The 288,358-nt window shown below is 39.6% G+C and overlaps 4 protein-coding genes across 8 annotated transcripts; 2 read left to right on the forward strand and 2 right to left on the reverse strand.

Moving 5' to 3' along the window:
• Positions 1–6,053: 6,053 nt before the first annotated feature.
• Positions 6,054–80,194, reverse strand: PFKFB1 (6-phosphofructo-2-kinase/fructose-2,6-biphosphatase 1). 4 transcript variants are annotated; one of them, XM_053579894.1, is made up of 15 exons: positions 79,741–80,194; positions 78,417–78,552; positions 38,455–38,580; positions 36,130–36,223; positions 35,246–35,312; positions 33,974–34,048; positions 33,421–33,477; positions 30,921–31,042; positions 27,897–28,104; positions 25,612–25,758; positions 20,851–20,955; positions 10,738–10,867; positions 8,023–8,085; positions 6,936–7,000; positions 6,054–6,591 (listed from the first exon to the last, which is right to left on the reverse strand). In XM_053579894.1, exons 2-15 carry the CDS (start codon positions 78,445–78,447, stop codon positions 6,532–6,534), a joined length of 1,350 nt encoding a protein of 449 aa, XP_053435869.1. In that variant the 5' UTR covers positions 78,448–78,552; positions 79,741–80,194; the 3' UTR covers positions 6,054–6,531. The 4 variants fall into 4 exon arrangements, 3 of the variants coding, with proteins under 3 accessions (XP_053435869.1, XP_053435868.1, XP_053435870.1); XM_053579893.1 differs by lacking the exons at positions 78,417–78,552; positions 79,741–80,194 and adding an exon at positions 73,726–74,093; XM_053579895.1 differs by lacking the exons at positions 78,417–78,552; positions 79,741–80,194 and adding an exon at positions 55,281–55,383.
• A 202-nt stretch (positions 80,195–80,396) lies between these two features.
• On the forward strand, positions 80,397–87,315 carry APEX2 (apurinic/apyrimidinic endodeoxyribonuclease 2). Its single transcript, XM_053579019.1, is given in 15 exon segments — positions 80,397–80,433; positions 80,436–80,486; positions 80,489–80,551; positions 81,357–81,393; positions 81,395–81,446; positions 82,091–82,175; positions 82,178–82,274; positions 82,883–83,029; positions 83,710–83,770; positions 83,884–83,888; positions 86,449–86,524; positions 86,526–86,882; positions 86,884–86,965; positions 86,968–87,163; positions 87,165–87,315. Coding segments are annotated over 15 exon segments (1,497 nt in total).
• A 1,239-nt stretch (positions 87,316–88,554) lies between these two features.
• Positions 88,555–132,134, reverse strand: ALAS2 (5'-aminolevulinate synthase 2). 2 transcript variants are annotated; one of them, XM_053579904.1, is made up of 11 exons: positions 132,013–132,134; positions 126,713–126,908; positions 125,929–126,051; positions 125,000–125,110; positions 100,334–100,556; positions 99,605–99,789; positions 96,523–96,702; positions 94,173–94,337; positions 93,336–93,604; positions 92,229–92,391; positions 88,555–88,842 (listed from the first exon to the last, which is right to left on the reverse strand). In XM_053579904.1, the coding sequence occupies exons 2-11, from the start codon at positions 126,891–126,893 to the stop codon at positions 88,679–88,681; spliced, it is 1,764 nt and encodes a 587-aa protein (XP_053435879.1). In that variant the 5' UTR covers positions 126,894–126,908; positions 132,013–132,134; the 3' UTR covers positions 88,555–88,678. The 2 variants fall into 2 exon arrangements, with proteins under 2 accessions (XP_053435879.1, XP_053435880.1); XM_053579905.1 differs by lacking the exon at positions 132,013–132,134 and adding an exon at positions 129,116–129,136.
• Positions 100,434–207,510, forward strand: LOC128577641 (endogenous retrovirus group K member 13-1 Env polyprotein-like). The gene is made up of 5 exons (XM_053579906.1): positions 100,434–100,485; positions 164,232–164,413; positions 165,766–165,797; positions 203,453–203,545; positions 206,953–207,510. Exons 2-5 carry the CDS (start codon positions 164,276–164,278, stop codon positions 207,176–207,178), a joined length of 489 nt encoding a protein of 162 aa, XP_053435881.1. The 5' UTR covers positions 100,434–100,485; positions 164,232–164,275; the 3' UTR covers positions 207,179–207,510.
• Positions 207,511–288,358: the final 80,848 nt, after the last annotated feature.

Raw genomic sequence — 288,358 nt, forward strand, 5'->3', positions numbered from 1 at the left:
ATACAGTAGAATCCCTCAGTAATAGAGTGGAGCAGGCAGAAGAAAGGATCTTTGAAGTTGAAGACAAAGCTTTTGAATGCTCCCAAATGCTCAAAGAGGCAGGGAAGTGGAGAGCAAAAACAGATCATTCCTGGAGAGAGTTGTGGGACTACTCCAAAAGACCAAACATTCATCATATAGGAATTCCTGAGGGAGAGGAGGATGGTCCTAAAGGCACAGATGCTCTACTTCAAGATATAATGGAGGAGAATTTCCCAAGCATGGCAAGAGATACAGAAATTCAGATAGTAGACAGTTTCAGAACCCCAGCAAGTCTCAATCTAAATAAAGCATCTCCTAAACACATTATAATTAACTTTGCCAAAGTTAATATGAAGGAGAAAATTGTGCAAGCATCCAGATGTAAGAAAATCATTACCCACAAAGGGATTACTATTGGAATGACTGCAGATCTCTCAGCCAAAACCTTTCAAGCCCAAAGAGGATGGTCATCAACCTTCAATACCCTAAAACAAAATAAATTTCAGCCCAGGAGTCTGTATTTGGCTAAAGTGAGTGTCATTTGTGAGGGAGAAATCAAATACTTCACTGACATGCACATGTTGAGGAAATTTGCCATAACTAAACCATCTTTCCAGGATATTCTCAGACACATTTTCCATAATGACCAGCACAATGGTCTACCACCAAAGTAAACTCACCCAGAAATTGAAGAAAACCGAATTCCCACAATGGTGAAAGGATTAAAAATGTCCACTGCACTTTGAGAAACATGACACCTAAAATGTTACCATGCCTATCAATCCTCTCAATTAATGTGAATGGCTTAAACTGTCCTCTAAAGAGGCACAGATAGGCAGACTGGTTACAAAATCTCAGGCCAGATATCTGTTGCATACAAGAGTTTCATCTTACCTTAAAAGATAAAAAAGGACTGAGGGTGAAGGGATGGTCATCTTAATACAGGCAAACAGAAATCAGAAAAAAAGCAGGTGTTGCAATTTTATTTGCAGATACAACAGGTTTTAAACCAACAAAGGTGAGGAAATATAAAGATGGACACTACTTATTTGTCAAGGGAAACACTCAACATGAAGAGATTTCGATATTTAACACTTATGTGTCCTACACGATGCTCCTCAATTTATAAGACAAACCCTAACAGATAAGAACAATTTGATATCTCCCAGCACTCTAATAGTTGGAGATTTTAACACTCTTTTGGCAGTTTTGGATAGAACTTCTTGGAGGCAAGAAGAAACTAAACAAAGATATAATGGACTTAAACTTGACCCTAGAACAGTGGCTCTCAACCTTCCTAATGCCACGACACTTTAATACAGTTCCTCATGTTGTGTAACCCTCAACCATAAAATTATTTTCAAACCTTTAGAACAACTGCCTTAGAATAAATGTCCTTAACATACATCTACAGAACATTTCATCCTAAGAAAACTGAATACACATTCTTCTCAACTGCCCATGGATCATCCTCTAAAATTGATCATATCTTAGGACACAAATCTAATCTCAGTAAATTTAAAAGAATAGAGATTACTCCTTATATCTTCTCAGACCGTCATGGAATAAAAGTTGAACTCAACTTTTAAGTAGTGGGAATCTTCATACTCAAACTAAGGCATGAAAACTAAATAACCTTACACTGAATGATAGCTGGGTCAAAGATGAGATTAAGAAGGAAATCAGAACATTCTTAGAACAAAATGACAGGGAAGATACAACTTATCAAAACCTGTGGGATGCTGAAAAGGCAGTCCTCAGAGGGAAGTTTGTAGCATTCATCAAGAAAACAGAAAGAGAGGAAGTTAACAACTTTGTGGGTCATCTCAAGCAATTAGAAAAGGAAGAACATTCCAACCCCAAACCCAACAGAATAAATGACATAACCAAAATTAGAGCAGAATTAGATGAAATTGAAAAGAAGGAATCTTTCAGAAGATCAACAAAACAAAAAGTTGGGTTTTTTTTGAAAAGATTAACAAACTTGATAAACCTTTGGCTAACCTAACCAGACACAGAAAAGTAAAATCTCTAATATCGTTAATCAGACACAATAAAGGAGAAATAACAACAGACACCTCAGAAATTCAAAAAATCCTCTATGACTGCTACAAAAAACTCTATTCTCAGAAATATGTAAAATTGGAAATGGACCAATACCTGGAAGCAAACCACCTTCCTAGACTCAGCCAGAAAGTGTTAGAGATTTTGAATACACCTATATCAAGCACTGAAATAGCATCAACTATACAATATCTCCTAAAAAAGACAATTCCAGGACCACATGGCTTCACATCAGAATTCTACAAAACCTGTAAACAGGAACCAGTACCTATATTACATAACCTTTTCCAAAACAGAAAAAGAAGGAATACTTCGCAACACATTCTATGAAGCAAATATCAGCCTGATCCCCATATCAAGAAAGGATCCAACAGAGAAAGAAAATTATATTGGGAGGCGCCTGTGGCTCAAAGGAGTAGGGCGCTGGCCCCATGTGCTGGAGGTGGTGGGTTCAAACTAAGCCCCTGGCAAAAATTGCAAAAAAAAAAAAAAAAGAAGAAAGAAAATTATAGACTAATATCACTAATGAATATTGACGCAAAAATACTCAATAAGATCCTAGCAAACAGAATATAACAACACATAAAAATATATATATACACCATGATCAAGTTGGTTTTATCCCAGGGTAACCAGGTTGGTTCAACATACATAAATCTATAAATATAATTTATCATATGAACAAAATAAAAAACAAAGACCACATCATGGTACCCATTGATGCAGAAAAAGCTTTTGATAATATCCAACATTGTTTCTTGATCAGAACACTTAAGAAAACAGGCTTAGTTGGGACATTTCTTTTTTTTTTTTATTGTTGGGGATTCATTGAGGGTAATAAGCCAGGTTACACTGATTGTATTTGGTAGGTAAACTCCCTCTGCAATTATCTTAAACTGATAGAGGCCATCTACACCAAACCCACAGCCAATATCGTATTGAATGGAGTAAAATTGAAAACATTTCCACTCAGATCTGGAGCTAACCAAGGATGCCCATTGTCTCCACTGCTATTCCACACAGTAATGGGAGTCTTAGCAATGGCAATCAGGCAAAAGAAGGCAATCATGGGTACCCAGATGGGGTCAGAAGAGATCAAACTGTCACTCTTCGTGGATGACCTGATCTTATACCTGGAAAACCCCAGGGACTCAACCACAAAACACTTAGGAGTGATCAAGGAATAAAGCAACATCTCAGAATACAAAATTAATACAAATCAGTAGCTTTTATGTACACCAACAATAGTTAAGCTGAAAATATAGTCAAGGACTGTATTCCTTTTAAAATAGTGCCAAAGAAGATGAAATATCTGGGAATTTACCTAACAAAGGACGTGAAAAATCTTTATAAAGAGATTTATGAAACTCTGAGAAAATAATTAGCAGAAGATGTTAACAAATGTAAAAATATAGCATGCTTATGGTTTTTGATTCTAACAAGAATAAACATTGTTAAAATGTTCATACTACTCAAAGAAATCTACAGATTTAAGGCAATCCCCATTAAAGTACCATTGTCATACTTTAAAGATCTGAAAAAAATAGTATTTCATTTTATATGGAATCGGAGAAAAACCACAAACAGCCAAGACACTACTCAGAAATAAAAACAAATCAGGAGGAATTATGCTACCAGACTTAAACTATACTATAAATCTATAGTGATTTAAAGAACATGGTATTGGCACAAAAATAGAGAGGTAGATGTATGGAACAGAACAGAGAAACAAGAGATGAACCCAGACACTTATCATCATTTGATATTTCATAAGCTTATAAAAGCATTAATTGGTTTAAAGATTCCCTATTTAACAAATGGTGCTGTGTGAACTGGTTGGTGAACTGAAGGAAACTGAAATTGAACCCTAACCTTTCACCATTAATGCCCCATGATTATATTCATGTACACAGCTATGATTTAATAAAAAAAAAAGACAGAAAAAAAAACAAAAATTGATTCTCACTGTATAAAAGATTTAAACTTAAGACAGGAAACTACAAAAATACTAGGAGAGAGCGCAAGGAAAACTCTTGAAGAAATTGTTCTTGGAGAATTGCTTATGAGAAGGACTCTCCTGGCAATTCAAGCAACACCAAAAATATATTACTTGGATCTGATAAAACTAAAAAGCTTCTGCATGGCCAAGAGCAAAATAGGTAGTAAAGCAAGCAGCTGGCCGTCAGAATGGGAGAAGATATTTGAAGGTTGTGTTTCTGAGAAGGGTGTGATGACTAGAATCCACAGAGAACTCAAACTAAGCAATAAGAAACGAACAAATAACCCCGTTTCCTTGTGGGCAAGAGACTTTAACAGAAGCTTCTCTAAAGAAGACAGGCAAATGTCCTACAAACACATGAAAAAATGCTCATCATCTATACTCATCAGGGAAATGCAGATCAAAAGTACTTTGAGATATCATCTAACTCCAGTAAGATTAGCCCTCATCATAAAAATCCCAAAACTTCAGATGTTGGCATGGATGTGGAAAGAAGGGAACACTTCTACACTGCTGGTGGGAATGCAAGCTAATGAGACCTTTTTGGAAAGAATTTTGGAGAGAATATTCAAGTATTTAAAAGTAGACCTGTCATTTGATTCTACAATTCCTCTACTAGGTATATCCCCAGATGTTCAAAAATAATTTTATAACATAGAAATTTGCACCAGAATTTTCATTGCAGCCCAATTCATAATTGCCAAGTCATGGAAGCAGCCTAAGTGCTCATCGACCCATGAATGAATTAACAAATTGTGGTATATGTACACTATGTAATATTATGCAGCCATAAAAAAGTGGAGACCTCACATCTTTTATGTTTACCTGGATGGAGCTGGAACGTATTCTTCTTAGTGAAGTATCTCAAGAATGAAAGATAAGGTATCCAATATACTCAATACTATTATGAAACCAATATATAATCACCTACACTTTCATATGAAAAAACTATAGTCCATAAAGAAAGAGGGAAGATGAGGGAGAAGGGACATGAGGGGGGAGGCCAAGAGGAGGGAGGATATTTGGTTGGACCTCATCTATTGTGCATAATGCAATGATACATTTTAGAACTATTAAGAGTACAGTATAATAGCCAGGCATTGTGGCAGGCACCTGTAGCCCCAGCTACTTGGGAGGCTGAGGCAAGAGAATCACTTAAGCCCAAGAGTTTGAGGTTGCTGTGGGCTGTGACACCATGGCACTGTACCATGGGCCACATAGTGAGACTATGTCTCAAAAAAAAAAAAAAAGAAAAAGAAAAAAAGAAAAAGAAGAAGAGTAGAGTATAAATATTTAACACAGAAAATAAGTAAGTGAGGTGTTGGTTATTTTGACAAGTTTGATGTAAGCTTTCCACATTGTGTATCAAATTAGCACACTGTACCCCATAAATGCATTAATGTACACAGTTATGATTTCATAAAAATTAAAGAAATACTACATTCCTATCTATGATGTTCAGGCATGCTGCTAGGGAATCTGTAGATGACACTTTGGTGGGGATGGGTAGTGATCAGGCAGTGGGATATTTGCATTTAGGAAGTCAGACCAGGGAGATGATGCTAATGTTCATGGAGTGGGTGGCTTAAAGGGAGATTATCACTGGAGTTGAGTGGGTCAGGAGTCAGGGACAGCAGGGTGTTTGTCGGGTCATTCACATAGACTGTGAATCACTCAGGATGGCAGCAAGAGTTATGGAAGAGAGGAGCACTTGGCCCAATTGCCAGATTGCTCTCTGGTTGTGAAGATGAGATGTCATGCCCCTGGCCATCCTGCCCACCACCAAGGAACAAGGCCCAAAGACACTCACAATCTCCTCCATCTTTGGAGGTGCTACCCCAGAACTTTTCCCTCCATGAAGTCTTCACCCATCCCAAACACCAACAGCAGCACAGCTTGGTCAGAATCAGAATCAGGATCTTGAAAGCACTGTGAAAAACCTCACCACGACCTCTTACACTTTCTGTAGGTAGTCTTTATTGACCAGAAAATGTGAACAAACTCTGTAATCTAAAACTATTGACGTGCATGTTTTTTCCTTACAGCAACTCATTCCTTACATGTAGACTCAAAATTTTTAGTATTTGGGTTACTGGTTGAGCAGAAGCCATAAAAAAAGTCATAATAATTAGAATGTCATCTAATTGTATATTGTTTACTTTTATTGTAAATAATAGTGAACAGTGGTCAATAGTTTTATATTCCTTAAAAAAAAAAAAAAAAAGAAAATGTGAAATTAAGGAAGACTTCATCCAGAGCTAGACAGTTCATTGGTTTGTGGCCAGAAATTGAGACTTGTTTTAGAGCTGCTGAGGACTTCTTCACTAGAAACAGGGCTATACCAGTGAGGCCAGGCCAGAGTCTTCTCAGGATAGAAGAGCAAGGATAGTAGTTCCTAAGCATGTAAGGCAATGAGGCCACAAGCAGTTTAACTTCTTACAAAAATCTCAATAATGGGCAGGGACAGTGTCCAGGGCTTCCTCAGGTTCGCGGGTGATGTCCACATTCTGAAAAAAGAGTACAGGATCAATAGGAATACAGCAGTGTAGAGCCCCAGCCTCTCCCTACCTCCTGTCCTCACTGCCAGGTTCCCTTCTCAGTCAGCACTGTATCTTGACACTCTACTAAGGCAGCATGAGGGAATCTCAGCCTGAAGCCCTTCTGACAGGAGTCGCTCTGGTGCTGCCTCAGATCTGGGCTGTGGGTTCTCTATTTCTGGAGTCTTGTTAGTTCACATGTTGGTGCAAAATACCCAGGCTCTGTAAGGTTGGGGCAGCCTTTCTGTGTGGGAGATATGGTTTTGCTATGTGCTGTGTCCACAGCTATCTTAGCCCACAGAGCCCCCACTTACCTCAGGCTTCTCCCGATGCGTGTTCACAGCCTCCACATTCAGGTAGATGGGCTCCACTTTGCAGCCTCAGAAAAGATCAATTGATCATTTGTCTACCAGCCCTCATGGTAAGCACAGGTCTTACATGAAGTTTTGTTTCCCCCACCATGAGCAACTAGTCCCAGCCTTCTAATGTTCACAGATTGAGACTTCCCTGTAGAGAGGGGATTTAGACAGCTATGAGATATGTGAGGAAGATATCAGGCCTGAGAGGTAGCCTCTGGGAATCCTCCCTGCTATGCTCCAAATAGTCTTAGTTATCTGAGCTTTGGTTGCCCATTCGTATTTCATAAGTAGGGATGGAGATGAGAGGAGGTATCTGTGGCCTCCCCCCAGATCTTGTGGTTTGAGAGATCTACATAACAGATCTGCTGATCCTCCAAGTTCTGTTAGGTGCTGAAGAGGTGGAAGAGTCCTGGGGCTATGCCCAACAAAGTTTATTTAGAGGACAATGTGATTACAGGTAACACCAGGGGCGTGGAAAGTCACAAGATAGTTTTAGGGGACCTGAAAAAAGGAGGAAGGTGCATTATTGGGGTCTGGTGCTGGAAAGGAGGCCCAATGCCTATGGAAGCTCCCTTAGCTCCATCCCTGTGGACTACACCTTACTCCAGGCTTTAGTAGGGCATTCTCCCCTGTTTATAACCCCATATAGGTGCAATTAGGTCTCTTCCTTGCTCATGAACCTTTCATAGATGACTAGTGTTGCGAGAGAGTCTAAACTTATCAGGGTAGGCTTTGAGCTCTTTCTTCAATATGGGCCCAGCCTACAGTTTTCCTCTGGTCCCCTTTTAGGAGTCCCCCTGTGTAGCTTAGTGCTGTATGTTTACTACTCTGGCAGAAAAGAGAAAGTTGGAGCCAGGCCCTGGATTTAGAAGTCACCCTACTCTTTCCCTGTTATTCTACTACCACTAGTCCTACCTCCACCAGGACATCCATCCATCCACTCAGGGAATCTCCCCTAGGACTATGCTGGAAAAATGGTAGGCACTGGGGGCATGCTCACATCCCCATGTGCCTTTCCTTGGATCACCTTGGGGACACTCACCATGAGCGACAGGAGTGAGTTTGAGCACTGTGTGCAGAGGGCACTTGAGATAGGGAAGGTCATCTGGAAAAGAGTGGGAAGCAACCCTCAGAGATATGCAGTTGGCCAGGCTACCACCTTTCAGAACTTTGAGCTTGCTAGACTGCCCCTGGTACCTCCCCGTGCCAGACTGGGCCTCACCAGGGGCCCATTACCCAACCATGCAGATACAATGCTGAGAGTAGGCAGGGCAGGGAAAAGGATAGCAGGTAGGCTGGCCTGGAAGGGAGGAAGGAGCACTTGTGGGAAGGGGAAAAGGCTGTGGGCCCTGCAGGAGGGCCTCCCAGAGTTAGCCATCTCCTCACTCTGAGGAAGAAGAGGACACAAAGTCTAGCTTTTGCCTGCCCCAGCCTGGAGACTTTTGTGCAGACTCCTACAACAAAGTCCCACTCTTCATGTCATCAAGTGTTCTGTGAGTCCCTGCTATGCACCATAGTCTGTGGTGCAGGTGAGTAGGGCTCCAAGACTCCTCCTCAGTGCAGCCTGCTCTCCCCCTCTCTTCCTACACTTGCAATGGACAAGCATCCATGCAGTCACTTCTTTGCAGTTACTGATAAGGTGCGTTAATTTGTTCTGAACGTTCATGTACAGTTCCTTGTTTTGGCCTCTGTTTCCATTTATCAGGCAAGCCTGAGAGGAGGGGATGATAGGCCTTTGTGAAGAAAGTGAGGCTCTGAGAGGGCAGTCACTGGCCAAAGTCATGCTTCCAGGAAGGGACAGAGCAGGGACTCAAACCCAGGACTCTCTTGACTCTCTGAGGCCAAGATGTATACTCTGCAACCCTACTATTGCCCACCCCTGCCATAGGAGACTTGCTATGTCCTGAGGTGCCACAGCCACCTGCAGGCACTCTCACACTTCTACCCACCTACACATACCTCTCCTCATATCCCCTCACTTAGCAAAATCCCTTCATGGAGCAGGATCACCAACCCCTCTTCCCGCCGGCAGCTTTCCTGACCTTGAAGCTCATCCTAGGCCTTTGACACATGCCACCCCCCCTAGAAGCAGCTCCTGAGACATCAGGCTGGGCGTGGCAGTGGACATCCATCCTGCTCTCCCTCATCTTTGTCTTCATTGTTGTCAGGCCCTAGGCCAAGGGCATTCTTGGTCCTATCTCACTGCATCCTCTATGATCCTCTGATGTTATGCATCCCTTCTTTCTACCCATGAGGAAACAGATACAGAGAAGTAAAGCCACTTACTTCAGGTCTCTGACCCAACTCTGCCACTGCCTCAACTAGTGACCATGGCTCAGACACTTTTTTCCTTCAGCCTTCAGTGTCCTCATCTCATAGGACAGGACTGGACTAGATATACTCTGAGAGTGCTCTATCCTTAAGGCTAATGGGTCTGAATTTCCAGTCACATCATCTCTCTGGGCCTTGTTCTATCATTTACCTAGGGGTAAGAACATTTGTCCACCTTTCCCTCTCCTACTCAGCTACTGGGATAATTGTGGGCAGCTGGTGTAACCTGTGCATGAAAGCAAGTAAGAAGAAGATAAAGCAGGAGGTGTCCAAGTCCCCCATGTATTCCGTTAATATTTAAGAGGGGTAGGCCTCTGGCATGCACCTGTGATCAATTCCTATCCCTGACACTCTGAGCCTTACCACCTTGAGCAAGTCACCTCACTTCACTCCATTACTTCATCTGGGTAATGGGAGTTATAAAGTATGCTTCACAGTCTCAAAAGTTTGCCCCCAAAAGCAGAGATGTGAGCATACAGAAATCTAGCAGTGCAAGGACCTCTACATCACACATCCCATCACCTATTTTCAGTGAGGAGATTGAGGACTAGCAAAGGAAATGACTCCTCTCATATCAAATTCTCAAGTACTCTTTCTGATTCTGGACAACTCCGTATTACAAGTGTTCTTTATTTTGAAACTGGAATTGTAGAAAAAAAAATCCAAGACTGAAGGACATTGTAGGGATCAAGTATTATTTTGTATTGTACTTAGATACCCTCAAAATATCCTCGAAATGCTAACACTTTAGCATCAACATTAGAAATGGACTCTCACACCTGAAGGTGATATAACAGTCTCTTGCGAGGACTCTGCCCTTATTTGGAATTCAGTTTCTGTAGTCAGTATATAGGTAATCTGCAAATGCAATATCTAAGACATTTTAAAAACTAAATTACCATTTGAGAACAATTGAAAGTGCAAGTACCATTATCTTGGGGAAATCATCCTGATAACAAAAATAGAAACCCATAATCAGGATCAGAGGACGACGTGAAAAGCCCCACTGTCACCTGAGGGCAGCATGCATCAGAAAAATACTGGCTCAGCTTTTTCAGGTTGAGGAAGAATGTTAATGTTGGCTTTGAAAATGATAGCTCAGAATAATACTAATACTAACAATAGCATCTAAGACTTAGATAGCCCATGTAATGTATCATGAACTGTTCTAAGCCCTTTACATATGTTACCTATTTAAACTTCATAATTTGTATCCCCATTTTACAGATTAGGAAAGTGAAGCCATAGAGATAACTGAATTTGTCAAAGATAGTACAACTAGTATGTGACAGAGAAAGAATCTGAACCCAGGCATCCTTATTTTAGATAGTTTGCTATTAAGCACTAAAATATAAATCCTCAATTGCTGGTATCAGAATATTAATAATTTTAGTTCCCCACACCAGAAACAGAGAGAGGGTAGTACCTGAACTTTTATCCAGAAAGTAGGCCAGGAGGCACCGCATGACAGCCTGGTGGCAGATCACCAGTACATTCTCCTGCCGTTCTAGCTCCATTATAACTGGTTCCAGACGCTGAACTAGATCCTCATAGGACTAAAAGTGAGAGAGATACTTGGGTAAGACAGGGAGATGAGGCAAACTTTCTAGAGCAGAAAAATCTAAACTAGGAATCAGAAAAACTTGGTTCTGATACCAGTTTAGATGTTGACCCAGCAGTGTGACCTTAGGCAACTCATTTCCCCTTCTTAGGATCTCTGTTTCTCATCTGCTAAATGAGGATAATCAATATAGTGGACTAAATAATAATAATAACATCCCCCCACTACAAAATGTCTTCCTAATTGAACACTGCTGACCTTTCAAAAAAAAAGTAAGAGAAATTCTATGAATGTAGGGTTTCAAAATGGATAAAACTTTAAAAGAAAGAGTGATAAGTGAGCATAGAAGCCACAGCTGTACTGGAGACATTTGCCAATCACAGTAACCAAGAGGCTTGAGTTTAAAAATAAACCTTACAGAAACAGGAAACTAGGGGTTAGGTATGCGGAAGGTGAGGCATTGGTACTGAAATTCTCACATAAACCTGAGATTCTCAAAAGGCAAATCTCTACATCCTAGCTAAAAGCATAAACTGATAAAAGACCACTCACAGGCAAAGGAAACCAGAAAATATATCTGTCTTCCCTTGGCTCTTAGTGGGAAAAAGGAGAAAAAGCCTCCTGTGAGAATTTATTTATTTATTTATTTTTTATTAAGTCATTTGTACATAGATCATAAATACATTTATGCCATTATGGGATTCAATGTGTTGATTATTTGTACAAATTGGAGTACTTACATCCTAGTAATCAAAATAGCTTTCACCTCATTTACCCAATTACAGCATTAAGACATTTGTGTTCTATACCTGATAGATCCAACTTGTACTTGCAATGTGCTCCATAGGTGTGGTCTCCCTATTAACCCTCCTTCTATCAACCCACACCCCTCTCCTCTCTCCCTCCCCTTAAGAATTTATACTAGCCTTCCCTCAGTCGGGTTAAGGAAGGTTGGTGATTCAGAATTACATTACCTATGTAGTATAGAAAATGTTATGCTGAAAATTAATCCACACCTAAAATCATACCCAATGAGTACATGCACACTATCTTGGTGGTGGACACACTTATAAATCTGGCTCAAATTGTGCAAAAGAAATTCAAATAGACAAAATATCTGTACCCATATAATATTCTGAAATAAAAAAAGGAAATATCTAGACATGTTAGAGTGAAATGCAAAAGCAACAATATAGTATGAAGACTGGAAAAGTAAAGGCTAGAGATAAAAGAAATAGCAACTAGACTAACAGATTTATTAGCCACAGTAGAAGCCAGAAGACAGTACGGGGTAATATCTTCAAAATGCTGGCGAAAACAACTGACAACTTGAGTTTTCTCCAGCCAAATTATCACTAGGATTGAGAAATTGCCCCTCTGCCTAACAAGACATTGTTAGTTTAGGAAGGGAGACAAGATGGCGGACTGAAGCCAGCTTTCCACAGAGGCACCCGTCCAGAAGGAGAGTTAAGGGACAAAAATTTAGTAAGTAACCTGGTGGATTTGAGCTGCACCAAGAGAGAAGGTTGAAGAATGCACATCAACACCCCTGAGGCGAGCTGCGACCACAAGGATGCAAACAAAAGCAAAACAGCTCGTTCTGGATGTCCTGAAGCCACACCCCCTGTCTCCCTGGGCAACCAGAGGAGGCCACCCGTGAATAAAGAATTTGCCTGACACTGCTCACAAACACCGGAAGCTTCCAGGACAGGGCCAACTCAGAGAGGTAATCAGACACAAACCTCCAGCAGCAAAGACGTTTGAACTCAGAACAGCCTGTCTTCTGCAGGCAATTTTAGCAAAAACAGAGACATCATCCTGCAAAGTTGTCTGTTCCGTTCTGTTAGCAACATCAATCAGGGGCGGGGCTAAGCCTGACTGAACACCCCCCAAACCTGCATCAAGCACCAAAGATGTCAGGCCTCACCTCCTCCTGCTAGACAGCGGCAGACTGCAGAGGTCTGGCAGATTTCCTTGCAATTCAGGCAGGTGCAAACCCCTGGAGTATCTGTTCAATACAGGCAACTGGGTCAGCCATCTGCAGAGATACCAGTGACTGGGTTCGAAAGAGGAGCAAAGTGGGGAAGGAGACATCAACCTTCCCAGATTGATCTATTTGCTAGGTGGCTCTTCCTGACTCCATGCAGCACTGGAGTAAGCCATATCAGAGTAGTCACCAGACCCCTGTGATCCAGTTCCCAGAGACCTCTTGAACTCTCCCACCCGAGACAGGTGCCGATTGAGACAATTGATTTGGACCTTTTGAACTGAACCAATAGACTGAGGACTTCTCAGGCAATGCCCTGGGTGTGCGGTTGTAGGAAGGTTTGATTTTCCTTTCCCAATTGATGCCAGAGGTGGGCGGGCCGGGTGACTTAATTGCTGATTTTTCCACACAGCTGAGACTTCAACCCAGAGTAAATGTTACACTAGTGTTGAACAGAAACCAGCTAAAAACAAGACAGAACCACTTAGCCCCACCACACAAGACAGGGCCCCAGTTCCTCAGGCCACAATACTGTATGGGCCCTCGATATAGCCCCAGGGGAAAAATCAAAGGGAGTAAAATAACCATGGGGAGGAATCAGCGGAAAAGCTCTGGTAACATGAATAACCAGAATAGATCAACCCCACCAAGAAAAGATACGGCAGATGTAATTGAAGATCTCATTCATAAACAACTGGCTGAGATGTCAGAAATCTAATTCAGAATTTGGATTGCAGACAAGATTAATAAAATGGAATTAGGAATTCGAGGAGAAATTCAAAAGTTGTCTCAAGAATTTAATGAATTTAAAGACAAAACCACCAAAGACTTAGACATACTGAAGCAAGAATTTGCAGCCCTCAAAGATATGAACAGTAGAATCCCTCAGTAACAGAATGGAGCAATCAGAAGAAAGGATTTCTGACATTGAAGATAAAGCCTTTGAACGCTCCCAAACTCTCAAAGAGGAAGAGAAATGGAGAGCAAAACGGATCATTCTCTCAGAGAATTCTGGGATAATTAGAAGAAGATCAATATACAAATAATTGGAATTTCTGAAAATGATGAAGTGGCCTCAATGGGCACAGAGGCCCTTCTACATGAAATTATGAAAGAGAAATTTCCAGACATGCCTAGAGATTCTGAAATTCAGATAGCAGACAGCTTCAGAACCCGAGCACGATTCAACCCCAATAAGTCATCCCCCAAGCATATCATAATTAGCTTCACTAAAGTTAATATGAAGGAGAAGATTCTCAAAGCGGCCGGGCAAAAGAAAACCATTACGTACGAAGGGAAGAATATTAGAATGACTACAGATCTCTCTGCTGAAACTTTTAAAGCCAGAAGAGGGTGGTCATCGACTTTTAATCTCCTAGAGCAAAATAACTTTCAACCCAGGATCTTGTATCCAGCTAAACTGAGTTTCATTTATGATGGAGAAATTAAAAACTTCAATGACATTCATATGTTGAAAAAATTTGCCATAAGTAAACCAGCTCATCAGGATATTCTCAGACCTATCTTCCACAATGACCAACCCAATCCTATACCACAAAAGTAAACTCACTCAGAAACTTCAGATCAAACTCCAACTTCCACACTGGTGAAAGGATTAAAAATATCCACTGGACCTTTGAAAAACTCGATACCGCAAATTCCACCAGACTTATCAATATTCTCCATTAATGTGAATGGCTGAAACTGTCCTCTAAAGAGGCATAGGTTAGCTGACTGGATACAAAAACTCAGGCCAGATATTTGGTGCACACAAGAGTCACATCTTAACTTAAAAGACAAATGCAGACTCAGGGTGAAAGGATGGTCATCCATATTTCAGGCAAATGGTAATCAGAAAAAAGCAGGTGTGGCAATTTTATTTGCAGATACAATAGGCTTTAAACCAACAAAAGTAAGGAAGGACAAGAATGGTCACTTCATATTTGTTAAGGGTAATACTCAATATGATGAGATCTCAATTATTAATATCTATGCACCCAACCAGAATGCACTTCAATTTATAAGAGAAACTCTAACTGACATGAGCAACTTGATTTCCAACAGCTCCATAATAGTCAGAGATTTCAACACTCCTTTGGCAGTGTTGGATCGATCCTCCAACAAGAAGCTGAGCAAAGAAATTTTAGATTTAAACCTAACCATCCAATATTTAGATTTAGCAGACATCTACAGAACATTTCATCCCAAAAAACTGAGTACACATACTTCTCATCAGCCTATGGAACTTACTCCAAAATCGACCTGATCTTAGGTCACAAGTCTAACCTCAGTAAATTTAAAGGAATAGAAATTATTCTTTGCATCTTCTCAGACCACCATGGAATAAAACTTGAGCTGAGTAACAACAGGAATCTGCATACTCATACAAAAACATGGAAGTTAAATAACCTTATGCTGAATGATAGCTGGATCAGAGATGAGATTAAGAAAGAAATAGCCAATTTTTTGGAACAAAATGACAGTGAAGACACGAACTATCAGAACCTCAGGGACACCGCAAAGGCAGTTCTAAGAGGGAAATTTATAGCACTGCAAGCCTTCCTCGAGAGAATGGAAAAGAGAAGAAGTTAACTACTTCATCGGACATCTCAAGCAACTGGAAAAGGAAGAACATTCCAACCCTAAACCCAGTAGAAGAAAAGAAATGATCAAAATTAGAGCAGAATTAAATGAAATTGAAAACAAAAGAATAATACAACAGATCAATAAATCAAAAAGCTGTTTTTTTTTAAAGGTCAATAAAATAGATAAACCTCTGGCCAACCTAATCAGAAAAAAGAAGAGTAAAATCTCTAATCTCCTCAATCAGAAAAGACAAAGACGAAATAACAACAGACTCCTCAGAAATCCAAAAAATCTTTAATGAATATTATAAGAAACTTTATTCTCAGAAATATGAAAATCTGAAGGAAATTTACCAATACTTGGAAGCACGTCAACTTCCAAGACTTCGTCAGAATCAAGTGGAAATACTGAAGAGGCCCATATCAAGTTTGGAAATAGCATCAACCATACAAAACCTCCCTACAAAGAAAAGCCTGGGACCAGATGGTTTCACATCAGAATTCTACCAAACCTCTAAAGAGGAATTAGTACCTATATTACTCAACCTGTTCCAAAAGGTAGAAAAAGAAGGAAGACTACCCAACACGTTCTATGAAGCAAACATCACCCTGATCCCCCAACCAGGAAAAGACCCAACAAGAAAAGAAAATTATAGACCGATATCACTAATGAATATAGATGCAAAAATATTCAACAAGATCCTAACAAACAGAATCCAGCAACACATCAAACAAATTATACATCATGACCAAGTCGGTTTTATCCCAGGATCTCAAGGCTGGTTCGATATACATAAATCGATAAATGTAATTCAGCACATACACAAATTAAAAAACAAAGACCATATGATTCTCTCAATCAATGCAGAAAAAGCTTTTGATAATATCCAGCATCCCTTTATGATCAGAACACTTAAGAAAATTGGTATAGAAGGGACATTTCTTAAACTGATAGAGGCCATCTACAGCAAACTCACAGCCAATATCATATTGAATGGAGTTAAATTGGAATCATTTCCACTCAGATCAGGAACCAGACAAGGCTGCCCATTGTCTGCATTGCTTTTTAACATTGTAATGGAAGTTTTAGCCACGGCAATTAGGGAAGAAAAGGCGAACAAGGGTACCCAGATAGGGTCAGAAGAGATCAAACTTTTGCTCTTCACAGATGATATGATTGTGTATATGGAAAACACTAGGGATTCTACTACAAAACTCCTAGAAGTGATCAAGGAATACAGCAGTGTCTCAGGTTACAAAATCAACATTCATAAATTGGTAGCCTTTATATACACCAACAATAGTCAAGTTGAAAAAGCAGTTAAGGACTCTATCCCATTCACAGTAGTGCCGAAGAAGATGAAATATTTGGGAATTTATTTAACAAAGTACGTGAAAGATCTCCATAAAGAGAACTATGAAACTCTAAGAAAAGAAATAGCTGAAAATGTCAACAAATGGAAAAACATACCATGCTCATGGCTGGGAACAATCAACATTGTTAAAATGTCCATACTACCCAAAGCAATATATTATTTCAATGCAATCCCTATTAAAGCTCCACTGTCATACTTTAAAGATCTTGAAAAAACAATACTTCGTTTTATATGGAATCAGAAAAAACCTCGAATAGCCTAGACATTACTGAGAAATAAAAACAAAACAGGAGGAATCACGCTACCAGACCTCAGACTTTACTACAAATCGATAGTGATCAAAACAGCATGGTATTGGCACAAAAACAGAGAAGTAGATGTCTGGAACAGAATAGAGAACCAGAGATGAATCCAGCTACTTACTGTTATGTAATCTTTGACAAGCCAATTAAAAACATTCAGTGGGGAAAAGATTCCCTATTTAACAAATGGTGCTGGGTGAACTGGCTGGCAACCTGCAGTAGACTGAAATTGGACCCACACCTTTCATCATTAACTAAGATAGACTCTCATTGGATTAAAGATTTAAACTTAAGATATGAAACTATAAAAATACTAGAGGAGATGTAGGGAAAACCCTTGAAGGAATCGGTCTGGGCGAGTATTTTATGAGTAGGACCTCTGGGGCAATTGAAGCAGCTTCAAAAATACACTACTGGGACTTGATCAAACTAAAAGCTTCTGCACAGCCAAGAACACAGTAAGTAAGGTAAGCAAATAGCCCTCAGAATGGGAGAAGATATTTGCAGGTTTTATCTCCAACAAAGGTTTAATAACCAGATCCACAGAGAACTCAAACGCATTAGCAAGAAAGAAACAAGGGATCCCATCGCAGGCTGGGCTAGGGATTTGAAGAGAAAGTTCTCTGAAGAAGACAGGCGCATGGCCTTCAGACATATGAAAAAATGCTCATCATCTTTAATCATCAGAGAAATGCAAATCAAAACTATTTTGAGATATCATCTAACTCCACTGAGACTAGCTTATATCACAAAATCTCAAGACCAGAGATGTTGCTGTGGATGTGTAGAAAAGGGAACACTTCTGCACTGCTGGTGGGAATGCAAATTAATACATTCCTTTTGGAAAGATATATGGAGAACATTTAGAGATCTAAAAATAGATCTGCCATTCAATCCTGTAATTTCTCTGCTGGGCATATACCCAGAAGACCAAAAATCACCTCATAACAAAGATATTTGTACCAGAATGTTTATTGCAGCCCTATTCATAATTGCTAAGTCATGGAAAAAGCCCAAGTGCTCATCGATTCACAAATAGATTAATAAATTGTGGTATATGTACACCATGGAATATTATGCAGCCTTAAGGAAAGATGGAGACTTTACCTCTTTCATGTTTACATGGATGGAGCTGGAACATATTCTTCTTAGTAAAGTATCTCAAGAACGGAAGAAGAAGTACCCAATGTACTCAGCCCTACTATGAAACTAATTTGGGGCTTTCACATGAAAGCTATACCCCAGTTACAACCTAAGTATAGGGGGAAGGGGGAAAGGGAGGGGTGGAAGGGGGATTTTGGGTAGAGGGAGGGGGATTGGTGGGATTGCACCTTTGGTGCATCTCACAGGGATATATGTGAAAATTGGTAAATGTGGAATGTAAATATCTTGGCACAGTAACTGAGAAAATGCCAGAAGGCTATGTTAACCATTGTGATGAAAATGTGCCAAACGGTCTATGAAGCTAGTGTATGATACCCAATGATCATATCAATGTACACAGGTATGATTTAATAAAAAAAAAAGACATTGTTAGTTTAAAAAGGGGTAAGGGATACCCTTTCTTAATAGTTTTGAAATGTACCATTACATTATGCATATTAGATATTGTCTTATCACAACAAATAAATACGCAAGGTGGGGCAGTGTCTGTGGCTCAAAGGAGTAGGGTACCGGCCCCGTATGCCAGAGGTGGCCGTTTCAAACCCAGCCCCGGCCAAAAACTAAAAAAAAAAAAAAAAAAGAAGTAAGCAAGGTGATGGATGTGTTAATCAGTTTGATTTTGATGTAAGTATTTCACATTGTATATCAAATCAGTACACTGTACCCCACAAATGCATCAATGTACACAGTTATGATTTAATAAAGAAAAAAGGGGGTAAGTTTACTATCAATAGATCCTCCCTAGCAAAATTTCCAAAGGTGGATGAAAAATGAACTCAGAAGGAAGATGTGTGATGCAAGGAGCAAAAGTGATCAAAAGGATTGGTAAACATGCAGTTAAATATAAATAAGCATTGTATTATAATAATAATAACAACAGTAACAATTCATTTGGGAATTAAGACCAAGATTGACCTAAAACGCAAAACAATCAACATGTAAATTAGGAGAAGATGTGACAAGAGTATTAAAGTTCTCTTGTTTAGGGGGAAGGTGGAGATACTAATTTTAGATTTTGTTAATTATACATATTAAAATGTTAAGAGACAACCAAGTTGGTTGCATTACATATAATACATAAAAAATAATCACTGTGAATGATTTTGAAATGCAGTATTTTGACCTTATATCTTGAGTGGGGTATCTGCAAGAATAAAAGGAATCATAAAAAGTTTTTGAAATGTTAAGGCTAAATTCCAAATGAATGAAAACAGGTTACATAACTTAAATGTGTATGTAAAAATTCTATCAATCATTAAGAAGGCAAGAACAAAATAAAAACTAAGCATAGAGAGCTCAAGACAAAAGAAATAAACTACAAAACAGAAATAATAATAAAGGTACCAAACTTACTATTCAAAAAACATTTTTAGTTTGGAGTAAAAACAACAGAATCCAACAATATAAGTTGTTTATAAGACACACAAAACAAAAATATACAAGGAAGTTCAAATAACTGAATAAATAGAAGTGAATAAGGCAAACAGTCACCGGAAGCAATCTTCTTAATATTAATATTAAATAAAATATACTATTTGGCATAATGGATATTGGAAACTAAGAAAAGTGGAGTCTGGGAGTAAGGGATCAAAGATCATTTTTTTTTGATCCCTTAGTATACAATGTACGCTATTCTTGTGATAGGTACACTAAATACCATGTCTTCACCATTATAGAATTCATCTATGCGGCAAAGCACTTGTAACTCCTAAATCTATTGAAATAAAAAGTAAAGTACACTTTTGGACAAAAGAAGATTATCAGGAGAATAGAAGTCTGGTCACTATGTAATAATAAAGTGTACAATTGACTGAAAAGATATAAATGTTTTAAATTTGTATGCCTCTTAAAATAGCCTCAAAATACATAAAGCAAATGAGGACAAATAAAGATGAATTTTATAATGTCATTTCTGAGGAATGTGAAAAGTGAAAGTTACATGTGAAAGTGCTATGTAACTGAACAGAGTATCCATTGTTTTATCTTCCCAGATGTCCTACTTTTCTGAAAAATGTTCCCAGGAATTTATATCAGAAGTAGAGTATGACTAATAAATGCTCTAAAATGTGAAACTGGCTAAGTGGTGGCTGTACTAAAAGCAATCACCATTCATCTCACATGGGGATAGGGAAATGACAGTCTGGTTTATGTGGTGGCAAAGAATTTGGTTAATTAGCCATTGTCCCTTTAGACGATGCCAATTCTCCAGAGAGGTTGGAACTTTAGGCAAGATAGCAACACAATGTCAGGAAAATAGATTGTGTTTAACAATGTCAAATGTCTTTAGAGAGAGGATACCAGAGACGAGTCTAGGGTAAAGTGGATTCTATTGAAATCAGAGAGTATAAAGAAGCAAACAAATGTACATAACTTTTCAAAAAGAGGGGTCTTTTGTTTATAGCCAAGAATCTGAACAAAGGGTCAGAAAATTGTGATTTTTGTAGGATGGCAGCTACTTCAAATTATGTTTTCTAAAGCTTCCTAGGCAATTGTAGTATCCTTGCAATTGGAATGGAAATACTTGGGAGGAGTCCTAGACATCAGGCCACCCCTCCAAACCTTACCTCTCCTTTAGGGTATCGGTAGCGATATTTATCTTGGTCTCGCAGTGCAAATTCTTCAGGGTAGTGTTCTTGTATTTCTTCATAGGTCATCTCTTCACAGACGCCCTGAAAAAAAGTATTTGGGTGTGGTGCATTTAACAAGAGTACATATCAAATCTACTAAGTGTAGAGTATAAATGTCTTAACACAATAATTAAGAAAGTGTTGTGATTGCAATTGCCATGGCAATCTTCTTCATAAAGTCTTTCCCCAGCCCAATATCTTCCAGTGTTTTTCCTATGCTTTCTTTGAGGATTTTTAGTGTTTCATGCCTTAAATTTAAGTCCTTTATCCATCTTGAATCAATGGGACTTCATTAAACTGAAAAGCTTCTGTACAGCTAAGGAAACAACAATCAAAGCAAAGAGACAACCTACACAATGGGAAAGGGTATTTGCATATTTTGAATCAGACAAAAGCTTGATAACTAGGATCAATAGAGAACTCAAATTAATCCACATGAAAAAAGCCAAAATGAAACTAAATAATGGCTTTCATAGGAAAGCTATAACCCAGTTATAACCTAAGAATATGGGGAAGGGGGAGAGGGAGGGGAGGGAAGGGGGAGGTTGGGCAGAGGGAGGGTGATTGGTGGGATTACACCTGAGGTGCATCTTACAAGGGTACATGTGAAACTTACTGAATGCAGAATATGACTGTCTTAACACAATAACTAAGAAAATGCCAGGAATGCTATGTTAATCAGTGTGATGAAAATGTGTCGAACTGCTTATAAAACCAGTGCATGATGCCCCATGATCGCATTAATGTACACAGCTATGATCTAATACTAATAAAAATAAATAAATAAAAAAGCCAACAATCCCATATATCAATGGGCAAGAGACATGAATAGAACCTTCTCTAAAGAAGACAGACGAATGGCTAACAAACATGAAAAAATGTTCATCATCCCTATATATTAGAGAAATGAAAATCAAAACCACCCTGAGATACCATCTAACCCCAGTGAGAATGGCCCACATCACAATATCTCAAAACTGCAGATGCTGGCATGGATGTGGAGAGAAGGGAACACTTTTACACTGCTGGTGGGACTGCAAACTAGTACAACCCTTTTGGAAGGAAGTGTGGAGAAACCTCAAAGCACTCAAGCTAGACCTCCCATTTGATCCTGCAATCCCATTACTGGGCATCTACCCAGAAGGAAAAAAATCCTTTTATCATAAGGACACTTGCACTAGACTGTTTATTGCAGCTCAATTTACAATTGCCAAAATGTGGAAACAGCCTAAATGCCCACCAACCCAGGAATGGATTAACAAGCTGTGGTATGTATATACCATGGAATACTATTCAGCCATTAAAAAAAAATGGAGACTTTACATCCTTCATATTAACCTGGATGGAAGTGGAACACATTATTCTTAGTAAAACATCACAAGAATGGAGAAGCATGAATCCTATGTACTCAATTTTGATATGGGGACAATTAATGACAATTAAGGTCATGGTGGGGGTGGGGGAAGGGGAGAGCAGAGACAGAAAGAAGGAGGGAGGGGTTGGGAAGGGAAAAGCAGAGCGAGGGAAGGAGGGAGGGGGCACCTTTTGGGGGCAAGACACGATTGCAAGAGGGACTTTACCTAACAAATGCAATCAGCGTAACCTGGCTTATTGTAACTTCAATGAATCCCCAAAAATTAAAAAAAAAAAAAGTAAGTGTGGTGACGGCTATGTTAACCAGTTTGATGTAAGTATTGCAAATTGTATATAAAACCAGCACATTGTACCCCATAAATGCAGTAATATACACAGCTATGATTTAATTTTAAAAAAGTATTTGGGAGCAAAAGTATTCACACAGTGAAATCCACACAGCCTTTGTCATAATTCTGAGACCAATGATTCTGGAAAAGTAGCTCTGGGGTGGGCATGTTGTCTGTGAGTGTGTGTGTATTACACGATATATGTGGCTATGTGGATATGAGAGTGAATGGATATGAATAGGTGGGTGTGTTCAGGCTGAGTGTATAGTGTTTTTCTATGATTGTCCCAGTAGGTTTGTAGGTGTATACCTTACATCTAAGTATTATGTTTACGCCTGCAGGTATGATTGCTAAGAGAGGGTCCATGTGCATGTATGAGCAGTGTATGGTGGGTGTCTGTGACTGCATAGGCTAGTGCATGTGAGTGGGTACATATATAGTAGGTTATTTCATTTTATAGCATTTCCCATCCATCCGACCCAGACCTCTACTTTGGGACCTGTGGCATATAAAGGAAGAGGTATCCACAGACATCTCACTGAAGAAAAATTAATACATTCCTAACCATTCCAGAGTGAGTTCTCTTCATCCAAAGAAGGAACCGAGGACTCAGAGAATGAGTTCCTCAGGAGGTTATGAGAGATTCAAAATCTACTTAGCAATCCCCACAGGTAGGTGGCTGGTGGTGGCAGTGGGAAGTGATGCTGGGTTTCTAAGGTTTCCTTTTTGAGTGTGTAGATTTTAATTAAACCAACTTGTGGTGGCGGTGGGGGGAAGGTGCAGCAGGCTGTAGTTGATGTCTTTTGGACCCAACTACTAGGCTTCTCTCAGGGATGAGGAACAGAACTCCCACCCCAAACCACAGCTTTGCAGTGTCAAACTTCTCCAATGACACTGATCATGAAAGAACGTGCAACCTATTGGTTACACAAGGTCCTTCCACATTGGTTTCAACTTTCTATTCTGAGAAATGCTAGAAGTGGAAATGGCCACTGACTCCTTATTGACTTTAGGCAAATGGCCTAATCACTCTGAGTTTTATTTTCCTTACCTGCAAAATGAGGAAAATTACAACTACCTCATATAAGTGTTTTGAATATTATAAATGAATTATGTCAAACATACTAGTACGGGATGTACATGGAACATTTTAAAGGCTCAGTCAGTGGAATTAAGTATTATTATTAATCATATACAATAAACCAGAAACTTAGGCATCATTCTAAATTCTTGCTTCTTCCATATCCCCCTTGAGACAATTCCTGAGATTCTACTTCCTAAATCTCTCTCAAATCTCTTTCTTTTTCCTCTCTCTCAAATATCTTCCTCTTTTTTCTCTCTTTGTCTCCAGTGCTACAACTTTACCAATTTCATATGCACACAATATCCTGATTATGCTGCTCTCTCTGCTTGGAATACCATTTCTGATCTTTTCTACCTGGTTCACTGCTACTTGACCTTCAGTCTTCAGCTAGTCTTTACTTCCTCCAGACAGATTCTGTCTGACTTTTATGCACCCATAATCTTACTTATCAGAGCCTGTATCATACACACAGTTTTATATTTCTGTTTATTCCTCTGTCTACCTTATTTAGCCTAAAAACTCAGTGGAGATAGGAACCAATCAGATCAATCTCTGTCTCTTGCACCACTACAAAACCTAAAATAAGCAGATGTTCAATAAATGTTTACACCAGATGTGGGCCAGAAATAAATAGCACTAAACTTTTAAGATGAAGAATTTACATATTTATTTGCAAATATTTTATAGCGAATGTGTGTGATATGTAGAACAATGCTGCATAGCTTTTTTCTAAATGTGTATCTCAGTCATCTGTATTTATGTACATATGTGTAAATGTACACACACATCTGTCTATAGAATATATCTAACAAGAAAGCAAGTTAACCTACCCACATGCAAGTTATCTACACCTTTGATGAGGCTTTTATGTTGACATCCAACCACTGAAACCTGTAGACTGCTGCCCAGTGCCAATGTACCTACAGTACAGGTAGACAATGAAGAGGAAACAGCTTCTTTCACAAAGAGCTTACAGAAAAACCTGATGCTAAATGGAAATTGCGATCACTGGGGTTGAACCCTTTACTCCTCCCTCTCCTCACCCTTTACAGCAAGTTCAGTATCAAGTCCTATTGATTACCAACTTTGAAAAATTCCCCAAGTCTTTCTTCTTCATCTTTAACGCCACTACTCTGGTCCAACATGCCCTCACCTCTTGCCAGACTAATGCAGCCATCTCCTTACTAATCTCCATGCTCATTCTTGCTCTCTTCCCATTGAGTCTCTACACATGCCCAGGGTGGACTTTTGTTAAATAATGTGAATCATGTTCAGACCAATCCTCCTTGCTTAGACCCCATGAATGGATTCCCTCTGTTTTTAAGACAGCATATAAATCTCTCAACATGGACTATCCAGGCCCCATGGCCAGGATTCCTTTCCAGCTTCATTTCCCCTTTTTCCAGACCTCATTATCACCACCCCAGCTTCTCTGCTATTCTTTCTTTTAGTTCCCTGAATATGTCATGCTCTCTTCTAATCTCTGGGCCTTTGCACAGCTGTTCTCTGTCCTTGAACTAAATTTTACAATCTGCTTCTCTCACGTCTTGCTTCCTCCAGGAAGCTTTTCTTACAAATCCCTCCCCCACCAAGTCTGATTAGGAGCACCTCACATTCTCACCCCCCAGAATCCCTTAACTTTCCCTCTCATAACGCTTTGTCCCACTGAGATGTCCTGTTTACTGATTGCTTCATAAAGACAGAGACTGTGTCTCTTTTGGCCTTCACTGATCTCCAAGACACATGGGTCTGACACATACATGGTTGTAATGTATGTTTATTAAATGTTTATTTAATAATGTTTGTTAAATTAATTAGCTTCCTCATTGGAATTGGAATAGGGGCAACTCAGGGGATAAGGCCATATTGAAGCCCCTCCCACTGCCATGATATTCACCCCCTACATCTCACCGCATCAATTTCGTTCAGGGCCTTCCACTGTTCATAGGGGACACCCAGAGCCTCAGCTGTCTGGATGGTTCTCTTCATGTGGCTGGTCCAGACCTTCAGGGAGCTGATGCCTTGAGACTGAATGAAGTTGGCCAGGGCATAGGCATACTAGGGTGTTGGGTGCAGAGGAGGAGAAGAAGGAAAAAGGAAAGGTGAGAATGGACAGGGTAGCCATAGTAACAAGCTCAGATCTGCCACAAATGGAATGGTTATGAATAAGCAAGAGTAGACAGTTTAAATGTTCCTAATTTACAAAAAGCCATACTCTTTTCCTTGTGATCAAGAGTGAGGTGAATAGAAAAGCATGTGTGTGCATGTGTGTGTGTTCATGAATGCTTGCTCGCTGAATCCCCTACTCAGTTATTTATTTATTCTAACAGACCCGCCTCTAACATTTGTGGAACCTAGGACAACGTTTAAATGGATGAACTATATCCACAGTCTGCCTCCCTTCTCATTCCATTTCTGCCTCCCTTCTCATTCCATTTCTGGCTCCATACTGTACTTTTAGGTGCCTTGAGTACATATTTGCAGATAATCCAATCACATGACTGAGTCCTGTCCACACCCCACCTCTACTAAGCCCTATGCTTCACAAGTAGCAAGTCCTTGGCTACCCTTTGGCCTAAGTGTGAACACTCTTGTTGCCAGCCCTCAGGGGAGCAGATGCTCGTCTAGGCTCATGTAGGCACTGAAAACAGACTCTTGGGAACAATGGCAAAGAGTGTGGTACCCAAAGTGTGATTGGGCGGTGGAAGTATGGGATTTGGGAGACATTTCCATTTCTCTTTGACACTGTAAATGCCTATTGCTTGAGAAGGGTTCCTAGTACGCAGGTTCTAAAGGCATTCACACATGCATTGAGTGTGTGTAGCCCTGTGCTGGGTGCTGGGGTGTTCTTGTTCTCAGGAGATGGCCAGTGCAGCGAGAGAATGATGGCAGCACTGAAGGGAACCACAAAGGGATGCAGGAGCCCAGAAGAGCTTCTTCTGTGTACAGGTAGGTGTGTTATATTAATCATGGATGCTGTGTATTAGGAATATCCATCTATATCTAGATGTATACATAGAGCTATAGCCATGTTATACATAACACTTACTCACAGATACGAGTCAGCAGGCAGTGTGCTCAGGTGTTAGGTTCCCTTGAATGGGATGTAGGAGATGTGGGTCTAACTCCCCAAATCCCTCACACAGTCCCCGTGTGCCCTGGGAAACATCCCTGCCCCGTCTGGCCTCATTGCCTGTAAGAGCCAGAGAAGAGCACTGGCTCACCTCACCGGCTGTCTGTGAGTGCCACTTTATATAGTAGGGGGGGCACCAGTGCTACACAAGTAAGAGTGATGGTAATGGGGGTGACAGTTGATGGGAAGTGACTTGTAAACTAAGCTGGTGCACTGTACCCACAAGTGCAAAGGTTGGGGCAGTTGTGTGCTTGTGCACCACAAAGGTGCTCCCTGTGGAAATGGCCATGTGTCTGACGAGGTGGGCAGGATGGAGTGTTCCAACTGAGACACCCCTGCTGCAGGTGCCTGTAATGCTGTGCAGAGGGGTGGGAGAAGGGGAGTCAGATGCCAGAGTCTATCTCAAGGGGAGGCTGTCCATCTGGAGGTAAGAAAGGGAGCCTTGAGAACCACATCTTCTGGGGCCATACCTAGCCTAGGATACTTCATGCCTCTCCAGTGGAGAGTTGAGGCACAGGTAGTGGCTGTCAGTACCAGCTATGAGCTTTGGGGTCATTCTCTGTTACTCTTTGGGCCTCAGCTACCTCATTCATAAATGGGTGATGCAATGCTGACCCCAAGGAGCTCATGTGAAGATTAAATGAGCCTGCATGTGTGAAAGCAGATCACAGCATGACTTCACATAGGTGTCCAATAAATGGCAATAATGTCAATACATGTCCCTTCACTACTTTTCTCACTTGTCCTTTGACTACTTTTCTCACTTGTGCCACTCCAGGTGGTCCTCCCAGCAGGAACAACAACCATGTTAAAAAGTCCTGGTGTAGGGCCAAATGCTGGGCAATGCATCCCTTTGCTTAGCTAGCACTCAGCTCATGCAGGATGGTGTACTCAGCTCATGCAGGATGGTGTGCTCAACTGGGGAGAAGAGACTCATGCCAGGAGAGTCAGAGGGCCTGACCTGGGTCCTCTATCTCAGGACCCAGTCAGTGACCAATCCCCTGACCCCCACTCACCTGGCCATTTTGGCCAACCCCTCTGGGTGCATGGGGGCCCTTCCCACCTGCTTGCCCCGAGCTGAGAGGCCAGAATCGCCTCCGATGCGGCCTCTGAGGTTGAGCTCACTCTCGCCGTGCCGGCATAGGTAGATGGAGCGGGGTGTGACGTGGATGTTCATGAGGTAGTAGACTGTACGGCTTTGGATATGGTCCTGTACTCGGTTCACCAAGTAGCGTGTTCCCACGTCGAAGATCTTAATGTAGGACAGGTGGCTGGGCCAGAGCCAAGTAGGAACAAGGGTTCAGGAGCTGATGATGGTGGAGTTGACCCAAGAGAAAGCTCCAACCACACACTCTGCTTTGAAGCCTACTCCACAACCCAGCTCTCACCTAATGTGATGCCATGCCTTGCCTTGTTCTCAGTATCTGCCCTATAGACTTGTTTCCTGACCATACCAAGGTTCTCAATGCTTGCTACCATCTCCCCTGTCTTCTTTCTTCAGCCTCAGCTTGAGCCAGGCTGTCTTTTCACCTTCACTCATCACACTATACTATAGGCAGCTGGGGTTCTCTCCTCTTTAGTTCACACCACTCTTAACTCAGAGATAAGGAGTAATCCTCTGTATCCCTGGCTGTCTCCAACATCTCACTGGTAGCTTTTGACTTATCTATTTCCCCTAACTTTCTGATCCTGAGCCAAGCTCTCCCCTTTTGTTCTTGGAGCTATGTATTATACTTTACACTCTACAATAAACTACCAGATAGTGTCTGTGCACAAATGTGTTTTAGTATGTGTGTCTCTCTCCCCACTCAGAAAACAGATTGGGCTGTGTTCTTTCCCTGTTTTCCATGCTGTCAACAAACATCCCTTCCTCTGTTTTAGGCATTGCGCTTGGTGTGGGGACCCAGTGTTTGCCATTTGGGAACTCTTTGGGTGGTCAGGAATATACATATGTGGAAACACATAATAGATGTTCAACATTCATTCCATAGTTAGTCCCTCTGTACTGTGCCAAGTACTTGGACATGAGAATATGAAGTTCACAATACCATGGGGGAACTTGTGGTCCCTGGTACAAATTCCTTTTTGTTTCCTCAATTCTATTCTCTGTCATGAACTAATAATTATAACCTCTTCAACTATCTGTCTTTGGTGAAGCCAAGAGATGGAGAAGAAACATTGATTAATCAGATCAGAACTGTGAAGCATGACTCCTGAGACTTCTGATGTACCAGGAATTAGTTCTTTAATTGTTGGTTTGAAGAGTATTCAGAGAGATTCTTGGGAAGAGGTGTGAGAGGCTGGGCCAATGAGGTGACACCAGCAACCCTGGTTGGTAACAAAAACAAGTAAGTGAAAAAAAGCTGCACTAACCTAAGGCAGATAAGTCTTCTGATTGGCTTTGTTTCAGAAAGCCTTTCGCTTTATCTTCTTAGAGAAGTCTTCTATATGTTCACAATACTGCTCATGCCCAGTCCTATGAGCTATACCCAATAGCTCTCATAGGGCATTTGCATTTTTGAACATTGTGCATCTGTCAGGGAGTGGGGATTTTAAAATCCATGAGTCCTCATGACCCTCGTACAGAGCAGAGATTATCATTTGTTTTATAGGTGAGGAAACTGAACCACAGGTAAAGAAAGTGATTTGTCCAAGTTAACTTTCTCAGGAAAAAGTAGACTTGGGATTTAGAACCCAGAACCTTATCTCAAATTATCTCTCCTAGAACCCTCACAGCCTAGGGGTAGGACATATCTGATCCAATGTTCTTGCCTAGTTACTTTCTGTTCCTAACTCTAGGTCCTATGTGGCTCTTGGAGAACTTCTCAATTCCTCAGCTTAGTCTGCTAGTCTAGGGGCCCTCACACACTGGCCCCAGCTGGCCTCAATTCAGGGTCCCATGCCCATAGCTATAACTTTTCTGTTTCATTCTTTCCCTAATGCTTTTCTTGTAACACTTGGAATATTCTCTGTACTCCTTTGTTATTCATATTTAACTAGGCCATTAAAAAGGGTTGTTCTCTTTGCTTGAAAGGACCTGTCTTGCCTGATTTCCAATTTGAGCTCCTATGTATTCATCCCTCAAGAGTCAGCAAATTCACTATCCACAGGAAGGTTTCTTTGGGCCTAGAATTCATTTAAAGTTGCCGTACAAGGAAAAATTATAGTGGCTAATGCTTTTCCCCACTATGTGTAATGTATAAAAATTATAAACAATATATTAATATGAGGAGGTCCTCCTAGGTTCTGGCTTTATTTGTTTCCACTTTACCTTGATGCTGTTTTTGAAATATTAAATATTAAAAAGGTTTTAAGATGGTTTTCTTCTTCTTTTTGGTAGCTCCTACCTTGCTAGTGCCCTAAATGCATGTTTAGTCTGTCTATTGGGTAATCTAGCTTTTCTAGACCTTCCTCCAAGCTGAGTTGGATCCTGTGCCCCCTTGGTTTATTATCTTCATAACTGTGATCAATTGTATACTCATTGTTTTTTTCAACTCACTGACATTCTGTCAAAGCAAGGACAACTATTCCCTCTTGGGTTCTATGCTCAGGGATGAACCTGATGCATGGAATATAAATGTCTTCTGATGGAAAAAGTGATGACATAAAACTGATCTTCTAGATCTGTTGTCGTCAGGCCAAACTGATTCATCAAACAACAACCAAGGACCTGCAATAGTCTAGGCATAGGGCTGTGGTTTTGTCAATGTTGTTCTCTTGCTTCTGCTCCCTTCCTGAAGGCTCTATCACCTCACTATATGCTCTTAGCCTATATGGTGCTATTGTGGAACAATCTCCTCCCATGATCCTTATCTCAGGGAATGTCACTATCAACAAACCAGTCACCCACAGAAGGAAGGCATTTGTTCCCAGGGTCCTGATCTGTCCATATTGCTCAAGAAATAACTATTAAAGTTATCTTATGAATACCTTACACATTGAGGACTTAAGAGTCAGGAAGGACCTTAAAAACAGAGCATCATCTTGAAGATAAAGATGAGGCCCAGAAAGGAAGAACATTTCCATAGGTCCTATGGGACATCAAAACTGGGTTAGGGACTTCAATTTTGGGGTGATGGGCTCTTACCTGTCTAGTTCATCATCCAAAGGTTGGTAGTTGACCTCATAGCATTCAATTCTCTTTAGAAAGTCTTCCAGAACCTTTTCCTGGTCACAGCCTATGTAATCAGGGCTGCCAAGTTTCACTTGCTGGGATTAGGGAGAAGGACAGAAGCATCAAGGAATACATTGAGAGACAGAGACTCTGACAATGCCCTTATAGAGATCATTTAGTACAACATCCTTCATTATAAAGGTGAAGAAATTGAGTCTTGGAGAAACAATCTTGCCCAGGTTTATACCATTAGTCAATTAAAGAGTAGCCAGACACTGTGTTTCATCATTCTTTAGATCTGTGTGGTCAAACAAGACCTGTTACATTATACTTAGTCCCACAGCACATACTACTTAAGAAGAACATTTGTTACATTTATATTAGGACCAGAAATTGCAGTGTGAAAAAGGTTGAAGAAGAGGAACTAGAGATCTTGGCCAGGGGACATAATGTCTTATGTGTATCAAAAGTTTACTGGGAATATATGGCATGTTGTCTTTGAATTTCTGATGGCTGGCATATCGTAATCCCCCACTGCCTATTATCTCCTCCCACAATTCTTATCTCAGGGAATGTCACTATCGCCCAACCAGTCACCTGAACCTAAAAGGATTCTGAGAGTCATACTACATGTTTATCATCCTTTACATCCTAGCAGTCACCAAATCCTCAATCCTCTCCACTCTGTTGTCTTGTCTAAATACCTATTCTGTCTTACCTGTACTTACTATAGCTTCATGACTTATTACTCTATCTACAGCCTTGTTATTTCTGATCTATTCACTATTCAGGCAGCCAGAGGGATAGTTCTAACATGCACATCTGGCCACAGCCATCTTCCTACTTAAAACCCTTCCTCATTTCCTCATATCTTTCAGAAAAAAGTATGATCTATTTCATAGGTGGCTCACGACTTGTCATGGATTGAGCCCCAAACTATCTCTTAGTCCTCATCTCCAAGTGCTCCCTATTTCTTCTACACAGTTTGCTTTAGCTAAACTAAGTTACTTACATTTCCCTGGAGATGCCATACTTAGTACACGCCATTCCCTTATTTCTCATTCTTTACCTGCCTGCCACATTCCCATACATTCTTCATATTCAGCTCAATTATTACTTCCACTGGGAAGCTTTCCTTTATGTTAATCCCCATGCAAGGGGTTCTGTGCTTCCACAGCTTCCTCTGTTCCCCAAATCTCAACACTGATCTCAGAGTTCTATCCATATGCTAGTTAGTCTCCCTCACTGTGGGCTCAAGGAAAGGCCTATTTTTTATCCACTTATCTGTCTCTAATGCACAGAATGGCCCATCCCAAGTGTAAATATAACAGTAAATTTATTTTGAATCAATAAATGGATAGATAGATGCATAGGTGAAGAGGGAAGAGAGGAACTGGATATGCTTTATGTCCTAGGAGGTTAAAAACAAGGACCAATAAGTGAAAATAATAGGGAGGCACATTTCAGCTTCACTGGACTGCATTTGTTAAAAGTAATGAGCCTCTTTCCATTGCAGGTATATATAAAAAAAAAAAAACTGGAGAAAAATTTAGCTGAGGTTTCATGTATCTGATGGAGGGTTGAAGGAGATAACCTTTAAGGTCTGTTCTGTATCTGAGCTTTAATAATTTGGTAAAGTAGGGAACAACAAAATGTTGTGAATGATCTAGTTCTAGACCACATGCCTAGATAGTTCTGATATTATTGTAGGACCAAATAAAGACCATAGGTTTTTGAGGCAGATGGCCAAACCTGAGGTCCAGTCCCACTTTTATCTCTTTCTGGCTGTATTAATCCTTGACAATGTATATATTTCTCCTCTTAGAACCTCAGTTTCCTCTCTTGATATAAAAATTATCCTTAATGTACAAGTTTTTTTATTTTTTTATTAAGTCATTTGTACATAGATCATAAATACATTTATGCCATTATGGGATTCAATGTGTTGATTATTTGTACAAATTGGAGTGCTTACATCCTACTAATCAACATAGCCTTTACCTCATTTACTCAATTACAACATTAAGACATTTGTGTTCTACACCTGATAGATCCAACTTGTACTTGCAATATACTCCATAGGTGTGGTTCCCCTACTACCTCTCCCTCTATCGAACCACCCCCCTCCCCTCCCTTCTCCCTCTCCTTCCCTCCTCCATCCTAGGCTATAGTTGTGTTTCACTTTTCATATTCAAGTTTGAGTGATTATAAATTGGTTTCACAGTAGTACTGAATACATTAGATTTGTTGAGAAAAATTAATGAAAGTTAAGCTTGGTGCCTGGTGCATACTTATATGGTGGCTTCAGTTAATTTTGTAGGTTCATTGTGAGTCATGATGGTCAGGCAATGATTTCTGTATAAAATGGGAGGAGACACTCAGGGAGGAATACTTGTTTAATCTCACAGAGATCTTTTAGGCATCATCCAAGCTTAAGTCAGATCAAGGAGGAAAGGGAACTGATGCTCCTTACCTTAATGTTTTCTGCAATGACACCAGGGTCATTACAAATGGACTCGATGAAAAAGACCTATGAGAGAAACAGAAAAGAAATTTCTAACAGGGAATTACATTTAGTAGAAAGCAAACATAGCTTGAATTCTTCTCAATGGCTCTGAGTCATCCCAGAGGCACCTCCAACAACATAATATTCACAGCTTGTCCTTTCAGTCTTCTGAGTTTTGTAAAACAGTTTGGCTCTAGGTTGACTGGCCTCAGACTGTTTTTATCTTTACTGGATTTTAGTTCTTATATCATCTTTTTATAGTGATTCTCTCCACTCCTTTCTCCTCATCATTCCCCATAGTGTCAGCCTATCAATAGTCATCTTCCATTGCTTAACATGGCATCCCTCCTTTCCTGTTCTGTTTTGCTGCTTCTGACTGCATCCTAAAATGCCAGAAAACCAAATTAGAATGTTGAGCCTACAGTAGCTGATTTGGCTGCTCTGAGTCTCCTGGTTTGCCCTTCTTTGGAGTTTGTACTAGATAATCAGGCTCTATGTAAGATTGGGAGTATTACTGTACCTTGTAAGCATGTTCTTTGGCAAACTGCAAAATCACTGACCGTCGTTCTCTGGTAGTGTTGGTGGCATCAAAAACCTAGAGGCAGGTAATGAGATTAGCTTTCTTCATATTTAGTAATTTTTTACCCCCAAATTTAGTATTGATAGAACACCTATTCTTTGTCCATTGCTGTGTTAAAGGGAAGGATCCCAGAATAAGGTAGAACTTGAGCATGGTTTTAAAAGATAGGAAGGACTTGGAATTAGCTTATTTAATTTCACAAGCACTCAAGGCCTTATTTTCTGTGCAGAAATATACCAGCCCCTGGGAATGCAATAAGTTGGCAAGAAGAAAATTGTGGGTATTTATTAAGTTCACTCGATACAGATAAAGTAATTGAGGCCTAGAAGGACTTGCCTTGACCAAAATCACTGAGAATTGCTGATAAAGGAGAGTTAGACCTGGTTCTCACAACTCCCAGGTGAGGTTTCTTCCTTCCTTATCATCTAAGAAGTTCCCATGAACAGGAAACAACTCCCTGTCCTTGGCACCTGATCTGGGACCATTTCCATATTTGAAGATCTCTTTTCCTTTTAGAATTTGCAAATACTATCCAAACAGTCTATGAAATTATATTGACTAAATGTTTAGGTAAATCTCTAGAACACAAAAATATCTGTACTGCAGTTTTAAATGCTAGTACTGCCCTCCTGACTTCTTGAAAGCTGACTAGCAGATAATAGTGTTTAAGAGTGGGGATTCTGGAGCTACACAACCTGGATTCCACTTCTGGTCCTATTGTGTATGTTATGTACTGCCTTGGGGAATTATTTTATCTCTCTGTGAGTGATTCTTCTGGGCTCTAAAATGGCATATAATAACAATACCTAGCTCATCTGGGAGCATAAAATTAAATTATTAATATATGAAAGTACTTAGAAAAATGTATGGTACATATCAGCTGTTTTCCATCTTACCATATACTCAAGGTAAAAATGGAAATTTCATAGTCTCAACCTGTTGCCCAGGGTAGAGTGCTGTAGTGTCACAGCTCACAGCAACCTCAAACTCTTGGGCATAAGCGATTCTCTTGTCTCAGCCTCCCAAGTAGCTGGGACTACAGGCACCCACCACACTGCTGGCAATTTCTTCTTCTTTTTTTTTTTTCTTTGGTTGCAGTTGTCATTATTGTTTAGCTGGCCTGGGCTGGGTCCGAACCTGCCAGCCTCGGTGTATGTGGCTGGCACCCTACTGAATGAGCTATGGGCACTGCCAAAATGGAAATTTCTTTACCGCAACATGACCTTCCTCATGGCTGAGATAGTTGTGAACATCCTTCAAGGCTGCCAGGGAACACTGCCTGAAATAGACCGAGAAAGAAACAGACAACCTCTGGCCACCAGAATAGTGGATAATGGTGATTAAGCTTTCTTTTTCTGTATTATCTTCCATATCATCTCTCACATGTCTTACACTGAATTCTTCATCTATTGAATATCTACCTAGGGCACCATGTCAAGCACAGAGGCTCAAATAGTTGAAAGCAACTCTGAGTGCACAGCTCAGGGACAGGTATACAGTGACATATCCAGAAAAAGCTAAGCAATTACAAAAGTCATGACACTAATGGCTCCAACCCTTGAGCTAATGAAGCTCACACTGAACTGGTTTAGGATCCCAGGTACAGCCTAGGTACCTGTGGTCTGTGAAGTAAAAGATATTCCTGGCATGGGTAACAGTGTAAGAAGAGGTGTGACAATGGCAGTTTATTTACACTTTCAGTAAAAATCTCTCCAGTGATTTTTATTATTGGGTTCTATGATGAAGGCATGAATCAATAAATGATCCCTGGGCTCTGTTCTGAGAGTGCTTAGTCTTGTAGAGGAGGTTAAATTGAGCCTCCAGAGACTAGACTGGGCTAAGCTGAAGGCTCTTGTCTGAAATGCTAAGCTGAGGATTACTATTCTTCCTTGTCAGAAGTAAGAGACTGTTAAAGGTTCTTGAGAAATGGGGTGGTTAAAATAAGCTTTGGGCAGGATGGTGGAAGGACTACTGTTTGAGATTCTAGAGGGCCTCATTCCTGGCCCAGATTACTCTGTCCCATTCCCCCAATATCTGAACAAAGACCTGCCTCTTAGCCAGGGAGCACCACAGTTCTTAAAACGTTGGGTACTTACTTTCTGATAAGTAGGGCTTCCATATTGTCTGGGAGAAAGAATTCATAGTTCTTGTAGCTCACTGCTTCTCGTCGATATTGGCCTAAATTAAACACTGAAAGCAGGGAGTACCAGTGAAGAGTTTGGGAAGACCCCAGTTGCCAAAAAATGTCCTTGCTAGGAGGGACCTTAGAGGTAGAGGAAGGTATAATTTGTAGCTATAAAATGTACTTGTAAAGCTTCAAATGATGGCTACCAGCTCACTTATTCATTATTAAAACCGTGCAAGGTATCATCATTCCCATTTTACAAAGGAGGAAAATTAAAGTCCAGAGATAGGAAATAAATTCACAGTTAATAAATGGGGATCTGGGATTCAAACCCAGGTCTCTGTGGCTCCAAAGCAGGTAGTCTTTCCACTATTTATAAATAATAATCCTTTAATGCCCTACTCCAGTGAAAAGATGAAAAAACTTAGATTTAGGTAGTAAAATCAATCACTAATGGTCAGTGAGTGAGCTAGTGACAGATATAGACTGGGTTTCTAGACTCATAGATCAACGTTGTTTTATTTTTCTATATCATGAAGGACAAGCTAAATTTAAATCTCTAGGCCACGTTTCCCTACTTTGTGAAAAAACAGAGAGGAGGGTAGGAAAGGAGGAGAAAGGGGATGAGCAGCCAAAGAAATGATATTTCATTCATCCATCCAGCAAATACTTTTTGATACCTACTCTCTGAAGCAGGATTTGAGTCCTTGGTCTCAGAGATTAACTGGATGGTCATCATGGGGCCCTCAAGGGGTTCAAAATCCAGCAGCAAGGCAGTGAATAAAGCAGTTAACAGAGTTTTCTTAAGTCTTCTTAAGAAATATGAATAATATGGAGCCAGAGTCAGGGGGAAGGGAAGACTAATTACACTTGGGGTGATCAGAGAAAACTTCACTTAGACTGGGCCTTTTAGGGTAGGAATATTTTATAGGCAGGTATATGGGTGGGAGTAGGGAACAAAGGTATTCCTGCAGAGGAACAGGCAGAGCATGTTTGCAAGATGCTGTATCATCTACTGTGGCTGAAGCCTGAAAGGCAAGAAGGGGCCACTTGTGGAGGGCCTTTACCAAGAGGCTAAGGATCTTGGATTTAAACCAGCAGGCTATGGGGGCCCTTGGAGACTCCAGGCATGGTCAGCTTCATGCTTTGACATATGACTCTGGAAGCCTCTGAAATTGAGTGGAGTGGAGCAGACAGGAAGTGGAGAGATCAGGGGAGAGACCCATCTTCCTGAGTTCTGTATGTCCCTATACTCAGCAGAGGCTCCTTGGAGCTTGCAGTCCTCCATGAGAGATGCTTCTCTCCTTCCCTCTGCCAAAGTCCTACTCCTCCTGTAGGACCCAGCTCAAATATACCCTATCTAGGAAGTTGTCGCTGCCTTCAAGTTCCAAATCCCTCTGTAAGCTCCCTCAGCACCCTGTTCCTGCTCTAGGATTCCTAGAAAATGTGAAGTATTCTTATGCATCCCAGTCAGAATAAGAACACTTCAAGGACAAAGCATAAGTCTCATCTCATCCATTTTTATATTTCCAGTGCCTGGTATGGCTTTTAATACATGAGAAACCATTGGAAAACTCTTTGCCAGTGAACTGGATAAAGAGAATGTAGGTGAAAGGAAAGAAGAAATGGGAAAAAGAGAAGAGAATACTTGGAGAGAGGGAGGGAAGGGGGAAAACAGATAGGATGTGGGGGATGGGCAAGAAAAAGAAGGAGAGAAAGAGAGTGACAAAAAGGAGAGTACAGGGCCAATCTGGGATTCTCTCTTCTTTTCATCAGTAGAACCATGCTTCAATCCTGGCACAGTGAATGTCAGACTTGGAATTCACATCCTGGATCTGTCACTTACTGGCCATGTGCCTTTAGATGAGGTATTTAAACTGTTGGCTTTTAATTTTTTTCAATTGTGAAATGGTGAAGAAATGGTAACTCTAATAAAAGTAGTAATACTGGTGTGCAATGATAGTAATAGTAATAAAAATAGCATATTAATCATAGGTTGTTTTGAGGTCATAGAACTGCTTGAGAGTAGATATTTAATCTTAGTACTAGTTTTTCTATGCCAAATATATGTACGCCCAACATAGTATTGGGCACAGAGTATATACTTAATACATTATAAAATTTATAATAATGTACTGATAGTGGTAGCAGCAATAGTAATAGTGGTAGCAGTAGGTCCAAAAATGCCAATTATGATGTGGCATTTCTGGTGCAGAGGACTTTAGCTTGCTACCTTACTCAGTTTTCAGCCAGTGACTTGTAGGGGGGTGTAGAACACAGAGTTTAAGAGACATACCTTTAGTTGGTGTTCCTATCCAGTTTAGATATCTTGTGAGCTTCGTGGAGATATAAGTCTTGCCTCGAGCTGGTAAACCCACCATGATCACCATCGTGGGGGAATTGGTGAACTGGGGTATGGATGCTGGAAGACAAACAGAGCTTCAAAAGTTTATCCCCAGATTCACTTGATCTGGTATTCACTTGATCAGAGCTAGAAAGAACATCTCTCACAACATTATAATAAAAATAGCTATGAAACTGAAAATTAATGATGTCCCTTGAACTCATCAGGAAACTAAGGTTGCAGTAGAAATAGTTAACTCCTAACATCCAGAACAGGTATCTGAAAGGAGCTACATAACCAGGGCAGTTGCTTACTTGGTGCATATACCACTGAAACAACATGAAAACTAGTAAGGTTCAACTAAAAGTGATTTACTCAATTGCTAAAAACTGGTTGTGGGCTAGTGTGATAATGTCTGTAGACATTTGCACATTTTCGCAGTTTTCCTCCCAGAATTCCACCAGGTGTTGACAGAAAAGACTGAGAATAATTCTGAGGAAGATATCCTGTGGTTCTAGCTTGGGGAAAACAACAGAACAGTAACCACTGCTGACATTCTAGTTAGATCAGTCCCCCTATATTCCCTATGGAACAAAAGTCTTAATATTCAGAAAGATAGGCATCAAAATTTATAGCTTGAGAGCACTGGTGGAAACTCACTGCTCATGGCAGAGCAGAATAGCCAATACCAACAAAAATTTTCTCAACATGGGTGTCCAACTTGCAGCCTGTGAGGCGCAGGCAGATTACTTGAGTACTGTTTTGCTTATTTGTGGTGTCAGATATAATGAAAATTATACATGGACTTTTTATTTTATTATTATTTTTTTTTGCTTATCAGCTTTTGTTAATGTTTATATATTTGATGTATGGCCCAAGGCAAAAAAAAATTCTTCCAATCTGAGGCACAAAATAAATTAGGTTGGACACCTTTGGCCCCAAACCAATTGCCCCTATCTCCCCTAAGAGGAAAATAATCTTAATCTTCAGAAGGAAAAGTACCAGAAACTCAGGCTACTGATGGAAATACACTTTAGTTTGGGGAGAAGAATTGAAAACAAATGTTCTCACCTGGGAGGGGCAGGAAAATGTGCTAGGCCTACCATTACTCTTGGAGAAGAAATAGGAACACTTGTGAAGGTCAGATTTCCAGCACTTAGGGTAAGCCTGTCTAAGACTCAGATTTAATCAGAATATTGTAGAATGTCCCTGGTCTCCTATTCCTCATTACCAGGCTAAAAAGCATCAGTAAAAATAATAGTGGGATACATCTGTAGGAGTTGAAAGAAATATAGATTGTTTCCAGGAAGCAGAAGAATGGGAAAGTCAGGGCAAGAAAATAACAATTTGAAGAGACAAAGCAACCATGAGGACCAGACTCAGCTATGGCATATATGTTGGAAATATCAGACAGGGAAAATAAAACAGTTACGAGTAATATAGTAAAGACTCTATCAGAAAAGGTAATCAGAGCTCGGATGTGAAGATGGAGGACTGAAGCCAGCTTTCCACAGAGGCTCCCGTCCTGAAGGAGAGTTAGGGGACGAAAATTTAGCAAGTAACCTGATGGATTTGAGCAACACCAAGCGAGAAAGTTGAAGAGCGCACATCAACCCCGCTGCGGAGAGCTGCGACTACAAGGAAGCAAACGAAAGGTACAAAACCCATCACCAAGCGGACGGGAGTCCCCCCTCCCCCACATGATCGGCTTAAGGGCCCCACAAACAAAAGGGCAGAAATCAAAGGCCATCCCACTACACTTCACGGGAGAGACCTACTACAAACTGGACCTACCTCCCTTACTAGGATGCCTAGGTGTTCTCCTGCCAGGCATAAAACTGTATAAATCTGTAAATATCCTTTGCCGGCAACTCTGAGCACCCAGCACTTCCCTCCACTCTCTCTGAGGTCTGAAAGTCTGTCCTCCAGGAGTTTGGATTCTTGGGTGACTCCTAAAGGGGAGAGGACAGTTCCCGAGCTGCGGCTGGTCAGCGCTGATTCTGGGGCACGGGAGGGAGGTGAGGACAGTCAGCAGAGGGAGACCCTCACCAGGGCAGCGCTTCCCTGAGGCGAGGCGCAGCAGCCCTCCTTGGGCAACAATACAACCAGGCATATAACTGAGTTGAACTCGCTACCAGCTGCTCTGAGCTCCCTGCTGCTCTGACCTCCTGGCGCTCCTCCTGCCCTCGCTCTGTGGTCCGGAGACCTGAGCACCTGCCGTGTGACTGGGCAGGGAGCTGGGTGGAGCTGAGTCTGTTTCTTGCTGCCCGGCAGTTCTCAGCTCCAGCCGCTCTCTCCACCCCGCCCCCACTCTGAAGCCTGAAGGTTTGTGCTGCGACGGTAAAACCAGGCGAGAGACTGGGAGGAACTGAATTTCCTCGCTGTCAACCGGGCTCCCTGCAGCTCTGAGCCCCTGCTGGCTCTGAGCTCCCAGTGCTCCACCCTGCCCTCGCTCTGTGGTCTGGAGACCTGAACGCATGCCATGAGGCTGGGCAAGGAACTGGGTGGAGCTGAGTCTGTTCGCTGCCTAGCAGTTCTGGGCTCCAGCCGCACCCCCACCCCACCCTCACTCTGAAGCCTGGAGGCTTGGGCTACGGTGGTGCGGTGGAGCCAAAGATTGGGAGGAATTGAGTGAGCTTGCTGCCAGCGGTTCTGAGCTCCCGCACCCCACCCCAACCTCACTCTGGGATCTGGAGGCCTGTCCCCCGGGAGTCCAGATTCTTGAGGGATTTGTCTGGGCGTGGACAGTGCCCAAACTACGGCTGGTCGGTCCTGACTCTGGGACACAGGAGTGAGGCTGGGGGAGACCCACATCAACGCGGCAGTTCTCTGAGGCGGCTGAAGCCATACCCCCTGCCTCCCTGGGCAACCAGGGGAGGCCACCCCTGAGTATAGGATTTGCCTGAGGTGACTCACAGACCCCGGAAACATCCTGGGTAGGGCCGACTCAGAGAACTGAGACTTCAACCCAGAGTTAAGTGCTTCACTGAGGTCAAACAGAAGCCAGCAGACAAAAAGTCAGAAGAACTCAGCCTCACCATACCAGACAGGGTCCCAGTCTCTCAGACTACAACACTGAACGGGCCCTCAACAAAACCCTAGGGGAAAAATCAAAGGGAGTAAAACAACCATGGGGCAGAATCAGCGGAAAATCTCCGGTAACATGAATAACAAGAATAGATCAACCCCCCCAAGGAAAGAAATGGCGGATGTAATTGAAGATCCCATTCATACACAACTGGCAGACATGTCAGAAATCCAATTAGAATTTGGATTGCAGACAACATTGATAAAATGGAATTAGGATTCCAAGGAGAAATTCAAAAGTTGTCTCAAGAATTTAATGAATTTAAAGACAAAACCACCAAAGATGTAGACACGCAGAAGCAAGAATTTGTGCCCTTAAAGATATGAAAAATACAGTAGAATCCCTCAGCAACAGAATGGACCAAGCAGAAGAAAGGATTTCTGACATCGAAGATAAAGCCTTCAAACGCTCCCAAACTCTCAAAGAGGAAGAGAAATGGAGAGCAAAAATGGATCTTTCTCTTAGAGAGCTTTGGGATAATTCAAATAAGGCAAATATACGAAAAAAAGGAGTTCCGGAAAATGATGAAGTGGCATCGATGGGCACAGAGGCCCTTCTGCATGAAATTATGAAAGAGAATTTTCCACACATGCCTAGAGATTCTGAAATTCAGATAGCAGTTTCAGAACTCCAGCACGATTCAACCCCAATAAGTCATCCCCCAGACATATCATAATTAGCTTCACTAAAGTCAACATGAAGGAGAAAATTGTCAAGGTTATCATGCGAAAGCAACCCATTACCTACAAAGGTAAGAACATTAGAATGACTGCAAATCTCTCTGCTGAAACTTTTCAAGCCAGAAGAAGGTGGTCATAGACTTTTAATCTCCTAAAGCAAAATAACTTTCAACCCCGGATATTGTACTCAGCTAAACTGAGTTTCATCTATGATGGAGAAATTAAATACTTTAATGACATTCATATGTTGAAGAAATTTGCCACAACCAAACCAGCTCTTCAGGATATTCTCAGACCTATCCTCCATAATGACCAACCCAATCCTCTACTACAAACGTAAACTCACTCAGAAACTCCTGATCAAACTCCAACCTCTACAATGGCGAAAAGATTAAAATTGTCCAATGGAGTTTTGAAAAACTCGATACCCAAAATTCCACCAAACTTATCAATAATCTCCATTAATGTGAATGGCTTAAACAGTCCTCTAAAGAGACATAGTTAGCTGACTGGATACAAAAACTCAGACCACATATCTGTCGCTTACAAGAGTCACATCTTAATTTAAAAGACAAATACAGACTCAGGGTGAAAGGATGGTCATCCATACTTCAGGCAAATGGTAACCAGAAAAAAGCAGGTGTTGCAAATTTATTTGCAGATACACTAGGCTTTAAACCAACAAAAGTAAGGAAGGACAAGAATGGTCACTTCATATTTGTTAAGGGTAATACTCAATATGATGAGATTCAATTATTAATATCTATGCATCCAATCAGAATGCACCTCAATTCATAAGAGAAACTCTAACAGACATGAGCAACTTGATTTCCTCCAGCTCCATAATAGTTGGAAATTTTAACACTCCTTTGGCAGTGATGGATCGATCCTCCAACAAAAAGCTGAGTAAAGAAATTTTAGATTTAAATCTAACCATCCAGCATTTAGATCTAGCAGACATCTACAGAACATTTCATCCCAACAAAACTGAATACACACACTTCTCATCGGCCGACGGAACTTACTCCAAAATCAATCACATCTTAGGTCACAAGTCTAACCTCAGTAAATTTAAAGGATTAGAAGTTATTCCATGCATCTTCTCGGACCATCATGGAATAAAACTTGAGCTAAGTAACAACAGGAATCTACATAATCATACGAAAACATGGAAGTTAAATAACCTCATGCTGAACGATAGCTGGGTCAGAGATGAGATCAAGAAGGAAACAGCCAAATTTTTGGAACAAAACGACAATGAAGACACGAACTATCAGAACCTCTGGGACACTGCAAAGGCAGTTCTAAGAGGGAAATTTATAGCTGTGCAAGCCGTCCTCAGGAGAACGGAAAGAGAGGAAGTTAGCAACTTAATGGGACATCTCAAGCAACTGGAAAAGGAAGAACACTCCAACCCCAAACCCAGTAGAAGAAAAGAAATAACCTAAATCAGAGCAGAACTAAATGAAATTGAAAACAAAAGAACAATACAACAGATCAATAAATCAAAAACCTGGTTTTTAGAAAAGGTCAACAAAATAGATAAACCGTTGGCCAACCAAATCAGGAAAAAAAAGAGTAAAATCTCTAATCTCCTCAATCAGAAATGACAAAGACGAAAAAACAACAGACTCCTCAGAAATCCAAAAAATCCTTAATGAACATTACAAGAAACTTTACTCTCAGAAATATGAAAATATGAAGAAAATGGACCGATACTTGGAAGCTCGTCACCTTCCAAGACTTAACCAGAATCAAGTGGAAATGTTGAAAAGGCCCATTTCAAGTTCGGAAATAACATCAACCATACAAAACCTCCCCAAAAAGAAAAGTCCGGGACCAGATGGTTTCACATCAGAAATCTAACAAACCTTTAAAGAGGAATTAGTACCTATATTACTCAAACTGTTCCAAAATGTAGAAAAAGAAGGAGGACTCCCCAACACGTTCTATGAAGCAAATATCACCCTGATCCCCAAACCAGGAAAACACCCAACAAAAAAAGAAAATTATAGACCAATATCACTAATGAATATCGGCGCAAAAATATTCAACAAGATCCTAACAAACAGAATCCAGCAACACATCAAACAAATCATACATCATGATCAAGTTGGCTTTATCCCAGGGTCTCAAGGCTGGTTCAATATAAGTAAATCTATAAATGTAATTTAGCAAAGAAACAAAGTAAAAAACAAAGATCATATGATTCTCTCAATCGATGCAGAAAAAGCTTTTGATAACATCCAACATCCCTTCATGATCAGAACACTTAAGAAAACTGGTATAGAAGGGACATTTCTTAAACTGATAGAGGCCATCTACAGCAAACCGACAGCCACTATCATACTGAACGGAGTTAAATTCGAATCATATCCACTTAGATCAGGAACCAGACAAGGCTGCCCATTGTCTCCATTGCTTTTTAACATTGTAAGGGAAGTTTTAGCCACTGCAATTAGGGAAGAAAAGGCGATCAAGGGCATCCACACAGGGTCAGAAGAGACCAAACTTTCGCTCTTCACAGATGATATGATTGTATATCTGGAAAACACTAGGGACTCTACTACAAAACTCTTAGAAGTGATCAAGGAATACAGCAACGTCTCAGGTTACAAAATCAACATTCATAAATCAGTAGCCTTTATATATACCAACAATAGTCAAGCTGAAAAAACAATTAAGGACTCTATCCCATTCACAGTAATGCCAAAGAAGATGAAATACATGGGAGTTTCTCTAACAAAGGATATGAAAGATCTATATAAAGAGAACTATGAAACTCTAAGAAAAGAGATAGCCGAGAATGTTAATAAATGGAAAAACATACCATGCTCATGGCTGGGAAGAATCAACATTGTTAAAATGTCCATACTACCCAAAGCAATATACACCTTAAACGCAATCCCCATTAAAGCTCCACTGTCATACTTTAAAGATCTTGAAAAATCAATACTTCGTTTTATATGGAATCAGAAAAAACCTCGAATAGCCAAGACATTACTCAAAAATGAAAACAAAGCAGGAGGAATTACACTACCAGACCTCAGACTTTACTACAAATGGATAGTGATCAAAACAGCATGGTATTGGCACAAAAACAGAGAAGTAGATGTCTGGAACAGAATAGAGAACCAAGAGATGAACCCAGCTACTTACCGTTATTTAATCTTTGACAAGCCAATGAAAAACATCCAGTGGGGAAAAGATTCCCTATTTAACAAATGGTGCTGGGTGAACTGGCTGGCAACCTGTAGAAGACTGAAACTGGATCCACACCTTTCACCACTAACCAAGATAGACTCTTACTGGATTAAAGACCTAAACTTAAGACATGAAACTATAAAAATACTAAAAGAGAGTGCAGGGAAAACCCTTGAAGAAATTGGGTTGGGTGAGTTTTTTATGAGAAGGACCCCTCGGGTGATTGAAGCACCTTCAAAAATACACTTTTGGGACTTGATAAAACTAAAAAGCTTCTGCACAGCCAAGAACACAGTAAATAAAGCAAGCAAACAGCCCACAGAATGGGAGAAGATATTTGCTGGTTATGTCTCTGACAAAGAGACAGAGAACTCGAACGCATTAGCAAGAAAATAACAACGGATACCATCACAGGCTGGGCAAGAAAATTGAAAAGAAACTTCTCCGAGGAAGACAGGCAAGCGGCCTTCAGACATATGAAAAAATGCTCATCATCTTTAATCATCAGAGAAATGCAAATCAAAACTACTTTGAGATATCATCTAACTCCAGTGAGACTAGCCTATATCACAAAATCTCAAGACCAGAGATGTTGGCGTGGATGTGGAGAAAAGGGAACACTTTTGCACTGCTGGTGGGAATGCAAACTAATACATTCCTTTTGGAAAGATACATGGAGAACACTTAGAGATCTAAAAATAGATCTGCCATTCAATCCTGTAATTCCTCTGCTGGGCATATACCCAGAAGACCAAAAACCACATCATAACAAAGATATTTGTACCAGAATCTTTATTGCAGCCCTATTCATAATTGCTAAGTCATGGAAAAAACCCAAGTGCCATCGATCCACGAATGGATTAACAAATTGTGGTATATGTACACCATGGAATAATATGCAGCCTTGAAGAAAGATGGAGAATTAACCTCTTTCATGTTTACATGGATGGAGCTGGAACATATTCTTCTCAGTAAAGTGTGTCAAGAATGGAAGAAAAAATATCCAATGTATTCACCCCTACTATGAAACTAACTTGGGACCTTCACATGAAAGCTATAAGCAAGGTACAACCTAAGAACAGGGGGATGGGGGAAAGCGTGGGGAGGGAGGGGGCAGGTGGGTAGAGGGAGGGGGATTGAAAGGATCACACCTGTGGTGCATCTTACAAGGGTACATGTGAGCCTTGGCAAATGTGGAATGTAAATGTCTTGGCAAAGTAACTAAGAAAATGCCAGGAGGGCTATGTCAACTAATGAGATGAAAATGTGTCAAATATTCTATGAAACAAGTGTATGGTGCCCCATGATCATATTGATGTACACAGCTATGATTTAGTAAAAAAAAAAAAGTTCTGAAATAGCATCAACCATACAAAACCTCCCTAAAAAGAAGAACACGGGACCAGATGATTTCACGTCAGAATTCTACCAAACCTTTAAAGAGGAATTAGTACCTACATTGCTCAACTTGTTCCAAAAGGTAGAAAAAGAAGGAAGACTACCCAACACGTTCTATGAAGCAAACATCACCCTGATCCCCAAACCAGGAAAAGACCCAACAAGAAAAGAAAATTATAGACCAATATCACTAATGAATATAGATGCAAAAATATTGAACAAGGTCCTAACAAGCAGAATCCAGCAACACATCAAACAAATTATACATCATGACCAAGTAGGTTTTATCCCAGGGTCTCAAGGCTGGTTCAACATCCGTAAATCTATGAGTATAATTCAGCACATAAACAAATTAAAAAACAAAGACCATATGATTCTCTCAATTGATGCAGAAAAAGCTTTTGATAATATCAAGCATCCCTTCATGATCAGAACACTTAAGAAAATTGGTATAGAAGGGACGTTTCTTAAACTGATAGTGGGCATCTACAGCAAACCCACAGCCAATATCATATTGAATGGAGTTAAATTGAAATCATTTCCACTCAGATGAGGAACCAGACAAGGCTGCCCATTGTCTCCATTGCTCTTTAACATTGTAATGGACGTTTTAGCCATTGCAATTAGGGAAGAAAAGGCAATCAAGGGTATCCATATAGGGTCAGAAGAGATCAAACTTTCACTCTTCGCAGATGATGTGATTGTCTATCCGGAAAACACTAGGGATTCTCCTACAAAACTCTTAGAAGTGATCAAGGAATACAGCAGCATTTCAGGTTACAAAATCAACATTCATAAATCAGTAGCCTTTGTATATACCAACAATAGTCAAGTTGAAAATACAGTTAAGTACTCTATCCCATTCACAGTAGTGCCAAAGAAGATGAAATATTTGGGAGTTTATCTAACAAAGGATATGAAAGATCTCTATAAAGAGAACTATGAAACTCTAAGAAAAGAAATAGCTGAAAATGTTAACAAATGGAAAAACATACCATGCTCACAGCTGGGAAGAATCAACATTGTTAAAACGTCCATACTACCCAAAGAAATATATATTTGAATGCAATCTGTATTAAAGTTCCACTGTCATACTTTAAAGATCTTGAAGAAACAATACTTCATTTTATATGGAATCAGAAAAAATCTTGAATAACCAAGACATTATACAGAAATAAAAACAAAGTAGTAGGAATCACGCTACCAGACATCAGACTATACTACAAATGGATAGTGATCAAAACAGCATGGTATTGGCACAAAAACAGAGAAGTAGATGTCTGGAACAGAATAGAGAACCAAGAGACGAACCCAGCTACTTACTGTTATTTAATCTTTGACAAGCCAATGAAAAACATCCAGTGGGGAAAAGATTCCCTATTTAACAAATGGTGCTGGTTGAACTGGCTGGCAACCTGTAGAAGACTGAAACTGGACCCACACCTTTCACCATTAACTAAGATAGAGTCTCACTGGATTAAAGATTTAAACTTAAGACATGAAATTATAAAAATGCTAGAAGAGAGTGCAGGGAAAACACTTGAAGAATTCGGCCTGGGCGAGTATTTTATGAGGAGGACCCCTTGGGCAAGCAGCTTCAAAAATACACTACTGGGACCTGATCAAACTAAAAAGCTTCTACACAGCCAAGAACACAGTAAGTAAAGCAAGCAAACAGCCCTCAGAATGGGAGAAGATATTTGCAGGTTATGTCTCCGACAAAGGTTTAATAACCAGAATCCACAGAGAACTCAAACGTATTAGCAAGAAAACAAATGATCCCATCGCAGGCTGGGCAAGGGATTTGAAGAGAAACTTCTCTGAAGAAGACAGGCACGTGGCCTACAGACATATGAGAAAATGCTCATCATCTTTAATCATCAGAGAAATACAAATCAAAACTACTTTGAGATATCATCTAACTCCAGTGAGACTAGCCTATATCACAAAATCCCAAGACCAGAGATGTTGGCGTGGATGTGGAGAAAAAGGAACACTTCTACACTGCTGGTTGGAATGCAAATTAATACATTCCTTTTGGAAAAATATTTGGAGAACACTTAGAGATCTAAAAATAGATCTGCCATTCAATCCTATAATTCCTCTACTAGGCATACACCCAGAAGACCAAAAATCACATCACAACAAAGACATTTGTACCAGAATGTTTATTGCAGCCCTACTCATAATTGCTAAGTCATGGAAAAAGCCCAAGTGCCCATCAATCCACGAATGGATTAATAAATTGTGGTATATGTACACCATGGAATATTATGCAGACTTAAAGAAAGACGGAGACTTTACTTTTTTCATGTTTACATGGATGGAGCTAGAACATATTCTTCTTAGTAAAGTATCCCAAGAGTGGAATAAAAAGTATCCAATGTACTCAGCCCTACTATGAAACTAATTTGTGGCTTTCACATGAAAGCTATAACCTAGTTACAACCTAAGAATAGGGGGAAAGGGGAAAGGGAGTGGAGGGAGGGGAAGGTGGGCAGAGGGAGGGGGATTGGTGGGATTACACCTGTGGTGCATCTTACAAAGTTATACGTGAAACTTAGTAAATGTGAAATGTAAATGTCTTAGCACAATAACTAAGAAAATGCCAGGAAGGCTATGTTAACCAGTGTGATGAAAATGTGTCAAACGGTCTATGAAACTAGTGTATGCTGCCCCATGATCACATTAATGTACACAGCTATGATTTAATGAAAAGAAAGAAAGAAATAAAGAAACATTTGGTCAATGACTTCTCTTTGACCCATCAGAGAACTGAGGTAACAAACAAAAGTGTCACCCTGAAATATGAAATGTCAGTTTCAGAAAGAAACAGCATCTAAGATTAGCTTATTTAGAGCAGAAGACAGGGTTCTAGAAGCGAGTTAATACTTACATACTATAACAACCTTACACTTATACATTTGACTACTTAAAATATATAGACCAATTCCTTGAAACCACAACCTCCCACAACTAAACCAGCACAAAATAGACAATCTGAACAGTCCTATAAACATCAAATTAATTTCATTCAATGTAAATTCATCAGAAATAGAAATCTCTAGACCCAAATGTGTGTATTTAGAAAGTTTACGACACTTTTTTTTATTGTTGGAGTTTCATTGAGGGTAAAGAGAACCAGTTTACATTGATTGCATTATCAGGTAAAGTCCCTCTAATAGTTGTGTCCCACTCCCAAAAGGTGTGTCACGAACTGTGACCTCCCCACACCCTCCCTCCTTTCCTCTCTCTGCTCTCCCCTTCCCCCATACTCCATTGTGTACTAAATCATTAGTTGTCCTCATATCAGAATGGAATACATAGGATTCTTGCTTCTCCATTCTCGTGATACTTTACTAAGGATAATGCATTCCACTTCCATCCAGGTTAATACAAAGGATGTAAAGTCTTCATCTTTTTAATGGCTGAATAGTATTTCATGGTATACATATATCCCGGCTTGTTAATCCATTCCTGGGTTGGTGAGCATTTAGGCTGTTTCCACATTTTGGCAGTTGTAAATAGAGCTGAAATAAACAGTCTAGTACAAGTGTCCTTATGGTAAAAGGATTTTTTTTTTCTTCTGGGTAGATGCACAGTAATGGGATTGCAGGATCAAATGGGAGGTCTAGCTTCAGTTCTTTTGAGTTCTCCATACTTCCAAAAAGGTTGTATGAGTTTGCAGTCCCACCAGCAGTGTAAAAGTGTTCCCTTCTCTCCACATCCATGCTAGGATCTACAGTTTTGATTTTTGTGATGTGAGCCATTCTTACTGGCGTTAGATGATATCTCAGGGTGGTTTTGATTTGCATTTCTCTAATAATTAGGGACAATGAATATTTTTTCATATGTTTATAAGCCATTCATCTGTCTTCTTTAGAGAAGGTTCTATTCATCTCTCTTGCCCAGTGATCTAAGGGATTGTTGGCTTTTTTTATGTTGATTAATTTGAGTTCTCTGTAGATACTAGTTATCAAGCTTTTCTCTTATTCAAAATATTCAAATATCATTTCCCATTGTGTAGGTTGTCTATTTGCTTTGGTTGTTGTCTCCTTAGCTGTACAGAAGCTTTTCAGTTAAATTAAGTACCATTTGTTAATTTTTGTTGTTATTGCAATTGCCATGAAAGTCTTCTTCATAAAGTTTTTCCCCAGGCCGATATATTCAAGGGTTCTCCCCATGCTTTTTTTGAGGATTTTTTTATCATTTCAAGCCTTAGAATTTAGGTCTTTTATCTATCTTGAATCAATTTTTGTGAGTGGAGAAAGGTGCAGGTCCATTTTCAGTCTTTTAAATGTGGATATCCAGATGTCCCAGCACCATTTATTGAATAGGGAGTCTTTCCCCAAATGTAAGTTCTTGTTTGGTTTATCAAAGATTAGGTGGCTTTAAGATGTTAGTTTCATATCCTGGTTTTCTATTCAGTTCCAGATGTCTGTGTCTCTATTTTTGTGCCAATACCATGTTGTTTTGATTACTATGGCTTCATAGGACACCCTAAACTCTGGTAGGCTGATGCCCCCAGCTTTATTTTTATTACTAAGAATTGCCTTAGCTATACCAGGTTTTTTCTGGTTCCATACAAAATGAAGAATATATATATATATATATATTTTTTTTTTTTTTTAAGACAGAGTCTCACTATGTCACCCTCGGCAGAGTGTAGTGGCATCACAGCTTACAAAAACTGCTAACTCTTGGGTTTAAGGAATTCTCTTGCCTTAGCCTCCCAAGCAACTGGGACTACAGGTGCCAGCCACAACTCCTGGCTATTTTTTTGTTGTTGTTGCAGTTGTCATTGTTTTTTAGCTGGCCTAGTCCAGGCTCGAACCTGCCAACCTTGGTGTACCTGGCTGGTGCTGTAACCACTGTGCTACAGGCACCGAGCCTAAAATGAAGAATTATTTTCAAGGTAAGTCTTGAGAGTATCATGTTGGTATTTTAATAGGGATGGCACTGAATCTATAGATTGCTTTGGTAGGTATATATATTTTAATACTGTTGATTCTTCCCAGCCATGAGCCTGGTATGTTCTTCAATTTGTTAATATCTTCTGCTATTTCTTTTCTTAGGGTTTCATAATTTTCTTTATAGAGGTACTTCACCTCTTTTGTCAGGTATATTCCTAGGTATTTCATTTGCTTTGAAGCTACTGTGGAGGGGATTGTGTCCTTAATTAGCTTCTAATCCTGGCTGTTATTGCTGTATACACAGGCTACTGCCTTGTGGACACTGATTTTATATCTTAAGACATTACTGTATTTTTTGATAACTTCCAGGAGTTGAGTCTTTGGGGTTCTCTAAGGATAAGATCATATCATCAGCAAAGAGTGAGAGTTTGATTTCCTCTTCTCCCATTTGTATGCCCTTTGTTTCCTTCTCTTGTCTGATTGTATTGGCTAGAATGTCCAGCACTGTGTTGAACAGTAGTGGTGATAGAATACAGCCTTATCTAATTCCAGTTCTAAGTGGAAAAACTGTCAGTTTTACTCCATTCAGTAAAATATTAGCTGTGGGTTTGTCCTAGATAGCTTCCATCAGTTTAAGAAATGTGCCATCGATGCCTATATTCTTAAGTGTTCTAATTATAATGGATGCTGTATTTTATCAAATTTTTTTTCTGCATCTATTGAGAGGATCATATGGTCTTTGTGTTTAATTTTCCACAAATCACATTTAAGGACTTGCATATGTCAAACCAGCCTTGCATCCCTTGGATGAAACCTACTTGATCATGATGTATGACTTTTTTGATGAGAAGCTGTAGTCTATTGGCTTGGATTCTGTTGAGAATTTTCACTTCTCTATTCATTAGTGAAATTGGTCTGAAGTTCTCCTTTTCAGTTAGGTCTTTTGCTGGTTTTGGTATCAGGGTAATGTTTGCTTCATAGAACGTGTTGTGGAAGATTCCTTCCTCCTCAATTTTTTAAAATAATTCCTGCAGTACGGCCATAGCTCTTCTTCAAAAGTTTTATAGAATTCTGGTGTGAAGATTTCTGTACTAGGGCATACCTTTGTTGGGAGTTTTTTTTTATTGTTTCTTTGATCTCCATGCTTGAATTGATCTGTTCAGGAGATCTATTTCTTCCTGGCTACATCTAGGGATAGGGTGTTATTCCAAATATTGATCCATTTCCTTCACATTGTCAAATTTCTGGGCATAGAATTTCTTGTAGTATTCAAAGATAATCTCTTGTATCCCTGTGGCATCTGTTGTTATTTCCCCTTTGTCATTTCTGATTGAGGTTATTAGAGATGTTACTTTTCTATTTCTAGTTAGTCTGGCCAAAGGTTTATCTATTTTATTTATTTTTTCAAAACAACTTTTTGTTTCATTAATTTTCTGAATGATTCTTTTGTTTTCAATTTCATTAATCTCTAATTTAATTTTGGATATTTATTTTATTCTGCTGGTTTTAGGCTTAGATTGTTCTTCTTTTTCTAATTCTGTATGATGGTTTGTGAGTTTGTTGATGTGCCATCTTTCTGTTTTTTCAGATGGAGGCATCCAAAGTGATAAATTTTCCTCTCAGCACTGCTTTTGCTCTATCCCACCAGTTATGGTAGCTTGTGTTTTCATTGTTGTTTTGCTCAAGGAAGTAAATTATTTCCTCCTTTATCTATTCCTGAACACAAATATTATTCAGTATAAGGTTGTTTAATTCCTATGCCTTTGTGTGGGGACGAACATTTTTGTTGGAGTTGAGTTCTGCTTTTATTGCCTTGTGATCTGAGAAGATACACAGTAAAATTTCAATTCTTTTGATTTTGCTGTTTGATTTGTGTCCTAGGAGATGATCGATTTTGGAGTATGTCCCATGAGCTCGGAAGAATGTACATTCTTTATCTTGAGATAGCGTGTTCTATATACGTCTATCAAGCACAGTTGTTTTAGGGTCACATTTACGTCCCTTGTATCTTTCTTTAGTTTTTATTTAGAGGACCTGTCTAGCTCTGTAAGAAGAGTGTTAAAGTCCCCTGCCATTATGACATTATGGGATATCATGTTGTTCAGACTAATTAAGGTCTGTTTCAAGAATCTGGGAGCATTTAAGTTGGGTCCATAAATATTTAAAATTGAAATGTATTGTATTTTTCCCTCGACCAATATGAAGTGTCCATCTTTGTCCTTGTTGAATTTAGTTGCTGTAAATGTGCTTGTATCTGAGATTAAGATTTCAACCCCTCTTTTCTTTTGAATTCCATTTGCTTAAAAAATTGTCTTCCATCCCTTAACCCTGAGTTTTAATTTGTCCTTCAAGGCTAGGTGTGTCTCCTTCAGGCAGCAAATAGATGGCTTGTGTTTTTGTATACAATCAGTTGCCTATATCTCTTCAGTGGAGAATCCAAGCCATTAACATTTGTTGAGATAATTGATGTTCTATTCCACTTATTTTGTGGCATTCTATTGCTCAGTTTTATCCTTCGCATCATTGCGGAAGCTAGATTTTGTCTTTTAGTTTCTAGGTATTTAGTTTGCTGGTGGTCCATTGTGATTGTCTGTGTGTAGAATAGATGTATTTCCTGTAGAGCTTGTTTTATTGTGGCAAACTTCCCAAATGTTTGCATATCAAAGATTTGATTTCTCCATCAATTTATTTATTTTATTTTTATTAAGTCATATACACATAGATCATGAATACATTTATGCATATGTGGGGTACAATGTATGTGGATTTTTTAATACAATCTGACATGCTTACATTAAACCAATCAACATAGCTTTACCCTCATTTACTTATTGTGTTAAGACATTTATGTTCTACACTTGACAGATTTGACTTGTACCCTTGCAATATGATCCATAGGTGTGGTCCCACCTTTTACCCTCCCTCTATAAGACCTTCCTCCTCCTCTCCCTTCCCACTCCATTTCTCTCCTTCATCCTGGGCTATAGTTGTGTTCTGTCATAAGAATGTGTGAGTAAATACAAGTTGGTTTCATAGAAGTACTAAGTACATTGGATACTTTTTCCTCCATTCTTGAGATACTTTACTCAGGAGAATATGTTCCAGGTCCCTCTATGTAAACATAAAAGAGGTTAAGGCTCCATCTTTTTTAAAGCTGCACAGTATTCCATGGTATACACATACCACAATTTATTAATTCATTCATGGGTTGATGGGCACTTGGGCTTCAGATCCTCCAATTCCTCTACTAGGAGTATATCCAAAAGACCAAAAATCACTTTGCAAAAAAGATATTTCCACCAGATTATTCATTGCAGCTCAATTCTCCATCAATTTTAATGTTTACCTTAGCAGGATATAGAATTTTGGGCTGAAAATTGTTTTATTCATGTAGATTAAAGATAGATGACTATTGTCTTCTTGCTTAAAACATTTCATTTGAGAAGTCCGCAGTCACCCCAAAGGATTTGCCCCTGTAGTTCAATTTGCACTTACCCCTGGCAGCTTGCAAAATCTTCTCTTTTGTCTTGACTTTGGATAGGTTCTTCACAATGTGTCTTCAAGAAGTTCGATTTGAGTTGAGATGACCTGGATTCCATATCCCTCTGAAAGGAGTGTGTCATAATGTTTGGTGATATTTGGGAAATTTTCATTTATGATATCCTCTAGTAGGGCTTCCATGCCTCCAGGGCATTATTCTTTCCCTTCTGGGATACCTATAATTCGTATGTTTGAAAGCTTCATGAACTCCCACAATTCTGTCAATGAAAATTCCTCTCTCTCTCTCTCTTTAACTGCCTTAGTTAGCCCAAGAGCTGTACCCTTTACCTCTGAGATTCTTCTGCATGGTCTATTCTATTACTGATACTTCCTACTGCATCTTTAAATTCCCTGTTTGACTGCTTCAATTCCTTTAGTGCTGCTATATCTTTACTATATTCTTCATATTATTCATCTTATTTCATTGTTTTTTAATTTCCTTTTTGTTATTTTCCACTTTCTCAGCAATTTCCTTCATTGTTTTGACCATACATATTTTAAATTCCCCTTCTGTCATTTCCACCAATTCTTTATAGGTGGAATCTTCTGCAGTTGCTACCTCATGATCCCTTGGTGGGGGGTTGTCCTGGTCTGTTTTTTCATGTTGCTAGGATCTTCTGCTGTTTCTTCCTCATGAATGTTTTTATTTTTATCTGTTTCCTTGTCCTACTTTTTCCTTTCATTGCCTCTTGCTCTTTAAGTTACCGTGCCTCTGATGTAAGGTGTTGAAGTGTCCTTTTTTCTAAAGGACTAAAAGGATGAGAAGAGTGAAGATCAAGAAGGGATAAAAGATTAATAAAAGGAGAGAGAGGAAAGAGAAAGGAAGGGGGTGAGTAAAAATGAAGATTTACAAAAAGAAGAGAGGAACAGAAAGAGAGACAGGAGTAATAATGGTGTACATTAGGATACTTTGACCGACTCCCACAAATCTCAACCTCTGGGGGTACTGGGTTGGGTGATTCCCTTGATGTCTACAACTCTTTGCCAGCCTGAGCAGACACAGGACCCCACCTCCATCAAATAGAGAATAAAAGCAAAAATACTACAAATCAAACAAAAAAACAAAAACAAAAACAAAAAACATGTAGAGATAAAATTTGGGGAAAAAATATCAAGGGCAGAAAAACTAGCAAAAATGAAGTCCTTATTTTTAAAGAAGGCAATAATGCAAAACTATATTTACATGAAAAACATGAAGAAAAAATAAGAAAAAGCTGGGGGCAGAAATTTGAAAAATAAAAAAAGAAAAACATTTTTTGAAAAGAAAAAACAAACATACAAACTCACAATACCTACAACTTCAAGAATAAGAAAGAAAGAAAGAAAGAAAGAAAGAGAGAGAGAGAGAGAGAGAGAGAGAGAGAGAGAGAGAGAGAGAGAGAAAGAAAGAAAGAAAGAAAGAAAGAAAGAAAGAAAGAAAGAAAGAAAGAAAGAAAGAAAGAAAGAAAGAAAGAAAGAAAGAAAGAAAGAAAGAAAGAAAGAAAGAAAGAAAGAAAGAAAGGTATATATCTCTTGCTGAATATTGGAATATTGCCTGGGCAACACGTGATCTTCTGGGATATGAGGTGCTAATCACAATAAAGCTATATAAGATGGAGAATGGAAGACTCTGCTGACTTCTTTGCCCTCAAATTCTGCAGGATTGGGATCCTGGATCTCTCCTCACCCTGCTTAATATACACACCTCAACCTTTCCAAACCATGTCCCTTGGCTAAGAAGTGGCTATCCTAGTAAAGAGTGTGTTGCTCTCATCTCTCCGGAAGTTGCTGCTGGCTTGTCAGGTGCACCAGAGTGGCCTTGCTCTAGGACCCTGAGGGCTGAGCCTGCAAGGCAACTTTCTCACAGTGGCTACACATAGCCTGTAGCCGAAAAGCGAAACCTCCATTCTGCTCTGGTGGCTCAGTCCTGGCCTCTGGGTGACATTCAAAGTCACTTGCTCACTGGCCTGGCTCTACAACCCTGCAGGCCGAGCCTGCAAGGCAGCTCTCCCACAATGGCTGTGCGGCCTACAGCTGAACAATGAAACGTCCACTTTGCCCCCAGCAACTCTGCCCCATTTCCTGTTCAAAGTCACTTGCTCACACTCCCAAGGTCTCCAGAGGTAAATCAACCAAGTGCCCAAGTCCAAAAAGCCACACAGGGAAGGCCTTCCCTGTTTGTACATTCTCACCACTGCTGTAGCTGCTGTCCCCCGTAGTGGCCACAGCTGGTGGCTTCAGACTGAATGCAAACACTTGCCCCTTCTCCACTGTTTTCATCCTCCTCCTGTGGTCCCTAGGCCTCCTGATGCTTCCGTGTGCCCCTGAAGGGATGATTCTGGGCAAAGCCCACAATCCTGAGGTGCCTGAAGTCTTCTCTACCTTATCTCACCATGCCCAGTTTCAAAAAACTGTTTCTCCTCCTCCATCTTGCTCCACCACCCCCTCCAAGTTTACCACACTTTCAAAGAATAATTAACACAAACTTTGGATAATCTTTTCAGGGAAGCAAGAAAAGAGGGAACATTTCCAAATGATTTCATGAGGTCAGAATTATCTTGACACCAAAGCCAGAAACATGGAGTACAAAAATAACGCCAAAGCCCTATAATCAATATCTCTCATGAAGTTACATGCAAAAATTCTCAATAAAATATTGGCAAATAAAATCCAACATTACATGAAAAGAATTACACTTGATCCTCTGTATCTGTGGGTTCTGCATCCATGGACTCATCCAACAGCAAATTGAAATATTTTTTTTTAAAAAAAAAGAACCCAGAAATGACAACAAAAATAATACAGTAAAAACCAATACAATATAACAAATATTTATATGGCATTTACATTGTATTATGTATCATAAGTAATATAGAGATGATTTAAAGTATATGATAAGATATATGTAGATTATACTCAAATACTAGGCCATTTATATAAGGCATTTAAACATCTAAGGATTTTGGTATCTGCAGGGTATCTGCAGTCCTGCATCATCTGCAAATACCAAGGGATGACTGTATATACAATGATTAAATGAGATTTAGTCCAAGCAAAGTTAGAAATGAAAAATGAAAAAATGCTCACCATCCCTAATTATTAGGCAAATGCAGATTAAAACCACCCTGAGATATCACCTAACCCCAGCGAGAATGGCCTATATCACAAAATCTCAAAACTGCAGATGCTGGTGCAGTTGTGGAGAGAAAGGAACACTTTTACACTGTGGGGGGGACTGCAAACTAATACAACCTTTTTGGAAGGAAGTATGGAGAAACCTCAAAGAACTCAACCTAGACCTCCTGTTTGATCCTGCAATTCCATTACTGGGCATCAATCAAAAAGGGAAAAAAAAACAAAAAACTTTTATATTAAAGACACTTGTACTAGGCTGTTTATCGCAGCCCCAATCTACAATTGCCAAAATGTGGAAACAACCTAAATGTCCTTCAACCCAGGAATGGATTGGCAATCTGTGGTATATGTATACAATGGAATATTATTCAGCCATAAAAAATGGAGATTTTTCAGCATTTGTACTAACCTGGATGGAGGCGGAACACATTATTCTTAGTCAAGCATCACAGGAGTGGAGAAGTATAAATCCTATGTACTCAATTTTGATTTGAAGACAATTAATGATTATTAATAACATGGTGGGGCATGGGAGAAGGGGAGAGCAGACAGAGAAATAGGGAAGGATAGAGGGAGAGGAAAAGAAAAAAAAAGAAAAAAAAAGGAAATAGTGACTAATTTTCACATAAATTGGTTTTAATTTTGATCAAAGTATATTACTTAAACATTAATTCTTAACTCAACATGTTAATATGTTGTTTAGGATATTGTATCCTCATTTATAAGTGACATATGTTTGTAATTTCTCCTTTATAATAATATATTTTCTCCAACTTAATATCAGGTGTAGCCAGATCAAGTAGAATGATTTTGATGTATTTCTTCTTTTTCTATTGTCTATATGATATAGCATGATGTTTTTTGAAGTTATTTTTTTACTTTTATTTATAAATGTTAGTTGTCTATTTTTTGATACTTAAAAAAACAATAAGTTAACTGATGACTCCATACTGAATCTCAGAATCAAAGCATTCTATAATAGACATTCTCTTATTTGACAATGTGAATATTACTTTCTTTGCATTATTATTATTATTGCTCAATATTTTGATGATGCAATTGTCTGATTCCTTTTCTGAATGTATTTATGTTCCTTCATTCTTTATAAGGTTTTTGTTTCTAATCCTTATCTTAAAACATTGTTATTGTTATTAAATTTTAAGTCTTTTTAATTTTGTGAAGGCAAAAAAAGGAAACCTAATTAACACATGTATATGTAAAAATAAAAATTAAACAAAATAATAATTTTAAAAAAATCAAGAAAAGAAGACAAAACAAAACCATTACCAACATTCCACTTAAAACTGAAAGACTGAATGCTTTCCCTGAACATCAGGACCAATGTTAAGATTTCTATCTTCTCCATTCTTTTGTCATAATATTGAAAGGTCTAACCACTATAACGAGATCATAAAAGCAAATACAAGGCATACAGTTTAGAAAATAATGTTTTAAAATTCCTATTTGCCAATGCTATGATTATCTATACATAAATTATCCCCCCCTAAAAACTACAGGAATTCCTTCAGCTAACAAATGAGTTCATAATGGTTGCAAGATATAAGATCAATATACAAAAATTGATTGTGAGATTTTCATTTCTGGTATGACAGCATGAGGAGCTCTGAAACTCACTCCCTAATGAAACAAGCTAAGCTGTCAAAAATTACAACAAAACAACTATTTATTTTCTGACACAGAGTCTCACTCTATTGTCCAGGCTAGACTGCTATGGTATCAGCCTAGCTCACAGCAACCTCAAACTCCTAGGTTCAAACAATCCTGGCTCTGCTTCCTGAGCAGCTGAGACTACAAGTGCCAGCCATAATGCCTGTCCAATTTTTTTTTTTTTTGCAGTTTTTGGCTGGGGATGGGTTTGAATCCACCACCTTCAGCATATGGGGCTGGTGCCCTACTCCTCTGAGCCACAGGCGCCGCCCCTAATTTTTCTATTTTTTGTAGAGACAGGGTATTGCTCTTGCTCATGTCAGTCTGAAATGCCTGAATTCAAGGGATACTACCACCTCAGCCTCCCTGAGTTCTAGGATTACAGGCACAAGCCACCACAACTGAACAGAACAACCTTTTAAAATTCATGGAATGCAGCATGTGAAGAAATGTTTATTCAAGAACATTTACTAAAATTTAGTAAGAACAGAGTCTGTGATATTTCTACCATGTGACTACTGTCCCCATGATTAGCTTGATGGAAGTTCTGCTCAAGGTGTGTATAGCCAAGATGAAGTTCCCTCTCTCCTTACACAGAACTTCCAATCAATGATATGATATTCCAATGCAAGGGACAGATTACCACCATTTTGCATTCCCTCTAGCTCAGAGATGCAGAGGTTAAATTCTGGCAAGTATGGCTAAGACATTGGGGGATTCTTTCTTCCACCCTGTCCCTGTGAGGCTATATCCCAGGTGCACCAGTCTGAAAATTCTAAGGTCCTAATAACCTTCATTCTAACTTGCTTATAAAGTACATTCCACACCAGGACAAGCAAAGGGAGAAGATCAGAGGCTACTGCCTCATCCAGCAGTCAGAGCAGTGGTTCAGAGAATATGCTCATGGAGAGAGGTAATTCATAAGACAAAATAGCTCTTAAACTCTCCCCAAAGAAACTGACTTTATTTTAAACAGAGGGCAAAGAAGATCAGATTTAGGGTGCTCTCATAAACTACAGGTAACTTAACTAGGGGCAACAAGCTAAACCATAGGCCAGCTAGTTCACCAGAGAAAACCAGAGATATAAACAGGTAAGAACAGTCTTTCTAGGGAAAGAATAAATCTCAAAGACTGACCTCAAAAACTAGCCCTGCCAGAGTTTAATTGAATAAGTCTGCTGAGGAATGTATGCTTCAGGGCATTGTCCCTCTTCCCCTGAAAAAATAGAATAGTCAGCTAGTAGTTAGTGGCAGCTTGAGTATAAACTAAATGGTATGATAGTTTAAAAGACTGTCAGGAAAAGCTGTGCCCTCCAAGAAGCAACACCAAAGGGAAATGGACATCACTAAAATTGCCTAGCCAGGTAACAAAGTAGAGTTACATAGGAGTAAGGAAATTAAAGAATGTAAAATTTCAAAAATAATAATTATAATAATATACTGTTGAGTTTTTAGTATACAAATATGTATGAAACATGTGTAATAGCTCAAACAAATGGGATAGAGTTATATAGAAGTAACATTTCTATATATCATTGACATTCAGTTAGTATATATCTAGAGTAAACTCTGAATGTTAATATGTATAGGAAAAGCCCTAGAGCCACCACTAAGCAAAAACCCTCAAAAATGCATAATAAAAATAATTAAATGGGCCGGTGTAGTAGCTTATGCCCATAATCCTAGCATGCTGGGATGCTAAAATTGGTGGATCACCTGAGCTCAGAAGATTGAGACCAGCCTAAGTAAGAGCAAAATCCCATCTTTACTAAAAATACAAAAGCTAGCCAGGCATTGTGGCAGGCCCCTGTAGTCTCACCTACTGGGGTGGCTGAGGCAAGAGGATCACTTGAGCCCAAGAATTTGAAGTTGCTATGAGCTAGGACAGTCATTAAAAAAACATTAAATGGAGGAGAGATTAAAGATGGCGGCCGAGTAACAGCTTCCCTGCAACTGGGAACAGCGAGTCTGGGGAGACAAGACCCCAGGCATCTCTGGCCCGTGGGATCTGCTTATAATAATCCCTTTAAGGATACAGGGAGCCAGAAAGGGACTTCTGGACCCCAAGAGGAGGACAAAAACAGTGGAAAACTGCCAAGTGGTTGCGTGTGTTCGATCCACCTAATCACGCCGGCAACCGTAAGTACAAGCAGCAGTGAGACTGCAAACTGGAAAGGCCTTACCTGTGAATTGTTTTGGTGTTCTTGGACTTGGAACTCTGTTGAACTGCCTTTGGGAGAGCTTGAGCAGGAGTGTGGAGAATTTTGGGCATTGTCTGGGGCCCCAGACTGAGCCACTGAGCTGGGTGCAGGAAGCCATTGTGAAAGAACTGCCCCAGCAAGCTCCGCCCTCAGGGTCTCAGAGCAAGGATTGGGCGGGTCAAAGTAACCTACTGACTGAGCAGCCTAAAGGGGACAGAGCTGCCTTACAGCCTTAATCCTTAGGGGCAGAGTGAGACGGTTTTGGCACACTGGACCCTTGGGCTATTGCCCTGGGTAGAGTGCCATGACGTCACAGCTCATAGCAACCTCAAACTCCTGGGCTTGGCGCCACCCAGACCTCCATAAGAGCTGTGCAGAGACCCCTCACTGATGACCCGCACCCACCGGACCTCCGCACTCCCTGACCAGAACTGTAGGAGCCACCCAACCCTGCGTCCTCCCAGCTTCCACACTAGCCTGTCCATCTGGACAGGGACTCTTGTAGCTGTGTGCCCTTTGGAGCCCTCCCTTCCTCTGTGCAGAGCTCATCTCCTGGCCAGATACTGCTGGAGCCTTGGGCTCTCTGTGCCAAAGTGACTTGGCACCTGGCACTCCCAGAATCGTGCGCACCACCCCAAGCCCTGTTGCTGGATCCGGGTGTGTCACAAACTGGAGCTGATTCCACAACCAGAACTCCCTAGCTAGAGCAGCCCCAGAGGAACTACACAGGGTCACTCCCTACAAAGATCCAGCAACAATAGAGTGAACCCGCTGGGGTCTAATCTTGGAGAGACACCTCCCCAACTCTGAGGACAGCCAGAGGCAACGGTGAAAAACAATCATGAGGTGAAATCAACAGAAAAACTCTGGCAATATGAATAATCAGAGTAGATCAACTCCCCCAAGGATCATTGGGGCAGAAACAGCACAAGACCCCATGCACAAAGAAATAGCTGAGATGTCAGAAATTGAATTCAGGATCTGGATAGCAAATAAGAACGAATTAGAATTCCAAACGTTATCTCAAGAATTCAACCGATTCAAAGACCAAATGACCAAAGATTTCGACACATTGACACAAGAAGTTGAATCCCTCAAAGATCTGAGAAACACAGTAGAATCCCTCAGTAACAGAATGGAGCAAGCAGAAGAAAGGATTTCTGACATTGAAGACAAAGCTTACGAATGCTCCCAAACCCTCAAAGAAGAAGAGAAATGGAGAGCAAAAACAGACCACTCTCTCAGAGAGCTCTCGGATAATTTGAAGAAAACCAATATTCGTCTTATAGGGATCCCCAAAAATGACAAAGTGGCTTCACAAGGCACAGAGTCTCTTCTCCATGAGATTATGAAGGAGAAGTTTCCAGACATGCCAAGAGATTCTGAAATTCAGATAGCAGTTTCAGAACTCCAGCACAACTCAACCCAAATAAGACATGCCCCAGACACATCATAATCAATTTCACTAAAGTTAATATGAAGGAGAAAATTCTGAAAGCTGCCAGACAAAAGAAAACCATTACCTACAAGGGGAAGAATATCAGAATAACTGCAGATCTCTCTGCTGAAACTATTCAAGCTAGAAGAGGATGGTCATCGACTTTTAATCTCCTAAAACAAAATAACTTTCAACCCAGGATCCTGTACCCAGCTAAAATGAGCTTCATTTATGACGGAGAAATTAAATACTTCAACAACATTCACATGTTGAAGAAATTTGCCACAACTAAACCAGCTCTGCAGGACATTCTTAGACCTATCCTCCATAAAGACCAGCGTAATTCTCCACCACAATAGTAAACCCACCCCAAAAATTTCTGATCAAATTCCAACTTCCACAGTCGCAAAAGGATTAATAATGTCCACGGGTCTCTCGAAAGGCTTATCAATACTCTCAATTAATGTGAATGGTTTAAATTGTCCTCTAAAGAGGCATAGGTTGGCGGGCTGGATACAAAAACTCAAGCCAGATATCTGCTGCATCCAAGAATCGCATCTTACATTAAAAGACAGATATAGACTCAAGGTGAAGGGATGGTCATCTATATTCCAGGCAAATGGAAAGCAGAAAAAAGCAGGCGTTGCAATCCTGTTCGCAGATGCAATAGGCTTTAAACCAACCAAAATAATTAAGGATAAGGATGGACACTTCATATTTGTTAAAGGTAATACTCAATATGATGAGATCTCAATTATTAATATTTATGCACCCAACCACAACGCACCTCAACTTATAAGAGAAACTCTAACAGACACGAGCAACTCGATTTCCTCCACTTCCATAGTAGTTGGAGATTTCAACACCCCTTTAGCAGTCCTGGATAGATCCTCCAAAAAGAAGCTAACCAAAGAAATTTTAGATTTAAACTCAACCATTCAACATCTGGACTTAACAGACATCTACAGAACATTTCATCCCCAAAACACTGAATACACATTCTTCTCATCAGCCCACGGAACATACTCCAAAATTGACCATATCCTAGGCCACAAATCTAACCTCAGCAAATTTAAAAAAATAGAAATTATTCCTTGCATCTTCTCAGACCATCATGGAATAAAAGTTGAACTCAATAACAACAGGAACCTGCATACCCATACAAAAACATGGAAGCTAAACAACCTTATGCTGAAGGATACATGGGTTATAGACGAGATTAAGAAGGAAATCACCATATTTTTGGAACAAACAACAATCAAGACACGAATTACCAGAACCTCTGGGATACTGCAAAGGCAGTCCTAAGAGGAAAATTTATAGCACTGCAAGCCTTCCTCAAGAAAACGGAAAGAGAGGAAGTCAATAACTTAATGGAACATCTCAAGCAACTGGAGAAAGAAGAACACTTCAACCCCAAACGCAGCAGAAGAAAAGAAATAACCAAAATCAGAGCAGAATTAAATGAAATTGAAAACAAAAGAATTATACAACAGATCAATAAATCCAAAAGCTGGTTTTTTGAAAAGATCAATAAAATAGATAAACCTTTGGCCAACCTAACCAGGAAAAAAAGAGTAAAATCTCTAATTTCATCAATCAGAAATGGTAATGATTAAATAACAATAGTCCCCTCAGAAATTTAAAAAATCCTTAATGAATACTACAAGAAACTCTACTCTCACAAATATGGAAATCTGAAAGAAATCAACCAATACCTGGAAGCACGCCACCTACCAAGGCTTAGCCAGAATGAAGTGGAAATGTTGAACAGGCCTACGTCAAGTTCTGAAATAGCATCAACTATACAAAATCTCCCTAAAAAGAAAAGCCCAGGACCAGATGGCTTTACGACAGAATTCTACCAAATATTAAAAGAAGAACTAGTACCTATACTACTAAACCTCTTCCAAAATATAGAAAAAGAAGGAATATTACCCAGCACATTCTATGAAGCAAACCTCACCTTGATCCCCTAACCAGGGAAAGACCCAACAAGAAAAGAAAATTATAGACCAATATCACTAATGAATATAGATGCTAAAATACTCAATAAGATCCTAACAAACAGAATCCAACAACACATCAAAAAAATTATACACCATGACCAAGTCGGATTTATCCCAGGGTCTCAAGGCTGGTTCAATATACGTAAATCTATAAATGTAATTCAACACATAAACAAACGTAAAAATAAAGACCATATGATTCTTTCAATTGATGCAGAAAAAGCTTTTGATAATATCCAGCATCCCTTCATGATCAGAGCACTTAAGAAAATTGGTATAGAAGGGACATTTCTGAAACTGATAGAGGCCATCTACAGCAAACCCACAGCCAAAATCCTATTGAATGGAGTTAAATTGAAATCATTTCCATTAAGATCAGCAACCAGGCAATGTTGCCCATTGTCTCCATTGCTCTTTAACATTGTAATGGAAGTTTTAGCCATTGCAATTAGGGTAGAAAAGGTGATCAAGGGTATCCACATAGGGTCAGAAGAGATCAAACTTTCACTCTTCGCAAATGATATGATCGTTTATCTGGAAACACTAGGGACTCTACTACAAAACTCTTAGAAGTGATCAAGGAATACAGCAGCGTCTCAGGTTACAAAATCAACATTCATAAATCGGTAGCCTTTATATATACCAACAATAGTCAAGTTGAAAAAAAATTAAGGACTCTATCCCATTCACAGTAGTGCCAAAGAAGATGAAATATTTGGGAGTTTATCTAACAAAGGACGTGAATGATCTCTATAAAGAGAACTATGAAACTCTAAGAAAAGAAATTGCTGAAAATATTAACAAATGGAAAAACATACCATGCTCATGGCTGGGAACAATCAACATTGTTAAAATGTCCATACTACCCAAAGCAATATATAATTTCAATGCAATCCCTATTAAAGCTCCACTGGTATACTTTAAAGATCTTGAAAAAACAATACTTCGTTTTATATGGAATCAGAAAAAACCTTGAATAGCCAAGACATTACTCAGAAATAAAAACAAAGCAGGAGGAATTACGCTACCAGACCTCAGACTATACTACAAATCGATAGTGATCAAAACAGCATGGTATTGGTACAAAAACAGGGAAGTAGATGTCCGGAACAGAATAGAGAACTAAGAGATGAACCCAGCTACTTACCGTTATTTAATCTTTGACAAGCCAATTAAAAACATTCAGTGGGGAAAAGATTCCCTATTAAACAAATGGTGCTGGATGAACTGGCTGGCAATCTGTAGAAGACTGAAATTGGACCCACACCTTTCACCATTAACTAAGATAGACACTCACTGGATCAAACATTTAAACTTAAGACATGAAACTATAAAGATACTAGAGGAGAGTGCAGGGAAAACCCTTGAAGAATTCGGTCTGGGTGAGTATTTTATGAGGAGGAACCCCTGGGCAATTGAAACAGCTTCAAAAATACACTACTGGGACTTGATCAAACTAAAAAGCTTCTGCACAGCCAAGAACACAGTAAGTAAAGCAAGCAAACAGCCCTCAGAATGGGAGAAGATATTTGCAGGTTATGTCTCCGACAAAGGTTTAATAACCAGAATCCACAGAGAACTCAAACGCATTAGCAAGAATAGAACAAGGGATCCCATCGCAGGCTGGGCAAGGGATTTGAGGAGAAACTTCTCTGAAGAAGACAGGCGTGCGGACTTCAGACATATGAAAAAATGCTCATCATCTTTAATCATCAGAGAAATGCAAATCAAAACTACTTTGAGATACCATGTAACGCCAGTGAGACTAGCCTATATCACAAAATCCCAAGACCAGAGATGTTGGCGCAGATGTGGAGAAAAGGGAATACTTTTGCACTGCTGGTGGGAATGCAAATTAATACATTCCTTTTGGAAAGAGATATGGAGAACACTTAGAGATCTAAAAATAGATCTGCCATTCAATCCTGTAATCCCTGTACTGGGCATATACCCAGAAGACCAAAAATCACATCATAACAAAAATATTTGTACCAGAATGTTTATTGCAGCCCTATTCATAATTGCTAAGTCATGGAAGAAGCCCAAGTGCCCATCGATCCACGAATGGATTAATAAATTGTGCTATATGTACACCATGGAGTATTATGCAGCCTTAAAGAAAGATGGAGACTTTACCTCTTTCATGTTTACATGGATGGAGCTAGAACATATTCTTCTTAGTAAAGTATCTCAATAATGGAAGAAAAAGTACCCAATGTACTCAGCCCTACTATGAAACTAATTTAGGGTTTTCACATGAAAGCTATAACCCAGTTACAACCTAAGAAAAGGGGGAAGGGGGAAAGGGAGGGGAGCGAGGGGGGAGGTGGGTAGAGGGAACGGGATTGGGGGATTACATCAGCGGTGCATCTTACAAGGGTATATGTGAAACTTGGGAAACGTTCTGTGAAGCTAGTGAATGATGCCCCATGAATATATCAATGTACACAGCTATGATTGAATAAAAAATAAAAATAAAAAAATAACAAAAAAAGAAAAATTAAATTCCCCTTCATGATAAAATAACCCAACAAACTAATAGAAAGAAAGATCCTAAACCTGATAAACACATCAAAGAAAATCATACAGCTAATATTACAGCTAATGATAAATGATTGAATGTTTTCTTCCTAAATTCAAGAACAAAAGAAAGATGTCTGCTTTCACCTCATCTTTTCAACACTCTAGTATAGCTTCTAGTCATGGTCATGGGTAAGAAAAAGAAATAAAAAACATCAAGATTGGACAAGAAGAAATAAAATTATCTCTATTTGCATATAACATAGTCTTACATAATGAAAATCCCAAGGAATGCACTAAAAAGACTATTGGAACTAATGGATGTTTCCAGCAATGTTTCAGGAAACACGATCAATACAGAGAAATCAATTATATTTCTGTAAAGTAGCAATGAGCAAACAAAATGAAATTAAGAAAAATAATTGTTTTCAATATCATCAAAGACAAAATTCTTAAGACAATATTTAAAAGAATGTAAAACTTACACTCTGAAAACTACAAAATGTCGTTGAAAAAAATTACAGATCTAAATAAATGCAACAACATCCCATATTCAGGGACCTAAGACTTAATATTGTTAAGAAGGTAATACTCCACAACTGGTCTATAGATTCATTGCAGCCACAATCAAAGTCCCAGCTGAATTCCTTGCAGAAATTGACAAACTGACACTATAATTCACATGTAAATTCAAAGGGCAAAGAATAGCTAAAAGAATTTTTGAAAATAACGTGAAAAAGAACAAAATTGGGAGACTTACATGTCCCAATTTCAAAATTTACTAAACACTATAGTAATCAAGACTGTGTGGTACTGGCATAAAAATAGATATGCAAACCAATGTAATAGAACTATAGAGTCCAGAAATAAAACCTCAAAATTGTGCTTACCTGATTTTCATCAAGGGTGCCAAGACAATTCAGAGAGGAATGAAGAATCTTTTCAAAAATATGTTGCTTGGACAACTAGATATCCATATGCTAAAGAATAAAGTTGGATTTCTATCTCAAACCATAAGCAAAAATTAAGTCAAAATGAATCAAAAACCTAAATGTAAGTGTTAAGACTATAAAACTTTGAGAAGAAAACCTAGGAATAAATATTTGTGACATTGAATGCTATAACATGAATTAACTTTGAAAATACTATGCCCAATCAATGGACTCAGATACAAAAGGCCACATACTATATGACACTACTTATATGAAATGCCTGGAACAGGCAAATTCCTAGAGACTTAAAGTATAGTATAGGTAGTTTTCAGGGACTGAGAGGGGGACAGAATTGGGAGTGACTCTAAAGAGGCTTCTTTTGGTATGATGAAAATGGGCTGGAATTAGTGGTAATGGTTGCATACTTATATGAATATACTCAAAACCACTACATATACACTTGAAAATGGTGAATTTTATGGTATGCAAAGATAATTTCCTGACACATTGATAAAATAATTCAATTTACCAGGAAGATATAGCAATTCTAAATTTATTTATAATTATCTACAAACTTTCAAACTGACAGAATTTCAGAGGGAGACATGAGCAAATTTTCTACAACAGGCAGCCAAAACCCCATAAGAATACAGAACATTTGAGCCAGATTAACAAACATGACTTAATTTTTGTATATACTAAATAGAACTGTAAAATGCACATTCTTTTCAAGAGCTCATGGAACACTTACCAGAATTGTTCATATATTGGTCCATAAGGCAAATTTCAACAGATTTCAAAGAACTAAAATCATACAGAGTTGTTCTCTGACAATAATGGAATTAAACTAGAAATGACAGGGTACTGATATATCAAACAGAAGCTGGCAACAAGTACTAGAGGCCTCCTGGTATGACTGGCAATAACTAACTCTTTAGTTTCTAAATGATTATCATATAGATCTTAGTAGTCTTGGGAAACAGACTGAAATGGCCAGGGTAACTGAATAAATGATGGAGAGACTAAGAAAGCCTGGGGTAGTGTCAATTTATCAAAAGGTCTGGAACTATTTAAAAAATTTTATGGCCAAACAATTGTGCATCTGTGGACTATCAGCCCTGTTTAGTAGGCCAATTACAGCATCGGATACTTATATTAGAAAAGAAGAAAGTGTGAAAATTAATGAGCTGACCAGCTAACTTTACAACTTAAAAAAAAAAAAAAACTAGAATATAGTGAAAGTAGAAGAAATAGAAAAATGAGAAAAATAATATGACATAAAATACAAAGTATTTTCAAAAATGAAAAGTTGGTCCATTTAGAATTATAAAACTGATGAACTGGCAAAATTGATCAAGAGAATAAAAAGATGGTACGAATCAACAATATTAGAAGAAAAAGAGAGGCTATACTGAAAACGCAACAGAGATGTAAAAGATATGAAGATTAAATCTTTATGTAAATAAATTTGAAAACTGATGTGACATAGAAAAAGTCCTAGAAAACTTGGCAGTGCCTGTGGCTCAAAGGAGTAGGGAGCTGGCCCCATATACCGGAGGTGGCAGGTTCAAACACAGCCCCAGCAAAAAAAAAAAAAAAAAAAAAGTCCTAAAAAACTGTAACTATAAAAAGCTAACATAAGTAGAAATAGCAAACATAAATGACTCTAAAACTATTAAAGAAACTGTATCAGTTACAGTGTTAAAAGAGACAGAGACATCAGGCTCAGATGGTTTTAACTGTAAGTTATACCAAATATTTGAGGAACAGATAGTTCCCTGGATGACAACTGTGAGAGAAAAGAATGAAAGGAAATAGTTCTCACCTCATTTTATGAGGTTAGTATAACCTTGACACTAAAATCAGACCAAGACAACATAAGAATGAAAAATGACAGGCCAATCTCATTCTGGAATAAAATGCTAAAATCTGAAACAAAATACTAGTGAGTGAATTAAGAAATTTTTAATTATCCCAAGACTGATAAGATTAGTTCAAAGTAAGAAAAACTCTAATGTAACAAACCACATCAACAGGTTAAAGTAGAAAATTAGTATGTCATCTCTGTGAATAACAGAAAACATGTTTAATAAAACTCAACATCCATCTAATTTTTAAAAGATGAGTGCATCTTTTAAAAATTATATTGGCAAACTAGAAATAAATGGGAACTTCCTTAACCTGTTAAATGATATCTACCAAAAAACCACAGCAAATTTACTTAATAGTGAAACTTTTAATCATTCATTTTAAAATCAGGATCAAACATAAGCATGTACACTATTAACATTTCTTTTTAACATTCCCTACACATTATGCACATGTATTATGTTAAAGGTGGGATGTGAAAAGTCTTGACAGTATTGTAATATAAGAAAAAGATAAAAATATGGATTAGAGGGAGAAAATGAAAGGTCATATAAATTATCAAAACTAATAAAAGTTAGGAGGCTTGCTAGTTACAAATTTATTATACAAAAAATATTGTATTTGTATACATTAGCAACAAACTGCTACAAGACATAATTTTCTAAAAATATACTATTAGCAATAAGATACAATAATAAGAAAAACATTTCACAAAGAGAATGATCCAAGAAAAAGGTGATTCAGATCTTTCTGGGAGCAATAGCCTGGCCTCCCCAGTAAGAGGTGAGGCAGACACCACCCAAGGAAAGACCTGGCAACCACTATTTACATTTTTTGCAGCTGTGGTCTGATGAAATTCAGTTAATCATTAACAAAAGACTATCTTGTGCACACAGAGCCCCATTCTTGGCTGTGGTGAATGGTAGAATGGAGGTAACATGGGATACCATTTACTGAGCATCTGCTATGTGCAAGGCTCAAGGCTTGATGCTGGGGACATGGTGGTTAACAAGACCACAAGACCACACACTACTTTCTTGTATAAATAATGAAAAGTAACATTTACTGAGTGCTTAGTATGTGCTGGACACTCTCAAAAGCACTTCACATGCTTAAGCTCATCTAATCTTCACACCACAATTATTAATGTCATTTTACAGGTGAGGAAACAGAATCCCAGTTTGGTTAAGCAACTTCTCTAAGGTCACAGAGGCAGGCTGTGGCAGACTCAAATCTAGGCAGTGTGAATCCAGAACCTCTCAATCAGTAAATCACCCCAACAACATTGGGAGGTATATATTAATTCTGTTTTATAGTTGAGGAAAGTAAAGTACAGAACTATAGTGAGAAGTGAGCAAATATTTAATTTGTGCCTTCTATGTGACAGAGACTATATTAGGTGATTTATGTATATTATCTTTCAACTTGAAATACATGGTTCCCAGGAATATAAGGGTTCTAATTCTAGAGGACCCATGTATGCAGAGAATGGCTTGGCTGCTTGTCAGCTAAACCTACAGCCCTTTGAAAGGACTGAGAGTGGGCTCCTAGATCTCCAGATGAGTGACTGAAACTGCTGGTGGAGAGGAAGAATAGGAGGATTTTTTTCCCTCTTCCTTCATCTACACCCTACATCTTAAACACTGTATTTAACACCCCACATCTTCCTGGATCCTCTAAGCAACTCCTGTTCCTCCCACTAGCCCTGAGCTTGGGCCTCTTCTAGCATTAGCAGGGCAGAAACTTGCTCATCTGGTCTTTGGGGTGTTTGGGTCCCACAGCCCTCAGCTACTTTAACTTCTCCCACCTTGTGGTTCCTCAGGCTACAATCATTGGGCTGGAAGCACTTTGGCCCACAACTATCCCCCGTTATCTACGGAAAATGGTAGACTTCAGTTTTAAAAAAATATTTGCATGTTTTGTTTGCTTGTCCATTGCCCTTGCTCTTTCTTAAATTTCCAAAGTGAATGCCATATGAGTAGGCTGTCCCTGAGAGACCAAGTATTGTCTTCTACCTCAAATCCTACGAGCAGCAAGAGGGTCCATCTGTGCCAAAAAGTTGGGAAGTCAACTTTTTCCCAACTCATGCAGGTACAGACTAGACTAAGAAGAGGCTTGAGAAAGGGAAGGAGCAGTACTGACCAGTAATGTGGTACCACTGTGTACTCAGTACCTGTCACCTGAGAGACGATGCCAGAGACCATCCCCTTATTTCATCCAGGCACTATCAGTCAGGCAAGATCAGGTCCCAGTCACATTACAGAAGTCACCCAAATGAAACATTCCAGGATAGCACTGAACCAAACAAGAAACATGAAATTCCAAACAATAAGCATTCCAAATAAGTTCTGGATAAGAAAGGAAAAGTTCCTAGTCAAAGTTCATCATGCTTTTGATGAAGATGGTCTTTATTAATTCTCCTTTGTCTGTCTTAATCTCTTTTCTCTTTCCATCTGTCTTTCTCATTCTTTCCTCACCTTTTCTGATAATAGACTCTTATCCTACAGCTAATTCATTCAGCTGTTCATCTATTCCACCTTTTAGGTTGGGGTGGGAGTGGATGATAGGTAGGGAGGGTTGCATCATTTGCTCTTCTCCACCCATTCTACCTCTACCACCGTGAAGCCCATGAAAATAAACCCCACTTACAGCCCCTTCTCCGTTGTAGCCCACTGCTGCCGCTGCTGTGTGGAATCCAGATCTTCTGCAACCTAGTTTGGGTGAGCTCCCCCATCTCTTGAGACATCTTAGAAGTCACAGCTAATGACACTATTGCCCACACGGCACCACACCTCAGTTCCTATTTTACTAGCTGCCCCTTCCCTTGATATATGGCAACAGTAGGTGGGTTGGGTCAGGGAACGGCAGTGGGCTTCTGTGCCCTCTCACAACCTGTCTCTTGATCTCTGTCCTCTTTTCTCTAGTCCTAGCCTGCCTCTACTCTTGTATGTACCAGTGGGGGCTTGGGTGCAGAGAGCAAGAGGTTGGGCAGAGGCCTCTGAACTCCAAGGGCTATGTACATAAAGATAAGCTGGAGCACAGCAAGGAAGGCAGCCAACAAAACAGCCCAGGTCTGGCCAGCCACTTCCCTCCAATGAAGGCAGGACTAGTAGAGTATGCAAATAAAAGACCAAAGATCATGAGCTTATATCCTGTGTGGGATGGGGAAGCAAAGGTAATGGTGGTGGTAGGTCTCAGAAGCTTTCACAGCTTTGAAAAAAAGAAAAGAAAACAAACAAACAAACAAAAAACAGATCCAAGTAGAATGTCAAGCTCCAAAACAGAAACAGCCACATCAGAAATGCAAGGTTTTGAGGACAAAAACACAAAGTCCCTAATGAAAATATGGATCTTTTGAGCTAGCAATTAAAGGCACAGACTGGAAATGTAAAGTGCACTGCCTTAGTGCTCTCCTCACCCAAAATGTTACTGCAACCCTTGTTTTCTCTTGGATTCTGCTGCTTTTCCTGCCACAGGGCATCTTCTTCCTAAAATGTGCTGCCTGCGAAACTCTTGGAGAGATTGGCACTATCTGATAATCTATATACTCTCTCTAGCCAAAAGAAAGTAAATCCAAGTAAATATGACACCTTAGGAAGAGGAGTGGATGCAGCCATTGCTGGAAGGAGAAATGGTAAGCACTGCCCAAGTGGTTGCCAGTTGAAAGCAGGTTCTGTAGGGAGAAGGACATCATGATCTGATCTAAAACCTGGCTACGGTTCCTCATGCCAAGCAACTGGGATAGAGGCTCAGGAGGGTGAAGACTGCACTAGGGAGAGTGTGGGGAGCAGGGAGAAATGGCCTCAAAATAGGACAAGTCCATAGGACAGAGCCAACCAGCCCAGATGATCCATTCCCTTACCCCTTGCCCTTCTTCCCATTGTTTTGAGGCATTTATGTGTAGAACTCAAGTAGCTGCACAGCTTGCTTGAAAGATGTCCAAGTGCACTCTTCCTTCATTATTTCACAACCTTCCCACCCCCTAATGAACCTCCAGTGATTGGCTACAAGGAAGCTCATCTTTCTTCCATTCAACTGGGCTACAGGAAGGCAATCTCTTGGGGAAAGAAATCTCCAATCTTCACCTTTGAGGGAAGTGCTGTCAGCTTCACTTTACCTTGAATGAAGTTCTCTAAAATACATTTGCACAGTCTTAGTCTACATAAGGATCAGATTCCCTCCAGTTGCTCTGTATAAATCATATCAAACATTCAAAGAATTCCAGAGCCCACCCACCTAAATAAATCTACTGAGACAGAGGATCACACTGGTTAAGAACAAGGGACTCTGGGGCCATACTACCTGACTAGAATCCTATCTCTTCCTCTAGATAACTATGAGACATTGGAAAGAAAACTGAACTTTTCAGTGCTTCAATTTTCTCATCTGGAACATGGGAGTAATAGGAATACCTACCAGCTTAAGGGATGCTAAAGATTTAATGTGGCATTATACGTAAAGCACCCTGGAAAATGCTAAAAATATATTACCTAACACTGTTATTCCCTTTGTGAAGTAAATAATCAATCACCTCTTTGACTAATCTTCAACCTCTACTATAATGCTAAGCATACAGAAACACTCAATAAAAGAAATCTGCAATATTATGTTAAAGAGTTAACACTTACAATACACAGAGCTCCTATAAACCAAATGAAAAATGAACTCATTTTTGATCTTCTGGTCTTTTTGTAAAGACTTACGAGATTATTTCATCTCATTTTCTCAAGTAAAAAAACTGAGGCCTAGAAATATCTTCCTGAGGTCACATAGAAAATCAGTGGCCAAGTCAGGAGTAGAACACAGGAACCTAATTTTCCCCAGTTCAGATATTATCTTTGGTTAATTGATCAAGCAAGCTTGATTTAAGAATGTGGTCTTCCAGGTTAGCTCAGAACTCCTAGAATCTCAGAACTAAGCTTTGGAAGAGATATAACTCTATTAACATCTTCTAATTGGTATAATTCTGTTAATGCTAATTATCTTAATCATAAACCTTTTCATGTTAGTTTTCTATCACCCACAAAGCAACAATGCTTATCTTATCCTATTTGCTCATTACAAATATGCTCACTAGTCTCACAAGTAAATAGGTATGGGAGGGTGAGTGGCTTGTCCAAGGTATGCTAGCTGGTCACATGAATGTCTCTTCTCTGTTTACAATTTTGTCCTCATGACCCCACTAGGAGGCAGAAAGATAATTTTAGCAGTGGGAAATCTGAGATAGGAGGCTAGCAGGCTTTTGACAAGGTCTAAAAAGATAAATCTGGTGTCTAGGCTTGAAAATCTAACTTAAAACTATCTGGAACTAGCTATCAGACAACTCACTACTGTTAGCAATTCTGATACCAGAAGCAGGAGAACAACACAAATTTTATGGAAAGGCCTAGGCCTGGCATTCAAGGCTATTCTCAATCAATCCCTATCCTATTTTCCTAGCCATGTCTCTTGACCTCCATGCATAAACTGCACCACCTGATTCAATGGGCCCCAAAATAGACCATGTATTTTCCTTTACCTGGGCCTTTGCTTAGCCTGGAATACCTTCTCTCCTATTCTATTCTCAAATCTGACTCACTCTTCAAGGTGTGGTTAAATATTCACTTCCTTTGGAAAGTGGTTCTTCTCTCCTTGGGACAGGTTTTATCTTTGGTTCTTGTATTGCCTACATGGTCTTGCCTACAAAATAGTCACCAGTGTTTTCCTGTTCTGCTTCCCCGCTAGACTGTGAGCTCCTTAGAAGACTGGATCTCAGTGATATGTGATGTGTGCTTTTAGTACCCAGTGTAGGCCCTGTCTCAGAGGATAGTGGAGACATCAAAGGATGTTTGTACAGGTCATACTTCTTTGCCATACACATAGGTGAAATGAACATGTGGACAAGTAAACCCTGTTCAACATGGTAAATGACATAACAGAGAGCTGTGCAGGGAATTGGATGGGAGAACTAACTTTATATGAAGTGGAAGATGGCACCTAGAAAGATTCCCCAACCTCAACTTGGGCAGAACAGGATAAGCAAAGGAATGAAGTCCTCTCTGAAAAAGTGAATGAACTACTGAAAGATAAAGGGTTCACTTACTATCAGATTCTCACTCAAGACTAAGACCTGAGCTGCAAATTCAAAAATGGGGCTATCTCTAGGAAACACATATAGTGTTTTTCAAGGTTCAAAGATCCTTCTCCTACCCCCAAAATTATTTAAAGCAACATCAAGACAGTGCTGATGGGTAATAAAATCACAAATGAGGTCTCCCTATTGGTAATATTCAGAGTGTCTGCGGGTGAATGAATTTGTGAAGGGATAGGGTGGGAAGGTAGATTGGTCAAAGGCTTACAAGCCAGGTGCATGTATATGAGCATCAGGCTTTCTGTAGCAGCAGCCTAGGATCCACTTCCTCCTCAGCCACTGCCCATGGCCCACCATTCCCCTACTACTTTTAGCTCACTGCCTGGGCCTCAAAGCTCACTGAATCCTTGTCCTAGAAGAAGCTCTCCACAAACCATAGTCACTCAGGGAAAAGAGTAACCAGAGGGCTGTGGGTGGCATTGCCTTTGGAGGCTATAGAAAAATCAGGATCGCTAATCTCAGAGCAGAGAAGTCCTGAAATGTCTCTGAAGAGTTTTGGTTCCTGTCCTCCCACCCCTCTTGATCTTCAGACATTTCTCTGAGGGAAGTAGGCTAGGAACTTTGATTTCCATTTTAATGAAGAAGTAACTGATGGCTATAGAAGCTAGAGAACTTATTCAAAGTGCCACAACTCAACCCTACTTTATATGCCAATGACGAGGTAAGGGATATAATCGCAGTCACTTGGCTCATTCCAAACTGGACTAGACTAAGTTGGATAGACTTCCAAAGGTGCTATGGCTTCCTTGGGACAATGTCCCACAAAGGCAGGTCAGAACTCATAGATGGGGCGGCGCCTGTGGCTCAGTCGGTAAGGCACCGGGCCCATATACCGAGGGTGGCGGGTTCAAACCCAGCCCCGGCCAAACTGCAACAACAACAACAAAAAAATAGCCGGGCATTGTGGCGGGGCACCTGTAGTCCCAGCTACTCGGGAGGCTGAGGCAAGAGAATCGCTTAAGCCCAGGAGTTGGAGGTTGCTGTGAGCCGTGTGAGGCCACGACACTCTACCGAGGGCCATAAAGTGAGACTCTGTCTCTACAAAAAAAAAAAAAAAATACAGATAGATAAATTAGGTAATCATATTTCCCCAACTTTCCCATACCCTTTAATGCACATTTAAACCGATCATCTAGGCAACAAAAACTTTCCAGAGAGCCTAAAGAATGGATATGGACTTGTGTAACTTCTGTCTACTTTTCTCACCTACCTTTTCTCCTGGAGGTTTTTTCTTCCATCATTAATTATCCAACATTCAGTTCTCTTACATTTACAAGCCCCAAAGCAGGTCCAGTGGGTAGCATCAAAGAGGGAGCCTGGAGGAATTTGTTGGTTCCCTGAAAAAGCTGAGGAAGTATCCTTGTTAAGGGAGTAGGGTGTGCTCTGTTGAAATATCAGCTGCTGTAGTTGTCAAAGAAGTTCCTGAGCCACCAGAGCCTTTTCTCTTCAGTCCAACGATGTGTTCACCTTGCCCCAAAGGTCAGAACTAATATTAACAAGCCATGGCAGAATGGGGAAATTAAAACCAGCTATTGAGACAGGCAAGGTCTGAATTTCCTTGGGGCTAAGTTTCAAATCAGTCTTCAGTATAAATAGGCACAATCTCTTACTGGAAAGCAATTTGTTAATATGAAGCAAGAGCAATAAAAAATTTCATTTCCTTTGTTCTAGTTACCCCACTCTTAGGACTCAATGCTGAGTCAATAACCTCCAAAGCATGAAAAAGCTCAAGACACACAAATTTTTAATTACAGAACTATTTTCTGAACATCAGCTTGCTGCGTCTTTTTTGTAGCCACTGAAGATGATAGCTATAAGGCCGTGGAATTATGGGAAAAAAAGAATTATGTCACAAGTCTGGGTGAGCACCCTAAAGATGTAAAATCATGATTTTCTGTGGACATTGGGCATGCCCATTATTTCCATTTTTGTGCTGCCAAAAATAATCCATAAGCCTCTTGATGCTCTTGCTATTGCCCTTTGTTTATTTATTCAGTATTTATTGCCTCCTAATATACGTTGGGTCCAGTATTAGGGGATAGGGCTAACAAGATGAATCAGTTATGGTCATTGCTCTCAAGCTGCTAGCAGTCTAGAGGCAACAGAAGTAGAAATCAATGTTAGCTATGCATTGTGCTATGACAGAATGGCTCATAGGGTGCTGTGGAGGACAGGAAGAAAAGGGCTAACTGGGGAAGTGAGTATTTAGGTAAAATGTACTCAGGAAACTAATTTTTGAGCTAATTAAGATACGGTTGGAATGCTGGTTCTAACACTTCTGTGAGGCTGACGTGAATTCACTGAAACACTCTTAGCCACTATGTCCTGAGAATGAAATAAGATAATGTATACAGAACAGCCATGGATGAAGAGTGCATGTGGGAATACTTAAGGAAAGAGTGATATCTTGATGTGCTTGCATTACTAGTAATAATGATTTTTATAAGTTTCAAACCGATATTCAATTATTAATGGATACATTAGAGGCAGTATTGCTCAGGAGCTTAAATTTTCTGAGCTTCAATATTACTTACCTGAGAAATGGAGCCAAGAGCAAGTATATGTTCAGCCATATTCTTCCCAATGTTATGAGCCACAAGACAAATAATGGCTGCAGGTAGAGTTCGAGACAGTCTCCTCTTACCCCCTGACCCAATAAAGCCAAAGGCCCTCCTCCTAGGCCTTATCCCAGTAGTGCGGTTCTCAGCATTCCCTCCTCCAACCAAGAACCTCCCTCGCCCCACCCAATTGCGCCAGTACTCCTGGGGCTCAGCCGTCTGTGCCCTTGGGAGAGCGGTTCCTCGCCTGGGGGCGGGGCTTTGGCCGCTCAGCTGTTTGCTCAGAATTCCGCAATTTAAAAAGTGACATAATCCCACTTGTAAGTAGCTGGAAGCACCAAGGGGGCTTTTAAGGAAAGGAAAAACGCGGTCTCAGCTGTCCTAACCAGCGTGTGGACAAAAGGGCAGGAGCCCATCTAGAGACTCTCCTCTCGCCATTCCTTCCTCCTAGACAACCGCTCCCTTCAGCGTCCGCCCCGTTGCCCCTCCCGCCAATGAGAGCTGAGAAGCTCCGAGCTCCGCCCTGCGTGGTTTCGTAGGTCTCACGCGAACGCCTGTCTTCGGAGGTGCAACCTCTTTTGCTAGTTTGGGCCTCGTTTGGCGCGGGTTGGTAAGTGTTCTAGTTTGCTAAGATGTTGCGCGTGGTGAGATAGAACATCAATAGTATTCGGACCCCCTGCAAGATATGGTATACCAGGAATCCAGTAACTGTGCCACCATGGCCATGGGCGCATTTTGGAAGAGCTGGATGCTGATATTATCCGTCTCCAGGAAACCAAAGTGACCAGTGAGCACTCAAGAATCTAGGATCCCTGTCAGACTTTCCCTTTCCCGCTAACTTATGCTCCCTGCCCCATCTCGTTTCACTTTCCCATTTTCCAATTCTTAGAGTCCTGCCCTTTCCCTTTCCCTTACGCCCCCATTCCACACCAGCAAGATCCCCTAATTACTACTTCATCGCCTGTTTTCAGCAGAACTTTAATTGCCTCCCTCTCAGTACCTCCATATTCACTGAGGTTATCACATTTTCTCTGGCCTCAACTCATTCCCTCGAATTTTCTCTGCTCCCCAGCCCCAGTACACTCTTTCTCCTGTATCCAAGTCAGACCTCCCAATTCTCTATCCCTGACCCTAGCTCAGCTCCTCAAATTTCTACCCCATCTCTCCTCCTCAGCTCAAAGCCACACCTCCTATCCCATCCCAAGCATAGACATCCTCTAATTTTCTCTCCCTCCCACCCCTGTCAGACTCCCTAATTCTTGATCCCCCAATTCGCTCTCTCATCTCCACCCTTAGCTCAAATTTTCACTTCCCTCTCCTATATCCCCCATTTCTCACCCTCAGTTCCTCCCATTACCTAGACCCCCAGACTTAGCTCTGATTTCTATCTCACACTACGTAGTCTCTCCCCCTTCCTAGACTTCTAATTCTGACTTTTCCTATCTTTCTAGCTCCAATAATCATAGATACTTCATTTTCCTCCCAGTTTGGGCTCTGATGTGTGCAAGGAATTATAATGTTAATTTCAGGCATTTGTATGTCCTGGGTCCTAGTTTTACCTGTGGCTTAATCTTACATTTTGTTTTCTAAAGGGGATGTGCTGACAGAGCCTTTGGCTATTGGCGAGGGCTAACTCCTGTTTCAGCTTCAGCCACAACCATAGTGGCTATTCTGGTAAATTGGTCTTTCTGGCGCCTTTAAATTAGTGATGGAGGTAGAAGGAAAGAGCTTCTAATATTTGATAAGATAATAAGAAATTGAAAATTTTATTTTACAGAGCTAAAGCCACATAATATTAAGTTATGTGAAGTATAGGTTTTATACACAAAATTGACCTATTGGAACTCAGACGTACAGTGTTATGGTAGTTAATTGTATGAACTCTGGAACCAAACTGTCTGGGTTTGAATCATGGCTCATATCATAGCTGTACACCCTCTGGCAAGTTCTTTTACCTCTTTGTGCCTCAGGTTCCTCAACTTTAAAATAAGGATAATGCCTGCCTCTTAGGGCTGTTACAAGGATTAAATAAATTAGTCCATTTGATAATAATAGCTAATACTTTTTGAGCACTTACTATATATTAATGTAGAACACTTAGAACATTAGCTACTATTCTATGGCTATTTTAGATGAAAGAACTAAGCCTCTAGGGTTTGAGTAGAGTTGCTTCACATTCAGGGAGCCCCTTGAGTTGGGAGATTTGTCCATATATAAAAAAAAAATCAAGAGCCACACTTTATAAAGATAACTTAGGTGACCTAGGTGGGGACAGTTGGAGTGGTACAGGCTGTGTACTAGGCTATTGTCTTCCAGATCTACTTAGAGTACCCTGTTTATCCCCTTCTGTAAGGACTGTGCTACTCTGGTGGCGGCTGGAGAAGGCCTCAGTGGCCTGCTTGCCACTCAGGGTATGTGGGTTGCTCTGGAAATATGGATGAGTTCACCCAAGAGGAGCTCCAGGGTCTGGATAGTAAGGGCCAGGCCCTCCTCACACAGTACAAGATCTGGTGATAGTCTGTGTCTCCCTGTCACTGAGCACTGTTGTTGGTACTCTGTGAGTGTGGAGATTCTGAGGTTTGCAATATGTATAAACATATTCACCAAGAAGTTCCCAAATTTGCCTTTCCTGTTGTGTAGTCCTAGACAGGCTGCTTACTATGTCACCCTGGCAAATCATGTTCTCTTCTGAGCCTTGAGTTCTCATTTCTACAGTGGGGAGTTGGCCTGGACCACAAACACCTCAAAAGCAGCTTAGCCAGAATTGAACTTTTTGCTCCAAGTGGCTCTTTTCCTGAGTGTCTTGTCTTTGTGAATTGTAGCACCATTATCTGGTTTACCTGTGCCATCTCAGATGCACCTCTCCTTGCCTCACAGGTAGGTAGTCAGTCTCTAATTTGTATTCATGCCAACTCATTTGCATCTCTCTAATCCCTCTTCTCCTCCATCCCACCAAGTCATTAAGTGGAAGCCATGTGGTATAGGGAAGAAAGGGGTAGCTTGAAACTGACCCCTTTGGGTGGGTCTCTCCCTAACACATTGGAAGGAAGGAGAGGACCTTGTATAGGGAGGGAAGAGATGGCTTGAAACTGACCTCTCTTGGGGGATCTCTCTCCAGTACATGGGAAGGGAAGGAGAGGACTTTGACCCTAATCAACGTGTATTGCCCTCATGAGGACCTTGGGAAGCCTGAGCTGTTGGCCTTTAAGATGCACTTCTATCGCTTGCTGAAGATTCGAGCAGAAGCCTTCCTAGCAGCTGGCAGGTACTGTAAGCCTGGCAGAAAGGCTCCATTGAGACTGACCTTGGTGCCCATCCCTGTGTCATGCTCTATTGGAAAGGGTATGGAACCTTAGAGTCCTTCATAGCCTAGTTGGTGGACACTGGTATGCCCACCTGAATAGGCCCTGCTCTCTTTAGTGCTGTGAGGATGAGGTAAAGTGAAATGAATACGGCTTTGTTGAGCTCTTACTCATTGTGAGCCCCAAAGTATTCCTGCCTTTGTTTTCTCTTTTTGTTAAATGAGCGTATGGATCCCTGCCTCACAGAATAGTTTTTAAGGATGAAATGAGATGAGGATGGTAAAGTGCCTGGGGGAAAATGAAAGTCCTGTTCCAGGGAGGAATGAGAAAGTGAGGGTGGGATAGAGGAATCAAGTGATGCTTCCTAGAATAAGTGATATCTGAGCTCAGCTTTGAAGGATGAGAAAAATGCCATTAGGTAGTGATTAGTGAGACAGTCATGTAAAATAGGGAACAGTGCCACCTTTAGAGATCAGAATTAGATTGGTCAGGTGTGAAAGGCAGTAAGTTATGGTGTGTTAAGATTGGAGAGGTGGGCTGCTCTGAGTAGCTAGTGGAGAAGAAGCCTAATGTTAGAGGTGACCAGAACTACTGCTTCCCTTTCTTGAATATCTAGTTGATAATCCCATGTTGTATTTTTCAGCCATGTGATCATTCTGGGATCATTCCACCACCCCATTAACTACTGGGATGCAGTCAACCTGGTAAGGCTCCCTCTAGGTACTTGGCTTCATTCCTAACTGCAGTTCTATTCACCCAGGCAATCAATCCTGGGTTTTGGGCATGAGAGCAGCTTCCTTTATGGAAAAACAGAGAGGACTGGTCATTCATTGAATAGATATTACTGACCTAATCCTTGGCCTGGCCCTTAGTCATGCTGGGGACTCAGGAGTCAGGTCCAGCTCTTGGCCCCTCAGAGGTCTCTGATGGGCTATAGACACATGACCAGACAGTTATAGAATGGTATCTTTAGGGCTATGACACAGATGGCATCTCAGCATTCTAGAGCTCAGAGATAAGATTACTAGGTAAGCCTGGCCATCAGGGTAGGCAGCTTAAAAATAGCTGAATTTTAAAAGATAAGTACAACAGAGATTTGGGATTAGAGGAACAAAACATTCTAGCAAGGCAAAGGTTTCAGAACTGCAGATCCTATTCTTGTTAGAAAGGAGGTGAGTGGCAGAAGGTTTAGCTGGAGAATCCTTTGGGGGCCAGATTATGACGGATTTGAATCCCACGTTGCCTTGGTCATTTCCCTAATACACTGTGTTTCCTGCTCATGAACCCTTAATAATCTCCATGTTACCTCTGGGATCCAGAGAAAGCATAGTGTTCTGGCACTTAAGGGTCTTTTTAGTTTGTGCCCCCATCTCCATTTCTATCATCCATATCCCTGCCCACTCCATGCTCTCCAGACAGGTTGTTTCGTCATTGCCCATTGCAAAAACTGTTCTTATTCTGGATTTTCTCACTGTACACGAAATTAATGGACATCCCTGTTCTTCTGACTTTTTCTTAGACGAACCTCTTGTCTCTAAGTCCCTTTAGGCCAGTGCTTTTCAACCTGTTTTATCTCATGGTACACTTGAGCCTATAGTTAAACTTCCACAAAACAGTTAAATCCCCCCAAATAAATAAATAAATAAATAATATACTTACTGTACTTTTAATTTCTTTTAAACATAATTTAATTAATGATCTTTAAGAATTATTGTGGCACATGTAAGATCATCTCATGGCACCCAGGTTGAAAATCACTGCTCTAGACCAATGGTTCTCAGCCCTGACTGCATATTACAGCAAAAATATCGATACTTTAGAAACAGTCCAGACCAATGATATCAGAATTTCTTGGGTATAGGACCAGAGTAATTGTGTGTTTTAAAAGCCCCCAGGGTGATTTATTGTACAGCTAGGCTTGAGAACCACTGGCCTAGAATCTACAAGCCATTCCTCATCTTGGCTTGCCTCATGGACGAGGTTGGGGGTGGATTAGTAACTTAACTGACACAGTCCAACTCAGCACTGGGCTTGGCTCAGAGGTGGGGCCATGGGAACATTCCTTGATGAGTTTGCAGAGGAACTGCATGAATATAGCTATGGTTCTCAGGTAGGAAAATGAGCTGAAATGAGAGAATGGTGGTGGTGGTGTAGGGGGTTAGGGGTGAGCACAACAAAGTTCAAGCCTTAAGGCCTCACTTTGCCTTATTCCTCATCAGGCATTCTCTCCATCTGTCCTTTTGGCTTCCTGTGTTACCATCTACTTAGTTCAGAGCTATCCTAGATCTCTCAAGTATACCTTCTTCATTTTTCCTTCCAGGAAAAGAGAAGTAATAGTACTAGTTCAGATGACATACACAATCATTCCAAAATAGCAGAACATGTCCACTTCACACCAGATTGGCTCTTCTGGTCTTCTAAGTGGACCATAATCCCCTTGATTGAAAGAAGCCTAAGAATTGTGCTAGAATTGTTTTTCTTCCTTACTCCCCTTCCCATATTTAGTTAGTCAGCAAGTACTGTTGATACTAACTCCTAATAATCTCATAATTTCATTTCTCTGGCACCATCCTAATCCAAGTGACCAGCATTTTCTTGCTGGAATGGAGTATAGTAGTCATCTCCTGCTGATTATCCTCAGTCTGGTCTGCCATCAAGTCTTTTAGGTATGCTGCACCTTTCTTCTACAGACTTCACATCTCAGCTATAGATCACTTCCCAAAAGGTAATCTCTGGTCCTCAGGAGTGGATACATTTCTACTTTATTCTAGCATCGTGCCTGGCACATAATAGGTACTCTGTGGACATTTTTGGCATTGATGAGTGGGTGAATTGGATGGTTGGATGGATGGGTGGTTTGGATGGTTAGATGGATGGACTGGAGATCAGAGCCAAAGGAAGTATTCAGACATGGATCCCTGAAGCTTCTCAGCTCACAAGGGAAGGCTGGTCATTGAGGGCCTTGACACATCCCAGATAAACCAAATAGCATCAAAGGGTAAAAATGAAAAGCCAACAGTCTTCCTAACTCCTAACCCCAGACTTACTTCCCAGGGGCAAACACTTTTAGCTTCCTGTTTTCCATTATTTTGAAAAGAAATTCTTGGGAATTGTTTTGGTTAAACAAATAGCAGATTTTCAGATTTGTCATTTTTGAACAAATGCTGCAACATGGTGCAGAGGGAAAAAGAGGCATGGACTTTTGAAAAGGATGGAAATTGGAATCCCAGCTTTGCTGTTGGTGGGTTATGTAACCTTGAACAATAGTCCTCTTTGGGACCAAATTTTCTTATTTGTAAAATGAAGTGTTAGTCTGTGTCCCTTTCTGTTTTGGAAATCTAGTTCTTCCTGTCTTCTTCCTTCTCCCACCCCCCTGGGAAAGTTTTGAAGAGAACCCAGTATGCAAATGGATGGATGGCTTGCTCAGTAAGCTGGGCTGCCAGTCTGGCCACTATGTAAAGGCCCTTCATTGATAGCTACCACTACTTCCAACCAAAGCAGAAAGGGGGATTCACCTGCTAGTTAGTAGTCACTGGTGTCTGCCATCTCATAGATACCTTCCAGGCATCCTTTCTGCTGCATGAGGTGATGGGCTTTGATCACTGCCCTGTGGGTACAGTCTTAAGCATGTTTTCTGTGCCTGCAAAACAGTACCCACCTCTGTGCACCCGCTTCCTCCCTGAGTTTGCAGGCACCCAGCTCAAGATCCTTCACTTCCTAGTTCCTCTTGAATAAAATCCTGTTTTGGAGCAGTTAGCACTCCAGCTCATCAACCATACCAGGGTGCAGAAGTGCCAAAACAAAGACTGTGTACGTACCCTCAACCAGGTCTCAGCCCAGTCAGGCTGGCTCCAGCAGAGGCCAGAAAAATCTGAAGAGCTACTTCCAGCCATCCTCTGCCATCCCCAAGCGTCTCCTTACTTAGAATTACCTAGCCTGCCACTCATGGGTGCCCTCCTTATCCCAAAGACTTCAGAAGAGGAGACAACAACCAAAGTGGCAAAAGAGCAGGCCAAGGCTTTAGAGGACAAAGATGAAAAGGAGGTATGGACTTCCTTCTGGAAATCTGTTCTGGGGGACCTCATGCCAACACCCCTCTGGTGGCCACAGGGAGCCATGTGTGATGCATACTGTGAAGAAGCCAGGACCCAACCTAAGCCACTACTTCTACATATGTGGCAGACCCCAGGGTCCATCCACTGATGCCTCCTCTTACTACAACTTCTTCCTCTGGGGCAGACCCAGATGAACCAACTGAGGCCTCAGGATGTCTGGCACAGTCAGTCCTGCACAGCTCTCCTCCTCCTGAGCTGCCAGTGCTGCGTCTAGGGCTCTTTTGTCCTCTTCCTCTTTCTCCTCTTCCCTCTACTTCCTTTTTCTCATCCTATTTCTCTTCCTCCTCTCAACCCTTCTCTTTCTCTCTCTTCCTTCCTAGCTCTTCCTTATTGGTGAAGTTTCTTGTACCTTAATCCTGTGACACATCTTCCTGTCACAGGTACATGGGAATCAGCCACCTCAGAAAATTGTGATTTTTAAACCCTTTCTGTCCTTGTTGGGAAATGTATTTATGCATAAAGTCTGTGTCTTTGTTTGAGGGTACCACATTGAGTACTCCATAAAGGTGAGTCAGAGAAGCTATCTCAATACTTGGTTTGCCAGCTGCCTGCACCCTGATAATATAACTTCTAGGGAGAGGGGAAGAGAGAGGAGTGGTACTTACCATAAAGTGCTTGGCTGTAGGGGTTCTCTGCACTGTTGACATTAGATCAGCAAGGGAGATGGGTTGTGTAGCCTTAAACCACAACTTCCCAATGATTGTGTTCTACAGGTGCCACAAATGGGTTATAGGGTGGAAAGCAATGGGACCCTTGTCCCTCAGAGTTGCTAGACAGGTCATGGGATCAGACAAGTCTCAGGGAATATTGCTTCCCAGGCAAGCAATACCCAACTATGCCATGCACATGTTTCCTGTGTGCTATGACCTGGAAAGGTTGGGAGCATTGACTTAGATATGGTGCTTGCCATAGCCAAACTTCTTTTATCACCTTGGAAAACAGGGCTGATGACTCTTATTCTATAAGATGCTGCATGAGGGAAAGAGGATAATGGATTGATAAAGACATCTATTCCCCCTTCTGGAAAATACTTCCTCAGTTTTGGGGAACCACTCCTCTCCAGGCATTTGGTTAGGGCTGACTCTATCTTCTGGCTTCAAGGGCTAGCCGGGGCCCAAATGTCTGGTACTAACAGTGAAGAATCAATCCCTGGGTTTAGAGCCAATTCCAACAAATCTACCAAGTGTCCCAGCTGTTTGTGCAACTCATGCATAGTGTTTGGACATCTTCCTCTTTCTAGATCTCAGTTTCCCTATCAGTAAAATGAGATGGTCAGGCCAGCAGTGATCTGGTTTCCTCGTGCTTCTGCCACTTGTAGGAGGGAGTCAGGTATAGTGCAGTTGTCTGTTTTCTGTCTAATAAAGGGCTAAAAGTGCTGCAGTTTGCTCTTTATTTTTAGACTTCAGTCAGCTAAAGGCACACAACAAAGCAGAGGACGGGAGGAGGTAGAGCCTCAAGTGCAGTACAGGTTGGGTAGGGTCCAAGACAACTTGTTTCTCAGGCATAGGTGGTGACATATTGAGGCCCCATGTTCCCAAAGTAGGAACGCTCCCACTCACTCATGAGCTCAAGGTGCACAGGACGGTGACAGAAATTGCAGGCAGCCACAGACACATCCTGAAAGGGCAGCCCCACCTCATTCCAGGCTACCAGCAGCTTCCCTGAAGGTGTTAGGAGAAGGAGAGAAAAAGAATTAGTTAAGACTACGTCTTCCAAATCCCCATGTCACAGTACATATGGGCCAAGATATTGGTACCCTCAACACTTCAAGGTGCTTCAGGGCCAGAAATAACCTCTCTGCTCCAGTGTGTGCCATAAATGTTGCCATTTTTCTATGGGTGCCAGGATGTATGATAGATTGGGAAGCAGTCTTTTGATATAATTTGAAGCTGTCCTGCCCTGGACCACTCCCTAAGTATAGGATGTGCTGTGACTGGACAAGTGAATTATCTGGAAACTTCTAGCATGGTAAGGAAAGATGATACTGACAGTAACCACACTATTCCGTTGATGCTATGACCAGGAGTTCTGGGGCAGGGTGAGAACCAAAGGAGGGAACCTGACTCAACTCTAGGAAGTGCCTCAGGTATATGCCAGGGTGCTGTCCTTATTCTTTCCTATGCTAATGTCCTTTGTAATTTCATCTAGTGTAATGGCTTTAAGCACCATCTCTAATCTGATGGTTCTGAAATGTTCATATCTAGCCAGATGTCTCTATGATTTCCAGACTTTTCTATACAGTGAGCTTTCAGCATTTTCACCTACATGTCTAATAGGCATCTTTAGCTTATGAGTACAACTGAGCTATTCATGTCTCTACCTTCCACCAATCCTGCTCTACTTTCCACCTTTCCCATCTCAGTTGATGGCAATTCCAGTTGTTCGGTCCAAACATTTCTTAGCCATCCTTTAATTTTCTTTCTCTCTTACCCCACGTTTAATCTATCATTGGCTCCACCTTCAAAATCTGACCACTTATCATCACCTCCATTGCCATCATGACATCTTACCCAATATTATCTTTCATCTCAAATGTTACAGTAGTCTCCTACTGGGTCTTCCTGCTTTCACTCTTGCTCCCTTTCAATGTATTTTCAACAAGGAACTCAGGATAATTCGGTTAAAAGCCTGAATCAAATAAGTCAGTTTTCTATTCAGGTCCTTCTAAGGGCTGTGACTAAAAGCCAAAATCCTTCCAATGGCATATAACACTCTGGCTCTGCATTGCCTCTGTCTACTCAATTTTTCTGTATTCCACCTTCTTACACCACTCCTCACTCATCTTACCATTCTTGAGTAAGACAAGTAATACTTCTGTGTCTTCCATGCCTTAGGCTGCTCCTTCCACCTAGGATGCATAGCCCTTAGATATCTACCCAACCTTCCCTTAGATACCTACCCACTTCCTTTAAATATTTGCTCAAGTATCACCTCAATAGTCTCTACCCTTGCTAATGTAATACTGTAGTCTCCTCTGAACTAGCCCCTGGGGGCTGGGACTAGTTTTAATATCCCTTATAGTGCTTTATTTTTTTCCCATAGCATTTAGAACTAACATAGTATTCAATTTGTTTATTTTTAAAATATTCTTTGACTATCCCATTCCACTAGAATATAAGCTCCAGAAGAGCAGGTATTTTGTCACTGGTTTTTTTACTAATAGATTCCCAGGATCTGGAATGGCATACTCACACAGTAGGTACTTGGTAAATATTTTTTGAAAGAGAAGTAGGAATCAATATGGTGTAGTTGGAGAAATAAAATGCACATGGGAAAGAGGTGAAGGCACAGAGATGACCACGTGATAGGCACTGAATCCTGTGCCAGGGAGCTTTGACTCTGTCTGTAAACCAATCTTTCCAAATGTTGGACTATACATCCATTTTAGTACAAACATTATATCATGTACTTTCCATCCTGTATATTTATTTATGTACTATATACTTGGTTTCATTGTCAATCTGTATGTTAAAAATCAATATCAGTAATGCTTACCTTCCTATTCTTAAGATTAAAAATAAACATAACATTCTAATATGTACTCTAGTCCCTCACCCTATAAAGTCATATTGCATACTTCACCTTGGAGAATACTGCTGTAGAGTCTGGACAATAGGGAATGGATTTAAGTAAGAGAACCATTTATTCAGGTTCTTAGAAAACTCTTGGGTGATCAATATGCAGAAGGTATTGAAGAGAAACAAAAGAGGAGCAGAAAAATTAAGAAGAAATCATGTTGACATGGACTTACAAAGTGGTAGGGGAGAAAAGAGAACATATTTGAGAGACCATTTGCAACATTTCACCTCTAATATTGAAGCCAAGAGCAATAAAGAAAACTGAACTAAAGGCCCGGGAGTCTGGGTCATCAGCTTAGAGAGGCAGAAGACCTAGTGGTTATGACCACGGAGATAGAGACAGATCCCTAGTTCCAACCTAGTAGCTCTATGACCTTAGGCCTGTGATTTTATATTTTTATGCCTCAATTTCCACATATTACAAAATTAAAATGAGAAGAGCATCTCTACCTAGTGAAGTTGTGAGGATTAGATAAGTTTGTACAGGTTTCGAACAGTGCTTGGCCGGAATTATTTAATGTTTGTAAGTGAATAAATGGTGCCTACTACCTTGTCTTCCTTATCTTCCTTGAACTCTCTTTCCTATCTCGAGGTCATTGCTCAAGGAATTCTCTAATTCTGGAATATCCTTATACCATATTCATATATACTTCAGTATGCAAAAGAAAAATTTCTTCACCTACAAAGCCTTTCCAATTTCATCCTTCCCACTCTGTCTAACTGTAATGAGGTCACTCCATCCATCTACCAGAACAGTAGAGCTTATCATTCTGTACTGTACACCTGTGTCTGGCTCCTCTGCTATGCCATAGAACTGCACCCAATGAAAATCCAGCAAACTAGGCAAATTGCTTAAACTAGAATTTTCTGGGTAAAACTCAAATTATTCAGCTCTACAAGCCTCTCAATCTAGTCCCTGTTTTGCGTTGTGTTGTCTTTGTAGATCATAGATTTATACTCCCCGCAAACTCCATTCCTACTATCTTAGATCCCAGTGATACCTGCTTATTATTCTTAATAAATCGCCAGTTGCTTCTCATCCCCTTCTTGATTTTCTTCATGCTCTCCCCTCTACTAGGAACATCTCTTTCATACCTTTCACCTAATACCACTCAGCTTGCAAAACTCAACTCAAGTGACACTTCCACTAGGAAACCTGTCTTAAATCCTCTAGACTGGGTCAGGGCCCTCCTCTCTGTTCCAAAAACCACTGCATGCACTGCCTTTGTTAAGCTTTCATCACTCCTTTATATCATTGTGTCTACCATGTTGTCCTCGACCACACTGAAGCCTTATAGTCCTAAGGTCTGTTTCTCATTCATTTGAGACCATAGTATAGGGGATAGCACATAACAGATGTTCCAGAAATAACTGTTTAACTGAATGGTCTCTGTATTCTCAACTTCTCCTTCAGATCCTGGAGCTAAGTGGAGGGAGAGTGCTCTCCAGCTTCCATATTGAGAACGTACCCACAAAATCTTCCATCATCTGAGGACTGTGGTGGGGGGAGGGTGCCAAGCGCAGGAGCTCCTCACCCCTCGGGACGGTTGGGTAGTTGATAGCCTGTACATAGATGCCATACTTGGAGAGCAGGAGATCACAGAGCTTGCTGTTGAGTGCTGCATCACCCACCTAGACTCAGGAGAAAGTCCAATCACTACTTGCCACCTTGAGCCCACCATCACTAGCTCCATTAAGCAGGTAGAGGGAACTAAATTAGGGAATATTGAATTTGGGGGCAGATTTTTTCATAAGGAGCAGTGACTTAATTTCTCATCCATAAAATTGGCATAAAAGAAGTGTCCTTCCCATGCCCTGAATTACCTGGCTCACACAAATAGCACAAATAAATGTCATTTAGGAAATAAGTAGCAGTTCATGTTTAACAATAGTAAACCTTCATACATAGTTGGGGATTCAAAATAGCAGCTAGTCCTGTGCCTTTTGCTGACCTCAATTCTCCGTAAGACATATCTTTTGCACCAGGACCATAAATATACACATATACATATGTGCATATATACATATACATATATACATACCCGGTTTCCCCGAAAATAAGACATCCTCCAAAAATAAGACCTACTTACAGGAAAGATAAGACGTCCCCTGAAAATAAGACCTAGCGCATCTTTGGAAGCACACCTTAAAATAAGACACTGTCTTATTTTCGGGGAAACAGGGTACATATACAAAACAAATTTCTCACAAAATGATACCCTTAGTATATGTGATGTACTCTAACACTTGCTATTCTATTTCTTTCATTTTTTTAATCCCACTTACAACTCACCAAACTGATTTTATGATCCACAGATTGAGAAACACTGAGTTACAGGCTGTGAGTTCTAAATATTGTGCAGTTCAGGACAGTCTTACAAGCATGAGGTAATAGCTGATGCAAAGAAGAAATTCATTGATCTAGAATGGCTAATAATGTTTCAAAAAGGGAAACAGCTGGCAATAAGGAGAACAGCAGAAAAGTGAAGAGTAGAATCAGATATCACTTTGCTGAGAGTAGAAAACCCCTCGGAAGAGAGAGATGGTGAGGGCAATGGACAGGGTGGGGTGCTCACCCGGATGGGGATGATGTGGCTGGGGCAGGGGATGATGGGAAGGTTCCTGTCCATTAGTAGTTGACGCATGTGCTTGACATTGCGCTGGTGGGCTCGCCGCAGGGCTTGACCCTCTTCTCCCTTGAGCAAACGCACGGATTCCAGAGCCCCAGAAAGCACCATGGGGGGTAGTGAAGTGGTAAAAATGAAGCCTGCAGCATACGAGCGCACCATGTCCACCAAGTCATGGGTGCTGGCTATGTAACCACCCACACAGCCAAAGGCCTTGCCTGGAGAGAAGGAGGAGGAAGACATGTACAGATCCTATGATCAGTCCCTGGAGGAATAGGATCATGTCCCAGATAACACAGAGAAGTACACCAGAATCTGAGGCTCCAGACTGTCTCCTCAGGCCTCGCCTCATCTCTCCTGTCCATGACCCAGGCAGAGCTGATAATTCTGCTTCTTTGAGATAGCACTTTCAAGTCCTGCCATATGCAATGACTAGATATCTAAGCAGAAGCTGGGTGGGGATTTTTAACTGGTTAGGGCCATGAGTGGAGCTAAGATGAAGCTTGGGGAAGAGGTTAGAGAGGGGTTTAAAAACAGCTTTCCACATCCACAAGTTGAACCTGGTTATTTGGTCCAGCTCAGGGATCTTCAGAAAACCCTCCCAGACTTTCTCAGCAACTCTGGATTGGGATGGGAGTATAGGGAGGGAGTCCAGAAGGATAGCGGCCTGGAGCTGTGAATTCTGTCCAAACAACTCCTACAGCGTGGGGATGTATATGAAGAAAATGCTTTTGCAGGGGCTCCTCTCTAGATGCCATATAAGGGAGGCCCAGGGTGTTCACTTACCAAGAGTTCCAGAGATTATGTCAATCTTGTGCATAATTCCATCACGTTCTCCAATCCCAGCGCCCCGGGGCCCATAAAGTCCTACAGCATGGACTTCATCCACAAAGGTCAGGGCCCCATACTGGTGGGCTACATCACACAACTCCTCAAGGGGACAGATGGCACCTGAGCAAAGCCAACGGATAGAGGTAGAAGTTCATAATCCTTCCCTAGCACCATTTCCAGGGTAGAATTTACCACACCTGATTTAGACTAGAAAGAGATATTGTAGAGAGGGAGGAAAACGGGCACCCTCATGTGGGACTATTCTAAACCTCTTTGCATGCATCAACTGCTTATATCCCATGCTTACCTTAGCGCGCGCTCTCTCTCTCTCTCTCTGTGTGTGTGTGTCTTTTCCCCAATCTGAGATAAAGGCTTGGATCTATGTCTGTTTTTCCTTCATTCTGATTATGCATGTCTTCCTGTTTCTACCATTTTTAGCCTCTCTTTGCTTCTTTGGTTTTTCCTGGAGGTTTGTGTATGCACTAATACCACCCTCTGTACTCCCTGGAAACTGTTGAAATACAGAGAGTTGGAATACAGAAGAAACTTCTTCAGGTAGAAACAGGGGCTATAGGCCAAGATTAAAGAATGTGAGCAATAGAGCAACATAAGGGGAGACAATTCCAGAAAGTAGAGCCTGAGAAAAAGGAGACAGTGTGATGGTTCAAGCGTCATTTTATTTGTTTATTTATTTATTTAGACATAGTCTTTGTCACACATGGTAGAGTGCTGTGGTGTCACAGCTCACAGCAACTTCCAACTCTTGGGCTTAAGCGATTCTCTTGCCTCAACCTCCCAAGTATCTGGGACTACAGGAACCCACCCCAATACCCGGCTATTTTTTTTTTTTTAAGAGATGAGGTCTAGCTCTGGCTCAGGCTGGTCTCGAACTCCAGAGCTCAGGCAATCTACTCTCCTGGGCCTCCCAGAGTGCTAGGATTATGAGCGTGAGCCACCACATCCAGCCAGCATTATTTTAATAAGAGAGATTCAACCCTAAGATTGAAAGTTTGGGCAGTTTCCACCAAGGAAACAAGGAACTATTCATTTGCAAATGTAAGGAAGTGCAGTGGTACCAACAAGATACTAGAGAAATACTAAATTTGATTAATTTCTGTAGTAGAAATATGGAAAAGGAGTGGTTTTATTTTGTTGCTAGTTGTAGAAATGTGAGAGTGGGCATTACAGTAAGTTTCTTACGTATATTAACTCATTTAATTCTCACAGCTGCTTAATTATTATCACCTCTATTTTTCAAATAAGGCGATAGAGAACTGAGACACAGAGAAATTAAGAAGTTTTCCTAAGCTAGTAAGTTGTGCTGAGATTTGAAGATGGACAGTCTAGTTTTAGAGCCTGTGTGAATACACATTACCTAATGCTAATGGCACTTACACTAGCTAAATCAGGGAGTACTATGAATCTTCTTTTGTTTCAGTTGGTAAAGTAACAAACTGAAATGAGGTGAGGACCTCTTCCCTTAAATACATTTGGAAGGGCATACCTAAAACACATGATTTCTGCCCAATAGGGCCAGCAATAAAAAGCTTTGGGTATTGTTTTAGTTGGGACAAGAAAGGAGGTAGGAGGGTAAAAGTTATTTATCTCTACTAAAACATACTAAATATTTTGGCTTCCATCATCTTTAATTCTCACAACAGGACAATTTTTCCTTGAGGAAAACTGAGGCTCAGAGAGTTAAAGACTTACTCAATATCATATAGCCAGTTAAGTGTCAAAGGTGAGATTTGAACCCAAGTCTCTCTGACTTAAAAACCTGTTTTAATACCAATGCTTCATACTGGACCTTGAAAAAAATATCCTAGGAAGTGTTTTGTGAAATTTTCTGTTGTAAGAAACTAGACACTGTATGACCGATTTGCATGGCATTTCTAGTGGAAAAGGAGTGTCACTTGAAGGAATTCGAGTCATACATCCTAGTGTTAAAATTATTGGCATCAATTTTCTGAGCCATTGTATATCACCTCTGAACTTTAGTTTCTTAACTGATAAGATGAGTGTAATAGCTTCTCCATCCTTTGCCATGTACTAGCTGTGTGATCTTGGACAAGTTAATCCATTTGTTTACGTATCAGTTTTCCTCATATAAAAAATAAAACTAGCACCTACCTCATGGAATTGTTGTGAAGATTAAATGAATTAATTACATGTAAAATAGCAATAATTTCACTTGGCACATAATATGTGTTCTATAGGTGTTAGCTGTTATTATTATAATTACTATCATTATGGTTTTTGTGAAACCAATACTGGTAATATACACTTGACTCACAGAAATACATACCATCCATGGAGTGAACAGTCTCAAAGGCCACAATTTTGGGTGTCTCAGGGTTGGACTTCTCTAGAAGTTTCCTTAGGTGGTAAGGGTCATTGTGCCTAAAGATAAACTTGGCTGCTCCACTGTTGCAGATACCTTGGATCATGGAAGCATGGTTGCCCGCATCGGAGTAAATTTCACACCCTGAGGAACCAGATGCATAATTTTGATGCACAATTTTATCTCAGTACTCTCACTTCACTTTTCAGGTCTGACCTGGCAGGAGAAGATAGAAGATAGCCAACCCTTTCTTCATTTTGACAAGCCTTCTCTGCTTTCTTCACCTCTGGAAGCTGTTGCAACACATCTTCCTCCCTTGGAAGGACTTTCCTGCCTTGAAATTCTAACCCTTACACCTTTCCCTCCAGTTATTTATAACACAAGTCTGGCCTCTGTCTTGAGGTGGAGGAAAATTTAGTTTCTCTGGAAGCTTTAGAGTCTCTCTCGCTCTCTCGAGTCTCTTGAGGATAGGACCTAGGTTCCTTCTCTCCAATATATAAGATCAAGACTTAGAAAGGGGTTTTATCCCAGGGAATGTTTGTTGATGTGGACTAATGCTAGATTCTTCCAGGTCTGGATGAAATACCACTTCTTATAGGTATTATCTATCTTCTTATAGTTACCAGCATAGGTAATTATCAGCCTTTCACTATTGAAATAATGGCATGTAAGAGCTGGGAGAGCCATTACTGATCATGGGATCCAATTCATTTATGGTACATGTGAGAAAGCTGAAATCCAGAGAGGGGAAGGCCTTTCTCTAGGACCTGAGGAATTGAGGGCTTTTTACTATGTAATACTGGGAGGGTAGGTGGGGGTGGGAAATTGGTGAATGGGTTTGATTCCTGCTGCCCCCAAATTGCACTGCCATCAAAGAACTCTAGTCCTTCCATAAGAGTAAGGGATACCTTCTGCTTCCCGGACGACATGGCTTGAAGTACAAGTAAATTGGGAATTTCTTGAGAGCACAAACCATTTTTTTTAAATCTTTCTGTCACTGGTACTCAGTACAAGGTTAAGTATATAGTAGATGCTAAGTAAGACATTGTTGAATGAATGGATGAATAAATCAATGACAGACTTATGAGTGAATGAGTATACAGATGAATATATTACTGAATTGATGAGTGAAAGGAGGGGTGCCAAAAGATGAGGCTGAAGACATATGTAGAAGGCAGATTATTGAGAGCTTTAGAAACCATAAGGATTTGGTCCTAAAGTCAATGATGATCCATTAAAAGGTTTTGACCAGGGCAGTAACAAAGATAGGTTTATATTTTTAAAACCATTCTGACTGTCGTGAAGAACAGATTATAGAAGGGCAAAGGTGAAATTAAAAAATTGGTGTCGATCTAGGTTAGGATGGTGACAGTAGAGATGGAAAGTAGTTGAATTCTAATGGCTGATAAGAGGATTGACTGAAAAAAGTCCCAAAGATGTTGGGTTTAGTTGCAGTTTATGGATGACCTTGGTTGAGAAGTAGTAGTGATGTTTACAGTGTGCTGAATAATAATTGACAGAAGGCTATGAAGTACATAGAAAATGTGGAGACTTGTTTGAAGCAATTTGCCTATTTCAGGAAGGAGAGAGATAGGGCAGTAGCTAAGGAATAATGAGGGATTGAGGCAATGGTTTCATTTTGTCTTTTAAGAATGCAAGAGACCTGAACATGTTTAAAGAGAAGGAGAGGCTGAACATACAAGAGAGGGAGAGAGCTGATAGATAAAGATTCTCAAGGAGGTAGAGGGGAATGGGACACAGAGCACCAGTGGAAAGATTAGTCAACAAGAAAAAGGGTACTTCTTCCACTGTCACTGGAGAGAAGGAGTGAGAAGAGGTCACATATAGATGCTTGTAAGTTTGTAGGTACTTTGTGGCTAGAAGTTGAGGACATTGCTGTCCGGTGTCTTCTATTTTCAGAGCGGTAACAGGTGAGGTCACCTATTGAGGGTGGAGGAGTAGGTAGGTATAGGAAGGCTAAGGACAATGGAAATATGGCAAAACTTTCCCAGAGACTTAGGAAATTGACCTGGGAAGCAGGATTGCCAGAGAACATAAAGAATCTAGTAGAGGTTGGGGCCCATGAATTTTTAGTCGCTCCTGTCTGAACAATTGCATAATCTCAGATTGACATGGGGAAGGTGGACAGTTACATTCATCTGGGGTTGGGGCAATGATGGAAAGATGACATGGTATATAAGGTGAGGACATTATTGGCTAAAGAGTGGGAAGATGGGATCCAGTGTACAAGTGAATAGATTCATTTTAGGAGGAAGGAGAGATATACCTTCTAATGTAAGAGAAAAGGATGAGGGAAGGATAGATGAACAAGCAAATAAATTTGTAACTTGGTGCCAATAAATAAGGAGTTCCTCTGGAGAACATCATCCTGAGTGAAGTATCTCAGGAATGGAAAAGCAAACACCACGTTCTCACTTGTAAGTAGGAGCTAAACAATAGGTATACATGTTCATACAAAGTGGTATAATGGACACTGGAAGGTAAGAAGGGGGAAGATGGGTAGGGAATAAAGGATCAAAAATTACCTGTTTTGTACAATGTATATTATTTGAGTGACAGGTACACTAAAAGCTCTGACTACATCACTATACAATCCACCCAGGTAACTAAAAGCATTTGTTCTCCATAAATCTATCAAAATAAATAAAAATAAAAAGTTCCTTTCTGGTGAAGGAGGGGTAGTCAGACATTTAAGAAGATGGAAGAAAGTTTGAAGAAACTTCTCTGGGGATACAGAAGACTATTTTTGTGTGTTAAGAGCCCAGTTGAGTTGGAAGGTGATAAATTTATGGAGTTTCTTTTCTGAGAGGTTGAGTCATGTTCCCCAGTAGTGGTCCTTTATCTAGATGCAGAAGAAATCAGAGGGATAGAATCATCTAGTATAGAGGGTATACAAGGTGAATAAGGAGGAAAGACAGTGGGAGCAGAAGAACTCAGAATAGAGGGAAGGAGCAATAGAGGCAATAAGTATGGATGCTGTTTTATATGATGCCAGCTCCAAACAAAGCTCAAGCTTCAGACTTACCTGGCAGGATCTTGGCCAAGGTGAAGAGAGTAGAGTCATTAGCCACAAAGCAGGAGGAGAAGAGCAGTGCTGAGTCCTTCTGATGCAGCTCAGCCAGCTCCTGCTCAAGCTCTACATGAAACTTACTGGTGCCTGAGATGTTGCGGGTGCCACCAGCTCCAGCTCCATGATGCTGTAGGGTCTCCCTGGCACAAAGATGAGAGACAGACAAAGAGAAGAAAAAATACTTGTCAGGCACTGAAGTAATAGGTAGGCTTCCCTTCTGTGATGGTGGTCACAGCTGACTTAGTGGTCCTGTATGAACTGTGTCTTATGTGACTAAGTATAGGGGAGGATGGGAAGGATGGGGAGACAGAAGAAGGATGGACTCTTCTAGGGCTAGAGGCATTAAGGGATGGAGAAAGAAGCTAGGTTGAGGTTGAGCAGTTTGGAAGACCTAGAGGAGGTCACGTACAATCTCTAGCCTTACTAATTCCACACATAGAGAATTGGCCTTGCTTGGTCTCTCATCCTTCCCTTTCATAGCACTAGACATCCAGGAGTTTGAAGAACATGGTATGTTGATGGACTTAATTTTCAAAGAATAGGTATGCTAGAAGATTTTTGACTAAAGAGATGGTGGTGGAACCCAGATTTTCACTGTCACTTCTGCCTTTTTCTTTCACATGTGGTTTTGCAGCTTCTCTAGATACATCCCCCACAGCTCATGGCTCAGACCTTACTACTCACTGTGTTGCCTGCAAGACCCGAGGGTGCCGACTCATGCCCAGGTAGTCATTACTGCACCAGACAGACACATCCTTTGAGGCCACAGATGCCTCAAAGACATGTTGGGCAAAGGGGTATGCATCAGCCCAGCGGTTCACAGTCTTGAACACACGGTAAGTATGATCCTGTTTCTTCTCCATTATCTTGTCCCTAAAAAACTGGTCATAACCAAAAGTATGGTTTCCTGCAGGAGTAGAGATGGAGATGAAATGAATTCATTTTAAATTTATTCCTGGGAAGTCCATATTTTATCCATGTTGTTGATTTTTGAGTTCTTCAATTTCCTTCTTAGCTGTTCATTTATTTTCTTTTTTTGTAGAGACGTAGTCTCACTGTACCGCCCTCAGTAGAGTGCCGTGGCGTCACACGGCTCACAGCAACCTCTAACTCTTGGGCTTACGCGATTCTCTTGCCTCAGCCTCCCGAGCAGCTGGGACTACAGGCGCCCGCCACAACGCCCGGCTATTTTTTTGTTGCAGTTTGGCCGGGGCTGGGTTTGAACCCGCCACACTCGGCATATGGGGCCAGCGCCCTACTCACTGAGCCACAGGCGCCGCCTCTATTTTCTTTATATTTATTTATTTTTATTAAAACATAGCTGTGTACATTAGTATGATCGTGGGGCACAATACACTTGGTTCATAGATCGTTTGACAAATTTTCATCACATTAGTTAACATAGCTTTTGTAGCATTTTCTTAGTTATTTTGCTAAGACCTTTACATTCCACATTTACTAGGATTCACATATACCACATTAACTCTCTACTATTTCATTCAACCATCACTTTGCCTGTACACTCAGTAATCCATTCACACATTCATTCAGACTTGCTACTCTTGGCATGGCCTCATCTTTCTTTCTGGAGTTAGTGTGGCACCCTCCTTACTAGAATCACTATTTCTAGTCTCAGTGGAAGAATCAACAGAACTGGTTTCTAGTCATCCATTTGCCACTACCTAGCTGAGTGGCCTTGAACAAGTCATGAATCCTCTCTCTTAGGTTTAATTTTCTCATATTTATTATGGGGCTAACAATATTTTTCTTGAAGAGTTGTTAGAATCTGATGGCAGACAGCATATAATACAACCAAACTAATATCCAGCAAAAGTAATTATAGTAGTATTACTACTATAGTAATAAAGTGGTAGTAATATTAATAAAATAACTGATATGTAATTATATCATTATAGCCAACATTTAATGTTTGCCTTACACATATAAGGCCTTCTCCCAGGAACTTTTAAAATATTATTTTGTTTATTCTTCACAATGATCCTATGTGGAAAGTTCTATTACTATATCCATTTTATACATGAGTGAACTCAGGCACAAAGAGGTTAGGTAATTTGACCAAGGTCATGCAGCAAGTAGATGTCTATCTAGCAAGTAAGTAAATCCAAGCCCACTTCCTTAACCACTACCAAGTCTATTTTTAGGATAGAGTGAAATAATATATGTCACAGTGCTTGTTAAACTCCAAAACTCTATAAATGGGACAGAAATCATGATTGTTTCATACAGCAACTTATATGACTATTGGGGGTGTAAATTGGTAACATCTTTGCTGCAGGTATGTTTGGAAATATGTATCAGGAGTTTTTAAAATGCACATACAGACATACCTAGGGAAATATTTGCACCAAAGAACAAATGACTTGTATTCAGAATTTATTTTTTTAACTCTGAAAAATTACTAGGAAAGATTTCAACCCATTTGAAAAAAATGGGCAAAGAATATGAAAAGAAAATTCAATAAATATAGGAAAATAGTCCTAATAAGGGAAAATAAAACTGAGAAAATTTGGGGGGAGGAGACAAGATGGCTGACTGAAGCCAGCTTTCCAAAGACGTTCCCGTCCAGTAGGAGAGTTAAAGGACAAAAATTCAGCAAGTAACCTGGTGGATTTGAGCTGCATTAAGAGAGAAGTTTGAAGAACGCATGTCAACCCCACTGAGGCGAGCTGCGACCACAAGGATACAAACAAAAGGTACAAAATCCATCACCAAGCGGACGGGAGTCCCCTCCCCCATGAAAATGGCTCAGAGTGCCCCCACAAACAACTGGGCAGAGTTCAAAGGTCCTCCCACTACATTCCACGGGAGAGACCCTCTAAAAACTGGACCTACCTCCCCTACTAGGGTGCCACAGGGTCCTCCTGCCAGGCATAAAACTGTATAAACTGTATATAGTCTCTACCTGGAATTCTGAGCTCCCAGCACTCCCCTTCACTCACACTGAGGTCTGGAGGCCAGTCCCGGTCGGTGGAGAGGGGACCGCACCAGAGTGGCAGTTCCCTGAGGCACAGTGTGACAGCCGTCTTTTGGTGACAATATGGCCAGGCATAAAACTGTATAAAGCTGTGTGTGTTCTCAGCCCGCAACCCGAGGCTCCCAGTGCTCCCCGCGCTCCCCTCTGCTCTCGCTCCAAGGTCTGGAGGCCTGTCCCCCAGGAGTCCAGACACTTGGGCGATTGCTCGAGGGGTGTAGACAGTGCTGGGCTGTAGCCAGTCAGTGCAGACTCTGGGGTATGGGAGCGGAGAGAGGACGGGTGGCTGGAAAGGAGCTACACCGGAACAGCAGTTGCCTGAGCCATAAAACAGCAGCACTCTTTTGCTAGCAATACGGCTCACTAACGAATATTCTGAAGCCATACCCCTGTCTTCCTGGGCAACCAGAGACTCTGAGTATAGGATTTGCATGAGGCAACTCCAACTTGCAAACTGGGGAAACTCCCAGGGCGGGGCTGACCCAGAGGTCCTCTTTACTAAACCAAAGACGCACCTGGCCCTCAGGGGATCGTGAGCCTATAGACAATACAAGAGCAAAGACAAGCTGATTTGGAACTCAATTCAGTTTCTCTTCTGCAGGAGAACCGCAGAGTTGTTCTGTTCTGTTCTGTCAGTAACATTAATCAGGGGCGAGACTGGACCTGAGTGAAAACCCCCCAAGCTTCATCAAGCACCCGAGGTTGTCAGGCCTCACCTTCTCCTGCTAGAGAGAGGCAGAGCACAGCGGCCTGGCAGACTTCCCTGTGATTCAGGCAGGTGCAAACTCCTGGAGTACCGATTCACTACAGGCAAATGGATCAGCCAACTGCAGGGCTATCAGTGACTAGGTGTGACAGTGGTGCAAGGTGGGGAAGGAGGCAGCAACCTTCCCAGACTGATCTATTGGCTGGGTGGCTCCTCCTGACTCCACGCAGCACTGGAGCAAGCCACACCAGAGTAGTCACCAGACCCCTATAATCCAGTTCCCAGAGACCTCTTAAATTCTCTCACCCGAGACAGGTGCAGACTGAGACAATTGATTTGGACTTTTTGAGCTGAACCAATTGCCTGAGGACAAATCAGGTGGTGCCCTGGGTGCATGGTGGTAGGAAGATTTGATTTTTCTTTTCCAATTGTTTGCTGGTAGCGGGTGGGGTGACTTAATTGCTGATATTTATCCACAGCTGAGACTTCATTCCAGAGTATCTGTTTCACTAGGGTAGAACAGAAACCAGCTGAAAACAAGACAGAACCACTTAGCCCCACCACACCAGACAGGGCCCCAGTTTCTCAGTCCACAACACTGTACAGGCCCTCGACAAAGCCCCAGGGGAAAAAAATTAAAGGGAGTAAAATAACCATGGGGCAGAATCAGCGGAAAAACTCTGGTAACATGAATAACCAGAATAGATTAACCCCCCCAAGGAAAGATATGGCAGATGTAATTAAAGATCCTATTCATAAACAACTGGCTGAGATGTCAGAAATCGAATTCAGAATTTGGATTGCAGACAAGATTAACAAAGTGGAATTAGGAATTCGAGGAGAAATTCAAAAGTTGTCTCAAGAATTTAACAAATTTAAAGACAAAACCACCAAAGACTTAGACACACTGAAGCAAGAATTTGCAGCCCTCAAAGATATGAAAAATACAGTAGAATCCCTCAGCAACAGAATGCAGAATGGAGCAAGCAGAAGAAAGGATTTCTGACATCGAAGATAAAGCCTTTGAACGCTCCCAAACTCTCAAAGAGGAAGAGAAATGGAGAGCAAAAACGGATCATTCTCTCAGAGAGCTCTGGGATAATTCAAAGAAGGCATATATTCGAATCTTTGGAGTTCCAGAAACAGATGAAGTGGCCTCACTGGGCACAGAGGCCCTTCTGCATGAAATTATGAAAGATAATTTTCCAGACATACCAAGACATTCTGAAATTCAGATAGTGGACAGCTTCAAAACCACAGCACGACTCAACTCCAAAAAGACATCCTCCAGGCATATCATGATTAACTTCACTAAAGTTAATATGTAGGAGAAAATCCTCAAAGCTGCCAGGACAAAGAAAACCATTACCTTCAAAGGGAACAATATTAGAATGACTGCAGATCTCTCTGCTGAAACTTTTCAAGCCAGAGGAGGGTGGTCACCAACTTTTAATCTCCTAAAGAAAATAACTTTCAACCCTGGATCTTGTATCTAGCTAAACTGAGTTTCATTTATGATGGAGAAATTAAATACTTTAATGACATTCATATGTTGAAGAAATTTGCCATAACCAAACCAGCTCTTTAGGATATTCTCAGACCTATCCTCCATAATGACCAACCCAATCCTATACCACAAAAGTAAACTCACTCAGAAACTTCAGATCAAACTCCAATTTCCACACTGGCGAAAGGATAAAAAATGCCCACTGGAATTTTGAAAAACTCGATACCCAAAACTTCACCAGACTTATCAATATTCTCCATTAATGTGAATGGCTTAAACTGTACTCTAAAGAGGCATAGGTTAGCTGACTGGATACAAAAACTCAGCTGAGATATCTGTTGCTTAGAAGAGTCACATCTTAACTTAAAAGACAAATACAGACTCAGGGTGAAAGGATGGTCATCCATATTTCAGGCAAATGGTAATCAGAAAAAAGCAGGTGTTGCAATTTTATTTGCAGATACAGTAGGCTTTAAACCAAGAAAAGTAAGGAAGGACAAGAATGGTCACTTCATATTTGTTAAGGGTAATACTCAATATGATGAGATCTCAATTATTAATATCTATGCACCCAACCAGAATACACCTCCATTTATAAGAGAAACTCTAACAGACATGAGCAACTTGATTTCCTCCAGCTCCATAATCGTCGGAGATTTCAGCACTCCTTTGGCAGTGTTGGATCGATCCTCCAACAAGAAGCTGAGCAAAGAAATCTTAGATTTAAACCTAACCATCCAACATTTGGATTTAGCAGACATCTACAGAACATTTCATCCCACCAAAATTGAAAACACATACTTCTCATCAGCCCATGGAACTTACTCCCAAATTGATCACATCTTAGGTCATAAGTCTAACCTCAGTAAATTTAAAGGAATAGAAATTATTACATGCATCTTCTCGGACTACCATGGAATAAAACTTTAGCTGAGTAACAACAGGAATCTGAATACTCATACAAAAACATGGAAGTTAAATAACCTTATGCTGAATGATAGCTGGGTCAGAGATGAGATTAAGAAAGAAATCGCCAATTTTTTGGAAGAAAACAACAATGAAGACACAAACTATCAGAACCTCTGGGACACTGCAAAGGCAGTTCTAAGAGGGAAATTTATAGCACTGCAAGCCTTCCTCAAGAGAACGGAAAGAGAGGAAGTTAACAACTTAATGGGACATCTCAAGCAACTGGAAAAGGAAGAATATATCAACCCCAAACCCAGTAGAATAAAAGAAATAACCCAAATTAGAGCAGAATTAAATGAAATTGAAAACAAAAGAATAATACAACAGATCAATAAATCAAAAAGCTGATTTTTCAAAAAAGTCAATAAAATAGATAAACCTTTAGCCAACCTAATCAGGAAAAAAAGAGTAAAATCTCTAATCTCATCAATCAGAAACAACAAAGACGAAATAACAACAGACTCCTCAGAAATCCAAAAAGTCCTTAATGAATTTTACAAGAATTTACAAGTATTCTCAGAAATATGAAAATCTGAAGGAAATTGACTGATACTTGGAAGCACGTCACCTTCCAAGACTTAGCCAGAATCAAGTGGAAATTTTGAACAGGCCCATATCAAGTTTGGGAATAGCATCAACCATACAAAACCTCCCTAAAAAGAAAAGCCCGGGACCAGATGGTTTCACGTCAGAATTCTACCAAACTTTTAAAGAGGAATTAGTACCTATATTACTCAACCTGTTCCAAAAGGTAGAAAAAGAAGGAAGACTACCTAACATGTTCTATGAAGCAAATATCACCCTGATCCCCAAACCAGGAAAAGACCCAACAAGAAAAGAAAATTATAGACCGATATCACTAATGAATATAGATGCAAAAATATTCAACAAGATCCTAACAAACAGAATCCAGCAACACATCTAACAAATTATACAGCATGACCAAGTCTGTTTTATCCCAGGGTTTCAAGGCTGGTTCAATATACGTAAATCTATAAATGTAATCCAGCACATAAACAAATTAAAAAACAAAGACCATATGATTCTCTCAATCGATGCAGAAAAAGGTTTTGATAATATCCAGCATCCCTTCATGATCAGAACACTTAAGAAAATCAGTATAGAAGGGACATTTCTTAAACTGATGGAGACCATCTACAGCAAACCCACAGCCAATATCATATTGAATGAAGTTAAATTGGAATCATTTCCACTCAGATCAGGAACCAGACAAGGCTGCCCATTGTGTCCATTGCTTTTTAACATTGGGAGGTTTTAGCCACCGCAATTAGGGAAGAAAAGGCGATCAAGGGTATCCATATAGGGTCAGAAGAGATCAAACTTTCGCTCTTCGCAGATGATATGATAGTATACCTGGAAAACACTAGGGACTCTACTACAAAACTCTTAGAAGTGATCAAGGAATACAGCAGCGTCTCAGGTTACAAAATCAACATTCATAAATCGGTAGCCTTTACATATACCAACAATAGTCAAGTTGAAAAAACAGTTAAGGACTGTATGCCATTCACAGTAGTACCAAAGAAGGTAACATATTTGGGAATTTATCTAACAAAGGACGTGAAAGATCTCTATGAAGAGAACTGTGAAACTCTTAAGAAAAGAAATAGCTGAAAATATTAACAAATGGAAAAATATACCATGTTCATGTCTGGGAAGAATCAACATTGTTAAAATGTCCATACTATCCAAAGCAATATATAATTTCAATGCAATTCCTATTAAAGCTCCACTGTCATACTTTAAAGATCTTGAGAAAACAATACTTCATTTTATATGGAATCAGAAAAAACCTCAAATAGCCAAGACATTACACAGAAATAAAAACAAAGCCGGAGGAATTACGCTACCAGACCTCTGACTATACTACAAATCGATAGTGATCAAAGCAGCATGGTATTGGCACAAAAACAGAGAAGTAGATGTCTGGAACAGAATAGGGAACCAAGAGATTCATCTAGCTACTTACCATTATTTAATCTTTGACAAGCCAATTTAAAACTGTCAGTGGGGAAAAGATTCCCTATTTAACAAATGGTGCTGGGTGAACTGGCTGGCAACCAGTAGAAGACTGAAACTGGACCCACGCCTTTCACCATTAACTAAGATAGACTCTCACTGGATTAAAGATTTAAACTTAAGACATGAAACTATAAAAATGCTAGAGGAGAGTGCAGGGAAAACCCTTGAAGGAATCGGTCTGGGCGTGTATTTTATGAGGAGGACAACCCGGGCAATTGAAGCAGCTTCAAAAATACATTACTGGGACTTGATCAAACTAAAAAGCTTCTGTACAGCCAAGAACACAGTAAGTAAAGAAAGCAAACAGCCCTCAGAATGGGAGAAGATATTTGCAGGTTATGTCTCCGACAAAGGTTTAATAACCAGAATCCACAGAGAACTCAAACGCATTAGCAAGAATCTAGCAAGGGATCCCATCGCAGGCTTGGCAAGGGATTTGAAGAGAAACTTGTCTGAAGAAGACAGGGGCGCAGCCTTCAGACATGTGAAAAAATGCTCATCATCTTTAATCATCAGAGAGATGCAAATCAAAACTACTTTGAGATACCATCTAACTCCAGTGAGACTAGCCTATATCACAAAATCCCAAAACTAGAGATGTTGGCGCAGATGTGGAGAAAAGGGAACACTTTTTCACTGCTGGTGGGAATGCAAATTAATACATTCCTTTTGGAAATAGATATGGAGAACACTTAGAGATGTAAAAATAGATCTGCCATTCAATCCTGTAATCCCTCTATTGGGCATATACCCAGAAGACCAAAAATCACATCATAACAGATATTTGTACCAGAATGTTTATTGCAGCCCAATTCATAATTACTTAGTCATGGAAGAAGCCCAAGTGCCCATCGATCTATGAATGGATTAATAAATTGTGCTATATGTACACCATGGAATATTATGCAGCCTTAAAGAAAGATGGAGACTTTACCTCTTTCATGTTTACATGGATGGAGCTAGAACATATTCTTCTTAGTAAAGTATCTCAAGAGTGGAAGAAGAAGTACCCAATGTACTCAGCCCTACTATGAAACTAATTTAGGGTTTTCACAGGAAAGCTATAACCCAGTTACAACCTAAGAAAAGGGGGATGGTGGAAAGGGAGGGGAGGGCTTGGGGAGGTGGGTAGAGGGAAGGGGATTGGTGGGATTACACCAGCAGTGCATCTTACAAGGGTATATGTGAAACTTTGTAAACGGTTTGAGGACCTAGTGAATGATGCCCCATGATTATATCAATGTGCACAGCTATGATTTAATTAAAAAAAAAACAAACTGAAAAAATTTATCATTTGATAAATATTTTAAAATTTTGTAATATGAAGTGTTGGTAAGGTTGTGAGTCTATGGATACCTTCTTCAATAACTGGTGTAGCCATGTTGGAATACTAAGTGGCAATATTTATTAATATTAAAAATGTGCACACTCTTACAACTTAAGAATTTTCATTTCTCAGTGTTCCTACTAGAGAAGTACCTGCCTATGTGTACAGGAAGGTAAATTCAAGGATGTTTGTTGAACTACTGTTTGCTGTAGGAAAAATTGGAAGCAACCAAGTAGAGGAATAGCCAAATAAACTGTACTATATATTTACTGCCAAATATCAGCAAGCCTTGAAAAGTGAAGTAAATACTTACGCATTTAACATGGAATGATCGCCAAGGCATATTCTTGTGTAATATATATAGAAAAAAAAGGATAGTGACTGCTAAAGCAAGCATTGCAGAGGCCAGTTGCTTTCTCACCACCAATCTCTGTCAATGACTGCTTGTGAGCATACAAGAAACAGAAGAGGTGAATGGAGATGGGCCCTTCCTCCCCACCATATCTGGTGGCAATTCAGGAGGGCCTCTGCACTGTGGGGCCCTGACAGAAAACTGTGACAGATTGTGAACTGGTTGTGCCCTCCCCCTCACAACAGGAGCAAACTGTGGCTCAACTATAATAATATTGATAGGGTTCAGGTTGAGCTTGCCTCCTGCTTGGTAGACTCTGTGCCCATCCTCTAAGGAATTTCAGATTATCATCTGCACTCCTGGGGGCTTCAGCTGGAGGTCTTCCCCCAGCTCTGCCTCTACTGGCTTGGAGAGGGTTTGGCCTAGCCTCAGGTGACCTTGCTCTGGGAAATCCTGAGAGGCATCCTGGAACTGCAGATTCTGCTTCCCCAACTTGCAAGAGAAAGGCATGTTTTTTTTTTTAGTCTGTTGCTGGTGTAGCTGACACTTTGGAACAGTTCATCTCACTGTCCATGAGCTGCCCTTGGCCTAGGAGAATCACCTGGAGGTCCTGCCACAAAGCCATCCCATCTGGTCGAGGATAAACAATGCTGGTCTTCAGGGACCCCAACACAATGTGGACCCAAAAGGAAGCTTTAGAAGGCTGCGTTTGAGAATGGCAACAGGAAAAAGAAGCAGCTCATTTAAATAGTCAGCAGCAAAGGGGAGTGGTGAGTTCCACATCCTGGGGCATCTGGATATGGTTTCAGTCCACCAGTTTTAGTTTCCAAATGGCTTTAAAACCCTTCTGAGTCATCCGCAAAAGAATAACCTGCTGCATTGCTTTGGACAGGCACTGGAAGGGGCATGGTGAACTCTATCTCTGGGGCCCTTGAAACTGATATCAGACTACCTGTTTTAGTGTCCAGACAGTCCTATATCCCTTCTAAGCAGGCTAGCTGCAGCAAATAGCTGCTTTTCTCTGGAAGGTCCTGAAAGGAATAAATCAAGCTCTACATCACAGGGCCTCTGAACTTGACATTGGCCTTTTATCTTAGGCACCCACAGAGTCTAAACAGTCTACTGAGTGGTTAACAAAACAACAAGTAGCCACTTTGTGGCTAGAATAATAGTAGAGAGGTCCATTCAAGGGGCCTATATAACTGATACCAGCCTACTGGATCAGGCAGCCGAACAGCCCAAATACCCGCTGAGCAGCTGGTGGAACAAGAAATTACTTCATGACACTTGCAAGTCTTAGAAGGAGCACAGAGAGCTCTGTGTTTCAAGGCAGCTTGTCCTGCCACCAGTCCACCTGACTGGGCACCCAAAAGGCCCTAGACGCCATTGAACAACACTATTGCTGGCAGATAGGTGTTCCACTTGGTTGACCCAGGCTCTGACTTCAGGCCCCAGTGCCTCCTCTGAGCTACCTAACTGAACCCAATCAGAATATCCCTCAACAACTATTTAGGGACACCCTAACCTTTTTAGCTTAAAATTAAAAAAAAAAAATTAAATCCAAAACACACATGGGAAGGGATCAGCAGAACTCTGGCCACATGAAAGTTCAGAGCAGATCAACTCTCCCAAGAGATTACAAGAGAGACACAGCTGAAAATGCCATCCATAAAGAAATTCTTGAAATGACAGAAATAGAATTCAGAATATGAATGGCAAATAAGATAAATGGAATTGAAGAGAATGTGGGAAAAGAAGTAGAAAAAATGTCTCAAGAAATCAGTGAAATTAAAGATAATGTCACCAAGGATCTGGACATAATAGGGAAGTATGTAATGGACTTTAAGTAATTGAAAGAGACTGTCAGGAGCATCAAAACACAGCAGAGAATCTCAACAACAGAGTAGAATATGGAGAAGAAAGAATCTCAGAACTCAAAGATAAGACTTTTAAACTAACTCAACCATTTAAAGAGGCAAAAAAGAAGAAAGTAAACGCAGAGCAATGTCTTAGAGAGATATGGGACCACAAGAAGCGCACAAACACACAAATCATAGGAGATACCTGAAGCATAAGGAAAGACTCCTAAAAGCACAGAAGCTCTACTTGAAGACATAATTGTGGAGAATTTTACAAGCATTGTGAGATACCCAGAAATACAGATACTAAAGAGTTACAAAAATCCATCCAAGACAACTAAAATTAAACAAAGTGTCTCCTAGACACATTGTAATTAATTGGTCAAAGCAAAAATGGAAGAGAAAATTCTGCAAATAGCCCGGGGTAAGCAGCTTCTTACCTACAAGGGGAAAACCAGGAGGGTGATAGCGAACTTTTCAGTGGAAACTTCACGAGCCACTTTTCAGTGGAAACTTTACCAGCCAGAAGAGAATGGTAACCTGTCTTTGACCTTGTTAAAGAAAGCAACTCTCAGCCCAGGATTATTTATCCTGCTAAACTAAATATATTCAATGGAGAAATCAAATCTTTGGCAAGCAAACAGTGAGGAAATTAACCATAACAAGAAAAGCTCAGGAGGAAATACTGAGACGCATTCTTCACACTGACTATCATAATGGTCACAAGCAAAATAAAGAAACCCAGAAACTAAAGCCTACCTTCCACAATGGTGCAACTGATGAGACTAAGCAATAGATATCCTCAAAACAAAATGAACAGAACTCTGTCATACATATCAAATATCATAATGAATATGAATGGCTTGAATTAAATAATGATGAAACATAGGATGGCTGAGTGGATATAAAGGTACAAGCCATGTATATCTTATGTTCAGGAAACTTACCTAAACTCCAAGGACAATACAACACTCAGGGTGAGGGTTTGGAAAACCAAATTTAGGCAAATGGAAATCAAAAGAAAGCAAGGATTACAATCTTATTTTCAGATACAGTTGGATTTAAACCAACAAAAATAAAGACAAAGATGGACACTATATAGTGGTCAAGGGAACAATACAATGAGACATTTCAATCCTAAATATCTGTGCACCCAACTTAAATGCTCCCAGATATATAAAAGGAACCCTAACCAATCTTAACAATACAATATCTTATAGCACCATAGTAACTAGAAACTTCAACAACCCTTTGACGGAACTGGACAGATCCTCCAAACAGAACTATAAAGGCAATGGACTTAAACACCATATTAAAACAAATAGGCCTAATATGTATATATATATATATACAGAAAATTTCACCCTGGTAATACTGAATATATGTTCTCATCAGACCATAGATTATTTTCCAAAATTGACACATCTTAGGGAAGAAATAAAATCTCAACGTATTTAAAAGAGTTGAAATTATACATTGTGTCTTTATGGCCTATCACAGAATAAAAGAACTTAACTCCCATAAAACCTTCATCCCAAAACAAAGTCATGGGAACTAAATAACCTTGTGCTGAATGACAACTGGTCAAGGAGGAGATAAAGAAGGAAATTAGTATACTCCCTAAACAAAATGACAATGAAACCACAAGCTATCAAAACCTGTGGGATACAGCAAAGTAGTCTTAAGAGGGAAATGGATTGCATTAAATGCCCACATCAAAAAAAAAAAAAAAGAGAGAGAGAGAGAGAGAGAAATAAAAAACAGAGTGCAAATCCACAACTTAATGAACCATCTCAAGAAACTGGAAAAGGAAGAGAAATCCAATCCCAATCTGGCAGAAGTAAAGAAATAACCAAAATTAGATTAGAATTAAATGAAATTTAGAATAAAAGGTTACTGAAACAAAAAGTTCTTTTTTTTTTTGAAAAAAATAAAATCCATAAATCCTTGGTGAGATTAAGTAAATTAGAAAAGTAATATCTTAACTTCAGTCATAAACAAAAAGGAGAAATAACAGCAGATACAAAGAAATACAAAAGATCATAACTGATGACTACAAAAATCTATATGCTCAGCAATTTGAGACCATGTAGAAAACAGACCAATACCTGCAATCATACCACCTCACTAAACTCAACCAGAAAGAACTTGCACTCTTGAACAAATGTACATCAAGCACTGAAGTTGCAATAATGAAAAGGTTCCAACAACAGCAAAAGAAAACCTTCTGGATTAGATGGTTTTATATCAGAATTCTACTAATCTTTCAAAGAAGAGCTTGTACTATACTGCAGGACCTCTTCCAAAACATTGAGAAGGAAGGGTTTCTTTTTTTTTTTTTATTAAGTCATATATACATAGATCATGAATACATTTATTTCTTTGTGGGATTCAATATGTTGATTAATTGTACAAATTGGAGTGCTTACATCCTACTAATTAACATAGGTTTCACCTCGTTTACTTAATCACAGTGTTAAGACATTTGTGTTCTATACATGATAGATTTGACTTGTACCCTTGAAATATACTCCATAGTATATGGTATATGGTGGTGGTCCCACCATTAACCCTCCCTCTATCAAACCACCCCCCTCCCTTCCCATTTCCCTGTCCTTCCCTCCTTCATCCTGGGTTATAGTTGTGATTCATCATTCATATGAAAGTGTGAGTGATTATAAATTGGTTTCATAGTAGTACTGAGTATATTGGATATGTATTTTTACATTCCTGAGATACTTTAGTAAGAAGAATATTTTCCACCTCCATCCATGTAAACAGAAAAGAGATAAATTCTCCATCTTTTTTAATACTGCATAGTATTCCATGGTATACATATACCATAATTTATTAATCCATTCATGGGTCGATGGGCACTTGGGCTTCTTCCATGACTTGGCAATTATGAATTGAGTTGCAATGAACAATCTGGTGCAAATATCTTTGTTTCCAAATGATTTTTGGTCTTTTGGATATACACCTAGTAGAGGAATTGCAGGATCAAATGGCAGGTCTACATTTAGATCCCTCGGTGTTCTCCAAACTTCTTTCCAAAGGAACATAGTAGCTTTCATTCCCACCAGCAGTGCAGAAGTGTTCCCTTTTCTCCACATCCATGCCAATATCTCTGGTTTGGGGATTTTGTGATGTGGGCTAATCTTACTGGAGTTAGATGATATCTCAAAATGTTTTTGGTTTGCATTTATTTGATGATTAAGATGATAAGCATTTTTTCATGTGTCTGTAGACCGTGTACCTGTCTTCTTCAGAATAGCTTCTGTTCAAGTCTCTTGCCCACAATGAAATGGGATCACTTGTTCTTTTCTTAGTAATAAGTTTGAGTCCTCTATGGATTCTGGTTATCTTTGTTGGAAATATAACCTGCAAAAATCCTCTCCATTCTGAGGACTGTCTAATTGCTTTATTTAATGTGTTCTTGGCAGTGCAGAAAGTTTTTAGTTTGATCAGATCCCAATAATGTATTTTTAATGTTGCTTCAATTGTCCGGGGTGGGGGGTGTCCTCCTCATAAAGTATTCTCCCAGGCCAATTTTTTCAAGCGTTTCCTCTGCCGTCTCTCCAAGAATTTTTATAGTTTCATGTCCTAAGTTTAAGTCCTGTAACCAGTGAGAGTCTATTTGTGTTAGAGGAAAAAGGTGTGGGTCCAGTTTCATTCTTCTACAAGTTGCCAGCCAATTAACCCAGCACCATTTGTTAAATAGGGAATCTTTCCCCAAATTTATATTTGACAATAAGCGTCTGTGTTCATCTCTTGGTTTTCAGTTCTGTTCCATACATCTACCTCTCTATTTTTGTTCCAGTACCATGGTGTTTTTATCACTATAGATTTATAGTATATCCGAAGTCAGGTAGCATGATTCCTCCTGATTTATTTTTATTTCTGAGTAGTATCTCGGCTATTTGAGTCTTTTTCTGTTTCCATATAAAATGAACTACTAATTTTTTCAGATTTAAAAAGTATGACAGAGGTGCTTTCATGGGGATTACATTAAATCTGTAGATTGCTTTGGGAAGTATAGACATTTTAACAATGTTGATTCTTCCCAGCCAGGAGCATAGTATATTTTTCCATTCGTTAACATCTTCAGCTATTCCTTTACTCAGAGTTTTGTAGTTCTCTTTATAGTGATCTTTCACGTCCTTTGTTAGGTAAACTCCCAAATATTTCATATTCTTTGACACTACTATAAGGAATAGAGTCCTTGACTGTTTTTTCAGCTTGACTATTGTTGGTATATATAAATGCTACTGATTTGTGAGTATTGATTTTGTGTCCTGAGATGCTGCTGTATTCCTTGATCACTTCTAGGAGTTTTGTAGTTGAGTCCCTGGGGTTTTCCAGATATACGATCATAACATCTGCAAAGAGTGACAGTTTGATCTCCTCTGATCCTGTTTGGATACCCTTGATTGCCTTCTCTTGCCTGATTGAGATGGCTAAGACTTCCATTACAATGTTAGAAGGCAGTGGAGGCAATGGGCAACCTTGCCTGGTTCCTGATCTGAGTGGAAATGATTTCAATTTTACTCCATTCAATACAATATTGGCTGTGGGTTTTCTGTAGATGGCCTCTATCAGTTTAAGAAATGCTCCTCATATACCTGTTTTCTTAAGCATTCTGATAAAGAAAGGATACTGCTGCATATTATCAAAAGCTTTGTATGCACCAATTGAGAGAATCATATGGTCTTTGTTTTTCAATTTGTTTATGTGATGTATTATATTCATAGATTTACATATATTAAACCATCCTTGGGACCCTGGGATGAAACCCACCTGATCATGATGTATAATTTGTTTGATGTGTTGCTGGTTTCTGTTGGCTAGGATCTTACTGAATATTTTTGCATCAATATTCATTAGAAATATTGGTCTATAATTTTGTTTTCTTGTTGGGTCTTTTCCTGGTTTGGGGATCAGGATGATATTTGCTTCATAGAATGTATTGGGGTGTATTCCTTCTTTTTCTATGTTTTGGAAAAGGTTAAGTAATATGGGTACTAGTTCCTCTTTAAAGGTTTGGTAGAATTCTGATGTGAAGTCATCTGGTCCCGGGCTTTTCTTTTTGGGGAGATTTCTTATAGTTGATGCTGTTTCAGAACTTGATATAGGCTTGTTCAACATTTCCACTTCTTTCTGACTAAGTCTATGAAGGTGGCATGTTTCCAAGTATTAGTCTATTTCCTTCAGATTTTCATACTTCTGAGAATAGTTTTTTATAATATTCATTAAGGATTTTTTGAATTTCTGAGGAGTCTGTTGTTATTTGTCCTTTATCATTTCTAATGGATGAAATTAGGCATTTTAGTCTTTTATTTCTGGTTAGGTTAGCCAAAAGTTTATCTATTTTATTGACTTTTTCACAAAACCAACTTTTTGATTGATTGATCTGTTGTATAATTCCTTTGTTTTCAATTTTATTTAATTCTGCTCTATTTATTTTCTTCTGCTGGGTTTGGGGTTGGAATGTTCTTCCTTTTCCAGTTGCTTGAGATGTCCTATTAAGTTGTTGACTTCCTCTCTTTCCGTTCTCTTGAGGAAAGCTTGCAAGGCTATAAATTTCCCTCTTAGGACTTCCTCTGTGGTATCCCAGAGGTTCTGGGGATTTGTGTCTTCATTATCGTCTTGTTTCAAAAATTTGGTAATTTAAGAGAAGGAAGGATTTCTTCCCAAGACGTTCTGTGAGACAAATATCTCCCTGTTACCAAAGCCAGGAAAAGATCCAACAAAAAAAGAAAACTACTGACTAATGTCATTGATGAATATTGATGCAAAAATATTCAACAAAATCCTGTCAAAAACCAAATACCTATACATTTAAAAAAGTACACATCATGATTAGCTGGACTCTATCCCAGGGATGCAAGGTTAGGTTAACATACGAGAATCTATAAATGTAATTCACACAGAAATAGAAGCAAAAACAAAGATCATATGATTTTGCCAATAGACACAGAGAAAGCATATGACTAAATTCAGCATCCTTTTCTTACAGAACACTTAATAGGCATAGATGGCACATTTCTTAAACTGGTAGAAACCATCTACCACAAACCCTCATCCAATATCATATTTAATGGAGTAAAATTGAAAACATTTTCACTTAGAACTGGAACCAGTATCTCTACTAATAGTCAACATAGTGTTGGAAGTTATAGCCAATGCAATCAGGCAAGAGAAGTCTATAAATGGTATCCAAATGGGGACAGAGGAGGTCAAACTCTTGCTCTTTGTTGATAATATGATTTTATACTGGGAAACTCCAGAGACTCAACCACAAGACACCTGGAAGAGACCAAGAAATTATGTAATGTCTCAGGATATAAAATTAATGTTCACAAATCAATAACCTCCATATATGCCAATAACACTCAAGTTGAGAATCAAATCAAAGACACAATACCCTTCACAGTAGCTTCAAAGAAAATGAAATACTGGGAATATACCTAACAAAGGATGTGAATGATCTCTGCAGAAAGAACTATGGAACCCTGAAGAAGGAAATAGCAGAAGACATTAACAAGTCGAAGAACATATCATGCTTGAGACTGGGAAGTCTCAACATTGTTAAAATGACCATACAACTCAAAGAAATCTACAGTTTTAATGACATCCCATTAAAGCACTAATGTCATACTTAGTAGAACTTGAAAGAATAGTTCTTCATTTCATATGAAACCATTAAAAAGAACTGGAATGGCCAATTCAATTCTATGTTGTAAAGATAAAAAATCTGAAGGCATCATGTTACCATACTTCAGGTTATATGCCAAATCTACAATGATAAAAACAACATTGTATTATCACCAAAGTAGAGACATAGATCTATGAATCAAAATAGATAACCTAGAGATGGAACCAGCTACATATCACCATTTGTCTTCGATAAACTAAACAAAAGCATATACCGGGGAAAAGAATCCCTATTTAATAAATGGTGTTTGGAGATCTGGTTAGCTGCATGTAAAAGACTAAAACTGGACCCGCACCTCTCACCACTTACAAAGACTGACTCATTATGTATAAAAGATTTAAATCTAAGACACAAATGTTAAAAACTCTAGAAAAAAGTGTGGGGAAAACTTCTTGATATTGGCTTGGGAAAATATTTAAGGAAGAAGATTCCCTTTGACAATTACAGCAATCCCAAAAATAAATAACTGGGACCTGACAAAGCTAAAAACTTTTTGTACAGCTAAGGACACAACAACTAAAACAAACAGATAACCTTCAGAATGGGAGAAGGTATTTATATGTTATGAATTTGACAAAGGTCTAATAACGAGTCTACAGATAACTCAAACTAACAACAAGAATAAAGAAAACAACCCCATTTATCACTCAGTGAGAGAAATGAACCAAATATTCTCCCAAGAAAACATAAGAATGACCAAAAACACATGAAAAAAATGCTCATCATCCCTAATAATTAGAGAAATGCATATCAAAACCAAGTTGAGATATCACCTAACCCTAATGAGGATAGCCCACACCACAAAGTACCAAAGGTGGAGATGGTGGCTAGGGTGTGGAGAGATAGAAATACTTATACACCATTGGTGTGATTGCTAACTAATATGGCCTTTTTGGAAAGAAGTGTGGAAAATCCTCAACAAACTAAAAGCAGACCTTTCATTGATCCCACAATCCCATTACTAGGTATTTTCCCAGAAGAAAAAAAATACCATTTTACCCATAAAGACATTTTCACAAAAGTTTATCACATCTCAGTTCACTATCAGAAGATGTGACCATCAACATATGAATGAATTAATATACTGTGGTGTATGTATAACGTGAAGTACGATTCAGCCATAAAAGATATGGAGACCTTACATTTTTTGTATTTACCTGAATGAAGTCAAAGAACATTCTCCTTAGTAAATGTCTCAAGAAGGAAAAAACAAGCATCCCATGTATTCAGTACTAATTTAAAGCTAGTAGATGAACAAACTACAGGGTTACAAATTCAAGAAGAGGAGAGGGGGAAGGTGGAAAGAGGCTCAGTAAGCCCCCACCTAATGGATACAACGTAGGTGTATATGGGGTACCTCCTGCGTGAAGAACTCAAATACAACTTGTACTTTTCCTAATAAATTAAAAAAATGTAACTAACTTAATCATATGTACCTTTATATCAATCTGAAATTATAAAAGTAAAGCAGCCACAACCACTTACATTTAAAAAAAATGAAGGAAACAAAACATCAATAAAATAATGCCACAGAGGAAAATATATAGCAAGACATCATTAGGTACAAAATAAAAACAGAATACTGTACACATTTATCTATGTAAAATCAACATGTAATCTAAAATAGAAGAATATAAAATATTGGAACCAATGACTTAATTTCTAGGTGCTTGATTAACTAGAATTGTGATTGCTAACTAATATGGCCTTTTTGGAAAGAAGGTTGCATTCATACTACAAAACACATTTCAGCCATTAATTATTATCATTCAATTGTATGTTTATGAACATGAAATGATGCCCACAGCATATTTTTTTTAACCAAGTAAATGTATTGAGTGATCATGACAGCAGAATGAAAGAGCTGTGTGGTAAGTTATATTGCAAGAGATAGATTTTTTTCCAATGATGGGATCTCAATGGAATTCCCAATGAGGTATTACCAGCAGAGATAAATAAAAACCTGTCCAAAGACAAAAAAGCAAATTAGCTAACATTCATTTAGTACTATATTAGTTTTCTGTGACTTCTGAAACAAATTTTAACAAACTGGGAGGCTTGAAACAGCAGAAATGTATTCTCTCACAGTCTGGATGCCAGAAGTCTGAAATAAGTTTTATTAGGCTGAACTGAAGGTATGAGAGGTTGATAATCCTTAGCTGGTAGACCCATCACTTCATTCTCTGTCTCCTCTGTTCACATATCTTTCTTCTCTTCTTTATTAAATCTTCCTTTGTCTTTTTCTTCTAAGGGCAAGTCCAAGAGGTTGGGTGACTTACCCAAAGGCAAATGTAGCCAGTGAGCAAGATTTGATTCAAACTAGATCCTTCTGGCCCCAACTTGATTTTGTTTTTACGTTTTATCTTAGGAGCTTTCCAGATACCAAACACAGATTCTGAATAATTTTTTTTAATGTTTGTTATTGTAAAATAAAACCATTTACATTTTAAAGTTAGCTGCTTTATCATTTTGTTACTATTTTTAAAAGTTCATTGATTTTTAAAGCATTTTTATACATCATATGTCTGTCCCTTCAGAAAATATTTTCTAGTATGAATACAGTGTTGTCTCCAAATGGATGGCCACTGAGAATTGGAGACAGTTTGTCAGTGTATCACTAACTCAGTAGTAGAACATGATTTTTAAGTGTAGCTGTCTTTCTTTGTAGTTCTTCCTCCATCCTCTGACTTTTGCATATTATTTTATCATAACACAACACATACATGCAGGTATAATAACATCACATTTCTAATAAAAACATGTGGTAAAAGGATTGGAGTGTGTGTGGGAGGGTGGGGGGGTGTTGACGGGGGTAAAGTTCAGAATGACTTAAATGCATAACACAACACATAAATGCAGCCATTCTTGGCAGGGGAGGGCACCCCCAGAAAAAGGGAAAATTAAAAGGTAAGCTGAAGGAGTCAAAACAAAGAAAAATTAGCTAATTTACCTTTGAGCTAAATTTCTTATCTGAACAAGTTTCTGGCCTATTGGGGATACAGATTACACCATTACCCTGCTGAGTTTGTGAATACTCTGAGGCAGTAAATGGTCATAAAAGAGGTTATGAGAAAACCTAGAACAGGTACACCTTTTAGGTCATTTCCTGCCCATTAAACAGACAAAGCAGATACCCATCCTGGAGATTTGCATTTGGCATATGGACAAAAGGGCTTACACCCCTTATGGCAGAGGAAAATCCTCTGTGGTGGTGATGAGAGGAAAATTCCTCTCTCCCACTGATTCTTCAGAGATTAACACCAGTTGTGTTTTACTCCACAGTGAACTAGCAGAGTTTAACACCTCCCTAGGAAATCTGTGTGTGTGACTCCAGACAGGATGCTTCCCCCACATAAGGCCCAAGTTTCAGATGCTCCCAAACTGCTCAAATCCCTAAAGTTAATAATCATAATAGGAGCTGATACACTCACTCAAAGAAACTGCTAGTGTTCTTTGTCCCCTCCCTCAGCTTACTACCTGGGCAAAGAGGTTTCAATAAAAGCTGTGTGGAACAAAGACTTGGGGCCACTCGCAGGAGCCCACAAACAACCTTTAAAAATTCTATTCTGTGTCTCATGTCTCTTTCTTTATCGTCATTCCAAACATTATATTTCTTCAGTCAGTCGTGCCAGTTCCATAGGTCTTAGCAGACCCTGCCCCTGGGGCAGGACCCCAACACATAAAGAATATGAAAATTTTATATAGAAAGTTTAAAAAAAGTAAAAAAAAAAAAAGTAAAAACATTTGAAAGTTTGAGAGGGTGCAAATACAAACCAAGGTCATTACTCTACAAATATTGAAAACATACATCCTTGACACAATCCAAGATGACTGGAAATCAGCTATATTGTCCCCATGAAATTATGAGGTTACTGTACATAAGGTTAAAACTCATTCAAATATCACACATTCCTCCTGATTTCCCCTAAGTAAGCCCTAGATACTTTAAAGTTGCATTACTGGGCTCTGATGATGGATTATATACTTTCTAGTGAATATTTTATTATAAAGCCCTGTTTGTTAAGTGATTTTTAGAAAAATGAGGAAGCAACAGTGTGTCATTTCTACTTCATTAGGATATGCTGCCCCAATGTTGAAATACCAGTTTTCTTGATTCACATAGGCAGGAATTCGTTTTCTCTTACAACAAATTGCCACCAAACTAGCAGCTTCAAATAACATCTATTAATTATCTCAGTTCTATAGGTCAGAGAAGTCCAGGCATAGCTCACTGTCCCTGTTTTCATGAAGACAGGGTTGTTGGGAGGATGGCATTCCTCCCTAGAATCTCAGTGTGTGTGTGTGTGTGAGAGAGAGAGAGAAAGAGAGAGAGAGAATGAATCTGCTTCCAGGCTTCTTCAGGTTGTTGTCAGAATTCACTTTGTTGTCACTGTTAGACCGTGAGGTTCCTGTTTCTCTGCTGGCTGTTGGGTAGTGGTATTTTTGGCTTCTGAAGGCTGTCTCCATTCCTTAGCTCATAGGTTTCTCCCATCCTCTGTCTTCAAAAACAGCAGAGGTGGAAAGAGTCCTCACATTTCAGCTGTCTCTGACCTCCCTTTAGCTATCTCATCTCTCCTGTGCCCTCCCACTGTATCTTTGTGTGTGGGGGGGGCGGGGAGGGGTGTTGGGGTGTTGGCCGGTGCTGGGTTTGAACCCGCCACCTCCAGCATATGGGGCCGGCGCCCTACTCCTTTGAGCCACAGGCGCCACCTCTCTGAATGACTTTACAGCCTCCTTCTATGTTTAAAGGTCTTTGTGATTACAGAGAGTTCACTAGGATAATCCAGGATAAGATCTTTATCTTGAATTCAGTTGACCAGAAATCTTATTTTTATCTGCAAGTCTCTTCATAGAAGTACATGTATTACTGTTTTATTGAATAACACGAACTCGTGGTAGATGAACGCCCAGCCACAGGGTCTCTCCAGCATGTTGTACAGATAGATCTGCACCCGCCAGTACTTAACGTTGCACCGGCAGCTCTGGCTCCTGGTGTACGAGAGCGGCTTCCCCAGCAGGCTCATCCTGGACCCTGCTTGCCCGGGTGGATCTCCCTCAGGCCGCACCGCCGCCAAGCGCAGCCAAGCTGGTGCCCAGCAACAGCAGGCCGTCGCCCCTGGCAGCTGCCGAGTTCAGCAGCACCCTGGACCCCCAACTCCACATCCTTCATGCCCCTGCCCAGGCACCACCCGCCCACTGAGGCTGCACCACTTTTCACCCACAGCCGGGCAGCGCGCCCTCCTCTCCTCCCACGTGGTGCCGGGGCCAGGCACCAGGGGCACCAGGGGAGCGCCAGAGCCCGTGGCGGGGGCAAGGGCTCATGCATGCTGGCGAGTGTCAGGGAGAAAGCCTGCGGCCCCCCATAGCATATTGTTAATTGAACTACACAGTATAACACACCCCAGGTATAATAACATCACATTTCTAATAAAAACGTGTGCGGTAAAAGGAGTGGAGTGTGTGTGGGGGAGGGGGAGGGGGTTGAATGGTAAAGCTCAGAATGACTTAAATCTCTGTCTTTATACTTTCCTGTATCTGTTTTAAAATATTTTATAATGAATCATATTCCTTTTATGTTAGAAAAATACAGCATTCCATGAACTACAGATGTTGGCATGGATGTGGAGAAAAGGGAACACTTCTCCACTGCTGGTGGGAATGCAAACTAATATGTTCCTTTTGGAAAGAAGTTTGGAGAACACTCAGGGATTTAAAAATTGACCTGCCATTGGATCCTGCAATTCCTCTACTAGGAGTATATCTAAAAGACCACAAATCACTTTGCAAAAAAGATATTTGCACCAGATTATTCAATGCAGCTCAATTTGTAATAGCCAAGTCATGGAAGAAGCCCAAATGCCCATTGACCCATGAATGGATTAACAAACTGTGGTATATGTATACCATGGAATACTGTGCAGCCTTCAAAAAGATGGAGACTTTACTTCTTTTATGTTTACATGGAGGGACCTGGAACATATTCTCCTGATTAAAGTATCTCAAGAATGGAGGGAAAAGTATCCAATGTACTCAGTACTTCTATGAAACCAACTAGTATTTACTCACACATTCTTATGAAAGATAGAATGTGGCCTCAATCAGCCTGAGGAATCCATTCTCCAGTCCCCAGGAGCAAGTGTTTATATTCCAAAGTGGTACATTCTCCAGTGTTCTCCAGATAGAACACAACCATAGTGCAGGATGAAGGGGAGAAATGGAGTGGGAAGGGAGGGGAGAGGGGATGTTTGAGAGAGGGAGAGTAAAAGGTGGGACCACACCTATGGAGCATATTGCAAGGGTGCAAGTCAAATCTGTCAAGTGTAGAACATAAATGTCTTAACACAATCAAGTAAATGAGGTGAAATCTATGTTGATTGGTTTGATGTAACCACGTCAGATTGTATAAAAGAATAACCATTGTACCCCACATATACATAAATGTATTCATGATCTATGTGTATATGACTTAATAAAAAAAGAAAAATACAGCATTCCATTTCGAAAATGAATATAAACACATGCAAGAGAGGAGAAAATGCTTTCTATGAAGAGTGAGAGTTTGTGAGGAAAGTGTGGAGAATAAATAATGTGAGTAAGCCTGATATTTAATGAGGCCTCATAACAAGCTAGAAATATTTCTATAAATTTAATTTCGTTTTCTCCACATGGTAACCTTTTGAAATAGATAGTAAAATCTCACTAAAGGGAAGTGACTTATTTTCCAAAGCACACAGATCAAGCAACTGCTCGTGTTAAACTTTAAACTGAGATTCCTTTTTGTTTCAAAGTCCTTCCATGCCCTTTCCTCTACTATGTCAGAAGTCATTTCATATATCTTTTTCTATTCTGATCCCCTTTATTTCCACCTCAGTAAACTTACCAAGCATGTTGTTCTGAATCAGGTGTGTGACCGTCCCTGATATTTGCTCTCGCTCTTGGGGACTGGAGAATGGATTCCTCAGGTTGATTGAGGCCACGTTGATAGACAGATCTGAGAGGGAGTGTGGAATTTGTTGGCCATGAAGGGGAAGAGGAAGAAAGCATGTGTTATCCTCTTTAAGTTCAATTAAATATATGAAAATTCAAGTTTATAAAGTAGGTAAGCCTTCTGCAGAGAGGCAATTCTGTTGCAAAGTGGGATCCTGTTCTCCTCCCTGAGTGGAGACTCCTATAATGTCAGAAAATCTTTCAGAAAGTGAATCACATGTTTCTCCACTAAGATTTTCCCTTGAGTGAGGTAACCAGGGCAGCCACCCTGGGTCCTGCACTTGGGAAAGAGATGTAGGGCAGTGAAGCTGACTCTTATTTTCTAAAGATCATTTCAAAATTCTGGTCATTAATGATATCCCCAAAGGGCCTATGAACAGTGTCATTAGTGGGGCCATATCTCAAGTGTGACCATCTCGTAGTCTGCATCAGTTGAGGTTCCACATCCTTCTAGAGGATGCACCTACCCCTAACACGTTGTTTCATGCAAATCCGGATTTTCATAGAGACTTCTTGCTTAAACATGGAAACAGAACCTGTTCAACTATGTTTACCACCTGAAAGCATGGAGAGAGAATTCTACAGGACTTATCTTAGACTGATATCTGAAAGTTACAGGAGTCTGTGCATGTGTGTGTATTGGAAGGGTGTGATTTATCATATAGTTTAATCTATTGCCTGTTGTGGCTTCCTTGTAAAAGACTTGACTTCTCATCACAGGATGTGCACTAGCTGCCCTTAGATTAGCCTAGTTTAAGATTTTGATGACATGGATTCAAGCATTAGGAACAGTGGGCACATAAAGTGGAATTTTATTCCAACCTGACTTGAAAGATCTCACATCCTCTTGGACTTCTGGGGCTGCCTTCTGTACAATCTTGCTCTTCCCATCCTGAAGTTCTGACAGCATGAAGGGACAGTGGCTCTTGGTCCAAGATAGAGAGTCTATGCAAAGATAAGAGAGTAATTGGGTTGCCTTTTTAACCATAAGTTCAGTTCAATAATAATTGCTGAGATTTACTGTATCTTAAAGCCCTGTCTCAGGCTATGGTACAGACATAGAGATACACATGGATGAGTCTGGTGTCTATGCTAGGGGAGCTTCTAAGCTGATGAGAATGGCACTTGCTGAAGACACATTGTGAACAGTGCTGAGATGGGAGGGGCCAAGTAAGTCCAGAAGAGGGAGGGGACATGACCTCTGGAATTGGAATTGGACAGGCTGGAATTGGGAAGTCTAGGAAGGCTTCACAGAAGATATGATGCCCAACATTAATGTTAAATGAGAAGTATGAGCTACTCTGGTAAAGGATATGGGAGAGCGACAGGATAAAAGGCACAGAATTTTGATAAAATCAAATCAATTCAGGTAATTATAAGTAGTGTCAGCATGGCTGAAGTATAGTGTATGGGAGCATGGGAGTGATATTCTCTAGAGAACCTGGTAGAAGATAAATCCCGCATATATTTTTGGGCCAGTTCATCCTGCTTCAACACTTTTCATATGAACCCTCCTAATTATTAGTCAATGATGCCCAGTATGACTTGGAACCTTGTCCACAGGACCTAGAAATTCTCTTTTTTTTTTCCAGCAGCCTCTTCTTACCTCCTCCAGCCTTTGTTGCCTTAAGATGGATTTGAGAACAGATTGGTCCTTGGGTAGCCAAAATAGGACAATGTCCAATGCCAAGAGGAAATGGATAAGTCTTCACAACTTTGCCTATGAGGCCTGTGGGGCCCCGGGGAAGCACTGGACAGTACTGTAGCAACATGGCCGCTGCCATCATCTTCAGCCCAAAGTACTGCAGAAGATATGGAAGATACGACATTTCATCATCAGGGTTCATCTAAAAGCCAAGGTTCATTCCTATGTTTTATATTTTGCCTTTAGTTTCCCACTCAAATTTTTCTGCCCTCCTTAGAGATGTACTTAGTGGCCTTCCAGGAAAAGAACTTCCTTTGCAAAGTTAAAATGTATTAATGGGGCATCAGAGAGGAAGAAATAATAACCTCACCACTAGAAAAAGGGTTGAATGAAAGACTTCTAACTGGAGGTTAGAAAGCCTACCTTCTGACTCAGACTATGCCACTGACCCCCTCTATGGTGGTGAGGATCACTGAAATGCACTCGTGTATGGCAGGATGAGCGTTGATAATCTATTAGCCCTTTGATCAACACTTAAGGCCAAGAGTTTTTCTATGAGTATTGGCCTTAGTCAAGTGAGACTTTGCCCAGAGATTTTCCTCAGCAAGCTCATCCAGTGAGAGAGAAGGAGCTTCAGGCTACAGGTACCAAGAGATCTAGAGAACAGGAAGAAAGAACAGACCTTAGGTCATACAAGCAATGTGACACTTAGCTAGTATTTTGCTATATTTGAATTTTCATCTGGCTTTTGGATATGCTCAGACAAAGGAGGAGGTATAAGCAAATCCCAAGGGAGTTAGAAAAAAAGGCACAAATATGTAGTCTATGGGTTAGTGAAAAATGCAGAGACCAAGACATAGGAGAGAAATGGAACAGAAAGAAGATAAGAAAAAAAGAAACCAATGGCACATTATGTGTGTAATAAATACTTGCTGAATTTATGAGTAAATTAATGAATGAACAGGGTCTTAAATGGGAGAAAGACAAGTAGGGAAATTGAAGAAAATGAAATTTAGAAATGATAAAGGAGGAAAATAGAGAAAAAATGTGGTAGTAGTGGCAGAGTTAAAAGAACACAAAGTGGGGAGAGGGGGGAGAAATAGATCAAAGCTAAAGGTAAAGGGGACAAAATAGAGATGAGAACAGACATGGAGAGGAGTACTGATTTGGAAAGATAGGTTAAGAGGATGATAGCAAATACAGGAGGATAAAGAAAAAGACTTAGATGAGAAAAAGAGAAAATTAGGGGAGGGCTTCACATAGGGGTATAGGTAGATACAGACAGAGGGACACAGAAGGGACATGAGGAGAGAGATGAAGGAGACTAGAGGAATGTACAATGATTCACAAAACTGAGAAGTGAAGAAGAGAGACTCCAACAAGGGCAGAGAGTCAGTTAGACACAAAGATGAGAGGAAAAATGCTGCCAGAGATTGAGAAGGGTTAAGGAACAAACAAAAGATTTTGGGGGAAAGGAGCACGACCCTATTGAAGAAGATGAATGAGAGACTAATGGACAGAAAGAAGAGAGTAGAGAAAATGACAAGATCAAAAGATGGAGACAGTGAGATGACTACAAGGGGAGATGAGAGTTGTGAAGAGGGAAGGCTGAGAGACACCTACAGAAGGACAGCTAGAGAGAGAAAGAGGAAGAAACAGATTGAAAGAAAAATGGAAAATTGAAAAGCCAGAGTCAGAGGATTAGACAAGGTAAGGGACAGTACAATAAGAGAGATATGGGAGAACATTAGAGGACTAAGGCCCTGGCACTACCAAGAAAACTACTGAGTAGAATCTAACAGCACTCTCATACCTAAAGCCTTATATTGTGAAGGAAAGGCAAACAGGATGAGCTCATGGACCTGTCCTCACACGGCAACCTCCTTCACTTCCCTCTCTTCCTGGGAAAGCACCCTCCCTCTAATTCACAGAGTACTCTCTTCACCTTTTTCCATCCCAGAGTATCCTTCTCCTACTCTCACAAGCTGTTATAGCTGTCTGGGTTGAAGGCCATGAAATTGGAAAAGGAATAAGGATTGTTGTTGAAAGGACTAAATGAAATAATTCATGTAGGCCATGAAACTGGAAAAGTAGTGAAGATTGTTGTTTTAAGGACTAAATGAAATAATTCATGTTAAGCCTTTAGGATGGCGCCTGGCAACATAGTAAGTGTTCAATAAATATTGACTTTTCTTGAAGAAATTCTTAAATTTCTTCTTTAATTTTCAGCTCCCCAAACTCCCTTATTGAACACTCTTAGACAAGTCACTTCCCCTGTCTGGGTCTTGGCTTTCACTAGCAGTAAAATGTGAGGTAATTATGTCTACCTCACATGTAGAAAATGAATTGGATTCCAGTGCCTACCTCATATCTGAAGATAGGAGTTTCTCTTCCCTTGCCTGTCTGTACAGGTTAAAGCACTCAAGGCTAGGCCTGAAGACCATAGATAAAGCTCCCAGAGCTTATCGCTGTTGGGATCTGACTACTCCCCAAGCTAAAACAAGGGTGTGGGAGAGAAGAGAAGCTCCTTCCTGAAATCACATCTGAGCATCTGGCTGGGGCTGGCCCTGGCTATTGGTGGTAAGGAGAGGTGGATGGCCCAGGGACAGGCAGTCAAGGCAGATGGCCAGGCACCTGCAAACTCCTTTCCCCAACATCAACACTAACAACAATAATGACACCATTGGAGTATTAAGTGGGAAGGAAAGCCCTCAAGATTGGAGGTCTTGAGATGATGTATGAAGGTCTATTCCTCATGTATAAAAACAAAGTAAGTTCAATATGCTCATCATCTTTAAAGGGCTTTTGGCCACGATAAGCTCAGGGTTCTGGGAAAATACAGACCATTCCTGGGATTTATTAAATTCTCAAGTTCTTTCAAGATCCAGTCCCCACTTCTCTTCTGATACTTCTTTCCTATAATTTACTCTGCTTCATTCTTCATGGCCATCATTATGATGGATGACCTTGTAGCCTAGTTCCTTTGTGCTTTGTTTCCATTCCATCTCACTACCTACCATAAAATTGGGCTAAGTACAATGAAGGATTCTAGGCAATTTAGGGCATTGGGAGCATAGGCTCTGGGGCCAGACTACTTGAATTTGAATCCTGGCTTCATCATTAATTAGAGTTGGGACTTTAGAAAAGTCACTTCCCTGCTCTATACTTTATATATTTAAGGATGATATGCTTCATAGAATGCTGTGAAGATTCTATAAAATAATCCATACAAAGTACAGTAGATTTGTAAGGTAACCACCCAAGGAACTGTAACAAACTTGTCAACTTATGGAGGTAGTCAACATAAAGATATGAGCCTTAGTACATGTGGTGCATGCATGATCTATAAAAATTAGGTCAACTTAAGGAGGTGGCCAATGTAGGCAGGTGCGCAACTATGGATGTTCTACTATGTTTAGAAGCATACTTATTCTGGAATGAACACTAAAAAAGTGTTAGAAAAAGTGTTAGCTATTATTATTCTTTTCTCCATTTTCTATATAAGAAAAGTGAAGGTACAACTCATGCATACAAGGCCAGGTTTGGAGAGCTAGAGACTAATCACGTCACAGTTTACTATGTGAACTTGGGCTCTATACTTCTCTTCTTTGGACCCTAGCTTCTCCACAGATGTTGGGCAAGATAATTTCATAGATACCATCTGATTCTGATGGTCACTCACAGAGCCCTTACTGTGCCAGGCCCAGTTGTAAATGTTTCACATTCACTGACTTTCTTAATCCTCTTTGATGAGGAAACTGAGACCCTAAAAGATTAAGTGACCTGTTCAGGTCATAGAGTGAGTAAGTAGGAGAAACAGTGTTTGTACCTAGGAAATCTGGTTCCAGAGGCTACTAACTTAACCACTATGGATCCATGATTCAAATATTACTACATATTTTCTTGACTGATGACCTGACTCACTAACATAGGCCCCTTCCCCGGAGATTGCCTTTTGTGACCAAAGGCCTTTACCAAAGGAACTGAAGTGGAATTTCATGTACTGTTGAACATTCATTCATTCATTCATTCCAATACGTAACAACATATGCACCCACTGTGTGATAAGGCTTGGCAGGGATCTTCTTAAAACAATACTTTCAACCAAAGAGATGGTGAAATATCAGCCAAGTTACAGATCATTACTCGAAGGTTTTCTCCTGAAACTTTAAAATCTTCTCATGTCAGCATCTAATCTATACTCCCAGAGGTCAAAAGAGCCAGTCACAACTCTACCCCAACAGAGAGACAGAAACTAATTGCATCATTCCTTCCCCCCCTCCTTTTGTGGCCTGCTTGGAAAGACTACTTAAGTCTGAAGGGGAAGTGGTCAGTTCTCTTTAGGTGTTGGAAACATCAGATCTTACTTCCCATTCTAGCACCCTTTTCTTACCACTGAAGAATCATATAGAATTTTACATAACTTTAGTCAGAGAGCAATAAATTCATAGAAACAAAAAAAATTAGAAGACCACAAAATCAAAACCATAAAGGGTGATAGGAATCATAGGTTAAGAATTTTATTCAGAGGGTGAATGATTTGCCTAGAGCCTTGCAGTAAATTAGGGTGAGACAATAACTCTTCTGACTTTCTGCTTACTGACACAACAATCCCATTTCACTTTCTTCCCTTATTACTTCTAATTATGTATCTATCAATTCCTTAAAATCTCTCCTTACCCAATTCATCATTCTCACCACTCTCTCATCCCCCAAGTTTTCCTTCCTAGCTCTGGCCTCCAAGGCTCTGAACCATTGAATACTGCTGTCAGCCAGCAAGGAGAGGGAGTCAAAGGGAAAGAGGAATAGATAATTGAAGAAAGAAATATTAAGGCATCTTTTTTGATAGGAAAGCAGATAAGGAGAGGAAGAAACAGACAGAAACACAGAGACTCAAAGATACAGAGCCGAAGAAAGAGGATGGAGAAATTTAGAGAAAAAGATATAGTGAGAACACAGAGAAAAGAAAAATAAGAGAAAATGAGAGTGTAAGAGAGTGAGATGTGAAGTGAGTGATCTTGAAAACTAACAAAAGATGGAAAACAAGGGAAAAAGAGCTAGAAGAAAGTAGAAAAACAAGAGAAGACAGGAAGAGACATAGGGGAAAAAATAAACAAAAAACGATAATGACAAAGAAATGGATCCTAAGAAACAGACAAAGAAAAAGAAAATGAGATCCAGTGAGGCTAGACAATCAGTATGCTCAGCCTAGAGGTGAGCAGGAAGACCAGAGAAAGAGCAAGGCTGAAATCAGCTCTTACCTGTTGCCCTGCACTGAGAACGAACGAAGCATGGGTGAGTGCTGTGGGTTAGGACCTGGCATTTATCCCTTCACTTCTGGTTCAGCTCCACCCACCCGCCTTCTGTGGCCTCACCCTGCATTGGACTGGAAGGTATGTCAGGTCCTTTCTAGAGATAAAACCCAAAGTAGTTCCCTTCTTGCCTTGCCACCCCACCCCTAGATCTGGTTCTTCTCTCTCTCTCTTTCTTTATTTTTTTTCTCTCTCTCTCTATGCAGTAACACAATAAGCTCATTTGGGCTGTGGAATCAGACCATCCATACAGATCAAGGGCACCTTGAGCAAAAGCACCTCTCTGACCAGTGGTCTTTTCAACTATAAAAGAAGGGTAATAAAACCCAGAAGTAGCTGTAGCACAAGTGACAGGGACTATGGAGTATGACCAACAGGACAGTGTTGTGCTTATGAGCTCTAACAATCAGCTTCCACAGATTACTTCCCAGGTTGTTGTAACTATTCAGTAACATCATGCATAGAAATCATTTAGCATAGTGCCTGATCTAAAAAAATAAACGTCATAGTGGATTGAGTGCTTACTATGCACCATATCCCTTGTCAAATGCTTTACATGAATTAATTAGCCTCATAAGGACCTTAAGAAAACCCCTGTGGGGGTGGAACAAGATGGCTGCCAAGAAACAACTTCTTTGAAACTGGGCAGTGAGATTGAGGACAGAAGACTCTAGGCCCTCTGGCTTGTGGGCTTTTCCCAGAAACATCACTATGGGGACACAAAGAGGCAGTGGGAGACTTCTAGACCTCAGGAGGAGGGTGAAAGCAGTGGAGAGGTGGCAAATGGTTGCTTTTGGTCTGAGGCCATGGTGGCTGCAGCAGCAAGTTTGCAGACAGGGAAGGCCTTTCCTGTGGGTTGTATTGTTTTCTTTTTTGGACTTGGGCATTTGGTTGAGTTAACCTTGGGAGACCGTAGGCTAGAGAACAAGTGACTTTGAGTGGTGCCCAGAGTCTAGGACTGAGCCACTGGGCCATAACAGAGCTTTCATTGTTTGGCTACAGGCCATGTACAGCCATTAAAGGAGAGCTGCCCTGCAGGCTTAGCACTCAGGGTCCCAGAGCGAGGCCAGTGCTGGGAGACCTTAGGTCAGGGGTCCTCAAACTTTTTAAACAGTGGGCCAGTTCACCGTCCCTAAGACCGTTGGAGGGCTGGACTATAGTTAAAAAAAAAAAAAAAAAAACTATGAACAAATTTCTATGCACACTGCACATATCTTATTTTGAAGTAAAAAAACAAAATGGGAACAAATACAATCACACCGCCTCATGTGGCCCATGGGCTGTAGTTTGAGGACCCCTGCGGGTGAATGAGCAAGTGACTTTGAACATCAAACAGACGCTGGAACTGAGATACCTGGAAAAAGTTGAGATTTCATTGTTCCACAGTGGGAGAGCTGCCTTGCAGTGAGCACTGTTTTTGTGTGCCTGATAAGCATGAAGCCACTTTGGGAGAGTTCCCAGCAACACATGCTTTCCTGGGAAACCCTCTGCTTAGCCAAGGGTCATGGTTTGGAAAAGTTGAACTGTGTCTATTAAATGAGCTGAAGAGAGATTCAGGCTTTCAACACTGCAGGGTTTGAGAGTAAAGAAGTCAGCAGAGGCCTCCAGCCTCCATCTTATTCAACTGTATCAGCATTGTGATTAGCATCTCATACCCCAGACCACCTATTGCCCAGGCAATATTCAGCAAGCAAAAACAAAACATATATATGTGGTTTTTTACTGTTGTTGTTGCTGTTGTTCTTTTCTTCCTCTTTTTTCTTTCAATTCCCACCCCCAGATTTTTCTTTTTCTTTTTATCTTCATTTTTTTATGTAAATATAATTTTTCATTGTTGGCTTCTTTAATAATAACTTCATTTTTGCTAGTTTTTCTGTTCCTGTTATTTGTTTTCCACCCCCATTTTATTCTGTAAGGTTTTTTGTTTGTTTTTGTTTAATTTATAGTATTTTTGTTTTTCCTCTCTATTTGGTGGAGGTGGGTTACTGTGTCTGCATAGGCTGGCAAAGAGCTGCAGACATCAAGGGAACCACCGAACCCAGCACCCCCAGAGGTTGAGGATTTTTAGGTGTGGGGCAAAGTACCCTACTGTACACCTCTATTACTACTGTCTCTCTCTTTCTGTGCTTCTCTTCTTTTTGTCAATCTTCCCTTTACTCACCCACTTTCCTCTCAATTTTTTCTTTTTTTTTTGTCTTTTATTTCTTCTTATTCTTCAATTGTTACATGCTTTTAGTCCTGTACAAAAAGAATACATCAATACCTTATGTCAGAGGCATGGCAACTTAAAGAGCCAGAGGAAGTGAAAGGAAAAAGTAGATCAAGGAAAGAGACAAAAAGAAAACACTCACAAGGAAGAAACAGCAGAAAATTCCTGGCAACATGGAAAACCAGACCAGACCCCACACACACAAAGCACCATGAGTAGCTACTGCAGAGAATTCCACCTATAATGAAATGTTAGAAATGATAGAATGGGAATTGAAAATATGGATAATAAAAATAATGAAGGAAATTGCTGAGAAAGTAGAAAATAACCAAAAGGAAATCTAAAAACAAAATTGAATAAGTGATGAATGATATGAAGAATACAGAAAGGATACAGCAGAGCTGAAGGAATTGAAGCAGTCAACTGGGGAACTTAAAGATGCAGTAGAAAGTATAAATACTGGATTAGAACATAGAGAAGAAAGAATTTCAGAGGTAGAAGGCAAAGCTCTTGAGCTAACTCAGATAGTTAGAGTCAGGACAAAAAGAGAAAGCAGAACATGCACTGACAGAATTATGGGACTTCATTCAAACATATGAGTTATAGGTATTCCAGAAGAGGAAGAAGAATGCCCCTGAGGAATGGATGCCATACTAGACAATATTATAAAAGAAAATTTCCCAAATATCACCAAAGATTCTGACACATTCCTTTCAGAGGGATATCAGATGACAAGTCACCTCAACTCAAATAGAGCTTCTCCAAGACACATTGTCATGAACTTGTCCAAAGATAATACAAAAGAAAAGATTTTGCAAGATTGTTCACTTGCAATGAACAATCTGGTGCAAATATCTTTATTGTCAAATGATTTCTTGTCCTTTGGATATACACCTAGAAGAATTGTAGGATTAAATGGCAGGTCTACGTTTAGATCCCTGAATGTTCTCCAAACTTCCTTCCAAAAGGAACATACTAGCTTGCATTCCCACCAGCAGTGCAGAAATGTTCCCTTCTCTCTACATCCATGCCAACATCTCTGGTTTGGGCATTTTGTGATGTGGGCTACTCTTACTGGAGTTAGATGGTATCTCAGAGTGGTTTTGGTTTGCATTTCTGTGATAATTAAAGATGATGAGCATTTTTTCATGTCTCTGTAGACCATGCTCCTGTGTTCTTCAGAGAAGCTTCTGTTCATGTCTCTTACCCACAATGAAATGGGATCACTTGTTTTTTTTTTTTTTTTTCTTAGTAATAAGTTTAAGTTCTCTGTGGATTCTGGGTATTAGACCTTTGTTGGTAGTATAACTTGCAAAAGTCCTCTCCCATTCTAGAGGCTGTCCGTTTGCTTTACTTAGTGTGTTCTTGGCAGTACAGAAGCTTTTTAATTTGATCAGATCCCAGTAATGTATTTTTGATGTTGCTTTAATTGCCTGGGGTGTCCTCCTCATAAAGTATTCTCCCAGGATAATTGTTTTCAAGTGTTTCCCCTGTACTCTCTCTAAGAGTTTTTATAGTTTCATGTCTTAAGTTTAAGTCCTTTAACCACTGAGAGCCAATTTTTGTTAGAGGAGAAAGGTGTGGGTACAGTTTTAGTCTTTTACACCCAGCACCATTTATTGAATAAGGAATCTTTCCCTGAATTTATATTTTTAATAGGCTTATCAAAAGTCAAATGACAATAAGTGTCTGGGTTCACGTCTTGGTCTTTAATTTTGTTCCATCCATCTACCTCTCTATTTTTGTGCCAGTACCATGCTGTTTTGATCACTATAGATTTATACTATAATCTGAAGTCTGGAAGCATGATTCCTCCCAATTTGTTTTTATTTCTGTGTAATGGCTTGTCTATTCGTGTTTTTTCTTTTTCCATATGAAACAAAGTACTAATTTTTCTAGGTCTTTAAAGTGCTCCCAGATTCTTGAAACAGACCTTAATTAGTCTGAGCAATATGATATACTGTAATACCATAATTACAGGGGACTTTAACACTCCTCTTACAGAGTTGGACAGATCCTCTGAACAGAAACTAAACAAAGATACAAGGGACATAAATGTGACCCTAGAACAACTGTGCTTAATAGACATATAGGTCACTTCATCCCGACAGTAAAGAATATACATCCTTCTCATCAGCCCATAGAACATTCTCCAAAATTTATTATATCCTAGGATACAAAACAAACCTCAACAGAATCAAAAGAATTGAAATTTTACATCGTATCTTCTCAGATCACAAGGTAATAAGGTGAAACTCAACTCCAACAAAAACATTAAACTCCACACAAAGTCATGGAAGTAAAACAACCTTCTGTGGAATAACAGTAGGTGAAGGAACACATAAATTAGGAAATAATTAACATTTTTGATCAAACTGTAGAATACAGCAAAAGCAGTCCTGAGAGGAAAATTGATCAGTTTAGATGCCTACATCCAAAACCATCTTAAGGAATTGAAAAAGGAAGAACAATTTAACTCTAAACCGAGCAGTAGAAAAGAAATATCCAAAATTAAATCAGAGATTAATGAAATTGAAAACAAAAGAATTATTCAGAAAAGCAATGAAACAAAAGTTATTGTTTAGAAAAAAAATAAAATAGATAAAATTTTGGCCACATTAACTAGACACAGAAAAGTCAAATCTCTAGTACTCTCAATCAGAAACAATAAAGGGGAAATAATAACAGATGACACAGAGATATGAGAGATTATCTCTGAATACTACAAGAAAATCTATGCTCAGAAATTTCACAAGTGAAGGAAATGGATAAATATTTGGAATCACTCCCTCTTCCTAGACTTACCCAAGAAGAAATAGATATGCTGAAAATACCTATTTCAAACACTGAGATAAAAGAAACACTAAAAAAATCCGCCAACAACAAAAAAAATGTCCTGGTCTGGATGGCTTCAAACTAGAATTCTATTAAAACTTCGAAGAAGAGCTTATTCCCATACTGCAGAAAAATTTGAGGAGGAAGGAGTCCTCCCCAATACATTCAATGAAGCAAACATTAACCTGATATCAAAACCAGGAAAACACCCAACTAAGAAGGAAAACTTCAGACAAATTTCACTAATGAGTATAGATGAAAAAATTCTCAACAAAATTCTAGCCAATAGATTACAGCTTCTCATTAAAAAAGACATTCATAAGTGGGAAAGAGATTTCATTTTTTTTTCTCCTTTTTTTTTTATTGTTGGGGATTCATTCACGGTACAATAAGCCAGGTTACACTGATTGCAATTGTTAGGTAAAGTCCCTCTTGCAATTATGTCTTGCACCCATAAAGTGTGACACACACCGAGGCCCCACCCCCTCCCTCCATCCCACTTTCTGCTTCCCCACCATAACCTTAATTGTCATTAATTGTCCTCATATCAAAATTGAGTACATAGGATTCATGCTTCTCCATTCTTGTGATGCTGTACTAAGAATAATGTCTTCCACTTCCATCCACATTAATACGAAGGATGTAAAGTCTCCATTTTTTTTAATGGCTGAATAGTATTCCATGGTATACATATACCACAACTTGTTAATCCATTCCTGGGTTGGTGGGCATTTAGGCTGTTTACACATTTTGGCGATTGTAAATTGAGCTGCAATAAACAGTCTAGTACAAGTGTCCTTATGATAAAAGGATTTTTTTTTCCTTCTGGGTAGATGCCCCGTAATGGGATTGCAGGATCAAATGGGAGGTCTAGCTTGAGTGCTTTGAGGTTTCTCCATACTTCCTTCCAGAAAGGTTGTTCTAGTTTGCAGTCCCACTAGCAGTGTAAAAGTGTTCCCTTCTCTCCACATCCATGCCAGCATCTGCAGTTTTGAGATTTTGAGATGTGGGCCATTCTCACTGGGGTTAGATGATATCTCAGGGTTGTTTTGATTTGCATTTCTCTAATATATAGAGATGATGAACATTTTTTCAAGTGTTTGTTAGCCATTCGTCTGTCATCTTTAGAGAAAGTTCTATTCATGTCTCTTGCCCATTGATATATGGGATTGTTGACTTTTTTCATGTGGATTAATTTGAGTTCTCTATAGATCCTAGTTATCAAGCTTTTGTGTGATTGAAAATATGCAAATATCCTTTCCCATTGTGTAGGTTGTCTCTTTGCTTTGGTTGTTGTCTCCTTAGACATATAGAAGCTTTTCAGTTTAATGAAGTCCCATTTGTTTATTTTTGTTGTTGTTGCAATTGCCATGGCAGTCTTCTTCATGAAGACTTTCCACCGGCCAATATTTTCCAGTGTTTCTCCTATGCTTTCTCTGAGGATTTTTATTGTTTCATGCCTTAAATTTAAGTCCTTTATCCATCTTGAATCAATTTTTGTGAGTGGGAAAAGGTGTGGGTCCAGTTTCAGGCTTTTACATGTAGACATCCAGTTCTCCCAACACCATTTATTGAATAGGGAGTCTTTCCCCCAAGGTATGTTCTTGTTTGGTTTATCGAAGATTAGGTGGTTGTAAGATGTTAGTTTCATTTCTTGGTTTTCAGTATGATTCCAAGTGTCCATGTCTCTGTTTTTGTGCCAGTACCATGCTGTCTTGATCACTATGGCTTTCTAGTACAGACTAAAATCTGGTATGTTGATGCCCTCAGCTTTATTTTTGTTACTAAGAACTGCCTTAGCTATACGGGGTTTTTTCCGGTTTCATACAAAACGCAGAATCATTTTTTCCAAATCTTGAAAGTACGATGTTGGTATTTTGATAGGAATGGCATTGAATAGGTAGATTGCTTTGGGAAGTATACACACATTAACAATGTTGATTCTTCCTGTCCATGAGCATGGTATGTTCTTCCATTTGTTAATATCCTCTGCTATTTCCTTTCTGAGGAGTTCGTAGTTTTCTTTATAGAGGTCCTTCACCTCCTTCGTTAGATATATTCCCAGGTATTTCATTTTCTTTGAAACTATGGTGAAGGGAGTTGTGTCCTTAATTAGCTTCTCATCTTGACTGTTAGTGGTGTATACAAAGGCTACCGATTTGTGGACATTGATTTTATGTCCTGAAACATTACTGTATTTTTTGATGACTTCTAGGAGTCTTGTGGTTGGGTCTTTGGGGTACTCTAAGTATAACATCATGTCGTCGGCAAAGAGGGAGAGTTTGACCTCCTCTGCTCCCATTTGGATTCCCTTTATTTCCTTGTCTTGCCTAATTGTATTGGCTAGAACTTCCAGCACTATGTTGAATAGTAAAGGTGACAGAGGATAACCTTGTCTGGTTCCAGTTCTAAGAGGAAAAGCTTTCAGTTTTACTCCATTCAGTAAAATATTGGCTGTGTGTTTGTCATAGATAGCTTCAATCAGTTTTAGAAATGTGCCACCTATGCCTATACTCTTCAGTGTTCTAATTAGAAAAGGATGCTGGATTTTATCAAATGCTTTTTCTGCATCTATTGAGAGGATCATGTGATCTTTATTTTTGCCTCTGTTAATATGGTGAATAACGTTTATGGACTTGCATATGTTAAACCAGCCTTGCATCCCTGGAATGAAGCCTACTTGATCATGATGAATGACTTTTTTGATGATAAGCTGTAATCTATTGGCTAGGATTTTGTTGAGAATTTTTGCATCTATATTCATGAGTGAGATTGGTCTGAAATTCTCCTTTTTGTTTGGGTCTTTTCCTGGTTTTGGTATCAGGTTGATGTTTGCTTCATAGAATGTGTTGGGGAAGATTCCTTCTTCCTCAATTTTTTGGAATAATTTTTACAATACAGGAATAAGCTCTTCCTTGAAGGTTTGATAGAATTCTGGAGTGAAGCCATCTGGACCAGGGCATTATTTGGTTGGAAGATTTTTTTTGTTTCTTTGATCTCAGTGCTTCAAATTGGTCTGTTCAGGAGCTCTATTTCTTCGTGGCTGAGTCTAGGGAGAGGGTGTGATTCCAAATGTTGATCCATTTCCTTCACATTGTCAAATTTCTGGGCATAGAGTTTCTGGTAGTATTCAGAGATGATCTCTTGTATCTCTGTGGGATCAGTTGTTATTTCCCCTTTATCATTTCTGATTGAGTTTACTAGAGATTTTACTTTTCTATTTCTCGCTAGCCTGGCCAGTGGTTTATCTATTTTATTTATTTTTTTAAAAAAACATCTCCTTGTTTCATTAATTTACTGAATGATTATTTTTTTTCAATTTCATTGATCTCTGATTTGATTTTGGATATTTCTTTTCTTCTACTGAGTTTAGGCTTAGATTGTTCTTCGTTTTCCAATTCCATGAGATCTCTTGTGAGATTGTTGATGTGCTCTCTTTCTGTTTTTCGAATGTAGGCATCCAAAGCAATGAATTTTCCTCTCAAAACTGCTTTTGCAGTATCCCACAGGTTTTGGTAGCTTGTGTCTTCATTGTTGTTATGCTCAAGGAAGTTAATGATTTCCTGTTTTATTTCTTCCTGCACCCATCTGTTATTCAACAGAAGATTGTTTAATTTCCATGCCTTTGTGTGGGGTCGAGCGTTTTTGTTAGAGTTGAGTTCCACCTTTAGTGCCTTATGGTCTGAGAAGACACAAGGTAAAATTTTAAATCTTTTGATTCTATTGATATTTGTTTTGTGTCCCAGGATATGATCAATTTTGGAGAATGTTCCATGGGGTGATGAGAAGAATGTATATTCTTTATCTTTGGGGTGGAGTGTTCTATATGCGTCTATGAAGCACAGTTGTTCTAGGGTCTCATTTAAATCTCTTATATCTTTGTTTAATTTCTGTTTAGAGGATCTGTCTAGCTCTGTAAGAAGAGTGTTAAAGTCCCTTGTTATTATGGTATTATCAGATATCATATTGCTCTGACTGAGTAAGGTCTGTTTCAAGAATCTGGGAGCATTTAAATTGGGTGCATAAATATTTAGAATTGAAACGTCTTCTTGTTGTATTTTTCCGTTGACCAATATACAGTGACCATCTTTGTTTTTCTGACTTTAGTTGCTTTAAATCCACATGTATCTGAAAATAAGATTGCAACTCTTCTTTTCTTCTGAATTCTATTTGCCTGAAAAATTGTCTTCCATCCCTTGACTCGGAGCTTTAATTTGTCTTTTGAAGCCAGGTGTGTTTCTTACAGACAGCAAATGGATGGCTTGTGTTTTTTAATCCAGTCAGCCAATCTATGTCTCTTCAGTGGGGAATTCAAGCCATTAACATTTATGGAGATAATTGATAAGTGTGGTAGTATTTTGTTCATCTTATTTTGTGAGAGTCCATTGCTTAGTTTTATCTTTTGCATCAGTGTGGAGGTTCAGTTCTGTCCTTTAATTTCTGAGTTCTTACTTTACGGCTGATCCATTGTGGTGGTCAGTGTGCAGAACAGGTTGAAGTATTTCCTGTAGAGCTGGACTTGTTGTGGCGAATTTCCTCAATTTGTATATCCGTAAATGATTTGATTTCTCCGTCAATTTTTAAGCTTAGTTTAAGAGTTTTCAGAATTCTGGGCTGGAAATTGTTCTGTTTAAGTAGATTAAAGGTAGATGACCATAGTCTTGCTTGGAAAGTTTCATTAGAGAAGTTTACGGTCACTCTGATGGATTTGCCCCTGTTGGTCAACTGGCGCTTACTCCTGGCAGCTTGCAGAATCTTTTCTTTTGTCTTGATTTTGGACAGGTTCATCACAACGTGTCTTGGAGAAGCTCGGTTAGAGTTGAGGTGACCTGGGGTCCGATATCTCTCTGAAAATAGTGTGTCAGAATCTTTGGTGATATTTGGGAAATTTTCTTTTATAATATTCTCTAGTGTGGCTTCCATTCCTCTGGGGCATTCTTCTTCCCCTTCTGGAATTCCTACACCTCGTATGTTGGAATGCTTCATAAAGTCCCATAATTCTGACAGTGAACGTTTTGCTTTCTCTCTCTTCTTTTCTGCCTCTTTTACTTTCTGAGTTATCTCAAGAACTTTGTCTTCTACCTCTGAAATTCTTTCTTCTGCATGGTCTAACCTGTTGCTGATACTTTCCATTGCATCTTTAAGTTCCCTAATTGACTGTTTCAGTTCCTTCAGCTCTGCTATATCCTTTTTATATTCTTCATATCATTCATCTCTTATTTGATTCTGTTTTTGGATTTCCTTTTTGTTATTTGCCACTTTATTACCATTTTCCTTCATTGTTTCCATCATTTCTTTCATTGTTTTCAACATGTGTATTCTAAATTCCCTTTCTGTCATTCCTAACATTTCTTTATAGGTGGAATCATCTGCTATAGCTACCTCATGGTCATTTGGCGGGGTTGTTCTGGACTGATTGTTCATTTTACCTGGAGTTTTCTGCTGATTCTTCCTCATGAGTGATTTCTTTTATCTGTTTCCTTGCCCTAATTTTCTTTTCACTTCCTCTTGCTCTTTAAGTTCTCGTGCCTGTGGACTAAGGGTTACAGGACCAGAAGTGTGAGAAGTTTGAAGAGCAAGAAAGGGATGAAAGAAAGGAGGACTGAGTGATAAGAAAAAAAAAGAAAAATAGAGATAGGAGAGGGGGTGGGTAAAAGGAATATTGACAAAAAGAAGAGAGGCACAGATAATTGGAGACAGAGCAATATAGGTGTACCGTAGGGTACTTTGACACAACCTTAAAAAAACCCACCTTCTGGGGTTGCCCAGTTGGGTGGTTCCCTGGAGGTCAGCATCTCTTTGGTAAGCTGATCAGACACAGTACCCCTCCTCCACGAAGTAGAGAGGAAAGACAAAAATGCTATAAATCAAACCAAAACAAGCAAACAGAAAATTTTACGGGATAAAATTGGGTGAAAAACCAAATAATAGCGGTAGAAACACTAGCAAAAAATGAAGTTCTAGTTATTGAAAAAGGCAGCAATGGGAAATTATAATTGAAGTAGAAAAATTGAGAAAGAAAAAGGATCTGTATGGAAAAGGTTGAAATTAAAATACTAAAGAACATCAACAACATCAAAATAAACAAAAAGCAACCAAACAAACAAACAAAAACAACCAAAAACAAAGCAGTATGTGTATGTTGTTGAATATTGTCTGGCCAATACGTGGTCTTCTGGAGTATGAGATGTTAATCACAGTTCTGATACGACTGGAGGTTGCTGATTTTTCAAACCCCAGCAGGTAGACACCCTGAATCTCTCTTCAGCCCACTTAAAAGGCACTTTGAACTTGTAAACTTGCTGGCATAAGCTTTCCCAGGAAAATGCTTGTCGCTGGAATCACTGCTGAAGTGGCTATCCACTTACCCAGTGTGCCAAAACTGGTCTCACTCTGCCCCTGAGGGTTAGGGCTGCAAGGCGGCTCAGACCCCACCCTTAGACTACTTGGTTGCTGGGTTACCACCTCCCACCCGATTCTAGCTCTGTGACCCTGAGGGTGGAGCTTGCCGGGGCAGGTCACTCACAGTGGCTCCCTGTGACCCACAGCCAAACACTATTAGCTCCATCTTGCTCAGTGGCTCAGTCTGGGGCCCTAGACAATGGCCAAAGTTCTCTGCACTCCCACTCAGGCTCTCCCCAAGGTAGTTCAACTGAGTGCCAAGTCCAAAGACACCAAACAGTTCACAGTTAAGGCCTTTTTGGTTTGCAGTCTCGCTGCTACTGAATTTACAGTTGCGGGTGGGTTTAGACGGATTGAACACACGTGACCACTTGCCGTTTTTCCACTGTTTTAGTCCTCCTATTGGGGTCCAGAAGTCTCTCGCTGACTCCCTGTATCCTCAGAGGGATGATGATAGGCAGATCCCACCAGCCAGAGATGCCTGGAGTCCTATCTCCCCAGACTCACGGTGCCCAGATGCAAGGAACCTGTTACTTGACTGCCATCTTGCTGCTTTATCTGGGAAAGAGATTTCAACAGGAACTTCTCTGAGGATGCCAGAGTAATGGCCAAAAAACATGTGAAAAAATGCTCATCATTTTTTTAATTAAGTCTTTTGTACATAGATCATAAGTACATTTATGCTCATTTCAGTGTGTTGATTATTTGTACAAATTGGAGTGCTTACATCATACTAATAAGCATAGCTTTCATCTCATTTACCCAATTATAGCATTAGGACATTTGTGTTCTATACATGATAGAACCAACTTGTACTTGCAATGTGTTACATAGTTATGGTCCCCCTACTATCCCCTACTATCCCTCCCACCCCCTCCCAACCCTTGCCCTCTCCTTCCCTCCTTCATCATAGCCTAAAGTTGCGTTTCATTTTTCATATGCTAGTGTGAGTTATTATAAATTGATTTCACAGTAGTACTGAGTACATTGGGTACTTTTCTTTTTCCATTCCTGAGATACTTTACTAAGAAGAATATTTTCCAGCTCCATCCATGTAAACATAAAGGAGGTAAAGTCTCCGTTTTTTTTACTGCTGCATAATATTCCATGGTATACATATACCACAATTTATTAACCAATTCATGGATCGATGGGCACTTGTCTTCCAGGACTTGGCTATTATGAATTGAGCTGCAAAGAACAATATGTTGCAAATATCTTTATTTCCAAATGATTTTTGGTCCTTTGGATATACACCTAGAAAAAGAATTACAGGATCTAACAGCAGGTCTATATTTAGATCCTTGAGTGTTCTCCAAACTTACTTCCAAAAGGAATGTACTGGCTTGCATTCCCAGCAGCAGTGCAGAAGTGTTCCCTTTTCTCCACATCCACACCAACATCTCTGGTTTGGGGATTTTGTGATGTGGGCCACTCTTACTGGAGTTAGATGGTATCTCAGAGTAGTTTTGGTTTGCATTTCTGTGATAATTAAAGATGATGAGCATTTTTTCATGTCTCTGTAGACCATGCTCCTGTCTTCTTTAGAGAAGCTTCTATTCATGTCTCTTGCCCACAAGGAAATGAGACCACTTTTTTTTTCTTAGTAATACGTTTAAATTCTCTGTGGATTCTGGTTATTAGACCTTTGTTGGTAGTATTACTTGCAAAAATCCTCTCCCATTCTGAGGGCTGTCTATTTCCTTTACTTAGTGTGTTCCTGGCAGTGCAGAAGCTTTTTAATTTGATCAGATCCCAGTAATGTATTTTTGATGTTGCTTCAATTGCCCGGAGTGTGTTCCTCATGAAGTATTCTCCCAGGCCAATTTTCTCAAGTGTTTCCCCTGCACTCTAAGAATATTTATAGTTTCATGTCTTAAGTTTAAGTCCTTTAACCACTGAGAGTCAATTTTTGTTAGAGAAGAAAGGTGTGGGTCCAGTTTCAGTCTTCTGCAAGTTGCCAGCCAATTCATCCAGCACCATTTATTGAATAGGGAATCTTTCTTCCAATTTATATTTTTAATAGGCTTATCAAAAATCAAATGACGATAAGTGTCTGGGTTCACCTCTTGGACTTCAATTCAATTTCATCCATCTACCTCTCTATTTTTGTGCCAGTACCGTGCTGTTTTGATCACTATCGATTTATAATATAGTCTAAAGTCTGAAAGCATGGTTCCTCCCGATTTGTTTGTATTTCTGAGTAATGTCTTGGCTATTCTATATTTTTTTCTGTTTCCATATAACACAAAGTATTAATTTTTCCAGGTCTTTAAAATATGAGAGAGGTGCTTTAATAGGGATTGCGTTAAATCTGTAAATTGCTTTAGGTAGTATAGACATTTTAACAATGTTGATTCTTCCCAGCCATGAGCATGTATATTTTTCCTTTTGTTAACATCTTCAGCTATTTCTTTTCTCAGAGTTTCATAGTTCTCTTTATATAGATCTTTCACATCCTTAGTTCGATACACTCCCAGATATTTCATCTTCTTTAGCACTATTGTAAAGGGAATAGAATCTTTGATTATTTTTTCCTCTTGACTATTGTTGGTGTATATAAAGTGTGCAAAATTATGATTGTTAATTGTATATCCTGAGACATTACTATATTCCTTGATCATTTCTATGAGTTTTGTAGTTGATTCCCTGGGGTTTTCCAGATACATAATCATATTATCTGTGAAGAGTGACAATTTGATCTCCGCTGCTCCTATTTGGATCTTCTTGATTGCCTTCTCTTGCCTGATTCAGGTGGCTAAGACTTCCATTACAATGATAAAAAGCAGTGGAGACAGTGGGCATCCTTGCCTGGTTCCTGATCTGAGCAGAAATGATTTCAATTTTACTCCATTCACTATGATATTGTCTGTGGGTTTGCTGTAGATGGCCTCTATCAGTTTAAGAAATGTTCTTTCTATACCTATTTTCTTAAGCAATCTGATCAAGAAAGCATGCTGGATATTGTCAAAAGCCTTTTCTGCATCAATTGAGAGAATCATATGATATTTGTTTTTTAATTTGTGTATGTGATGATTTATATTTATGGATTTACATATATTGAAACATCCTTGGGACCCTGGGATGAAGCCTACCTGGTCGTGTTGTATAATTTGTTTGATGTGTTGTTGGATTCTGTTTACTAGGATCTTATTGAATATTTTTGCATCAATATTCATTAGAGATATTGTTCTATAATTTTCTTTTCTTGTTTGGCCTTTTCCTGATTTGGGTATCAGGGTGATATTTGCTTCATGGAATAAGTTGGGAAGTACTCCTTCTTTTTCAATGTTTTGGAAAAGATTAAGTAATACAGGTACTAGTTCCTCTTTACAGGTTTGGTAGAATTCTGCTGTGAAGCCTTCTGGTCCTGGGCTTTTCTTTTTGGGGAGATTTCTTGTAGTTGATGCTGTTTCAGAGCTTGTTATAGGCTTGTTCAACATTTCCGCTTCTTTCTGGCTAAGTGTGGGAGTTTGACATGTTTCCAAGTATGATCTATTTCCTTCAGATTTTCATACTTCTGACAGAAGAGTTTTATGTAGTATTCATTAAGGATTTGCTAAATTTCTGAGGAGTCAGTTGTTATTTGGCCTTTATCATTTCTGATCGATGAAATTAGGGGTTTTACTCTTCTACTTCTGGTTAGGTTAGCCAACGGTTTATCTATTTTATTGACCTTTTCATAAAACCAACTCTTTAATTGGTTGATCTGTTGTATGATTCTTTTGTTTTCAATTTCATTAAGTTCTGCTCTAATTTTAGTTATTTCTTTTCTTCTGTTGGGTTTAGGGTTGGAAAGTTCTTTCTTTTCCAGTTGCTTGAGATGACTCATTAGGTTATTAACTTCCTCTCTTTCTGTTCTCTTGAGGAAGGCATGCAACGCTATATATTTTCCTCTCATCTGCCTTTGCTGTATCCCAGAGGTTCTGATAGTTCATTTCTTCATTATTGTTTTGTTCCAAAAATTTGGTAATTTCCTTCTTAATCTCAGCTATCATTCAGCATGAGGTTATTTAGTTTCCATGTTTTTGTATGAATGAGGAGATTCCTGTTTTTTCTGGGTTCAACTTTTATTCCGTGGTGGTCCGAGAATATACAAGGAATGATTTCTATTCTTTTAAGTTTGCTGAGGTTAGACTTGTGACCTAAGATGTGATCAATTTTGGAGGATGATCCATCAGCTGATGAGATGAATGTGTATTCGATTTTGTTAGGATGAAATGTTGTATAGATGTCTATTAGATGCAAATGTTGAATGTTTAAGTTTAATTCTAAAATTTTTTTGCTTAGCTTATCTTTTGAGGATCTATCCAACATGGCAAGAAGAGTGTTAAAGTCTCCAACAAGTATGGTGCTGGGGGAAATGGAGTTGTTCATGTCAGTTAGAATTCTCTTATAAATTGAGGCACATTCTGGTTGGGTGCATAGATGTTTATAATTGAAGTCTCATCATGTTGAGTGTTGCACTTAACAAATAAGAAGTGACCATCATTGTCTTTTCTTACTTTGATTGGTTTAAAGCCTATTGTATCTGCAAATAAAAGTGCAACACCTGCTTTTTTTTTTTCTGATTTCCATTTGCCTGAATTATAGATGACCATCCCTTTACCCTGATTCTATGTTTATATTTTAAGGTAAGGTGAGATTCTTGAATGCAGCAAATGTCTGGCATGAGCTTTTGTATCCAGTCAGCCAACCTGTGTCTCTTTAGAGGGCAATTTAAGCCATTCAAATTAATTGAGAGTAATGATAAACCTGGCAAAGTTTTGGGTATCAAGTTTTTCAAAAGTCCAATGGACATTTTTAATCCTTTTGCCACTATAGAAGTTAGAATTTGATCAAAATTTTCTGAGTGATTTTACTTTGGTGGTTGAGGCTTGTGTTGTTCATTATGGAGGATAGGTCTGAGAATGTACTTAAGAGCTGGTTTAGTTATGGCAAATTTCTTCATCATTTGAATGCCATTAAAGTATTTAATTTCTTCAATATAGATGAAACTCAGTTTAGCTGGATACAGGATCCTGTGTTGAAAGTTATTTTGTTTAAGGAAATTAAAGGTCGATGACCACCCTCTTCTAGTTTGAAAGATTTCAGTGGAGAGATTTGCGGTCATTCTAATGTTCTTACCCTTGTATGTAATGGTTTTCTTATGTCTTACAGGTTTCAGAATTTTCTCCTTAATATTAACTTTAGTAAAGGTAATTATAATGTGTCTATTTGAATTTTTATTCGAGTTGAGTCGTGCTGATGTTCTGAAACTGCTATCTGAATTTCAGCATCCCTGGGCATGTCTGGAAAATTCTCTTTAATTATTTCATGGAGCAAAGCATCTGTATTCTTCACAGCAACCTCATCACTTTCAGGGATTCTATAAGGCAAATATTAGACCTCTTCAAATTATCCCAGAGCTCTCTGAGAGAATGATCCATTTTTGTTCTCCACTTTTTTCCTCTTCGAGTGTTTGGGAGCATTCAAAAGCTTTGTCTTCAATATCGGAGATCCTTTCTTCTCCCTGCTCCATTCTGTTACTGAGGGATTCTACTGTATTTTTTTTTTTTTTTTAGATATTTTAGGGCTGCAAATTCTTGTTTAATATGTCAAAATCTTTGTCATTTTGTCTTTAAATTTGTTAAATTCTTGAGACATCTTTTGAATTTCTGCTTTAAATTCTAATTTTATCACTTCATCCATTTTGTTGATCCTATCTGCTATCCAAATTCCGAACTTGATTCCTGACATCTCAGCCATTTGTTTGTGAATAGGATCTTGTGCTGTGTCAGCTTTATCATTTCTTGGTGAAGTTGATCTACTCTGATTGTTCATGTTGCCAGAGTTTTTCCGCTGATTCCGCCTCATGATTGTTTTTCACTGTTGGCTAGGTGGTCTGGTAAGGTGAGATTGGATTGGGGTTTCCTGGGGTTGTGGTTAACCAGCCCTTTGTTAAAGATCTGGGAGTGATGACTGCAGCTTTTTCCCCTTTAGCTTTGCAAAGGACCTGTACAGTATTACAGTCTGAGGCTGGGGAAACCTGCTTGGTTTGGTGGGGTTAGGTGGCTCAGTCTTGTATTCAACTAGTTCTTGTCCAATCTTGGTGGATCAGAGACTGTGGTGAAGTCTTAGCTGTGAATAAATACAAGCAATTAAGAAACTCCACCTCCCCAGACAACAAGTGGAATGGGAAAATTGACACTTCCTGTTACTAAACAACCAGGGTATCACCCTAGAGGGTCCTTGGTTGATTGTCCCAAGTTTGGGGTTCCAAACCAATTCACCCTGTCAGTACGAATTCTCTGGTGGGAGAGTTTGAAAGGTCTCCAGCAGCTAGATAGCAGAGGTCTACTGGCTGCTCAGATTTGGCTCTCTTTGGTGCTCTATGAAGTCAGAAAGGCCCACCCGGTAGCACAGTAGGGCCAGGGAGCTGAGTCTCTTTCTCCACTTTGCTCTTTTTTCATGCCCAAACACTGGTGACCCTACAGGGATGCAGTCCTGTTCCCTCCAATAATACGAAGTGCCAGGGCTTAGCGCCTGTCAGAGTCAAAGGAAGGTCAATGCCCCCGAGGCCCGGCCACTGCCCTGGGCTACCAGCCAGCTAGGGGAGCTGAGGCCTGCCTGCCTTGGGTGTTCAACATCCACTGGTGAGTGTTCCACTTGTGCTCAGTATAATCCTGGGGTTACCAGGCCTGCAAATGCTTATCTGCCTCAGCCACCATGCCTTTGCCCCTGCCGCTCTGCAGCACCAGTATCCCTATTGAGTGACTTCTAGTTTCCTCTGGCAGTGCACAGAGTTGGGGGTGGGTTTCTCCAAGATTAGACCCTGGCGTAATCACTCTGTTGTTGCTGGATCATTGTGGGAAGTGCCCCTGCCCAGCTCCACTGCCACTGCCAAAGCCAGAGAATTCTGGCTGTAGTAGCAGCTCTAGGAGCATGCTGCACATGGATCTGGCAGCAGGGTGGGGTACACTGCACGCGATTCTAGCAGTATCCAGTGCCTGGTGACTTCAGCAAATAGAACACTACTCCACTGGCGTTTCTGTTTCAGCTGGGGCCTGGCGCGCATGCAGGATGGGCGCTGCATGCTGCTTCAGCAGTCTCTTGGCAGGCAGGGCATGGTGCATGGTCTGGGAACTCCTGGCATGCGGGGTGTGGTGCACGGCCTAGGTGGTCTCTGGGCAGGTGCTCATTATCTTTAATCGTCAGAGAAATGCAAATCAATACCACGTTGAAATATCACTTAACTCCAGTAAGATTAGTCCACATTACAAAATCCCAAAACTGCAGATGCTAGCGTGGAGAGAAGGGAACACTTCTACACTGCTAGTGGGATTACAAATGAATACAACCTTCATGGAAAGAAGTGCCATGGTACCACCCCAGTAACAGAGTCTTTCAAGAAGTGTGGAACTTGTGGTGATAAATTTGTGGTGATCAACTGAAGAAAATTAAAGGTAAAAGCAGCATGAGATAAAAAAGATAAGACACACAGAATAGAGTTTTCAAAAGTGGGAATACAGAAGATCACTATTAGCTTTTGGGGTTCCAGAGAATGGACCTCAGTGTTTGTTCCACTCAACTTTTATTGAAGGCTGTTATCTCATTTAGCCCAGAGGGTAAGCTGAGTCAGGGAACAAAAATATCAGCAGTTTCTCTGAATAAGCATGTCTGTTCTTATTCTATCTATAATCATTAACTATAAGTGTCTGAGCAACCTCGAGAAATACAAAACCTGAGTCTTGTTTGGGGACAGCCTCCTATTTGTGATCACGCACACAGATTCCTTGTGGTAAGTTAATCCCCTATAGTTTTCTGTTGAGAAGATGTCCTGATGGAATCAGGCTCCTCTGAAGAATGAATGGAACAGATGAATTTTCCTCTGATCTTCACCCAGAGACATCTTCCTCTGTGATAAGTATACAAACTCTCCTGCCCATATTTCAGGGCTCCAGCTGTTCTCTTAATCTCTGAGCTGACCATAGTACAAATACCCACAATGGGTATTTACTTTGACTGTTGACATGGTGGGAATGGCCTGGTTAATGTTCCTTCCCAGACCTTGCACATAGCTCCCTCAATGGCCATTCTTTCTTCAGAGTGTTTAAAGATCCAGAAGGAGTGTTTGTAAGCTGCACCCCTTATAGGAGAGACTTCCAGTAAAAGAAAAACTGCTCAGATAAGTAATTTAGCTGCTGCTTTAAAAGTAAGCTAGCTAAACTGTTTTTATTCCACCTTGCTTAGCTTATTTCTCTGTTTTTCACTTTTCCTGGGCATGGTTTCCCTTGCCAAGAATTGGTTCTTTAGGCCCCATTCTACCTGAATTTCCCCCTTTATTATTTTTATTTTGCAGAATGGCAAGGGCCATCATAACTTGTCCATGACCATTGGTTTCTCTTTAGACGCTTTGGATGCATCTATAGACTAACGACAAACAAAACATTAATGCCAAGAGAAATGCACCAATTCCCACCAGTGACTCTTCAAAAGTTTTTTTTTATTTATTTACATTTTTTACTTTCATTAAGTCATATATGCAAAAGTTTAAACCCACTTCAATGGGTTAAGGTCTGCTAAGTCTGTTGTTAAACTTTCTCAGGTATCTGATCCTGTAAGGAAGTTCAAATGTGCTGCATAGGCTTAATAGATTTTTTTTCTTTTGAAATATCAAGGGAGAAATTATTGTCCAATCCTACTAAACGTCTTTTTATTTTATTCCAGTCATGTTCAATTTCATTAAACTCAAAAGGAGTAATACAGAAATTTGTAATGTTCCAATAACACAGTAACTGGGCATGGTGCTCCAAACGCATTGCTGTATCACCAACCCAAATCATGCTTAGTCTGAGATCAATGATTTGATTAGCCCGTTTGTGATCAATTCAAGACTGTGATTTACATAATCGAGTGGAATCCTTTTTTTTTTTATTAAGTCCTACACACATAGATAATGAATACATTTATGCGTATGTGGGGTACAATGTATTGTTTTTTATACAATCTGACATGATTACATCAAACCAATCAACATAGCTTTCACCTCATTTACTTGATTATTGTGTTAAGACATTTATGTTCTACACTTGACAGATTTGACTTGTACACTTGCAATATGCTCCATAGGTGTGGTCCTGCCTTTTACCCTCCCTTTATCAAACCTCTCTTCTCCCCTCCCTTCCCACTCTGTTTCTCTCCTTCATCCTGGGCTATAGTTGTGTTCTATCTTTCATAAGAAAGTGTGAGTAAATATAAGTTGGTTTCATAGAAGTACTGAGTATATTAGATACTTTCTCCTCCATTCTTGAGATACTTTACTCAAGACAATATTTTCAGGTCCCTGCATGTAAACATAAAAGAGATAAAGGCTCCATCTTATTTTAAGGCTGTAAAGTATTCCATGGTATACATATAGAAAATTTATTAATCCATTCATGGGTTCATGGGCACTTGGGCTTCTTCCATGACTTGGCCATTACTAATTGAGCTGCAATGAATAATCTGGTGCAAATATCTTTTTTACAAAGTGATTTGTGGTCTTTTGGATATACTCGTAGCAGAAGAATTGCAGTAGAAGGATTGCAGGATCCAAAAGCAGGTCAATGTTTAGATCCCTGAGTGTTCTCCAAACTTCTTTACAAAAGGAACATATTAGTTTGCATTCCCACCAGCAGTGGACAAGTGTTCCCTTTTCTCCACATCCACGCCAATATCTGTAGTTTTGGGATTTTTGTTATGTGGGCTACACTTATTGGAGTTAGATGGTATCTCAAAGTGGTTTTGATTTGCATTTCTCTGATGATTAAAGATAATGAGCATTTTCTCATGTGTCTGTAGACCATGCACCTGTTTTCTCTGTAGAAGCTTCTGTTCAAGTCTCTTGCCTATAGTCAAATGGGATCTCTTGTTCTTTTCTTATTAATAAGTTTGCGTTCTCTGTGGATTCTGGTTATCAAACCTTTGTCAGAAACGTAACCTGCAAATATCCTGTCCCATTCTGAGGGCACTCTACTTGCTTTACTTACTGTGTTCTTGGCAGTGCAGAAGCTTTTTACTTTGATCAGATCCCAGTAATGTACTTTTGGTATTGCTTCAATTGCCCTGGGGGTCCTCCTTATAAAGTATTCTCCCAGGCCAATTTCTTCAAGTGTTTCCCCTGCATGCTTTACAAGAATCTTTATGGTTTCATGTCTTAGTCTTTAAGTTTTTTATCCAGTGAGAGTCAATTTTTGTTAGAGGTGAAAAGTGTGAGTACTGTCTTCTACAAGTCACCAGCAAATTCACCCAGCACCATTTGTTAAATAGGGAGTCTTTCCCCCAATTTAAGTTTTTGATGGGCTTACTGAAGATCAAATGATGATAAACGTCTAGATTCATCTCTTGGTTCTCAATTCTGTTCCATACATCTACCTCTCGATTTTTGTGCCAATACCGTGCTGTTTTGATCACTATACATTTATAGTACAGTCTGAAGTCTGGTAGCATGATTCCACCTGATTTGTTTTTAATTTCTGAGTAATGTCTTGGCTATTCAAGGTTTTTTCTGTTTCCAAATAAAATGAAGTACAAGTTTTTTCAGATCTTTAAAGTATGACAGAGGTGTTTTAATGGGAATTGCATTAAATCTGTAGACTGCATTGGGTAATATGGACATTTTAACAATATTGATTCTTCCCAGCCGTAAGCATGGTATGTTTTACCATTTGTTGACATCTTCGGCTATTTATTTTCTCAGAGTTTCATAGTTCTCTGTATAGAGATCTTTCATGTCCTTTGTTAGGTACACTCCAGATATTTCATTTTCTTTGGCACTACTGTAAAGAGAATAGAGTCCTAGACTGGTTTTTGGTATATATGAATGCTACTGATTTGTGAGTATTGATTTTGTAGCCTGAGACGCTTCTGTATTCCTTGATCATGTTCTAAGAGTTGTGGTTGAGTCCCTGTGGTTTTCCTGGTATGTGATCATATCATCTGCAAAAAGTGAAAGTTTGGTCTCCTCTGACCCTATATGGATACCCTTGGCCACCTTCTCTTAACTGATTGCAATGGCTAAGACTTTCATTACAATGTTAAAAAGCAGTGGAGATAGTGGGCAATCTTGCCTAGTTCCTGATCTGAGTGGAAATATTTTCAATTTTACTTCATTCAACGTAATATTGGCTGCAGATTTGCTGTAGATGGCTTCTATCTGTTTAAGAAATATCCCTTCTATACCTGTTTTCTTAAGTGTTCTGATCATAAAAGGATGCTGGATATTATCAAAAGATTTTTCTGCATCAATGAAAAGAATCATGTGATCTTTGTTTTTAATTTTGTATATGTGATGTATTATATTTATAGGTTTACATATATTGAACCAACCTTGAGAGTTTGGGATAAAAGCCAGTTGGTAGTGGTGTATAATCTGTTTGATGTGTTGCTACATTCTGTTGGCTAGGATCTTATTGAACATTTTTGCATCAATATTATTTAGAGATATTGGTCTATAATTATTTTTTCTTGTTGGGCCTTTTCCTGGTTTGGGGATCAGGGTGATGTTAGCTTCATAGAATGTGTTGGTAAGTATTCCTTCTTTTTCTGTTTTGGAAAAGGTTAAGTAATATGGGTACTAGTTCCCCTTTAAAGGTTTGGTAAAATTCTGATGTGAAATCATTTGGTCCTGGGCTTTTCCTTTGGGGATGATTTTGTATAGTTGACGCTATTTCAGAACTTGATATAGGCCTGTTCAACATTTCCACTTCTTCCTGGCTAAGTCCCGGAAGATGGCATGATGCCAAATATTGATTAATTTCCTTCAGATTTTCATATTTCTGGGAATAGAGGTTTTTTTGGTAATATTCATTAACTGTTTTTGTATTTCTGCGAAGTCTGTGGTTATCTCATCTCTGTCATTTCTGATTGATGAAATTATAGATTTTGCTCTTTTATTTCTGGTTAGATTAGCCAAAGATCTATCTTTTTTATTGACCTTTTCAAAAACCCAACTTTTTGATTCATTGATCTGTTTTATAATTCTTTTAGTTTCAATTTTGTTTAATTCTGCTCTAATTTTGGTTATTTCTTTTCTTTTGCTGGGTTTGCGGTTGGAATTTTTTTCCTTTTCCAGTTGATTGAGCTGTCCCATTAAGTTGTTGATTTCCTCTCTTTCCATTCTCTTGAACAAGGCTTGCAACAGTATAAATTTCCCCCTTAAGACTGCCTTTGCAGTATCTCGGAGGTTCTGTTAGTTCATGTCTACATTATCGTTTTGCTCCAAAAATTTGGTAATTTCTTTCTTAATATCTTAATCATCTTATCTATAATGCAGCTATCATTTAGCATAAGATTATTTAGTTTCCGGGCAGCACCTGTGGCTCAAAGGTTCAAACCCAGCCCCAGCCAAACTTCAAAAAAAAAAAAAAAAAAAGATTATTTAGTTTCCATGTCTTTGTTTTAGTTTGCAGATTCCTGTTGTTACTGAGTTCAACTTTCATTCTATGCAGGTCCAAGAAGATACAAGGAATAATTTCTATTTTTTGAAATTTGCTGAGGTTAGACTTGTAAGCTAAGATGTAATCAATTTTGGAAGATGTTCTATGCACTGATGAGCAGAATGTGTATTCAGTTTTGTTAGGATGAAATGTTTAATAGATGTGTGTTTCAATGCAATTGTTGAATGGTTAATGTTAAGTCTAAAATTTCTTTGCTTAGTTTCTTATTGGAGGATATATCCAACACTGCCAAAGGGGTATTAAAATCTCTGTCTATTAAAGTGCTGGAGGAAATCAAATTGCTCATTTCTGTTAGTATCACTTATAAATTGAGGAGCATTCTGTTTGGGTGCATAAATATTAATAATTAAAATCTCATCATGCTGAGTGTTGCCCTTAACAAATATGAAATGACTATCCTTACCTTTCCTTACCTTTGTTGGTTTAAAGCCTATTGTATCTGTGAATAATATTGCAACACCTGCTTTTTACTGATTGCCATTTGCCTGAATTATAGGTGACCTTCCCTTCAGCCTGAGTCTATATTTACCTTTTAATGTAAGATGAGATTCTTAGATACAGCAGATATCTGACCTGAGTTTTTGTATCCAGTCAGCTGACCTATGCCTCTTTATAGGGCTATTTAAGCCATTTAGATTAATTGAGAGTAATGATAAACCTGGTATTATATTGGGTGTTGAATTTTTTGAAATTCCAGTGGACATTTTTAATCCTTTCACCACTGTGGAAGTTGGGTTTTGATCAAAATTTTCTGAGTGAGTTTACTTTGGTGGGAAATCATTGTGGTGGCCATTGTGGAGGATGGGTCTGAGAATATCCTGGAGAGCTGGTTTAGTGATGGCAAATTTCTTCAGCATGTGAATATCATTAAGGTATTTAATTTCTCTATCATAAATGAAACTCAGTTTAGCTGGATACAGGATCCTGGGTTGAAAGTTGTTTCATTTTAGGAGATTGAATGTAGAGGACTGTCCTCTTCCAGTTTGACCAGTTTCAGCAGAGAGACCTGCAGTCTTTCTAATATTCTTCCCCTTCTAGGTTATGGTTTTATTATGTCTGGCTGCTTGCAGTATTTTCTCCTTCATATTAGCTTTGGCAAAGTTAATTATAATGTGCCTAGGAGATGTTTTATTTAAGTTGAGTCGTGCTGTGGTTCTGAAATAGCTATCTGAATTTTAGAATTGCTTGGCATGTCTGGGAAGTTCTCATTCATTATCTCATGAAGTATAGCATCTGTGCCTTTTGATGTAACTTCATTGCCTTTAGGAATTCATTTAAGGTGAATATTACTTTTCTCCGAATTATCACAGAACTCTCTGAGAGAATGATTTGTTTTTGTTCTCCACTTCTCTTCCTCTTTGAGCATTTGGGAACATTTAAAAGCTTTGTCTTAAATGTCAGAAATCCTTTCTTCTTCCTGCTCCATTCTGTTACTGAGGGATTCTACTGTATTTCTCATATCTTGGAAGGCTGCAACTTCTTTTCTCAATGTATCAAAATATTTGATGATTTTGTCTTTGAATTCATTGAATTCTTCAGACAACTTTTGAATTATTCCTAGAATTTCTAATTCCAAGTTTACTTCTATTCTGTTAATCTTATTTGCCATCCAAATTCTAAATTTGATTTCTGACGTCTCAGCATCTGTTTATGAATGGGATCCTATGGTGTGACTGGTTTGTCATTCCTTGGGGAGTTGATCTATTCTGATTATTTATGTTGCCAGGGTTCTTCCACTAATTCCACCCATGATTGTTTTTCACCATTTGGCTAGATGAGCAGTTAAGGTGAAAATGGATTGGGGGGTTCTGGTGTTGTGGTTGAGGAGCCCTTCACCAAACAGCAGGGACTGGTGGACTTAGCTTTTCCTCTACAGCTTTGCAATGGACCTGTACAGTATTACAGCCTGAGTCTGGAGACCTGCTTGGCATGGTGGGGCTAGGTGGCTGTGTCTTGTATTCAACTGATCTCTGCCCAATCCTAGTGAATCACTGACTCTGGGTTGAAGACTAAGCTTTGGAGAAATACACCAAGTAAGACATCCCACCCCCCCACAGGAAACACCTGGAAGAGGAAAATCAAACCTTCCCACTACAACAAAACCAGGGTATCACCTTGGAGGGTCCTTGGTTGATTTGTCCAGTTCAAGAGTTCCAAATCAATGCCCCAATCAGCACCTACTCTCTATCTGGAGAGTTCCAAAGGTCTTCACAAGTAGATAGCAGTAGTCTGCTGGTAGCTCAAGTGTAGCTCACTCTGCCTCCAAGGAGGCAGAAATGCCCATCCAGTAGAAGGTTTGGACCAAGGGGGCTGATGCCTCTTTCCCCACCTTGCTCCCCCTTTACCACTGGACTCTGGTAACCCAAGTCTCTGGTAACCCCACCACCAGTCTGTTAACCCAGTCTCTGTGGCCCAGTTCTGTCCAAAAAGCAAATGTGCCAGGACTTTGCACCTGCCAGAATCGAAGTAAAGTCAGTGCCTCCTCCTCTTGGCTACCAGCCTCTGCCATCAGCCAGCAGAGGGAGCTGAATTCTGCCTGCCTCAGGTACTCAATGGCAACTGGAGAATATTCCACCTGAGCTCAATGTAAACCTGAGGATATACAGATAGCAAATATATTTCTCCCTCAGCCACTTCACTTTTGCTGCTGGTGTTCTGGTATCCCTATAGGATGAGGTCTGGTTCCCTCTGGTAGACCACAGAGTTCCCTTTGACACTCTAAAATTAGACCCCAGCAGGATTGCTCTATAATGCTGGTGTTGGGTGGGAGGTGTCTCCATTTGGGTTCACTCAACTTAGCAGTTCCCAAGTCTTCACCCATCGTGTGGAGACCCAAGCCTCAGCCACCTGGTGAGATACACTTTCTTAGAGCCAAGGCAGACAACTTCCCCTCTGTGTCTTTCTGCACTGTTACCAGATTCACAGATACAGGATAGCTGCGCTGCCACAGACTATGCAATGCCCATCCCTAGCCAAGAAGTGCAGACATTCTGGTCTCTGCAGGGGTTGGACTTCTAGACCACTAGGGAAGGAGGGGAGTATAAATTGAAGTTCAACATGGCAGGGAAAATATTTGTTCAAACTTCCTGACAAACAAGGGAATTCCCAGGCTCACAGCAGGGACTTTCTGGAGAAGGAGTCCCAGCTTCCATCAAATTGCTCTGGTGGGGTGAGAGAAGAGAAACTCAGTTCACCTCTCACTAGTAGAGATCTCACAGCAAGCAAGCAACTTTCTTGGGGGAGGGGATGGACACACGTCCTCTTTGGGATGAATTATGTACCTGAAATTTTTTTCTTTGGAGTTGCAGCTGGCCTTGAGACATGCAATTATCTATCTCTTCTCTCAGCTTGGCTCCCACCCTTCAGCTTTGTTGGGTTCTTTATGGCCATTATTTCTCCCTCTGAGCTGGAGCTTCTGTTGAAAGCTGGCTACAGTCAGCCATCATCCTCCACTCCCCCTTGTTCTTATTGAATGTAAAAATTGGAGGTAGGGAAAATAGCCAACCCGAGGATTTAGCAAAACACAAGACACATTGTTCAAAGAAAACAAGCAAATAAACAAAGAAAAGAGCTACCAGACACACAAACACACAGATGCACAATTAGAAACAAATAAACTGACAGACAAAAAGTAAAACAAAATAAAAATAATAATAATAAAACAATAATAAAAAAGGAAAAAAGAAAAAAACCCTAGTAGCTTGATGTAAGCATTCTCAGCAACCATGAGAAGTGAGGAAGAGGAAAAGAAAAAAATAGTATTAATAATAATTTTAAAAAATTAATGGTACCTCCTACAAGAAAAGGATAAATGCATAAGAACAAAAAGAACGAGCGAAGAAAAAAAGAGAAAAAATTACAAAAGTCACCACGTATGCGGTAGGGATAAACTTTGGTAGGAATATATTTATGTTGCACTATACTTTCTGGACACCAAGTGGCGCCATGAGTGGTTCCCAGGCTTATAACTGATTTACAGTTTACACTTTTTTTTTTTTTTTTTTTTTTGGTGGTTTCCTGGCTACCCACTTGGCGGTGAGACCCCACCGAGTTGTTGATTCCACTGATTTCAAAACGAATCTTCACAGGCAGGTTTCACAAATTCTTCCTACAACAGTTCCCATGAAGTGCAGGGTATCCTGGACCTGCTTTGGGTGCAGGATGGCTGCCTGCAGGTGAGACTCAAATCTCCGTACCTGGCCCTTGTGAAAAGGTTCTGTGGCAGTTGCCATTTCCGAAATTTCAAAATATGTCTGCTTCCTGACTGGCATCTAGCCCCGGCTGTGCCACTCCAGACAGCACCCCTATCTGACCGCCAACTTCCACTCAGGAGTCCACGCTTCACCAATTTTTCCACACAACACCTAGTTTCACCCCAAACTAGGAATTGTAATCTTCTGTGGGGGAGGGGCTGGTAACCACCATCACCGCCCACATCGGCACAGAGATTTTACTGCCAGTCTCGCAACTCCGAATTAGACTTCCAGTGGAGAAATCTGCCACTTTGTGGCACACCCCTAACTGCCTGTCTACACCAATAGTCCCCACTGGGAATGATCTAGCCCACTCACTCTCACCTGTTGTTCTGAGAGAGCTGAGCTAAACGTCTATCCCATTAGCCATCATGCTCCGTCCAGTAGAATTCTTTTTTTTTTTTTTTTTTTGTAGAGACAGAGTCTCACTTTACCGCTTTCAGTAGAGTGCCATGATGTCACAGGACTCACAGCAACCTCTAGCTCTTGGGCTTCAGCGATTGTCCTGCCTAAGCCTCCCAAGCAGCTGGGATTACAGGCACCCACCACAATGCCCGGCTATTTTTTTGGTTGCAGTTCAGCCGGGGCTGGGTTTGAACCCACCACCCTCGGTGTATGGGGCCGGCGCCCTACTCACTGAGCCACAGGTGCCACCCTATCCAGTGGAATTCTTTTGCCAGTCATTGACAAAGTGTGCTGTTTGAATGGTTTGATGAATGGCTACTCCAATAGTGGCCACAGTGGCTGTCACTGCTATCAGTCCCGTAATGACTGCTGTTAATGTGAAAACAAATCTTTTAGACCTTCTCAAAATAGATTTGAGCATGTCAATAATAATATGAGTAGAGGGAGAAGTTTTCCAGAGGCATTGGAAATGCACAAGCACCCAAAAGCCTTCCCAACATCTTGACTAATAAAGTATTAACATTTGAATTAAAAGTGTTAATTAGTAGGATGTAATCACTCCAATTTGTACAAATAATCGGCACATTGAATCCCACAAAGGCATAAATGTACTCATGATCTATGTATATATGATTTAATAAAATAAAATAAAATGAAATAAAAGTGGAGTTTAGGCCGGCATGGTGGCTCATGCCTGTAATCCTAGCACTTTGGGAGGCTGAGATGAGTGGATTACTTGAGCTCAGATATTCAAGACCAGCCTGAGCAAGAGAGAGACCCCATCTCTAAAAAAAATAGCCAGGAGTTGTGGTGGGCACCCGTAGTCCAAGCTACTTGGGAGTCTGAGACCAAAGAATCATTCAAACCCAGGAGTTTGAGGTCTCTGTGAGCTATGATGCCACAGCAGTCAACAAGGGGAAGCATAGTGAGACTCTGTCTCAAAAAAAAAAAAAAAAAAAGTAGAATTTATACATGTAAACAATTGGCAATCTTTATAGCTGATGATCTGAGATTCAGGAATAATATCTAATTTTCTGGCAATAAGCATGTATGGGTATTGAACACCAGCAAGTAAAAGGATCTCATAATCAGTTTTGAGATATTCCTCATATAGAGTGAGAGCCATATTTGGAATAGAGCTTAGTATTATGGCCTTACCATACTCTCAATCTGGAAATTGTCATTGCTAACTTCCATAACACAGGATGTTCTGGCCCTAGATGCGGATGCAACATTTTTGGTCTCAGGGTGGCCAAACTGGTTATTTCACTTTGTTGGGAAGAAAAAAGTACATCTAAAGAAACATGGGTGAGGAGAGGCATGAGGCCTATAAATCATAATGATTGGTTCCTCCTCACACATTTCTTGCCTAGAAGAATTTTGTGAAAGATAACTTCTAGGGTCCCAATCTATGATAAAATCAAGTTGATCCTTGGTGATTACCACAGCCCATGCCATTACCACAATCATGCCATTCCATATTATGCAAGTGAACAGTATTACCAGGCACGTTAGCAGAGCAGGGTCTCAGTTCCCTAGTTCTATTACTAAAATTCTTTAAAGGGTAAGCATATCTTTCTGTAGCAGGGTTATATTTGTCACTTAGGTAATTTAAAGAAAGACCAGAGACAACATAGAAACTTTTATAAGTGTCATTAGAGTAAGCAGGGTTTTCAATTCTCCATGCCTGAGTGCCCATGGCTAGGCAGCCTTTAACACCCTATGTCGAATAGGAAGGTACTTATAACCTAGGTTTACATTAATTTTCATACTATTCTACTTGATGTGTAGTGTACTGTTCATCAATAGGACAAGGCATGAAAGTGCTGTCATTCAAATAAACTTAAACAGCTGACTCGACCCATGAAATGGGTCTCTAACGGTGGAAAATTGGCAATAAGTGAAATTTGTGAGACTGGTGGGAACTAAAAAATTTGTGAATGCAGTGGTGGGCACTACAACTGAAGGTGTACTCACTACTACTGCCAGTACATCCAGGAACCCAAGAATATAATTTTCTGGAGTCATCTGGACCCAGGTACATCTGGGTCTGGTTGGTTGGCCAAAGCCTTGATTTCTCCTTATGTTGGTGGTTGGGAACCACAGGTCTTCATCTTTTTTTAAAAAAACTTTTTTTGAAGAGAAAGTGTCTCACTTTGTCATCCTTGGTAGAGTGCCATAGTGTCACAGCTCACAGCAACCTCCAGCTCTTGGGCTTAGGCAATTCTCTTGCCTCAGCCTCCTGAGTAGCTGGGACTACAGGCACCCACCACAAAGCCCAGCAATGTTTTTGTTACAGTTCGGCTGGGACTGGGTTCAAACCCACCACTCTCCGTATATGGGGCCAGTGCCCTACTCACTGAGATACAGGTGCCGCCCAAGAACCACAGGTCTTCTTCAGGGGAGTGGCCATTATTCTCTGCAGTTTCTTGAGCTTCCTCTGAGTGTACACCAGCTTCTTTTATTCCCTGGCAGTCTTCTGCTCTTTCTGATCTGGGTTTATGATTGAGCTTAATAAATCTTGATGGAACCCAGACAAGATCAGAGTCATCTCCTGTGGAAATACAAGCAAAGCCTCTTCCCCATAGAACAATTTCACCTTTCCCGCATTGCTGAGTTCTAATGTCTTTCCACCACACCAAAGATTTCTTCTTTAGCCTTAATTTTTTTTTCCTGTGAAATGCTACTTTATTGCCATAAATGTCTGGGTTTGGGGGAAATTTAACAAATTTAAAATATAAGTGCTTTATTTAATTGTATTTGTGGGAGTCATGTAATTCTTCATTCCTATCTCCCCCATTTATTATTATTTTTTGTAGCTGGTCTTTTAGGTTTCTATGAGCTCTTTCTACAATAGTCTGTCCTTGAGAATTATGTGGGATCACAGTAATGTGGATAATATTCCATTCTTGAAAGAATTTAGCCATAGTTTTGTTACAATAGCCTGGTCCATTATCTATTTTAATTTCCAAAGGTTTTCTGATTACTGTAACACAGGAAAAGAGGTGCCTTTTAGGATAAGTGGCACTTTCTCCAGATTAGCATGTAGCCCAAATGAAGTGAGAGAAAGTATTTACTGTCACATGAATGTGAGAAAGTTTACCAAAACTAGGTACATGTGTAATATCCATCTGCCAGTTTGATTGGCATTCAATTCTTGAGAATTGAGTCCTGCTGATTGAGTAGGCATAACAATCATTTGACATTGGGGGCATTGGTGAATAATGCTCTTTGCTTTTCTCCAGGTTAATTGGAATTTATTCTTTAGCCCTTTAGTATTAACATGAGTCAAGGAATGTAGCTGTTTGGTTTCTGTAAAGGCAGAGGCCATTAATGTATTGAGTGTATTATTGGCCTCTACTAAAGGAGCAGGTAGATTTGTATGAACTCGGATTGGGGTAATATAAAATGGCTGATCTCTAGATCTAATTAAGGACTGTAATGTGCTGAAGAGATAATATAATTGACCATCAGATAGATATTTAATTAAGGCTGTTTCAATATGTTTTGTTACAGAAACTGCATAGGCAGAATCAGAAATTAAGTTTAGATTTCCAGAAATATCTTTAAAATCTTCTATTACAGAATTGGATTGCTGACTCAAGTGGCTCTGAGGCGGGTGGCAAACGATGGAACATCCAAAGAGGAAGGGTTCCCCGTCAGAGGAGAATCGCAGAAGTGAGTGTGAGAGGACATATTGCTGGGCGCCTGCCAGGACACAGACATATGGCGGTATCCAGCTCAGGGTTTCTGGAAGGAATGAAGAGGTAGGCACTCCCAAGTGGAATTTGGGGGCCAGTTTCGGGTACTGTATGGTGCACCTCTCTGTGGTTTGACAGCGGGGGAGACATGTGTATGGTGAGAAAGTTTCCCCATTGTTGGAATCAGCACGCCATATTGCTGGCGGGCTTCTTGCTGGGGACATAGATAGCAGTGGACAGGATCCCACCTGTGAGGATCAATCCTTCACTTGGGCCAGGCACAAGGAACCCCCATTCCTCACTGCAGAAGCCTTTCACTGAGGAACTGTTAAGAACTGTGGAATCCCAGATCTGTGGTTGTTAAGTACTGAGGTGGACGTGCAACCACCAGGAACAAATAAGCTGGCATACTGCTCTAAGCTTGTGATACAAAGAGAAGTTAATACCTGTGTTGTTTGACCCCAATTCACAGCACCACTTGGTGTCCAGGAAGTATATTACAGCATAAATATATTCCTACAGAAATTAAATCCTTATGTCTCACATATGTTATATACATTTTTCTTCTTATTTTGATTGCAGTTGATTTTTTTGTTTTCTTTTCTCTTGTCTTGAATTCAGCTTCCTCAATTGGTTGCTGAGAGTGCTTATATCAAGCTATCTTAGTGGGGTTTTTTGTATTTTACTTTGTTTTGCTTTTCTAATATTTTGTTTCAATGTGTGTTGCTTTTTGCTAATTTGTAAGGTTGGATCTTCTCCTAGATCCCATTTTTTACATTCAACAAGAGCAAGGACTTCTATATTATTTTAGTTTTTTTTTTTTTTTTTTTTGGTTGCAGAATTTTAGCTTGAACTACTCCCTCATCCTAGTACACTCCATGGCATTCTCTCAGTTGATAGAGTCCCTTCTACTCACCCCATCTCTCCCACATAAAATACTTCAGCATCAGCAAAGAAATTACCCCCACCATGCTTCTAGTATTTTCTTTGTCTTTTTCTTGGTTTATTGCCTTTCTGTTCTCTTTCTTTATCCCTCCTCCCTCCCTCCCCTTAATTCGATCCAATGGCACATTTAATTTTTCTTGATTTATGCACACACACACACACATGTATATATATATATATATATTCTCCTCTTTTTTCTTTCTTTTTCTTTCTCCTCTCATCCTTTCCTTGAAGAGGGCAGGTGGGACACAGTGGTGGCCTAGCAGGTTGACTGAAGTAGTAGCCTGGCTCAAAGAAACTTGGAGATTGTTCTAATCTTGGCCCCAGAAAGAAAGTAATAGGAAGACCACACTACACATATTCTTTACTTTTTTTCCCCTTTACCTTATTCCTTATCCAATTTTTCCTTCTTGGGTTTTATGTTTGATTTTCTTCTTCTCTTCCTTTTTTTTTTTTTTTTTTTTTTTTGGCAGAGGAAGAGTCTGGCTGTTGTTGGACAAGTAAGGTGAGCCTATCTTTGAGGAACCCACCAAGCTAAGCTCCTCACAACTCTCAAGCTATAGGAGTGGCCATAGTATTATGTTGAACAACAACATCTCTTCCACCACTCTCATACTCCCTTCCTGTCCTCTATCTACCTGCTCCTCAATTTTCTTCTATTAGTACCCATTCTTCCCTTGTTGTTACCTTTCTTTCTCTTCTTTTTCTTCCTTTTATTTTTTTGTGCATTTCTCCCCTTTTTATTTTTCATTTCCTTTTCCTCTTCTTTTTCTTCTTTCCTCTCACTTCTCCTTGCTTTCTGAAACCCTTCTCTGCCTTCTGACACTATACCAAGGTGCTTCTTCCTTACCTAAACTCTGAGACTAGGTAACTTGAAGCAAAGGAAGAAGTTTGAAGGAGAAAGGTGCAAAAGGAAGTGAACAAGAAGAAAGCACACATAAGGAGGAACCAAAAGAAAAATTCAGGCACCATGAATAACCAAATTAGAGAAACTCCTTCAAGGGACCAGGAGGCAATTTATAAAGAAGACACCTTCTATAAAAAAATTAATGGATTTGACAGAAAAGGAATTTAAAATATGGTTGATTAAGACAATACAGGGATTGGAAGAGAAATGGAGAGATAGAACCAAAAGTCAGATGAGAGATATGTAGAATATAGAAAAGTTATGGATGATCTTAAGGAAATAAAGGAATCAATCTGGGACTATAAAGAAGTGGTAGACAGCAACAAAAATATATTAGACCAAGGAGAAGGAAGAACATCAGATCTAGAGGATAAAGTCTTTGAGTTAACACAGATAATAACAGAGTCAGAAAAGAAGAGAGAAAAAGCATAATAGGTGCTTAGAGAACTATGAGATGCCATGAAGCATTCTAATATATGAATAATAGGAATTGCTGAGGGAGAAGAAGAGACTGTCCCAAAGGTATGGAAGCCCTACTGGAGACTGTCATAAATGAAAACTTCCCAAGTTTTACTAAAGATCCTGACACACTCGTTTCAGATGAATACCAAACCCTGGGACATTTCAAAACCACCAAAACCTCTCCAAGACACACTGTAATGAACCTGTCCAAAATCAAGATGAAGGAAAATATCCAGCAAGCTGCTAGAAATAAGCACCAACTGACCTACAAGGGCAGAACCACTAGATTGATAGCAGACTTTTGCACTGAAACTTCTAAGCCAGGAAATCATGGTCATCCACTTCCAATATCCTTAAAAAAAATAATTTTCAGCCTAGAATTCTGTATCCTGCCAAACTTAGCTTCAAAATTGATGGAGAAATCAAAGCATTTGCCAATTTACAAGCATTGAGGAAATTCGCCACAACAAGGCTAGCTCTGCAGGAAAGACTTAGACCTATTCTCAATACTGAACACCACAATGGACCACCACAAAAGTATACATCCAGAAGCCAGAGGCCGGAATTTAATCTTTTTTTTTTTTTGATATCCACAACTTGTATTAATAAGAAGAATTTCAGAGAATTATCCTCAGCGAAAAAAGCCAATCCCCGAAGTCTACAAACTATATGACTCCATTTATATAATTTTCTTAAAGTTAGGCCATTATTTTTTTTATTCTTTATTTATTTTTTTTTATTAAATCATAACTGTATACATTGATATGATCATGGGGCATCACACACTCGCTTCATAAACCATTTGACACATTTTTATCACAGTGGTTAACATAGCCTTTCTGGCGTTATCTCAGTTACTGTGCGAAAACATTTACATTCTACATTTAACAAGTTTCGCAAATACCCCTGTAAGATGCACCACAGGTGTGATCCCACCGATCACCCTCCCTCTACCCACCCCCCCTTCTCACTTCCGCCTATTGTTAAGTTGTAGCTGGGTTATAGCTTTCATGTGAGAGTCACAAATTAGTTTCATAGTAGGGCTGTGTACATTGGGTACTTTTTCTCCCATTCTTGGGATACTTTACTAAGAAGAATATGTTCCAGCTCCATCCATGTAAACATGAAAGAGGTAAAGTCTCCATCTTTCTTTAAGGCTGCATAGTATTCCATGGTATACATATACCACAATTTATTAATCCATTCGTGGATCGATGGGTACTTGGGCTTTTTCCATGACTTAGCTATTACGAATTGGGCTGCAATAAACATTCTGGTACAAATATCTTTGTTATGTTGTGATTTTTGGTCTTCTGGGTATATGCCCAGCAGAGGAATTACAGGATTGAATGGCAGATCTATTTTTAGATCTCTGAGTGTTCTCCATATATCTTTCCAAAAGGAATGTATTAATTTGCATTCCCACCAGCAGTGCAGAAGTGTTCCCTTTTCTCCGCATCCACGCCAACATCTCTGGTCTTCAGATTTTGTGATATAGGCTAGTCTCATTGGAGTTAGATGATATCTCAAAGTAGTTTTGATTTGCATTTCTCTGATGATTAAAGATGATGAGCATTTTTTCATATGTCTGAAGGACTTGCGCCTGTCTTCTTCAGAGAAGTTTCTCTTCAAATCCCTTGCCCAGCCTGCGATGGGATCCCTTGTTTTTTTCTTGCTGATGCGTTTGAGTTCTCTGTGGATTCTGGTTATTAAACCTTTGTCAGAGATATACCCTGCAAATATCTTCTCCCATTCTGAGGGCTGTCTGCTTGCTCTGCTTACTGTTTTCTTAGCTGTGCAGAAGCTTTTTAGTTTGATCAAGTCCCAGTAGTGTATTTTTGAAGCTGCTTCAATTGCCCAGGGGGTTCTCCTCATGAAATACTCACCCAGACCAATTTCTTCAAGGGTTATCCCTGCATTCTCCTCTAGTATTTTTATAGTTTCATGTTTTAAGTTTAAATCTTTAATCCAATGAGAGTCTATCTTAGTTAATGGTGAAAGGTGTGGGTCCAATTTCAGTCTTCTGCAGGTAGCCAGCCAGTTCACCCAGCACCATTTGTTAAATAGGGAATCTTTTCCCCACTGAATGTTTTTAATTGGCTTGTCAAAAATCAAATAGTGGTAAGTAGCAGGATTCATCTCTTGGTTCTCTATTCTGTTCCAGATATCTACTTCTCTGTTTTTGTGCCAATACCATCCTGTTTTCATCACTATCGATTTGTAGTAAAGTCTGAGGTCTGGTAGTGTGATTCCTCCTGTTTTGTTTTTGTTTCTGAGTAATGTCTTGGCTATTCGAGGTTTTTTCTGATTCCATATAAAACGAAGTAATGTTTTTTCAAGATCTTTAAAATATGACAATGGAGCTTTAATAGGGAGTGCGTTGAAATTATATATTGCTTTGGGTAGTATGGACATTTTGATAATGTTGATTCTTCCCAGCCATGAGCATGGTATGTTTTTCCATTTGTTAACATTTTCAGCTATTTCTTTTCTTAGAGTTTCATAGTTCTCTTTATAGAGATCTTTCACGTCTTTTGTTAGGTAAATTCCCAAATATTTCATCTTCTTTGGTACTACTGTGAATGGGATAGAGTCCTTAACTGCTTTTTCAACTTGACTGTTGTTGGTATATATAAAGGCTACCGATTTATGAATGTTGATTTTGTAACCTGAGACGCTGCTGTATTCTTTGATCACTTCTTGGAGTTTTGTAGTAGAGTCCCTAGTGTTTTCCAGATACACAATCATATCATCTGCGAAGAGCGAGAGTTTGATCTCTGACCCTATATGGATACTCTTGATCGCCTTTTCTTCCCTAATTGCGGTGGCTAAAACTTCCATTACAATGTTGAAAAGCAATGGAGACAATGGGCAGCCTTGTCTGGTTCCTGATCTGAGTGGAAATGATTCCAATTTAACTCCATTCAATATGATATTGGCTGTGGGTTTGCTGTAGATAGCCTCTATCAGTTTAAGAAAAGTCCCTTCTAGACCAATTTTCTTGAGTGTTCTGATCATGAAGGGATGCTGGATATTATCAAAAGCTTTTTCTGCATCAATTGAGAGAATCATATGGTCTTTGTTTTTTAATTTGTTTATGTGCTGAATTACATTTATAGATTTAAGTATATTGAACCAGCCTTGAGACCCTGGGATAAAACCAACTTGGTCATGATGTATACTTTGTTTGATGTGTTGCTGGATTCTGTTTGTTAAGATCTTGTTGAATATTTTTGCATCTATATTCATTAGTGATATTGGTCTATAATTTTCTTTTCTTGTTGGGTCTTTTCCTGGTTTGGGGATCAGGGTGATGTTTGCTTCATAGAACGTGTTGGGTAGTCTTCCTTCTTTTTGTACATTTTGGAACAGGTTGAGTAATATAGGTACTAATTCCTCTTTAAAAGTTTGGTAGAATTCTGACGTGAAAACATCTGGTCCTGGGCTTTTCTTTTTAGGGAGGTTTTGTATAGTTGATGCTATTTCTGAATTTGATATGGGTCTGTTCAACATTTCTACTTGATTCTGGTTAGGTCTTGGAAGGTGGCGTGCTTCCAAGTATCGGTCTATTTCCTTCAGATTTTCATATTTCTGAGAATAAAGTTTCTTGTAATATTCATTAAGGATTTTTTGGATTTCTGATGAGTCTGTGGTTATTTTGTCTTTGTTGTTTCTGATTGATGATATTAGAGATTTTACTCTTTTCCTCCTGATTAGGTTGGCCAGAGGTTTATCTATTTTATTGACCTTTTCAAAAAACCAGCTTTTTAATTTATTGATCTGTTGTATTATTCTTTTGTTTTCAATTTCATTTAATTCTGCTCTAATTTTGGTTATTTCTTTTCTTCTACTGGGTTTGGGGTTGGAATGTTCTTCCTTTTCCAGTTGCGTGAGATGTCCCATTAAGTTGTTAACTTCCTCTCTTTCCGTTCTCTTGAGGAAGGCTTGCAGTGCTATAAGTTTCCCTCTTAGAACTGACTTTGCGGTGTCCCAGAGGTTGTGATAGTTTGTGTCTTCATTGTCGTTTTGTTCCATAAAATTGGCGATTTCTTTCTTAATCTCATCTCTGACCCAGCTATCATTCAGCATAAGGTTATTTAACTTCCATGTTTTTGTATGGGTATGCAGATTCCTGTTGTTACTCAATTCAAGTTTTATTCCATGATGGTCCGAGAAGATGCATGGAATAATTTCTATTCCTTTAAATTTACTGAGGTTAGACTTGTGACCTAAAATGTGGTCAATTTTGGAGTAAGTTCCGTGGGCTGATGAGAAGTATGTGCATTCAGTTTTGTTGGGATGAAATGTTCTGTAGATGTCTGCTAAATCTAAATATTGGATGGTTAGGTTTAAATCTAAGATTTCTTTGCTCAGCTTCTTTCTGGAGGATCGATCCAACACTGGCAAGGGAGTGTTGAAATCTCCGATGATTATGGAGCGGGAGGAAATCAAGTTACTCATGTCTGTTAGAGTTTCTCTTATAAATTGAGGTGCATTCTGGTTGGGTGCATAGATATTAATAATTGAGATCTCATCATGTTGAGTATTACCCTTAACAAATATGAAGTGACCATTCTTGTCCTTCCTTACTTTTGATGGTTTAAAGCCTACTGTATCTGCAAATAAAATTGCAACACCTGCCTTTTTCTAATTACCATTTGCCTGAAATATGGATGACTATCCTTTCACCCTGAGTCTGTGTTTGTCTTTTAAGTTGAGATGTGACTCTTGTATGCAACAAATATCTGGCTTGAGTTTTTGTATCCAGTCAGCTAACCTATGCCTCTTTAGAGGACAGTTTAAGCCATTCACATTGATGGAGAGTATTGATAAGTCTGGTGGAATTTTGGGTATCGAGTTTTTCAAAGGTCCAGTGGACATTTTTAATCCTTTCGCCAGTGTGGAAGTTGGAGTTTGATCCGAAGTTTCTGAGTCAGTTTACTTTTGTGGTGTAGGATTGGGTTGGTCATTGTGGAGGATAGGTCTGAGAATATCCTGAAGAGCTGGTTTACTTATGGCAAATTTTCTCAACATATGAATGTCATTGAAGTATTTAATTTCTCCATCATAGATGAAACTCAGTTTAGCTGGATATAAAATTCCTGGGTTGAAAATTTTTTTGCTTTAGGAGATTAAAAGTTGATGACCAGCCTCTTCTGGCTTGAAAAGTTTCAGCAGAGAGATCTGCAGTTATTCTAATATTCTTACCTTTGTATGTTATAGTTTTCTTTCGCCGGGCTGCTTTGAGAATCTTCTCTTTCATGTTAACTTTAGTGAAGCTAATTATGATATGTCTGGGGGATGACTTATTGGGGTTGAATCGTGCTGGGGTTCTGAAGCTGTCTGCTATCTGAATTTCAGATTTTCTAGGCATGTCTGGAAAATTTTCTTTCATAATTTCATGCAGAAGGGCCTCTGTGCCCTCGGAGGCGACTTCATCATTCTCAGAAATTCCTATAATCCTTATGTTGCTTTTTTTCGAATTATCTGAGAGTTCTCTGAGTGAGTGATCCGTTTTTGCTCTCCATTTCTCTTCCTCTTTGAGAGATTGGGAGCGTTCGAAGACTTTATCTTCAATGTCAGAAATCCTTTCTTCTGCTTGCTCCATTCTGTTACTGAGGGATTCTACTGTATTTTTCATATCTTTGAGGGCTGTAAGTTCTTGCTTCAGTGTGTCTAAGTCTTTGGTGGTTTTGTCTTTAAATTCGTTAAATTCTTGAGACAATTTTTGAATTTCTCCTCGGATTCCTAATTCCATTTTATTAATGTTGTCTGCCATCCAAATTCTGAATTCGATTTCTGACATCTCAGCCAGTTGTTTATGAATGGGATCTTCAATCACATCTGCTGTGTCTTTTCTTGGGGGGGTTGATCTATTCTGGTTATTCATGTTACCAGAGCTTTTCCGCTGATTCCGCCCCATGGTTGTTTTACTCCCTTTGGTTTTTCCCCTGGGGTTTTATCGAGGGCCCTTACAGTGTTGTGGCTTGAGAAACTGGGGTCCTGTCTGGTGTGGTGGAGCAAAGTGGTTCTGTCTTGTTTTCAGCTGGTTTCTGTTCGATCCTATTGCAACTTCTACTCTGGCTTGAAGTCTCCGCTGTGTGGAAAAATCAGCAATTAAGTCACCCCACCTGCCCACCTTGGCCCCAGTTGGAAAAGGAGAATCAACCTTCCTACAACCGTAGACCCAGGGCACCGCCTGAAAAGTCCTCAGTCTATTAGCCCAGTTCAAAAGGTCCAAATCAACTGTCTCAATCGGCTCTTGTCTTGGGTGACAAAGTTCAAGAGGTCTCTGGGAACTGGATCACAGGGGCCTGGTGACTCCTCTGACACGGCTCACCCCAGTGCAGCGTGGAGTCAGGAGGAGCCACCCAGCAAACAGAGCAGTGTAGGAAGGTTGACGTCTCCTTCCCCACTTTGCCCCTTCGTCAGACCCAGTCACTGGTATCTCTGCAGATGGCTAACCCAGTTGCCTGCAGTGAACAGACACTCCAGGGGTTTGCACCTGCCTGAATCGCAAGGAAGTCTGCCAGGCCCCCGTAGACTGCCTCTATCTAGCAGGAGGAGATGGGGCCTGACATCTATGAGTGTTTGATGCAGGTGATGGGAGGGAGGTGTTCACTCAGGCTTAGCCCCATCCCTGATGGATGCTGCTAACAGAACAGAACAGAACAGAACAGACAACTTTGCGGGGTTCTGTCTCTGTTCCTGTCGAAATCGCCTACAGAAGACGAGCTGTTTTGAGTTCAAACGTCTTTGGTGTTGGAGGTTTGGATCCGATCACCTCTCTGGGTCGGCCCCGCCCTGGAAGCTTCCCGGGTTTGTGAGCAGTGTCAGGAAATCCCCCGCTCACCGGTGGCCTCCTCTGGTTGCCCAGGGAGACAGGGGGTGTGGCCTCAGAATATCCAGAAGTGAGCGTTCTGCCGTTAAAGAAAAAACGGCTGTTGATCTACCTCCAAGGGGGTTCTGAGCCGTAGGGAGCCCGGTCGACAGCGAGCAGATTCAGTTTCTCCCAGTCTCTCGCCCGGTTGTACTGCCGCAGCTCAAGCCTTCAGGCTTCAGAGTGGGGGTGGGGTGGGAGGGAGCGGCTGGAGCCCAGAACCGCTGGGCAGCGGACAGACTCGGCTATCCCCAGTTCCCTGCCCAGCCACACAGCAGGTGTTCAGGTCTCCGGACCACAGAGTGAGGGCGGGGGAGCGCCTGGAACTCAGAGCCAGCAGGGGCTCCAAGCCGTAGGGAGCCTGGTCGACAGCGAGCAGATTCAGGTTCTCCCGGTCTCTCGCCCGGCAGCTCAAGCCTTCAGGCTTTAGAGTGGGGGCGGGGTGGAGGGAGTGGCTGGAGCTCAAACCGAGCAGGTCTCTGGACCCCAGAGCGAGGGCGGGGTGAACGCTGGGAGCCTGGAGCCAGAGCCCAGTCTGCAGCGAGCAAATTCAGATTCTTCGAGTCTCTTGCCTGGTTATACCGCTGCAGCTCAAGCCTTCAGGCTTCAGAGTGGGGGCGGGGTGGGAGGGAGTGGCTGGAGCCCAGAATCCCTGGGCAGCGAACAGACTCGGCTATCCCCAGTTCCCTGCCCAGCCACACGGCAGGCATTCAGGTCTCTGGACCACAGAGTGAGGGCGGGGGAGCGCCAGGCACTCCGAGCCAGCAGGGGCTCCGAGCCTATGGAGCCCGGTGGGCAGCGAACAGATTCAGATTCTCCCGGTCTCTCGCCTGGTTGTACTGCCGCAGCTCAAGCCTTTAGGCTTTAGAGTGGGGGCGGGGTAGAGGGAGTGGCTGTAGCTCAGAACCGAGCAGGCGTTCAGGTCTCCGGACCACAGAGCGAGGGCGGGGTGAACGCCGGGAGCCCGGGGCTCTCGGCAGCAAGGAAATTCAGATTCTTCCCATCTCTCGCCTGGTTGTACTGCCGTAGCTCAAGCCTTCAGGCTTCAGAGTGGGGGCGGGGTGGGAGGGAGTGGCTGGAGCCCAGAACCGCTGGGCAGCGAACAGACTCGGCTATCCCCAGTTCCCTGCCCAGCCACACGGCAGGCATTCAGGTCTCCGGACCACAGAATGAGGGCGGGGGGAGCGTCAGGCACTCAGAGCAGCTGGTACCGAGTTCGACTCAGCTATATGCCTGGAGGTATTGTTGCCCAAGGAGGGCTACTGCACCTCGCCTCGGGGAAGTGCCTCCCTGGTGAGGGTCTCCCTCCACTGACTGTCCTAACCTCTCTCCCGTGCCCCAGAATCAGCGCTGACCAGCCACAGCTCAGGGACTGTCCTCTCCCCTTCAGGAGCCACCCAAGAATCCGAACTCCTGGGGGACAGGCTTTCAGACCTCAGAGAGAGTGGAGGCAAGTGCTGGGTACTCAGAGTCACCGGCAAAGGAAATTTACAGATTTATACAGTTTTGTGCCTGGCAGGATAACTCCTAGGCCTCCTAGTAAGGGAGGTAGGTCTAGTTTGTAGTAGGTCTTTCCCGTGAAGTGTAGTGGGATGGCCTTTGATTTCTGCCCTTTTTTTTGTGGGGCCCTTAAGCCGATCAGGTGGGGAGGGGGGAATCCCATCTGCTTGGTGATGGGTTTTGTACCTTTTGTTTGCTTCCTTGTGATCGCAGCTCTCCTCAGCAGGGTTGATGTGCGTTCTTCAACTTTCTCGCTTGGTGTTGCTGGAATCCATCAGGTTATTTGCTAAATTTTCGTCCCCTAACTCTCCTTCAGGACAGGAGCCTCTATGGAAAGCTGGCTTCAGTCCGCCATCTTCCCATCATCCTTAAGCCATCATTTTATTTATTTATTTGTTTGTTTGTATTTATTTATTTATTTATTTTTATTGTTGGGGATTCACTGAGGGTACAATAAGCCAGGTTACACTGATTGCAATTGTTAGGTAAAGTCCCTCTTGCAATCATGTCTTGACCCCATAAAGTATGACACACACCAAGGAACCACCCCCTCCCTCCGTCCCTTTTTCTGCTCCCCCCCATAACCATAATTTTCATTAATTGACTTCATATCAAAATTCAGTACATAGAATTCATGCTTCTCCATTCTTGTTATGCTTTACTAAGAATAATGTCTTCCACATCCATCCAGGTTAATACGAAGGATGTAAAGTCTCCATTTTTTTTAATGGCTGAATAGTATTCCATGGTATACATATACCACAGCTTGTTAATCCATTCCTGGGTTGGTGGGCATTTAGGCTGTTTCCACATTTTGGCGATTGTAAATTGAGCTGCAATAAACAGTCTAGTACAAGTGTCCTTATGATAAAAGGATTTTTTTCCTTCTGGGTAGATGCCCAGTAATGGGATTGCAGGATCAAATGGGAGGTCTAGCTTGAGTGCTTTGAGGTTTCTCCATACTTCCTTCCAGAAAGATTGTACTAGTTTGCAGTCCCACCAGCAGTGTAAAAGTGTTCCCTTCTCTCCACATCCACGCCAGCATCTGCAGTTTTGAGATTTTGTGATGTGGGCCATTCTCACTGGGGTTAGATGATATCGCAGGGTTGTTTTGATTTGCATTTCTCTAATATATAGAGATGATGAACATTTTTTCATGTGTTTGTTAGCCATTCGTCTGTCGGCTTTAGAGAAAGTTCTATTCATGTCTCTTGCCCATTGATATATGGGATTTTCGCTTTTTTCATGTGGATTAATTTGAGTTCTCTATAGATCCTAGGTATCAAGCTTTTGTGTGATTGAAAATATGCAAATATCCTTTCCCATTGTGTAGGTTGTCTCTTTGCTTTGGTTATTGTCTCCTTAGCTGTACAGAAGCTTTTCAGTTTAATGAAGTCCCATTTGTTTATTTTTGTTGTTGTTGCAATTGCCATGGCAGTCTTCTTCATGAAGCCTTTCCCCAGGCCAATATCTTCCAGTGTTTTTCCTATGCTTTCTTGGAGGATTTTTATTGTTTCATGCCTTAAATTTAAGTCCTTTATCCATCTTAAATCAATTTTTGTGAGTGGGGAAAGGTGTCGGTCCAGTTTCAGTCTTTTACATGTAGACATCCAGTTCTCCCAACACCATTTATTGAATAGGGAGTCTTTCCCCCAAGGTATGTTCTTGTTTGGTTTATCAAAGATTAGGTGGTTGTAAAATGTTAGTTTCATTTCTTGGTTTTCAATTCGATTCCAAGTGTCTATGTCTCTGTTTTTGTGCCAGTACCATGCTGTCTTGAGCACTATGGCTTTGTAGTACAGACTAAGACAGAGGACAACTTTGTCTGGTTCCAGTTCTAAGACGAAAAGCTTTCAGTTTTACTCCATTCAGTAAAATATTGGCTGTGGGATTGTCATAGATAGCTTCAATCACTTTTAGAAATGTGCCACCTATGCCTATACTCTTCAGTGTTCTAATTAGAAAAGGATGCTGGATTTCATCAAATGCTTTTTCTGCATCTATTGAGAGGATCATGTGATCTTTATTTTTGCCTCTGTTACAGTGGTAAATAACGTTTATAGACTTGCGTATGTTAAACCAGCCTTGCATCCCTGGGATGAAGCCTACTTGATCATGATGAATGACTTTTTTGATGGTAAGCTGTAATCTATTGGCTAGGATTTTGTTGAGAATTTTTGCATCTATATTCATGAGTGAGATTGGTCTTAAATTCTCCTTTTTGTTTGGGTCTTTTCCTGGTTTTGGTATCAGGGTGATGTTTGCTTCATAGAATGTGTTGGGGAAGATTCCTTCTTCCTCAGTTTTTTAGAATAATTTCTACAGTACAGGAATAAGCTCTTCCTTGAAGGTTTGATAGAATTCTGGAGTGAAGCCATCTGGACCAGGGCATTTTTTGGTTGGAAGATTTTTTTATTGTTTCTTTGACCTCAGTGCTTGAAATTGGTCAGTTCAGGAGCTCTATTTCTTCCTGGCTGAGTCTAGGGAGAGGGTGTGATTCCAAATATTGATCCATTTCTTTCACATTGTCAAATTGCTGGGCATAGAGTTTCTGGTAGTATTCAGAGATGATCTCTTGTATCTCTGTGGGATCAGTTGTTATTTCCCCTTTATCAGTTCTGATTGAGGTTACTAGAGATTTTACTTTTCTATTCCTCATTAGTCTGGCCAATGGTTTATCTATTTTATTTATTTTTTCAAAAAACCAACTCCTTGTGTCATTAATTTTCTGAATGATTCTTTTGTTTTCAATTTCATTGATCTCTGATTTGATTTTGGATATTTCTTTTCTTCTACATAGTTTAGGGTTAGATTGTTCTTCTTTTTCCAATTCCATAAGATCTCTTGTGAGATTGTTGATGTGCTCTCTTTCTGTTTTTCGAATGTAGGCATCTAAAGCGATGAATTTTCCTCTCAAAACTGCTTTTGCAGTATCCCACAGGTTTTGGTAGCTTGTGTCTTCATTATTGTTATGCTCAAGGAAGTTAATGATTTCCTGTTTTATTTCTTCCTGCACCCATCTGTTATTCAACAGAAGATTGTTTAATTTCCATGCCTTTTGGTGGGGTCGAGCATTTTTGTTAGAGTTGAGTTCCACCTTTAGTGCCTTATGGTCTGAGAAGATACAAGGTAAAATTTCAATTCTTTTGATTCTGTTGATATTTGTTTTGTGTCCCAGGATATAATCAGTTTGGGAGAATGTTCCATGGGGTGATAAGAAGAATGTATATTCTGTATCTTTGGGATGGAGTGTTCTATATGCGTCTATCAAGCACAGTTGTTCTAGGGTCTCATTTAAATCTCTTATATCCTTGTTTAATTTCTGTTTAGAGGATCTGTCCAGCTCTGTAAGAGGAGTGTTAAAGTCCCCTATTATTATGGTATTATCAGATATCATATTGCTCAGACTGAGTAAGGTCTGTTTCAAGAATCTGGGAGCATTTAAATTGGGTGCATAAATATTTAGAATTGAAACGTCTTCTTGTTGTATTTTTCCCTTGACCAATATAAAGTGACCATCTTTGTCTTTTTTGACTTTAGTTGCTTTAAATCCACATGTATCTGAAAATAAGATTGCAATTCCTCTTTTCTTTTGAATTCCATTTGCCTGAAAAATTGTCTTCCAACCCTTGACTCGGAGCTTTAATTTGTCTTTTGAAGCCAGGTGTGTTTCTTGCAGATAGCAAATGGATGGCTTGTGTTTTTTAATCCAGTCAACCAATCTATGTCTCTTCAGTGGGGAATTCAAGCCATTAACATTTATTGAGATAATTGATAATTGTGGTAGTATTTTATTCGTCTTATTTGGTGAGAGTCCATTGCTTAGTTTTATCTTTTGCATCAGTGTGGAGGTTAGGTTCTTTCCTTTAATTTCTGAGTTCTTACTTTACTGCTGATCCATTGTGGTGGTCAGTGTGCAGAACAGGTTGAAGTATTTCCTGTAGAGCTGGTCTTCTTGTGGCAAATTTCCTCAATGTTTGTATATCCGTAAATGATTTGATTTCTCTGTCAATTTTGAAGCTTAGCTTAGCAGGGTACAGAAATCTGGGCTGGAAATTGTTCTGTTTAAGTAGATTAAAGGTAGATGACCATTGTCTTCTTGTTGGAAAGTTTCATTAGCGAAGTCTGCGGTCACTCTGATGGATTTGCCCCTGTAGGTCAACTGGCCCTTACTCCTGGCAGCTTGCAGAATCTTTTCTTTTGTCTTGACTTTAGACAGGTTCATCACAATGTGTCTTGGAGAAGCTCGGTTAGAGTTGAGGCAACCTGGAGTCCGATAGCCCTCTGAAAGCAGTGTGTCAGAATCTTTGGTGATATTTGTGAATTTTCTTTTATAATATTCTCTAGTATGGCTTCCATTCCTCTGGGGCATTCTTCTTCCCCTTCAGGAATTCCTATAACTCGTATGTTGGAACGCTTCATAAAGTCCCATAATTCTGACGGTGAACATTCTGCTTTCTCTCTCTTCTTTTCTGCCTCTTTTACTTTCTGAGTTATCTCAAGAACTTTGTCTTCTACCTCTGAAATTCTTTCTTCTGCATGGTCTAACCTGTTGCTGAAACTTTCCATTGCATCTTTAAGTTCCCTAATTGACTGTTTCAGTTCCTTCAGCTCTGCTATATCCTTTTTATATTCTTCATATCGTTCATCTCTTATTTGATTCTGTTTTTGAATTTCCTTTGTGTTATTTGCCACTTTATTAGCAGTTTCCTTCATTTTTTCCATCATTTCTTTCATTGTTTTCAACATGTGTATTCTAAATTCCCTTTCTGTCATTCCTAACATTTCTTTATATGTGGAATCCTCTGCAATAGCTGCCTCATGGTCCTTTGGAGGGGTTGTTCTGGACTGGTTCTTCATGTTGCCTGGAGTTTTCTGCTGATTGTTCCTCATGGGTGATTTCTTTTATCTGTTTCCTTGCCCTAATTTTCCTTTCACTTCCTCTTGCTCTTTAAATTCTCATGCCTGTGGAGTAAAGTCGCAGAGTCCGGGAGTCGGCCCCACGACCTCCAGCCAACGCGCTCAGAGAACTTCTCCCGGAATTTAGCTCTTAAAATGGCACAAAAGATTAAACTACACAACAAACTACCTCACAATAAGATGAATAGAATTTTACCACTACTATCGATACTTTCAATAAATATCAGTGGATTGGATTCCCCAGTGAAGAGGTACAGGCTGGCTGACTGTATGAAAAAGCAGAAACCATCTATTTGCTGTCTCCAGGAGACACACCTAGCCCTGAAGGACAAATCAAACCTCAGGGTTAAGGGATGGAAAACAGTGTATCAATCAAATGGAAATCAGACGAAAGGAGGGGTTGCAATCTTATTCTCAGACACAAGTGAATTCCATGCAATTTTTGTTAAGAAAGAAAAAGGTGGACACTTTATTCTGGTCGAAGGAACAATACAACAAGAAGACATCTCAATACTAAACATTTACACACCTAACATAAATGCTCCCAAAATTTATAACAGACTTTGAGGGGTCTGAGCAACATGATATCCTACAGAACCTTAATCGTCGGGGGCTTCGACACCCCTCTGAAAGAACTGGAAAGATCCTCTAAACTGAAGCTAAAAAAAGATACAAAGGCCTTAAATGCCACCCTAGATCAAATGGGATTAATTCACATATATAGAACACATCATCCCAAAGTAATGAATACTTTTTTTTTTCATCAGCTTATGGCACATACTCCAAAATAGATCACATACTAGGATTAAAATCTAATCTAAGCAAAATTAAAGGAATAGCAGTTATGCCATGTCTCTTCTCAGACCACAAGGCCATAATGGTGAAGCTCAACTTCAACAAAACAGATCAACCCCACACAAAATCTTGGAAACTAAACAACCTTATGCTGAATAATAGTTGTGTCCAAGAACAGATTAAAGAGGAACTTTCCAATTTCCTCAAACATAACAACAATGAAGACACAAGTTACCAAAAACTCTGGAATATAGCAAAAACAGTCCTGAGAGGAAAATTTATCATGCAAGATGCCTACCATTCAAAAATTAGAGGGAGATTACATCAACACACTCACAAACCACCTTATGGACTTGGATAAAGAAGAACAATCTAATGCTAAATGGAACAGAAGAAAAGAGATAGCCAAAATTAAGTCAGAGATCAATGAAATTGAAAACAAAAGAATCATTCAAAAAATTAATGAAACAAAAAGTTGGTTTTATGAAAAAGTAAATAAAATAGATAAATCCTTGGCCAGATTTACTACAGATAGAAAAGTAAGATCTCTAATAACCTTAATCAGGTACAATAAAGGAGAAATAACAACATCTGCCACAGAGACACAAGAGATTATTTCTGATTACTACAAGAAACTGTATGCCCAGAAATTTGATAATGTAGTGGAAAGGAATCAATACTTGGATTCACACCCTCTCCCTATACTTAATAAAGATGAAATAGACCTTCTAAATAGACCAATTTCAAGCACTGAGATAAAAAAAATAATAAAAAATCTCCCAACAAAAAAATGCCCTTGTCCAGATGGCTTCACACCAGAATTCTATCAAACCTTCAAAGAAGAGCTTATACCTATACCGCAGAAGCTATTCCAAAAAAATGAGGAGGAAAGAATCTTTCCCAACACCTTCTATGAAGTAAATATCATATTGATACCAAAACCAGAAAAAGATCCAACCAAAAAAGAGAACTACAGATAAATTTCACTAATGAATATAGATGTAAAAATTGTCAAAAAAAAAAAATCCTAGTGAATAGATTACAGCTTATCATTAAAAAAGTCATACACCACAATCAAGTAGGATTCATGCCAGGGATGCAAGGCTGGTTTAACATATGCAAATCTATAAACATAATTCACCATATCAGCAGGAGCAAAAACAAAGACCATATAATCCTCTCAATAGATGCAGAGAAAGCCTTTGATAAAATTCCACATCATTTCCTAATTAGAACTCTGAAGAATATAGGCATTGGTAGTACATTCCTTTAATTGATTGAAGTATCTATGACAAATCCACAGCTAATATCATACTGAATGGAGTAAAACTGAAAGCTTTTCCACTCAGGACTGGAACAAGACACTATTGCCACTACTATTCAACATAATGCTGGAAGTTTTAGCCAAAACAAGCAGGCAAGAGAAGGAAATTAAAGGCATCCAAATGGGGTCAGAGGAAGTGAAATTATCCTGCTTTCCCTATGATATGATTCTGTTCTTAGAGAACCCCAAAGACTCAACCACAAGGCTCCTGGAACTGATCAAACAATACAGTAATGTCTCAGGATATAAAATCAATGTCCACAAATCAGCAGCTTTTGTATATGCCAATAAGCAGCCAAGATGAGAAGGAAATAAAGGACACAATACCCTTGTCAGGAGCTCCAAAGAAAATAATATACCTAGGTATACACCTTAGAAAAGAGGTGAAGGAACATTATAAAGAAAACTATGAACCCTTAAGAAAAGAAATAGTAGAGGATACAAACAAATGGAAGAACATACTATGATCATGGCTGGTAAGAATCAACATCATTAAAATGTCTATATTTCCCAAAGCAATCTACAGATTCAATGCTATCTCTATTAAAATACCAACATCATACTTTGAAGACTCGGAAAAAATAATTCTTCATCTTGTATGGAACCAAAAAAAATAAAAAAACTGTATAGCCAAGGCAATTCTTTTATTTATTTATTTTTTTGGCAGTTTTTGGCCGGGGCTGGGTTTGAACCCACCACCTCTGGTATATGGGGCCAGCGCCCTACTCCTTTGAGCCACAGGTACTACCCAGCCAAGGCAATTCTTAACAATAAACTCAAAGCCAGGGGTGTCAGCCTACCAGACTTTAGGCTATACTACAAGGCCATAGTGATCAAAACAGCATGGTATTGGCATGAAAATAGAGACATAGACATTTGGAACTGAATAGAAAACCAAGAGATGAATTAAACATCTTACAGCCACCTAATCTTTGATAAACCAAACAAGAAAATACCCTGGGGGAAAGAACCCCTATTCAATAAATGGTGCTGGGAGCACTGGATCTCTACCTATAAAAGACTGAAACTGGACCTGCACTTTTCTCCACTCGCAAAAATTGATTCAAAATGGATAAAAGATGTTACAAACCAGCATGGCGAGGGGGAGCAAACTGAGTGGAATTGGTGGGGAATGAGGAGAATAGAGCACAAGAGAAGACATGGAAACAAAGGATGGGAACAGGAGGACTGACTGAGCTGATGGCTATAGCCAGCCCCAAAGCACATAATCAGCTATATTTTATAGTATCTGTACAGGATTGTCCAGGGGGAAGTAGCATAGACAATATGGGGAAATAGCATAAACAAAAGGCATAGTTTTGGTCTTACGGTACAATAGGAAAATGTAAGTGACTTTAACAAAGACAAACCATCTTGCTAATGGTTTCTACTCAACTTCATTAACATATGACAAGAAGTAAGAATGGCAAGATCACAAGGATCTCAGCATAGTTGACAAAACAAAGGAAGAACTATGTGACTTAGTGGTTACTACTTAACTTTGTTAGCATATGACAAGGAGAAAGAAGGGAGAGATCTCAAGGATCTCTGCATAGATAACAATAGAAAGAAAAGGCTACGTGACTTCTGGCAGAGGGAGCATGAAGCAAGGAAAGTGGCTGTTTTGGGAATGGAAGAGAAGCAGTTGGGGGTTCATTCTCTGAATGTTCCCCAGGCTTTGAGGGCTCTGCCATCTCACAGCCTGCTCTCTACAAAAAGACCTAAATCCAAGGCATGAAACAGTTAAAATCCTCAAAGAAAGTGTGGGGAAAACACTGGAAGCCATCATCCTGGGGAAGGACTTTATGAGGAAGCCTCCCATGACAATCGCAAAAACAACAAAAATAAATGGGACTTAAAGAAACTGCAAAGCTTCTGTATAGCTAAGGCAACTACAACCAAAGCAAATGGATAACCTACACATTGGGTAAGGATATTTGCATATTTTGAATCAGACAAAAGCTTGATAACTAGGGTCTACAGTGAACTCAAAGTAATAAACATAAAAAAGGCAAAAATTCCTTAAATCACTGGGCAAGAGAGATAAATAGACCCTTCTCTAAAGAAGACAGATGAATGGCTTATAAACATGAAAAATGCTCATAATCTCCAATAATTAGAGAAATACAAATCAAAACCACTCTGAGATACCATCTAATCCCAGGGAGATTGGCCCACATCACAAAGTCTCAAAACTGCAGATGCTGGCATGGATGTAGAGAGAAGGAAACACTTTTACACTGCTGGTGGGACTGAAAGCTAATACAACCTTTTTATAAGGCAGTGTGGAGAACCCTCAAACTCAAGCTAGACCTCCCATTTGACCCTGCAGTCCCATTGCTGGGATCTACCCAGGAAAAAAAACAAATCCTTTTATCACAAGGACACTTGTACTAGACTATTTATTGCAGCTTAATTTATAATCACTAAAATGCAGAAACAGCCTAAATGCCCACCAACTCAAGAATGGACTAACAAGTTGTGATATTTGTATACCATGGAATTGTACTCAGCCACTAAAAAAGACAGAGACTTCACATCCTTCATATTAACCCGGATGGTTGTGGAACACATTATTCTTAGTAAAGCATCACAAGAATGGATAAATAAGAACCCTATGCACTCAATTCTGATAGGAGGACAATTAAGGTTGTAGTACACAGTGGGGGGTGGGGGATGGGGAGAGTTGAGAAAGGGAAGGAGGGAGGGATTGGGGGTTCAAGGGATAGGGTTCACCTTTTGGGGGCAGGATACAAATATAAGAGGGTCCTTATCTAACAAAAGCAATTAATGTAACCTTTTTCTGTGTACCCTCAATGAATCCCCAACAATTAAATAAAAAAAAGCTTCTATTATGGCAGCCAATTTGGCCCTTTGGACAGAAGTATAAGGAGTATTAATTACTTTTTCTCTAGAACTTTCATATGATGCTTTCCCAGTGCAAGAAGAATCAGTAAATAATGTAATGGCTCTCTCTAGTGTCTGATCCCTGCAATTGCCTGGCAAAATTTAATGAGTGAGCAGTCAGTTGTGGTGGCTCATGCCTGTAATCCTAGCACTCTGGGAGGCCAAGGTGGGTGGATTGCTCTGAGGTCAGAGTTTCAAGAGTAGCCTCAGACAGAGTGAGACCTCCCCTAGCTCTACAAAAAAATCTGGGCCTTGTGGCGGGTGTCTGTATTCCCACCTACTTTGGGGGCTGAGGCAGGAGAATCACTTAAGCCCAAGATTTGGAGGTTGCTGTGAGCTATGACGCCATGGCATTCTACCAAGGGCCACAAAGTGAGACTCTGTCTAAATAAAAAAATAAATAAATAAAAGGAGGGAAAAAAAAGAAAATTAAAAATTGGAATAAATTGCCCACAAAGTCAGCTAAACTTATTTGCCACTTAACTGAATTGATAAAAGCTTATTTGACTTCGTCACGGGGGGTTGAACAATTATATAATGGGAATCAAATATGGTAAGCTTAACAACCTATGTTCTGGCTTGACCAATTAGTTGGGAAATGAGATCTAAATAAATAGTAAGAGTTTTTGAGTTTTTATTTGGAAGTAAAAACCATTCTAAAATGTGGGTATCTTGCACAATTATTTCTGTAGGAGAATGGAAAGTAGGAAAAATAAGAACTCCTATGGGTTCATTTAAATTTATTCTACAAATTTGAGTTTCTTGAATTCTTTTTTCTATAAGTTGTAGTTCATTAGGAGCTTCTGGAGTTAATTTACAAGGACTTTTTAAATCAGAGGCATCACTTAAGATAGCATCTAAATGAATCAAAGAATTGATTGGAATACCTAAGGATAGATTAATCCAATTTATATTGCCTAATAATTTTTGAAAATCATTAAGAGTGTTAAGTTTGTCTTTTCTAATTTCCACCTTTTGAGGTCTTATAAAATTATCTTCAAGCCTCATTCCAAGATACTGATACAGAGAGGCAGTCTGAATTTTATCACTGTCAATAATTAATCCCGTGTGAATGATGGCTGTTTGTAAGTCCTCAAAACATGCAATTAATTTAGAGTGAGTAGGTGTACCACAAAGTATGTCATGTAGTGAATAATATAACACTGAGTATGCTGTTGTCTGATAGGGTTAAGAATTTGACTCACATATAGTTGACAAATATTAGGGCTTTTGAGCATTCCTTGGGACAGCACTTTCCACTGATATCTCACTGTTGGCTCCTAAGTATTTATTTTGGGAGCAGTGAAAGAAAACTTTTCACAATCAGAAGTGGCCAAAGGAGTGTTGAAGAAACAATCCTTTATATCTATTATTGTTATTATTATTATGTTAATTCTGATTTTTTTTATTAAGTCAAATACACATAGATCATGAATACATTCATGCATATGTGGGGTACAATGTGCTGATTTTTTTTTTATACAATCTGACGTGGTTAGATCAAACCAATGACAGAGGGAGGATAAAAGGTGGGACCACACCTATGGAGCATATATCTATTATAATTAAAGGTCACTGGTGTAGGTATCATTTTGGAAGAGGGAAATCCAAGTTGTAATGTCCCCATGAGTTGAATAATAGAGTTAATGGCTCTTAAATTTGTAAGCATACTCTATTTGCCTGATTTCTTTTGAATGACAGATGAGTTCCATAAGTTCCATGGAAATAAAGAAGGCTCAATATAACCACCTTGAAGCTGTTCTTTTACTAAGGACACTGAAGCCTCCAACTTCACTTTTGGCAGCAGCCACTGTTCCACACTGTTCCAAATACAGTTAACAGTTTTCCACTCTAAGGGGATGGGGCAGGAGGTTTATCAGTGACTGCCCCTAAACGGGATACCTTAAACCTCCTCAGTTAATGTTACTTTGGGGAGTAATGGGTGTAATAATGCCATCCTCTCTTCTTCCTAATCCTTTTCCTTTAAATCCTGTTTTGTGTATCATATATTGGCTCTGAGGACTGTAATTTGCAGGATGAAAGGAAATTTCCATGTCCCATTGCTGAAATAAATCTCTGCCCCATAAATTAATTGGAATAGGCACAACCAGAGTCTTAATAGTAATTTTCTATCCATCAGGGCCTTCACAATTTAAAATCATGGCACTTTGAAAAACTTTATCAGGTGTGCCAACTTCTGTCAGTCCAGTTTCAGGAGCTTGCATGGGCCAGTATAAAGGCCATTGTTTCTTTGAAATAACAGAAATAACTGCTCCAGTATCTATAATTCCTGAAAAAGGCTTTCTATTTATGGTGGCTATACATAAAGGCTTTCCTTCTGTAATTTTTTCTGTCCAGTAAGTGGCCTTACTGATTGAGTCAGTACTTCCAAACCCACTAGATCGCTTCGGATTAGAAGTTTTTGTTTTTATATAAGGGATAAGTAATAATTGAGCTATATGGTCTCCTGTCTTAGCTTGCCAGGGAACAAACTAATTTTAGTATGAATTTCTCCCTCATCATTTGAGTCAATAAACTCCTATATGAATTTGAACACCTTTTCATGTAAGGCTTGATCATCCTAATGAAAGTCCTACAATCCCTGGGGAGAGAGGCCCATAAACCTCCATTGGTACTTTAAGATTGGGCTTCCCTGGTTAAAAGGAAATGGTGCTGCACAAGTTAATGCCAGCACTGCCTATTGTGGTGGGGAACAACTGTGGTACTGTAACCCCCTGGTTTGTTGATTGGGCTTTGGAAATGCTGTCATTGGAAGGTTCTGTTGAGGGATAAAATTCTAGAACAGAAATGACTCATTTTGTGTCAGGGCCTGGTCCTGGCCCCATTTGCCATTTCCCTTAACAAGAGTGGGGGGTTTTCCTTCAATATCAAATTTGCAGTGACATGGATTCTTCCAATGTTTTTCCTTCTTACATTTAGGACACACACTGGGTGATTCTTTCTGCATAACAAAATTAACTCCTTTTTGTTTAAAATAGGATCTTTGACACTGTTTTTTGGTATGTCCCATTTGGCCACAAGAATAGGATTTTCCTCCAAAGCCAGTGCTAGGACGTCCCACCTTCAAGCCAGCTAAGGCTTTGGAACTAAGTTTTACATAGTATATAGGATCTCTTCTGTCAGCACATGCTTTTATAGACACAGAAAGTCTGTCTCCTCCTGGAGGAAATTTATTTTACTGGCTCAGTGGCTGCCTAACACTCAGCATTTTCTTGCTCACATGCCATGAGTTCAACAGTCATTTTCTGGCCTGCCTCATCTGGCATGGCCTTTTTGGCATTGTCTTGGAGGCACACAATGAAATCTGGGTAAGGCTAATTGACCTTCTGTCTCACTACCATAAAGCATAGACAGGTTTCTCACTCATTTTGGATCTTGCCCCAAGCCTCCAAACAACATTGGCATAATTGCTCGGTGCCCTCAGAAGTCATTTCAGCTTGATGGTTAACATTATTAAATTATCCAGTCCCCAATAGTCCATTCTCAGTGATTGGCGTATTTCCCTGTCGATTATTATGAGCTGGGATTTGCACAGCATCTGTGCACCAATTGTGGAACTGCAGAAATTAAGATTTGCTCAAGCTAGTTCTCGCCAAATTTTCCCAATCATAGGGTACTGATATTTGATCTTTGGTTATAGATCTTAAAGAATTCTGAATGAAAGGGGAATTAGGACCATATTGTGATACTGCAGCTATAAGATCTGTAGAAACTTAAATGAAAAGGCTTCTCACTGTGCCTGAAGGGGTCCTTCTGGTCCCTCCTGATTGTCAGGCAATGGTCAGAGGGATTAAGATAACTGGATAATCCCATGCTTCCTCCTCCCCTCAAGCCCTCTTTTCTATAATGCCATGGTTTATTCAAGTATCCACGAGTGGGTGGTTTCTCAGATTGGGTTGAGAAAGTTTGTGGGTGGCCCAAGGGTCTTTTCTGGGTTTATATTTAATAGCAATGTCTCTGTCGACTGACTGGTGCTTAATGACTGCATCATTAGGGATGGTCATATATTTTATGGGACGTTTGGCTGAAGCACCTGGTGGCTGTGCAGGCACCACTCCATCCAAAACAGCTGAGTGAGAAACTGAGGATGGTCTCCTAGGAAGCACCATCTCAGGTTTATTATTATGAGTACCTGGAGAGAGATCTCTTAGATATATATACTAAGCTTTGCTGGCAGTGGCTTTGCCAGTCCACCTTTTTCTCAAAAGGAGAAGCAGAGATCCGTGAAGACCAGAAGATGCAACTCATTCAATATTGAGATCTATGAACGACTCTGCAGGTGGGGGAAAGGGCGGCTGAACTGACTCCTGTAACAATCCCTGAACATCCTCAACTGAAACCTCACTAAAAGAATCTTCTGGGGCTCCCAAATTGTCATGGAGCCTATTTACTCGTTCTGGCAAGGTGAGCACAGGGCAGTGGCATAAGCACTGCATGAATAGCAGCCTGAACTGACCAAGTTTAAACAGGGAGAGAATGACCCAATATCTGAGGTTGAAGAAGCCCTCTGCCTACCCTTTCCGAAATGGCAATATTTAAGACTCCCTCAGTTGGAAACCAGGGATGGAGATTTGAGAGCACATCAAAGAGGAACACAGAGTCTCGGAACTGACAGAGACCTCTACTTTCTTTAAAACCAAGCAAACAAGTTCCAAATTAGAGAAGTGGTGAGACCTGGAAATTCCCGTTGTTACCCTGTAATGCTCCAGATGCCCTGGGAAACTTACCAAAGCTGAGAAGGCTTGTCTCCAGGAATCCATCGCTGAGAAAAAAATCCTTCACAAATGTCATTCAGGTGAACTTTAGAATCCACAGGAACTTGTTGGATGCTGAATGCCAGGGTCCCTCCCCAGAGGCAGGGTCTTGTAAGACCTGTGGATCTGGCAGCAATTGAATGAAGAAAAATAAAGTTAAAAGTGGTGAGAGATAAAAAAGACAGACACGCAGAAAAGAGTTTTCAAAGGTGGAAACACAGAGGACCATCACTAGCTTGTGGGGTTCCAGCAAGTGGCCCTCAGTATTTGTTCCACTCAGTTTTTATTGAAGGCTTATCTCATTTATCCCAGAGGGTAAGCAGAGGAAGGGAACAAAAACATCAGCAATTTCTCTGAGAAAACATGTTAGTTCTTATTTATCTACAATCATTAACTTTAAGGGTCTGAGTAGGGGCAGCTTCCTGTCTGTGGTCACACCCACAGATTCATTGGGGGAGATTAATCCCCTTTAGTTCTCTGTCAAGAAGATTCCCCAATGGTGTCACACTCCTCTACAAAACTGGTGGAACAGAAACATTTTCCTCTGATCTCCACCCAGAGGCATCTTTCTCTGTGATAAGGGTACAAACTCTCCTGCCCATATTTCAGGGCTTGAGCTGTTCCCTCGATCTCTGACCTGGCCATAATACAAATAACCACAATGGGTATTTGCTTTGACTGTTGACTTGGAAGGAAATGGCCTTGTCCCTTCTTATGCCTTGCACATAGCTCCCTCTATGGTCATTCTTTCTTCAGTGTGTTTATGGACCCAGCAGGAGTGTTTGAAAGCTGTACCTCTTACAGGCCAGGCTTCTAGTAAAAGCAGAAACTGCTCAGATAAGTAATTTGGCTGTTGGTTTAAAAGTAAGTTAGCTAAACTGTTTTTTTTCCCACCTTGTTCAGCTTATTTCTCAGTTTTTTCTCTTTTTCTGAGGGTGTTTCCTCTTGCCAAGAATGGGGTCTTTGGTCCCCATTCTCCCTACAAGAAGTGTGAAGAATCCCCAAGAAACTAAAAGTTGACCTTCCATTTCATCCCACAATTGCATTACTAGTTATCTACCCAGAAGAACCAAAACAGTTTTGCCACAAAGTCATTCACACCAGAATGTTTACTGAAGCCCAATTTATAATTGCCAAGTGGTGGCAGCAAACCAAATGCCCATCAACTCACGAATGGATTAACAAATTGTGGTATATGTATACCGTGGAATGCTATTCAGCCATAAAAAGATGGAGACTTTACATATTTTATGTTTACCTGGATGTAGTTGAAATTTTTTCTTTTTAGTAAAGTATCTCATGAATGGAAAAAACAGATCCAATATCCTCAGTACTATTATGAAACTAATATATAAACACTGACATACTCATATGAATGTTAAAATACAAATATAGTCTTGTAAGGGGGAGGAGGAAGGATGATAGGGAGGGTGTTGGGTGGGATCTTGCCTAAAGTGCACAATGAAAGGTTATATTTCAAAATAACTTAACAGTAAATTATAAATGTCTTACCACAAAAAGTAAATGAGGTGATATATATGTTAAATCAGTTTTTTTTTAGATTTTTTTTTATTAAATCATAACTGTATACATTGATATGATCATGGGGCATCATACACTCGCTTCATAAACCATTTGACACATTTTTATCACAGTGGTTAACATAGCCTTTCTGGCGTTATCTAAGTTACTGTGCCAAAACATTTACATTCTACATTTACCAAGTTTCGCAAATACCCCTGTAAGATGCACCACAGGTGTGATCCCACCGATCCCCCTCCCTCTACCCACCCACCCCTTCCCACTTCCCCCTATTGTTAAGTTGTAGCTGGGTTATAGCTTTCATGTGAGAGTCCCAAATTAGTTTCATAGTAGGGCTGTGTACATTGGGTACTTTTTCTTCCATTCTTAGGATACTTTACTAAGAAGAATATGTTCCAGCTCCATCCATGTAAACATGAAAGAGGTAAAGTCTCCATCTTTCTTTAAGGCTGCATAGTATTCCATGGTATACATATACCACAATTTATTAATCCATTCGTGGATCGATGGGCACTTGGGCTTTTTCCATGACTTAGCTATTATGATTTGGGCTGCAATAAACATTCTGGTACAAATATCTTTGTTATGTTGTGATTTTTGGTCTTCTGGGTATATGCCCAGCAGAGGAATTACAGGATTGAATGGCAGATCTATTTTTAGATCTCTGAATATTCTCCATATACCTTTCCAAAAGGAATGTATTAATTTGCATTCCCACCAGCAGTGCAGAAGTGTTCCCTTTTCTCCGCATCCACGCCAACATCTCTGGTCTTGAGATTTTGTGATATAGGCTAGTCTCATTGGAGTTAGATGATATCTCAAAGTAGTTTTGATTTGCATTTCTCTGATGATTAAAGATGATGAGCATTTTTTCATACGTCTGAAGGTCTTGCGCCTGTCTTCTTCAGAGAAGTTTCTCTTCAAATCCCTTGCCCAGCCTGCGATGGGATCCCTTGTTTTTTTCTTGCTGATGCGTTTGAGTTCTCTGTGGATTCTGGTTATTAAACCTTTGTCGGAGATATACCCTGCAAATATCTTCTCCCATTCTGAGGGATGTCTGCTTGCTCTGCTTACTGTGTTCTTAGCTGTGCAGAAGCTTTTTAGTTTGATCAAGTCCCAGTAGTGTATTTTTGAAGCTGCTTCAATTGCCCGGGGGGGTTCTCCTCATGAAATACTCACCCAGACCAATTTCTTCAAGGGTTTTCCCTGCATTCTCCTCTAGTATTTTTATAGTTTCATGTTTTAAGTTTAAATCTTTAATCCAATGAGAGTCTATCTTAGTTAATGGTGAAAGGTGTGGGTGCAGTTTCAGTCTTCTGCAGGTTGCCAGCCAGTTCACCCAGCACCATTTGTTAAATAGGGAATCTTTTCCCCACTGAATGTTTTTAATTGGCTTGTCAAAAATCAAATAGCGGTAAGTAGCTGGATTCATCTCTTGATTCTCTATTCTGTTCCAGATATCTACTTCTCTGTTTTTGTGCCAATACCATGCTGTTTTGATCACTATCGATTTGTAGTAAAGTCTGAGGTCTGGTAGTGTGATTCCTCCTGTTTGGTTTTTATTTCTGAGTAATGTCTTGGCTATTCGAGGTTTTTTCTGATTCCATGTAAAACGAAGTAATGTTTTTTCAAGATCTTTAAAATATGACAGTGGAGCTTTAATAGGGAGTGCGTTGAAATTATATATTGCTTTGGGTAGTATAGACATTTTAATAATGTTGATTCTTCCCAGCCATGAGCATGGTATATTTTTCCATTTGTTAACATTTTCAGCTATTTCTTTTCTTAGAGTTTCATAGTTCTCTTTATAGAGATCTTTCACGTCTTTTGTTAGGTAAATTCCCAAATATTTCATCTTCTTTGGCACTACTGTGAATGGGATAGAGTCCTTAACTGCTTTTTCAATTTGACTGTTGTTGGTGTATATAAAGGCTACCGATTTATGAATGTTGATTTTGTAACCTGAGACGCTGCTGTATTCCTTGATCACTTCTAGGAGTTTTGTAGTAGAGTCCCTAGTGTTTTCCAGATACACAATCATATCATCTGCGAAGAGCGAGAGTTTGATTTCTTCTGACCCTATATGGATACCCTTGATCGCCTTTTCTTCCCTAATTGCGGTGGCTAAAACTTCCATTACAATGTTGAAAAGCAATGGAGACAATGGGCAGCCTTGTCTGGTTCCTGATCTGAGTGGAAATGATTCCAATTTAACTCCATTCAATATGATATTGGCTGTGGGTTTGCTGTAGATAGCCTCTATCAGTTTAAGAAAAGTCCCTTCTAGACCAATTTTCTTGAGTGTTCTGATCATGAAGGGATGCTGGATATTATCAAAAGCTTTTTCTGCATCAATTGAGAGAATCATATGGTCTTTGTTTTTTAATTTGTTTATGTGCTGAATTACATTTATCGATTTACGTATATTGAACCAGCCTTGAGACCCTGGGATAAAACCAACTTGGTCATGATGTATAATTTGTTTGATGTGTTGCTGGATTCTGTTTGTTAGGATCTTGTTGAATATTTTTGCATCTATATTCATTAGTGATATTGGTCTATAATTTTCTTTTCTTGTTGGGTCTTTTCCTGGTTTGGGGATCAGGGTGATGTTTGCTTCCTAGAACGTGTTGGGTACTCTTCCTTCTTTTTCTACATTTTGGAACAGGTTGAGTAATATAGGTACTAATTCCTCTTTAAAGGTTTGGTAGAATTCTGACGTGAAACCATCTGGTCCCGGGCTTTTCTTTTTAGGGAGGTTTTGTATAGTTGATGCTATTTCTGAATTTGATATGGGTCTGTTCAACATTTCCACTTGATTCTGGTTAAGTCTTGGAAGGTGGCGTGCTTCCAAGTATCGGTCTATTTTCTTCAAATTTTCATATTTCTGAGAATAAAGTTTCTTGTAATATTCATTAAGGATTTTTTGGATTTCTGATGAGCCTGTGGTTATTTTGTCTTTGTTGTTTCTGATTGATGATATTAGAGATTTTACACTTTTTTTCCTGATTAGGTTGGCCAGAGGTTTATCTATTTTATTGACCTTTTCAAAAAACCAGCTTTTTGATTTATTGATCTGTTGTATTATTCTTTTGTTTTCAATTTCATTTAATTCTGCTCTAATTTTGGTTATTTCTTTTCTTCTACTGGGTTTGGGGTTGGAATGTTCTTCCTTTTCCAGTTCCGTGAGATGTCCCATTAAGTTGTTAACTTCCTCTCTTTCCGTTCTCTTGAGGAAAGCTTGCAGTGCTATAAATTTCCCTCTTAGAACTGCCTTTGCAGTGTCCCAGAGGTTCTGATAGTTTGTGTCTTCATTGTCGTTTTGTTCCAAAAAATTGGCGATTTCTTTCTTAATCTCATCTCTGACCCAGCTATCATTCAGCATAAGGTTATTTAACTTCCATGTTTTTGTATGGGTATGCAGATTCCTGTTGTTACTCAATTCAAGTTTTATTCCATGATGGTCCGAGAAGATGCATGGAATAATTTCTATTCCTTTAAATTTACTGAGGTTAGACTTGTGACCTAAAATGTTGTCAATTTTGGAGTAAGTTCCGTGGGCTGATGAGAAGTATGTGTATTCAGTTTTGTTGGGATGAAATGTTCTGTAGATGTCTGCTAAATCTAAATATTGGATGGTTAGGTTTAAATCTAAGATTTCTTTGCTCAGCTTCTTGCTGGAGGATCTATCCAACACTGCCAAGGGAGTGTTGAAATCTCCGACGATTATGGAGCTGGAGGAAATCAAGTTACTTATGTCTGTTAGAGTTTCTCTTATAAATTGAGGTGCATTGTGGTTGGGTGCATAGATATTAATAATTGAGATCTCATCATATTGAGTATTACCCTTAACAAATATGAAGTGACCATTCTTGTCCTTCCTTACTTTTGATGGTTTAAAGCCTACTGTATCTGCAAATAAAATTGCAACACCTGCTTTTTTCTGATTACCATTTGCCTGAAATATGGATGACCATCCTTTCACCCTGAGTCTGTATTTGTCTTTTAAGTTGAGATGTGACTCTTGTATGCAACAAATATCTGGCTTGAGTTTTTGTATCCAGTCAGCTAACCTATGCCTCTTTAGAGGACAGTTTAAGCCATTCACATTGATGGAGAGTATTGATAAGTCTGGTGGAAATTTGGGTATCGAGTTTTTCAAAGGTCCAGTGGACATTTTTAATCCTTTCGCCAGTGTGGAAGTTGGAGTTTGATCCGAAGTTTCTGAGTGAGTTTACTTTTGTGGTATAGGATTGGGTTGGTCATTGTGGAGGATAGGTCTGAGAACATCCTGAAGAGCTGGTTTACTTATGGCAAATTTTTTCAACATATGAATGTCATTGATGTATTTAATTTCTCCATCATAGATGAAACTCAGTTTAGCTGAATACACGATCCTGGGTTGAAAGTTTTTTTGCTTTAGGAGATTAAAAGTTGATGACCAGCCTCTTCTGGCTTGAAAAGTTTCAGCAGAGAGATCTGCAGTTATTCTAATATTCTTACCTTTGTACGTTATAGTTTTCTTTCGCCGAGCTGCTTTGAGAATCTTCTCTTTCATGTTAACTTTAGTGAAGCTAATTATGATATGTCTGGGGGATGACTTATTGGGGTTGAATCGTGCTGGGGTTCTGAAGCTGTCTGCTATCTGAATTTCAGATTCTCTAGGCATGTCTGGAAAATTTTCTTTCATAATTTCATGCAGAAGGGCCTCTGTGCCCTTGGAGGCAACTTCATCGTTCTCAGAAATTCCTATAATCCTTATGTTGCTTTTTTTCGAATTATCTGAGATTTCTCTGAGTGAGTGATCCGTTTTTGCTCTCCATTTCTCTTCCTCTTTGAGAGATTGGGAACGTTCGAAGACTTTATCTTCAATGTCAGAAATGCTTTCTTCTGCTTGCTCCATTCTGTTACTGAGGGATTCTACTGTATTTTTCATATCTTTGAGGGCTGTAAGTTCTTGCTTCAGTGTGTCTAAGTCTTTGGTGGTTTTGTCTTTAAATTCGTTAAATTCTTGAGACAGTTTTTGAATTTCTCCTCGAATTCCTAATTCCATTTTATTAATCTTGTCTGCAATCCAAATTCTGAATTCGATTTCTGACATCTCAGCCAGTTGTTTATGAATGGGATCTTCAATCACATCTGCCGTATCTTTTCTTGGGGTGGTTGATCTATTCTGGTTATTCATGTTACCAGAGTTTTTCCGCTGATTCCGCCCCATGGTTATTTTACTCCCTTGGGTTTTTCCCCTGGGGTTTTATCGAGGGCCGGTACAGTGTTGTGGCCTGAGAAACTGGGGCCCTGTCTGGTGCGGTGGAGCAAAGTGATTCTGTGTTGCTTTCAGCTGGTTTCTGTTCTATCCTATTGCAACTTCTACTCTGGCTTGAAGTCTCAGCTTTTTTTTGCGTCCTTGTGATCACAGCTTGCCTCAGCGGTGTTGATGTGCGTTCTTCAACCTTCTCTCTTGGTGAGGCTCAAGTCCACCAGGATACTTACTAAATTCCTGTCCCTTAACTGTCCTTCTGGACAGGAGCCTCTGTTGAAAGCTGGCTTCAGTCTGCCATCTTGTCTCCCCTTCCGTTAAATCAGTTTGATTTAAACATTCCACATAATATATCAAATCGTCACATTGTACCCCATAAATGTATACAGTCATGATTAAATTAAAAATTAAATAATTTTATTTTTTATTTTTGGGGATTCATTGAGGGTACAAAAATCCAGGTTACATTGATTGCATTTGTTAGGTACATTCACTCTTATCATTATGTCCTGCCCCCAAAAGTTGTGTTACACACCAGCACCCCCCATTCCACTCCCTTTCTTCCTCTTTCTGCACTTCCCTTCCTCCATCCCTCCCATGTACTAAGTCATTAATTGTCCTCATATCAGAATTGAGTACATAGGATTCTTTCTTCTCCATTATTGTGATGCTTTACTAAAAATAATGTGTTCTACTTCCATCCAGGTTAATACAAAAGATGTAAAGACTCCATATTTTTGATGGCAGAATAGTATTTCATGGAATACATATAGTACAGTTTGTTAAACCAATTTTGGGTTGTTGGATATTTAGGCTGTTTCCACGTTTTGGCAATTATAAATTTAGCTGCAATAAACAGTCTAGTGCAGGTGTCCTTATGGTGAAAGGAATTTTTTTCTTCTGGGTAGATGCCCAGTAATGGTATTGCAGGATCAAATGGGAGATCTAGCTTAAGTTCTTTGAGGGTGCTCTATACTGCCTTCCAAAAAGGTTGTATTAGTTTGCAGTCCCCCCCGCAGTGTAAAAGTGTTCCCTTTTCTCGACATCCATGCCAGCATCTGCAGTTTTGAGATTTTGTGATGTGGATAATATCTCACAGTGTTTTTCATTTGCATTTCTCTAATAATTTAGGATAATAAATATTTTTTCATATGTTTGTTAGCAATTCATCTGTCTTCTTTAGCGAAGGTTCCATTCATCTCTCTTGCCCAGTGATTTAACAGATTTTTGGCACTTTTTATGTTGATTAATTTGAGTACTCTGCAGATCCTATTTATCAAGCTTTTGTCTGATTTAAAATATGCAAATATCCTTTCCCATTGTGTGTGTTGATTTTCTTTGGTTGTTGTCTCCTTAGCTTTACATAAGCTTTCAGTTTAACTAATTCCTATTTATTTATTTTTGTTGTTGTTGCAATTGCCATGGAAGTCTTCTTCATAAAGTCTTTCCCCAGGCTGATATCTTCAAGTGTTTTTCCCATGCTTTCTTTCAGGATTTTTATCATTTCATGCTTTAAATTTAGGTCTTTTGCTTACAGCAGAGGCAAGATGGCCAACTGGAGCCAGCTTTTCACAGAGGCTCCAGTATAGAAAGAGAGTTAAAGGACAGAAATTTAACAAGTAAGCTGAGAGTTTGGAGCTGAGCCAAGAGAGAAGGTTGAAGAATGCACATCAACCCTGCTGAGGCAAGCTGCGACCTCAAGGAAACAAACAGTAGGTACAGAATCCATCACCAAGTGGACAGGAAACCCTCCCTAATGAGAATGGCTCACAGTCTACTTTCTACAAACAAGCAATCCGAGTTCTGATATTCTCCTATTTTAGGAGACCCTCTAAAACTGAAACACCTTCCCCAGAGAGGACCCACTAATACTAGTGGCACTCTCCCACCAGGCATAAAACTATACATATTCTCTACCTGCAATTCTGAACCCCCAGCACTCCCCTCCACTCTCCCCTGAGATCTGGAACCCTGTCCCTCATAGAGTCCAAATTCTGGGGTGTTTTCTCAAAAAGTGGACAAGACATGGGCTGTTGCAGGTCTATGCTGATTCCATGACACAGGTGTAAAGAGAGGACTGTGTGGACTGAGAGGGAGAAGGAGAAGTGTTGCCCTGTGGCACAGAGCAGCAGTGGCAGCAGTGGGAACAATAGGCCTCACACCCTCGGGTATATTTTGGAGAGACACTCCCTGCCTCTCTTGGCAACCAGTGGCAGCCATTGGTAGAACAGATCTGGGACAAAAATACAGGCCCCATGAATATAGGGTATGCCTGTGGCGGTTACCTGCCCAGGCAGGGCACGGTGCGGTTGGAGACTAGAATACCTGTGCACAGAGATGGCATACTCCCAGGGTGGGGCTGAGTCAGAAGTGCTGCTTTAGTGATCCTAAGAAGCACCCAGCCCCTAGGGGAACATACCTGAGACAAAAGCAAGCAGGGAAACAGCATCAGCCCACAGAGAAACAGAAACTGAGAGCTGTGTGCGAATACCAGCCCAGGGAGAGGCAGAAACTGAGAGCTGAGTGTGAGCTTTAACAGGGCCCACCCAAACACAGAGTGCAGCCAAGACAGAGACACCAGCTCCATGAGAATTTGTGCAACGCCAGTGGCACATGGTGGGGCTGAGGCACAGTTTCTGTGAACTCAAAAAAAGCCTGGCCCACAGGGGAATATAGCTGGGACAGAAACACTAATTCTATGAAGATATAAGTGGCAGCCACATCAATCTAGGGTGGGACTGGAACTGAGTATATCTCCCCAGCTTCCATTAAGCACCTGATGTTGTCAGGCTTCAGCTCTCCTTGCCAGCTGGTGGCAGAGTGCAGCAGCCTGTCCAGGGAGACAGATTTCCCTGTGAATCAGGCAGGTACAACCCCCTAGAGCATATGCTCATTGTAGGGAACTGGGTCACAGTCCTGTGGGGTTAATCAGTGACTGGGTGTGACAGAGGTGCAAGCTGGGGAAGGAGGCATCAACCTTCCTGGACTAATTCATTTGCTGGGTGGGTCCTTTTGACTCCACAGAGCACCAGAAGGAGTCATACTCAAGCTGCCAGCAGACCCCTGCGATCTAGTTGCTCGAGACATTTTGAACTCTCCCACTTGAGACTGGGTGCTGACTGGGACAATTGATTTGGAACTCTTGACCTGGGCCAATCACCCGAGGACTATCCAAAGTGGTACCCTGGGTGTTTGGTTGTGGGAAGGTTTGATTTTCCTTTTCCACTTGTTGCCTGTGGAGGGCAGGGTGACTTAGTTGCTGGTATTTCTCCACAGCTGAGACTACAATCCAGATTTACTGATTCACTAGGCTTGGACAGAGACCAGCTGAAAACAAGGCAGAGCCACTTATCCCCACCACACCAAGCAGGTCCCCAGTTTCTCAGGCTGCAGCACTTGTATGGGTCTTTGGCAAATCTCTAGGGGAAAAGGTACAGACACCAGTCGCAGCTCTTGGGCAAAGACCTGGTTAATCCCTCCTCCAGGAGCTCTCAATCCAACTTAACCTTATCTGCTCATGTAGCCAATGGAGTAAAATATTCATGGGGTGGAATCAACAGAAAAACTCTGGCAACATGAATAATCAGAGTAGATCAACTCCTCCAAGGAACAACATGGCATTGGGAATGAAAGGAACAGCATGGGAACTGAAGATCCCATTCATAAACAAATGGCTGAGATATCAGAAATCCAATTCAGAATTTGGATTGCAAATAAGATTAATAGAATAGAAATAAAGTTGGAATTAGAAATTCAAGGAGCATTTCAAAAATTGTCTCAAGAATTCAATGAATTCAAAGACAAAATCACCAAAGTTTTTGACACATTGAGACAGGAACTTGCAGCCCAAAAAGATCTGAGAAATACAGTAGAATCCTCAGTAACTGAATGGAGCAGGCAGAAGAAAGGATTTCCAACTTTGAAGACAAAGCTTTTGAACACTCCCAAACGGTCAAAGAGGGAGAGAAGTGGAGAGCAAAAATGGATCATTCTGTCAGAGAGCTCTGGGATTATTTTATGAAAACTTAAATTCGCCTTATAGGAATTCCAGAATGTGACGAGATGGCTTCAAAAGGCCCAGATGTGCTACTCCATGCAATAATCAGAGACAACTTCCCAGATGTGCCAAGAGATTCTGAAATTCAGATAGTGGACAGTTTCAGAACCCCAGCATGACTCAACCTGAATAAGAAATCCCCCAGACACATTATAATTAACTTTGCCAAAGTTAATATGAAGGAGAAAATGCTTCAAGCCACCAGACATAATAAAACCATAACCAAAAAGGGGAAGAATATTAGAATGACTGCAGATCTCTCTGCTGAAACGTTTCAAGCCAGAAGACTGTGGTCATCAACTTTTAATCACCCCCCCAAAAAAAAAATAATTTTCAACCCAGAATCTTGTATCCAGCTAAACTGAATTTCTTTTATGATGGAGAAATTAAATACTATAATGACATACGCAGGTTGAAGAAATTTTCCATAAGTAAGCCAGCTCTCCAGGATATTCTCAGACCTATCCTTCATAATGACCAGCACAATCCTCTACCATGAAAGTAAACTCACTCTGAAATTTTTGATCAAATTCCAACTTCCACAGTGGTGAAAGGATTGAAAATGTCCACTAGACATTCGAAAAACTCAATACCCAAAATTCTACCAGGCTTGTCAATATTCTCTATTAATGTGAATGCTTTAAATTGTCCTCTAAGGCAGCACAGGGTGGCTGACTGATATAAAAACTCAGACCAGATATCTTCTGCATAGAAGAATCTCATCTTACCTTAAAAGATAAATATAGACACAGGGTGAAGGAATGGTCATCTATATTTTAGGCAAATGGAAATCAGAAGAAGGCAGGTGTTGCAATTTTATTCACAGATTTTATGGGCTTTAAACCAACAAAAGTAAGGAAAGATAAGGATGGTCACTTCATATTTGTTAAGGGTCATACTCAAAATGATAAGATTTGAATCATTAACATTTATGAATCCAACCACAATGCATTTCAATTTATAAGAGAGACTTTAACAGACATGAACAACTTGATTTCCTCCAGCACCATAGTAGTCAGAAATTTTAACAGTCCTTTGGCAGTGTTGGATAGATCCTCCATAAAGAAACTCAGCAAAGAAATTTTAGATTTAAATTTAACCATTAAACAAGTGGATTTAAAAGACATCTACAGAACATTTCATCCTAACAAAACTGAATACACAATCTTCTCATCAGCCCATGGAACATCGTCCAAAATTCATCACATCTTAGGTAACAAATCTAACCTCAGGAAGTTTTAAAAAAATAGAAATTATTCCTTGCATCTTCTCAGACTATCATGGAATAAAAGTAGAACTTAGTAAGAACAGGAACTTGCATACATATACTAAAACATGGAAACTAAATAACCTTATGCTGAATGATAGCTAGGTCATAGACGAGATTAAGAAGGAAAATATCAAATTTTTGAAACAAAATGATAATGAAGACGTGAATTACCAGAACCTGTAGGATGCTGCAAAGGCATTCCTAAGAGGGAAATTTATAGCATTGCAAGACTTCCTCAAGAGAAAGGAAGAGGAAGTTAACAAGTTAATGGGACAGCATTAACTTGAAAAAGAAAAAGCTTCCAATCCCAAACCCAGCAGAAGAAAAGAAATAAACTAAATTAGAGCAGAATTAAATTAAAGAGGAAAAAGGATTATACAACAGATCAATAAATGTAAAAGTTGTTTTTTGAAAAGGTCAATAAAATAGATAAACTTTTGGCTAACCTAACCAGGAAAAAAGAGTAAAATCTCTAATTTCATTAATCAGAAAGGGCAAAGACGAAATAACAACAGACTCCTCAGAAATTTAAAAAATCCTTAATGAATATTACAAGAAACTCTATTCTCAGAAATATGAAAATTTGAAGGAAATAAACCAATACTTGGTAGCATGCCACCTTCCTAGACTTAGCCAGAATGAAGTGGAAATGTTAACCAGGCCTAAATCAAGTTCTGAAAGAGCATCAACTATACAAAATCTGCCTAAAAAGAAAAGCCTGGGACCAGATGGCTTCAAATCAGAATTGTACCAAACCTTTAAAGAAGAACTAGTACCTATATTACTTAATCTTTTTCAAAATATAGAAAAATAAGGAATACTACCCAACACATTCTATGAAGCAAACACCACCTTGATCCCCAAACCAAGAAAAGACCCAGCAAGAAAAGAAAATTATAGACCAATATCACTAATGAATATTGATGCAAAAATATTCAACAATATCCTAGCTAACAATCTAGGAACACAAAACAAATTATATACCATGACCAAGTGGGTTTTGCCCCTGGATGTGATGGCTGAAGGGGCACAGTCCACTGTACTTTTGTAAGGTGAATCAGTCTCATTTGTGCTCCTTGAAGTCACGAGGATCTGAGAAGGAACATTTCCAGTATTTGGGCTGCAGTCATGCCTTAAAGGAAGGAATGTACTGGAGACCCTCGCCAAGTTGTAGCTGGAGACAGAGCATCTGCCTGGGGCAATGGACCGTTGCACTTTATCCCCTATCTCTATTTACACAAAAACTTTCAGTTAATCATGTAGAGAAGTAGGCAAACAGAACAGACAACCCAGCTCTTTGTGGTTCATCTTCATTGTTGTTTATCTCTAAACAAGATATTCATGGTTTAGAAAGATGTGTACGTACTTTTCTGGATTAACTCTGATAAGGAAACTTTAACTTTTGTGTCCCTTGTTCTTGGATTATTTTTATCTGATGAGTTTGAGTATATACAAAAGTGAGTAAAGATGGCTGATTGCTGCTGTGCCTGCGCGAGCACCAGCCATCCCATAATAAATCAGTCATTTCCTCTGCAGTGTCTGCCTCTGTGTCTCTGACTAGGCCAGTGGACAGCAACATCTGTCACAGCAAGCAGGGTACGGCTGGACTGAACCTGGTTGACTGTCTACTTAATTTCCAGTCTCCAACCTTAAGGTAAGAACACTGGGAACGGGAGAAACTGGGTGGATACGACTGAGCTGGAGGTACTCATGACTCCCAGCAAGGCAAAGTTAAGGGATCATAATAGGAAATACGGCTTCCACAGAGGAGGAATATGTTCAGTTATTGAGATCTTTGTTAGATTCCATGGGAGTGTCAATTAAGACTTGGTCTTTTTGCCATCTCTTTGAAACCATTTGAAAATGTTGTTACTGGTTTTCTCCTGACTCGAAAAACCAATTAAATTTGTCTGTTTGGGAAGATACTGGACAGGATATGAAAAAGTTTCACCAGCAAGGGAATATTATCAGTATGGATGTTTTGACTGTTTATAATTTAATCAGTTTAGCATTACAAATATTTTCAAATGATTCAAAAAGACAGGATTCTCAATATTCTCCTCATGTCTGTGATGAACCAGAACCTGATATTGGTAGACTCACTATTAATGATGAATCAAAACCATTAAAACCTGATATTGATAAACTCACTGTTAATGATGAAATGAAACCATTAGCCCCCAATATTGACTTGGGTGAACCAGACAAGGAAGAGGCGCTTCTTTCCTCTTCTGCTCAGTCTTCACAAGACAAAATGACCAATTTGAAAAGTTTTTTAAAGGAGTGTAATGAACTCTTTCATAGCTTAAAGCAGAAACCTCCCAAATCGTCACCATCACCTATTTCAACTGAGATGTTTTTTCCTCCTCCACGTGAGGAACCCAAGCCTTTGTGCTCTCATCTCCCGTCTCCAGAGGGACTAGTGGGAAACTTTTATCCTGTTACCCATGGGCCTGTTCCAACTTCTCCTCCATATGAATATAAAAGCTTTATGGCAACTAGATTAACTAGGCAAGCAGTAATTCCTAATCCAACAGACATTAAAATTCTTATTGAACCTGAAATTTCTATGGAGGGCTCCCGTTCTTGTTGCCGGGACCTTGACTTGATCATGCCTGTCTCTCACATTACTAACCTAGAAGGTAAGAACAAAATACAGTATGCTGAGGTTGATTTGAAATTTCTTAAAACTTTGAAAGATGCTGTTACCGCCTATGGCCCTAATGCTCCTTATGTTCAAGGACTTTTAAGATCATATTGTGGGGATCAACTTTTAACTCCTAGAGATTGGGAAATAATTGCTGAAACTGCCTTATGACCCACTCAGTATCTCCAATTTTGTTCATGGTGGAGAAATGAAGCACATAAGTGACATGAAAGTAACCCTAATGTTGCTTATGATCAGCTAATTGGGAAAGGAAACTTTCGTTGCCACCAGAGGCAAATTAATCTTCCTGATGAAGTTTATCTTCAAACCAGAGATGTTTGCATGCATGCTTGGGCTCAGCTTGAAGAGCCTGGTGGTGGACAATTTTTTACCAAAATGTTACAAGGAGCAAATGAGCTGTATGCTGAGTTCCTTGCACGGCTCCACTCTGCCATTAAGCATTCAATTCCAGGAACTAGCATGCAAGACATGCTCTTGCTTTCCCTTGCATATGAGAACGCTAATGAATAATGTTTCTTTGGTACCCCGTGACCTCCCATAGGTTTTGGCCACTGGATTGCACGGGCCTATCCCTGAGGGAACTGTTGGAATTATATTAGGATGAAGCAGTTCCTCGCTAAAAGGACTTTACATCCACACTGGCATAATTGATGCTGATTGTCATGGTGAAATTTCTATCATTGCCTCTGTTACTCAACCTATGTCTTTGACCCCTGGACAGCGCATTGCCCAGCTTTTAATTTTACCTTATCACAAAGGAAAAGCTGCACCAATTAAGAGATGGTGGCTTAGGCAGCACTGGAACTCATGTCTTTTGGCATGCCTTTTTAAATGATTCCCACTTCGATGCCAGGTTACATTTTTTGATGGTACTAAATTAGAGGGTCTAATCGACACTGGAGCTGATGTATCTATAATATCTTCTTTTGCCTGGCCTCAAAAGTGGCCAAAACAATGCATTAAATCTACCTTTGCTGGCCTTGGAACAAAGCTACCTGTGTCGGCCTTGGAACCATGTCAGATATTGAACAAAGCACTGAGACACTGTCATGTCAGGGACCCGACTGGCAGCCAGCTAAGATAAGATCATGTGTGGCTCCCATTGCCATTACCTTATGGGGAAGAGACATATTACAACAGAGGGGAGCCATGTTATCTATCCCAACGATCTCTTCTGCTGCAAAGAGCATGATGTTTGATATAGGATTTAATTCCTCTCAAAGTGTTACTCCAAAGCCATTAGCAACTGTTAGAATGAGTAAAGATTGTTCAGGTCTTGGCTTTCCTGTTTTTCCACAGGATTTACCATAGGGGCCACTGTAGAGCACCTCACCATTCCACATTCCTGGAAATCTGATACCCTTATTTGGGTTGAGCAGTGGCCCCTCCCTAAGAAAAAGCTATAGACACTCCATCAATTAGTTGATGAGCAATTAAAACTTAATCATAAAATCCCATCTGTAAGCTCCTGGAATTCACCTGTCTTTGTCCTTAAGAAAAATTCAGGACAATGGAGGATGTTAACAGACCTGAGAAAATTGAATTCAATTGTCCAACTGATGGGGCCCCTTCAGTTGGGACTCCCTACTCCATCCTTAATCCCTCGTGATTATTTTATAATTATTATTGACTTAAAATATTGCTTTTAAGGCACAATTCTTAAGAATTACTCCACAGGAGTTACGGGACTTCCTATTGTGTTGGGCTGAGCCCTCTTGTTTATCTTTTGGGGCTCAGCAATGGGTCAGTTTCAGTAATAGTTCCAAAAATAAAGACATGCATATGCTTTCTACTATGATTTTTACTAAATTAATAGTGATACAACATTCTTTGTTGCCTGATCCACATCACTGCAAGCTTCATATTTTTACTGATATTGCAGATCGGATTCATTGGTCAAAATGTCAAGGGTCTCATTTGTATGCCTTCCAGCAAACTAAATTTGGATCTGTTGTTGATTGGAGACCTTCTGCTTATGTTAAGGGAAGACTTGAAACTGGTGTTGGTTATCTTAGTTACAAGCAAAATGCAACTGATATTGTATACTCATCCTCAAAGGAATTAGTGTGGGAGGAGAGTGGTTTTTCATCACCAGCCCCAGGCATTTCTGGATATGCATCCCAACTTGATTTATGGAAAATCGGACTGGCTCTGTTTGGCCTTCATGCCTGGAGGGGCTCCCACATTTACAAACTGCACCATCATTCCCAACATACTTTTCACTATAAATTACAAGAAGTGCATTTTACTCAGGCTTGTGTAAAACTGCCTTTTGTTTGGCTTGTGGGCAACATTTCATGGAATGAGAAAACTGGAAAGATTTATTTAACAGGAACTTGTCAATTGTTTACTTGTCATAACATTTCAATGAGATTTGATTCTTCCCAACATAGGATCTTTCTTCTGCGTGCCAAGACTGGGGTCTGCCTGCCAGTGAAGATGATGAGGTCTTGGGAAGAATCCCCCGCAATTTCGATTCTCGCAGATCTGGCATGGAAGCTGACGAAGAGGACCAAACGGTTTATCAGTCTACTGATAGCAGCAATTCTTGGAATTATAGCCGTCACTGCTTCTGCAGCTGGCAATGGAATAGCCCTTACTGAATTTGCATCTAATTGACATCAAGATGCAGAAAGGTTGTGGGTTACTCAAAAACAAATTGACACAGAAATTTATAATGAGTTAGCTGATTTAGAACAAACAGTAATTTTGTTAGGAGATCAATTGTATAGAGTAGAAAAACAAATGAAATTAAAATGTGATTGGAGCTTAGTTCGAGGGGATCGAGACAAGATGGCGGACTGAAGCCAGCTTTCAACAGAGGCTCCCGCCCAGAAGGAGAGTTAAGGGACAGGAATTTAGTAGGTGTCCTGGTGGACTTGAGCCTCACCAAGAGAGAAGGTTGAAGAACGTACATCAACACCACTGAGGCAAGCTGTGATCACAAGGACGCAAACAAAAGGTACAAAATCCACCACCAGGCGGACGGGAGTCCCCCTCCCCCATGAGACCGGCTCAAGAGCCCCACAATTGAACAAGCGGGCAGAAATTAAAGGTCCTCCCACTACACTCCAGGGAGAGACCTTCTAAAAACTGGACCTACCTCCCCTACTGGGGTGCCGTGGCATTCTCCTGCCGGACATAGGGCTGAATAAAACTTTGGGAATCCTTTGCCGGCAACCCTGAATCCCCAGCGCTCCCCTCCCGCCCACTGAGGTCTGGAGGCCTGACCCCCAGGAATTCGGATCCTTGGGTGATTTCTCAAGGGGAGTGGACAGTCCCCGAGTTGCGACTGGTCAGCATTGACTCTGAGGCATGCGAGTGAGGAGAGGGCACCGGGCTGAAGGGGAGTCACGCCTCGGCGGCACTTCCCTGCGGTGCAGTGCAACAACCCTCCCTGGGCAACATTATGGAGCACAAGACTGAATAAGACTCTAGCTTCCCCGCTGAGAGCTGAGAGCCCCTACTCTCACACGGTGTCTGAGGGCCTATCCCCCCGGAGTTCGGATCCTTGGGTGATTTCTCGAGGGGAGTGCACAGTGCCTGAGCTGCGTCAGGTCAGCGCTGACTCTGGGACACGTGAGCGAGGAGAGGGCACTCTGCTGAGGGGAAATCAAGCCTTGGCGGCACTTCCCTGTGGTGCAGTGCAGGAGCCATCCCCGGGCCGTAGTGTTGCGTAAAACTGAATGAAACTCTAGCTTCCCCCCCCACTCCCAATCGGGGTCTGGGGGCCCATCCCCCAACAGTTCTGATTCTTGGGGGATCTCTTAAGGGGTGTGGATCCAGCACAAACTGCGGCCGCTCAGTGCTGACTCTGGGGCACAGGACAGAGGAGAAAAGGGTCGCCTGAGTGCCCACACCAGAGCAGCAGTTCCTTGGAGGTAGATCAACAGCCGTTTTTTCTTTAACGGCAGAACGCTCACTTCTGGATATTCTGAGGCCACACCCCCTGTCTCCCTGGGCAACCAGAGGAGGCCACCGGTGAGCTGAGCGGGGGATTTCCTGACACGGCTCACAAACCCGGGAAACTTCCAGGGCGGGGCCAACCCAGAGAGGTGTTCGAACGCAAATCTCCAGCAGCAAAGACGTTTGAACTCAAAACAGCCCGTCTTCTGTAGGCGATTTCGACAGGAACAGAGACAGAACCCCGCAAAGTTGTCTGTTCTGTTCTGTTCTGTTCTGTTCTGTTAGCAGCATCCATCAGGGATGGGGCTAAGCCTGAGTGAACACCTCCTTCCCATCACCTGCATCAAACACTCAAAGATGTCAGGCCCCATCGCCTCCTGCTAGATAGTGGCAATCTGCAGGGGCCTGGCAGACTTCCTTGTGATTCAGGCAGGTGCAAACCCCTGGAGTGTCTGTTCACTGCAGGCAACTGGGTTAGCCATCTGCAGAGATACCAGTGACTGGGTCCGACGGAGGGGCAAAGTGGGGAAGGAGACGTCAACCTTCCTAGACTGCTCTGTTTCCTGGGTGGCTCCTCCTGACTCCACGCTGCACTGGGGTGAGCCGTGTCAGAGGAGTCACCAGGCCCCTGTGATCCAGTTCCCAGAGACCTCTTGAACTCTCCCACCCGAGACAAGTGCCGATTGAGACAGTGGATTTGGACCTTTTGAACTGGGCGAATGGACTGAGGACTTTTCAGGCGGTGCCCTGGGTGTGCGATTGTAGGAAGGTTTGATTCTCCTTTTCCAACTGGGGCCAGAGGTGGGCAGGCGGGGTGACTTAATTGCTGATTTTTCCACACAGATGAGACTTCAAGCCAGAGTAGAAGCTGCAATAGGATCGAACAGAAACCAGCTGAAAGCAAGACAGAACCACTTTACTCCACCACACCAGACAGGGCACCAGTTCCTCAGGCCACAACACTGTACGGGCCCCCGATAAAACCCCAGGGGAAAAACCAAAGGGAGTAAAATAACCATGGGGCGGAATCAGCGGAAAAACTCTGGTAACATGAATAACCAGAATAGATCAACCACCCCAAGAAAAGATACGGCAGATATGATTGAACATCCCATTCATAAACAACTGGCTGAAATGTCAGAAATCGAATTCAGAATTTGGATTGCAGACAAGATTAATGAAATGGAAATACGAATTCGAGGAGAAATTCAAAAATTGTCTCAAGAATTTAACGAATTTAAAGACAAAACCACCAAAGACTTAGACACACTGAAGCAAGAACTTACAGCCCTCAAAGATATGAAAAATACAGCAGAATCCCTCAGTAACAGAATGGAGCAAGCAGAAGAAAGCATTTCTGACATTGAAGATAAAGTCTTCGAACGCTCCCAATCTCTCAAAGAGGAAGAGAAATGGAGAGCAAAAACGGATCACTCACTCAGAGAACTCTCAGATAATTCAAAAAAAAGCAACATAAGTATGATAGGAATTTCTGAGAATGATGAAGTCGCCTCCCAGGGCACAGAGGCCCTTCTGCATGAAATTATGAAAGAAAATTTTCCAGACATGCCTAGAGAATCTGAAATTCAGATAGCAGACAGCTTCAGAACCCCAGCACGATTCAACCCCAATAAGTCATCCCCCAGACATATCATAATTAGCTTCACTAAAGTTAACATGAAAGAGAAGATTCTCAAAGCAGCCCGGCGAAAGAAAACTATAATGTACAAAGGTAAGAATATTAGAATAACTGCAGATCTCTCTGCTGAAACTTTTCAAGCCAGAAGAGGCTGGTCATCAACTTTTAATCTCCTAAAGCAAAAAAACGTTCAACCCAGGATCTTGTATCCAGCTAAACTGAGTTTCATCTATGATGGAGAAATTAAATACTTCAATGACATTCATATGTTGAAAAAATTTGCCATAAGTAAACCAGCTCTTCAGGATGTTCTCAGACCTATCCTCCACAATGACCAACCCAATCCTATACCACAAAAGTAAACTCACTCAGAAACTTCGGATCAAACTCCAACTTCCACACTGGCGAAAGGATTAAAAATGTCCACTGGACCTTTGAAAAACTCGATACCCAAAATTCCACCAGACTTATCAATACTCTCCATCAATGTGAATGGCTTAAACTGTCCTCTAAAGAGTCATAGGTTAGCTGACTGGATACAAAAACTCAAGCCAGATATTTGTTGCATACAAGAGTCACATCTCAACTTAAAAGACAAATACAGACTCAGGGTGAAAGGATGGTCATCCATATTTCAGGCAAATGGTAATCAGAAAAAAGCAGGTGTTGCAATTTTATTTGCAGATACAGTAGGCTTTAAACCATCAAAAGTAAGGAAGGACAAGAATGGTCACTTCATATTTGTTAAGGGTAATACTCAATATGATGAGATCTCAATTATTAATATCTATGCACCCAACCACAATGCACCTCAATTTATAAGAGAAACTCTAACAGACATGAGTAACTTGATTTCCTCCAGCTCCATAATCGTCGGAGATTTCAACACTCCCTTGGCAGTGTTGGATAGATCCTCCAGCAAGAAGCTGAGCAAAGAAATCTTAGATTTAAACCTAACCATCCAATATTTAGATTTAGCAGACATCTACAGAACATTTCATCCCAACAAAACTGAATACACATACTTCTCATCAGCCCACGGAACTTACTCCAAAATTGACAACATTTTAGGTCACAAGTCTAACCTCAGTAAATTTAAAGGAATAGAAATTATTCCATGCATCTTCTCGGACCATCATGGAATAAAACTTGAATTGAGTAACAACAGGAATCTGCATACATATACAAAAACATGGAAGTTAAATAACCTTATGCTGAATGATAGCTGGGTCAGAGATGAGATTAAGAAAGAAATCGCCAATTTTTTGGAACAAAACGACAATGAAGACACAAACTATCAGAACCTCTGAGACACTGCAAAGGCAGTTCTAAGAGGGAAATTTATAGCACTGCAACCTTCCTCAAGAGAACGGAAAGAGAGGAAGTTAACAACTTAATGGGACATCCCACACAACTGGAAAAGGAAGAACATTCCAACCCCAAACCCAGTAGAAGAAAAGAAATAACCAAAATTAGAGCAGAATTAAATGAAATTGAAAACAAAAGAATAATACAACAGATCAATAAATCAAAAAGCTGGTTTTTTGAAAAGGTCAATAAAATAGATAAACCTCTGGCCAACCTAATCAGGAAAAAAAGAGTAAAATCTCTAATATCATCAATCAGAAACAACAAAGACGAAATAACAACAGACTCATCAGAAATCCAAAAAATCTTTAATGAATATTACAAGAAACTTTATTCTCAGAAATATGAAAATCTGAAGGAAATAGACCAATACTTGGAAGCACGCCACCTTCCAAGACTTAACCAGAATCAAGTGGAAATGTTGAATAGACCCATATCAAGTTCAGAAATAGCATCAACTATACAAAACCTCCCTAAAAAGAAAAGCCCGGGACCAGATGGTTTCACGTCAGAATTCTACCAAACCTTTAAAGAGGAATTAGTACCTATATTACTCAACCTGTTCCAAAATGTAGAAAAAGAAGGAAGAGTACCCAACACGTTCTATGAAGCAAACATCACCCTGATCCCCAAACCAGGAAAAGACCCAACAAGAAAAGAAAATTATAGACCAATATCACTAATGTATATAGATGGAAAAATATTCAACAAGATCCTAACAAACAGAATCCAGCAACACATCAAACAAATTATACATCATGACCAAGTTGGTTTTATCCCAGGGTCTCAAGGCTGGTTCAATATACGTAAATCTATAAATGTAATTCAGCACATAAACAAATTAAAAAACAAAGACCATATGATTCTCTCAATTGATGCAGAAAAAGCTTTTGATAATATCCAGCATCCCTTCATGATCAGAACACTCAAGAAAATTGGTCTAGAAGGGACTTTTCTTAAACTGATAGAGGCTATCTACAGCAAACCCACAGCCAATATCATATTGAATGGAGTTAAATTGGAATCATTTCCACTCAGATCAGGAACCAGACAAGGCTGCCCATTGTCTCCATTGCTTTTCAACATTATAATGGAAGTTTTAGCCACCGCAATTAGGGAAGAAAAGGCGATCAAGGGTATCCATATAGGGTCAGAAGAGATCAAACTCTCGCTCTTCGCAGATGATATGATTGTGTATCTGGAAAAAACTAAGGACTCTACTACAAAACTGCTAGAAGTGATCAAGGAATACAGCAGCATCTCAGGTTACAAAATCAACATTCATAAATCGGTAGCCTTTATATACACCAACAACAGTCAAATTGAAAAAGCAGTTAAGGACTCTATCCCATTCACAGTAGTGCCAAAGAAGATGAAATATTTGGGAATTTACCTATCAAAAGACGTGAAAGATCTCTATAAAGAGAACTATGAAACTCTAAGAAAAGAAATAGCTGAAAATGTTAACAAATGGAAAAACATACCATGCTCATGGCTGGAAAGAATCAACATTATCAAAATGTCCATACTACCCAAAGCAATATATAATTTCAACGCACTCCCTATTAAAGCTCCACTGTCATATTTTAAAGATCTTGAAAAAACATTACTTCGTTTTACATGGAATCAGAAAAAACCTCGAATAGCCAAGACATTACTCAGAAATAAAATCAAAACAGGAGGAATCACACTACCAGACCTCAGACTTTACTACAAATCGATAGTGATCAAAACAGCATGGTATTGGCACAAAAACAGAGAAGTAGATATCTGGAACAGAATAGAGAACCAAGAGATGAATCCAGCTACTTACCGCTATTTGATTTTTGACAAGCCAATTAAAAACATTCAGTGGGTAAAAGATTCCCTATTTAACAAATGGTGCTGGGTGAACTGGCTGGCAACCTGCAGAAGACTGAAATTGGACCCACACCTTTCACCATTAACTAAGATAGACTCTCATTGGATTAAAGATTTAAACTTAAAACATGAAACTATAAAAATTCTAGAGGAGAATGCAGGGAAAACCCTTGAAGAAATTGGTCTGGGTGAGTATTTCATGAGGAGAACCCCCCGGGCAATTGAAGCAGCTTCAAAAATACACTACTGGGACTTGATCAAACTAAAAAGCTTCTGCACAGCTAAGAACACAGTAAGCAGAGCAAGCAGACAGCCCTCAGAATGGGAGAAGATATTTGCAGGGTATATCTCTGACAAAGGTTTAATAACCAGAATCCACAGAGAACTCAAACACATCAGCAAGAAAAAAACAAGGGATCCCATCGCAGGCTGGGCAAGGGATTTGAAGAGAAACTTCTCTGAAGAAGACAGGCGCAAGTCCTTCAGACATATGAAAAAATGCTCATCATCTTTAATCATCAGAGAAATGCAAATCAAAACTACTTTGAGATATCATCTAACTCCAATGAGACTAGCCTATATCACAAAATCTGAAGACCAGAGATGTTGGCGTGGATGCGGAGAAAAGGGAACAGTTCTGCACTGCTGGTGGGAATGCAAATTAATACATTCCTTTTGGAAAGATATATGGAGAACACTCAGAGATCTAAAAATAGATCTGCCATTCAATCCTGTAATTCCTCTGCTGGGCATATACCCAGAAGACCAAAAATCACAACATAACAAAGATATTTGTACCAGAATGTTTATTGCAGCCCAATTCGTAATAGCTAAGTCATGGAAAAAGCCCAAGTGCCCATCGATCCACGAATGGATTAATAAATTGTGGTATATGTATACCATGGAATACTATGCAGCCTTAAAGAAAGATGGAGACTTTACCTCTTTTATGTTTGCATGGATGGAGCTGGAACATATTCTTCTTAGTAAAGTATCCCAAGAATGAAAGAAAAAGTACCCAATGTACACAGCCCTACTATGAAACTAATTTGAGACTCTCACATGAAAGCTATAACCCAGCTACAACTTAACAATAGAGGGAAGTTGGAAGGGCGGAGTGGGTAGAGGGAGGAGGATCGGTGGGATCACACCTGTGGTGCATCTTACAGGGGTATTTGCGAAACTTGGTAAATGTAGAATGTAAATGTTTTGGCACAGTAACTGAGATAACGCCAGAAAGGCTATGTTAACCACTGTGATAAAAATGTGTCAAATGGTTTATGAAGCGAGTGTATGATGCCCCATGATCATATCATGTATACAGTTATGATTTAATAAAAAATAAATTAATTAATTAATTAATTAATTAAAAAAAATAAAATGTGATTGGAATGTTTCTTCTTATTGTATTACTCCTGTTTTTGATAATGAAACTTTATTTTCTTGGCATAAATTCAGGAAACATTTGCTAAACCATGAAAATTTAACTGCCGATATTGTTGAATTACAACATCAGGTATACAGCACATTTGAACAAAAATTAGAACAAATCGATGGAGATGAGATATTGCAAGGTACTTCTGATGGAATTGCTCAACTTAACCCACTAAATGAGATTCATGCCTTGTTTGCAACCTCTGTGGGTACTCTGTTCTTGTTTAGCCTCATAATTTTCATACTTTATATCATTTGCAAAAAATTCCAACAGATAATGAAAACTAGTGATCATAATGCTGCTGTCTTTTTGGCTATGACAGCAGTTCAGGCAAATAGTCCTTAATTAGAAAGGGGGAAGTGAAGGGGCACAGTCCACTGCACCTTTGTAAGGTAAATCAGTCTCATTTGTGTTCCTTGAAGTCACAAAGCTCTGAGAAGGAACATTTCCAGTATTTGGGCTGCAGTCATGCCTTAAAGGAAGGAATGTACTGGAGACCCTCGCCAAGTTGTAGCTGGAGACAGAGCATCTGACTGGGGCAATAGACCGTTGCACTTAATCCTCTACCTCTATATACACAAAAACTTTCAGTTAATCATGTAGAGAAGTAGGCAAACGGAACAGACAACCCAGCTCTTTGTGGTTTATCTCCATTGTTGTTTATCTCTAAACAAGATATTCTTGGTTTAGAAAGGTGGGTATGTACTTTGCTAGATTAACTCTGATAAGGAATATTTAACTTTTGTGTCCCTTGTTCTTGGATTATTTTTATCTGATGAGTTTCAGTATATAAGAAAGTGTGTAAAGATGGCCGATTGCTCCTGTGCCTGAGCGAACACCAGCCATCCCTTAATAAATCATTCATTTCGTCTGCAGTGTCTGCCTCCATGTCTCTGGCTAGGCCAGTGGACAGCAACACAAGGCTAGTTCAATATATGTAAATCTATAAATATAATTCATCACATAAACAAAATAAAAATACAAAGAACATATGATTCTCTCAAGTGATGCAGCAAAAGCTTTTGATAATATCCAGCATTCTTTCATGATAATAACACTTAAGAAAATGGGTTTATAAGGGACATTTCTTAAACTGATAGTGGCCATCTACAGCAAACCCTCAGCCAATATCATATTAAATGGAGTTAAATTGAAAACATTTCCACTCAGATCAGGAACCCAGCAAGGATGCCCATTGTGTCCATTGCTTTTCATCACTTTAATGGAAGTCTTAGCCATTGCAATTAGGGAAGAAAAGTCGATCAAGGGTATCCATATAGGGTCAGAGGATATCAAACTTTCACTTTTCACAGATTATAGGATTTTATATCTGGAAAAAAACAGGGATTGTACTACAAAACTCTTAGAAGTAATTGAGGAATACAGCAGAGTCTCACGTTACAAAATAAATACTCATAAATATGTAGCCTTTACATATACCAACAATAGTCAAGCTAAAAAAAAAAAAAAAAAAACAGACAAGGACTCTATGCCTTTCAAAGTAGTGCCAAAGGAGACAAAATATTTGGGAGTTTACCTAATGAAGGACATGAAAGATCTCTATAAAGATAACTTTGAAACTCCAAGAAAAGAAAAAGCTGAATATGCTAACAAATGAAAAAACATACCAAGCTCATTGCTGGGAAGAATCAACTTTGTTAAAATGTTCATATTACACAAAGCAGTATACAATTTTAATGCAAGACATATTAAAACTCCACTGTCATACTTTAAAGATCTCTAAAAAATAATATTTTGTTTTATATGGAATCAGAAAAAAACTCAAATAGCCAAGATATTACTCAGAAATAAAAACAAAGCATGAGGAATCACACTAATAGACCTCAGATTATAGTATATAAATAAATAGTGATCAAAACAGGATGGTACTGGCACAAAAACAGAAAGGTGGATGTATGGAACAGAATAGAGAACCAAGAGATGATCCCAGCTACTTACCATTATTTCATCTTTGATAAGCCAATTACAAACATTCAGTGGGGAAAGATTCCCTATTTAACAAATGGTGCTGGGTGAACTGGCTTGGACCTGTAGAAGACTGAAACTGGACCCACACCTTTCTCCATTAACTAAGATAGACTCTCACTGGATTAAATATTTAAACTTAAGACATGATACTGTAAAAATACTAGAGGAGAGTGCAGGGAAAACACTTGAAGAAATTGGCCTGGGAGAATATTTTATGAGGAAGACCTCCTGGACAATTGAAGCAACATTACTGGGATCTGATTAAACTAAAAAGCTTCTGCACAGCCAAAAACACAGTAAATAAAGCATGCAGACAGCCCTCAAAATGGAAGAAGTTATTTGCAGGCTGTGTCTCCAACAAAGGTTTAATAACCAGAATCCATAGAGAACTAAAAAGTATTAGCAAGAAAAGAACAAGTGATCCCATCTTAGGTTGGGCAAGGGACTTGAAGAAAAACTGCTCTGAAGAAGAACGGTACATGGCTTACAGGCACGTGGAAATATGTTTATCATCCTTAATCATCAGAGAAATGCAAATCAAAACCACTTTGAGATATCATCTAACTCCAGTAAGATTAGCCTACCTCACAAAATCCCAAAACCAGATATGATGGCTTAGATGTGCAGAAAAGGGAACACTTCTGCCTTGCTGGAGGGAATCCAAACTAATACATTCTTTTTGGAAAGATGTTTGGAGATCACTTAGGGATCTAAAAATAAACATGCCATTTGATCCTGCAATTCCTCTACTAGGTATATATCCAGAAGAGCAAAAATCACTTTATAACAAATATATTTGCACCAGAATATTTATTGCAGCCTAATTCATAATTGCTAAATTATGAAAGAAGCCCAGGTGCCCATCGACCCATGAATGGATCAAGAAATTGTGTTTTATGTATACCATGAAATATTATGAAGCCTTAAAAAAGATGGAGACTTTACCTCTTTCATGTTTACATGGATGGAGCTGGAACATATTCTTCTTAGCAAAATATCTGAAGAATGGAAGAAAAAGTATCCAATGTACTCATCCTTACTATGAAATCAATGTGTAGGTTTCATATGAAAGCTATAACCCAACTATAGCCCAAGAAGAAGGGGAAAGAGTAGAGGGAGGGGAGAGGAGGGGGAAGAATGGGTAGAGGGAGGGTAATTGGTGGGACCACACCTACGGTGCATTTTACAAGGTTACATGTTAAATTTATTAAATGTAGAATATAAATGTCTGAACACAAGAAAATGCAGTGAAGGCTATGTTTACCAGTTTAATGAAAATATTTCAAATGGTATGTAAAACTAGCACATTGTACCCCATGATTGCATTAATGTGCACAGCTATGATTTAATAAAAAGAAGAAGAAGCAGCTTAGGTCTTTTGTTCATCTTGAATCAATTTGTGTGAGTGGAGAAAGGTACAGCTTCAGTTTCAGTCATTTACCTGTGTATATCCAGTTCTTTCCGCACCTTTTATTGACTAGAAATTCTTTTCCCCAGGGTATGTTCTTGTTTGGTTTATCAAAGATTAGGTGGAGGAAGTTTGTCATAGATGCAAGATTATATTTTTAAGGCTCTTCTTTTTTAGTCCCCCTTAGAAAAATATTTAATTGAGCCAGAGAGTAGATCTGGGGAAATAAGGAAGCTGGGTTAAGGTAAAAGTCCTAAAACTTAAAAAAAAAAAGAGTAAAGGTGTTACAGGTACACAGATAATTACTGAAGTCCAAGAAACACTGGCATAACAATTAAACACCGAGGGCCCTAGATATAGACCCATAGTTCCACTACTTTCTGTCTAAATGTTCTCAAAACAACTGTATTTTCTTTTTCAACTGCAGATGCTTTCTCTGTGAAAGGAGAATCATAACCTAATCATAGGGTGATTGTTAGAATTAAAGGAGAGAGTCCATTTAAAGTCCTTAGTAAAATTCTTTATGTATAGTAAGGGATTAGTAAATGTTACCTATCATTATTGTCATGGTTTATGTTACTAGTGCCATCAATTCCCATACCCTTCCCAATTTCCTTTCATAATAGTAAACTAAGTGCCACAAAGACTATTTCAGGATGTGCTTATTTTTAAAATTGGGGAGGATATGAGGGAGAATTATAGTTTGAAAAGGCTGATCTAGTGATTCTTATGGTTCTTCTGCCATATTTTACTTTCATTTATTTTTCTGAAATATTATAAGTAACAGAAAACAAAATTTAACATTTTAATAATTTTTAATGTACAATTCAGTGTCATTATATTACATTCACAAAGTTGTGCAATCATAACCACTGTCTTTCAAAACATTTTTGTCATCACACACAGAAACCCTCTGCCCATTAAACAATAACTTCCGATTCCTTTCTCCCCCTAGTCACTGGTAATCTCCAATTTACCATATTTGTCTATGTAGTTTCCTATTCTAAGTCCCTAATATGAATGGAATTTTATAATATTTTTCCTTTTGTGTTCAACTTATTTTACTTAGCCTGCTGTCTTCAAGGTTCATCCACATTAAATGTATCAGAATTGTATTTCCTGTTTGGTTGAATAATATTTTATTGTATGCATATAGCACACTTTGTTTATTCATCTGTTGATGAACATTTAGTGATTTCTGCCTTTTGGCTATCGTGAATAATGCTGCTATGAACACTGGTGTACAAACATCTATTTGAACACCTTCTTTCAACACTTTCGGGTGTATACCCATTAGTGGAATTGCTGAATCAATTAGTAATTCTATTTAACCTTCTGAGGACACTCCAAAGTGTTTTCCACATTGGCTGCATTATTTTCAGCCCACAAGCAATGTTCCATATCTACACCAATACTTGTTATTTTTTTCATTTTCTCTTTTGTAAATCTTAGTGATCTTAATCACTGTTAAGTAGAATCTCATTGTATTTTTGATCTGCATTTTCCTAATTATTAGTGATGTTTATGCATTGTATTATATGGTTAGTGGTCTTTTGCATATCTTTGAATAAATGTTCATTAAAGTCTTTTATCCATATTTAAAATGAGTCTATTCTTGCTTTTTATTTGCATGTGGTTTTAGTGTTATATCCAAGATGTCATTGCCAAATTTTGTGTAAAGAGGATTTCTTTATACGGTTTTTCTTTTCTTGTCTTTTTTTCTTTTCTTTTCTTTTCTTCTCTTCTCTTCTCTTCTCTTCTCTTCACTTCTCTTCTCTTCTTTTCTCTTCACTTCTCTTTCTTTCTTTCCCCTCTCTCTCTTTCTCTTTTGTATTTCAGGTTAATGACATGTTACAAACAACTAGGTTACAATGTTTGCATTTGTTACATAGAGTCTTTTATTAGTTTCCTGAACCCAAAAGTTGTGTCATGCCTTGCCTTGGTGCCCATTGCTCAGTGGTTGGGGTGCTGGCTACATACACTGGGGCAGGTGAGTACGAAACCAGGCCAGGTCTGCTAAACAACAAAGACAACTGCAACAAAAAATAGCTGGGTGTTGTGGCAGGTGCCTGTAGTCCCAGCTACTTGGGAAGATGGGGAAAGAGAATTGCTTAAGCCTAAGAGTTTGAGGTTGCTGTGAGCTATGATGCCACAGCACACTACTGAGGGCAACACAGTGAGACTATGTCTCAAAATAAAAAGGTGTATTTGACTTAATAAAAAAAAAATAGCCAAAAAATAAAAATAAAATAAAAAGGGAAAAATGTTGTGTAATATAAGCTTATATTATGCACAATAACTGGAAACCCACCAATTTCCCAGACCCCCCAACACCCACCCCCTTGTTCCTCCTCCTGCCCATCTTGAATTGAACTGAATTTTCGCTTATGTGGGAATGTATTAGGTTGTCTACTGGCTTCATATTAGTACTGAGTACATTGGATACTTGATATTCCATTCCTGTGATACTTTACTAAGAAGAATGTGCTTCAACTCCATCCAGGTTAATATAAATAATGTGAAGTGTCCATTTTTTTTTTTTTTTTAGGGATGAATAGTATTCCATGGTAAACATGTACCACAGTTTCTTAATCTATTCTTCAGTTGGTGGGCATTTAGGTTGTTTTCACATCTTGATGATTGCAAATTGAACTGCAATAAACAATCTAGTGTAATGTCTTTACAATAAGAAATATTAAAAAAAATGATTGCAGGATAAAATCAGAAGTCTAATTCTTCATACTTCTTTGCAAAGAGGCTATGTTAGTTTGCAGTCCCACCAACAGTGTAAAAGTGTTCCCTTATCTCCACATCCATGATGGCATCTGAAACTTTGAGACTTTGTGATGTGGGCTATTCTCACTGGGGTTGGGTGATATCTTAGGATGTTTTTATTTGCATTTCTCTGGTGATTAGGGATGATGAACATTTTTTCATATGTTAGGCCATTTGTCAGTCTTCCTCAAAGAAGGTTCTATTCATGTCTCTTGCCCAGTGATAGATGGAATTGCTTGCTGTTTTTGTGTTGATTAATTTGAGTTCTCTGTAGATTCTAGTTATCAACCCTGAGTCAGATTCATAATATGCAAATATCTTTTCCCTTTCTGAAAGTTGTCTATTTGCTTTAACTCTTGTGTCCTTAACTGTGCAGAAGCTTTTCAGTTTAATTAAGTCTCCTTTGTTAAGTTTTGTTTTTGTTGCAGTGGCAACTTTAAATCTTCTTCATAAAATCTTTTCCTAGATAGATGCTTTGAGATATATAGACATTTTAATAATGTTGATTCTTCCCAGCCAGGAGCATGGTATGTTCGTCTATTTGATAATGTCTTCTGCTATTTCTTTTCAGGATTCTCTCTGTAGATTCATCACCTACTTTGTTAAGCATATTTCTAGGTATTTAATTTTCTTTGATGCTATTGTGAAGGAAATTGTGTCTTTGATTTGTTTCTCAACTTAGCTGTTATTCACATATACAAAGGCTACTGATTTGTGGGCATTGATGTTATACCTTGAGACATTACTGTATCACTTGATCACTTCCAGAAGTCTTGTAGTTGAACCTCTGAGATTTTCAAGGTATAAGATCATATCATTGGCAAAGAGTGAGAGTTTTCTCTCTGCTGCCTCCATTTGGATACCCTTTATATCCTTCTCTTACCTGAATTAATTGTCTAGAACTTGCAGGACTATTTTGAATAGTAGTAGCAATAGAAGAAATATTTGTCTTGTTCTAGTTATAAGCAGAAAAATTTTAAATTTTACTCCATTCGGTATGATGTTAGGTGTGGGTTTTTTTTTTTTTTTTGTAGAATGCTTCAATCAGTTTAAGAAATGTACCACCTATCCCTTCGTTTTGAATTATTCTTGTTAGAAAAAGATGCTGAATTTTATCAAATGTTTTTCTGTGTCTACCGAGAGTATCACACGGTATTTGTTTTTGCTTCTTTTGATATAGTGAATTACATTTCTTGATTTGTGTATTTTAAAAAGCCTTATATCTCTGGAATGAAGCCTACTTGATTGTGATATATAACTTTTAAAATGTGTAGCTATAATATACATGCTCGGAGTATTATAGTTCATAGTATGTATGTATGTTGTATGTATTTTGAGTTGTATGTATTTTTGAATCAATATTCATATAGGAAATTGGTCTGTAGTTCCCCTTTTTAGTTGGGACCTTTCCTGATTTGGGCGTCAGGGCAATGTTTGCTTTGTAGAATGTGTTGTGAGAATAATCCGTCCTTTTCAATGTTTTGGAACAGGTTCTGAAGTGTATATACAAACTTTTTTTTTGAAGATTTGATAAAATTCTGGTGTGAAGCTACCTAGTCCAGTGCTTTGCTGTTGTTGTTGTTAAAATATTTGTTTATGGTTTCTTCAATTAGTGCTTGATATTGGTCTATTCAAGATATTTCTTTTTTCCTGGATAAGTTTAGGGAGATGGTATGATTCCCAGTATTGATCCACTTTTTACACATTGTCCAATTTCTGGGCATAGAGATTCTTGTAGTAGTCAGAGATAATCTCTTGTATCTCCATGGTAGCTGTGGTTATTTCCCATTTTTCATTTCTTTTTCTTCCCTTTTTTATTATTAAATCATAGCTGTGTACATTAATGCGATCATGGGGCACCATACACTGGTTTTATAAACAGTTTGATACATTTTCATCACACTGGTTAACATAGACTTAAAGGCATTTTCTTAGTTATTGCGTTAAGACATTTATATTCTACATTTACTAAGTTGCACATGTACCCTCGTAAGATGCCCTAAAGGTGTAATCCCACCAAACACCATCCCTCAGCCAATCCTGCCCCCTGTCTCCCCTCCCTCTCCCCCTTCCCCATATTTTTAGGTTATAACTGGGTTATAGCTTTCATATGAAAGCCATAAATTAGTTTCATAGTAGGCTGAGTACATTGGATACTTTTTCTTCCATTCGTGAGATACTTTACTAAGAAGAATATGTTCCAGCTCCATCCATGTAAACATGAAAGAGGTAAAGTCTCCAACTTTCTTTAAGGCTGCATAATATTCAATGGCATACATATACCACAATTTATTAATCCATTTGTGGATCGATGGGAACTTGGGCTTTTTCCATGAATTAGCGATTATGAATTGGGCTGCAACAAACATTCTGGTACAAATATCTTTGTTACAATGTCATTTATGGTCTTCTGGGTATACACCTAGTAGAGGAATTATAGGATTGAAAGGCAGATCTATTTTTAGATCTCTAAGTGTTCTCCAAACATCTTTCCAAAAGGAATGTACTAATTTGCATTCCCACCAGCAGTGTAGAAGTGATCCCTTTTCTCCACATCCACACCAACATCTCTGGTCGTGGGACTTTGTGATTTGGGCCAATCTTACTGGAGTTAGATGGTATCTCAAGGTAGTTTTGATTTGCATTTCTCCGATGATTAAAGATGTTGAGCACTTTTTCATATGTCTGTAGGACGTGCACCTGTCCTCTTCAGAGAAGTTTCTCTTCAAGTCCCTTGCGCAGCCTGTGATGAGATCCATTGTTCTTTTCATGCTTTGCTTATACATTTCAGTTCTCTGTGGATTCTGGTTATTAAATCTTTGTTGGAGACATAACCTGCAAATATCTTCTCCCATTCTGATGGCTGCCTGCTTGCTTTATTTACTGTTTCATGGCTGTGCAGAAGCTTTTTAGTTTGATCATGTCCCAGTAGTGTATTTTTGAATCTGCTTCAATTGTCTGGGGGGTCCTCTTCATGAAATACTGCCCACACCGATTTCTTCAAGGTTTTCCCTGTACTCTCTTCTAGTATTTTTATAGTTTCATGTCTTAAGTTTAAATTTTTAATCCAGAGAGAGTCGATCTTAGTTAATGGTGAAAGGTGTGGGTCCAGTTTCAGTCTTCTACAGGTTGCCAGCCAGTTCACCCAGCACCATTTGTTAAATAGGGAATCTTTTCCCCACTGTAAGTTTTTAATTGATTTGTCAAAGATCAAATAATGGTAAGTAGCTGGACTCATGTCTTGGTTCTCTATTCTGTTCCAGATATCTACTTCTCTGTTTTTGTGCCAATACCATGCTGTTTTGATCACTATCGATTTATAGAATAGTCTGAGTTAAGGTGGCATGATTCCTCCTGCTTTGTTTTTATTTCTGAGTAATGTCTTGGCTATTTGAGTTTTTTTCTGATTCCATATAAAATGAAGTATTATTTTTTCAAGATCTTTAAAGTATGACATTGGAGCTTTACTAGGGATTGCATTAAAATTGTACATTGCTTTGGTTAGTATGGACATTTTAACAATGTTGATTCTTCCCAGCCATGAGCATGGAGTCTTTTTCCATTTGTTAACATTTTCCGCTATTTCTTTTCTCAGAGTTTCATAGTTCTCTTTATAGAGATCTTTTATGTCCTTTTTTAGATAAACTCCCAAATATTTCATTTTCTTTGGGACTACTGTGAACGGAATAGTGTCCTTAACTTTTTTTTCAACTTGACTATTTTTGGTATGTATAAATGCTACCAATTTATGAATGTTGATTTTGTAACCTGAGATGCTGCTATATTCCTTTATCACTTCTAATAGTTTTTTAGTAGAATCCTTGGTGTTTTCCAGATATACAATCATATCATCTGCAAAGAGTGAAAGTTTGATCTCTTTTGACCTTATATGGATATCCTTGATCGCCTTTTCTTCCATAATTGTGATGGCTAAAACTTCCATTATAATGTTAAAGAGCAGTGGGGACAATGGGCAGCCTTGTCTGGTTCCTGATCTGAGTGGAAATGATTTCAATTTAACTCCATTCTATATGATATTGGCTGTGGGTTTCCTGTAAATGGCCTCTATCAGTTTAAGAAATGTCCCTTCTATAACAATTTTCTTAAGTGTTCTGATCATGAAGAGTTGCTGGATATTATCAAAAGCTTTTAATGCATCAGTTGGGAGAATCATATGGTCTTTGTTTTTTAATTTGTTTATGTGCTGAATTATACTTATAGATTTACGTATATTGAACCAGCCTTGAGACCCTGGAATAAAATCGACTTGGTCGTGATGTATAATTTGTTTGATGTGTTGCTGGATTCTGTTTGTTGGGATCTTGTTGAATATTTTTGCATCTATATTCATTAGTCATATTGGTCTATACTTTTCCTTACTTGTTTGGTCTTTTCCTGGTTTGGGGATCAGGGTGATTGCTTCATAGAATGTTTTGGGTAGTCTTCCTTCTTTTTCTAGATTTTGGAACAATTTGAGTAATATAGGTACTTGTTCCTCTTTAAAGGTGTGGTAGAATTCTGACATAAAGCCATCTGGTCCCCGGCTTTTCTTTTTTTAGGGAGATTTCATATGGTGGATGCTATTTCAGATCTTGGTATTGGCCTGTTCAATATTTCCAGTTGATTCTGGCTTAGTCTTGGAAGGTGATGTGCTTCCAAGTATTGGTCAATTTGCTTCATATTTTCATATTTCTGAGAATAAAGTTTCTTGTAATATTCATTAAGGATTTTTTGAATTTCTGAGGAGTCTGTTGTTATTTCGTCTTTGTTGTTTCTGAGTGATGAAATTAGAGATTCTTCTCTTTTTTCTCTGATTAGTTTAGCCAGAGGTTTATCTATTTTGTTGACCTTTTGAAAAAACCAACTTTTTGATTTATTGGTCTGTTGTATAATTGTCTTGTTTTCAATTTCATGTAATTATGCTGAAATTTTGGTTATTTCTTTTCTTCTACTGGGTTTCGAGTTGGAATGTTCTTCCATTTCCAGTTGCTCGAGATGTTCCATTAAGTTGTTAACTACCTCTCTTTCTCTTCCCTTGAGGAAGGCTTACAGTGCTATAACTTTCCCTCTTAGGACTGCCTTTGCGTTATCCCAGGTGTTCTGATAGTTCGTGTCTTCATTTTCGTGTTGTTCCAGAAATTTGGCAATTTTCTTCTTAATCTCATCTCTGACCCAGCTGTCATTCAACATAAGGTAATTTAAGTTCCATGTTTTTCTATGAGTATGCAGATTCCTATTGTTACTGAGTTCAACTTTTATTCCATGGTGGTCCAAGAAGATGCAAGGAATAATTCATATTCCTTTAAATTTACTGAGGTTAGACTTGTGACCTAAGGTGTGATTGATTTTTGAGTATGTTCCGTGAGCTGATGAGAAGTATGTGTATTTAGTTTTGTTGGGATGAAATGTTCTGTAGATGTCTGCTAAATCCAAAAGTTGGATGGTTAGTTTAAAATCTAAAATTTCTTTGCTCAGCTTCTTATTGGAAGATCTATCCAACTCTGCCAAAGGAGTGTTGAAATCTCTTACTATGACAGAGCTGGAGGAAATCAAGTTGCTCATGTCTGTTAGAGTTTCTTTTATAAATTGAGGTGCATTCTGGTTGTGTGCATAAATATCCATAATTGAAATCTCATCATATTGAGTATTACCCTTAACAAGTATGAAGAGACCATTCTTATCCTTCTTACTTTTGTTGGTTTAAAGCCTATTGTGTCTGCAAATAGAATCACAACACCTGCTTTTTTCTGATTAACATTTGCCTGAAATATGCATGACCATCCTTTCACCCTTAGTTTATATTTATCTTTTAAGATAAGATGTGACTCTTGTGTGCAGAAAATATATGGCCTGAGTTTTTGTATCAAGTCCTCTAACCTGTGCCTCTTTGGAGGACAATTTAAGTCTTTCACATTATTGGAGAATATTGATAAGTCTGGTAAAAAATGGTTATCGAGTTTTTCGAATGTCCAGTGGACATTTTTAATCCTTTCACCATTGTGGAAGTTGGAGTTTGATCAAAAGTTTCTGAGTGAGTTTACATTTGTGGTAGAGGATTGGGTTGTTCATTGTGGAGGATACATCTGAGATTATCCTTAAAATCTGGTTTGGTTATGGCAAATTTCTTCAACATACGAATGTCATTACAGTATTTAATTTCTCCATCATAAATGAAACTCGGTTTAGCTGGATACAGGATCCGGAGTTGAATGTTATTTTGCTTTAGGAGATTTAAAGTCGATGACCACCCTCTTCTGGCTTGAAAAGTTTCAGCAGAGAGATCTGCAGTCATTCTAATATTCTTTTCTTTGTAGGTAATGGATTTTTGACGTCTGGCTGCTTTCAGAATTTTCTCCTTCATTTTAACTTTAGTGAAGTTAATTATGATATGCCTGGAGGATGTCTTTTTCGGTTGAGTCATACTGGGGTTCTGAAACTGTCTGATATCTGAATTTCAGAATCTCTTGGCATGTATGGAAAATTCTCTTTCATAATTTCATGGAGAAGGGCCTCTGTGCCTAGCGAGGCCACTTTATTACTTTCAGGGATTCCAATGAGGTGGATATTAGCCTTCTTTGAATTATCCCAGAGCTCTCTGAGAGAATGATCCATTTTTGTTCTCCATTTCTCTTCCTCTTTGAGAGGGAGCATTCAAAACCTTTTTCTTCAAGGTCACAGATCCTTTCTTCTGCTTGCTCCACTCTGTTAATGTGGGATTCTACTGTATTTTCAGATCTTTGAGGGCTGCAAATTCTTGCTTCAGTGCATCAAAATCTTTGGTGGGTTTGTCTTTAAATTCCTAAAATTTTTGAGATAACTTTTTAATTTCTCCTTGGATTTCTAATTCTGACTTTTGAATTGCTCTTGGAATTTGTAATTCCAATTTTCTGTCCATTCTATTAAACTTATTTGCAAACCAAATTCTGAATTTGATTTCTTACATCTTGGCCAGCGGTTTATGAAAGGGGTCTTCAGTTACATCTGTGATATCTTTTTTTTGGGGGGGTGGTTGATCTATTCTGGTTATTCATGTTACCAGAGTTTTTCTGCTTATTCCGCCCCATGATTATTTTACACTGTTTTTTTCACCTGGAGCTTTGTTGAGGACCCGTATAGTGCTATGGCCTGAGAAACTGGGGGCCTGTTTTGTGTCATGGGGCTAAGTGGTTCTGTCTTGTTTTCAGTTGGTCTCTTTCTGACCCTAGTGAAACAGTTACTCTGTGTTGAAGACTCGGCTGTGGAGAAATATCAGCAAATATGTCACCCCACCCCTCATAGGCAATAATTGGAAAAGGAAAATCAAATCTTCCTACAACCACACACCCAGTGTACCAGTTGAATAGTCCTTGGGTGATTGGCTCAGTTCAAAAGGTCCAAATCAATTAATTGTCTCAGTCAGCACCTGTCTCACGTGGGATAGCTTAAAATGTCTCTGACAACTGGATCACAGAGGTCTGTTGACAACTCAAGTATGACTTGCTCCTTTGCTCCTTGAAGTCAGGAGGACACATCCAGCAAATAGATTAGTCTGGGAAGGTTGATGCCTCCTTTCCTACCTTGCAACTCTGTCACACCCAGTCACTGATAGCCCGTCAGGGGTGTGACCCAGTTGCCTCCAGTGAGCAGAAACTCCAAGGGTTTTTACCTTCCTGAATCATAAGGAAATCTATATCTGCTCTGCCAGGCTGCTACTCTCTGTCTCTATCCAGCAGGGAGATGTGAGGCCTGACAACCTTGGGCACTTTATAGAGGCTGGGGGGTGTTCACTCAGTTCCAGCTCTGCCCCTGATTTATGTTACTGACAGAACAGAACAACTTTGTGGGAATTTGTTTCTCTCCTTGCTAAATTCCCCTGCAGAAGAGAAGCTTTTTTGAGTTCCCAGACCCTGTGCCTCAGGGCCTGCTTTACTCCTGCAGGTTTGTATTCTCAGTATGGTTAGCTGTCAGCTCTAGCCTCCTGCTTGTTCTTGTTGAATTTGAAAATTGGAGTTAGGGAAAATAGCCAACCCGAGTATTTATAAAATCACCAAACTCATTGAGGTCAAATGAGCAAATAGACAGATAAAAAGGCTACCAGATGCACAAGCCCACAGATGCACAATCAGAAACACATAGACATAAAGACAACAACAAATAAAACTACAATAAAAATAATGATAATCGTAAGATAATTGAAAAAAAGGTAAAAAACAAACAAAATGAACAAACAAAAAACCCTCTAAAAATATGATGTAAGCACTCTCAGAAACAATAAGAAAGGAAGAAGAGGAAGAGATAAGGGAAAAAGGAGAAAAAAGTGGTATTCATAAAAAGTTATAAAAGAATAAAGAAAAAAATTAAAATAGAAAAATAAAAATATAAATATATTTATATAAATAATAATAATTAGAATAATAAAATTAACAATAGCTCCTCCAAGAAAGTGATGAGGAAAAGAATAAAAAAAAGGCACCAACCACAAAAATATTATTCTTGCATATATGTGAAAATATACATCTATATGTATTACGTAGGGATCAACTTTTGTTGAAATATATTTATAAAGAAGTATACTTTCTGGACACCAGGTGGTGTTGTGAGTGGTTTCCAGACTTATACCTGGTTCACAGTTTACACTGTTACCGTGGTAACCACCCTACCTGGCCTATTGCCATTTTGGAGTTTCTGTAAAGTTTATTACCTAATTATTGTCCAACCTCAGCTGCTCTGTTCCAGACAGCACTCCTATTCGACCTCCCAACTCAGTACAGGAGCCCATGCTTCACAAATCTTTCCACTCTGCTGTAAAGTGGCAACTGCAATAGGCTGTGGGGGAGGGTGCTGGCTATCACTGGCTTTAGCTGCTGCCTGCTCCTGCACCTGCAGTGCACGGAGACTCAGTTTTTGTGGCTCAGAGTCTCACTTTTGAATCTGGACTTTTGAGTCCAGCCACCGCCAGTTCACTGTGCAGCCTGAACTGCCAGCCAACACCAATATTCACGAGGAATGGTCCAGTCTATTTAATCACTCCTGTTGTTCTGGGGGAAGCTGTTTGCCATTTTGGACAAGTCAAAATGTCTGTTTCCTAGGCGGGATCCCTTCCCTTCAATTTTCCATCGTGTTACCTAGCCCATTGTGGCTCTGAGTGGGACCCCTTTTGGGTCAGTAAACTCAGCTCAGGAATTAATTTTTGTCAATTGGGTTTTGTCAGGATTTGCAAGCTGCTGTCCTCCATGAGGGAGGGGCCTGCCGGCCTGCACTGTCAAGCAGGGAAAATCTCTACAACAGAGTCCATGGTTTTAAATTACACCTCATATACAGCAATCTGCCAATTCTCTGCATGTCTCCAGCTGTCTGTCCACACCAACAATCCATGTGGGGAAAAGGTTCAGACCCCCCTTCCTGTCACCTGATGACCTGGGAGGTGGGCTACACGTCCGTCCTGTCCGCCATCCTGCTCCGCCTCCCCCTTTTTCATTTCTGATTGAAATTATTAGAGATGATACTTTTCTGTTTCTATTTAATATGGACATTTATCAATTTTATTTATGTTTTAAAGAAACATGTTTATGTATCTTTCATTTTCTGACCAATTCTTTTCTTTTAAATTTCATTTATTTCTGACATAATTTTGGTTATTTCTTTTCTTCTGCTAGATTTATGATTGGACTGCTCCACCATTTCCATTTCTGTGAGATGATTCATTAGGTTGCTGATTTAATGTTGTACATTTCCTTCTTAGGAATGCTTTTGTAGTATCCCACAGGTTTTGGTAGTTTGTAGCTTAATTGTTTATGTTCAAGGAATATAATAATTTTCTTCTTTACCTCTCCACAAGTTGTTTAGTTTCCAAACCTTTGGGGATGAAATTTTTGTTGAATTTGAGTTTCACTTTTATTGCCTTTTGGTCAGAAAAGATAAAAGGTATAATTTAAATTCTTTTATTTTTTTGTGGTTTTATTTGTTTCCTATTATATGGTCAATTTTGGAGTAGCTTCCATGAGCTGACAAGAGGAACATATATTCCTTAGGTTTGGGATAATGTGTTCTGTATATGTCTATTAAGCCCAATTGTTCTAGGGTTGCATTTAAGTCCCTTGTATCTTTGTTTAGCTTTTGTTTAGAGGATGTTCCCAATTCCATCACAAGGGTGTTAAATTCCCCTCTTATCATGGTGTTATAGGGTATCATATTGCTCAGACCAATTAAGGTCTGTTCCTTAAATCTGGGAGCATTTCATTGGTTGCATAAATATGTAGAATCGAAATGTCATCTTGTATTGTTTCCTTGACCAGCATGAAGTGACCCTCTTTTTATTTCTTGGCTTTGTTTGCTTTAAGTCCACTTGTATCTGAAAATAAGATTGCAACCCCTCCTTTATTCTGATTTCCATTTGTCTGAAATATTGTTTTCCAACCCTTCAACCTGAGAGTTATTTTGTCCTTTGAGGTTAGATGTGTTTTCTGTAGACATTGTATATCTTGTGCTTTTTTTTTATCCAGTCAGCAAACCTGTATTTCTTCAGTGGAGAATTTAAGCCATTTACATTTATTGAGATAATTGATAAGTGTGGTGGCTTTCTGTTCATCTCATTTTTGAAAAGTCCATTGCTTAGTTTTATCTTTTGCACCACTGTTGAAGCTATGTTTTGTCCTTTAGTTTCTGGGTGTTTACCTTTCTGCTTGTCCATTGTGATGCTCAGTGTTGAGAATAGGTCTAAAAATTTCCTGTATAGTTGGTTTTGTTGTGGTTAATTTCCTCAATGTTTGTGTATCTGCAAAAAAAATTGATTTCTCTATTGCTTTTGAAGCTTAGTTTAGCAGGATGCAGAATTCTGGGCTGGAAATTGTTTGCATCAAGAAGGTTAAAGGTAGATGACTAGTCTCTTCTGGCTTGGTAAGTTTCAGCTGAAAACTCAGTTGTCTCCTTGATTTCTCTGCCCTTGTATGTCAATTGGCCCTACTCCTGGCTGCTTGCAGAAATTTTTCTTTCATTTTGACTTCGAACAGGGTCATTATAATGTGTCTTGGAGATGCTCTGTTTGTGTTAAGATGATTTGAATTTTGATATGCTTTCAAGAGAAGTGTGTTGGAATCTCTGGTGACACTTAGGAAATTTTCATTTATGATATCATCCAGTAGGTCTTTCATTCCTTTGGAATATTCTTCTTTCCATTCAGGGATACCTGTAATTTGTTATGTTTGAACCCTTCATGAGGTACCATAATTCTTGGAGCAAATTCTCTGCTTTCTCTTTTTTCTTTTCTACCCCTTTAATTGCCTGAATTAACTCAAGCTCTTTATCTTCCATCTCTGAGTTTATTTCTTCTTCATGGTCTAATCTTGTATTGATTAGATCTTTAAGTTCTCTTATTGAGTCCTTTATTTCCTTAAGCTCCATTATGTCCTTTCTGTGTTTTTCATCCATTTTTTGTTCTGGTTTTAGATTTCCTTTTAATTATTTTACACTTTCTCATCAATTCCCTTCACTGATTTTGTCATCCATATTTTAAATTACCTTTCTGTCATTTCCATTATTTCTTTATTGGTGGACTTCTCTCTGGTAGCTATCTAATGAGCCCTTGATGGATTGCTCTTTTCTGTTTTTTTTTTTTTTTTTGGCATTTTTTGGATCAGGCCGGGTTTGAACCCACCACCTCCAGTATATGAGGCTAGCACCCACTCTTTTCTGGTTTTTTAAGTTGCCAGAATTTTTGAGTTGGTTCCTCCTCATGTGTGTTTTATTCTTTTTTCCATACTTTTTTCTCTCACTATTTTTTTCATTTTACATTACTTTGTCTCTGTACTTATGTATTTAACTGGCCTTTTGGTATATGACAAAATGGAGAAGTGTAAAGAGTGAGAATAGAGAAAGTAAAGAAAAACAGAAATAACAAAGAGGGGGTGAAAGGAAAAAATTAAAAAAAAGAAAAAGAAAGACAGAAAATGAAAATGAAAGTGAATGGAAAAATGGTGATGGTTGGCATGTCCTTTGACCCACACCTGCAATTCCAGGACTCTCAATTCCAGTGTGGCAGAGTGGGCAGATTTCTCAATGTCAGGATCTTCTTACCAGCCTGGAGATAAGCAAGACCCAACCTCTGCCATATATAGGGAAAAAAGCAGTATGTCACAGTGGGGACCTACTAATACCATCTTTCCAAAGCCCAAACTAGGAGACATCCTAGATGATGAGCTCAAGGCCTCCTTGATTTTGTCCTATGCTGTGAACTCCCCCACCCCATTAAGACATCAGAGTTCGGCTCTGTCCCATAAATAATGTAAAAAATGGAACAGAATAAAGCAGATCAGAGGAAATGAAATAATAATAATCATAGATAAAGAAAATTAAAAATACAATTATTAAGATGAGAAAAAATGGATGTTTTAGTTGTTGTATGAGAAATGTATGTGGAAAAGATGAGAAAACTGGAAGAGTCTTTACCAAAAGAGAGAAACAAAGGAAGTAAATAAAAAGGAAATAAGGAATAGAGGAGGCTGAAAAACCATAGCCAAAATGGAGGAGCCCTTTGTATTCAAGAAAGAAGACATGAAAAAATAAAAATACAACCAAACAAAATCAGGGCTTGGTCATTTCAGTAGCATTCAGTCTCCATGGGATTGGGATTCTGAAGCTCTCACCAGATTTCTTAGGATGCATGCCTTTATCTTTTAAACAGTATCCCCTGGCCACAGTATGGTTTTCTCAGGGGTGTTGGAGATGTTCAGGTCACCCCAAGAATGACCGTTCCAGAGCCAGCCGTATTCTAGAACACTGTGGGCTTTTCCTCCCAAGTGGCTATCCCACAATGGTGGCACCCTTCTAGTAGCCAAGACAGTAGGCCTGGTGACTCAATCCCTGCTGGTAGATGCTGAGAAAGTTACTTGCTTTCTTAAGGTCTTCCAAGGCAGCTCCAGCAAGCTGCCCAGTCTAAGAACAAAAACTGCAGGAAAACCCTTTTCTGAGTCTAGTCCTCTACTGGAAGGCTGGCTGGCCTGTGTCCATAAACAGGCACTTGTCTTCTTCTTTGCTGTTATTTCTCAGCTTCTGATATCATCATTGGCTCCTGGAGTCTCCTACTCCTTCATTGTGTCCCCATAGTGGTGTTTCTAGGCAGGATCCCCAGCAGAGGTGGTATGGGTCCTCCCACCCCTGTCTCACCACAAATGGCTAGTCAGGCGATGTCGCTAGTATGTCATCTTCTCTATCTGTGTTTTATTCTGAGTTTTATTTTTTTTAATTTTTGACTTATGCCTTTGATCTATTTTGAGTTAATTTTTGCATATAGTGTAAGATAAGGGTCCGATTTTGTTTTTTTGCATTTGTACATTCAGTTTTCCTATCATCATTGTTGAAAAGACTCTCTTTTGTCCATTGAATTGCCTTTGCTACATTGTTAAAAACCAATTAGCTATATATGTTGTGGTTTATTTCTGGGCACCATTTTAGTCCATTGGTATATGTGTTTGTCTTTATGCCAGTATCACACTGTTTTGATTACTGAAGTTTTTAATTCAGGAAATATGACCTATTGAACTTTGTTTTTATTATTATTATTAAATTATAGCTGTGTACATTAATGCAATCATGGGTACAATGTGCTGGTTTAATATACAATTTGAAATATTTTCATCAAACTGGTTAACATAGCCTTCACGACATTTTCCTAGTCATTGTGTTAAGACATTTATATTCTACATTTAGTAAATTGCACATGTACCCTTATAAGATGCACTGTAGGTGTGGTCCCACCAATTAACCTTCCTCAACCCATCCTCCCTTTTCCCCACCCCTCTCTCTCCCCTTTCCCCATATTCTTGGGCTATAATTGGGTTATAGCTTTCACAGGAAAGCTATAAATTTGTTTCATACTAGTGCTGAGTACATTGGATACATTTTCTTCCATTCTTGATATACTTTGCTAAGAAGAATATATTCCAGCTCCATTGATGTAAAAATGAAAGAGGTAAAGTCTCCATGTTTCTTTAAGGATGCATAATATCCCATTGTGTACATGTACCACAACATATTAATCCATTCATGGTTCGATTGGCACTTGGGTTTCCTCCATGACTTAGCAATTATGAATAGGGCTGCAATAAACATTCTGGTACAAATATCTTTGTTATAATGTGATTTTTGGTCTTATGGATATACACTCAGTAGAGAAATTGTAGTATAGAATGGCAGATCTATTTTTAGATCCCTAAGTGTTCTCCAAACATTCTTCCAAAAGGAACGTATTAGTTTGTATTTCCACCAGCAGTGTGGAAATGTTCCTTTTTCTCCACATCCATGCCAACATCTCTGGTTTGGGGACTTTGTAATGTGAGTTAATATTACTGGAGTTAGATGATATCTCAAAGTAGTATTGATTTGCATTTCTCTGCTGATTTGGGATGATGAGCATTTTTTCATAAGTTTATAGGCCCTGTGCCTGTCTTCTTCAGAGAAGTTTCACTTCAAGTCCCTTGCCCAGCCTGAGATGGGATCATTTGATCTTTTCTTTCTAATATGTTTGAATTCTCGTGGCTTCTGTTTATTAAAACTTTAATGGAGACATAACCTGAAAATATCTTCTCCCATTCAGAGGGCTTTCTGCTTGCTATACTTACTGTGTTCTTGACTGTGCAGAAGCTTTTTAGTCTGATCAGGTCCCAGTAATGTATTTTTGGTGTTGCTTCAATTGCCCGGGTAGTCTTCCTTATAAAATATTCATCAGGCCAATTTCTTCAAGTGTTTTCCCTGCACTTTCTTCTAGTATTCTTACAGTTTCATTACTTAACTTTAAATCTTTAATCCAGTGAGAGTCTATCTTAGTTAATGGTGAAAAGTGTAGATCCAGTTTCAGGCTTCTACAGTTCGCCAGACAGTTCACCCAGGACCATTTGTTTATTTTTTTTTTTTTGGCTTTTTTATTTTATTTTGTTGCTTATTTTTTATTTCTTTACTTTTTTTTGTTGTTGTTGTTGAGACAGGGTCCCACCCTATGCCCCTGAGCAGAGTGCAGTGGGCGTGTTAGCTCACCACAACCTCAGACTCGGGCTGCGGGCACCCCGCTGCCTCAGCCTCCGGAAGCCACTGGGATTACAGGCGCTCGCAGGGGCGCCCGGCTGGGTTTTTCCACTTTTTTCACGAGTCGGGGTCTCAATCTTTTCCTCATTGAACGTTTTTAATTGGTGTGCTAAAGATCAAATAACGGTAAGTAGCTGGGTTCAACTTTTGGTTCTCTATTTTTTTCTATACATCTACCTTTCTGTTTTTGTGCCAGTACCATGCTGTTTTGTTCACTATCAATTTATAGTATAGTCTGAGGTCTGGTAGTGTGATTCCCCATGCTTTGTTTTTATTTCTGAATAATGTCTTGGCTATTTGCGGTTTTTTCTGATTCCATGTAAAACAAAGTACTTTTTATTTCAAGATCTTTAAAGTATGACAGTGGAACTTTAATAGGAATTGAATTAATGTTGTATATTGCTTTGGATAGTATGGACATTTTAACAATGTTGAATCCTCCCAACCATGAGCATAGAATGTTTTCCCATTTTTTTTTAACATCTTCAGCTATTTCTTTTCTTAGAGTTTCATAGTTCTCTTTATAGATATCTTTCACGTCTTTTATTAGGTAGATATTTCTACTTCTTTGGCACTACTGTAAAAGGAATACAATCCTTGACTGTTTTTCAGCATGACTATTGTTGGTATACATAAAGGCTACAGATTTATGAGTGTTTATCTTGTTACCTTAGACAGTGATGTATTCCTTGATCACTTCTAAGAGTTTTGTAGTAGAATACCTGGTGTTATTGAGATATACAATCATGCCACCTGCGAACAGTGAAAGTTTGATCTCTTCTGACCCTATTTGGATATCCTTGATCACTTTTTTTTTTTTTTGCCTAATTGTGATAACTAAGACTTCCATTACAATAGGTATTCCTTCCTCTTCAAACTTTTGTAAAATCTGAAAACTATTAATGCTAATTCTTGAAATGTGAAATTCAGCATGAAGCCAACTTTTTCAGTGATTTTCCTTGTTGAAAAATTGAACTTCATTTTGGCCACTGTCTCTTTGCCAATGACCACAAAAGGGAAATACATAATATTTCAAAATATATAAAGAAGTTAATGTTTATATGATTGTAGAATATCTATTCATTATATTTTGTTATGGACTAAATTTTTGTGCCTCCCCCAAATTCCTATGTTGTACATTGATGCTACATGTGGCCATATAAGGAGATGTGACCTCTAAGAAAGTGCTATGATCTGAATGTTTGCATCCCTTTCAGAATTTATGTTAAAAATTAATTCTGAGTACAGCAGTACTAAGAGGTTTTGCCTTTAGAAGATGAATATGTCATGAGAACTGAACCCCATGAGTGGTAATAATGCTCTATAAAATGACTCGAATGGGTAAGTTAAACCAATTCATACAGCACCATTTTTTGAATAGGGAATCTTTCCTCCCATTTATATTTTTAATAAGCTTATCAAAAATCAAATTACAATAAGTTTCTGAATTCACCTCTTGGTCTTCAATTCTGTTCCATACATTTACCTCTCTATTTTTTTGCCAGTACCATGCTGTTTTGATCACTATTGATTTATAGTATAGTCTGAAGTTTGGAAGCGTGATTCCTCCCGACTTGTTTTTATTTCTGAGTAATGTTGTGGCTATTCCAGGTTTTTTCTGTTTTCGTATAAAACAACGTATTAACTTTTCCAGAACTTTAAATTATGACAGAGGTGCTTTAATGGGGATCACATTAAATCTGTAGAGTGCTTTAGGTAGTATAGACATATTAACAATGTTTATTCTTCTCATCCGTGAGCCTGGTATATTTTCCATTTGTTAACATCTTCAGCTATTTCTTTTCTCAGAGTTTCATAGTTCTCTTCATAGAGATCTTTCTCATCTTTAGTTAGGTACACTCCCAGATATTTCATCTTCTTTGGCACTATTGTAAAGGGAATAGAGTCCTTGATTTTTTTTTCCCCTTGAGTATTGTTGGTATACATAAAGGCTACAGATGTATGAGCGTTAATTTTGTATCTTGAGATGTTACTACCCTGTTTCCCTGGAAATAAGACATCCTCCGAAAATAAGACCTACTTACAGGAAAGATAAGACGTCCCCTGAAAATAAGACCTAGTGCATCTTTGGGAGCACACCTGAAAATAAGACACTGTCTTATTTTCGGGGAATCAGGGTGTATTCCTTGATTATTTCTAGGAGTTTTGTAGTTGATTTCCTGGGGTTTTCCAGATATATAATCATATCATCTGTGAAGACTGACAGTTTGATCTCCACTGGTCCTATTTGGATCCCTTGTTTGCCTTTTCTTGCCTGATTGCAGTTGTCAAGACTTCCATTACAATGTTAAAAAGCAGTGGAGACAATGGGCATCCTTGCCTGGTTCCTGATCTGAGTGAAAGGGTTCCAATTTTACTCCATTCAATACAATATTGGCTGTGGGTTTGCTGTAGATGGCCTCTATCAGCTTAAGAAATGTTCCTTCTATAGCTATTTCCTTAAGCGTTTTGATCAAGAAAAATGTTGGATATTGTCAAAAACTTTTTCTGCATCTACTGAGAGAGTTTTTGTTTTTTAATTTTTTTATGTGATGTATTATATTTATGGATTTACCTATATTGAACCATCCTTGGGACTGTGGGATGAAACCCACCTGTTCATGATGTATAATTTCTTTGATGTGTTTTGGGGTTCTATTTGCTAGAATCTGATTGAATATTTCTGCATCAATATTCATTAGAGATATTGGTCTATAATTTTCTTTTCTTGTTGGGTATTTTCCTGGTTTGGGTATCAGGGTGGTATTTACTTCATAGAATGTGTTGGGAAATATTCCTTCTTTTTCTGTTTTGGAAAAGGTTGAGTAATATAGGTACTAGTTCCTCTTTAAAGGTTTGGTAGAATTCTGATGTGAAGCCATCTGGTCCCGGGCTTTTCTTATTATGGAAATTTCGTAAAGTTGATGTTATTTCTGAACTTGGTATAGGCCTGTTCAATATCACCACTTCATTCTGGCTATGTCTAAGAAGGTGCCGTGCTTCTAAGCATTGGTCTATTTCCTTTGGATTTTCGTATTTCTTACAGTACAGTTTCTTGTAATATTCATTAAGGATTTTTTGAATTTCTGAGGAGTCTGTTGTTATTTTGTCTTTGCCATTTCTGATTGATGAAATGAGAGATTTTACTCTTTTTTTCCTGGTTAGGTTAGCCAAAGGTTCATCTGTTTTATTGATCTTTTCAAAAAAACACCTTTTTTATTTATTGATCTGTTGTATAATTCTTTTATTTTCAATTTCTTTTAATTCTGCTCTAATTTTGGTTATTTCTTTTCTTATGCTGGTTTTGGGGTTGGAATGTTCTTCCTTCTCCAGTTGCTTGAGATGTCTCATTATGGGACAATCCCATGTGTCCCACCCTCTCAGAGTGGGGAAAAACATCTCTGTATGATTCAAGGAATGTCAATATTTAGAAATGTATTTTCGTTTTCATATTTGTTTTATTTAATCTCTTCAAGTTTTCTCTCTAGAGTTCTCTGATATTACCAGAGCACATAACACAGCCTTCTCCAAATGTGAAAATGGGTCCTTTACTGGCACCATCTGCTTTCTGGTATAGTTGGTGTGGAATGAAATTTCATCTTGTGATGGCATTAGAGAGCTGGAAGGGTAAATTAACCCTGCAATATTTTCTACCACACCACAAATCTGAACACAACTTGCTTGCTTAACATATGAGGCTACAATATTTTACATAAGCCCTATGAGATCAACTATATGAACAATGATTCTTGATTTTAATGGTCTGGTACCTACAGATTTCTTTTTTTTTATTAAATCATAACTGTATACATTGATATGATCATGGGGCATCATACACTCGCTTCATAGACCATTTGACACATTTTTATCACAATGGTTAACATAGCCTTTCCGGCGTTATCTCAGTTACTGTGCCAAAACATTTACATTCTACATTTACCAAGTTTCGCAAATACCCCTGTAAGATGCACCACAGGTGTAAGTGAGTGGAGTTTTTCTTTTTTCGTGTTTTAGAATCCTCCTTCGTGTTTTATAAGAGCGGTGTATTCCTTCCACAACTGGAAACGCAAACTATTCCTCCATCTGATGCTCCTCTCCACTCCTTCCCCTGGGTGATGGTTTCCGACTTTCTCTATGCATACTTCATTACTAGTTATAACCTTTAGAATGTATGTTTAGAAGTTTTTAAAGATGGGGAAAAGACTGATGATAAGGAGCTGCATGGACCACCCACATGGCAGCAATTCCGTTTTGGGATAATCAGATGAGTCCTCACTACACCAGAAAGCAGATGGTGCCAGAAAATGACCCACATCAACAAAAAGATGAACCCCTTCCACACCTGCTATGCTAGTGACTGGAAGCATCCTAGAATTCTGGGTGGCACAGGGTTGCCTTTCAGTTCTGTGAACCCATTACCACCATGTCATAGGTTGGAAATCTTCATCCCTTAGACAATAAGACCTAATTGTCATGGGGACTAGAAAGAAATGTTCTGAGTGGTTTCACTTACCTCCATTGTTCCTTCCTGCTACCCCTACTTGGTTGTTCTCTCTATGGGACAGGCAGCTCCCGTACTTTTTCCTAGATTGAGTACAACTTATGCTCTCACTTTGATTGTAGTAATAAATAATCATTATACATCTTTTAATTTAATTTCCTAGTTATTGTTCTTGGGCTTACAATCGAAAACTTCAGGTAATTTGAATCTGTCTTCAAATATTATCCTCATCATGTGTAGTATAAGAGTCTTACTCCATTATGCACCCAATTTCTTCCTTCCAGTCTCTGTGATTTTTTTTTTCTGGATGAGAGCACTAAGGTGTGTTTCTCCAACTGGTCCTAGAGCTGAGTATTCCCAGGGACATTATATCACCAAATGTCTATGATACTGTTACAGCTCTCAAGACTACAGCCACATCTCTCCACCATTTGTATTCCATGTTGTTTGTTTAGTTACCATAATGTAGTTTGTGCTTATGCTCTGTTCAGTATTATGGCTTGTGCTTTTGCTCTATTCAGCATTATAGTTTGTGATTCTGCTCTGTTGCCAGACTTTGGTGTGGGCTTCCACCCCCTACAGGTTATTTTGATCTTTTCTTATGCTGACAGGTTTGGAAAGCAGCCAAGCAGGAAAGTCTGGCCACCTTGATCAGTTTCCTCAACCAAGTTAGTGAATAACTCCCCAGCTTGGCTCTGCACCTATTCTCTCCATCTAAACCGTCCTTCCAGCCCTTTAGTTCCTCAGGTATGGGTCCCTGGTTTAAGTCCCTCTAGTTTGGATTCCTGGTCTGGGTCCTCTAGTTTATTCCCTGGTTTGAATCCCTCTAATTAATCTGGTTAATTTATCTGTTTATCAGTTTAGTTTTTGTTGGTCCATTGTGGTGTTGTCATTGTGCCTTTTTCTGCTTCTCTGTGCTTCACAGATACATTTTGTCCTTTTAGAAATAAGTTACTCCTCTTCTAAGGCAGATACCCTACTGAGTCGTTTATTAAGATATTTAATAATTTAAAGACAATTAAGATATTTTCCCTAATTAAAAAGTCCAGGCTGCCAATAGAGCAACATAAGAAGTATGCCCCCAAATCAGTAGGACTTTCAAACCCCAATTGTGTTGAACATTAAATCTGTGCCAAAGAATAAACTTACTGTCCCTTTAAAACCTCCAAGCAATCAGTTAAAAAAAAAAAGAAGGTTGAAATTGTGTACATGTAAGTGCTTAGAGACAGACTAAAACAATAACAATAGGTGGGCTTTTGTGTCCACCTACTGTTCACAGGGTGAATCGATTATGTGAATAGCCCCTGTCAGTATCTCAGGTTTTATCCCAGCTAAGATTTGTCTGTAGTTTATCTGAGGAAGAGAAAGGAAAACAGGGAGAAACCCTCCCTGCTTAAAACTTTACTGAAGCATTTAAAAAAAAATGAACAGGAATAACTCAAGAAACTTATTGTTCAAGTAACTATGGTTACCATTAAAATAAAATCAGTTTTGAGCCTGTTATTAAAATCCAAATGTTTAAAAATTATAAAATTACCACCTCTGTAATATTTCTAAGGATACTAGATTCAACTGTGAAGTTAGCTAGAGCATATGGTCTGCAGGGTGCAGCCCACTTATGCCTAAAGATAAATTCTGAAAAAGAAATAAGGATTCAAATTTCTAAGTTCACCTGAGCCTAAAAATGGGAAAGATCCCTGACTAGCCCTAAGTGAGAAAATACTGTATCAATATTATATTCTGTAAACTGTCCCTCATTTGTAAAATATAGTAGTTCAGTTGTTTAAATTATTTAAGAAATTGAATCTTTGTCAAAAAAGAGATTCTTGCCTTTTAACTTTCTAATTGTTGTCATGGCCAAGTAAATAATTAACTTTGTAGTATACTGTGATCCTGTTTTGTAAAAAATGAGTTTTTTAAAGTGAAAGAAATTAAACAGAAAGAAAAATAAAAAATCATAAAAGAAAATTTGTAAAGAAATGTACATGTGATCCAGTTAACTGTGTATTGTCTTTAAATTTTTTTAATTTGTAATCTTATTTAAAGAACTATTTTAAATCTTTGATATTTGATCAAGTATAAAATGGTAATTAATTTTATATAAACTACATTTACATGTATATTCCAGTATTATAAAATATTAGTCTTAGTGCATATTTTTTAATTTTTTATTAAGTCATTTGTACATAGATCATGAATACATTTATACCATTATTGGATTAGATGTGCTGATTATTTGTACAAATTGGAGTGCGTATAGCCTACTAACAAACATAGATTTTGCCTCATTTACCCAATTACAGCATTAAGACATTGTGCTCTATAGGTGTGGTCCCCCTACTCACCCTCCCTCTATCAACTCACACTCAATCCCTCCCCTCTCTCTCCCCTTCCCTTCTTCATCCTAGGCTATAGTTGTGTTTCATCTTTCATATGCAAGTGTGAGTGATTATAAATTGGTTTCACAGTAGTACTAAGTACATTGGATACTTTTTTTCCATTCCTGAGATACTTTACTAAGAAGAATATTTTCCAGCTCCATCCATGTAAACATAAAAGAGGTAAAGTCTCCATTTATTTTAATGCTGCATAGCATTTCATGGTATACATATACCACAATTTATTAATCCATTCATGGTTCGATGGGTACTTGGCTTCTTCCATGACTTGGCTATTATGAATTGAGCTGCAATGAACAATCTGGTGCAAATATCTTTATTGTCAAAAGATTTTTGGTTCTTTGGATATACACCTAGAAAAGGAATTGTAGGATCAAATTGCAGGTCTACATTTAGATCCCTGACTGCTCTCCAAACTTGCTTCTAAGAGGAAAATACTAGCTTGCATTCCCACCAGCAGTGCAGAAGTGTTCCCTTTTCTCCACATCCACACCAACATCTGTTGTTTTGGGATTTTGTGTTGTGGGCTACTCTTACTGGAGTTAGATGGTATCTCAGAGTAGTTTTGCTTTGCATTTCTCTGATGATTAAAGATGATGAGCATTTTTTCATGTGTCTGTAGACCATGTGCCTGTCTTCTTCAGAGAAGCTTCTGTTCATGTCTCTGGTCTTAGTGTATATTATCAGTAATAACTAACTGAGTCCAAAGTTGGCCCTTCAAAAAATATTAAAAGAAACTAAAGCAAACTTCTAGAACTTTAATTTAAAAGTTAACATGTTCATGAGTATTGCTAACCTAACTTCAAACATAACAGAAATAAGTTACATGAAACTGAGTTAATTTGTTCTGGCTTTTTGTTTGAAATTTTGCTGATTCTTTTTATGTTTTGTTTTCCAGAAGTCAATAAAACCATTTTTCTACTTAAAGATTTTTGTAGCTTTTCAAGCAATGTATGTACTTATGGGCAAAACTTGAAACATTTATTTTTTTTCTCTCTCTCCTTAATTTCTCCAGAATTTAAAAACCATTTTTAAGTATTAATTTCTCACAATACAATTATTTGCATAGTTAAATAAAAATTTTTTTTTCTATAGGACATAAAAACACTGGTTATATTACCAAGGCTTTGGCTGGCATAGCATTTCCAGAGATGTCAAGACTACGTTAAAGAATTAAAGTTAACTTTATAAAAAAGCTCTTTGGAAAAACTGGCCAGATACCCATTAATAACATTTCCTGATCTGTGGTAAAGAAGGTCACTTTGTGACAGGTCTGGGAATCAAAATATACTTGGGAACCTCAAGAAAAAAATAATTTACCCAATGCATACAAGTATCTAATGAGACAGATGAAACCCGGGCTCATGAAAAGACTCCTAAGTATAACTTGAGATTCCTTATAAAAGATTTCAGCAAAGCCAATTGTAAAGAAAAAAAAAAAACCTTCATAACTAATAATTATTTTTACTGCACTTTATGCAAATAATCAGACCCAGTATACAAAAAGTTCAGCTTATTTTAACAACTAAATTAGTTCTATTTATAATTTGTCTTTAATAAAAAGAAAAATTAGAGAAAAAATAATTGAAAAAGAAGAAAAAACTATGGTCCACCTGTATTAAATCCCAGCCTTATTTGTAATGTCAGCACATAAAACAAAACATAACTGTTTTAGTAAACTGATCTATTAAATAAAATTAAAAAAACTTGCCAAGAAATATAGAATTATATACAGTAGTAGTATTATCAATTCTGTAAAAACTCTTAAAACTATGTATTATCTTCGAAACTGTGTTAAATTTATAAATAAAAATACTAACATTCTCATTATGTAAACCTTAGCCTTAAAATCCAGAAGTTGTAAATATTTGTAAATAACTGCTAAATAATTTCATATTCTTAAAACAATCAACATGCTCTGCTCCAGCCACATACTGGCTGGTCCACACATGGCTGAAGCCTAAGGAAACTCTTCATGTAACTTGTCTTAAATATTAAACTTTGAGAAATAAAATATAATATAGGTACCCACACCACTGCTTCTCCTCCTGGCAGTAAGCCCTTGCATTTTGAATCACTTACTGCTTACATTAAAAAACAAATAAGCACTGTCAAACTTATAATAATTAAGAATCAATATTACCCTGTACCCAACCTTGTACCCACCACTGGGTCAATGTTTTGACTCCTGAGAGAGAAAAGGGGGGACTTTTTAGGCCTAGACTAAAGTTGAAAAATATCAGTTAACTTCTGGAAAATTCTTGGGATGCAACCCCTCAACAAAATGGAGTAAGTCTAGTTCACTCCCAAGATAGATGGGAAAGTACTCACTAACTTCTTGCTTGACTAACTCCCCGGGAAACAAAGTGACTATCCCGGAACTGATCTTTAAACAATACCAGGTGGAAAGAATACTGGAACTAAGATGTATGGGAAAATATTAAAACAAAGATGTATAACATTTAGCTAACTAACCTCAAAATTCTACTTCTGTACAATGCTTGCTTGCTACCCCACCCAAATGCACCTAGAAAGCCTGCATGCCAACCAGGATGTAGACCAAGCTTTAAAAACCTGGCTCTTTAATCACGCAGTGCTGCTCTCCAAAACTCCACGTTGGGAAACTAAAGCGGTTGACGGCCGGCCAGTTCGTCAATAAAAGAACTCTGCTGTAATTTTGGCTTGTTTAGCAGTGTGGTATTTGTGGAACTCCTGAGCACAACAGAGAAACTAATTGGAGGTGCCTGTTGCCAGGGGATGGCTTTGGGCTTTCTGTGAGTAAGGAAGGGAAAAAGGACCTCTCACCTCACCATACAATAGAGAGCTGCAAGATCCCAGTTCTCCTATGCCTGGGAAGTTCCCCCTCTGAATTCAGGCCCAATCCTGCTGGCACAAAAATGAACAATTATTGTCTCTGCAGTCCTAATCCCACAGCCCACACTTACCCCTATCTGGTTGCCTGATGGAATGGCCCCAGCAGAGGCTACAGTGTTTGTCAAATTCTCTGAGAGGCTGATGCATTGTTTGGGCCTCTGAGTGGCAGCATGGAAACTGTGGTGCTGCAATTCTAACATTGGTGTGGAGAGGTGTGATCTATTCTGACTTCCTTTCCCATTAGAAGAGACCCTTCCTCAACTCCCTGGGAACACTCAGCAAAAACTCTCTGTAGATTCTTGTTGTCCAGCTGCCTTCTGATCCTCTGAACTTGTTTGAGTGGGTGTTTCTTGTGCTTCTTGAGTGAGATTAATGGAAACTGTCATTCAGTACAGTCAGAGAATTCTAGTTCTCTGGATGATGCTGCCTGTGGCACAGATTCACCACTTATTTCTCATGAACCAGTGCAAAAGTAAACGAACCGGAGTGGGATCAATGCAAAATGATGAAATGAAGTAGATGAAATAAAACACAAAAGACAAAGACGAGAAAGACAGAGGTGGAATTGAGAACCAAAGATGGGATCAGGAGGACTGAGATATTTTTCTCTATCACCAGCACCCGATTGCCCAAACAACTTTTTTTTTAAGGAGGCAATACAAAGTTGTTTTTCAAGGAAGTAAGACACATTTTCAACTTTATTGTGAGAAGAGAAACAGGTACAAATTCCCAGGTAAACATAATCTATTATTACTGTGTGACCTCTAAAATATGAGCAATACTGCATATCTACAAGATTATCTGGAAAATGTACAGGACTGCTTAGAAGTGCAGCTGTGAGGTTAAAAGCTAAAGTTTTAAGAAAAACATGTTTTTCTTCTGCTGGGTTAAAGTTGAATCTTAGAGAAAATATGTTATCTTTAGATGAGGGCCAGTAGAGGGAGCTTTGTACCCTGCACATTCTCCCAAGATTCAGGGGCCCTATCACCCCACAACTTGACCTCTGCATCTCCTCCTTTTCAATTTTTAATCTTCAAATTTTGTATAGAAGTTTTGAATTGCAAAAGTTGTTTGAGTCCAAAGTCACATAAGACTGGGAAAATACATACATAATAATAATAATAATAAAAGAGTACTCCAAACATATTTAACTTAAGTATTAAATATTGTATTTTGTTAACAGGGTTAAGAAATTTTAACTTGTTAAATAGATTCTTAGTCAATTGAGCAGGTTTATATATATCTTAATGAGAGTTATTAGATCATATTCTTTGGATATGATTTTTTACTTTGTCTCATTCTCGTTGAGATTCATTATAAGGTTTAGGAGTGAAACATATACACTGAAAATGAGCATGACACTGTAAAGGAAGACTGCTTGCATACTTTGTACTTCATTTCCTATTAGAGTTATAACTTGTTCCAATGCATTTACTTTCATTTCTATTCTTTTATCTATATCTTACTTTAAAGATAATGCTAAAGAAGTATGTAGAGCTAAAGTATTGACATAATGAGCTGTTTATATGGACTGTGTGAGGGCCACAAATGAAGAAACAGTATTAGTTCTTATAGCAATTAAAACTGTAATTCCTGGTACAGTTATAACTATTACTCTTTTTCTTGTACAAAAGGTCTTTGTTAATAATTAATTTCAATTGATGTTTGTAAAGATTTCTCATACAAAAGTTGAGATAAATTCACAGGTAACATCACAGAAGAAAGTTGTTCAAACCTAGTAATAGAATGTAAAGGATTAAAATGATTCTACAATTAGACGAATTACAATGTACCCAATTTAAAGTAAAGCCAAGCTTAGTCGCAGTTGTAGAAATATTTCGACTGAACAAAAGTCTTGGAGGTGCCAGTTTCAGTTTCTTCTGTGGTTGAATGAGGGTCCATGCTTAACCAATCTTTTAAGGAGCCAGCAGGGAGGCATCAGCTGTTCTAGGAAGAGCACTAACATATCCTTTTCTCCATATTAAAATGGAATCAGGTACTGGAACTGGTAAGAGGGTTTTTCAACAAGACCTCAGAATGTGTAGAGTTTGGTGCATGCAGAAATGTTCTGGAGACATGTGATCCTGAGCATCAGTATTTAAAAAATTCAAAGTAAAGACAGTATGAGACAGAAGATTATATTGTGTATTGGGGTATATCACCCCCTTCTTTAATTGTATATTTCAAGTTTGAGAGTGTGATGAGAACATTCAGAAATTCCTTATTCTTGAGGGTTATATGGAATAACTGGTTTTAGGGCAATAGAAAAGTTATAACAAATAGAAAGGAAAGTTTTGCTGGTGTAAGCAGGAGCATTATCCATTTCAATGAGAAGTGGAATACCTAAAACTGCAATAGCAGTTAGGCAGTGTGTTATTACATGTTTTTCTGCTTTTCCAGTACTAGTAGAAGTAAAAATGAAAACAGAAAAAGTGTTAATTGATTTTTAAAGACTGGAAAATGGGTAACAACCATTTGCCAGAGTTGTTCTGGTAAGAGACCACTAGGGTTAACACTGAAGTGGAGGACAGGAAGTTGCTGTGGGTAAGAAGAACAATTTTTAAATATTTAATACTCTGCTTATCTTGTAATGTGAAATTGACAATGAAGGACAGTGGTATTTTGATGATGAACAGCATGAGAATGTTGTGCAGGAAAGGGAGAAAAAGTGGCTGGAAAAAGATGGGTATACGTATCAGCTAACATGTTGCCTTTTGATAAAGACCTGGAAGAGAGGAATGGGCTCTGAGGTGTCCAACGAAGCACTGTCCAGGATGGACTTGAATGAGTCTCTGTAAATCGAGAAATTGGTTTTTCAATTGGGATTCATCGAGGGGGTAGGGGCAAGATGGCCGACTAGCTGCAGCTTCTGAAAGAGGCTCCTGTCCAAAAGGAATGATAACATCCAGAAACATCCCAATTAATCTAAAGACTAGGAACCCAGCTGATAGAGAAATGATAACTGCAGGTGACCTCTGCTAAGGCAAGCTACAATTCCAAGAAACCAAGCTTCAGGTACAAAATTTATCTGAAAGGAAAAGTGTCCATCCCCGCCCCCAAGAAAACTACTTTTTTTCCTGTTTCATTTCTTTTTTCTCTTTGTTTGCTCCTGTGGGATTTTTATAGACAAGCGGTGAACTGTGGAACTCTTGTCTCACCCCACGTGTGAGTGCTGTGGGAAGTGGGGACTACTTCCTTGGAGGGACCCTGCTGTGACTCTGAACACTTTCTTGCTAGGCATAAAAATTAAACAAAAGTCTTCCCTGCCAGTCTGAACTTCCAGTACACCATTCCCCCCTTACCTGATAAACCAGAAGCCTAACCCCTGCTGAGACTGAGGGAGGAAGCTCTTGAACAGTGGCCCTCCTCCCTGTCTGCCGGACCAAGTGCCCCCCTAGCAAGAGACTCTGGGGGCCGTACCAAGCCCCCCCCCAACAGGGACTCCTCCAGCAACCATGTGGCTCTGTGCCCACCAGGCAAGGGAGTCCACCTGCAGCTGTGTGGCCTGTGCCATGTACCCTGCACATGCTGGGCCTCTGTGCACCCACCTCAGCCAGGAAATCACAGTGACTGCCCCATCCAGGTACTCCACTAGTAACTGTGCATCCCTGTTCCTAATGCCCGCTGGGCGGCAGAACGCCCACCCAGGACAGAGACTAACCGGCAACCACGCCAGTGATTCATGCCAACCCCAGCCAGAGTCTCTGCTGGAAAATGTAGGGCCCCGTGCCCTGTGCCTGCTGGGATTCCATGTGCCCAAACCTGGCCAGGGACTCGCCGGCTACTGTGCAGCCCAGTGACCTGCACCTGCCCCAGCTATGGACTCCATCGGGAACAGTGCAGACCCATGCCCCACGCCCACCAGGCTTCCACACGCCCACCCCAGTTAGGGAGACCACAGGCAACTGGGCGAACCCATGACCCACACCCGCCGGGCCTCAGCAATCCTGCCCAGGCCAGGGACTCCATGCGCCATGCACCCTGTGCCCTGTGCCCACCGGGACTCCACCCAGACAGGAACTCTGGAAGCCGTGCAACCTACATCCTTTCTCCCATACCATCTCTGACTCAAAGGCCCAACAATATGGCCAGGGATTCTGGTAGCTGATCGATCCACACCCTCCCTCTGGAGCCCTCCCTGACTCTGCACAGAGGCCTCCTCCTGGCCAGAGACTGCCTGAACCTTGGACTCTCTTTGTCAAAGTCGCTGGGCACCAGAAACTCCAAGAACCTTGTGCACCACCCCCTGCCCTGTTGCTGGATCCAGGTGTGCCACAACCTGGAGCTGCTCCCACAGCCAGAACTCCCTGATTGGGGCATCCCCAGGGGAGCTACACAGGGTCACTCCCTCCAAAGATCTAGCAACAAAATAATGACCCTGCCAGGGTCTAATCTTGGAGAGACACTTCCCAAACTCTGAGGATGGCCAGAGGCAACGGTAAAAAAAAAAACAATGGAGCAAAGTCAATGGAAAAACTCTGGCAATATGAATAATCAAAGTAGATCAACTCCCCCAAGGAACAACAAGGCAGACACAGCACAAGATCCCATGCATAAACAAATGGCTGAGATGTCATAAATCAAATTCAGAATCTGGATAGCAAATAAGATCGAATTAGAATTCCAAGCAGTAATCCAAAAGATGTCTCAAGAATACAATGAATTCAAAGACTAAATGACCAAAGATTTTGAAACATTGAGATAAGAAGTTGCAACCCTCAAACATCTGAGAAATACAGTAGAATCCCTCAGTAACAGAATGGAGCAAGCAGAAGAAAGGATTTCTGACATTGAAGAGAAAGCATTTGAATGCTTCCAAACTTTCAAAGAGGAAGAGAAATGGAGGGCAAAAACAGATGACTCTCTCAGAGAGCTCTGGGATAATTGGAAGAAAATCAATATTCACCTGACAGAGATCCCCAAAAGTGATGAAGTGCCTTCACAAGATAGAGTCTCTTCTCCGTGAGATTATGAAAGAGAACTTTCCAGACATGCCAAGAGATTCCTAAATTCAGATAGCAGACAGTTTCAGAACTCCAGCATGACTCAACCAGAATAAGACATCCCCCAGACACATCATAATCAATTTCACTAAACTTAATATGAAGTAGAAAATTCTGAACATAGCCATACGTAAGAAAACCATAACATACAAGGGGAAGAAAATTAAAATAACTGCAGATCTCTCTGCTGAAAACTTTCAAGCTAGAAGAGGATGGTCATTGACTTTTAATCTCCTAAAACAAAATAACTTTCAAGACAGGATCCTGTATCCAGCTAAACTGAGTTTCATTTATGATGGAGAAATTAAACACTTTAAAATTATTCATATGTTGAATAAATTTGCTATAACTAAACCAGCTCTCCAGGATATTCTCAGACCTATCCTCCATAAAGACCAGTGTAATCCTCCACCACACATGTAAATTAACCCAGTAGCTTTTGATCAAATTCCAACTTTCAGAGTCAGAAAAGTATTAAAAATGTCCACCAGACATTAGAAAGGCTTATCAATATTCTCAATTAATTTGAAAGGTTTAAAATGTCCTCTAAAGAGGCACAGGTTGGATGACGGGATACAAAAACTCAAGCTACATATCTGCTACATACAAGAATCTCATCTTAACTTAAAAGATAAATATAGAGTCAGGGTGAATGGATGGTCATCTATATTACAGGCAAATAAAAAGCAGAAAAAAGCAGGCATTGCAATCCTAGTCACAGATACAATAGGCTTTAAACCAACCAAAATAAGGAAGGATGAGGATGGACACTACATATTTGTTAAAGGTGATGCTCAATATGATGAGAGTTCAATTATTAATATTTATGCACAACCAGAATGCCACTCAATTTATAAGAGAAACTCTAACAGACATGAGCAACTTGATTTCCTCCAGTCCATAGTAGTTGGAGATTTTAAAACCCCAATAGGAGTGTTGGATAGATCCTCCAAAAAGAAGTTAAGCAAACAAATTTTAGATTTAAACTTAACCATTCAACATCTGGATTTAACAGACATCTACAGAACATTGCAGCCGAAGAAAACTAAATGCACATTCTTCTCATAAGCCCATGGAACATACTTCAAAATTGATCACATCTTAGGTCACAAGTCTAACCTCAGCAAAATTTAAAAAATAGAAATTATTCCTTGCATCCTCTTAGACAATCATGGAATAAAAGTTGAACTCAATAACAACAGGAATCTGCATATTCATACTAAAATATGGAAGCTATATAACAACACGCTGAAGGATAGATGGGTAATAAATGAGATTAAGAAGAAAATTACCAAACTTTTGGAACAAAATGACAATGAAGACATGAATTATCAGAACTTCTGGGATACACCAAATGCAGTCCTAGGAGGGAAATTTATAGCATTGCAAGCCTTCCTCAAGAAAACAGAAAGAGAGGAAGTTAACAAATTAATGGGACATCTCAAAAAACTGGAGAAGGAAGAATATTCCAACCCAAAACCCAGCAGAAGAAAATACATAACCAAAATTGGAGCAGAAGTAAATGAAATTGACAACAAAAGGATTATACAACAGATCAATAAATTAAAAAGTTGTTTTTTTGAAAAGATCAATAAAATTGATAAACCTGAGCAAACTTTCCGGCGCCCCTAAGCAACCCTGCCCAACACAACTGCAACCTACAGGGAGAGGAGACTTCACCAGACCTGCCGGAGAGCAAAGTCCACAGGCAAGAGAACTTAAAGAGCAAGAGGAAGTGAAAGGAAAATTAGGGCAAGGAAACAGATAAAAGAAACCACTCATGAGGAAGAATCAGCAGAAAACTCCAGGCAACATGAAGAAAAACTACAGAACAACCCCGCCAAGGGACCATGAGGTAGCTGCTACAGATGATTCCACCTATGAAGAAATGTTAGGAATGACAGAAAGGGAATTTAGAATACACATGTTAAAAACAATGAAAGAAATGATGGAAACAATGAAGGAAACTGCTAATAAAGTGGAAAATAAACAAAAGGAAATCCAAAAACAGAATCGAATAAGAGATGAACGATATGAAGAATATAAAAAGGATATAGCAGACCTGAAGGAACTAAAACAGTCAATTAGGGAACTTAAAGATGCAATGGAAAGTATCAGCAAAGGTTAGACCATGCAGAAGAAAGAATTTAAGAGGTAGAAGAAAAAGTTCTTGAGATAACTCAGATAGTAAAAGAGCCAGAAAAGAAGAGAGAGAAAGCACAAAGTTCACTGTCAGAATTATGGGACTTTATGAAGTGTTCCAACATACGAGTTATAGGAATTCCAGAAGGGGAAGAAGAATGCCCCAGAGGAATGGAAGCCATACTAGAGAATATTATAAAAGAAAATTTCCCAAATATCACCAAAGATACTGACACACTGCTTTCAGAGGGATATGGGAACCCAGGTCGCCTCAACTCTAACCGAACTTCTCCAAGACACATTGTAATAAAACTGTCCAAAGTCAAGACAAAAGAAAAGATTCTGCAAGCTGCCAGGAGTAAACGCCAGTTGACCTACAGGGGCAAATCCATCAGAGCAACCGCAGACTTCTCTAATGAAACTTTCCAAGCAAGAAGACAATGATCGTCTACCTTTAATCTACTTAAACAGAACAATATCCAGCCCAGAATTCTGTACCCTGCTAAGCTAAGCTTAAAAATTGACAGAGAAATCAAATCATTTACGGATATACAAAAATTGAGGAAATTCGCCACAACAAGACGAGCTGTACAGGAAATACTTCAACCTGTTCTGCACAATGACCACCACAATGGATCAGCAGCAAAGTAAGAACTCAGAAATTAAAGGACAGAACCTAACCTCCACACTGATGCAAAAGATAAAAATAAGCAATGGACTCTCACAAAATAAGATGAATAGAATACTACCACACTTATTAATTATCTCAATAAATGTTAATAACTTGAATTCCAGGCTGAGGAGACATAGATTGGTTGACTGGATTAAAAAACACAAGCCATCCATTTGCTGTCTGCAAGAAACACACCTGGCTTCAAAAGACAAATTAAAGGTCCAAGTCAAGGGTTGGAAGACAATTTTTCAGGCAAAAGGAATTCAGATGAAAAGAGGAATTGCAAACTTATTTTCAGATACATGTGGATTTAAAGCAACTAAAGCCAAAAAAGACAAAGATGGTCACTTTATATTGGTCAAGGGAAAAACACAACAAGAAGACATTTCAAATCTAAATCTCTATGCACCCAATTTAAATGCTCCCAGATTCTTGAAACAGACCTTACTCAGTCTGAGCAATATGATATCTGATAATACCATAATAATAGGGGACTTTAACACTCCTCTTACAGAGCTGGACAGATCCTCTAAACAGAAATTAAACAAGGATACAAGAGATTTAAATGAGACCCTAGAACAACTGTGCTTGACAGACGCATATACAACACTCCACCCCAAAGATAAAGAATATACATTCTTCTCATCACCCCATGGAACATTCTCCAAAATTGATCATATCCTGGGACACAAAACAAATATCAACAGAATCAAAAGAATTGAAATTTTACCTTGTATCTTCTCAGACCATAAGGCACTGAAGGTGGAACTCAACTCTAACAAAAATGCTAGACCCCACCCAAAGACATGGAAATTAAACAATCTTCTGTTGAATAACAGATAGGTGCAGGAAGAAATAAAACAAGAAATCATTAACTTCCTTGAACATAACAACAATGAAGACACAAGCTACCAAAACCTGTGGGATACTGCAAAAGCAGTTTTGAGAGGAAAATTCATCGCTTTAGATGCGTACATTGGTAAAGCAGAAAGAGAGCACATCAAGAATCTCAGAAGAGATCTTATGGAATTGGAAAATGAAGAACAATCTAAGCCTAAACTCAGTAGAAGAAAAGAAATAACCAAAATCAAATCAGAGATCAATGAAATTGAAAACAAAAGAATCATTCAGAAAATTAATGAAACAAGGAGTTGGTTTTTTGAAAAAATAAATAAAATAGATAAACCATTGGCCAGACTAACGAGGAATAGAAAAGTGAAATCTCTAGTAACTTCAATCAGAAATGATAAAGGGGAAATAACAACTGATCCCACAGAGATACAAGAGATCATCTCTGAATACTACCAGAAACTCTATGCCCAGAAACTTGACAATGTGAAGGAAATGGATCAATATTTGGAATCACACCCTCTCCCTAGACTCAGCCAGGAAGAAATAGAGCGCCTGAACAGACCAATTTCAAGCACCGAGATCAAAGAAACAATAAAAAATCTTCCAACCAAAAAATTCCCTTGTCCAGATGGCTTCACACCAGAATTCTATCAAACCTTCAAGGTAGAGCTTATTCCTGTACTGCAGAAATTATTCCAAAAAATTGAGGAAGAAGGAATCTTCCCCAACACATTCTATGAAGCAAACATCACCCTGATACCAAAACCAGGAAAAGACCCAAACAAAAAGGAGAATTTCAGACCAATCTCACTCATGAATATAGATGCAAAAATCCTAAAAAAAATCCTAGCCAATAGATTACACCTTATCATCAAAAAAGTCATTCATCATGACCAAGTAGGCTTCATCCCAGGGATGCAAGGCTGGTTTAACATACGCAAGTCCATAAACGTTATCCACCATATTAACAGAGGCAAAAATAAAGATCACATGATCCTCTCAATAGATGCAGAAAAAGCATTTCATGAAATCCACCATCCTTTTCTTATTAGAACACTGAAGAGTATAGGCATAGGTGGCACATTTCTAAAACTGATTGAAGCTATCTATGACAAACCCACAGCTAATATTTTACTGAATGGAGTAAAACTCAAACCTTTTCCTCTTAGAACTGGCCCAGACAAGGTTGTCCTCTGTCACCTTTACTATTCAACGGAGTGCTGGAAGTTCTAGCCAATACAATTAGGCAAGACAAGGAAATAAAGGGAATCCAAATGGGAGCAGAGGAGGTCAAACACTCCCTCTTTGCTGACAACATGATCTTATACTTAGAGATCCCCAAAGACTCAACCGCAAGACTCCTAGAAGTCATCAAAAAATACAGTAATGTTTCAGGATATAAAATCAATGTCCACAAGTCAGTAGCCTTTGTATACACCAGTAACAGTCAAGATGAGAAACTAATTTAGGACACAACTCCCTTCACCATAGTCTCATAGAAAATGAAATACCTAGGAATAAACCTAACGAAGGAGGTGAAGGACCTCTATAAAGAAAACTATGAAATCCTCAGAAAGGAAATAGCAGAGGATATTGCCAAATGGAAGAACATACCATGCTCATGGATTGGAAGAATCAACATTGTTAAAATGTCTATACTTCCCAAAGCCATCTACCTATTCAGTGCCATTCCTATCAAAATACCAACATTGTACTTTCAAGATTTGGAATAAATGGTTCTGCGTTTTGTATGGAACCGGAAAAAACCCTGTATAGCTAAGGCAGTTCTTAGTAACAAAAATAAAGCTGGGGGCATCAGCATTCCAGATTTTAGTCTGTACTGCAAAGCCATACTGGTCACGACAGCATGGTACTGGCACAAAAGCAGAGACATAGATACTTGGAATTGAATTGAAAACCAAGAAATGAAACTAACATCTTACAACCACCTAATCTTCAATAAACCAAACAAGAACATACCTTGGGAGAAAGTCTCCCTATTCAATAAATGGTGTTGGGAGAACTGGATGTCTACATGTGAAAGACTGAAGCTGGACTCACACCTTTCCCCACTCACAAAAATTGATTCAAGATGGATAAAGGACTTAAATTTAAGGCATGAAATAGTAAAAATACTCAAAGAAAGCATAGGAAAAGCACTGAAAGATATTGGCCTGGGGAAAGACTTCATGAAGAAGACTGCCATGGCAATTGCAACAACAACAAAAATAAACAAATGGGACTTCATTAAACTGAAAAGCTTCTGTACAGCTAAGGAGACAACAACCAAAACAAATAGACATCCTACACAATGGGAAAGGATATTTGCATATTTTCAATCCGAGAAAAGCTTCATAACTAGGATCTATAGAGAACTCAAACTAATCCACATGGAAAAAGCCAACAATCCCATATATCAATGGGCAAGAGACATGAACAGAACCTTCTCTAAAGATGACAGACGAATGGCTAACAAACACATGAAAAAATGTTCATCATCTCTATATATTAGAGAAATGCAAATCAAAACAACCCTGAGATATCAACTAACCCCAGTGAGAATGGCCCACATCTCAAAATCTCAAAACTGCAGATGCTGGCGTGGATGTGGAGAGAAGGGAACACTTTTACACTGCTGGTGGGACTGCAAACTAGTACAACCTTTCTGGAAGGAAGTATGGAGAAACCTCAAAGCACTCAAGCTAGACCTCCCATTTGATCCTGCAATCCCATTACTTGGCATCTACCCAGAAGGAAAAAAATCCTTTTATCATAAGGACACTTGTACTAGACTGTTTATTGCAGCTCAATTTACAATCGCCAAAATGTGGAAACAGCCTAAATGCCCACCAACCCAGGAATGGATTAACAAGCTGTGGTATATGTATACCATGGAATACTATTTAGCTATTAAGAAAAATGGAGACTTTACATCCTTCGTATTAATCTGGATGGAATTGGAAGACATTATTCTTAGTAAAGCATCACAAGAATGGAGAAGTATGAATCCTATGTACTCAATTTTGATATGAGGACAATTAGTTACAATTAAGGTTATGGGGGGAAAGCAGAAAGAGGGAAGGAGGGAGGGGGGTGGGCCCTTGGTGTGTGTCACACTTTATGGGGACAAGACATGATTGCAAGAGGGACTTTACCTAACAATTGCAATCAGTGTAACCTGGCTTATTGTACCCTCAATGAATCCCCAACAATAAAAAAAAAAAAATTGATAAACCTTTGGCTAACCTAACCAAGAATAAAAACAGTAAAATCTCTAATTTCATCAATCAGAAATGGTAAGGACGAAATAACAAGAGACCCCTCAGAAAGTCAAAAAATCCTTTATGAATATTACAGAAACTTTTCTCTCAGAAATATGAAAATCTGAAGGAAATTGACCAATACTTCGAAGCACGCCACCTACAAAGACTTAGGCAGAATGAAGTGGAAATTTTGAACAGGCCTATATCAAATGCTGAAATAGCATCAACTATAAAAAAAAATACCTAAAAAGAAAAGCCTGGGACCAGATGGCTTCAGGTCAGAATTCTACCAAACCTTTAAAGAAGAACTAGTGTTTATATTACTAAACCTCTTCCAAAATATAGAAAAAGAAGAAATACTTCCCAACACATGCTATGAAACAAACATCACCTTGATCCCTAAACCAGGGAAAGACCCAACAAGAAAAGAAAATTACAGACCAATATCACTAATGAATATTGATGAAAAAAATATTCAATAAGATACTAACAAACAGAATCCAACAACACATCAAAAAAATTATATACCATGACCAAGTGGGATTTATCCCAGTGTCTCAAGACTGGTTCAATATACGTAAATCTATAAATGGAATATAGCACATAAACAAACTAGAAAATAAACGCAATATGATTCTCTCAATTGATACAGAAAAAGCTTTTGATAATATCCAGAATCCCTTCATGATTATAACACTTAAGAAAATTGGTATAGAAGGGACATTTCTTAAACTAATACAGGCCATCTACAGCAAGCCCATAGCCAATATCATATTGAATCGAGTTAAATTGAAATCATTTCGACTTAGATCAGGAACCAGGCAAGGTTGCCCATTGTCGCCATTGCTCTTTAACATTGTAATGGAAGTTTTAGCCATTGCAATTAGAGAAGAGAAGGTGATCAAATGTATCCACATAGGGTCAGAAGAGATCAAACTTTCACTCTTCTGAGATGATATGATCATATATCTGGAAAACACCAGGGATTCTACTACAAAACTTTTAGAAGTGGTCAAGAAATACAGCAATGTTTCAGGCTACAAAAGCAACGCCCATTAATGTGTAGCCTTTATATATATCAACAATCGCCAAGCCGAAAAAACAGTTAAGAACTCTATTCCATTCACAGTAGTGCCAAAGAAGATGACATATGGGAGTTTACCTAACAAAGGACGTGAAGGATCTCTATAAAGAGAACTATGAAAGTCTAAGAAAAGAAATAGCTGAAGATATTAACAAATGGAAAAACATACCATGCTCATGGCTGGGAAGAATCAACATTGTTAAATTTCTATACTACCCAAAGCAATATATAATTTTAATGCAATTCCTATTAAACCTCCACAGTCATATTTTAAAGATTTTGAAAAAACAATACTTTGTTTTTTATGGAATCAGAAAAAACCTTGAATAGCCAAGACATTACTCAGAAATAAAAACAAAACTGGAGGAATCACGCTATCAGACCTGAAACTGTACAATTAATCAATAGTGATCAAAACAGCATGGTACTGGAACAAAAACCGAGAGGTAGATGTCTGGAACAGAATAGAGAACAAAGAGACAAATCCAGCTACTTAATGTTATCTGATCTTTGAGAACCAATTAAGAACATTCATTGGGGAAATGATTCCCTATTTAACTAATGGTGCTGGGTGAACTGGCTGGAGACCTGTAGAAGACTGAAACTGGACCCATGCCTTTCACCATTAACTAAAACAAACTCACACTGGATAAAACATTTAGACTTAAGACATGAAACTATAAAAATACTAGAAGAAAGTGCAGTGAAAATTTTTGAAGGAATCCGTCCGCGTTAATATTTTATGAGGAGGACTCCCCAGGCAATTGAAGCAGTATCAAAAATACACTACTGGGACCAAATCAAAATAAAAAGCTTGTACATATCCAACAACACAGTAAGTATAGCAAGCAGACAGCCCTCAGAATGGGAGAAAACATTTGCAGGTTATATTTCTGACAAAGGTTTAATAACTAGAATACACAGAGAACTCAAATGTATTAGCATGAAAAGAACAAATGACCCCATCTCAGGGTGGGCAAAAGACTTGTAGACAAATTTCTCTAAAGAAAACAGGCACATGGCCTACAGATACATGAAAAAATGCTCATCATCCTTAATCATCCAAGAAATGCAAATCAAAACGACTTTGAGATATCACCTAATCCCAGTAAGATTAGCCCACGTAACCAAATCCCAAAACCAGAAATGTTGGCGTGGATATGGAGAATAAAAGGGCACACTTCTACCCTGCTGGTGGGAATGCACACTAATTAGTTCCTTTTCGAAGGATGTTTGGAGAATATTTCGAGGTCTAAAAATAGACATGTCATTGGATCCTATAATTCCTTTATTAGGCATATACCCAGAAGATCAAAAATCACAATATAACAACAACTGTAGGATAATATTCAGAAATAAACATATCCTACATCAAGCACACAAAGTGAAGTCAGTGTGAGTTTAAAATGGCTTGCTATTTTTTCAGAGGCTTAAGGGACATGGGCCCCCCGGGACACACACAGGGTTAGCTTGCCTGGAGTTAAAATTCCACAAGCCAGTTCTCTAAAGTTGTGCACCTCATTAAGCCTGAGGCCAAAGGGCCTGCTACCCTTCCTCAGAGATATGGGCCAGAGGGTTGACATACGTTAAAAACAGATTGTCAGGAGGAGACAAGATGGCTTACTGAAGCCAGCTTTCCACAGAGGCTCCCGTCAAAAAGGGGAATTAAAGGATAAAAATTTAGCAAGTATCCTAGTGGATTTGAGCTGCACCAAGAGAGAAGGTTGAAGAATGCACATCAACCCTGCTGAGGTGAGCTGCGACCAAAAGGATACAAACAAAAGGTACAAAATCCATCACCAAGCGGATGGGAGTCCCCTACCCCATGAGAACGGCTTGGAGTGCCCCACAAACAAACGGACAGAGTTCAAAGATCCTCCCACTACACTCCATGGGACAGACCCTTTAAAAACTAGACCTATCTCCCCTACTAGGGTGCCATGGCGTTCTCCTGCCAGGCATAAAACTGTATAAAACTGTATATATTCTCTACCTGCAACTCTGAGCTGCCAGAACTCCCCTCCACTCTCACTCTGAGATCTGGAGGCCTGTCCCCCAGGAGTTCAGATTCTTGGGTGATTTCTCGAGCGATGTGGACAGTGCCTAAACTGCAGCTGGTCAGTACTGACTCTGGGGCACAGGAGCGAGAGAGGATGGATGGCTGAGAGAGAACCACACCAGAGCAGCACTTCCCTGAGGCACAGAGTAGCAGCTGTATTTTAGCAGCAATACAGCCAAGCATAAAACTATGTAAAACTGTATATATTCTCTACCTGCAAATCTGAGCTCCCAGCACTCCCCTCCACTCTCACTCTGAGGTCAGGAAGCCTATCCCCCAGGAGTTCAGATTCTTGGGTGATTTCTCGAGGGGTGCGGACAGTGCCTAAACTGCAGCTGGTCAGTGCTGACTCTGGGGCATGGGAGCGAGGAGAGGATGGTTGGCTGAGAGGGAAACACACCATAGCAGTGGTTCCCTGGGGCATGGAGCAGCAACCATCTTTTAGCATTAATATGGCCAGGCATAAAACTGTGTAAAACTGTATATATTCTCTACCTGCAAATCTGAGCTCCCTGTACTGCCCTTCACTCTCACTCTGAGGTCTGGAAACTTGTCCCTCAAGAGTCCAGATTCGTGGGTGATTTCTCCAGGGGTGTGGAAATTACCTACACTGCAGCTGGCCAGTGCTGACTCTGGGGCATGGGAGCGAGGAGAGGACTGTCAGCTGAGAGGGAACCACACCAGAGCAACAGTTCCCTGAGGCTCGAAGCAGCACCCGTCTTCTCCCGGATATTCTGAAGCCACAACCCCTGTCTCCCTGGGCAACCAGAGGAGGCCAGCAACCACCCATGAGTAAAGGATTTGCTTGAGGCGTTACAGATTCACAGTCCCGGGAATTTCCCAGGGCGGGTCTGACACACAGGACTACTTTACTGAGCCTAATATGCACCTGGCACTCAGGGGATCATCAGCCTATAGACAAAGGAACGCAGCAGGACAGAACTGACAGGTAACCGAATACAAACCTGCAGGAGCAAAGACAGGGCTTTGGAACTCGAAACAGCTTCTCTTCTGCAGGGGAACTTAGCAGGAACAGACAAAATCCTGCAAAGTTGTTCTGTTCTGTTCTGTCCTCTCAGTAACATCAATCAGGGGCAAGGATGGAAATGAGAAAATACCCCCCAACCTTAATCAAGCACCCGAGACTGTCAGGCCTCACCTCCTCCTACTAGATAGAGGCAGAGCGCAGAGGCCTGGCAGAACTCCTTGTGATTCAGGCAGGGGCAAACCCCTGGAGTATCTGTTCACTACAGGCAACTGGGTCAGCCAACTGCAGGGCTATCAGTGACTGGGTGTGACAGAGGTGCAAGGTGGGGAAGGAGGCATCAAACTTCCCAGACTGATCTATTTGCTGGGTGGCTCCTCCTGACTCCACCCAGCCCTGGACCAACCATATCAGAGTAGTCACCAGAACCCTGTGCTCCAGTTCCCAGAGACCTGTTAAACTCTCTGACCTGAGACAGGTGCTGAATGAGACAATTGATTTGGACCTCTTGAACTGAGCCAATCGCCTGAGGACTATTCAGGTGATTCCCTGGGTGTGTGGTTGTAGGAAGGTTTGATTTTCCATTTCCAATTGTTCCTTGTGGTGGGCGGGGTGACATAATTGCTGGTATTTCTCCACAGCTGAGACTTCAACCCAGAGTAACTGTTTCACTAGGGTCGAACAGAAACCAGCTGAAAACAAGACAAAACCACTTAGCCCCACCACACCAAACAGGGCCCCTTTTTCTCAGGCCACAGCACCGTATGGGTCTTCGACAAAGCTCCAGGGGAAAAATCAAAGGGAGTAAAACAATCACGGGGGGAATCAGGGGAAAAACTCTGGTAACATGAATAACCAGGAAAGATCAACCCACCCAAGGAAAGATATGGCAGATGTAATTGAAGATCCCATTCATAAACAACTGGCTGAGATGTCAGAAATCAAATTCAGAATTTGGATAGCAAATAAGATTAATAAAGTGGAGGAAAATTTGGAATTAGAACTTTGAGCAGCAATTCAAAAGTCAGAATTAGGAATTCGAGGAGAAATTCAAAAATTGTCTCAAGAATTTAATGAATTTAAAGACAAAACCACCAAAGACTTAGACTCCCTGAAGCAAGAATTTGCAGCCCTCAAAGATAGGAAAAATACAGTAGAATCCCTCAGTAACAGAGTGGAACAAGCAGAAGAAAGGATTTCTGACATTGAAAACAAAGCCTATGAACGCTCCCAAACTCTCAAAGAGGAAGAGAAATGGAGAGCAAAAACAAATCGTTCTCTCAGAGAGCTCTGGGACAATACGAAGAAGGCTAATATACGACTCATTGGAATTCCTGAATCCAATGAATTGGCCTTGCTAGGCACAGAGGCCCTTCTGCATGAAATTATGAAAGAGAATTTTCCAGACATGCCTAGAGATTCTGAAATTCAGATAGCAGACAGTCAGAGCCCCAGCACAACTCAACACCAATAAGACATCCCCCAGGCATATCATATTTAACTTCAATAAGTTAATATAAAGTAGAAAATTCTCAAACTAACCAGACAGAAGAAAGCCATTACCTACAAAGAGAGGAATAATAGAATGACTGCAGATCTCTCTGCTGAAACTTTTCAAGCCAGAAGAGGGTGGTCATTGACTTTTAATCTCCTAAAGCAAAATAACTTTCAACCCCGGATCGTGTAACCAGCTAAGCTGAGTTTCATTTATGATGGAGAAATTAAATACTTTAATGACATTCAAATGTTGAAGAAATTTGCCATAACCAAACCAGCTCTTCAGTATCCTCAGACCTATCCTTCATAATGACCAACCCAATCCTATACCACAAAAGTAAACTCACTCAGAAACTCTTGATCAAACTCTAACTTCCACAGTGGTGAAAGGATTAAATATGTCCACTGGACTTTCGAAAAACTCGACACCCCAAATTGTACTTTTCTTATCAATAGTCTCCATTAATGTGAACAGCTTAAACTGTCCTCTAAAGAGGCATAGGTTAGCTGACTGGATACAAAAACTCAGGCCAGATATTGGTGCATAAAAGAGTCACATGTTACTTTAAAAGACAAATATTGACTCAGGGTGAAATAATGGTCATCCATATTTCAGGCAAATGGTAGTCAGAAAAAGGCAGGTGTTGCAGTTTTATTTGCAGATACAATAGGCTTTAAACCAACAAAAGTAAGGAAGGATAAGAATGGTCACTTCATATTTTTTAACGGTAATACTCAATATGATTAGATTTCAATTATTAATATCTATGCACCCAACCAGAATGCACCTCAATTTATAAGAGAAACTCTAACAGACATGAGCAACTTGATTTCCTCCAGCTCCATAATAGTCAGAGATTTCAACACTCCTTTTGCAGTGTTGGATCGATCCTCCAATAAGAAGCTGAGCAAAGAAATATTAGATTTAAACCTAACCATCCAAAATTTTGATCTAGAAGACATCTACAGAACATTTCTTCTCAACAAAATCAATCACATCTTAGGTCACAAGACTAACCTCAGTAAATTTAAAGGAATAGAAATTATTCCTTGCATCTTCTTGACCACCATGGAATAAAAGTTGAGCTTAGTAAGAACAGGAATCTGCATACTCATACCAAAACATGGAAGTTAAATAACCTTATGCTTAATGACAGATGGGTCAGAGACGATTAAGAAGGAAATTGCCAAATTTTTGGAACAAAACGACAATAAAGAAACAAATTATCAGAGCCTCTGGGATAACGCAAAGGCAATCCTTAGAGGGAAATTTATAGCACTGCAAGCCTTCCTCAAGAGACCGGAAAGAGAGGAAGTTAACAACTTAATGGGACATCTCAAGCATCTGGAAAAGGAAGAACATTCCAACACCAAACGCAGTAGAAGAAAAGACATAACCAAACTTAGGGCAGAATTAAATGAAATTGAAAACAAAAGAATTATACAATAGATCAATAAATCAAAAAGTTCGTATTTTGAAAAGGTCAATAAAATAGATAAACCTTTGGCCAACCTAATCAGGAAAAAAAAGAGTAAAACCTCTAATCTCATCAATCAGAAATGACAAAGACAAAATAACAACAGACTCATGAGAAATCCAAAAAATCCTTGATGAATATTACAAGAAACTTTATTCTCAGAAATATGAATGTCTGAAGGAAATTGACCAATAATTAGAAGCATGTCACCTTCCAAGTCTTAACCAGAATCAAGTGGAAATGTTGAACAGGCCCATATCAAGTTCTGAAATAGCATCAACCATAAAAATCCTCCCTAAAAATAAAAAACCGGGATGAGATGGTTTCATGTCAGAATTCCACCACACCGTTAAAGAGGAATTAGTACCTATATTACTCAACCTGTTCCAAAAGGTACAAAAAGGAGGAAGATTACCCAACATGTTCTATGAAGCAAACATCACCCTGATCCCCAAAACAGGAAAAGACCCAACAAGAAAATTATAGACCAATATCACTAATGAATATAGATGCAAAAATATTCAACAAGATCCTAACAAACAGAATCCAGCAAAACATCAAAAAATTATACATCATGACGAAGTTGGTTTTATCCCAGGGTCTCTAGGCTGATTCAATATAAGTAAATCTATGAGTATAATTCAGCACATAAACAAATTAAAAAACAAAGACCATATGATTCTCTCAATTGATGCAGAAAAAGCTTTTGATAATATCCAGCATCCCTTCATGTTCAGAACACTTCAGAAAATCTGTATAGAAGGGACATTTCTTAAACTGATAGAGGCCATCTACAGCAAAACCACAGCCAATATCATATAGAATGGAGTTAAATTGAAATTATTTCCACTCAGATCAGGAACCAGATAAGGCTGCCCATTGTCTCCTTTGCTCTTTAACATTGTAATGGAAGTTTTAGCCATCGCAATTAATGAAGAAAAGGCCATCAAGGGTATCCATATAGGACTGAAGAGATCAAACTTTCGCTCTTCGCAGATGATATGATTGTATATCTGGAAAACAATAGGGACTCTACTACAAAACTCTTAGAAGTGATCAAGGAATACAGCAGCGTCTCAGGTTACAAAATCAACATTCATAAATCGGTAGCCTTTATATATACCCAAAATAGTCAAGTTGAAATAACAGTTAAGGTCTCTATCCCATTCACAGTAGTGCCAAAGGAGATTAAATATTTGGGAGTTTATCTAACAAAGGACGTGAAAGATCTCTATAAAGAGAACTATGAAACTCTAAGAAAAGAAATAGCTGAAAATGTTAACAAATGGAAAAACATACCATGCTCATGGCTGGGAAGAATCAATATTGTTAAAATGTCCATACTAGCCAAAGCAATATACAATTTTAATGCATTCCCTATTAAAGTTCCACTGTCCACATTAACTAAGATAGACTCTCACTGGATTAAAGATTTTAATTTAAAACATGAAACTATAAAAATACTAGAAGAGCGTGTAGGGAAAACTCTTGAAGAAATTGGCCTGGGCGAATATTTTATGAGGAGGAACCCCTTGGGAAATAAAGCAGCTTCAAAAATACACTTCTGGACCTGATCAAACTAAAAATCTTCTGCACACCCAAGAACACAGTAAGTAAAGCAAGCAGACAGCCCTCAGAATGGGAGAAGATATTTGCAGGTTATGTCTCCTAGAAAGGTTTAATAACCAGAATCCACAGAGAACTCAAACGGATAAGCAAGAAAAGAACAAGTGAACCCATCGCAGGCTGGGCAAGGGATTTGAAGAGAATCTTCTCTGAAGAAGACAGGCACGCAGCCTGCAGACATATGAAAAAATGCTCATCGTCTTTAATCGTCAAAGAAATACAAATCAAAACTACTTTGAGATATCATCTATCTCCAGTGAGACTAGTGTATATCAAAAAATCCCAAGACACTTCTACACTGCTGGTGAGAATGCAAATTAATATATTCCTTTTGGAAAGATGTATGAAGAACACTTAGAGATCTAAAAATAGATCTGCCATTCAATCTTATTATTCCTCTACTAGGCATATACGCAGAAGACCAAAAATCACACCACAACAAAGATATTTGTACCAGAATGTTTATTGAAGCCCTATTCATAATAGCTATGTCATGGAAAAAAGTCAAGTGCCCATCGATCCACGAATGGATTAATAAACTGTGGTATAGGAGAGGGAGACAAGATGGCGGACTGAAGCCAGCTTTCAACAAAGGCTCCCGTCCAGAAGGAGAGTTAAGGGACAGGAATTTAGTAAGTATCCTGGTGGACTTGAGCCTCACCAAGAGAGAAGGCTGAAGAACGCACATCAACACCGCTGAGGCAAGTTGTGATCACAAGGACGCAAACAAAAGGTACAAAATCCACCACCAAGCGGACGGGAGTCCCCCTCCCCCATGAGACCGGCTCTGGAGCCCCACAATTTAACAAGCGGGCAGAAATTAAAGGCCCTCCCACTACACTCCACGGGAAAGACCTTCTAAAAACTGGACCTACCTCCCCTACTGGGGTGCCGTGGCGTTCTCCTGCCGGACATAGGGCTGAATAAAACTTTGGGAATCCTTTGCCGGCAACCCTGAATCCCCGGCGCTCCCCTCCCGCCCACTGAGGTCTGGAGGCCTGTCCCCCAGGACTTCGGATCCTTGGGTGATTTCTCAAGGGGAGTGGACAGTCCCCGAGTTGCGACTGGTAGCATTGACTCTGAGGCCCGCGAGTGAAGAGAGGGCACCGGGCTGAGGGGGAGTCACGCCTCGCGGCACTTCCCTGCGGTGCAGTGCACCAACTCTCCCCGGGCATACGGGGCCCAAGACTGAATAAGACTCTGGCCTCCCCGCTGAGAGCTGAGAACCCCTACTCTCACTCGGGGTCTGAGGGCCTATCCCCCAGGAGTTCGGCTCCTTGGGTGATTTCTCGAGGGGAGTGCACAGTGCCTGAGCTGCGTCAGGTCAGCGCTGACTCTGGGATACGTGAGCGAGGAGAGGGCGCTCTGCTGAGGGGAGATCAAGCCTTGGCGGCACTTCCCTGCGGTGCAGTGCAGGAGCCCTCCCCGGGCACAAGACTGAATAAGACTCTGGCCTCCCCGCTGAGAGCTGAGAGCCCCTACTCTCACTCGGGGTCTGAGGGCCTATCCCTCCGGAGTTCGGCTCCTTGGGTGATTTCTCGAGGGGAGTGCACAGTGCCTGAGCTGCGTCAGGTCAGCGCTGACTCTGGGACACGTGAGCAAGGAGAGGGCACTCCGCTGAGGGGAAATCAAGCCTTGGCGGCACTTCCCTGCGGTGCAGTGCAGGAGCCCTCCCCGGACCGTAGTATTGCGTGAAACTGAATGAAACTCTAGCTTCCCCCCGCCCCACTCCCAATCCGGGTCTGGGGGCCCATCCCCCAAGAGTTCTGATTCTTGGGGGATCTCTTAAGGGGTGTGGACCCAGCACAAACTGCGGCCGCTCAGTGCTGACTCTGGGGCGCGGGACAGCGGAGAAAAGGGTCGCCTGAGTGCCCACACCAGAGCAGCAGTTCCCTGGAGGTAGATCAACAGCCGTTTTTTCTTTAACGGCAGAACGCTCACTTCTGGATATTCTGAGGCCACACCCCCTGTCTCCCTGGGCAACCAGAGGAGGCCACCGGTGTCACGGCTCACAAACCCAGAAGCCTCCAGGGCGGGGCCGACCCAGAGAGGTGTTCAGACGCAATTCTCCAGCAGCAAAGACGTTTGAACTCAAAACAGCCCGTCTCCTGTAGGCGATGACAGGAACAGAGACAGAACCTCATAAAGTTGTCTGTTCTGTTCTGTTCTGTTAGCAGCATCCATCAGGGACGGGGCTAAGCCTGAGTGAACACCTCCTTCCCATCACCTGCATCAAACACTCAAAGATGTCAGGCCCCATCTCCTCCTGCTAGATAGCGGCAGTCTGCGGGGGCCTGGCAGACTTCCTCGCGATTCAGGCAGGTGCAAACCCCTGGAGTGTCTGTTCACTGCAGGCAACTGGGTTAGCCATCTGCAGAGATACCAGTGACTGGGTCCGACGGAGGGGCAAAGTGGGGAAGGAGACGTCAACCTTCCCAGACTGCTCTGTTTGCGGGGTGGCTCCTCCTGATTCCACGCTGCACTGGGGTGAGCTGTCTCAGAGGAGTCACCAGGCCCCTGTGATCCAGTTCCCAGAGACCTCTTGAACCCTTCCACCTGAGACAAGTGCCGATTGAGACAGTTGATTCGGACCTTTTGAACTGGGCTAATAGACTGAGGACTTTTCAGGTGGTGCCCTGGGTGTGCGATTGTAGGAAGGTTTGATTCTCCTTTTCCAACTGGGGCCAGAGGTGGGCAGGTGGGGTGACTTAATTGCTGATTTTTTCACACAGCTGAGACTTCAAGCCAGAGTAGAAGTTGCAATAGGATCGAACAGAAACCAGCTGAAAACAAGACAGAACCACTTTGCTCCACCACACCAGACAGGGCCCCAGTTTCTCAGGCCACAACACTGTACGGGCCCTCGATAAAACCCCAGGGGAAAAACCAAAGGGAGTAAACCATGGGGCGGAATCAGCGGAAAAACTCTGGTAACATGAATAACCAGAATAGATCAACCCCCCCAAGAAAAGATACGGCAGATGTGATTGAAGATCCCATTCATAAACAACTGGCTGAGATGTCAGAAGTCGAATTCAGAATTTGGTTTGTAGACAAGATTAATAAAATGGAATTAGGAATTCGAGGAGAAATTCAAAAGTTGTCTCAAGAATTTAACGAATTTAAAGACAAAACCACCAAAGACTTAGACACACTGAAACAAGAACTTACAGCCCTCAAAGATATGAAAAATACAGTAGAATCCCTCAGCAACAGAATGCAGCAAGCAGAAGAAAGGATTTCTGACATTGAAGATAAAGTCTTCGAACGCTCCCAATCTCTCAAAGAGGAAGAGAAATGGAGAGCAAAAACGGATCACTCACTCAGAGAGCTCTCAGATAATTCGAAAAAACATAACATAAGGGTTATAGGAATTTCGGAGGCTGATGATGTGGCAGCCAAGGGCACAGAGGCCCTTCTACATGAAATTATGAAAGAAAATTTTCCAGACATGCCTAGAGAATCTGAAATTCAGATAGCAGACAGCTTCAGAACCCCAGCACGATTCAACCCCAAAAAGCCATCTCCCAGACATATCATAATTAGCTTCACTAAAGTTAACATGAAAGAGAAGATTCTCAAAGCAGCCCGGCGAAAGAAAACTATAACGTACAAAGGTAAGAATATTAGAATAACTGCAGATCTCTCTGCTGAAACTTTTCAAGCAAGAAGAGGCTGGTCATCAACTTTTAATCTCCTAAAGCAAAAAAACTTTCAACCCAGGATCTTGTATCCAGCTAAACTGAGTTTCATCTATGATGGAGAAATTAAATACTTCAATGACATTCATATGTTGAAAAAATTTGCCATAAGTAAACCAGCTCTTCAGGATGTTCTCAGACCTATCCTCCACAATGACCAACCCAATCCTATACCACAAAAGTAAACTCACTCAGAAACTTCGGATCAAACTCCAACTTCCACACTGGCGAAAGGATTAAAAATGTCCACTGGACCTTTGAAAAACTCGATACCCAAAATTCCACCAGACTTATCCTTACTCTCCATCAATGTGAATGGCTTAAACTGTCCTCTAAAGAGGCATAGGTTAGCTGACTGGATACAAAAACTTAAGCCAGATATTTGTTGCATACAAGAGTCACATCTCAACTTAAAAGACAAATACAGACTCAGGGTGAAAGGATGGTCATCCATATTTCAGGCAAATGGTAATCAGAAAAAAGCAGGTGTTGCAATTTTATTTGCAGATACAGTAGGCTTTAAACCATCAAAAGTAAGGAAGGACAAGAATGGTCACTTCATATTTGTTAAGGGTAATACTCAATATGACGAGATCTCAATTATTAATATCTATGCACCCAACCAGAATGCACCTCAATTTATAAGAGAAACTCTAACAGACATGAGTAACTTGATTTCCTCCAGCTCCATAATCGTTGGAGATTTCAACACTCCCTTGGCAGTGTTGGATCGATCCTCCAGAAAGAAGCTGAGCAAAGAAATCTTAGATTTAAACCTAACCATCCAGTATTTAGATTTAGCAGACATCTACAGAACATTTCATCCCAACAAAACTGAATACACATACTTCTCATCAGCCCACGGAACTTACTCCAAAATTGATCACATTTTAGGTCACAAGTCTAACCTCAGTAAATTTAAAGGAATAGAAATTATTCCATGCATCTTCTCGGACCATCATGGAATAAAACTTGAATTGAGTAACAACAGGAATCTGCATACCCATACAAAAACATGGAAGTTAAATAACCTTATGCTGAATGATAGCTGGGTCAGAGATGAGATTAAGAAAGAAATCACCAATTTTTTGGAACAAAATGACAATGAAGACACAAGCTATCAGAACCTCTGGGACACTGCAAAGGCAGTTCTAAGAGGGAAATTTATAGCACTGCAAGCCTTCCTCAAGAGAACGGAAAGAGAGGAAGTGAACAACTTAATGGGACATCTCACGCAACTGGAAAAGGAAGAACATTCCAACCCCAAACCCAGTAGAAGAAAAGAAATAACCAAAATTAGAGCAGAATTAAATGAAATTGAAAACAAAAGAATAATACAACAGATCAATAAATCAAAAAGCTGGTTTTTTGAAAAGGTCAATAAAATAGATAAACCTCTGGCCAACCTAATCAGGAAAAAAAGAGTAAAATCTCTAATATCATCAATCAGAAACAACAAAGACAAAATAACCACAGACTCATCAGAAATCCAAAAAATCCTTAATGAATATTACAAGAAACTTTATTCTCAGAAATATGAAAATCTGAAGGAAATAGACCGGTACTTGGAAGCACGCCACCTTCCAAGAGTTAACCAGAATCAAGTGGAAATGTTGAACAGACCCATAACAAGTTCAAAAATAGCATCAACTATACAAAACCTCCCTAAAAAGAAAAGCCCGGGACCAGATGGTTTCACGTCAGAATTCTACCAAACCTTTAAAGAGGAATTAGTACCTATATTACTCAACCTGTTCCAAAATGTAGAAAAAGAAGGAAGACTACCCAACACGTTCTATGAAGCAAATATCACCCTGATCCCCAAACCAGGAAAAGACCCAACAAGAAAAGAAAATTATAGACCAATATCACTAATGAATATAGATGCAAAAATATTCAACAAGATCCTAACAAACAGAATCCAGCAACACATCAAACAAATTATACATCATGACCAAGTTGGTTTTATCCCAGGGTCTCAAGGCTGGTTCAATATACGTAAATCTATAAATGTAATTCAGCACATAAACAAATTAAAAAACAAAGACCATATGATTCTCTCAATTGATGCAGAAAAAGCTTTTGATAATATCCAGCATCCCTTCATGATCAGAACACTCAAGAAAATTGGTCTAGAAGGGACTTTTCTTAAACTGATAGAGGCTATCTACAGCAAACCCACAGCCAATATCATATTGAATGGAGTTAAATTGGAATCATTTCCACTCAGATCAGGAACCAGACAAGGCTGCCCATTGTCTCCATTGCTTTTCAACATTGTAATGGAAGTTTTAGCCACCGCAATTAGGGAAGAAAAGGCGATCAAGGGTATCCATATAGGGTCAGAAGAGATCAAACTCTCGCTCTTCGCAGATGATATGATTGTGTATCTGGAAAACACTAGGGACTCTACTACAAAACTCCTAGAAGTGATCAAGGAATACAGCAGCGTCTCAGGTTACAAAATCAACATTCATAAATCGGTAGCCTTTATATACACCAACAACAGTCAAATTGAAAAAGCAGTTAAGGACTCTATCCCATTCACAGTAGTGCCAAAGAAGATGAAATATTTGGGAATTTACCTAACAAAAGACGTGAAAGATCTCTATAAAGAGAACTATGAAACTCTAAGAAAAGAAATAGCTGAAAATGTTAACAAATGGAAAAACATACCATGCTCATGGCTAGGAAGAATCAACATTATCAAAATGTCCATACTACCCAAAGCAATATATACTTTCAACGCACTCCCTATTAAAGCTCCACTGTCATATTTTAAAGATCTTGAAAAAACATTACTTCGTTTTATATGGAATCAGAAAAAACCTCGAATAGCCAAGACATTACTCAGAAATAAAAACAAAACAGGAGGAATCACACTACCAGACCTCAGACTTTACTACAAATCGATAGTGATCAAAACAGCATGGTATTGGCACAAAAACAGAGAAGTAGATATCTGGAATAGAATAGAGAACCAAGAGATGAATCCAGCTACTTACCGCTATTTGATTTTTGACAAGCCAATTAAAAACATTCAGTGGGGAAAAGATTCCCTATTTAACAAATGGTGCTGGGTGAACTGGCTGGCAACCTGCAGAAGACTGAAATTAGACCCACACCTTTCACCATTAACTAAGATAGACTCTCATTGGATTAAAGATTTAAACTTAAGACATGAAACTATAAAAATACTAGAGGAGAATGCAGGGAAAACCCTTGAAGAAATTGGTCTGGGTGAGTATTTCATGAGGAGAACCCCCCGGGCAATTGAAGCAGCTTCAAAAATACACTACTGGGACTTGATCAAACTAAAAAGCTTCTGCACAGCTAAGAACACAGTAAGCAGAGCAAGCAGACAGCCCTCAGAATGGGAGAAGATATTTGCAGGGTATAACTCTGACAAAGGTTTAATAACCAGAATCCACAGAGAACTCAAACGCATCAGCAAGAAAAAAACAAGGGATCCCATCGCAGGCTGGGCAAGGGATTTGAAGAGAAACTTCTCTGAAGAAGACAGGCGCACGGCCTTCAGACATATGAAAAAATGCTCATCATCTTTAATCATCAGAGAAATGCAAATCAAAACTACTTTGAGATATCATCTAACTCCAATGAGACTAGCCTATATCACAAAATCTCAAGACCAGAGATGTTGGCGTGGATGCGGAGAAAAGGGAACACTTCTGCACTGCTGGTGGGAATGCAAATTAATACATTCCTTTTGGAGGGATATATGGAGAACACTCAGAGATCTAAAAATAGATCTGCCATTCAATCCTGTAATTCCTCTGCTGGGCATATACCCAGAAGACCAAAAATCACAACATAACAAAGATATTTGTACCAGAATGTTTATTGCAGCCCAATTCATAATTGCTAAGTCATGGAAAAAGCCGAAGTGCCCATCGATCCACGAATGGATTAATAAATTGTGGTATATGTATACCATGGAATACTATGCAGCCTTAAAGAAAGATGGAGACTTTACCTCTTTCATGTTTACATGGATGGAGCTGGAACATATTCTTCTTAGTAAAGTATCCCAAGAATGGAAGAAAAAATATCCAATGTACACAGCCCTACTATGAAACTAATTTGGGACTCTCACATGAAAGCTATAACCCAACTACAACTTAACAATAGGGGGAAGTGGGAAAGGGGGGGTGGGTAGAGGGAGGGGAATCGGTGGGATCACACCTGTGGTGCATATTACAGGGGTATTTGCGAAACTTGGTAAATGTAGAATATAAATGTTTTGGCACAGTAACTGAGATAACGCCGGAAAGGCTATGTTAACCACTGGGATAAAAATGTGTCAAATGGTTTATGAAGTGAGTGTATGATGCCCCATAATCATATCATTGTATACACTTATGATTTAATAAAAAAATTAAAAAAAAAAATAAAAAAATAAACTGTGGTATATGTCCACCATGGAATATTATGCAGCCTTAAAGAAAGATGGAGACTTTACCTCTTTTATGTTTTCATGGATAGAGCTGGAACATATTCTTCTTAGTAAAGTATCCCAAGAATGGACGAAAAAGTATCCAATGTACTCAGCCCTACTATGAAAGTAATTTATGTCGTCATTACCATTAAACATAGTGCTGGAAGTTCTAGTCAGTGCAATTAGGCAAGACAAGGAAATTAAGGGCAATCAAATGGGAGAAGAGTAGGTCAAACACTCCCTCTTTGCTGATGATATGAGCTTATACTTACAGAACGCTAAAGACTCAATCACAAGACTTCTGAAAGTCATAAAAATCTACAGTAATGTCTCAGGATATAAAATCAATGTCCACAAGTTATTAGCCTTTGTATATGCTAATAACAGTCAAGATGAGAGGCTAGTTAAGGACACAAGTTTCTTCTCCACAGCTTCACAGAAATGAAATACCTAGGAATATATCTCACAAAAGAGGTGAAGGATCTCTACAAAGACAATTATGAAACCCTAAGAAAGAAAATAGAAAAGAAAATAGTGACTAATTTTCACATAAATTGGGTTTAATTTTGACCAAAGTACATTACTTAAACCATTAATTTTTAATTCAAATTGCTAATATATTGTTTAGGATATTGCATCCTCATTTACAAGTGAAATACGTTTGTAATTTTACTTCATAATAATGTATTTTTCCCAATTTTAATATCAGGTGTATCCAGATGAATTAGAATGATTTTGAACTATTTCTTTTTTTTCTATTGTCTAAGATTTGGCATTATCTGTTTTTTGAAATTATCTTTTATTTTTATTTATAAATATTAGTCAGCTATTTTTTTTGAGACTTTGGGAAAAAATAATAAGTTAACTGATAACTCCATACTCAACCTCAGAGTCAAAGCATCTTATGATAGAAATACTCTATCTGCCAATGTGAATGTTAATTTTTTGCATTATTATTATTATTGCTCAATATATCATTGCAGCAATTGCCAGATATCTTTCTGAATGTTTTTATCTTTGTTCATTCTTTAAGAGGTTTAAGTTTCTAGTTCTTATCTTAAAAATTGTTATTGTTATTAAATTTTAAGCCTTTTTAATTTTGTGAAGGCAAAAGGTGCAAACCAAACAAACACATGTATATGTAGAGAAAATTTAAAAAATTTAAAAAATTTAAAAATAAAAAATAAAATTTTGGTATATTAGAGGTTAAAAAAAAAAAAAGAAAGAAAGAAAATAGCAGAGGAAATGGAAAAACATACCATGCTCATGACTGGAAAGAATCAACATTTTAAAAATGTCTATACTTCCCAAAGCAATCTACCATTTCAATGTCATCCCTATGAAAATACCAACATCGTACTTTAAAGATTTGGAAAAAATGATTCTGCTTTTTGTATGGAACTAGAAAAAAATCCCTCAGAGCTAAGGCAGTTTTTACTAATAAAAACAAAGTCGGGGCATTAGCACACCAGATTTTAGGCTGTACTACAAGGCCATAGTGGTCAAGACTTCATGGTATTGGCACTGAAATAGAGACATAGACGTTTGGAATCAATACAAAACCAGGAAATGAAACTAACATCTTAGATGCTAACACTAACACCATCTAATTTTTGATAAACCAAACAAAAACATACAGTGGGGGAAAGACTCCCTATTCAATAAATGGTGCTGGGACAACTGGATATCCACACGTAAAAGACTGAAACTGGACCTGCACCTCTCTCCACTCACAAAATTTTTTTTCTTTTTTTTTGTTATAATTTTAAATCATAGCTGTGTATATTAATATGATCATGGGGCACCGTATATTGGTTTTATAAACAGTTTGTCACGTTTTCATCACACTGGTTAATATAGCCTTCTTGGCATTTTCTTAGTTATTGTGTTAAGACAGTTATATTCTATATTTACTAAGTTTCACATGGACCCTAGTAAGATGCACCGCAGATGTAATCCCACCTATCACCCTCCCTCTGCCCACCGTCCCCCCTCCCTTCTTTCCATCTCCACATTCCCCAAATTTTTAGGTTATAACTGGGTTATAGCTTTCATATGAAAGCAAAAAAATTAGTTTCATATTAGGGCTGAGTACATTGGATACTTTTTCTTCCATTCTTGACATACTTTACCAAGAAAAATATGTTCCAGCTCCATCCATGTAAACATGAAAGAGGTAAAGTCTCCATCTTTCTTTCTTTTTTTTATTTTATTATTATTATTTTCCCCCCACAGGGATGGTTTTATTTATTTTTTCTTTTTTTTAATTTATATTAAATCATAGCTGTGTACATTAATATGATCATGGGGCAACATATACTTTTTTTATTAAATCATACCTGTGTACATAGATATGATCATGGGGCATCATACACTAGCTTCATAGACCGTTTGACATATTTTCATCACAATGGTTAAGATAGCCTTCCTGGCATTATCTTAGTTATTGTGCTAAGACATTTACATTCCACATTTAATAAGTTTCGCATATACCCTTTTAAGATGCACCGCAGGTGTAATCCCACCAATCCCAATCCCTCTGCTCTCCTCCCTTTCCCCTATTCTTAGGTTGTAACTGAATTATAGCTTTCATGTGAAAGCCATGAATTAGTTTCATAGTAGGTCTGAGTACATTGGGTACTTTTTCTTCCATTCTTGAGATACTTTACTAAGAAGAATATATTCCAGCTCCATCCATGTAAACATGAAAGAGGTAAAGTCTCCATCTTTATTTAAGGCTGCATAATATTCCATGGTGTACATATACCACAGTTTATTAATCCATTTGTGGATCGATGGGCATTTGGGCTTTTTCCATGACTTAGCAATTGTGAATTGGGCTGCAATAAACATTCTGGTCCAAATATGTTTGTTGGAATGTGATTTTTGGTCTTCTGGGTATATACCTAGTTGAGGAATTATAGGATTGAAAGGCAGGTCTATTTTTAGAACTCTAAGTGTTCTCCAAATATCTTCCCGAAAGGAATGTATTAATTTGCATTGATAGCAGCAGTGCAGAAGTGTTACCTTTTCTCCACATCCACGCCAACATCTCTAATCTTGGGATTTTCTGATATGGGCTAATCTTACTGGAGTTAGATGATATCTCAAGATAGTTTTGATTTGCATTTCTCTGATGATTAAAGATGATGAGCATTTTTTCATATGTCTGTAGGCCGTGCACCTGTCTTCTTCAGAGAACTTTCTCTTCAAATCCCTTGCCCAGCCTGCGATGGGATCACTTGTTCTTCTCTTGCTTATACGTTTGAGTTCTCTGTGGATTCTGGTCATTAAACCTTTGTCAGAGACATAACCTGCAAATATCTTCTCCCATTCTGAGGGCTGTCTGCTTGCTTTACTTACTGTGTTCTTGGGTGTGCAGAAGCTTTTTAGTTTGATCAGGTCCCAGTAGTGTATTTTTGAAGCTGCTTCAATTGCCCAGGGGGTCCTCTTCATAAAATACTTGACCAGATCAATTTTGTCAACGGTTTTCCCTGCACTCTCTTCTAGTATTTTCATAGTCTCATGTCTTATGTGTAAATCTTTAATGCAGTGATTGTCTATCTTAGTTAATGGTGAAAGGTGTGGTTCCAGTTTCAGTATTCTACAGGTTGCCAGCCAGTTCACTCAGCACAATTTGTTAAATAGTGAATCTTTTCCCCACTGAAAATTTTTAATTGGCTTGTCAAAGATCAGATAACGGTAAGTAGCTGGATACATCTCTTGGTTGTCTATTCTTATCCAGACATCTACTTCTCTGTTTTTGTGCCAGTATAATGCTGTTTTGATCACTATCAATTTATAGTATAGTCTCAGGTTTGGTAGTGTAATTCCTCCTGCTTTGTTTTTATTTCTTAGTAACGTCGTGGCTATTCGAGGTTTTTTTTTTATTCCATAAAAAAGTAAGTATTATTTTTTCAAGATCTTTAAAGTATGACAGTGGGGCTTTAATAGGAATTGCATTAAAATTTTATATTGCTTTGGGTTGTATGAACATTTTAACAATCTTGGTTCTTCCCAGGCATGAGCATGGTATGTTTTTCTATTTATTGACGTTTTCAGCTATTTCTTTTCTTAGAGTTTCATAGTTCTCTTTACAGTGATATTTCACATCTTTTGTTAGTTATACTCCCAAATATTTCATCTTCTTTGGCACTACTGTGAATGGAATAGAATCTTTAACTGTTTTTTCAGCTTGAAAATTGTTGGTATATATAACGGCTACCGATTTATGAATGTTGATTTTGTAACCTGAGATGCTGCTGTATTCCATGATCACTTCTAAAACTTTTGTAGTAGAATCCCTGGTGTTTTCCAGATATGCAATCATATCATCTGTGAAGAGCAAAGGTTTGATCTCTTCTGACCCTACATGGATACCCTTATTCCCCTTTTCTTCCCTAGTTGTGATGGCTAAAACCACCGTCGCAGTGTTAAAGAGCAATGGAGACAATGGAAAGCCTTGTCTATTTCCTGCTCTGAGTGGATATAATTTCAGTTTAACTCCATTCAAAACGATATTGGCTGTGGGTTTGCTGTAGATGGACTCTATCAGTTTAAAAAATGTCTCTTCTATACCGATTTTCTAAAGTACTCTGATCATAAATGATGCTGGATGTTATCAAAAGCTTATTCTGCGTCAATTGAGAGAATGATACAGTCTTTGTTTTTAATTTCTTTATGTGCTGAATTACACTTATTCATTTACATATATTAAACCAGCCTTGACATCCTGAATAAAACCGATTTGGTCATGATGTATAATTTGTTTGATGTGTGGTTGGATTCTGTTTGTTAGGATCTTTTTGAATATTTTTGCATCTATATTCATTAGTGATATTGGTCTATTATTTTCCTTTCTTGTTGGGTCTTTTCCTGGTTTGGGGATCAGGGTGATGTTTACTTCATAGAATGTGTTGGGTAGTCTTTCTTCTTTTTCTACATTTTGGAACAGGTTGAGTAATATTGGTATTAGTTCCTCTTTAAAGGTTTGGTAGAATTCTGATGTGAAGCCATATGGTCCTGGGCTTTTTTTTTTAGGGAGATCTCGTGTGGTTGATGCTATTTCAGAACTTGATATTGGCATGTTCAACATTTCCACTTGATTCTGAGTAAGTCTTGGAAGGCGATGTGCTTCCAAGTATTGGTCAATTTCCTTCAGGTTTTCATATTTCTGAGTATAAAGTTGCTTGTACTATTCATTAAGGATTTTTTGAATTTCTGAGGAGTCCGTTGATATTTCATCTTTGTCATTTCTGATTGATGAAATTAGAGATTTTACTCTTTTTTTCCTGGTTAGGGTAGCCAAAGGTTTATCTATTTTATTGACCTTTTCAAAAAAACAACTTTTTGATTTATTGATCTGTTGTATAATTCTTTCGTTTTCAATTTCATTTAATTCTGCTGTAATTTTGCTTATTTCTTTTCTTCTTCTGGAGTTGGAGTTGGAATGTTCTTCCTTTTCCAGTTGCTTCAGATGTCCCATTAAGTTGTTAACTTCCTCTCTTTCTGTTCTCTGGAGGAAGGCTTGCAGTGCTATAAACTTCCCTCTTAGGATTGCCTTTGTGGTATCCCAGAGGTTCTGATAATTCGTTTCTTCATTTTCATTTTTTTCCAAAAATTTGGCGATTTCTTTCTTAATCTCATCTCTGTCTGAGCTATCATTCAGCATAAGGTTATTTAACTTCCATGTTTTTGTATGAGTGTGCAGATTCCTATTGTTACTTAGTTCAACTTTTATTCCATTGTTGTCTGAGATAATGCACTGAATAATTTCTATTCTTTTAAATTCTCTGAGGTTAGACTTATGACCTATGATGTGATTGATTTTGGAGTATGTTCTGTGGGCTGATGAGAAGTATGTGTATTCAGTTTTGTTGGGATGAAATGTTTTGTAGATGTCTGCTAAATCCAAATGTTGGGTGGTTAGGTTTATATCTAAGATTTCTTTGCTCAGATTCTTATTGGAGGATCTAGACAACACTGCCAGAGGAGTGCTGAAATCTCTGACTATTATGGAGCTGTAGGAAATCAAGTTGCTCCTGTCTGTTAGATTTTCTCTAATAAATTGAGGTGTATTCTGGTTGGGTGCATAAATATTCATAATTGAAATCTCATCATATTGAGTATTACCATTAACAAATGTGTAGTGACCATTATTATCTTCCTTTACTTTTGTTGGTTTAGACCCTATTGTGTCACCAAGTGGTATTGCAACACATGCTTTTTTCTGAATACCATTTGCCTGAAATATGGATGCCCATTCTTTCACCCTGAGTCTATATTTATCTTTTAAAATAAGATGTGATTCTTGTATGGAGCAGATATCTGGCCTGAGTTTTTGTATCCAGTCAGCTAACCTGTGTCTCTTTCGAGGAGAGTTTAAGACATTCACATTAATGGAGAATATTGATAGATCTGGTAAAATTTTGGGTATCGTTTTCTTCGAAAGTCCATTGGACAATTTTAATCCTTTTGCCATTGTGGAAGTTGGAGTTTGATCAAAAGTTTCTGAGTTTATTTTTGTGGTAGAGGATTGGGGTGTTCAGTATGGAGGATAGGTCTGAGAGTATCCTGGAGAACTGGTTTGGTTAAGGCAAATTTCTTCAACATATGAATGTCATTAAAGTATTTAATTTCTCCATCATAAATGAAACTCAGTTTAGCTGGATACAAGATCTGGGGTCGAAAGTTATTTTGCTTTAGGAGATTAAAAGTTGATGACCATCCTCTTCTGGATTGAAAGGTTTCAACAGAGAGATCTGCAGTCATTCTAATATTCTTTCCTTTGTAGGTAATAGATTTCTTGCATCTAGATGATTTCGGAAGTTTTTCCTTCATATTGACATTGGTGAAATTAATTATGATATGCCTGGGGGATGTCTTATTCGGATTGAGTCGTTCTGGGGTTCTGAAACTGTCTGCTATCTGGATTTTAGAATCTCTTAATATATCTGGAAAATTTTCTTTCATAATTTCCTGGAGAAGGGCTGCTGTGCCTTGTGAGGCCGCTTCATTACTTTCAGGGATTCCAATGAGGTGGATATTAGCCTTCTTCGAATTATCCCAGAACTCTCTGGGAGAATGATGCGTTTTTGCTCTCCATTTCTCTTCTTCTTTGAGAGTTGGGGAACGTTCAAATGCCTTGTCTTCAATGTCAGAAATCTTTCTTCTGCCTGTTACACTTTGTTACTGAGGGATTCTCCTGTGTTTTTCAGATCTTTGAGGGCTGCAAATTCTTATTTCAGTGCATCAAAATCTTGGGGGTTTGTCTTTAAATTCATTAAATTCTTGAGACATTTTTTGAATTTCTCCTCGAATTTCTAATTCTGACTTTTGAATTGCTCTTCGGATTTCTAATTCCAAATTTTTCTCCATTCTGCTAATCTTGCTTGCAATCCAAATTCTGAATTCGATTTCTGACATCTCGTCCAGCTGTTTATGAATGGCATCTTCGGTTACATGTGCCATATCTTTCCTTGTGGGGGTTGATCTATTCTGGTTATTTGTGTTACCAGACTTTTCCGCTGATTGTGCCCCATGATTACTTTACATCGTTTGATTTTTCCCCTGGAGACTTGTCAAGGACCCGTGCAGTGCTATGGCCTGAGATGTTTGGGACCTATTTGATGTGGTGGGGCAAAGTTGTTCTGTCTTTTTTTTTCAGCTGGCATCTGTTCACCCCTAATGAAACAGTTAGTCTGGGTTGAAGTATCAGCTGTGCAGAAATACCAGCAATTAAGTCACCCTGCTCCTCACAGGCAACAATTAGAAAAGGAAAATCAAACCTTCCTACAACCACACACCCAGGGCACCACTTGAATTGTCCTTATTAGATTGGCTCAGTTCGAAAGGTCCAAATAAATTGTCTCAGTCAGCACCCGTCTCAGGTGGGCGAGTTTAAAAGTTCTCTAGTAACTGGAACACAGAGGTCTGGTGACAACTCAATTATGACTTACTCTGGTGCTCCGTGAAGTCCGGAGGACCTACCCAGAAAATAGATTAGTTTTGGAAGTTTGACGCCTCTTTCCCCACCTTGTAGCTCTGTCACACCCAGTCACTGCTAGCCCCACAGGGCTGTGACACAGTCAGTTGTCTCCAGTGAGTAGATACTGCAGAAGTTTCACCTGCCTTAATCACATGGAAGTCTGTATCTGTTCATCCAGGCCACTGTTCTCTGCCTGTATCCAGAAGGGGGTGGTGAGGCCTTCTACCTCGGGCGCTTGATGGAGGCGGGGGGGTGTTCACTCAGTTCCAGCCCCGCCCTTGATTGATGTTACTGGCAGAACAGAACAACCCTGTGGGAGCTTGTTTCTGACCCTGCTAAATTCCTCTGCAGAAGTGGTGCTGCTTTGAGTTCCCAGAACCTGTGACTCAGGCCCTGTCTTTACTCCTGCAGGTTTGTATTCGCAGCACGGTTAGTTGTCAGCTCTAGCCTCCTTTCCTCCTTTGTCTAAAGGCTGATGATCCCCTGAGGGCCGGGTCCATCTTAGGCTCAGTAAAGCGATCCTCTCGGTCAGCCCCACCGTGGGAGTTTTCTGGCTCTGCTTGTGCATACTCTAGTCTCTGTGTTCCACCCAGGCCAGTTCCACCTCAGGAAAACCCTTTACTCAAGGGGCCTGTGTTTCAGTCCCAGGTCTGTTCCATGGTGGTTGCAATCTGAGAAGATGCCCAGCCTCCTCTGGTTGCCCAGGGAGACAGGGGGAGTGGCATTGGGATATCTGGGTGTGGACCTTGTTATTGCTAGAGATGGCTGCTGTTCTGCACCTCTGGGTACCACCACTCTGGTGTGATTCCCTCTCAGCCAACAATCATCTCCTCACTACCATGCTGCACAAGGAGTAATGTCCAGCTGCAGTCCAGGTCCTGTCTACGGCTCTCAAGAAATCACCAAGAATCTGAACTCCTGGGGGACAGGCCTCCAGACTTCAGAGTGAGAGTGGAGGGGAGTGCTGGGAGCTCAGAATTGCAGGTCGTAACATCAAACTCATTGAGACCAAATGAGAACATTAATAGATACAAAGGCTACCAGACACACAAGACCGTAGATGCACAAACAGACAGAGAGACATAGACATACAGACAACACCCACGACAACAACAAAAACTACAATAAAAATAGTGATATTGTAAAATAATTGAAAAAAAGAAAAAAAGTTTTGTTCATAGAAAAGTTAAAAGAGAACAAAGGAGAAATTAAAGATAGAAAAAAATAGACAGAGGAGAGGAGGCAGAGCATGATCTTGGACAGGACGGACGTGTAGCCCACTGCTCTCAAGTCATCAGGTGAGAGGAAGAGGGGTATGGACCTTTTCCCCAAGTGGACTATTGCTGTAGATAGACAGCTGGAGAAGCGCAGCAAATTGGCGGATTGCTGTATTTGAGGTGTAATTTAAAATCACGGACTCTGTTATAGATATTCTTTCTGTTTGGTTGTGCTGGCCGGCAGGCCCCTCCCTCATGGAGGACAGCAGCATGCAATTCCTGGCAAAACACATTTGATGAAAATTTATTCCTGAGCTGAGTTAAGCGACCCAAAAGGGGCCCCGCTCAGGGCCACAAAGGACTAAGCAACCATATGGAAAATTGAAGGGAAGGGATTCTGCCAGGGAAACAGACATTTTGAATTGTCCGAAACAGCGGGCACCTTCCCCCAGAACAAGAGGAGTGATTAAATACACTGGACCATTCCAGGTGGGGAATACTGGTGTGGGCTGGCAGTTCAGGCTGTGTGGTGAACTGGCGGGTGGCTGGACTCAAATCTCCAAACTCAAAAGTGAGACCCCGAGCCACATAAACTGAGCAGAAGGTTTCTGTGTGCTGCAGCCACACCGCCGGCAGCAGCCAGCCCCTCCCGCATAGCCGAGTGCAGTTGCCAGTTTGCAGAATGTGGGAGCAGAGTGAAAAGATTTGTGAAGGGTGGACTCCTGCACCGACTTGGGATGTCAGATAGGAGAGCTGTCTCGAACAGAGAAGCCAAGGTTGCACAACAATTAGGTACAAACTTTAAGAGAAACTCCAAAATGGCAATCGGCCAGGTAGGGTGGTTACCATGGTAACAGTATAAACTGTAAATCAGGTATAAGCCTGGGAACCACTCACAGCGCCACCTGGTGTCCAGAAAGTATATGTTATTATAAATATGTTCCTTTGGAAGTTGATCCCCACCTCACACATATAAATGTGTATGTCTATATATACACAAGAATGATATTTTTGTGGTTGGTGCCTTTTTTTTCTTTTCGCTAATCATTTTTTGGAGGAACTATTGCTAATTTTTATTATTTTTATCTATACATTCTTATTTTTAATTTTTTTATGTTTAATTTTTTCTTTCTTCTTTTTTAACGTTTTTATGAACACCACGCTTTTTGTTCTTTTTTCTCTTTTTTACTTCTCTCTTCCTCTTCTTCCCTTCTTATGGTTTCTGAGAGTGCTAACATCAGATTTCTAGAGGGTTTTTTATTTGTTTATTTATTTTCTTTGCATATTTTTTACCGTTTTTCTTTTTTTTCTTTTTCTCAATTATCGCAGTTTTTATTGTACTTGGTTTTTTTTGTTGTTGTCTGCATGTCTATGTGTTTATGATTGATTGTGCATCTGTGGGCTTATGTGTCTGGTAGCCTTTCTATCTGTTTATTTGCTCATTTGGTCTCAACAAGTTTGGTGTTTCAACCTGCAATTCTAAGCTCCAAGAACTCACCCGCACTCTCACTCTGAGGTCTGGAGACCTGTCCACCAGGAGTCCAGATTATTGGGTGATTTCTCAAGGGGTGTGGACAGGGCCTAGACTGGAGCTGGTCAGTATGGATTCTGTGGCACTGGAGTGAGGAGATGACAGTCAGCTGAGAGGGAACCACGTCGGAGCGGCAGTGTCCAGAGGCCCAGAGCAGCGGCTGTACTTGGCAACTGTAAGGCCGACCCCCACATATTCCTAAGCCACAACGCCTGTCTTCCTGGGCGACCAGAGGAGGCCGGGCATATTCTCAGATGGCAACCACCACGGAACAGATCTGGTACTGAAACACAGGCCCCATGAGTAAAGGGTTTGCCTGTGGCAATACCAGCCTGGGTGCAGCGCGGGGAATAGAAAACGCACGCACAGACCCTGGAAATTCCCAAGGTGGGGATGACTCAGAGGACTGCTTTACTGAGCCTAATACGCACCCAGCCCTCAGGGGATCATCAGCCCATAGACAAATGAAGGCAGGAGGCTAAAGCTGACCATGCTATAAATACAAACCTGCAGGAGTGAAGACAGGACCTGAGGTACAGGTTCTGGGAACTCAAAACAGTTTCTCTTCTGCAGAGGAATTTAGCAGTGACAGAAACAAACTCCCACTAAGTAGTTTTGTTCTGTCAGTAACATTAATCAGGGGTAGGACTGGAACTGAGTGAACACCCACTAGCCTCCATCTAGCACCTGAGGATGTCTGGCCTCACCACCCCCTGCTGGATAAAGGCAGAGAGCAGTGGCCTGGCTGAGCAGATACAGATTTCCTTGTGATTCAGGTGGGTTCAAATCCCTGGAGTACCTGCTCACTGGAGGCAAATGAGTCGCAGTCCTGCGGGGGCTATCAGCAACTGGGTGTGACAGAGGTGCAAGGTGCGGAAGGAGGCATCAACCTTCCCAGACTACTCCATTTTCTGGGTGGGTCCTCCTGACTTCACAGAGCACCAGAGAAAGTCATATTTGAGTTGTCACCAGACCCCTGAGATCCAGTTCCCAGAGACCTTTGAAAGTGTCACACCTGAGACAGATGCTGACTGAGACAATTGATTTGGACCTTTTGAACTGAGCCAATCGCCTGAAGATTATTCAAGTGGTGCCCTGGGTGTGTGGGTGTAGGAAGGCTTGATCTTCCTTTTCAAATTGTGGCCTGTGGGGTCAGGGTGACTTAACTGCTGGTATTTCGCCACAGCTGAAACTTCAACCAAGTGTAAGTGTTTCCCTAGGGCCAAACAGAGACCAGCTGAAAAGAAAGAACCATTTAGCCCCACCACACCAAACAGGTCCCCAGTCTGTCTGGCCATAACATTGTAGGGGTCCTCAACAAAGCTCCAGGGAAAAGTCAAACGGTGTAAAATAATCAAGGGGTGGAATCAAGAGAAAAACTCTGGCAGAACGAAAAACCAGAATAGATCAACCCCCCCCAAGGAAATATATGTCAGATGTAACTGAAAATCCCATTCAAAACAGCTGGTCGAAATGTCAGAAATCTAATTCAGAATTTGGATTGCAAACAAGATTAATAGAATGGAGGAAAATTTGGAATTCGAAATTCGAAGAGCAATTCAAAAGTCAGAATTAGAAATTCGAGGAGAAATCGAAACATTGTTTCAAGAATTTAATGAATTTAAAGACAAAATCACCAAAGATTTCGATGCACTGAAGCAATAATTTGCAGCCCTCAAAGATCTGAAAAATACAGTAGAATCCTTCAGTAACAGAGTGGAGCAAGCAGAAGAAAGAATTTCTGACATTGAAGACAAAGGTTTTGAATGCTCTCAAACTCTTAAAGAAGAAGACAAATGGAGCACAAAACCAGATCCTTCCCTCAGAGAGCTTTGGGATAATTTGAAGAAGGGTAATATCTGCCTCATTGGAATCCCTGAAAGTGATGAAGTGGCCTCTCAAGACACAGTGACCTTTCTCCATGAAATTATGAAAGATAATTTTCCAGACATGCCAAGAGGTTCTGAAATTCGGACAGCAGACAGTCTCAGAACCCCAGAACAACTCAATCCAAATAAGACATCCCCCAGTCATCCCCTGGTCTTTCAAAACACTTGATACCCAAAATTTCACCAGAATTATCAGTATTCTCCATTATGTGAATGGCTTAAACTGTCCTCTAAAGAAGCACAGGTTAGCTGAATGGATGTGAAAACATAGGCCAGATATTTGCCATGTACAAGAGTCACATCTCACCTTAAAAGATAAATATAGACTCAGGGTGAAAGGATGGTCATCAATATTTCAAATAAACGGTAGCGAGCAAAAAGCAGGCATTGCAATTCTATTTGCAGACACAATGGGTTTTAAACCAACAAAAGTAAGGAAGGACAAAAATGGTCACTTCATATTTGTTAAGGGTAATACTCAATATGATGAGATTTCAATTATGAATATGTATGCACCCAACCAGAATGTGCCTCAGTTCATAATAGAAACTCTAACAGACATGAGCAACTTGATTTCCTCCAGCTCCATAATAGTTGCAGATTTCAACACTCCTTTGGCAGTGTTGGATCGATCCTCCAATAAGAAGCTGAGCAAATAAATCTTAGATTTAAACCTAACCATCCAACATTTGGATTTAGCAGACATCTACATAACATTTCATCCCAACAAAACTGAATACACATTCTTCTCATCAGCCCATGGATCATACTCCAAAATCGATCACATCTTAGGTCACAGTCTAACCTCAGTAAATTCAAAGGAATAAAAATTATTCCATGCATCCTCCTGGACCACCATGGAATGAAAGTTGAACTCAGTAACAACAGGAACCTGCATACTCATACAAAAACATGGAAGTTAAATAACATTATGCTGAATGATAGCTGGGTCAGAGATGAGATCAAGAAGGAAATTGCCAAACTTTTGGAATAAAATGACAATGAAGACATGAATTATCTGAACTTCTGGGATACTGCAAAGGCAGTCATACGAGGGAAATTTATAGCACTGCCAGCCTTCCTCAAGAGAATGGAAATAGTGGAAGTTAACAACATAATGGGACATCTCAAGCAACTGGAAAAGGAAG

This window comes from Nycticebus coucang, chromosome X, assembly GCF_027406575.1.
Source record: "Nycticebus coucang isolate mNycCou1 chromosome X, mNycCou1.pri, whole genome shotgun sequence".
Classification (NCBI taxonomy): Eukaryota; Metazoa; Chordata; class Mammalia; order Primates; family Lorisidae; genus Nycticebus; species Nycticebus coucang.

Bases quoted from the DNA above. Each gene is read 5' to 3' on its own strand.
- PFKFB1 (XM_053579893.1), bottom strand. From the start codon at position 73,822: ATGTCTCAAGAGATGGGGGAGCTCACCCAAACTAGGTTGCAGAAGATC. The intron at 34,049-35,245 runs GTAAAGAAATTT...ACCTGCCTCTAG, and splicing joins ATGAGGAAGGTCATGTTGCG to GTTTTTGATGCCACCAACAC. The intron at 7,001-8,022 runs GTGAGTGTCCCC...ATCTTTTCTGAG, and splicing joins ACTCACTCCTGTCGCTCATG to GCTGCAAAGTGGAGCCCATC.
- ALAS2 (XM_053579904.1), bottom strand. From the start codon at position 126,893: ATGATGGCAGCGGCCATGTTGCTACAGTACTGTCCAGTGCTTCCCCGG. The intron at 94,338-96,522 runs GTATGTATTTCT...GGCTTTGCTCAG, and splicing joins GACTGTTCACTCCATGGATG to GTGCCATCTGTCCCCTTGAG. The intron at 93,605-94,172 runs GTAAGTGAACAC...CCTTCTCTCCAG, and splicing joins CATAATCTCTGGAACTCTTG to GCAAGGCCTTTGGCTGTGTG.
- LOC128577641 (XM_053579906.1), top strand. From the start codon at position 164,276: ATGGAACATCCAAAGAGGAAGGGTTCCCCGTCAGAGGAGAATCGCAGA. The intron at 164,414-165,765 runs GTAGGCACTCCC...TTTTTTTGGCAG, and splicing joins TTTCTGGAAGGAATGAAGAG to AGGAAGAGTCTGGCTGTTGT. The intron at 203,546-206,952 runs GTAAGAACACTG...TTCCCAACATAG, and splicing joins TTCCAGTCTCCAACCTTAAG to GATCTTTCTTCTGCGTGCCA.